The sequence below is a fragment of the Callospermophilus lateralis genome, chromosome 12, assembly GCF_048772815.1.
Source record: "Callospermophilus lateralis isolate mCalLat2 chromosome 12, mCalLat2.hap1, whole genome shotgun sequence".
Taxonomy (NCBI): Eukaryota; Metazoa; Chordata; class Mammalia; order Rodentia; family Sciuridae; genus Callospermophilus; species Callospermophilus lateralis.
In genome coordinates this window covers 24274090-24562447 of record NC_135316.1, presented here as the reverse complement: position 1 = coordinate 24562447, position 288358 = coordinate 24274090, and the positions used below count along the sequence as shown (strand labels likewise).

General features: G+C 33.9%; 1 protein-coding gene and 1 pseudogene across 1 annotated transcript; one reads left to right on the top strand and one right to left on the bottom strand.

The window, feature by feature from the left end:
• Positions 1-11846: 11846 nt before the first annotated feature.
• Positions 11847-13625, bottom strand: LOC143411693 (sorting nexin-18 pseudogene; annotated as a pseudogene).
• A 70816-nt stretch (positions 13626-84441) lies between these two features.
• On the top strand, positions 84442-281686 carry LOC143642381 (intraflagellar transport protein 88 homolog). The gene is made up of 12 exons (XM_077110702.1): positions 84442-84740; positions 85111-85215; positions 232255-232341; positions 245691-245790; positions 250470-250556; positions 256599-256785; positions 259759-259867; positions 261459-261609; positions 262440-262555; positions 268576-268628; positions 270447-270512; positions 281562-281686. The coding sequence occupies exons 1-12, from the start codon at positions 84442-84444 to the stop codon at positions 281684-281686; spliced, it is 1485 nt and encodes a 494-aa protein (XP_076966817.1).
• Positions 281687-288358: the final 6672 nt, after the last annotated feature.

Sequence of the window (288358 nt, the reverse complement as noted above, 5' to 3'; positions counted from 1 at the left end):
AAGTCTTTTATACATCGTATTGTTGATAGAAATGATAAATCCTGGTCAAAATTATCTAGGGTTTCCAGGCTAGATTTGCTAGGGACTTCTTATTCTGTTCTCACTGATAATACTCTACTTTTTTAAACCTAGACTTTGGGCATTCTATCCTGATCAGCTCAATGCCAACTAAAGAACAAGGCTTCTCAGACATGTCTTTCATGCTTCTTGGTTATGTTCACCCACTCTTATCTGATGCTATTCTTCTCTACCTAGTTACTTTCTACCATCCCAGATCTGTCTAATAACCTGTGTACTTCCCTCATTTCTGAATACCCTTTGTCTTCCCATCCCAACCCACAGGAGCCATCCATCATTAAAACTAAGTGAACCTTAGGATGACCCAGAACAGTTCACAGTCATGTTCTTTAGCTCAGACTCTTCCAACTTGTGTTTTCATGATTACATGCTAATTGCTTATGTCCAAATGAGGTCACAAAAGTACATAGGCTAAAACAACTCTTAGAGTGTATTTTATTTAGTATACATAGTTTGTAATTTTTTTTAAAAAAAATTCTAATACTTAAAATCAAGGAGTTTCATAAGAGAATCCATATTTTTTTCCTGGAAAAAAACAAAGGATTTGGCAATACCTTTCCACATTCCTACATTCACCAAGAGTAGTTGCTTAATTTTTAGTTTGGACCAACAAATTCCAGTTTGCAATTGTCATCACTTTCTATTTTTCTTAAACCATACCACTTTATCCCTTTACATTAACCAGCAATATATATTTCAATCTGTGGTGTCTACTTTTAATATTTTTTGAATGTGGTTTTGTTGTTTAGCTCTTATTCCTCAGTGCCTAGATTTTCTGTGTTACTAAACCTCAACCAACTCACCTTCACCATCCTCTTTCTCTACTCCTCCTCCTCCCTGAACACAAATGGTGGGGATGTCATGGAGCTATGTTGACTGAGTCACTAGACAGTTTGCTATCTGCTCTGAGCTTGACTGTCACTTCAGAGTTAATCACATTGCACTCTGACAATTTCATTAACTATTCAGATTGGTTGTAAAATCCTTGAAGATAGGAACTCCAGCTATTTATGCTTTTGTAGAACCAGTAGCTACATTTGTCTGAGTGTCTATTAATAGTCCATTCATTTAGCTATTTATTCAAAGTTTTTATTGAAATATGAGTTCAAAGAAATGGATTTTTCAAGTTGTTTGGTGCTGTGTAGTATAGGAAAACTAGCCAGTTTCAGTGGCTTTAAAACAATTCTTATTCCTTTTTTTTTAACAACTTATCTTTGGCCTTTACCTGAAGGTATAAGAAAGCCATCAAGTAGGAATTGAAAGTGTAGGTAATGAGAATAATGCATCACACCTTTGTAAAGAAGACACCAGATTTGAAGTTTCTTTACTTCTGTTTTACATAAACATCTCAGAACAAGCGAGAAGCTAGGACAGTGCATATTGCAATGCCTGGGTACAACTGGGTAGATAAAAGGAAAAGAGCTTTGACTCTTTGCAGCTTATGTCCTTCTTTCCAACCAGGGTTTTCAGCCCTATAAACTGCTATCGTGTGTACTGACTTGCACAAAGATTTGAAATTCATCAAACAGATAAAGTGTATATTTAATACTCACGTGAGAGAATACAGAATGCCTTTCAATACATCAAACTCCTAAACCTTTTACATCCTTCATTTTTAAGCTACATGGATTTTGATTTGGACAATTTTAAAAATATTCTGAAGCTTAGTCAATCTAACAGTAAAAAGCACTGTTGCACAGTAAGAAATCAAGAAATACAATTCAGCAAACCTGGTATAGTTGGTCCCCAGGGAAGCTTTGTTCCAATTTGGTTTGTCATAGCCCAGATCCATCATGTCATGCTAGCCTAACTTACTACTACTGTCTTCCATTTTTTCCCCTTTTTTTTGGAACACTCCAACTATTTTCTGTTAAACTAGTGCTGTCACAAGAAAACATATAAAAATGCTCTTTTGCAAACATACTGTTTGGTTTTCTCCTGAACTCTCCAGAGCTACGGATTTCTCTCACTGTCTTCATCAGGGCTGAATGCTGACAGATCACTGAACCTTACTGTCAGTGGTGACAGGCTTGATGCTGTTTTGTGCAAGGTGGAAAAAATAATAATAAAAAAGGTTTCTGTGCCTTGCATCTAGAAGGTCCCTCATTCAACAACAAAGGATTATGTTCAAAGATGATTAGCTTAAAGGCATTTCAGAGATTTCTTATTGTAGCAGCAGTTGGGTGTCTTTCTACTGGGTGAAATATGTATTCCCCCGAGAACAAAGGCAGCAGCAATCCTCTTCTGCTAAGATGGCACCTTTAATAATTCCATGTATTTATCAGTATTTGTGTCAAGATCTTAGGGATTTTGCCCTTCAGGTGAAACTAAGAGTAGATGAAGTGGATAGGGTCTTAAGCAGTCCTCTAAGGTATCTGCAGAGAGAAAAAAAAATGTCCCAAGGTATGTAGTGGAATGAGAAGAAAATATTCCTTTGGTGAAAATGTACACAGCACAGAAAAATACCTCCAACGTTTCTAAAGGGGAGAGTGCCTTTAGGTTATTCAGAAAGCCCCAAGATGATCTATTGCTCAAAAAAATTTATGGCACTGTTTTTTTCAAGTTTCAATCAAGTAAATCTGAAGAACTGTAGCCTTTAAAAAGTTAAAACTGAAAATGATAAACTTAGTTTTATTTTCAAATAGAAACTACAAGTTCTGCATGTGCTGTTGCCATGGATTTTTCCTGCATAACCATTCTGCATATTGTGTACGTGATTCCAAAGGAAAAATGGACAGACTGCGTTAGGAGGTGTAGGATGTGCACAAGACTTAGCTGAGTGTGCATACATATGAATGACACTCTCCCTGTGCCCTGTGGCCCATAATGACACCTTCTGTCACCATCTGAGTTCAATTTATGCACTACTGAATCACATGGCACTTTTCCCAATTGGGTTGCATTGGGCTTGGCTCTTCCCACTTTGCATCAAATGCAGAGCCTTCACACTACATGTGCAAATGTGTGTAAGCTGTAGTACTATGAGGAATACCAGGGACTTGGGGAGACCAGTTTTCAAAGAAAGACTTTGGTACAATCTCAAAAAAAAATGATAAAAATCAATCTGATGAAAAGAGCTCTGTCAACTGACATTGAAGACTTCAAGGGTGAATCCAGTCTGGGAGTTCTAGAGAGACAGACAAAGCAAAAGTCTCAGACATTTCTTTAACTGAGATCAGAAGCCTATGAGAGTCCATCTTCTCCTCTTTGTTTGGGGAGATGGACTTTCAATGTCACAAATGGGATATCAGCTATTTTATTGGTGGCAGGTTAATGCCCTAAGGTCTGACTTCAAGTCTACAGTGAAATCAAAGAGAAGACAAGAGAAAGGGAAAAAAGTACATTTCATAAATAACTCCAGGAACAGATAAGTATATTAAGTCTAATCTCTCCCATTTTTTTTGATGGGGGGTGTGTAGTCACATTTAACTGAAGTCAAATCAGACTCACTTTGATAACTAATACTTTTTTTAAAGAACTGTTGTAGATGGGCACAATACCTTTATTTTATTTATTTATTTTGGGTTGAGAATGGCACCCAGTGTGTTACGCATGCAAGACAAGCACTCTGCCACTGAGCCACAACCCCAGCCCAACTAATACACTGTTATCAGACAAAATTTATATCAACATTTGGCAAAAATAAGCTACATAAATACACATGGACTGGCAACTCTAGTAATATGGAATATGCTTACTTTAGTTTAAATAATCGAATTATGCATTTGTTCAGTTTATTGGTTCACTCACAGAAAAATTATATTTCAAGGAAAGAGCATGTGTTTAGCATGCATGAGGACCTGAATTCAAACCCAATCTCCAAAAATAAATAATAAAGATCTCAGATTAAGCCATTCCTCTAGAACTTTGGACTACTAAAAATTATCCATTTATAGTTCAGGATATGCTCTATGGGTCTGATTATACATTTTAAAAAATGAAATAAAACAACAAGCTTTTGGCTCTCTGCCTATTAATTTCTGTTTTATTAAAATCTTTGATTTCTGCATTGCTACAGATATTCCATTTTTCTCTCTAATATTTTATTCTTAAAACCACAGCAATCTTTCAATTGAAGAAAACAAAAGGAAACAGTACATTTAATTCTGTAGAAATTCATAGCAAATATACATACATATGCACACAGATGTTGATACACATAAACGTGAACATAAATTCATGTTATAGTTATGCTAGACTCAGATAAAGTTGACAAATTAAGAAATACAAATTTAAAAGTAATTCCAAAATTTAAAATTATTACATTCACATTGCCCCCATGTTTTGTGTGTCTGTGTGTGTAAATGAATAGAGGAAAAATATCTAATCAGAAGTTGGCAAAGTACACTATTATTTATTAGAAAGAAGATTCTGGATTGGCATTAAGAAAACAAGAAATTCAGTCTTTAGTTTTGATATTTTTTCCTGGTTATGAGATACTAAAGATGGCTGTGCATTTCCATGAACTCTTCTCATCATTAATAATGTAATATCACCACTTTTCACAAAAGGTCATTGTGCCCATTAAAAGTTGCATTTCATATAAAAATGCTTTGCAAACTCAAATACACTCAGCAAATATATATGAGAAAGATTAAATCATAACACTGAGATTTTATTCAAAAAGTTATGGGATATTTGGTGTAGACATTGTTTTCTTTCATAATTTTGTGCATCATGAATTTTCATTTCAGTTTTCAGAGGATTTTTAAGTTTTTGCTAAAGTCAACATTTAAAAATATTATATGGATGTAAAATTATTTTATCTACATTTAAAGAGTATATGATGATTTGATGTTTCAGTTTTCATGGATAACTTGTCTTGTTCAAATACACTATAGTTACAGTTTTATTAGGATTGGCAAGAATTATACCAACATATATTGATGGTCTGATTTCAACTGTATGGAATATGCAGATCTCACTCTAAATATAGTTTTTTAATTGTTCTGAATTGCTTATACCAAAATCTGAAGTACGATAAACTGATAGTCAATATGAACTTAGTTTCTCAATTTAAAGAAGTCGTTACAAAACTGTCCTTACAAAATATTAGATGTTTTCTAATTCAAAAAGTGAATGTATAGGTCCATGGCAACTCTAAGATATTTTTTTACTTTATATTTTACTTTGTAATATATGAAATAAGAATGTATTATCATTCATAGTACACATATAGAGCATAATTTTTCATATCTCTGGTTGTACACAAAGTAGAGTCACATCATTCATGTCTTCATACATATTCTTAGGGTAATGATGTCCCTCTCATTCCACCACCTTTCCGACTCCCATTCCCATTCCTTTCCCCTCCCTCGCTTTGCCCCATCTAGAGTCCATCTAATCCTCCCATGCCCCCCTTCCCTGACCACATTATGAATCATCATCCATAAATCAGAGAAAACATTTGGCATTTGATTTTTTGGGATAGGTTAACTTCACTTACCATTATATTCTCCAACTCTATCCATTTACTTTCAAATGCCATGATTTTACTCTCTTTTAATATTGAATAATATTCCATTGTGTATATATACACCATATTTTCTTTATTCATTCATCTCCTGAAGGGCATCTAGGTCAGTTCCACAGTTTAGCTATTTTTAAAGCCTTTATGCTTTCAGTATTTCATACAATGTATCTTCCACTTTTGTTCTTAAGAGGTTTAATTCATTTATTTTTATGGGTGGATCATAATTACAGGCCAGGAAGATGCGTTATAGGAACAAGGCTGAGCAGTGACCTCATCATCTCTCTGTGGCTGGTAATCTGAAGAGCAAGAAGTTTGCTTTAGGGAAACTTTGCTCATTGTATCGTTTGAAGTAAGCAGGAGAGTAAATAGATAAATATATTTGAATAAATGGAATTAGTTTCACATTTGCAAACTTAACCAAGCAGAGAAATGAATTCAGCTCATCAAATAATTATTTTGTTAATACATTACTTTGAACAGTTTCTAAATTATGGCTTTCTATTTAATTGTCTAACTGCATCTCACCATCACCAAGAACAATACGTGATGTGGACATCAACATAACAAGTTATTGCATTTCCTGCATCATTATTCCCATTCCTTATATCAATAGTTCAGTTTTGGTGTGGCAACCTGTGGGGTCCCTCCATTCAGAGAAGTTTTTCTTTGCCCAAGTTGCGCTGTGGCTGCCTGAAGAACTTCAAATGGGTCTTGAGTCTCCCCTCCCACACACACACACACTCCCAACCAGAGAGTCTTTTTATTTTGAGGGTGGTTTCTGCTTTTGTTTGTGGGTGGTTGTTTCATTGTACAGAGGGTTTCTTCGATGATTTCTTTCTGATTCAGGAATTTTACCAAGAGTGGTGACTTGGCTCATTATGACATTTTTTAGTTATATATTGTGAGGTTCTCAAAGCCTATTAGGGAAGGTGTCCTGGGGAAATCAAAATTTATTACTGTGATTATGAAATTCTGAAATTAAGACCACCTTGCAAAACAACTGAATTATAAACGTGGTGTGTCATCTAGTTACCCAATCAATTGGCCGGTAACAGGAGACAGTTTTTAGTCTGTGCTGTGTGAATATAACTTCCTCCTTCTAATGTGATGGAATTAATTCATACAACCTGATAACAAGGCTATTACAATGTGAACAATGGTTTAAAAGTGGCTTGCATGGAATAGCCAGGCACCATTGAACATTTCAGATCAAAGGTCTATTGAACAGAAAGAACAAATAGAATCAATTTCTTGAACTGTTTCTGCATTTCCAAACTTGCAACACTGTACCACAGAATGTGACTTAATGAAGTACAGATCAGAAGGCCAGAGAAAAGCTAGTTCTAATGCAACAATAAAAATTAATGGAGTACTTTGAATATTTTTTTCTTTTTTTAAAGAGAGAGTGAGAGAGGAGAGAGGAGAGAGGAGAGAGAGAGAGAGAGAGAGAGAGAGAGAGAGAGAGAGAGAGAGAGAAGAATTTTAATATTTATTTTTTAGTTATCAGCGGATACAACATCTTTGTTTTGTATGTGGTGCTGAGGATCGAACCCAGGCCGCATACTTGCCAGGCGAGGGCGCTACCGCTTGAGTCACATCCCCAGACCAAATATATTTTTCTTTCTGGAAACAAACTACTTATTAAAGACAGCTTTGTATTCCTAAAATTCTGGACTTTGAAGCCAGCCAGGACTTAGGTAACTCACTTAGTCACAGATAACTAGGAATAGAGACATACATTTGCCACTTTAATCTAGGCCAAATTGAATATTTAATACACATAGTATTTAACAAGATAAAATGCCCATTTAATCCTGATCAAGGTCACAAAAGATGCAAAGGATATTTTACTTAAAAATCTGAAATTAAAGGTTCAATAGTGACCACATTTAAGTGATGGTGAGTCAATAAAAAAAAATCCTTACTTTTCTGGAAAGGTGGTCTGTAATCAAGGTTATTTGTCAATAACAATGTAATGTAAGAGTTGTTGGCATTGTATGCAATGGTATAAAATACATTTATTTGTTAAAAAACATTTCAAACTCTACTATAAGCCATGCTATAGGTCTATGTTCTTTGGAATAATTAGCAAAGAGATTAATAATAAATACAAAGAATATCAATAACTGCATTAAATTTTATAGTAATAAAGTATGTAAATTAATATTTGAAAATAACTACCATCTAAAATAAGTTAAAAAATAATTTTAAAATAACTAAGATTAGAAGAAAATAAAACTTGGAAATTATAATACTTATTAGACTCTATTTGAGATTAGTGCATTATTTTGATCTACTTTATCATCTATTTTACTTAATGAAAGTATTTCAACTGAATTACTTCTACATATTTGGATGCCAATGAATTAAGAATATCAGTGTGGTAATATTTTGAGCAAAAATATTTTAAATTAATGCAGGATCGCTAAGTAGAAATGGAATAATTATACCAAACACTGTTAAAAATTTTCTAATCCTAAACTTTAATTTTAAAAAATCTCATGAACCAGGCACAGTGGTCCATGCCTGTAATTCCAGTGGCTCAGGAGGCTGAGTCAGGAGGATCACAAGTTCAAAGCCAGCTTCAGCAAAAGCAAGGCACTAAGCAACGCAGTGAGACTCTGTAAATAAAACACAAAATCGGGCTGGGGATGTGGCTCAGTGGTCTCCTGAGTTCAATGCCCAGTACCAAAACAAAACAAAAAAGTTTGTTGAAAAGTCACACAAAAACAATGAAATGATACTCTGACAAAAATCTAAACCAAATATTTGAACACATGATAGAAAGAATCTACATGGACATCATTATCTTTCCATTCTCAAACATTGAAATTGCCATGCAAAAATAAAGAAAAATAAAAAACAAGAACAAAATTCATTTTATAGATTAATTTAAATTTTAAAAAAGCAGCCTATTAAATGAAAAATCTGAACTGACTTGGTGATAAATATATATTTAGTTTATATTTTTCAACTGAAATATTTATGAAAATTTAGAAGAGTTCAAGCCCTTGTAGCACTGGAGATTGAAGGCACTGATCAGCCATTCTTGTGGTTAGATAATAATTATCCCTAAATAGTTTACAAATACTGGATTGAAATTGACAACTCATATATTCCTAAACATTTAAAGTGGAATTTTGCAGCAAGAAAAAAAATATTAAGAAACAACTCCACCAACTCCTCCTTCCTAAAATGTTTGGCCTGCACTGCCCATAATGGAGCTCAGTGCTCACCCCTTTGAAGGAATTGCTGTCCTACACCAATGGACCATTATCATCCCTGTTCCACCCCCAATTCATCTACTGTCTCTATGGAGGCAATGGGTCCTGAAAGAGATAGATAAATGGGGGGTATATTTGATGAGAAAAATCAATAATGACTAGAGATTAAAAAGAAGACAATAAGTATTTCATTATTCTAGAGTATTATAGATTCATGTCATGTTTGAGTACTAAAAAAAATATCAACTGTTTGAAATCCTGCAAAATGAAATTAAAATAAATTTGAAAATTAAATCCATCGTTTTGTAATGAGTGGAATATAAAATGCAAAGGGATGTTTGATATATTAATTTTCTCCCAATTTTAAAATGGGAATGAGTTTTCAGTGCTCAAGGTGTTAAAACCTATAACAATCCAATCCTACAAAAAAGTTTGAAAAACTTTATAAAAAGAAGCAATTTTTACATCATATATCGGGTGAGGAAGGGAAGACATACTGAAGGAAATATTGCCTTTAGGAATGTACCTGTATTGACTTCTTTTCTTTTTTTTTTTTTTTTTTTGGCTTGAAGAGCATGATAGTTTATTTTAAAAAATTGTACCACACTGATCATGTTGACCAGCATACACATGATAATGGCTTTTCTCTTGGGTATCAACATTGCAGTATTTTTGTATACTGAAATGTTTCAAAGGACCAAGAACGTTAAGAGAATAAAGATCTTAAATGAAAACGGACACTAATAACTCTGGTGCTCTAACCCACAGAATTAATTTAAACCCCTTATGAACCAGTGACATAATGTTATCTAGTTATGAAGAACAAAAGTTATCTTAGAAGTAGACAGCATGGACTTATACATTTTTGTACTTTAATCTTTAGTTTTTATTAATCTATGTCCACCCTGGCTAAAGCACAATCATACAATGATACCTCAGATCATTTCCATGCTACCATTGCACAAGTTTAGTTTTTTTTTCTTACTAAAAAAAAATCAAACCATCATCAAAATAAAGAGGCAAATAAATGTGACTTTTCAAATCATTTGAAAAGCATAGTGCTTTTTTGTCCAATACAGATTCAAATGCTATAAATTTCAAACTTCTGCAATAAAATTAATTTATATATATATATATATATATATATATATATATATATATATTATATATGGGTTTTGTTTATAAGAACTGTATTTTTCAATCAATAAGAGAAAGTTACTCTTTAGAGAACAACATATTTGGTGGCATTTCCAAGTATCTGTAATAGACAAAGCCACATAACGTTAAGTCTGTCTCTAAGTATTATAAGGTACAAAATTTTGACCATAGACCAAAATTATATAATCTAATATTAAAAATCCAACCCATATGAGACTATTTTTGAGAGAGTAAATGTGCTGTTGAGTAACTATTCCAATAACCTTTTCTTCTTATGCCTTTCTACAAACCAACCTTTTTTTAAAATCATTGTGACTCACCACTATTTCATACTGATCTCTTTACTTTCATGTTACCATTTCAGTACCGGGATTTCTGAGGCAGCGTTAAGTTTGATTTCATAAAACAGTAGACACTTTAACCTTTCAGTGACAGTTTAAATCTGTAAACTCAAGAATCACATTATTTAGCTCAGCAACTATAAAAACATTTGAGGTTTTGGCATTTCAAGCCAGAATCTCTTTGTGCTTTTTAAATTAAGCTGCTTTTGAATGTTTTTGGTATTTATCAGCCATTTGTATTTCCCTTATAATAAAATACATTTAAAATAGTTTTTAAGGTTAAATGTCGAGGAGTAGGGCTTTAATCAATACTTTCTTTGTTTCAGCACAGTTTAAATCAGTAATTTTTTCCTTCAGTATTGCAATCGTAGAAATTATTTCTTGTCCCTCCTTAGATCAACCAACACCACTTTTATCACGTATAACACTGAAATTTACAGACATCCCTGAAAAGTTTTTGATTAAGTAAACGAGTGAATCACAGTGGAGTCTCAATCAGTTAACAGTGTAGATCCATTTATAAACAAACAAATAAACAAACAAAAAAACTGAATATTAAAAGAAAATCTTCAAGCTAAAAAAAAGAAAAAAAAGAAAACCCTCCCAGGAAGTGAAACCAAGTGTGTGTTGTCACTGATTCTGTACTTGTCTCCCCTGATTGATCAGACTCCTCTTTCTCCATATTATAAGACGTGTTTGCTAAAATCCTCAAGCCCAGTTTTCAGGACAGTTGCGTGAAGAGGCTATGCTACCGTAACATCTAAGAGAATATAGTGCACAATCTCTTCCCTAATAGACTTCGTATCCAGAGATGAGCATCCAGTCTCACTCTGCTGCATTCACCAGCATGTTTCAGGAGATAATACTTGCTGTACAGACTGATGACAGTTGATCCTCCCACTCTACCCCCACCCCTGCCAATATGAGGTTATGACCAGTTTATCATCATGTACACTGGCTTTTTACTCTTTCAATCAGAAAAGTCATGTGGCTTCCTTGGGGGCGGGACGCAAAATGAAAAACCAAGTTATCCCACTTGAATCAAAGTGTGAAATATGATATATCAAGAACTATGTAATGTTTTGAACAACCTACAATAAAAATTTATTAAAAAAAATAAAGGCACAAAGACGCATAGCTGCTGTAGTTGGAATTTGTAAACAGAGAACAGGTTGAATTTAGGTAATCCCAATCTGAGAGTGAAAAGACATCCACAGAAGGCTTTATCCAGCCAGCTTCTTTGAGATCCTTCATGGGTTTTGAGGTCTGCAAAGTATGCACTAAAATACCCATACTTCAAAAAGCAATAAGGCAAATAGTATAATCATTATTCCAAAAGTTACAATGGTAGTGTAGGCATACATAGTATAATTTAGTTACAATGTGTGGTACTGTTTCTATGATGCAGCCATGTTAATGGTTTCTCTCCTACATAATTCTATATTCAGCTGGCTTTCAGTTGAATACAAACCATCCTTGTACCACCACTGATAGGTGGCAATAGCTCTTTGACAGCAGTTTTTATTCTGCTGTAGAAATTATTCTTGAACTGAAAAAAGTTCACAATCCAATGTCCAGTCATTAAACACTATCATATTTGTGAAGAGCTTCTTCCAACTTCTGGGTCACTTTTTGGAAAAATATTATTTGTTGTTGTAAGAAATGCTGCATCTGTGATTTAAAGTCTCTTACTCGAATTTGATGGAAGTGGTGAATTTCAGCCAAAGTGGCAAAAGAAATAGTGTTACAGCGATCCTGAATGCCACCAGCCTTTTGGACCTCCATCTTCCCTTCTTCCACGTGTCGCCTACTCTCCTTTACTTTGGTAAGAGCTCCTTTCTGAACGTGGATGATATCCGGGAAGTTGGCCAGGTGCCTTTGATACAGCGCTAACAGGTCCATTACTGGGTCCAGGTCCTGCCTGGGCTGCTCAGCAAAGAGCTCGCCGATGGCGTCATAGGCATCTCCCGTGAAGGCAATGGCCTGATTCAGGCCTGCTGAGAAAGCCTGCTGGTCCAGCTCAAAGGCCTGGCTGAGCCCACGGAAAGACTGGCCCACCTTCTGATACTCCTTCTTGAAGCCCGTTACCTGCTTGCGCGCGAACTTGTTGGCAGTGTGGTTTAGCTGCAGCGTGCTGTCATCCATCTTCTTGGTGAAGCACTTGAAGCCATCTATCTTGCTCTCTACCTCCTGCAGGTCAAGAGCTGCTGCAGGCGGTGTGCTCAGGGTCAGAAAGAAGTTGGCACCCACCATCTCGTCCTTCTCGGCCTTCCTCTTGCCCTGTTTCCAGGCCTTCTCATCTTTGCTAATGGGGCAGGTCAGGAAGTGCTGGAAGACATCACACTATGCTAGCACTGGGTGGCTGGCCATGTGGTTCATCCACCAGATCAGGCCTTTCCTGCGCTTGGAGATGAAGTCCTCTTCGAAGCGGCCAGTAGCCTGCTTCTCGGGCAGGTGGGGCACAGACAGGGAACTTCTCAGCCAGGCGCGCATACAACCAGTCGAAGTGCTTGTAGCGCCTGTGCACCGGGACCTGTGTGTGCAAGGGGACCAGCTTGTAGGAGATGTAGCTCTTCATACCCTTGAACTTGGTCTGCTTGGTGGGGTTGTCGATGGTGCACTGGAAGGGATAGGGGTTCTCCTGCCACTCGGGGCCATAGGGCCCTAGCACCACACACAGCTTGTCCCCATCCTTCAGGAAGCCCGAAGCCTCGCCCAACACGAAGGCCTCCCCACCTGACTTGACAAAAGTGGAGAAGCGGTTGAGGTTGCGGCTCACCATGGCCGAGCTCTTGGCCCCCGAAGGGTGGTGCTGCGGCGGAGCTTATCCACCGCGGGAGCCCAGCGACAAGTCAGAGCGGGTGGACAAGCGGTAGCGGCTAGCAGCGCTGCCGCCTGCGGACGACAAGCTGTCGAGGTCCGGGTAGGTGCCGCTGCCCAGCTCGTCGGCCACCGTGGAGCTGTCGTCCCACTCGTCGTCCCAGTCATCGTCGCTGCCCTGGCTGGCCTGATAGCCGCCGTAGAGTTGCTGAGGCGACGGCTGCAGTACACCCCCGGCATACGGAAAGCCCGCGCGGGGCGGCTGGAAGTTGCTCGGCGGCGGCGCCTGCTGCGGCTGCAACAGCGGCTCGAAGCCGCCGGGCCGCACGTTACCGGGTCGGGCTTGGGGGCTCGGATCACCTGCACGTACGAGGCCGGGAAGAGACCGCGGTCGCCGCGGCTGTTGACTCCCTCGAGCCAGCCCTCAATGTCCTGCTCACTGCACAGGCTCAGCACCTCGTGCTCCCGCAGCGATATCTCTCCCGGGTTCTCCGACCTGAAGTCGTACAGCGCCTGGGCGCGCAGCGCCATGGTCCTGGTGCCTTGGCGGGAGGACCCGATACCGGCGCCCCGTGCCCGGGCCCCGCCCAAGGTGCTCGCGGTACTACCCGCACCCTGGTACACGGACTAGAGCCCTGAAGGCAGAGCGCCCTCAGCTCCGCTTGTAGCCCCGACGGCTGCACAGGGCCACCGCCGGCCGGGGGCGGGGCCCGCGGCCTCCCATGTCCCCAGCTGCGCTAATCCACAAGTATTGACTTCTTGATAAAAGATAACTTGGAATTTATTTAGTCAGGAGTGGAAGCTTTGATATTTTAAAGGCTGATGTAGAATTAAATGAATGCATGGCTTAAAAGGTAAAGAAATAGTACAGGGGAAATCCACAGAGTAGAAGAATTAAAATCTTTCTTAGGGGCAGAAAAGAGCAGAATTAATAGTGCAGAAAATTCTACTGACAGATAGAGGAAGAACTGCAATTTATATGAAGAAATAGAAAAAGAGAAGGAATTTTTGAGCTAAAAATAAGCAAGCAGATCAGGGGAAGGAGAAGGGAATGGGGGAAAAACGTACTAAAGAATGGGATTGATCAAATTGTGTTGTGTGCCTATACAAATATGGCACAATGAACTCCATTATTATACATATTAAAATGCATTAATAAAAATGACATGTGAAAAATAGTGAGTGGCAATTTTATAGATCATATGATTCCCTGAAGATGAAAAAAAAAAAAAAAACTTTAGGTGATCCTTAATTACCTGGACATTAATAAAAATAACTATTCTGAGCTCAAATAGTTTGGAATATGCATTAGAAATAATTTAAATGTGACTGGTAACATAATGCAAAAATAAGGCTGAGGGTATAGTTCAGTGGTAGAATGATTGCTGGGATGCCTGAGACTCTGAGTTTGATCCAAAGAATCACCAAACAACAACAACAACAAAATGGTAAGACAAATACGATTATTTTAAATTTTCAAAATAAAAATGTATACACAGATATAAAACAGGTTACTTATGAAGACGAAATTCAGGTTGTTTTTATACTATATTAACATTCTGAAAACAATAGATGATTTTGAAAATGAAAATTATACAGGAAATTTGACTTTCCAGTAATTATTATAATTTATAAGGTTAGAATAATTAAAGGAACAATTTCAGGTGCTGTCAAAGAAATAAAATCTATATCTCTGAAATATGCTACTCTAAGAGGGAAAATACAAAGGAATAAATATAAGCATCATAAAACCATTGAGAAGCTGTGCATTAGTTACCCAATGGTATTGAGTGATGAAACTTTTTGGATCACTTCACACTGCACACCACAATAAATTATGAACAAATTAAATATCACTGATATATAAAATAGCCAAACACTAACAAAAAAATTATTTTGAGTTCTTTCAAAACTGGCAATACAGCTGAAAAGGTACTGATCTCAGGATAAGAAATAATTTTATCTTAAATCATAATGGTGAAAGAAATCTTATCTAAAGCTAAGTAGAAATGTCTACGCACGATTGAAAATTTTGTGTGGCAATATTTTTTTTCTTTTTTTTATTGATTATTCAATACATTACAAAGATTGCAGAATCACATCCATTACACATCCACATTTTTACATAATGCCATAATAGTAACTGTTGTATTCTGCTACCTTTCCTATCCTCTACTATCCCCCCTCCCCTCCCCTCCCATCTTCTCTCTCTACCCCATCTACTGTAATTCATTTCTGTCCCTATTTGTTCCCATTCCCCTCACAACCTCTTATATGTAATTTTGTATAACAATGAGGGTCTCCTTCCGTTTCCATGCAATTTCCCTTTTCTCTCCCTTTCCCTCCCACCTCATGATTCTGTTTAATGTTAATCTTTTCCTCCTGCTCTTCCTCCTTGCTCTGCTCTTAGTTGCTCTCTTTATATCAAAGAAGACATTTGGTATTTGTTTTTTAGGGATTGGCTAGCTTCACTTAGCATAATCTGCTTTAATGCCATCCATTTCCCTGCAAATTCCATGATTTGTCATTTTTTAGTGCTGCGTAGTACTCCATTGTTTATAAATGCCACATTTTTTTATCCATTCATCTATTGAGGGGCATCGGGTTTGGTTCCACAGTCTAGCTATTGTGAATTGTGCTGCTATGAACATCAATGTGGCAGTATCCCTGTAGTACGCACTTTTAAGGTCTTCAGGGAATAGTCCTAGAAGGGCAATAGCTGGTCAAATGGTGGTTCCATTCCCAGCTTTCCCAGGAATCTCCATACTGCTTTCTATATTGGCCACACCAATTTGCAGTCCCACCAGCAATGTACAAGAGTACCCTTTTCCCCACATCCTCGCCAGCACTTGTTGTTGTTTGACTTTATAATGACTGCCAATCTTACTGGAGTGAGATGGTATCTTAGGGTGGTTTTGATTTCATTTCTCTGACTGCTTGAGATGGTGAGCATTTTTTCATGTACTTGTTGATTGATTGTATGTCCTCCTCTGAGAAGTGTCTGTTCTGGTCCTTGGCCCATTTGTTGATTGGGTTATTTGTTTTCTTATTGTTTAATTTTGTAAGCCAAGTTAAAATAAAAAAGTTTTAAGAAAGTTTTTTGTGACTGGTTAAGAATAATTGTAAAAGATTCACATCTTACTAGAAAAACATGTTTCCTTAACAATTATTAACACAATTTAGACCTCATCATGAAATATTTTCTTAAAAAAAGGATAATCATACATGATGAGACCTAATTAACAGTAGATTTGCAGGATTGTTAGCACAAACTCTGAACCCATATCACTTAGTGTGAATAACTTTCCACTGAATAATTTGAGCCTTGAATTTCTCAGTGTGATCAAGGAAGTAGTAGGGTTAGGGTTAGGATTAGGGTTAGGGTTAGGGTTAGGTAAAAAAATATATATACATATTTTTAAAAAACAGTTTGACTAAGTATCTTTTGAGCCATTTAATAATGGGAAGTGATTTACAACACTCTTTCTAGCCTGAAGGTGTATCTGTGTAAGCAGGTCTGAGTTTTAAAATTCAGAGTTATTTTGTTATTTAATTTCATGAAAATGGTTGAAATTTGATTAGGTGAAAAGGAATTCATTCATCACCTTATTAATAAAGAATGGCTCACTGAAGATATATTAATTGAATGACCAGGAGTGTCTGTTATCAGCTTAAAAGAAGTATTGTTAAAAAAATAGAACAAAGTGATTGAGATAGTGAAATAAGAGTTGGAATTGAAGGTAATTATAGAGAGCACCACTTCTGTAAGAGTAATTTCTTTTAATGATAAAAAGTCACTGATTTTTCTGGCAAAATATCAGCCTCATGTTAAATACAATCCAAATTTCAAAGGTACTTAAATCTATCTCTCTCTCTTGCAAAATATGAAAGTCCACATACAGAGGACTGTATGTGGACTTTCATATTTTGTTCTCTCTTCATAGGTGTATTAAAAAAATTAGATGCATTAATTTCATATTTAATTTCAACATAAATTAGAGCACTTGCACATAATAAACACATATTTGAAGACATTGGCAAAGGAATAGTTGACATAGGAAATGTGTAAATCATATTATCTTTCCCTGCTTAAATAAATCTTCCCAACATATAGCCTTCTAAACAAGAAGGCTTGTTTAATTTCCTGGAGAATCAAAGATGTTCTAATTTTTATAACTCTTTATAATATATTTACTAAGGAAATTAAGGTAAACTGAGGTATTCTATTTTTGTTACACTGCATAATATTTAAATCAATGTTTTAAGAGTTGACTCTAAATTAATCTTATAAATTCCAGTGTCTTTTATCTTCTTCATCATCAAAATATTTGTTCTTATCTTGATATCTTCTACATGTTTTGACAGTAGTTCACATTTAAATTAACAACTTGATTTCTCCAAATATACATTTATTCACAGACTTAACAACCATTCCATATGAATTCCCTGTTCTTTTTCACGTCAACTGGTCATATTTTCCACTCTGTTAAGTACCCGAGAGTTCTTACCTGATTTATATTACATTTGTTTCAAAGAAAAAGAATGATTTCTGTAATAGTCAAAACTCTTTTACTTTCTCTTTTCCAATTTATAGCCTCATATACAAAAATTTTCCATTTTTTTCTAATTTAGTACTTATTTGTTTTCATATTCTTGGGAATTCCAATCAGTTTAATTGTTTGACAGAATTTTCCTCCCCTTCCTTAGAAGGTGTAAATTTTTCAAGTGCCAGCAACATGTACCAGAATATTTACCAGGAGTGGTAGCTAATTGCAACTTGGTGTACTGGGACATCGTTGTGGGCCTTTTGGTTTGTTTGTTTTAAACAAATATGCTGTAAGTTAGAAACACAGGATTTAAAACCAATGTCTTCAAAATAAAAAATAAACAAAAACTACATTCTGCAAAATAACTTTGCCACTAAAGCTACATTCATAGAGTTGAATTGCAATCATTTTTCACTGACATTAGTTGGTACTTTTGTTAAAATTAAAGCAGTTTTTACTTGTTGTAACAAATCTGCAGGATTGAAAATGAGGTATATACCTCATTCTAGAAACAGATGACTTTTATTTTCCCGATCAAAATATGTTCCTTTTGCTGCTGTGCAATTTTTATTAATGACCCTCATTCCTTTCTTCATCCCATCCAATATATTCTCTCCCAAATGGGTACATTTCCTAAAAATTGATAGAAAAAAGTCACAATTTCTTATGCCAGATATCTGTTTTCCAGAAAATAATTGTAATTTCAACAACAAAAGTGCCTTACAGTATATTTTCTCAGCAAAGCATTCCTGACAATCTAACAAATAATATCCATGTATTTTGTACCTTTAAAGAAGGCATGTAGATATCTGTAAATAAAACATTGTCTTATTTTGATGTATGATATATTTTCATTTACCCTTAAAAAAGGAATGAATCTATTTCATTGTTCACTTTCTGAATACAAATATTTTTAACTTCTGCCTTATTTTTGTTGCCTTGCAAAAAGTACTTATTTCACCCTGAATTTTTGACCTTTAACTCCTTTAATTCGTACATCTGCCTTGGACATAAATTGCTGCAAATTTTCCATATTCCTAACACTTCTGAGTTAATTTTAAAATAGATATGAATTGGTATGCAGGTTGACATATGTTGTTGAATAACTTGAACTCTAGTTTCACACTCAACTGTGTTTATCAAAAGAGCTGAATGGTTCTTTTAAATGAGTCATTATGTTACCATCAATTACAAGTACACAATAAATTATGTTAAATGTGCTTTTATCTCTGAAATGGCATGATGCAATTTTACTCCATTTAAACAACCAATACCACCACAACAACATCCCTTTATTAAGTTGAGCAGGTAATTTGAATCTTTAGTTTTGTAGGGATTGCTGTATGTTCTATAAGTATTCACCATGCAAACTAGTGCCTCTCCCTGCAGTTGCCATGCGTATGGAGGATCTTGCCTCTGTGCTGTGCTGGCTTTGTTATTATCACAGAAAGTCCCAGAAAAGGAAGACAGACATGACATAAGCCAAGTCCAGATGTAAGCTGTAAAGGCCAGCCTGTTGTTTGTGAACTCTGTTTCAGACATGGTCTTTCATTATCCTGGGAATTGGAGTGAAGGCAGCCTAAACCTAAAAATCAGACATTTGTTCCTGAAGCATAGTCAATGTTGGTTGATCCAGAGGTCATACACTGACTGCCAAATAGAAACTCTAATGATATTTGGTCCTTTGTATTAATATTTATTTCATTAATTACTCAATCACTTCTATTTATTTAGAAACACGAGTGAATTCAAAGTAGTTTATGGGGAACAAAAGAAATAAATGTAAGAATTTTATTCATATGACAAAAGCCCTGGGCCAATTAGGAAATTAAGAAGTTTCCCTCTCATGCCCAGAGATATAGATGAGTGTTTGAACACTTGTCTAGCATGTACAGCATCCTAGATTTGACCTCAGCACTGCATAAAAAATAAAAAAGAAGAAGAAGAAAAAATCACCCCTCTAACATGTCTGTTTCCTAGTAGCAGTGGATTCATTAAAGTAGAAAATAATTACCTTCTGAGAAATATTTCATTTATAATATATAATTTTTAAAAATTTATATAATAAATGAACGAAATGAAAACAAACAAGTCATCAGTCACCAATCACAGATGCATATTCTTTCCAAATCAGCTTTTTAGTGGAAGCAATGTACCTTCTTATGACAGCAACACTTGAGCACCTTTCGTCGGCTCCATTTTCATTTCCAGAAAAATTAGTACCTTTCATCAAAAGCATGATGGCACTCTACAGAATCCCAGTATTAGTTACTTTCATAGAGCTTGCATTTGAAGTGTATTCCAGTGACTTTTTCCCAATACTGACATTTTCACCATAGTTGGATTTGTGTTACACTAGAAAGAATAATTTTTTTTTTGTAAAAGATAAAGTAATATGTGTTATTAAAACACATTTTATATGGTATGGGAAAATTCATTTAAAATAAACTGTGGAATAAAGGACATAATGGGGAATAGTTCAGTGTTATTCAATTTCCCAACCATAAATTAGACATTTCTGAAAACTAAGTCTTCTAAAATCCTGGAGCTCTACCCAGTACTATGAAAAAGTAATAACTGAACACACAGTTTCAAAAATAACTATGCAAAAAGTATCACTTAACACCTAGTTTGAAATAACTGAATAATTTTATTCTCGTTTTTCATCAGTTTCTGTTCCTAACATTAACCTAACATAGATTTAGAAATAATAAACTTTATTGTAATTTTAAAATTTAATTTAGTTGAAGGAATTCAAATAAATTCTTAGTCCAAGACAGAACAGACTTAGCATCATGCAGCTTTACCATGAAATACACTATGCTTATCTTTGGGTTTAATTATGTAAGGGAAAAAATTCTCAGAAAAAAATAAAAGAATTAAACCTTCTTGTTGGCATACTTTTTGAGAAAAAAAGAATCTGAAAATTATATTGATGGAGGTAGGTCTGGGAATAGTTTTTATACCTTACCCAACTAGTATCTCTGACCTGGAATATTCTGTGAAAATTCTCAGGAATAATAATGGCACTTACTATATGTACTTTTTTAAAAACTAAAGTAATCGTTAGAATATTTTTAATTTCAAAGTCAAAATCAACATGACATTCATGTCTTTTCATAATGAATAATTTTTAACTTTCAAAGTTATTTTCAACTTTTAGAAATAAAGAGAAAATAAAATTTGCAATGAAAATATGACAAATATAATTTTCTCAGGTCATTTGCAAGTTTTTCCATCAGGACCACAGAAATCAAATTTCTTTTCTTTCCCCCAGAAACTCTTGGATTGCCAAAACTTTTAGACTATGTTTAGATTTTCCAACTGTGGCTCTATCTGCTCTTGTGTCTTACAGCCCAATTTTTGGGTTAGAACCTCTACAGTTGTTGGCCTAACAATGACATGTGACAACCCTATATTCTGTTGGTCCATACTATTTTTAAAAATAGCACAGACATATAATTTTCTCTGATTTTCAAGAGGCTAAGAAATATACTATCTTGATGACTGAACACACTGTTCCCTGAGCATTTTCTGTCATTTTTTTCCTTGTAACTTTTCAAGCCAAATTATGTTGCCTCCACCTAATGTTGCAAAAACTTTGGGTGAAAGCCCAATGTGATTCCAAGACTCTGGTATGATTCCTTGTAACCTGGCATTCTTCCTAGAAGTTAACTTTGTTAGGCAGCTATTTCTATAAACAAACTGAGTAATAGGAAAATGACATTACCAAATAAAATGTCACTACCTACATTTTCTCTATGATTCTATAAGATCAGTGCTTGGATAGTAATTATTAGAAGCTGACACCATCAACTGTGGTTCCTCGGCCTTTTTTTTTTTTTTTTTTTTTTGAGACAGGGTCTCCCTATGTTGTGCAGACTATCACTGAATTGTTAGGCTCAAGTAATGCTCCTGCATCAGTCTCTCAAGTGGTTGGGATGACAGATGTTTATCATCACACACTCATCTTCCTTTATCTTTTAAAAGGATTTCTACACTGGTTAAACTTTACTTTCAAATATATCATAATTCACTCATGAAAATTAAAGCATTGATATTTCTTGATATGTTATGTATACCAATTATCTATTGCTTTGTAACAAATAAGCCCCAAATTTAGAGACTTAAAAGTACAACCCAAAGGCTGATATCTAGAATATCCAAGGAACTTCAAAGAGTCAATAGCCAAACTACAGTTCAACTCAAAAACTGGACAATAAATATAACCAGATATTTCTCAAAAAGGAAATGTGGTACATACATACAATGGAGTGCTGCTATTCAGCAATAAAAAGAATGAATACTGCCATTTGAAAAAATGGATGTGATTAGAGGACATTATGTCAAGTGAAATGAGACAGTCAAAGGAAGACAAGTACTTCAGTACTTCATGATCTTACTTATAAGTTGAACCTAAAAAAAATAGATCTAATAGAAGTACAATGGCAGTTATCAGAAGCCTGATAAGGAAGTCAGGATGGGGAGTAATGAGAAAAGGTTGATCAGTGGGTACTAAGTTATATAGATAGATAGGAGCAAGAAGCTCTGGGGTACTATTGCATACTATGGTGAATATACATAACAATTATGTGCTGTAAATTTAAACAAGTTAGCAGAAAGGATTTTCAAAGTTTTCATCACAAAGATACATGTGTTTAAACTGATTTAAACTTTAGGAAATATACACGTGTTAAATATTACATAGTACCCCATTAATACATACAGGTTCCATCTTGTTGTTTATCAGTTAAACATTTATAAATAAAGAACCATTCATTGGTTCACACTCAGGAATCTGGGATGCACTCAGAATTTTCATGTAGTTATATTTTTTAAAGCCCTGGACTTCTGTTACTAGGAAAGTCAGTATATACAGAAATAAAAGTATTTCAAGATGCTATTCATACACTGGTGTGGCTATCCATAACTTAATGCTTGTAGCTATTGTAGGCTATGGTACAAGTTCCTTGACTCTTAAGTGATAAGATTCTGAAAATACAATGAGGAATTGGAGTGTGATATTCTTGGGGGAATCTGTAGTAGGTCATACTAAGAGCTTCAGAACAAAGACCTACAAGATTCTAGGGAAGACTGTCTTCTGCAATAAAGAATATACATCATATACAACCATAGATGAGAAAAAATATACTCTATATGTATAATATCAATTGTAATGCATTCTGCTGTCATATATAACAAATAAGAATAAAAATTAAAATTTAAAGAAATTCTCAGCAATCAAAAGTAGATCCTGGCCTTTCTCTGGGTCAGAATAAAAAATGAGCATCTGATCAAGTGACTGTATGTTTTCAGGTTCCAATGATGACCTGGTATTTTCAGATCCACTGAATTGCAGATTGGTCAAGAATCCTTGGATAGATATGCTCTATTCATTGGATGGAGTTAGAGAACATAATGCTAAGTGAAGTTAGCCAATCCCAAAAAACCAAATGCCAAATGTTTTCTTGATATAAGGAAGCTGATTCATAGTGGCATAGGGAGAGAGAGCATGGGAGGGGTTGGAGGGGAAGGGAGGGGACATGGGTTATAATGATGGTGGAATGTGATGATCATTATTATCCAAAGTACATGTATGAAGACATGAATTGGTGTGAATATATTTTGGATAAAACCAGAGATATAAAAAATTGTGCTCTATATGTGTGATAAGAACTGTAATGCACTCTGCTGTTATATATAAATGAAAAAAAAAAGAAAGAAATGCTGTATGCAGAATTTGGCCCAAGCAGGTCTGAAGAACCTAAGTAAGTTTCATGAACAGGTGGCTCAAATTTCCATTTTACCTGTCACTGTTATATTGGTCCCTCTCTCTGAGCTTGTCCCTATGTCCTCATGGACATTCTTAAAGCCAGCAGATGAATAATGAAAAAACTCAAGCCTGATTCATAGATCATCTCTGTGTTGATGAGCACCAAAGATATGAATGGCAGCTGTACCATATACCCACCCAGGGGTGTCTTTGTAGGACTATATTGAAGAAAACCCTCCTATGAGGCAGAGATGCAAGGAGTCAGCTGGAGAATAGGCTAGCCTGAAAAAAGCAATATGATCTGATTGCCAGATGATGAGAATGGTTTTTCATGTTAGTCACAGGCCTGGAAGTAGACAATCTAGAAGATAAGAAAAAAAGGATTCTGGGAAATGTCAATGGACTTATGAAAGATGGCACAGAACATACACATTTTTTGTGTCTCATCTCATATCAACGTCTTAGTACCTACCACAGAGTAAGCCAGTACACCAGATGACCTAGTCTGTTGATGCCCTCTAACTTCTCTCTTAACCAGATAACGCTTGCACAATAGAGCCATGAATGGTGTGATTAAAGTGATGAGATGGGGACTTTGCACAGGTTCAGTACCATGACTTCTTCTTAACAAAGCTGATAGAACTCCTACCAGGACTAATTGTATAATCTTCCAGCAGCACTGGTAGACATTGAGCCCTTTAAGAAACCATCCTGATGCTTGAAAGCAAACTGGCTATTTCAGATCACTTCCATTCTTGGGGTAACAGTGACTCATTCTCATTTGAATTCACACCATGACTGATTATGGTGCATCATGGTGCAATATGGGGTCATTCACAACATTACCTCATATCAGGGAAGCGAAGGAATACAACACTGTTTACAAGATTCTGGGAGACTCTGATCTTACTAACTACAACAACATCAACTTGGAAGCGATTAACCTAATAGAAAAAAATGAATATTATCCTAGTCCCAGCTAAGGTGGAAGCTTAGAGAAAATAACTAATTAGCTTGTGGTCCTATATTTTAAAATGCAGATTATTCTCTGAATCTATGGTAATACATGACACTGTGTTCATAATAGCTAGACTATATGGGTCTAAAAAATATAAGAGGAGTATCCTCTACAGTGATCCACCTGCAGCATTGATTTGATGCTCCTGAGTCTTTAAACTTTGGCCTTGATGGATTGAAAATTATTGTTCTTGAATGGGAGAGAAGTTTGCTTCTAAGATGGATTAGTAATTATACCATGAAGTTACTGTGACCACTGAGAGTAACTATGGATACTCAAGACGTGGACCAAAGTAAATAAAACAGTTACTAAGCTGATCCTTACAATGGAAGGGTGAGGTTGCTTATGTACAATAGAAGTGAGAAGAATGATTCTGGAACTCAAGTAATTAATAGTCTCTTAGTGCTTCCATGCCTTATAAGTGCAATGAACTATCAACTGCAGGAAACACAGCCTGAAGATGTCATGAAATCAAGGACCAAACCCCTCACATGTGAAGGTCTTACTGACCACATCAGGCAAACATAACAGATTATATAGTTCTGCCTGAGGATAAGTAAATTTTAGAATCTGTGATGGAGAAAATTGATGATCAGTTTCTAAGATGGCCTAATATGCAGCTGTAACAAGAACAGTGACTATTTTTCCATTAAAAGTTTTTGGTTAACTCTCTTGTAGAGATTGAGGCCAGTAGCCATCTTGAAGACTTCAGTGGGTTAGATTCAGTGTGTGGTATAGGAAAATTTGAATATGGAAGGTTGGATATTATCAGCTACTTCTGCTTGTGTCCTGACTTGCATATGTGTATCTGTGACCACATCTGCTGCTGGAGAAAATAGTTCCATGTGAGCTTCAACTCTCTTTGTGCTATCTGCATTTTCTATAAGCATATATCACACAACTTCTTTAATTTATGGTTCTATGGAGTTAAGCACCTGAAAAAAGGTTCAGGTCACCCCTGTACAGCCTGAAAGTCAAGAAATATAAAGACAACATCTCACCCCAGAGACAACCTCAAACCAAAGGAATCCAAAGTTAATGGAAAAATGTTCCCTTCTATCATCTTTAAAGGAAAATTCTAGCAAGCATCCAAACCACTCCATAATATACTCTCTAACGAACTTGTATTGGTTTTTCTTCTTTCTGTTTTAGTACTGATAGTTTTAAAATTCTATGAAACTACATCACAAATAAACTTGTTGGAATATAGTTCCTAGTCTCAAATTTTCTTTCAGGGGAACCCTAAGCCAGAGTCATATGTGACCAAACTATTTGCTTCAAGAGACTCAAAACTCACATTCTATGAAAGAAAATGATCAATCCTCCAATGAGATGTAGCTGTCACTGTGATAAAATTTACCACAAGCCAATACTTATCAAATGCCTGGCTCTAAAATGAAACATCTAGCAATTACATACTAAAGGACTGGAGGTTACATCATTAATGACACTGTATAAATGATTCTCCTGAATAAAAGTGAATTTAGTGTTAAGTAGCTGTAAAAAGCTGCCCCTAAAATGAATGCTACTGAGACAAACATAAGCAACCTATGACTCTATCCTGGAAAATCCTGACCATAGGTAGAAGGTTTACTATCTCTTGTAAGCATAGAAACAAACATACAGGTCTAGGTTTCTTAGAAGAATAATTTAATCAATATTTTATACTTACAGATAAAGGAGCATGGCAAAATTATTATAGATTTTAATTTCTGTGCAAGGTTTTTCTGTGGTGGTGGTGGTGGTAGTGGTTCACAACCTCTTCCTAAATGTTGGTAGAAAAGAAAATGTAAGAGGGACAGGGTATTGAGCCATCTTCTCAGAGAAGATGGCCCATGCTTTCCATGAGCCAAATTAAATGTTTTGAGGAAGAAGATATAAGTGTTAAAAGTAGCAAGTAACAAAGGTAATATCAAGTACATATTGTCGAATGGAAACCTTCCCAAAAATTTTAAAGTAACACTCAAATGTCTTACTTTAAAATAATCATTTCTAACTTTTCTTGGAAAGAATAATATTCACTCAATATTATAATTCTCCAAATTTAGTGCAATATCTCTTTGTTAGTTGATTTTTAAATCATAAGATAATCTAATGACAGGGAAATATTGACTAGTAACTGAACATTAACTATTAAAATATTGCCTCTGAGAATTCATAACAGAATTCCAACTTTCCTCCTGGGGCAATTTTAACTCATTATCTCCTATAATCTTCAAAGCCTTCAGAGCTATACCCATATCCGTTTTAAGGGTCAGGATTTCACTACATACAATAAGCCATTCTATAATTATTTGACACTTAAAACATACTGAAATTGCAAAGATAAGCTAATTTGTTCTGATTAAGAATCAGTTATTGCACTGATCCTTGAAAATCATCAGCACATTTTAACTATTTTATTTTCAATGAAAAATACAATGCAAGCTGAATAATATTTGTCATTTAATTTGCAAATCCTCAAAGAAATATCACTTCCTAGGTTTGAGGCATTAACAATTTACCAGATTTCTTAATATAACAACTGAATGAGATGAAACCTTGAGTTTTATGCAGCTCTATATATTTTTTGACACTAAAATCATATTATTTCCAAAATCAGACTCAATGAGTGATAACTTAAAAACAAAATTCATGCTTGGATCCAAAGGAGGGATTACAGCATCTTGCATATATTCTTATTTAAGTAAAATAGCATATTTTTAGATTCAATAAATCTCCCTAATATTTGAGTACACATTTATTTGCCAACAGAAATGAATGTCGATAAAATTTATCAGTCAAGAACAGCCAAGAGTAACTTCCTTAGATAAGCCATGTAAAATACACTTCAGGACAAATGCTATCCAAGTATCTCATTCCCTTCCCTGCATCTTCCATTCTAGAACAGCAGAGGGAGAAATGACTGCCATCAAGAATGGCATCTAGGGCCAGAGGATGTCCATGTTTTTATTTTATCAGGCTAGGCCCTCCTTTGTATACCTTACATGAGCACCCAGTCAAATCAAATCACCATAGTCAGTGCTGAGATGCCAAGGAGCCACCAGATGGCACCAATGCTTTTATGAATAATGCAGCATTCTGTGTAGTCCGTCTAAGATTTCCTGTTAATAATAGAATGATTCTTACTTTAGCAAAAGGACAAATTTGTTCATAATGAAGCCAGCCATTATTTTCACATCACTGGGTATATTTTGTGGGGCTCATTTGTTTTAAAGTATTTGGGCTCCTCAAATGTTAATTTTCATATACATTAAACATTAAACTGCTGCTGGATTTTAGTTTGATACTGTGGTATAAAATGTCTGTGGCTTGAAACAAATACTTCCTTTTCTGTTGGACAAATAACATTTGCAGTTATCAATGTTGCCATATAGCTGTCAAAAGACAAGGGCTTCCTACAATTTTCTGCTATCCTGCTCAGTGTCTTCTATACATTGAGTGTATTCATCACCTTGCTTTCTACTAATTGATCTTAAATCATCAATCAAGTATCAGAAGTTTGACTTTTTCTTGATCATGGGTGTAGGAATTTTAAAATGAAACACTGCTTGAATTCACATTCAAAACAAAACCAAGCCTCTCAGGTCTTCCTAAGTTGCTTAGAAGGGAATCCTCAGTGTCAGTGTTTATTTCCTTTTGGGAGATGTCTCTGTTTTTTCTTAATTTTGCCACTGTAAATGTCCTAGTTTCAGAATCAAATAGTTCACTGCTAAATAAATGCTCTAAATGCTCCCTGTGAATGTCCCTTCCCTGGTAGAGTAACTTCATACCTATCTGTTGACACATTATCCAAAAAGAGTTTGAAAAGCTTCCTCCACAGTTATTCCCCAACATCAGCCATTTCATTTCATTGTTTCACTTGGGCCATCTTTCAACATACTCTGTTGCTGAGATAAAAGAGCAACCTCCTCCCCTCTTCTGATACCAAGAATCCTTAACTTTCCTGTACCGTTTTATATCCTTGCTTTTGAATAGTTGTTATTTAATATGTTTTCAGTACCATATTTCCCTGTCATGTTAGGAGTCTCTAAACACAAATCCTACAAGTGGCCTCTCCAGTTCTGCGTGAGTGCTCGTGTTTTCCTTTCATCATAAACTTAGTGTATTTCCCTTGCATTCATTTCCAGCCTTTGTTTATGGATGTTTGCTTTACTATTTTCTTACACTGCCTTAAACATTGCTCTGAGGTTTCAGCATTTTGTTCACCACTGCCTAGATTTTTCTCCTGCTCAGTGGCTTGTGGCATAATAAACAGTGAATATTTCTCTTGCCTTCAGATCCAACCTCATTGCCTTATACTTCCCAGAATAGAATGGCACAGGCTACTTATCTGCCAGTGTCCCTATGCTCTCTAAAAGCACTCAATTTTATTTCACCTGTGTCATCCTTATGGACATAAAATGTGATACCATTTATTGGACCCATCTATTGTGTACCAGCTTTAGGGATTTTTGAAAATTAAACTGTACCTTTTTCTGGAATAGGTCTGTTTGTACAAAAAAAATTATACTCAGCATGAAGTTAATATGACTACTCTCTTTCACAAATATAAAATAAAAATAATAAAAAGAGATCCCTCGGTTTGCACACTGTCTTGCCATAATCAATGTAATATTTTCTTAACATAAGATGAAAATCACAAGTGGAAAAAGAACATAACACTTGATGATTTTACTTCCAACTCGGAAAGTGCCTCATCAGCAGTGGTCAATTTTGCTCAGGTTGTTGTATGTGGTCTAAAGTCGAGGGTTTGATCCCTATGTGGCTGGTTGGTCTCACTCCGACTATGTGGAGAGGGGGAAAATGTACCATTAGCCAAAGGAATGGATGGATGGTACAAAACCCATCACACTTCTCTTCCAAAATATCAAGAAATAGAGTATTTTCTGAGAGAGGGGATTCATAGCATGATGCCAGCAAACGAAGAATAGCTTGTTGCAGTTCGCATGGTGTCAGTCTGAAACTCAGAATTCATTCCAAAGTCTCAATTCTTATCCTTGAGCACATAAAGTCAGCAATTCCAGAAGGTCAGGCAAAGTGACTGAGCCTAGCAGAGATCAAAGTTCATTAGATTGCATGCATCCATTCTTTTCTTAGAATGTCAGAAACAGAATAAGCCATGCTGATAATTTTCCCTTTAATTTTTAAATTTTGATAGATTTTGGAAACTTTAAATTTTGGTTCCCTTGACTGATTTTAGAAAATTATGTATCAATTTGGCTATTGTAACCTTTTAGTTTGATTCTGCCTTGATGCTAGGTCAAAAAAAATAATACAGTAAGGTCCCATTATGCCCTTCAGTAGTTAGTAGAATGACAAAGTGTACAAATGAGTTCAGATCCTGAGCTAAGGCTTCAACCTGTGTGCTTCACAGAATCACACTTGGTATTGTTTTTGCTACCAACCTACTTAATTTATATATGTGGAATCCAGGTTATATATACTTTTAAAAAGAACTTCATTGTTTTCCAAAATTAAATCTGCAAAGAGACATTGATTCTCAAGTCACCTGGTCTGAACCGAATGGCATGTGTGAGGAGTATATTTTCTACCCTTCTACTCCATTTTGTTTCTCTTTGAATTCAGCAGAGCTAACAAGTTCTTTCTGTCTCACTAAAATTGTTTAAAAAATCAGTTTTATTCCCTGTTCTTTATCTCTCTTTTCAGCAATCTTGCATACCCCTAACTTCCATAATACTAAATCATATCCCTCATTATAAAATTATGTCCTTCCTTCAGAAAAAAAATTGTGTGACCCTACCAATCACAGTAGAAACAAACATCACAAAAATAATCATCTCCCTCTCCTTCCAATCAGACATAATTACCATTCCAATCTCAGTAGAGAGGCAATGTTAACATTGTCTCTGTCATTTGGGGGCATCCTTTTTGCACTTGTCTCTCAGTTACCTTTTACAAGTTGCTGTTTCATAGTTTGATAGAAGCTCCTTCAGAAAACAAATGCTTTTCTCAAAGCATTAACTTTAATATATTATTAACTAATTAACATATTGATTAGATAGTACATCATTGATACTATTTATTTTAAAAAGTATAATACTAAAAGTGATTTAAGTAAGGTTTGAAGACATAGTCTTTGTTACACAATGAATGAGAAGCCTTTCACATGGTGTATTAAATTTTGGTCTATGGTTGAGAAAGCATTAAAAAGAAATACTCAGAAATTCTGAGCTGCCTTTTACAAATATCCCCCTCATCTTGATTATTCTGAAATCTACATCTTGAATTTCCCTCAAAATATTATGAGATGATGTGGTTAGTAGTTGAATAATGACATCCTGTTGTACTTATATAAAACTCACTTCTTTGTAATTGCTTTCAAAATACATCAAAGAGTCACTTTATGTTAACATTAACACAGATGGGAGGCAGGTAGGGGAAGACCTATTATGTCTTATTTTCTTGGTGTGATAAACTGTAAGGTAGAGGGGTGATCCTGCCCTGGTTCTACAAAAAGTTACAACTGACAAAGACAAAACTGGAACTCAGGTCCCCAGACTCGGGGGCTCTCATCACCATCCCTTCTGAATAATGGATGGGTATCTAATAGATAGGTAAAATGATTGAGGACAAACTATAAAGCAAAAAACAACTGTATTAGACATTAATGCTTCTCTTACTCTAGTTTATTTTTAATGTCATGCCTTTTAAGATCCTGTGAATAATTCTCTGAAGTGAAACCAGCTTTACTCAAAACCTAATGCATGTATAAATGTGAAGAATCATCCTTTTGCATTTAGTTTAACTACAAGCATTGAAAATCAAAGAGAAAATTGATAAAAGCTCAGATTTACTTTTAAACCACCACTTTTAACACAAGGAAATGGATAAAAGCAAAATACCAGTAGTTTTCCTTTTGGCTTAAAATGGTATTTTTCAAGATGTTATTAAATTATCTTTGCATTAATTAACTTAAGTAGTATTTAAACATTTTAAGCTAAGACATATTCGGATCAGGAAGAGCAATTAAATTATTTTTAAATGTAATGCATATCCATGGAAAATATTACATGAATATGTTTAATATACATTATAGCCAGAAGACTTCATTCAAAGTCATAAAAGTAATCCAAGTAATGATAAACCTGTTCTGAGGACTACTTTATTTGTAGAGGAAATAATCTGTCTCCTGAGAAGTATTAATGTATTAAAAAAAGAATCTCAATTGAGAAATTCGACCATGATATTTGTTGAAGTTTTAAATTGATTATTGGGGAAGGTGAATAGACTTATCTATTCTAGTCATTTAATTTTTTCTGCCTTTCAAGTAAACAATTGACATATTCCTTATCAGCCATGATTCATTAATTGATAGAGTTATCTTATTTGAAGCATAAATCTATAGAGGAGTCCAATGCATATTCAAAAGTAAAATTTTATTAAATATTATTTTAAATGTAAATTAAAATCTGAGGTCTAATTACTGACTGCCTTGAGAAAAGATAAGACTTTAGAGTACAAATAAATGAACCATTTAAATGAATAAATGGCTAGCTAGTCTCTTATACCTTATAATGAAAAGAACCAATATCTTCATGTTCTATATTCCTGTTTCAATCTTGGGAATCTTGTATTACAAGGTCTGTATTGTGGACAAAATATCCTAAATATTTCACGAAAGATATTATTCTTCCTGAATGAATGCAACTTTAGCCTTAAAAAGTAATAGTTTAATCAGTTAAAATGTGTCCAATCTCTAGTATAGTAAGTGGAGGGCAGTATTTGATATAGTTTTTCTTCATATTTTCTTTGGGAGGCAAAACTAATTTACATGACAGAATAAAGTATATTTGAGTATATTTTGGGAGACAGAAGCCCAGGAGTAGTGGATTTGGGCAGAGTGTGGATTTGGGCAGAGAACGTGGATTCCCCCAGAACGTGTTTGTAGACGGCCGGTGTGAGTTCGGGAATAAAGAATTTCTGTTTGAATCTAAAAAAAAAAAAAAAAAAAAAAAAGAATAAAGTATATTTAAGTGTTAAATTAAACAGCATGGAATTAATTACACTGCATTAGAACTCTCATTTATTTAGTAAAGGGGTACTCCATTGGAGATTGGGGACTGTGTAAGAGGCATATCATCTATTTGATAATCATTTCATGAAGTCCCTTTTCCTAGACTTTTGAAGGAAGGAAGGAATTATAAGGAACAATATAAGTAAACATTTTCTTTCAACTTTGAAACAGAATGATATTAAAAACTAAAAAATTCTGTATTGTTTTAAACCATTTTTAAGTCATGTTCTCAGATGAATTTCCTATGAAAAGGCTTTGGAAGCCTAATGTGCCCAGTAAAGAGAAAGAAGGTGGAAGAAGCACTGTTTGTGTCAAGGATGCTGCCTGAGAGTACTGCCATCCTTCAACATGGTTTCATTTAGTTATTATAACTCTCTCTGTGTAAATGACATTTAGGATTATTTAAGATTATGTTGTAATCCTTTTAATCCTTAGTGCTTTAAATTTCAGGCTAAACACCAAAGAACAAACTAGCACTTAGGAAGAATGTTTAAAGCATGTGATTTGAACATAAATCTTTTTATTCACTTCTTCCCTGATGAAGACCTAGTGTTGCTCTTAAGTTCACTGAGAAAACTTGTACCACAGTTCATTACAAATCACTTGGTTGCTAAATGTTTTATCAAGCAACATCAAATTTGTGATGGTCCTTGACAGTTATGCTCCTGCAGAATTAAGCAAAAGTTAGCAATGAACATTTACTAATTTGACTTAGAATTTGTGTGGAATTTATAACACAAAGTATCCTTCTGTGTTTGTGCATGTGTATGTGTGTATACATAAATGCTCACTTTACTAAAGTATTAGATGAATGTATACACATACACACATATATTATACACACAATATATATATACACATACTTATTTTAACATGTTATCACAATACTATATATTCCTTTGTACAGAAGTTAACAGTAATTTTAAAAATACATCATTTTTTATTAAGTATTATCAATTGGATCAAAGATGGTTCTGTTACAAAGTAGGTAGGTGTTCTTGAATTCAGCAAAAGAGTAACGTTTTGATTTGATTGACCAAAAGTTCTTAAATACTAAAACCTAGTCATTAATGTTGTCACCGTAATGTCAACATGTGCCAATCAAATAAGGCTGAATTCACACAATGAGTTTGATAGGACTTTGACTATGAAGGAAATATAGCCTTTAATACAAAGAAAAAATGAACAAATATCCAAACAGCATATAGAAAAAAAATGAAGCTAATGAAATCTTCCAGCATGTGTGTGTGTGTGTGTGTGTGTGTGTGTGTGTGTGTGTGTGTTATGTGTGTGTATGTGTATTTGAGACAAATGTGTGCCCATGTGGCTTTCATTTATCTCAGGCACTCGCAATTTTTTGTTTGTTTTTGTATTCATTTTAAGTTGGACTTCTCTGCAGACACTGTAATTATGTGGCATATAATTGCTAATCCATCACCTTTTTAAAGACAGATTTCAAATTTTAAATTATTTCTAATTTTGCACTTCTTTGATTTTTCTTGAACTAAAAATCTCAATAGTCATTTGCTATCTGTAATCTATAATTCATAGGCTGAGATTGAACACCAAGCCTAATTCAAACTTGGAATTTTAAAGCTATTTCTGATGTAGCGCATCAGCTGAAGCTCTGATGGTCTTTTTGTCAGGAAGAAACACTTCATTATTCTTAAGGTAATGAAACCCCTGCACACACACACACTCCAACATCCAACAATGCCTTAATACCATGCTTTTGAGATATAATTGTGTTTATTCTGATAATTTGAGAGTTAGACCAGCTAATGTATCTAATCAAATATTGATGTAAGTCATCTAGATTTAGCTTTCTGGCAATTTCTTCCTGATGCTTTTTTGTTAACAGAACTACAAAAGCTGTTTATATTGTTCCTCTCAAAGGCTTACTCTCATAGCTTGTATCTATAGAAACATACTAGTAAATTTTACCTAAGTTCATACATTTTGGGGATGAAAGATTTCAGCATTACCAGAAACCTAATGATTCATCCATAAAGAATAAAGCAGAAAACAAAACTTGAATCATTTTTAAGCTTTGCTCAATCTCTTGTTTCTCCAAAGGATCTAAGACCATATGCATATAATCACTGAGGTCCCATGAATCGTTCAATTACACTACAAACAATGCTAGCTATCGAGATTTTTATTCCCCAAAAGTTACAAAAAATTAGAATAATTTAAATTTTTTTGGAAGTATCTATATTTAGAAATGTGGAAAATGAGGAAAATTACAAATGGAGATATTTAGTGATATTCATAAAATATTATGATTTTATATTCCACTAGAATAAGCAATTTTATTGAATAACTATGCTTACTATACCCACAAACATTTTTCTTCTTGTAGCCCTGTATATATGATATACAGATGACTGTCAACATCAATTGTGACCCTTCACAAGGTCAACAGGATAGTTAAGCCCATTTTCAAAAGTTTCTATCATTCAAGATTTATGTCCATAAATTTGAATTTAATGTATTTCTTTTACAACTGTGGTGATGAGGGTGCTAAAATAAAATAAATAAATAAAATACGTATGAAGACTACAACACTTAGCATACCTGATCCTCTGGGTTGTTATACAGATTATAATCATAATCTTCAAAATTATGATTTATAGCAGATTAACAAAAAGAGCAAGAGTGGAGAAAGAATATATCACTTATATACCATTTCTCACTTTAAAACAAATTTATTTCTACTATTTTAATCTCAAAAACCACTTTTTCATCACTCTTGGGATTAGACTGTTGATTTCTGAGTGTGTTGGGCTGTCCATATAGTTTGCCTGCCTTCCTGCCTTTCCCCTTTCCTCCTGTCTTTTAAATTTTATTTTTATTAAAAAATAATAATTATATATATTCTCTCCATTTCATTTCTTTTTGGTAATAAAAGATCTCTTCATCTAAGTAGAATAAAACTAGAACCAAAAAAAATTATTCCAGAATATGACAAAAATTGTTGGTTTATTTAAAAAATCTAAATGGTCCCAAATTAGCTGGCCATACCTGAATTACTATTTGGAAAAAGCAGCCTATACTGGAAAAGAGCATTTTTCCCCTCTAGTAAGAATGTAGATATCAAATTTCACCTATCTATAAGATACATACTATAAGACTCCATATATTAATCTCACCACAAAATTTAAGAACAGAAGAATTTACTTTTCTTCAAGAACCTGATTGTTGTTAAAAGATACTTTATGAAAAAGTGCAATACTCTGGCTCCTTTGGCTGCTAAATGATATAAAATGTGAAATATGCCTATAAAGTTATGGGTTATTTTAGAAATATAAAAGTTAAATTTCATTTAAAAGTGTAAAAATATCAACCTCTATAATCTAAAATTATTAATTTCCAAAGAAAACCATGCCATATGATGTAGTTTGGTAATATATGTGAAAAAATTACCAATTTCTTTTCTTTCAAGGATTTCATCTGGTTCTTTCCATTCAATGGAATATAATTATAATTATTAACCACAGTGTTTTTTTTCCCCAAAACTTTATGCAATGTAAAATGATATAATTTTCATAGCTGTTCAGCTCTCTTCATCCTCACTACTTACACTGGTGAATGTAATTAATGACCAGAAGACAGTTTTGACAATGAATCAAAATAGTTTGTAAATAGTGAATCTTCATTTATGTACATTTGAAAATTCGACAATATATCTATTTAAGTAAAGCATTCTAGGTTGGAACTCCAAACAGCTATCAAATTCATTTCATAATTCAATGACCTATGTGTAAAGCTTATCAAAATAAACATGCAACACGTATTTTGTGTTTAGATAGCAACCAGCCACCAGGGAAAAAAAAAAAAAAACCAAAGATTCAACAAGGAAGAGAAGTCAGTCCTTCATAATGACCTTCAGACAACTAGTTTATGCACATGAAAACATCACAAGAAGGTAGTCTGATTTTGATTACCCAAGAGACATCAGATTTAGAAGGAATAGGAATACATTGAATATATGTAACATTCTTACCTGAAAGATATTCTTTCTGCTTGATTTTTCTTTGGCCCATTCAATATATGCTCCACACAAAATCCATACTTTCTGGTTTGTGCCCACTTTTCTGTTAATAAAAATGAAATAAGAATAAAAAGCACACATCATTGGAGATGCATGTCAGAGAAAATAAGAGTTTATTGAGTTAGAAGTTATACATATTTATGATAAAAAGCCTATCTATTTTTTCTTCTAGGAGAAACCCAATTTATAAGATGTGGGATGGAGAGAGACTTCATAATTTTAACTCTCTAAACTTCAAAGTCCATTTTAAAATTTCATTAATTGTAGATTATGACAAAAACAAATAAATAAAATGTTGTTTTGTGATGTTATTTAGTAATCCTAAAGAAATGCAAGCTTTAAAATGTTTCCTTAAGAATGAATGTTGCTATTCAATGGCTAATGTAATATAAAAGCATTTAAAGTCATATACTTAGACCTAAGAGGAAACATAAAGTTAGTAAATCATAATGTAATGGAAACCCCATACAGAGATTTAGCTTTGTGACTTTAACAAAGTTACTTGGGATTTGGTTATATCATTTAGAAAATGGAGCAGGTGCATTAATAAATCTCAAAATCCTTTTGTAGGTTTGTGTTTCATATGCTAACAAATCCAACAAGTATTTATGAAGTGTCAACTATGTGCCTTTTATGAGTTCACTTTTTAGACTTGGAAGACTATGCACATGACTATATGTATACTTTTATCTAATAAATTTAGTTTAGACCAAATAGATTATAGTGTGTGTGCTTCCAGTTACATGGTGACAATGTGGATACTACTTAAAAGTTGTTTTATTTCAATAATTCTTAATAGTCAATTAATAGAAATATTAATTCTGTTTGCCAAAATATTTTCATTTTCATCTGATTCCAGTGGATAACAATTAGAAAACATTAAATTCATACAACATAGCAAGTTTCTTCATTATTTTTCAAAGACATGTCACATTGGAAAGACTTTTCAACTATTTTCATAGTTTCACTCTAGGTTTCTCTATAGATGAGTTCAGTAACTTTCCTCAAGTATTTTTCCATAGAATATATTAAAATCTTAGCATACAAAGCTTATAATACTTTAGGCAGTATTTTCAATGGCAGGAACCTCAGGTTAAAACATGAAATTATGAATAAAATTATAAAATATTAAAAGAAATTATCTATCCATAATTGTTTCCTTATAGTTACTGTGTCCAATTTTATTAGTTTAAAAAAAACAGTTTTTTTTTTTCAGAAAAAGCTGAAAAATCCATTTTTATGGTAAATTGTGAGATTTTAGTTTTGGGCAACTCAATCAGTTTTTGAAGAAATATCATAAATCCCAGTGTATCATTCCTTCAGAATAAATTCAGCTGGCAAGACAGAGTTGATAGCATATTTTTTCCATGTTATTTAATAGGAAACTCATGAAAAACCCAACAAAATAAGACATATCCCTTAAAGATATTTCAAATTGTGACAGATTTTCATTGATTCACTCATCTTCTGCCACCAGGTGACAACTATTATGAATGATCCCCAAAATGATAATGATAATTATTGCCAAGGGATTTCTGGTAAAATAAATGTTTAAAATCAAATGCTTCTTGTAGAGTTCACTGAATTATAGGATAATCCAAACCAACAAAAATAACCATTAAGAGTTTAAGACATAGCAAGAACCTCAGCAACTGAGGGCTGGTGATATAGCTCAGTGGTTAAGTGTCCCTGGGTTTGATTCCCAGTGCCAAAACAAACAAACAAAGAAAAATCAGACAAAAGAGCTTATGTTTCCCATATAATATAGTCGGGGGGAAAGACCAAATTATTTCAAATAAGAGGCATTTTTAATATGCCAAGCCTTTTCCTTAGGCCTTTCATCTAGGAATTCATTTAATTCTTACAATTGTTAAGGTCATTATTATTAGTACAAATTATTAACAACTGAGGTGGCTATTATTATTATCACCATTCTAGTTAGGTAAGAAAGTATGCCAGAATGGTTCTGGCATGGCAGAACTTTCCCAAGGTAACACAGCTACAAAAGAAAAGGCAGAATTTAAATGCAAGTAGCATCACTTCTAAGTCTATTCTTCTTTCTAAGTCTATTCTTAACCACTACTGGTCCTTGAAAATTGAATACACACTGTGATCATACTCATGCTAAAACACAGAAGAATTTGGGAAAGCTACAGCTTTCTCACTTGAATCCAGGACAGACATATTGATCTTGTTTGTGTCCTCTGCTAAACTTGATCTTGTGTTAGGCCCTGTAAACCACCTGTTTATCTGGACTACCTCCCAATCTTCACATAGCTGGCTCCTTACCCAGTAGCTCCTAATTAATTTCACCTTGACAGAGAGTGTTCTTTGACTGTCTTTTATATAAAAGAGCTGTGCCCCAGAACTACTATCCTATGTCTTGGTTTAATTTCTTTCCTCCTAACTAAAATTAGCATATATATTTTTATATACTGACTGTTTGTGTTTCCCCCACTAGAATTAAGCTCCCTGAGTTAAGGCCTTGTTTGCCTTTTCCTCTGCTGTTTTTCCCAATGTATGGAACAGTGCCTGGCACATACTTGTTCAATGAGTATCTGCTGAATTCATGAATGAAGAAAAAATATCAAAATGCAACTAGTTTTTGTGCTTTGGAAAGAAGGCTTGAGTGTCTTAAAATTCCCAATTTTATAGCAATTAAGATTTGTAGTTTAAAAAAGTGTTAAGCAGTCTTTTGTTCATGATATGGAAAAATGATACAGTTTAATGGACTCCCGTGGGTTGAATTCGGAATTTCAGGGAATTATTGAATAAGAATTTACTGCATTCATATTATGTGGCAATGTGTTAGTGACTTTCTCTGGTGGACACAGGGGCTGTAGAGTTAAGGAAAATATTGACTTTTCCTCTAAGAATATCATATTAGATCTAGCTTTAACACAATTACCTGTAGACTCTATATGATTAATAGCTAGAGGAAACCCATTAAAAAGCAATCTAAGTTTGCATGGTGTTCTTGCCATCTAGTTATGCCAATCTATAACTGTTCTCTTCAGTGTCATATGCTAAATCTCATGACCTTGGCACATGACGTGGGTTTATCACAATCCAAATTCTGTGCATCACTCTCAGTCATCTCCATGTGCTCATTCATGTGAATACTCCTTCCACAACTCTTGCCCCATCTCCTGGCATTCTTTACAACCTCACTCCTCCACCTCTGCTGCAATTCACAGATCTTCACTATGTTTCATATCTAAGAAATTCCACTTCATGAGTTCTCTTTACTCTCATCCTGTTTTCATGGTTGCCTCCACCTTAGTACAGTCTCCCAGTTCCCAAGTCATCCCTGGCTCCCCTTCCTTTCATGTCCAAGCTGTGTCCCATAGTCAGTTCAACCACACCTTCACTAACCATCATCAAGTGTCACCTCTCTCAACTATTTGTCCTTCTAATAATCTTTCTCATATATCCTCATTTTTGATAAGTGACTTTTGATTTCTCAGGGTAGCACTTTTATAAAGAATGACCACCTCCTTCACTGGGTCTTTGACTTCACTTAAAAAATGTTTTGTGATCCTAGTCAATTTCTGTGCACATGACAATTCTCTCCCAAAGCTTTAGCTCCTTGGATAGTTTGCTCTTCACACATAGAGATCAAAGGGCCTATTAATAAACAAAAATAAATAATTCATCTCAGAATGATAGTTTATAAAAAAAGAAATACACAGGATCTTAAGAATATAATATTTCCATTTATCCTAACTTTATGAAGAAACAAGTATTATGGAATAATCAAATTAAATTATAAAAATTTAGGGTGGATTTAGACATATGTTAGGACAACCAAAGTTATTAGGATAAAGTTAAAACAAATAAATAGGTCAAATTCAAGAAGAGAAAACAAAAATTAATAGATAAAGAACTATAAAACTGATGCTAACAAGTACTTCATTTTCACAAACCTAATGTAGGCATAGACTGAAGAATAACTTTAGGGACAGAGGAGTATTAAAAAAAACATTTTTTAGCATTTAAGTGTTAAACATTGAAAAGAAGTAGTTCAGAAAAGTTGTAGAACTTTTTTGGAAGACAATCAAGATTTTATCCAAAAAGCCGGAAGTTAAAGCATCCTTTAATAGAAAACATATTTCTGATTCTACAGCTATACAACATACAAAAATGTCTTCTAATGAATTGCATGAATCCAATGGATCATATTGTACATCATTATAAAAATAAGTTTTTAAATTTTGACTAAATATGGATTTGAATCTGAGAATTTATATATCATATCTCTTCTGGGATAAACTTAAAATAGAAATGACTATTTTCTCCTAAATGAATATTTAGGAGAAAATATTCTCTACCTTTAAAGAAATTAACACTGCATTTATTTCTGAATTTAAATCTCCCTAGAATAAACACAATAACTTTTCCTTAGTCTACATTGGTTGTATCCTCATCCTGTTTTAAAAACATACATTACATAACAAGCTAATTGGATCTGCAAAGTGAACAGCTTGAGCATACTTTCAACATCTCAGGTGCTTCTTGAGAGTCTGTCCTTAGATAGTTGTATACTGCTCAGCTATCACTTGTAGATGACTAACCCTGCTTGGGACATAAGAATGACCACTGGCCATCTTGAAATTCTAGGCCCTCATTCCATACTGCCAGAGGGTAGGGCAAGCTTTTGCCTTCATCCACCGATTCCAGATTTGGCTGAAATGCTACTTTTCAGGATTTTTAGATCTGGCTTTCTGGGTAACTACCCAAAGGGAAGACCAGTGTCTATATGATGAAAGCAAGTAAAAGTGTTGCACAATGAAATTAAACCAAAGGGAAGTTGGAGATGGGAAAGAACACAGCAGATGAAATCTTTCTTCTTTTATTCCCTCATTCCCACAGTTTACTTTAAGTTTTCTCCAGTCTATTTGCACCTTCTTTCTAAGCTGAGCAGGGTACCTACCAGTGATCCTCTTCATTGCTTTGAGCACACTGTAGAATGGCATGTATGAAGGTAACACATCTCCTGCACCACTTTCCAACATTTCTTGCTCACTTTTTCTCTTATTTCATTCTCTGTGCCATCTAAGACACTGATGTTACTCTCCCTGTAGCAGAGATGGATACTTCTCCACCAAAATGTGTGCTGTGTTCCTTTCTTTGAGTGTCCAGATATGTCACTGGTGAATAGCTTACCAGCTGGAGACACTTATTTTTTTCTCAATTCCTTTTGCATCAAAATTTGGCATGTTCCTTATATGTACCACTGAACATGAACAAAAATGATGTCAGACATGCCAGATACTTTTAGGATAAAGACTTATAGAGCATGCATATTTTTCCCATTCTCCATCTGCAATTACTCATACCAATATATTGTTACATTTAGTAGAAATAACAATAATAAAAATAGCAAAAATAATTAATATTTATTCTGTTTGTTATGTTCCAGAAACATTACACCAACTTTGCAACATATAATTTTAAGTGGTAGGTACCCTTTATAGGTCCATGTTGCAGTTGAGCTAACCAAGGATTTTAGAAACAAATAAATCTGATATTTCTAGCCTAGGTGTCGAACTTGAACACTCCTTCTAAATCTACCTAATTTGGTATCCTGCTACATAATTCATTTCATTTCAGTAGCAAATTTTTAAGGAAGACTAAACGAATATATTCTGTAAATTTAAAAATTCTCTGCACAGAAAAAGTCCATTTTATCTTAGATAAATGCAAGCTCTAAAACAGATGTATTACATTGACCAAAATGATAAACCACAGAAAGTCAAGCTTCATAATTAAAATAGTTTCCTGAGAGTGCCTAAGGTGAGGTTTATTGAGGGACAGTAAGCTATAATCCATTTATAAGGAGTCCTATCAATTTCATAGATTTTTGTGGTTATAAAAATTATGTAAGATATAGAATTTATCATACTTAATGGCCAAATCTTGAGAAAATTATAACCAGGGAACACAGCTTCATTTATAATAATATTGATCACTGGATTTCATTTTTTTTCCTCACAAAGTTTATGTAAATAATATACTAGAATTCAATTTCTTTTTTCCTTTCTTCTTTTATTTCTATTTCTACCTGCCACCTTCCACAATGTGGGTGGTAGCACTGTTTCTCAATACTGTCTTCATGATGAAGGCTTGTGATGATGCACCCATGACAATGCTGCTAAGCTCCACTTATGACAACCATGCTGATGCTGCCACGGTGCTAACATTACGAGAATCACAATACCAGGAAGAGATTTTAAAATGCCTCTGTTAGGCTAAGGTTGGTAGCTCTGTTGTTACCCCTCCATTCCTCATAAAATCTTGAACAAGGGTCTGTGTAAGGGCTCAATACTCATCGACAAAGATAAAATTATTTTATATTCATTTTGCTCAGAATACTCAATAATTCATGAATAGCTTTCTGATTGAAACTATTTTCATCTTTTTACTAAATCACATCATTTCACTCCCATAAATAAGTTCATTTTGTTGCTAAAGTCGTACTACAGTGAATGGACATTAGATGTATTGCATTATTTAATTAATGCTTATGTGCATTATTCACACTGAAAGTAAACAGTATTAAAAAGAGTAAACAAATTATTTTAATGAGAACTTTTATATTATTACTTTTTTGCTTCCAAGGTTATGACTGAATGAAGGGTTTGGTAAAATTAATAAGTTTATAAAATGCTTTGGAAAGTTCTCTGCTTTAAGAAAGAAGTCATAGAAGTAGAGAGTAGAATAGTGGTTACCAGAAGCTGAGAGTATGAAGAAGGGTATGTGGAGATGTTGGTCAAAGGGCACATAGTTTCAGTTAGACAACAGGAATAAATTCTGGAGATCCACTGTATAACATGTGTGGGAGACAACCTTGTACGTGACTGAGTCACACTCCCCAGCTGGGTGCTGAGGCACTCAGTCACAGAAATGTGGCAGAGCTTTCCCCAACCTTCTTGGGAACAAGGGTCATTGTCTCGTGCGTGGGTATGTCTTGCTACAGCCCCATGGGTGAAACTATGTTCACCTGTTCCTTTGTAATATAACCCCTTGCCCTGTTTAGGATAGAATCTTCCATGCAAGTGCCTTGTGTGTGTCCCCTTCTCTTACTGTGCTCTTGGGTGTGGTCTCCCCAGGTGTCAGTCAACCTGCTGACAGTGGACATCATGAAGATCGACTCAGCCCCCTGAAACCTGACCATTGCCTCATTTGAATAGCTTCTCTTCAATAAAAGTGGTCAGCACATGCTCTCACTCTCTCTCTTCATCCTGACCCTTAAGGTCAGCCATTACAGCAACCCCAAATAAAAAGGTATTTGTGTCTTTTATGTGGTTATTTTGTACAGCCCAGTTAGCCCAGTTTACCTGAAGTGACCCCTGAGCCTTTTCGTCAGAACAGAAACCCGGCAAACATGGGCATTATATTTGATAATAATTTTGTATAGATGAGTATTGCTAAGAGAGTACATTTTATTTGTTCTAAGCATAAAAAAATAGAAAATATGTGAAATGATGGACACGTTAATTGGTTTGACTTATTCATCCCATGATGTATAAATACATCAAACAATATGCCACAGTAACACACATACACAATTTTAAATTAAAATTTGCCAGTTGTGTGTCCAATTAAAAGTATTGGTACAATTTAAAATGAGAAATATACAAATAGCAAAAAAGAGTCTGGTAAACAACAAGTAGAGTATATGAAATGTTTATAGTATTTGCTTCTATTAGGCTATGGTAGGTAGTCTATTGTTGCACCTTAATTTTTTTTCTTCTTATTTTTTTTACTGAATAAAAATTTTTATTATTAACAGTCAAACTAGTTTCTTGTTAAAGCCCACCTTGATGATAGTGAGGAAAAATATAAGTCCATTTACTTTATAAGGGGCATGATTTTAAAATTTAAAAGGAAACAAGTTACAAGAAGCATTTTAATATGTGGGAAAGAATTAATGAAATTCATTCCTCAGAACTGTGATGGACTCCCAATAACTGAATGAATATCAAAAACCAGTGGTCTACAAATCATATTGTCATATAATGTGCATGTATGAATATACAACAGTGAATCCATTGTTTTATGTAATTATAATGCACCAATACAAATTTTTTTTCTTTTTTTTCAAGATTGTTTTGTTTATTAGGGATTCCTTAAGGTTTCATAAGAATTTTAAGATGGGCATCTTCTATTTCTTTTTTTTTATATTGGTTGTTCAAAACATTACAAAGCTCATGATATATCATCTTTCATACATTTGACTCAATTGGGTTATGAACTCCCATTTTTACCCCAAATACATATTGCAGAATCACATCAGTTACACACTCACCTTTTTACATAATGGCATATTAATGACTGTTGTATTCTGCTACCTTTCCTATCCCCTACTATCCCCCCTCCCCTCCCCTCCCATCTTCCCTCTCTACCTCTTGTGCTGTTGTTCAGTTCTCTCCCTTGTTTCCCCCCCTTTACCCTCACAACCTCTTCTATGTATTTTGTGTAACATTGAGGGTCTCCTACCATTTCCATATGCACCTTCATTTTTTACAATCGTCCATTTCTCAAAATAGTATAATGAAATGTTTATTGTGCTTTTGAATTTATGTCAAAAATGATACTAAATTTTTAGGGCAGTAAGTAATCAATAGAATAGAAACAGGGGATCTCACCCATCTAACCAAGGAGCAGGAATTCCAATTGATCTAATTGTTGGTGAATGTGAAGACAAGAGAATATTTTTAATGTAGAAAGACTCTATGCAATGTGTTTGTTTTAGTAGGGTATAACACTGAACAAATCTTCTGTAGCAGTATAAATAAATTCCCTTCTATGTTTGAAACTGGGACTCACTATTGTGCTAATACACCTAGGTTCTAGCCATTTTGCAATTATATCTATCAATAAGAGTCCAATCCTTGCTGTTCTCATCCATATTTGCACTATGTGATACCTGGCAGTAATTGTTAATTGTTCATAGAATAAATTATCCTTTGACTCTAGGATAATTTCACATGTCCTATGTTTTTTTTTAATTTCAATTAACATGTTGTTGAAAACTCTGAATCTCTCTTAATATGGTAATGCTTTTGTTTATTATTGATTACAAATGGCTCCATATCACCTACAGAACAAAATCATCTTTTCTCATCTTCCTCTTCAAGGTCTTTTGTAAGCCAGTTCCCTGTTGACTTTGTAACCAAATTCTATTCCTTGCTGTTTCAGAACTTAGTTCTTCACCTGTTATGAAGCATTGCAGGCTTGCTCCCAGGAATTTTGTAGAAGAAATACAAAACAGTCTGGACTGGGGCACATTCACTCTAGGCCTCAGGGAACCTCCATTAAAATGTTTTTAAGACATGACCAGCACACAGTGCATTGAGGAAGGCAAGAGGTCAATAATCTCTATAAAATAAACCTACCACTTAAGGAATTAATTTCTAATATTTTACCATTGTTTTCTCTTATTTCTATACAAAATTACTTATGTTCCCATATCTGCATCAAAATCTCATTTATCAATAACATGTTCAAATATCACTTCCTCTACAAATATACTGAGAAAGCTTTCTAGTCAGAACCAATTGCTGGCTCCTCTGAGTTACCAAACACTAACACAGGCCCCTTTTGTGCCATTTTAGAGAAACTACCAATGCCTACTTTTTTTTCTGTAGTTACTAAATTAATGGGCATACTTTCTATTTGCTTTTAGACCTTCCATAAAATGTTCTGAGTCTGATTTATATTTTTTTAATCTTTCAGAACACTTAGAATAATAGCTTAAATGTTGAAGCTGCCCAATGATATTTTCAGCATGATCAAATGGAGTTATATAGGCTGAGCATGACTTGCAAAATCAGTTCTTAAAAAGGACTATCTATACTTAAATCTATGGTTCTATCTAACATGTTTCCTTATAATTTTTATGACTTGGTTTATGGTTTATTATAATAAAATATTTATGTCCCCATCACCTTTACCATATTGTAAATGCCTTTGGAGCAGGGGTTATGTATTTATTATTCATGTAAATCTCCCTGGGTTTTAAAAAACTATATTTGATACATGGCAGTAATTGTTTATTGTTCATAGAATAAACATATGTGGGATTCTCTAAATTAAACAAATAAAAAAACCTTCTTATTCATTAGGCCATCCATTAATGGGTTTGGTCTAAGCAGCAACACACATTTATAATGTCCCATGCACACAGTCAGATATTTACTCCACACACCAGTCAAAAACTCTAAATTCACAAACCCAACAAGGTACTTTAGGAGCAAGCTGCATTTGAAGTGACAGAATCAACTGAAAAACTTCATTGATAGTAATATGAGTAACTATATCTGAAAAATGCAAGCAGTGTGGGTCAAGGTCTCAGAGGGAACATCAAACTAACAACTGTTAGTCTCTAAGACTTATCTAGCCCCAGATGAAAAATAGATAGATATGTCAGTGTTTTCAAGTCAAAAGATTTTGATCCAGCACTAAATGAGATTGAGCTAAGATTCTAGAAGAATCAGCTTTCTCTCTTACTTTGGATCCCTAATAGGCTTGGCTCTTTTAAGACACATTACATTGGGTTGTAGTGCTATTTGGTATATGTTTTTCTAAAAGAAAAGCACAGTAGATTATTCTAGGATGAAGATGCCTGGAGAATACCAATGTAACCTTTTGAAGATTTGCCCCTATAGCAGATCTCAGCCCATGGCGCTCGTTTCAAGACTTTTCTTTTATCCTATCTTCCAATTAAACCAAAAATTCATTTCTCTTTGTAGCACACATACTCTGCCTATTCTCAGTCATTGTTCCTGTTTTTCATTCCACTGTATTCCCTGCCCACAAATCTTCACATATTGAAATTATAACCATCCTTCAAGGTCCAATTCAAATCATTCACAGATGTGAGCTCTCCCTCTTTTAAATATATAAAAAAAATCCAAAAAACCAGAAACAAAAAACAAAAACAAAACTCTATTTGTCTTACTTCATCTCATTCTATTTTTTGGCACAGATTTTTATAAGGCAAAGACTATCTTGATTATATCTCTATGCCTTATATGTAGCCCTAACGAGCAAGCTGTTCATTGTAGAATTTCAATACATATTCTTATGAAGTCTTTTCCCACAAAGGCTTATATAAATAGCACAAACTTGATTAACCAAATGCATACTTAAATTAAAGTGAGGTAGAATATAATGAGAAGTGTTATTTGGATCAACTCTTCCACTGAAAATAATGAGAAACGATGGATAAAAGATTTTTTTAGATTACCTTAAAAGAATTGTAAGTCTAAAAAGACAGTGGGGACTGCCAGGATAAATATTTTTGTGAGGTCAGAATTTGAACCTAGAGAGGAAAGCTGAATATCAAAGCAACATTACCACACTTATTCTCAGGTTATTTATTTATCCTATACATTTGAGCTTTAGTTAATCAACCTCATAGAATAAGAGAACATGGTCTTGCCCAAGGTCTTATGAAAGGATAACACAGATCCAATATTAAATGTGTTTCCTGTTTTCAATTACAGAGGAATTTTAAAAAGACAGCTATCGTAAATGAGTGGTAAAGAGATGAAAAAAAGGAAAAGTGAAGAACAATCCTGACCCTGTGAGGTGGTGGCATAACTGTAGCCCTGCTATTCTGTAGATAGAACCTGAGAATTTTGTATTGTTAAATTGAAGTTAAAAGTCATTGGAACCAGTCCCAGACTCCTTGAGAAAAATGTAAAACTTTATAGAGTAGGACACATTTATCTTAGGCTTCAGAGAACCTCCTATGATAAAGGTCCAATCACAATGATTCATATACAATGATAAGTGGATACACAAAGAAAAAAAGGAACATAAGTAAGAACCAGCAGACACAGACAGACACAGACTTCTGATATTAAATAACAAGAAGCAGATTATAAAACAAGTATGCCTCCTGCTTTTAACAAATGAAAGAATAGTCTTAAAAATGCCTTCAGGAGTTGGGTACAGTGGCACACACCTGTAATCTCAGTGTCTTGGGAGGCTGAAGCCGGAGGTCATGAGTTCAAAACCGGCTTCAGCAATGACAAGGCACTAAGCAACTCAGTGAGACACTATCTCTAAATAAATACAAAACAGGGGTCGGGATGTGGCTCAATTGTTGAGTGCCCTGAGTTCAATCTCAGGTACCCCCTCAAAAAAAAAAAAAGGTAACGAGAAAACTATAGGTAGCAACTGGAGAACAGCAGTTCTACTGACAGGTAACTTCTTAATTGCAATAATGCATGATAGAAAACAATGGAATGAAAATGAATTAGAAGTTCTATATCTAGACAGAATATGTATTTCCAGAATGAGGAAGAATTAGAGACTTTTTTGAATAAGCAGACACTGAGGCAGGATCTTACCACAGTATCTTTAATACATGAATTTTTCAGAATATATTCCAAACAGAAGGAAAAGTGATTCTAGAAAGGAAATCTCAAATTTAAGAGGAAGGAAATACTAAATAACACTGCAAATATTGGGAAATATAAACCAATACTGGTTTTGAAAGAAACAATAGTGTCTCTTGGTGTTAAAAAAATTATGATATCAAACAGGAATAGCATTTACATTGAGATGGGGATAAATGGATTAAAAAATTGTAAGGTAATATTAAGAAGAGCATAAAGGATTGGACTAGCTCTAGTCTTTCATAAATATGATAAATAACTTTGATAAGTATGTTGTAATCCTAGGATTATTGCTAAAAGAACAGAAATCAAACTAGTAGAGAAAAATGATGGAAAGATGACATATTAAAGAACAGCAACAAAAAGACCTACTTATTGATAAAAGCAAGAAAAGAAAAAAAGAAAGAAGCATACAATATGATTTCATTTACATCAATTCAAAGCAAACTGTTTTTAAGGGGTTTGATATAGGTGAGAAAATTAAAATTATAATTAAAAATTTTTATAATTTTTATAATAAGATACTGACTGAAATGCAAGCCAATGGCTAACTTTGGGGCAAGGAAGAGGCTGTGATGACAAAGGGACAGGTGACAGGTGGGGCTTGTGGAGGGCTGGCGGGGTCTGTTTCTTGGCCTCAGCTGTGCTTACACAGGCGATTGATTAAGAATTATTGCAGTGTACATGGATGAGTTCTATTTTTAACTAAAAATGGCTTCTGCATTATTTTGTAGCATCTTTTAAAATTTATCTTGAGTTTTAAATCACAGTACATTTCTTTTAAATTATGAGAATATGAACACCATTCTTTCTTTCATAACCCAGAAAATTGTGTCCAGAGACACCAGCAGTTTTCAAATGCTCCTCCTGACCAACCATCCTGGATCAAGCTTGTTCTGGTTTGAGGTAAATTGAACAAAATAGAGACATGCATGCAGATGCACAAGGGAGACAATTTTCTTTCTCCATAAAATATGTCTCCTTTTCTGAAATTTTATCCTTCCTAGATGTTGGATTGTGATATTTTATAAAACCCTTTTGGTTGTAACACGATAATGATAGTAGGTGGTTGGTTACTCTTTAATTTCTATCAAAAAAATAAAAATAAAAAATAAAATAGATCAATCATTCTTTTTCTTTCTCTTCCTGAGGACCTACAGTATGCAAATCACTATTCTCCTCAGATCAGGGAGGTAATTCTGTTATCTATTTTTAGGAGAAGATTCCTTTTGATAAAAATGTGACTTCAATTTGTTTATGAACGGAATGCTGTGTCCCCTAAATGCAAGTGTTGAATCCTAACCTTCAGTGTCATGATATCAGGAGTGAAGTCATTGGGAGGTGATTAGGCAATGGAGGGAGAGCCCTCATGATAGGACTATTGCTTTTACATGAAGACATAAAGAGCAATAAGAGCTTGGTCTCTCTCTACTCTCTATCACATGAGGTTACAGCAGAATGATGGCCAAATGCACTCACATTGAGTACCCTCAGTAGACACCAGATCTCTCAATGCCTTGACTTTGAACTTCCTGGTATTCAGAACTGTTAGAAGTAAATCTCTGCTTAAGCCACCCAGTCTGTGTTATTCTGTAACAGCAGTTCTAATTGAAGAAAACTGACATGAACTGAAAGAACTGCAGGGAGAAAAAGAGGTAGTCAAACATGAAATGTAAGTTCAGGCACAATATTCTGTGACATGCATATTAAATATGAAAATGGTAAGAGTGAGACCCAGTGAAATAAGAAAGGGGCTCTCAGAAAATATGCAGAAGTTTACTTCTGGTTATACAAATGGATGGTTTTTTTCATTTTTAGTATTAGTGCCTGCACACAATATTTTATGCTGCCCATCAACACACATTTCTTTGTTGGAAAGCCATGCATGTTGGTGTTCTTTGAATTAATAAATTCCTTCTTCTATAAATATCTGAATCAACTCAAGTACAATAATATCATAATTCAACAGCATAATAATATCATAATTATACCATATTCTAAGTTATGTACAATATATTTTTAAGTAGAACATTAATAGTTGTTTTATTTTATATATTTTATATATTATTTTATATTTTTATTTTATATATTGTCTTAATTGTTTTATATTAAATATTTAATTGTTTTATATATTTTAATTGTTTTATATGTTTATGTATTGTTTTAACTGTTTTATATATTTTTGTTTTTATTATATTACTTTTATTACTTACGAATTATTTTGGAGATAACATGATCTCCATTTTTATAGGTGAGGGTTGGAAACTCAACTTTGTCAACTACAAAGTAGTAAAAATAGAATTATGTCCCCTCTTGTCCAACTTCAAAGACTGCTCTTAGCTACTTTGCTTCTTTGTCTTGTTGCTACATTAACAGATCATTCTATAAAGATTAAAATACTATTTATGCTTTTAAACCACATTCTACATCACTCAGACAGCTTCTACTGACCCCTTGGAGGAATGGATTTTCTATTAACCAGAATCACAATGAACACCAGGACATGTCAAATGGGGAGCAAAGGAAATTCAGAAACTTGAGCATAAATCTTTTAAAATAAAACGACAACATCTTTAATTAAGGCCTGGCAATCATCGTATCGTTTCTTTGAGGCTCCAATTGGTAAATGTGGGCTATCCCACTAGGCCTTTAATACTTGGTTAGAAATGAATCCAAGAAGTTGACTAGCAAGACAATTCATGCAGTACAAACACGAATCTGTAATTCTCTTCCCCATTACCACAAAACAGTTAGTTCCTGCACTGAATTCACTTTGAAGACAATGAGTGCCTGGGAGAAACCATAAGAGCATTGAAAATGGGGCCAGAAGTAATAAATAGGGACTTCCAAAAAAGTGCTTACGAATTTCTTCTACAAGTCAGAGCTATTGTCAGTTTGTAACAATTCTGAAGGTTGAACTGGAGGCATACAATTAGTGAGCTAACTTGCAAGGTTTGCCTACAATCTAAAAGCAGTTTTCTTTCACCTGTATATAATTAAACAGCTGAGAATTATATCTCCTGGTACAAGGAGATTAAAATAATAAAATAAAAGTAAACCAAATGCTTTAAAATGGAGTCTAATTTCTTTCCATTATCCCAGCACATTCACATAAACTCTGCTCCAATGGAATTCTTCTCACTCAGCAGGATGAAGATCATCTTTTCAGCAGCCAAACCCAGAAAGGCCAGCCACTCTCCTCCCTTCCCAACATCCCCTTAGAACATATTCAAAGGGAAGACAAAGGCCCTGCAAGTAGATGAGGTTGTTTTGTGCCTGGCCCTTAGGCATATTTTATTTTTTAAAAAAGATTATCTCAAACTTACTGTAGCCAAAAAATGAAAACAAAACAGAACCTAAAACAAATTTCTGAGGCAGTTTAAAAATACAAAGAACTGAGATATATTTTTAATTTATTCATAATTAGTTTACAGATTGGACCACACCAAGACACCAAAATCAGCAAGCCACTTTGGGGATAAAGGCTACTGTAATTATCAGGAGCAAGCCAAATGTTACCTTTTGTTCTCACTAAAATCTCCTTTAAAAAAACATCTCTTAGCAAATGATTTTCTATTTTCTATTTAAAGAGGATTACATAGCAAACATGACTAGTGGCTGTACAGCAAAAAACTTTTCATTGTTTTTTTTTACCTGCCAAAGATAAATTAGTTCATTTTGATCCACTCTTGCCAGGCAATGTGGTCCATACAGTGATGGTACCAATGTACCCAACAGCCTCCTGATTAGTAAGGACTAATTACTAATCAGGAGTGGTCAGGCAATGTACCTGCTTGCCAAAAGATGTAGGAGACAGTGGTCAGGCAAGGGCAGGTTGTTTCCTGCCTGGAGTCCTTACTAATCAGGAGGCTGTCAGGTACGTTGCCTGACCACTGTCTCCTACATCTTTTGGCAAGCAGTTCTTATGTTTGTGAAGCAAGGTTTGGGGCTTGAATTGCCCCAGTAACTCTCTCCAAATTGCTCTTACTTACAATCACTGTCAAATTTCAATCGGCGTGAAAAAAGACCTCATCCAGGTACAATGAAGAAACCCTACAAATTTCACTTTGTAATAACTACAGAATACAGAAATTGTATTAGCTCCATTAGATGGAGTCATAGAGATATTCCAAAAGGTTAGCTGGATATAGTGAATGTCAGAGTTAGAATAAGATAAAAAATCACTTTGTTAACTTAGAGTGTTTTCTCATTGGTAATACCCTATATTAAGGTGTCATTTATAAAGAGTTTATTATTATTTATTAATGTGTGGAGCACTTTATAGCATACTAGGTAACTTATATTCATGTATTAAAGATGCACATACATGGTTTAATATGATTTACATCTTATAATATTCTTTAAAACAGCTTCCCACGGTCTCATCCGTTAAGCATTTATTACTAATGCATTTTATAACATACTTTATAATACATTATTTGAGCAAGTAGCTACATTTAGTGATTATTTCATAAATAAGAATAAAGCATTTATAAGTGGCACCTTAATTTAAAGTGTTACCTTCACATTACTAGGGAGCTGCTCACCATTCATCTCATTTTGTGATTATTCTCCAAATGCACCACTTAATAAAACAGACACTAAGTTCTATTTTCCCTTCATCTGATTAAAAGTTTATTGAGTCATTTCCTCTATCTGCTTTCAGATGTTTTTTAGCTTAGAAGCCTTAGGGTGATTTCTGATGAAACCAAAATTTTAATTCAACAGTATTTCTGAAAAGATAATAATAGTAAAAACAGAGAAATACTCACTGCATTGGACAGAGCCTGTTGCTTGGATTCTTTGTAAAATTTAACTTTTTAACCATAAAGAACTATCCAGGAAGATGACCAGTTTTTCCTTAGAAAAAGAAACAGGAAAAAAATATCATCAGTAGAAAAAAATACATACACAATAGAATAGGAGCAACATTTGAGACTATGTTTTGAACTTGTTTTCCTAAAATTCTCTTCTCTATTAAAAGCAATAATTGGTATGAAACTCAGATAATAATAAAAACATTTTATTATTTTAGAAAAGTATGACATTTATATAGATGTTTCTCTCTTCATAAAATCTTTTCAACTACTAAGCACCCATTTTTTTTGTGTGTTCAAACACCCCACTTCCCACAAAAAGTGTTGAACTAAAAGTAGCAAAGTAAAACTAGAGATCAGAAACCTTTCCTCCATTGTTTCTTTTTTACAATGAATGGTTTGGTATATTTCAGAGTCTTAAAAACTAATCAGCTCATGTCATTGCTTATTCAAAATAGTTTTATATTGTTAAATCCCACTGGAAATCAAAGAAATGTAACTAAAATTGCTGATATGTTTTTTTCCTCTATGCCTATCATATTGCTGAGGATTAATGAGGGTATAGGAGATGGATTCTCTGGTATTGTATTATACCAATACAATAGTGTAAATTGGTGTATCTTTCTGGAGTGCAATTTAAAAATATGATTTTCTTAAAAAATTATTAAAATGTTCATGTACCCCAAAAGTACATGTGATATACGTTTATGTTGCATTATTTTTTTTCATTCCTTATTTGTTCTTGGTAAAAATACATGAGAGTAGAGTGTATTTTGACATAGCATACATACATGGAGCATTAATAAATCTTTAAAAACTTCTGTCTTTTGACTAAACATGTCCATTCCTATGAATTTAAATTCATTCTAGAGATATATTCTCACAAGTTGCTAAAGCTTTGCGCATAAGGATGAAGTACACCATCATTTGTTAATTCTGCACAAAATATAAAAAGTTAAGAAACTGCTTAAGTAAATTGCACATAACAAATTTATTTCAAGAATAGTGAACCCTGAGCTACAGAAGGACTGGTGTGGGAAGATTTTAATTAAGATCACAATATACATATTTCATAACACCATGCTGTGCTATTTACTTAGAATATCTTCACCCATCCAAGCCACTTCTAATTAATAATTATATTCATCACAAGTCCAAGTGTTTCTTAAGTGTGGTGTGCCTTTCATGACTTTCTTGCATATGGCTTATAGGAAATTTTTAATATATTTTTTTAAAATTTCACTCTGATATCCCCCACTAAAAAGTGAGACCACAAATGGCAGAAGTCTTTTTGTCCTAAACAGAGGTATCTTTATTGTGTAGTACAGAGCCTTGGATGTAAGTACAAAACTTATATCTGTTGAGTTAAAAATTATACTGGTCTGCAAAACAATTCACGAGTATAACCATAGTAAACCAAGTAGTAAAATCATGGCTTTTGATTTTCCTTTGTATTTCTTAGTCTTTACCAAATTTCCTCCATTGGACATGCATTACTGCTATAGTTAGAATAAGCAGGTGTTAGTGTCATCAAGAGTCATGTTTTTTTGATGGAAAAAACCAAGAGTTTATATTCATATATAAATTATTTACCCAATATATTATATTATTGCAGTTTGCTTTGGTTTAACATTCAAAATAATTTAATTTGGTTTACAAAACAAAAAGGCTACAGAAATTCTTTATTCAAGTCAATAGGAACCACACAAAAATATATGAAAAATAACTTCAAGATAGTTGTGTAATTTATTTATTTATTGCCTCTTACAATCTAGGATCCTGATTGAAAGGGCTGCTTTGATTCAGTAAGGTTAATATTTACAAAAAGAATTAGGTTACTCTAACATGCCTGAAGCTTTCTTAATGATACACGATTGTGTTAAAAAGGAATAGGATAAACAGGCACACAAGAAACACAATGTGAATTTTCCAATGTATAAATACAAATGTTATGTTCTTGTACCCACTTGTCTTTAAATAAAGAGTCAAGTTTTCAATTAGATGATATAAAGTTAAAAAAAAAGAGAGAAATTGCTTAGATATTTTCCCTCTGTCTTAGGGCCTATTTCTTCATCAAGGTACCAGTAGCAATATGGTGAATTGAACAGCCATTTTCTTCTCTTTATGCAGGTTATGATATTAGATGATCCAGAACAAGGAAGAGAGAAAAATCCGCAGAAATGCTGGTCTAGGCCCTGAGTCTTTCACCACCATCCTTCTTTGTACCATATGTAGTCCTGGGTATGGAACACCTCAGACATGATGGATCCATATTTAACCTGCCTGTTACATTCCTCACTGTATTTTTCATCTTCTGGCAGAGAGAAACTATACCTTACTTGCTTCCTATCTATAGAAAGTCCTGGATAAATGATTCTGATTTGAATCTGTTTCAGATGTTGATCGTTTATAGAATTTGCTGGCAAAACTCTCTTGTTCTTTAAACTTGGAACTGGAACTAGTTAGAACTAAAGCTGCGTGAAATTCAATTATCTCATTGTTCTGTGTTAGGACTTTGAACTTCTGTGAACTGTGTCCCTGTTAGGTAAACCAGATGAATGAGCCGAAGAGGGTCTTAGAAGCTTAGTAATGCAGACTTCTCTCACACCTTACATACAGTGCTATTTCATCTTGAATTTATAAATGGCAAGCACTGAACCATATTGGAATGAAAGTGAAAGCTATTCCAAGGGTAGAATTCTATTGCGTAGAAAGAATTTAATTTCAAAATGAAGAATAAAGTGCTACTGACAAACATTTGGATGCTTCCCTTTCATTTCACTTATCCCAAGATTTCTTTTAAAATGATAATTAGCGTGAATTATTCTAAATAACTAGTATAAGTTTGATTTTGTAGCTAAGGTTAACTTCTCAAATATAAATATGGTGAAGGTAACTAATATTTTCACGTACTAACATGGAAATCAAGGCTCAGAGAATTTAGGTAACTTAATTAAGGCTACAAAGCCACACACTTACATTGAAAGTCAATCCAGTTTCTCTGACAATGAAATCAAGACAATAAAGTCTGTAATCTATTTATTAGTTTATACTTTTTTTAAAAGCCTATGCAGTGCTAATTTGGTTAAAGATATCATAAGTATCAGATTTTAACATAGGTTTGGCTGAAATTCTCAAATCATAAAAACTTGTGTGTGAAGCCTGTTACAACACATCAGCAATCTGTCACTCTTATTAGCTATTTTACGTTTTTTTAAAGAAATATTGGCAAAACCCCATACATCCCAAACTCAATACCTGTGCATACTTTAGAAGTCTTCCTGACTTCTTAGACATGAGTCAGTTATATGAGCTCTCAGGCTGCAATGGTCACTCTGTCCCAGGTATGCCACAGGTATTTCACATGCATCACATAATTTAATCACACAGCCAGTCACAAATATCCATTGAACATTTAACACTATTATCAAACACATTTTTTCAACACATGTATCAAACAAAATTCAAAGGGCTGACTATACAGGAAAATAAAAAGAGACCTCAATGATTTTATCTCTAACTAGAAGACAGGCAAAAAACATGGAAACAAATCCTCTGAATAACTTAGGGAGGTGGACTGGTGCTTAGCGAGACTGTGTCCTAACCACAGGCACACATGCTATGAAGATGGGAATCAGGCCACATCTCCTGGACCTTGGAGCCTATGCTCATTCAAAGGTATCAGCTGTCTCTACATCAGGTGGCACCAGCTCTCCCTTTACTCTTATCTAGCATGTCTTGCAGAGTATCATGACAGAAGTTAAGAAATGGAGAAGAAACCTTTTACAACTTACTGCAAAGCTATATCCTAACCTGACCTGGGCTGTTTTGCAATGCCAGTCATTTTATCCCTGCCTTCCATCCCCATCCTGATGATCAGCAGGTAAATTCATCCATAACACATGTATTATGTGTTAATGCCCCCACATTTCATCCCAACATTTGGAACACTGTGTTGTTTTTTTTTTTTTTAAATATATTTATTTTTTAGTCATAGTTGGACACAATAACTTTATTTGTTTTTATGTGGTACTGAGGATCGAACCCAGGGCCTCGTGCTTGCTAAGTGAGCACACTACCACTGAGCCACAACGACAGCCCTGGAACACTGTGTTTTACCGTATACAGGATAAAAACTAAATTGCTTAAGAGACTTCACCATTAAGCAAGACATGTAATTCAAAAAACATCCATCTTAATAAGTCAGAGTTCCCAGGAATAAGTAAGGCTATTCCAGGTCTCTGCACAGACTAAGAGGTAAAAATCAGGTGAAAGACCCATGCTAAACTCAGTGTATAAAACAGATCTTGGGACAAAAATAATGCAGGCATCTTTAACTTTTCACATACAAAGCAAATCATATCTAAGGGGAAATTACAATTTAAGAAAAATCTTGTTTAACATGTGCAATTGCTGAGACATTTTATCTGAGTGGAACACTCAGAGAACTTTCCTAAAACAAATCCTGAGCATGAAGTTGGAAAATGAAAAAAAGCAAAACAAAACTCGACACAGACATCATCTTGACATTCTACAAAATGGACACCGGATGGCAGCACATAATAACAGCAACTTTGTAACTGCTTTTCTGGATGGAAAATGGCCCTTAAAATATTCAATGTCATTATAAGAACCTGTGAGCATAAGTTCTGAGTTTAACACATTTATTTGCTCTAAACATCAACACTTTGTATCCTATACTCATCACTCATGCATCCTTTAGTTAATGACAAAATGACACACCAAAAAGAGGAAAGTATCTGAGATAACTTCATAAATTTCAGATACTGTTACCTGACTTGGTCATGCTGGATTTGGCTTGATCCTCCACCAGTGATTTTACTGGGTGTCCCTGACCAATTTACCACAAAATCCCTCAAACACTTAAATGTCGTGACTCATCTCAGACTGGTAGCTCTAGAATCTTATTTTTTCTCTCTCATATTCTAAGCTTCTTATAATTTGCAACTGCTAAAAGGTGGGTCCAAGAGACATACATCTCTATCAGTTTGGCAAGAATATAGAAAAAGACAGGTTTAGCCTGGAAGAATTTATTACCATAGTGAGCAGAAAGTACTAAGGAAAAAATAATAAGAAATTCACATGAGGAGGGTACCATAGTATCAGCTTCTAAAATAAGTTCATTCTGAGTAACAATTTTTTTGAAATACACGCATACACACACATCCCCACAAAATCCAAGGTCTAAGATTCATGGGCCCTAGAATGAAGGCAGGCACTAGGAGACACAACCACAGCAAAACCCTTATATGTATTTATTTTCAAAACCATCTCTGTCCATGTTTTCACCCCCCTGTATACTCATGTCCCTCTGAAGAAGACAGCAGAGTGAGAGTCTGTACATGATATGTACAGATCCACAAACGAAAGATCCGAGTTCAGAGACAGAAGTGTGAGGTACTGAAAGAGCATAATCACACTGACAGGTGCCTTTTGTAATTTAAGCCTTCAAAAAACTTTTTACTAAGGCCTCATAGAATTTCATAGAGGCCAGTGCAACTTACAGTTTTGGAGACGGAATTCCTCAAATGAAGAAATTCCTAAGCTTCTTCAGAAAAGCTGAAGCATAATTTCTATGTTCATAATTAAAAATTAAAGTTGAATGCTGAATGTATTCTGCTTTCAAGCCTGTCAGAGTATCACAAGGGAAATGTGCATAACCTCATTTTGAAATAAGACTAAATTTAGGGCCTTTTATGAATATAAGATGTAGCCAACAAGTTCTCCTTCCTGTCACCTTCTCCTGTTCATATTGAGATAAATCAAAATACAAATTTTTAGAGAAAATACATGAAAAAAAGGAATAAAGACAAATAAAAAGGAGAATAAAGAGGGGGAATAAAAAGATAATACTACAAGATGTACATGACCTAAAATGGATTTATGAGTCAAAAATTTGATAAAAATTTAAACAATAATATTTATCAAGTGACAATTGAAGAAGACCTGGTATTATGCATGGCAGAAAACAAAAGGACCTTTTTTTTTTTTTAACTTCTTGGCCTTAAATAGCTTAAAAATACAAAGATAAATACAAACATAAACATGTTTATGTTTGAAACAGATAACAGATAATAGGTCTAAAATATATGATAGGATCCTTTAATAGAATCTGGGGGAAAGAAGAGGTTAATATGGTAACTAAGTTTCTTCATTTGTGCAGTAGGAAATGATAATAAAGTCAATGCGCTAGTTTTATTTCAGCGTTACTAGTAAAGCATTTGGTCACATGTATCTAGTAAGATTGCTTGTCAAGTCAATAAAATGTATTACAATGATATAAAGATCCTTGATGATGCAAGGTATGGTAGTGTATGCCTGTAATTTCAGTGTCTTTGGAGGCTGAGGCAGGAGAATCACAAGTTCAAAACCAGCCTCAGCAAAAGTGAAGTGCTAAGCAACTCAATGAAAAATTTTAAATAAAATACAAAATAAGGCTGGGGGTGTGGCTCAGCAGTCAAGTGCCCCTGAGTTCAGACCTGGGTGTCCCCTCCCCCACCCACAAAAAAAGAACCTTGTTGAATGGGAAACCACCTACCAAAAGAAATTTCACATAAGAAATACAAATTATAGTAACTGTGGTATATTACTTAATAATTACTAAACTATAAATGAGATAAGACCTATACAATTTTTCAAGATTATGACTAAACTGGCCATTTTCTTGCTAGTGATAAAAGCAAACAGAATCCTTGGGCAAGGAATATTGCAATACATAGCATGATTCATTTAAAAATAGTTGTGGAATTTGATCATGTAATACAGGCTTAGAATCTATCTTTACAAACTATAAAAGAAAAATTGATAAGCTTTAGGAGATTTACTACAATTTTAACTATTTTAATATAAAACTAGACTCAAAAATCAAATTTTAAAAAGAAGGGTAGGGATTATTTTGTATATCATAGCCTACAAACACTGTGGAAAATCATGTGCTATTAAATACAGTGATCATATATACAAAGTTCAATTTGTAAACTATATAAAATAAAAACAGAAACCAAATATATTTGGAAGACATATCTACAATGTCTAAATTTGATAAAATATTACCATTTAGAATATAATTAGTTCTCTCAAATTATCAAAAAAATAAAAGGAAGAGATTCAATAGAAAATAATCAAAGTTTATGAATAGATAATTCTCAGGATGCAGAATCTGAATGATTTTACATGTTTAAAAAATGTAGGCTTCGCTGAAATAGAAACAGTGAAAAATACTAGCAACATTGAAGTTACATTCTATGCTCATGAATTTGTCAAAATTGAAACTGTGGTAATGCTGTTTGCTAATGAGATTGTGGGGAAGTGGGATCCCTTCTGCAGTGCAGAGTGAACTGGCACACTCATTCACGAGAAAGTCTGGCAATGGCACTCGGTGACTTTCTAAATGTCCAAGAAAGACTACACTCTTGATTATAGTCCCCAGATAATTTGTAACAGGTTCAAAGGAGATATGTATGTAGCTGTTTCTGCAATGTTGCTTGGGATACAAGGAGTTACAGACAACTTCAATATTCATACCTGCAATATTGCATAAGTAAAATTTGGTACAAATACACAATAGAAAAATGGCAGCAACTGGAAGAAATAAAGTAATTTTAAATATAGTAACATACATAGATATGAACAAGCACTTACACTGAATGAGAGTAGTAAGAAACCTGAGATTTATAATAGGAAAATGTTTATTAACTATGGAACACATTCAAACATTCAATTGTTTTTTATTAGAATACTACACATATATCCAAATACATATATGGAGTGTGGATTTATTCAACAATTAGATTGTATGTCTACAGATTACTGACTTGAGAGTTCCAGACTGAGAATAAAATAAACAGCTCTAGGGGTCTTGCTTCAAATGATGATAACACAAGGCCACAAACTGAAGGGAGTAATCAACTCAACTCTGTGCACCTGGGATTTTCAGAAAAAGAAAAGTAAAATTTATGTGACTTTAAATGATGAAAGCTGAAAGAATGCATAATGCTATGCAAACTGATTGGAATTACAATAAAATAGAACATACTGATGTTTATGTAAATGTAAACTATAAATTAAAACTTGTATGGAAACTGATTAAGTTTGTTGTGCAAATAAGACAAATACAAAATGGTAACCACACTGATTGAAAGTACCTAAAAATGTATTCATGAGTGTTGGTTGGGGGAAGGGCCCAAGTGCCTCGGCCTCCTCTTAATATCCTCTTATACAAGAAAATGCTATAAAGTTGGCTTATGAATAGCTTATGGGTAAAGATGATGTACAAAACTATCACCACAGGGCATCATCTTGTTTTGTTTGTTTTTAAATTTTCTTCTGTTCTTTGCATGAGCCCAAAGGGTAGCACTGATGTGAGCTGCCACCTCCTGTCTCCTACCAAGTGCCAGTGAAGGGCTGATTAGGCTGAAGTACAAATTCTTGAAGATCACATGGCAGGGGAGGTTAAGAAAGGCTATTGACATACTCATGTAGGGAGAGGCATAACTTTTTATACTCTTTTATGGGTTGATAAGATTGGACTGAAGTGTATGGCAAAGTAGAGCACTCAGGTTGGATAGTCAAGTGACTCCCTCCTGTTGCCCTTTTAGAACTTGATTCACTAGGTTAGTTCCTCAAGGAAGCAAAGATTAGCCCTGCCTCTTGAATCATGTCTACATTTGATCTTGTATCCTGTGCTTCTCTTTTGCACCCTGGGGAAGGTGGCTACAGGACCATTGCCAAGAAACAGTCAAGGAAAAGATTCACAGCCCTGTTTGCAAAGCCAAAGACTTGATATGGGCAGAAAACATAGTTTGTTGCTTATAATAAGAATTGTTATTTTAAGTAGTGGGATTATGGGTGAACCCCTTCAATTTAATTTATTTAAAATAAATAGGCACATAATTCATTAAACAAAACATTTTATTCTCTAGTGTTGGCCAGAGTGCCATTCTAGTAAAGAATTGTATTATATAATTGACACGTGTCCCCTTGTATAGCTAATTAGTACATTTATATCATGTAGACTTAACTGTTAATAATATACTCATGAGTATATGCCTTGTCTCCCAATTTCAGCACTTTTTACATAATTTTCTAGCTTGCATATTACCTACTTACCTACTGCAAAGCTGAATACAAAATACGACTGTCATGAGAACTATTTCTAAATATCCAATGTATACAATATAACCAACAACTTAATTCTCATGTCAACATTTTTTTCTTCAATGTCTTTTGCTGTCATTGTATTGTGAGTTCTTATTCTCTTTTACAATTTATCTCACCTAACCTGTGTTCATGATTTCATTTTTCCTGTATTTTCTCAAATCATTTTTATTTTGATCTATAAATGTAGTTCTGATCCTTTATCCTTCGATTTTTTTTCCCTCTCATTGTGGTGTATTGAGATTTTTTATATATTGTGAATAAATCCATCCATGGCCTAAACTGTCAATCACAGAAATTAAGATCCTTTACCTTGTTTTTTTTATTATTTTAAAAAGACTTTAAGTCCCAGGAAGATAAGAAACACTTCATTTATGTATTCTGTGCAACAATTATAAAAATATAGAAGTAGCACCTTCCTTTGAAAACCATAATTATGTTAAAAACAATGCTGTTCACAGTCATAGAAGAGGAGATAATTTTATTCTAGTCTGGTACCATAGGGTCTTCCTTCCCAAACAATAAGAGTGACACAAGTTGGGGATATAGGAAACTAGTATAGTTATATAATAGTGAGTTGAAGAACTCCTATTACCTTATTTTCTTTCCTCCATCTGCAATTTTGGCTTTTTGAAGATAACCTTATTTTTCAACCATCTGCAAGAAGAATGCATACATTAAAACTTAGACAAACTCCTATTCATTTTTAGTTTGAATGAACTTATGCTTTCGAAGAGTCATTGCAGTGATGGAAATTTCCAGTCACAGCACTTTATTAATAATGCATATATAGCTTATGGGAAGTACCTGCAAGATCACAGTCATTACAAGCTGTTAAATATCCAAAAGATAAATTATAAAGAGGGATGTGAATGATTTGTTAGATAGTGATACACCTTTACTCACTTTTCTTTCTGTGCAATGAAATCACTTGCTTTAAAAAAAAATGGGCTCCAAGTGTAAAACAAAGACAAATGTAATGTCTTTCTTAATTTTACCAACCATTCTTAGAAAAGCTCTTCCTTTTCCTGTTCCCCATATACCTGCTGAAGCCAGGGCAAAAGAAGAATCCAATAGAATCTAGCAACTGAGTCAGCTGAATCATGAAAAGTCATTAAAAATAGTAACATAGCATGCATTTAGGTCCCTCGGAGACCTTGTAGTAATAGTGTCTCATTCATTGTCTCCTTCCATGATGCATAGTTGCCTTCCTTTTCCTACCTGTGTATATGGGCTTCAACTGATAGATAATAAAGCTGCAAGCTTCTGAAGAAAAGACTCATCTATTTATTATGCCACAGGTGTGTTTGTGAAGTTCTAGGATGTGTTTTAATCTCTTGGCACTCTATCCTTCTCTGCCTGCCTCATGCTCCACTGAAGATCCTTAGCCTATCATATACTCTACTCAGGCTGTATGCAAAATGCTGGAAAAAATCACCTAATATTAGAGGACCATACTCCTTCAGTGCCACTCTTGTGCATATACACCCTGTCTATAGCTCAGGCACTCCTAAGTACACAAAATTGACTTTAACATTCAATTCATATGGCATTTATTAGAGAGTCTTTCCATGATTCATCTGTAGTCTCTTTTAGGTATTCCTGTTCTGACCCTCCATTTTCACTCTGCATTTATCCCAAGGATAGCATTTGTCAGATCACACTGTAATTGTCTGCTTAATCTCTGTGCCTCTACCTTGTTTGAGTCACTGAAGGCCAAGGGCTGAACCTTTCACACCTGTATTCCCAGCTCCTACAGTACTTGCTGGCATGATAGTCACAAGGATAAGTTCTACTTCAACAAAGCAACAAATGAATGAATGTACATTTAAACATTTATTCAAATAGTTATGGGAGACTAGACAAACCAAAACAATTCATATACAATGATAGATTAGAATAAAATATATTTGGAGGTAAATGAGTTGTCCCAAACCACTAAAATCTCAGAATTGCCTGTTTACAAGACTCACTCTGATATGCATGAGAACTTTTCTGACTTGTTCATCATTAGGTTCCAAATATATATATTGCACAGTACTTAGCTTTTAAATATATATCTGGTGGATAACTTTTAGATTGACTAAATTATGATGATGATAATGAATTTGATGATCATAACAAAGCATTTTTCATGCATCTACGAATTTTCTTTTACTTCAGTATCTTTTTTCCACAAGTCTAAAAGAGTCTAGGGAAGCTTTCTTAGATCATTTTTAGAACTAGGGTACTCAATGGTGTCGCTTTTTTTAATGTGTCTGGATATATGCACTCATTTGCTTTGCCCACCTCTTATTCTATGTATACTTTCCCTTTTTCTTGGTGCCAGGGAATTTTGTCTACCCTCTAAAGACCATACAATAAGTTCAGCGCTTAACTCTGGGCAACACTGGCTTCTCTAAATGTTTGGAAGAAAAATGCTTTCAGTAGCAATTAGCATCACAGAGGAGGTTCCTTTCTTTAGGAAAGTACACTGAAAAAATTTGTTGTGTAACCTTATTTATTGTTTTAGTGAAAATTTCTTCTAATGAAAATAAAATAGTTATCTAAATAGTGGATTTATGCAGATAGTTACAAAATCTCAACCCATTATAAAAATTGATGCATGCATTTCCAGTTAACAATGTTGCCATTATTTTTTCAAAAATATTCACCAGAAGACCTATAGGTAGACATTGTGACATTTGATATCCACAGAAATTTATTATTGATGACCATTCCTCTAAAACAAAAATGGAAATGTAAAAAGAAAAAGCTAATATTTTTACAGAAATAAATCAACACAAAGAGGCTTGAGATATATTCTCTAAAACTCTCTTCCTTGAATACATAAGTAATATTCCACCAGATAAAGATGAAAATACCTGAGACTGAAGTGGCCAATGGATTTATTTCTTATGTTAGGACTTAAATGTGATATCAGTGACACTAATAGCTGATTCAGTTTGCATGGTCTTGGATTAATGTCATAAATTTTTCATGAGTGACTACCCAGAGGTCTTGAGAAAATGATGAAGGAAGAGATGAATAGCAAGTTAGATATCATCTTACAAATTCAAACTGCCTTCCAAGTCATGAAAAGAAGCTAATAAAATTATCTACTATGTACTATAACTTACTGCATTTACTATTTTGGTGTAATTTTTTACATATCTACATGCATCTGATATACATTACTACATGCAATATATATTAATACAATTATATACATACATATATATAATTACATTAATTGTGTGTATATAATCAATTATATGTATATATGTATATATATTTATATATATAAATTTTGCATATATTATGACTCCTGGGATCAAGTGTTCATTTCTCTCCTTCTCTCCATTTTCTCTTTCATATTGGATGTACACACATTCATTCCTTAAAAAAATTTTCAATTAATCACATTTCCTTGTCCCAAATACTAGCCACTATATTTATAACTTGTGTGTAAACATTTATAGGACAGTCTTACTATTATTGAGGCTTAAATCCTTGTGAACTCACATTAAGATACTCCTCTTCCTCTTATTTTGGTACTGATATCATAGACCCTCCAGCCATCTGAATGACTTATGCCATTGTTAGCATGGATTAGAAAACTCCAATTCAGTTTCTTTCACTGAAAATACTGCGTTGTTCTAGGTCCCATGCTGGCAAGTGAAGCCCCCAGGAGATACAATTAATTACTTCACTATACCTTATCATCATACTTTGAATACCTCCCAATGTTCCAGGCACCAGGCACCAGGCACCAGGAAGTAGCTATTCTGAGAAGCTCATAGTGAGCTAAAAGAAATATTAGGGTAAGCAAAAGCTTGTATGTAAGTCTATATATGGAACATTTTTAATTATTCTAATTACTTTCAGCCATTCTCATGATCAGAAGGGAAAATTATCTATGAATTGCAGTTGAGCATGTTGATCATCTAGAATCAAATGTCTCATGCTTAGAGAGTTACAAAATTATGGATAGCTTTAGATGTAAGTTTGGGATTCTATATACTAAGTCCTAGTACAATTTGAAGTTTTTTTAAAGCAGCAGCACTCCCTAAACTATGTACACTTAAGAAATGTCAACTTATCTTCAGATGCTAAATCTGGCTTTGGGAGTTATTTGTCCAATGTCCCTTAGAAACCCTATTTAACATTACATGGCAGGAAAGATCAGCAATTTGTCCAGATTGCATGTGAGCCAGTCTGCCAGCACTGAGGAAGTGCTCAGCAGATACATCATGAGATATAGATGAGAAGAATGAATGGCAGTGGAATAGCTAGATAGCACCTGTTTATCAACTTACTTTGGAGGCGACAAATGAGACAGGAGAAGAGACGACAACCTTTGATAAATGATAACAATCATGGCAGAAAGACCAGCCTGTAACCCTACATACAGACACTGCAATTTTTTATATAAAGGCTTCCTGTTGTGCTCATATACAATTGCAAACAATAGGTTTTCATCTATACCAGTCTATCAAAAGGGTTCTGTTAGAATATGTGTTTATAAATGGAAATGAACTGAACCAGATTTTCTTGAGAAGAGTTTGGCTTTTAACACCAGAACCACACAATCCTTTTTTCCTCATAACATTTGTTCTAAGTTATTGTTATCATTCCCTTTGTTCTGACTTTGTGTTAATCAGCAACCATCTGCCTCCAGATTCACCTTCTTAGGTCATTGGATGTACACAGTGGGTGACTTTAATAGTAAGTGTCATAATACCCCTCATATTTTGTGAAATAGTGTCAAAGGACCATCAGCTCTGCAAACCCTGATAATATTGACAAGTGTAATTTTCCTGGATTCACAAAGCTGTGATGGGCCCCAGTCCTAAACTGGGATGATCACTCACAAGGGGTATTTCATCCTGTGAAACCTGCTGTATGACTCATGTTTCACTAATATAACTTTGCCTCATTTCTCCATGACTACACTCCTGGGCCACTGTAGTTTTCAAACAGATCTGCCACTTAATTGATTTTCTATTTAATAATGAGGTGATTGAGGATATATTAAATTTTAATAGATCACAGTACTTTTTTGGCAATCTTATGTGTTTTGGTGACTTTTATTAAAAATCAGAGAATGGAGATACATATGGTTATATCATTTTGTTACCTGTAATGGTTTGGATGTGAGGTGTCCCCAGATATTCATGTGTGAGACAATAAGAGATGGTTTAGGAGAGAAATGATTGGGTTGTGAGAGTCTTAATGCAATCAGTGAACAAATCCCCTGATAAGGATTAACTGAGTGGAAACTGAAGTGGTGAGGTATGGCTGGAGAAGGTGGGAATTAGGGAGTTGCTTTGGAGTTTATATTTGTATCTGGCACCTGGAGTTCTCTCTCTCTGTTTTCTGTTCACCATGATGTGAGGTGCTTCCCTGTGCCACACAATCTGCAATGGTGTTCAGCCTCATTTATGAGGTTTCTATGGACTAAAACATTTGAAACCATGAGCCCTCAAATAAACTCTTCCTCCTCTATAATTGTGATAGTCAGATCCTTTAATCACAGCAGCAAAAAAGCTAAACAACCCAAAATTGAGTTTCTATTTCCTTCTTAAATTTTCCTCTCCTTCTTCCCCTTCCTCTCTCCCTCCTCATTCTCCCTCTATTTCACTACTACCTACATAAAGAGAGCGTTGTGCCATTTTGTGTCATTCTTTCCATTGCTTTCTTTTTCTTGACTATATCTTTAAGTTATAATCTTTTCTTCTTTGGGACTTGTTGCTTAAGTTTTCTTCTCAGGATGCAATTATTTTTATAGTGGTTCTGCTTTTCCTTTTATATTTGATCTGCTAATCACACACGTACATTGATGGTGGACACAAGTCATTAGGAATAGTACAAAATCAGGAAAAAAAACTTAAAAATCTAGTTTTTTTTTTAGATAATGTACAGCACTAGTAGTTTAAAGAAATCCAACTGCTTAGTTTTAGAACCTTACACCTAGATCAGAAATGAAATAGGATGCCTTTGGAGACATGTGATTTGATGTTTTGGCTTCATGTAAGTGTACAACTTATTGTGTATATATTCTTTTAAAAAGTGGTGAACCAAAATTCCCAAGTTAGATAAAACAAGCAAAAAAGTATTCCATTGTACACGAATGGAGCCCAGAGAGGGAAAAAAAGATTTTCAAAGAAGTTCTTAAGAAGCTGATCTTGATCTCAAGTCTGAGCCAGGCATGGTTTAATCTCTGCATCCTATTTATACTCGTTAGCATACTAGTTAATCAATGTTTTCTTGGGTGTTTGTCCTCTCTTATTTTGTCTCATTATGGCTGGGAAAGCATTTCAGGCTTTGGGGTCCTGCTGAAAATCTTGGACTGTTTTTCCAAATGCTGGGTTTGGGAGGGCACACATTATGTTTTGCCAAGAGCTTTCCCCATCATATTAAACCCCTGTGTATTTCAAGGGAAATTTTATCCTTGCATCTCTGCTTTATTTACCCCTAACTCATCAAAATGTCATCTTGAAAATCCTACTATTTGATATTTAAGAACCCCCAGGAGCATTGTTCCCAAGCCTTTTCATCTAGCAACCAGTGTGTTTCATTTGTTTTCCATTAAGAAATCCAGATTCTATTTGGAGATGGGCTGGTCAGGGAACCTCTTTGTATCTGAAGAAGTTTCTTCAGTTTTCTGGAAGTCTTCCTTGTATTTCATTTCTCCTTCCTCACCCTCAATTTCTTTATTCTTCTTTTGGGAATTCTATTTGTGTGTGTGTGTGTGTGTGTGTGTGTGTGTGTGTGTGTGTGTGTTTGTGTGGCTTTGATTTAACATGCCCCTTATTCCTTGCCTCTCCTTGGAGTTCTGTAAGAATGGCTTTCCTGGTTACTGTCTAGGCAATTTACTGGTATAATCCAATTGTTGTGTAATAACCTAATTTCAATCAGGGCAGCAGGGAAGAAAGAAAGAATTGCTCAATGTTAATAGTCTGTTGCTGTGGTGGTGTGTGTACTTCTTCTCTGCTTTGGAGCTAAATGAGTTGCAAATGTGAGCTTGGATGAGAGAAGCATTTTAACTAGTGCCAGGGTTTCCATGGCTTCAGAACATCTTACTATCACCTCAAGGCCCTCAGCATCTGGGCACTGGCCTCTTCTCTCCACATCCCCTGCCCTGTTGCTTTTGTTCCTCATGTTCTAGCCAGCATAGAATTCTGCAGTTTTCCAAATATGGAAACTTTGTTTCTACCTCCAGACCCTTGTGCTTGCTGTTCCTTGTGCTTGTAAGGTTTTTCTTCCAATTCTTTGCTTGATAAACTACACTCATCCTGACAATTGAAATGCCCTTTTCAAAGCCTGACTTTATTACTACTTAATCCTAGGTAGGTTCTTCCTCTCTCACAGAAACTTGTTTTTCTCTAATGACAACACATTTCATAATTTGCAGGAATAGAATGATGCCCTCCTTTACTTTCTTAATATGTCTGTACATCTCTGCAGTGAAAGATCTTCAAGAAAGGACATCAGTAGTTAGCCTCTGATAACCAGTAATTATATAAATAAATAAATAATCAGAAGTTAGCATAGTGTAAGCCCAGAACACTTCCTAGCACTGGAGTGGCCTAAACAAATATTTGAATTAATAAACACACTTGTGCTTGTGAAAAGGGAGGGAATATGAAACTGTGAAATCCTGGAGAGGATTCCTAATAGAAGTATTCAATTACATAATATATAATTAACAGCTTGAATATGGGAGAAGATATTTCAGTAAAACTAATTTTCTTAATAGATTTTTGAAAAGTTGAAGTGCTTTTGGAATTTTTTTGCAATTCAGGGAAAACCCAGCCTGATCAGTAGAATTATTTCCACCCCCCAAAAGCTGTCCTTTGTTTTAAAATAAGAAAACTGTATTCTCACAACGTCTTTCATCTTCAAAGCCTTCACAAGTATTAATTAATCCACATAGTGGTATCTGGCTCTAAAAGGTAGTATCTATGACTTAAGGTTTATCTGCAAAAGCCTGCTTTGCCCCCAAGCCATGGCAAATTTCTGAGCTCTGTCCTCAAAATCCTCCTAGCTCAGGAGGAAGCAGATGATTCTCTGAAACCTGCCAAAGGCTTTTGACTCCTGCAGGTTTATCCATAGACATGTCTTATTTCTTTTGATAAAAATAAATAAGATAAAGGTTTAACATGCTATAAACAGGGTTATGTTCCCTGAATAACTCTTCAGGGAGAGAGAAATTACTCTGAAAATAATTGGGTTTTATTAACAGTTGTATTATAGTATATATAAGATCAAGAAATAAATCCATTAGTATATTTAATGTTTCATGTTTAAAGTTGATGCTGCATTCTAAACATTTCTTAAGCAATCACACTGCTTCTCAGTAAATTATTTTAATCTTCCACTGAAAGCCTGTGGGTTTGCATACCATGTGGCATAAATGACATCACCTGCCAGAAAACTGGGTAGTGTCCATCATGAGATTTTTAGACTCCAATTAGCGAAGTTTCCTGGATATTACTTGAAAGAAATGTATTTTTGTTGTTGTTGTTGTTGTTAACCCTGGACACAATCAACTTTATTAAAGAGAACTTAAAAAGAGATGAAGCACCCCTCCCAAAGGAGATTGGCATATATTGAAGCATCCACATGAAAAATTTTATTTTAAAGTGCATCTTTTTCCTCCAAAGAGGGTGGATCTAATGGGATGTTCCCAAGTTATACCTAAAGCCAAAGTCTCTTATGAGTCCTGGAAAATGTTCTGGAGAGTTCTCTGGATATGAGATAAAGGAAGTAAGATTTGTAATGTAGCACATTTTAGAAATAAATAAGCTTGAGGATTCATATGATAAAAATAATAAATAAGCACACCAATTTAAAAGCATTCATTAAGTTTTCTAAAGGATCTGTATGTGTATTATGCCATATGAAAATTCCTCCTGGTAGGTATTGCCAAGAGAAACTAAAGCAAGAATAAAGGAATATAAGGTTATGAGGGAAAGGAATATAAGGTTATATTAGATGTACAAAAGATTTTATGGGTTCTTGGAAACAATTCAAGTCTTAGTAAATGGCAATGTAGAGTTCAAAATTAATCAGATTTTTTTTTCTTGTGGAGAGGGGTTGATGGTTAATTGGCATTGCACGCACAATGGAAAATTCATCAATAGGAGTTTGTAGTAAAGATGACATATCTATCTTTAAAATAACATTGATACAGACATGCAATTTAAGTAGATGTGGATGGATAAAAGTTGAATATTACCTGTGTTTAAAAGACACAGTAAGATAAATTATTACTTAGAGAATCTAGGGAAACCCAAGTCAGGACTATGACATAAACTGATTAGTAATTTCAAAAGTTAATAGAACTAATGTGTTTGTGTGTGTTTGTGTGTGTGTGTGTGTGTGTGTGTGTGAGAGAGAGAGAGAGAGAGAGAGAGAGAGAGAGAGAGAGAGAGAGAGAGAAACAGAAATATACATATATGCATATGAAAAGATTTAGGGCAATTACAGAATAAGGGCTTAAAATTATAGCTTTACTATTAGGAACATATCTATGAACATCTGAGGTCAACATTATTTTAATAAACCTTTAATATCTTTCTGTTACATCAATTGACTAATATGTGTTTCACACTAGTGCCAAAGCAATAGAAGTGAAAGAACAATATAATAAAGAAAATACAAGTCATGACCTTTAACTACAAGGCATTTGCAGTCCAGTCATGGAATGGAACAAGTATATTGTGAACAACACAAATTTGTATATGAGCATGTGCTGAGATGAAAGAAAGATAATTTCTACAGAAAATTCCAGTTCTCTCAGGTAAGAGCCATGCCTTAATCACATTATTCCTGGCATGAGGGTATGTATTTGGAAGTATATAATAATATGAATCAGAACCATGAGAGAACTCTATAAACTTAATACCAAAAAAAGAATGAAAGCTTTCATTTGAGAGTTGTAATAAGGAAAATGAAGTAATTATGATAGTATTGAGGGAAGGTTAGTCTGGAATCACTGCCTGTGATCAGTGGAGTAGCATGATGAAGTGTGGTAAGATCAGAAACACTGAAAGGCCTCATGAGGGTGTGTGTGTATGTGCACAGTATAAACATAGGAAATCCTGAAACATAGGGGCTGAACTGCTTCAGAAAATGGTGACATATGTGAAGAGTCATAAGGAAAATAAAGAATCCAAATAAAACGTGTTTTAGATATCAATAAATATTTGCTGCTAATAAAGATGGACTTGATGAAAAGGGAAACTCTGGAAGGTTCTGCTGATGGGTTCCCATTCGGAAATCTTACTTCTGTTACAACACTGGGAAAGAAGTCTTGAAACAAACAACAAGGTAGTGCTGAGCAATATAAGATAAAAGAGAAAATATCCAAGGATATATATGTATATTATAAACTTGCATGTAAAACCAAAAGGCATTAACTTTTAATTCATGAACTCATTCAATACATATTTATGGAATTTTTACCATTATTCTGGAAGTCATCTATTGCAATCACTAAATTAATAATGATTGCTAATTTTAATATTATAGCAACCTTTAGAATAACAGGAACAGAATAATGAACATAGGAGACAAAACTTCTGCTCTCAAAGAACTAACATTCTTTGTTAGTTAATGGAATGACATCTAAAATTGTATAGTATGCCAAATGGTGTTAAAGTCTCAAGAGAACATATAAAAGGATAAGAAAGAAGAACTGTGGATGAAAATGTCATGTATTTATTTGTGTGTTTATTTAAAGTAGATTATGGCAGACCTATTTTTAAAAGGTAATATTAGAAGAGAGATGTGAAGTAAATGAAAAATGAGACTTACAAATTACTGGGTACTAGATGAATTGCATTGTAAACAGAAAAGAAAAGCTAAATGGAATGGCCCTGCAGAAGTAAGTTATCAGCTTGGTTGGAGGAAAATAAGCCAGAGAGAAGAGGGGGAGAGGTAAGGACAGAGAGATTGTGGGACTTATAAAATATGTGAACTACTGGATGTTTTTCAACTTTTATCTTGGGGTGATGGAAGTCACAGAGTATTTTGAGACAAGGAATAATATGGACTGAAAACTTGTGTCCTCCTCAAAGTTCATATGTTAAAATCTTAAACTCCAATATGAATGTATTGGAGGTGGCAACTTTGGGAGTTAATTTATGAGTAGGAAGCCTTTGTGAATGGGATTAGTGATTTTACAAAAGTCAACTTGGAGAGCTCTCACTCTCTACCACATGAGGGTATAGTGAGAACTCTATAGTCTTAAATTAGGAACCTGACCATGCTGGTACACTGATCTAGGGCTTTCGGATTCCAGAACCATATGAAATATATCTCTGTTGTTTATACATCACTGGGTCTGTGGTACTTTGCCATTGCAGCTTGAATGGACTAAGACAGTGGTATAGCAGCCTCTGGACAGCAGGCCTATCCTGCCAAGGAAGAAGTTCAGATGTGATCCTTGTTCTAGCTGCCATCTTGATTGCCACCTATGAGTATCTCTGAGCTAGAGGGTACTGGTGAGACATGCCCAGATTCCTGAACCACAGAACATGAGATAATAACACATGCTGTTTTAAATTGCTGAGCTTAGTGATAATTTATTTTGTATTAGTACATCAAAGCATACATTAGCGTAGTAAATTCATCACTCACCAGTTGTTCCAGTGGAGGAATTACTTCTTTCAAGACATGCTGTGAATGGTTCCTTCTGTGTCGGGATATCTGCAAATATATTGGCATTTGATACCATTACATTATTTTCTTTAAAAAGCTATAGCTGATTTAAAAGTTCATAATTAAGTAAGTATGCTCATGAAAATAAACATATTCAGATTCATTCAAGAAGGTGAATGTAATACTTATAAAATCAGAAGTATTTTAGATGTCAATTGATTTGAATAAAGTTTGTATTTAAACATAGCTAACAGCCACAACATGTTGTATCCCATACAGTATTTTAACTGTTTAAACTTGACACCTCTTTCATCAAGTAGTGAGATCTATCATCTCTCATTTTGAAACTGGCTCTAACTTTACACCAAAAAACATGATAGAAGTACCACTACATGGCTTCAAAGGTTAGAACATTATGCACTCCCCACTTCAAACTCTCATCTTATAAAATAGTTGTCATGTTGTGAGGAAATGCAAATGACTCCCCACAGAATGACCATAAGAAGAGGCTACATAGGACTTCATAGGTCACAGCAACCACCATCTTTCTTCAATCCTATGAGTATGAAGACTTCCTGATGATCTTAGCACCCAGCCATGGAGACACCTCAGCCTTCAAGTGTCCCAGGAGAGCCCTCAAACATCATAGGATAGAAATAAGCTGTTCCAACAGCTGTATATCTAAAGTATTTTACTGACATAAATATAACATTATAAAGTAAGTCTTTAAAATAATAAAGTAAGTGTTTTACACCTCTGTGTTTCATTAGTTGTTTAAAAATCCAGCAACAATAAATGGAACAAAATATTTCATACTGAAACATTTTGTCTTCATGATATGACCTCAGCTTTTTCAGAATCAATGTTAGCCAAATTTTTCCTATGTTACTGAGATGTAATTAAAAACAAAAATCACATGATAAGTACTCATGGAATAAATAAAAATTAGCCTTTTTGTTCTTTCCCCTGAAGAGATATCATAGACAAATTCTATTATAAAACAGGAAAAGGAAAAGAAATAACTTATGATTATATCTCTTTGATAACTTAAAGACTCTCAGTACTAATACTATTCATATTCTACATGAAGAAAAGAAAATAGGAAAGGAGGAAGAAGTGAGGAAGAATAGAAGATAGGAGGTAAATCTGGGGGGCAGGGGGGGAGAGGGGTGAGAGAGAAGTTAGAATAAAAAATGACTAAGTACCTGATGTAGAAAAGGATTTGGCTGTCTTTGCTCTGGTTACTGGCACATGTAACTGAAGGAATTAGATCAAATGTCTATGAATATTTTAAGGGAATCATATTACCAAAGAAACCAGCAGCCTCGCCTAAAAAAATTCCATGACTATACAATCCTGGAACCCCATATCTGCTCCACAAAAATTGGATTATAAAGGAAGTATACAACCAAAGAGATCGTTTTCCCCACTGTGCACTCCATATATAGTCCATGGGAGATAATACAGAAGGAATAACCTGTAAAAAGAAGGGCCAGAAACCCTAGAGAATAAAATATTTAGGGAATTCTCCTAGAAAGGAGAACCAGATCTATCACTAAGGCCAATGTAGGAGTTTCAATTATTCTAATTATTGATTTGGTCCAATAATTGATGGATGTTTACCATTTTTTTAACTAGAAAGAGGATTTTTGGCATATCTATTTCAGTTATCAAGTTCTTGCTCCATCGTTGCATACAGGAAGTTGTGGCTAAAGTGGAACAGAGAACTTTTTTTGAAGTTCTAAATCCTTCAAAAAAGACCTGAACCTTATGGAAAGCATTATTTCTTACTGGAGATTATGGAAATAAAGCTTGATGCATCAGTTGGATGAGATTTTTGGATGTCTTTTTAGAGAGGTGAATGATGTATAGCTAAGTGTTGAAAGATGTGTGCAAAGTGGCAAATGGTGAAGGGGAATAAATATTTTGTATTCTGACTCTGAGGCACATACTTTGACCACCTTTTTCAGACTACCTTACCACTGGAGTGGACATATGACTAGGTCAGACCAATGGAATATGAGCAGAAACAATGAAGCAATAATACTAGAACTATTATCCAGTGAGTGCTTCCCTTCCATTCCCTCTTTATTCATATACTGACTAGGAGGAAATAATGAACTAGTATCTATGAAATGATGAATATATAAAAGGAATGAGTTTGGGTTCTGAATCTTCAATTTGAGAAAGCCAAACCCAGATGCAAAAAGATCATTTTGTTTTCATCAGTAAACGTTTTATTTGTAATAGTTTTATATTTGGAAAAAAATTGCACAGAGAGTTTCTATAGAAAACTTCCTTCTTTTAGGTGAGAAATAAATTCCTATTTCTTGGAGGCATCATATATTTAAGAGAATTTTATAGCTGCTAGCAATATCCTAAAAAAAATATGACCAGGATTAGAGGTCAATTGATGTCAAAATGAAAGGTCTTATGCATAAGGAAACTGAGAACAAAATAGTGACTTAATGGGAAGGAACCCAGAAACTCTAACTTCATTCTGGTTATCCACTGATATTTCAGGTTGTCAGCAGGGGGAGAATTGTTTATTTGGCATTTAAATCTCTTAAAGAACCAGAAATTCACTTTCTACTATTACAAATTCAGAGTTTACATCTCTTAGCTACTCATTATACTAAGATTTGATCTCTCCATTGAAAATTTAATACATGTTTTACATTCAACTTAAAAGAGTGGAAGAGTTCTGGGGTGGGGGAGTTTTTATTTTATTTCCTAAAAACTTAACTAGATGTCCAATCTTAGGGCAAAAGTCATTCTCCTGGCATGTAAAGTACTTCACATGTAAAAAAAAAAAAAAGCACTAAGCAAATGGTGCACAGTACTGATGAACAGGCCCCTGGCCATTTGCCCATATTAGTTTTATCATTTCTTCTATGGCCAATATTTCTCCTTTTACATCACCAGAGCTGGAATTTGATAGGTACATTGCTCCACCATATTCTAAGTGTTTCCTTCCACTTATCTGTAGAAAGCTTTTTTCTAAGGCAGTTCATCTAATTGTGTTTTATACATATCATCAAGAACACAAGAGATTATTTCAGCTGGTGACTTTTAAAGTTTTATTTATTATTTAAAAAATCTTAAGATTTAGTAGAAAAATTATCACATTAAAGCCATTTTACTAGTTTCCTTTAAAATAAAACTATTCAGGTTTAAGTAATATAATTTCATAAGTAGCATATGGTATGAAATATGGGCAAAAGCTCACTAACATACTAAGTTAATGACTAAAGTTTTGGAATAATTTTATTAAGAAATCAGAACAGAAATGCTCTTTCACTGAAAACATATTTATATCTCTGTAAAAAAAAGAGTACCATTGAGTCCATGGTGTAAAGAAGAATTCGAGTTGGACATTATCTAAATATGATGCTATCTGCTAACATTAATTTGAGTACTTACTGTTTTCCAAAAACTGCTCTATGTCTTTTGCATACACTAGTATATTTAATTCTAACCCAAACTCTTAAGAGGTCAATGATCTTGTTTCGTAAGTATGGGAATACAGCCCCAGAGAGATTCAACAATATTAGTAAATTCATAGCTTGTAAAAGACTGAAGTGACTTTTAATCTAGATCTAACACTGTACTATTCTGTTTTATTTTATACACACACACACACACACACACACACACACACACACACGTGTGTGTGCACACACATATGTATATCAGCAGTTACTAAATGCATAGGGACCTAGAATGTTCAGACCTCTGTGTATGCAGAAGAAAATGTTTCTAAGGTTAGAATTTAAAAGAGAGTCAAAATTATAAATTTGCACACATATATGGGAACTTAAGAATTAGGTTTCAAATCTGTTATGAATCAGCTTTATATTCCTTTAGGGGAAGTAATATTGCTGATAATTCCTAAATCAATAAGCTAGCCAATCTATCATGTTCAACCAAGTTATGAAGATGTTGGAAAAAGAGAATTTTCATCACCTGTCTTTTGCTGCAATGCTCTTTTCATAAAAGCATTAGACAAAGAAATATATCATCCCAAATCAGATTATACTGACTGAGACTGATGTTAAGAAATCTGGATTTGAAACAGCTTAATTGCCTCATATGTATATCATAAAAAGTTAGAATATGTCAAATTTAATGACTGTAAAGTATATATATATATATATATATATATATATATTTAAAAGAAAACTAGGGGTCAACCAAGATCTCATGAGTTAAGTATGAAGGGAAAAAAGGCTTTCCTAAGCCATATTATGAAGAATAGAACATTTTATAGTGCTCATGTAAGTATTTATCAATAACTTATTATTATCATATAATTGTGCAATTATTATAGGAATCCTCTTGAGAAATACTGCAATATAAGATGTTCTTTTGATCCATTCCTGTTCAGCCAGAAGCTATTTTATGTTTAGTATACTCATATGTCAGTAATTTCTAGTAGTAGATATTCAAAATATACTTGCTTATGGTATCAAGTATCTCTACTATTATCATGGCAAAAAGCATATTTCAATTTCGACTGTGCTATTCTTTTTCAAGAATTTTAAAACTTTTAAATGTATCTGATAGGGAAAATGTATATTTTTATATTAATTGTATCCGATAACTAATTTTCTTCTATAAATTGCTTCAAGATAAATTTTAGAATCTGGCCACAGTGCACTAAGTCCTTCTCACTTTGTATGGAAATGTTAAATAATTATTGAAGTTTGAAAACTAGATAGCAACATTAATATTAGCAGTAGGTTGATCTAACTTTATTTAAAAAAATTAACTTCTCAATCACAAAAGTATTTATTCTGGGAAATACTGGGAAGCCTTAAAGTATTGTTTTTATGCATAAATTCTTTCTTTTTTGGTTTCCAAATGTTCTTAAATACTATAGAGATCCTCCCTGTAAACATAGATGCACATGTATGGGTGTCTATCACATATTTAAATGTTCACAGCCTCATTCTGTTTGCTAGAATTACACTCCTTGTAAATTATGAAATGTTGGCTTCAATATCATGAAGAGATTCAATATCATGAACCTCTATATTTATTTAAAATTTTTTAGCACAAAGAGAGCTTTACAATTCAAAGTTTGTCTAGCCTATTTATTGAGAACATCACTTAAGAGTTTCTTTTGAGGTGACATGTTTATGTCCTAAGCTGTTTTCCTGTCACTACCTTCTGCATCTTAAGTAACTAAGCTTTGATGATATACATGTGACCCTCACTGAGAAAGAAAGATAATGTCATGTCAGAACTCATCTGTGTTGGTGTGTGAGCAATCCTTTTTCTCGGTGATGCCATCTTCCTACTGAATCACCATGTCCTGTAAAGAGGAATGTACCATTGAAAAAGTTTGAAATATAAATGTGCTCTGACATGATTCCCTTGAACCCAATATCAGATTGATCTATATGACTTAAAAATTTTATATCAAATCTGTATTTCCTTTCCTTACAACCACCATCACCCTCCTTTTAAACTCCTGCTCTGCACGTTCCCGGGTTATTTACTTTTCTAATTGTGCAAACTAAAGTGGAAAAATAAGGTATTCACATGCATAATGTACATTTTACTTTAAATCCGTCTTTGTTCTTATTAGAATAGGTATCATAACTAAGTTTTTCAGATATCTTTTCCTCCAAATAGAGGAATTAAAAGTCAATTTTTCAAATTGTTGTCATATTTTCTTTCATTCCTTTATCATCTTTATCTATTTAAAGAATATGACACTGATGGGTGGGATTAGTATGTGATATATTACATATTGTAAAAATAACAGAATTTGAGCATATTATTTTCCTTGTGTAGGAGGGTCTACTATGAAAGTTATATATAAACATGAAACATTCCACAAAACTCTGATTTTAAATAGATTAGCATTTTTGATGAAAGTTAATATCTTGTGGCTTAGAATTGAAATGAAATCACTTGAAGGAAAGCATTGGTTTGTTCCAACATTTTCACAGATGTGTACATTTTCTGAGGCATACCTCCCATTAGCAAACTCCCTGGATACTTGGATGAAAAACAGAAATAAATCTGTGGTTAAGTTTAGTTTTTATCTTCACAGTTTCTCAAAGTTTTTTTGGTGTATCCCAATTCTTATATTCAGATTTTCATTTGTTTTGCCAAATTCTATTTCTTAAAGCTATCACAATCAGAAATTAAGGAAAGTTAGTGATGCTTGATTTATTTCATTTTGGAATTTGGAGATGTGGCCAATATTTATTTTACTTACAATCATTTAGTTGTTTAGAAATAATAAACATCAATCCAAATGATGGCTATATTTTTAAACCATATGTATGTGGTAGATAACAGCTTTTCAGAAGGAAAGGAAAGTTAAGAGATTGGAGGACTTTACCTTATCATGTATTTCATCTTCTAATTTTAACTATATGTAGATGTGTAAAATTCATCCAGGTTCACAATTATTCTAACACTACTTTAAATTTATCTTATCATAGTCTTAGGGAGGCAATGACATAAACTGGAGGAATCTAAATTCCTCTATTTTGCAACTTTTTAGTGTATAACAAATAAATTGTTTAACATTTATACATTCTTCCCTCCTATTGTCAGTCATATACCTGAAACTATTTATTGTGTCTTTTATGCCTTGCAGAAAATGAAAAGGAACAATCCAAAAAGCTTCTTGAGGACACATTAAAGTTTATCAGCATACTAGAAATCTGTTGAAAGCTCTGCTAAGCATCTGTGTCACCTGCAGTACTCTAGAGACTCACAGACTGGGGTGAGTCCAGTGAGTTTGACTCAGCTTCACCACATTTTTCTATCTCCCAGAGAGCCAAAGGGAAGCACTTAGTATTTCTTATTCTTTCCAACTGCTTGGAATTATTTCCTTGTTTTTGTCATCCCAAATGCATATGTTTCTCCAAAAGAAAAATCAGACTATCCATGATTTTCCTATTTAAATAAAAATTCATTGTATATGGTAGGTACATTTGCTTGTTTTTGATGAACATTATTTTCTTTAGTCTGGTTATATCTTTTTTAGTTACTTTCAGTATAAGGTAATCTTCAAGAATTTTCTCAAACTGAAAGGTGCCATTCATATGAAACCTGGACATACCACAACTTTAGTTTTCAAAAAGGCTCTTCAGATGAGAGCCATCAAAATTGAGAAATGTAGAGGCATCTGAATAATATAGTTTTCTACATTTCTTTCATATGAAGTACATTTATGTATTGCCTTAAATTTTAGTTTGTTTTTTCCTTCTAGAATCACCTATATTTAGTCAAGAATTTTGTATTCAATATATATTTCACATATATATTATTTTACCTCATGTGTTTCTAATTTAAAAAAATTGATACACAGAAACAGTACATTTTTATGAAGTACAGTGTGAGAGTTCAATATAGGTATACAATGTAAAATAATCAGATGATGGCAATTAACATTCATCAACTTAAATATTTACCATGTTATTGTGTTAAGAACATTCAAAATACTTTATATTAAGCTATTTAGAAATAAACAAGTAATTGTTATCAATTATGGTTATCTTGCTATGCTATAGAACATTAGATGAAAATCCTATTCAACTACATCTATGTTCCTATTAACTATCATCACTTCATCACCTCCTCCCATTACTTTTTACCCTTCCCAAGCTCTGGCAACCACTATTATACTTTTTACTTCTATAAAATCAACTTTTTAGATTTCACAAATATATTAGTAAGATTTTTATCACTATAAGGAAATACTTAGATAATTAACTTATAAAGAGAAAAGGTTCACTTGGGATAACAATTTTGAAGGTTTCAGTCCTTGATCAAATGATTCCATTGGTTTAACTCTGTGGTGAAGCAGTAGTACATCATGGAGGATGCTAATGGGAGGAAGCATATGATAGAAAACCCTGTTCACCTCATCAGCCAGTAAGCAAAGGAGGAAAAGAGAACAGGCTAGTGCCCCACAATCCCTGTCAGAGGCATGTTCCTAATGACCTAAAGACTGCTTATAGGATTTCACCTCCTTCAGGTCCACAAGACCCTCTAATAGAACATACTGAGGAACAAGCCCTAACAGGTCTTTGGGGTCCACTACCTAAGTTCAAATCATAGCAACATATAAATGAGAACATGCAATATTTGTTTTTCTAGGCCTAACTTATTTTACTTACTTTATGTCCTCCCCTTTCATCCACACTTCCATCAATGACATGATTTCTTCCTTCCTTATGTTTAAATGATATTCCAGTGTATATTTACCAGAATTTCTTTATCCATTGATGGACATCTTGGTTGATTCCACATATTTTTTTTGTATCAGAATTAAACCCAGGGGCACATAACCACTTACTCGCATTTCTATCCCTTGGTCCATTATTTGTATTTTTATTTTTTATTTTGAGATGGATCTTCTTAAGTTGCTTAGAGACTCAGTATATTAATGAGGCTGGCTTTGAACTTCCAATACTCCTGCCTCAGTCTCCAAAGCCATTGGGATTAAATGCATGTGCCACCATGCCTGGCTTGATTCCTTATCTTTAGCCATGAAGTAATAAACAAATTTATCAAGGAATGATGTCCAAATTAGACACATAAATATTTAATTCTACTCATAATACTATTAACAGTATTAGATCTAAGATATTATATAATTTCTTCAAGTCACAGATATGATTTCTACCATCAGAAAAGAAAATAACTTACTCATCTTTTTCATTCTATACAGTAGAGATCTTTTCTTTGTTGATAAAAACAAAAATAAATATTTCAGAGAGAAGATTATGAAACTATGGATGAGTAATCTAGAACACTTGAGCTAAACTGAAATTTTGTCCACAACTGCAAGTCAGATGTTAACTTTTAAATAAAACATTTTAAGACATTGGAAAATAATACCAAGTAAACTAGCTCATGAATACCTCCTAACAATGCAAAATAGAAAAAGACAAACAATTATTGATAGTCAAATTATCAAAATGTTCTGCTAATTTTAACCAAATAAAATGAATCACTGTCATGTCACCATTTGACTATGTCTGACAGAAACAGCCTATATCTAATTTCACAATGTTTAACTATATGAAATTCTTAACAAATTAGAATCAGGCTTTGTTTTCAGTCTCAAATAATTTTTTTTTCTTTCATTGCCCAGAGGGTTTAGTTTGAAATACCAAGTTCTCTTCTTACTGCAAGTGTATGTTCAATCAGTGAAGAAGAAATTCTTTTTTTGGAAAACTATTATCCAATGTATATTAAGTTTAATCCATGCTGTGCAAAATTTGACAAAGATATCTGCCCACAGTCTGCTTTCTACAGTCTACTGACACTTTCTTTTTTTCCAGGCAGCTTTATTTCTTAATTCAAAGGTAGAAAAATGCTCACTGAAAATGGTCTGCCTGTGCTAACAGGTCATTTTCAAAGTATTGCAAGAGGCAAAGCATCTAATAACTATGACACACTTTCAAGAATTAACAGACTTTTGCCAAATACATAAAATAAGCACATTGAATGCCCTCAGTGCATTTAGTCAATATCTAACAACTGTATCTTTCCAGTTTCCTTCCTTTACTTATCCCTTGAGGTTTTCAGGGACCCCAAACTCACCTTCTGTTGCCGAAAAAGCAGATTTATTTCTGAAGGTTAATTCGACTCAGCAGGATTGAAGGATGGCACTTTTCCTTGGTCGTAAGTTTGTTGGCTCAGGCCAGACAGCTGTTAGGACATTCACCCCTGGGAATCGTGCCCTCAACACCCACCGTTGATGCACATACATGGTCTACTGGCTGCCGACTTCCATGCCCATCTGCTCCAATGGCATGGTGCCCACTCACAAGTTGGCTGGATCCTTGCCCTTAGTGTGTAGGTACCAGGCAATGATGGGTTTATATGGGCAGCCTGCATAATACTACAAGTGACAATTTTTTTTCTTTCACTCTCTGTGCAATATCTGTCCTCTGTGCCTTCCCTGAAAGAGAAACTTGTGTTTCTCCACCTTTGATTATACCCGTGGACATATGTGGCCGTGTACAGGTAGATGTACGAGTGTACTCAACCTGCCACCAACAGGAAGATGAAAGGGAACAATTCACAGAGCTCCAAATGACAAGTTCTAAAACTGAAATGGGTTGGATTGTGAAAATTCCGACCACCTGGAGTCTGTCAGAAGACATTTACCATGAGCGAAAGTACAGCAGGCTCACAGATAGCAGTGGCACCAGGAAATAGCTTAAGTTACAGCACTTTCATTTGTTGCAGTTACAGCACAAATCACTTGACTTGCATTGAAAAGGCTCACACAATAGCAAAAAATAAATAAATAAATAAATCAGAAAATAGAACAAGCTTAATGGGAACACAATTTATATGTTCAATGGGGGCAAGGGTGCAAGATATGATATTCAGACCTCAACAATAACCCTGACCGGAGGTCCTAATGGAAAGAACAGAAACAGAAATAGCATCTCTCTTTCTATTCTGCAGCAAACCCATGGAAAGGAATAGATTGGCATAGGAGGTTGTGACTTTAATGATACAAAGCATATGAATGCTTATTAGCCGACAACAGACAGACATAAGTAAGAACAACAGTAATGGCTGCATCTGCAGCCTGGCCTATGGCACTAAAACCAAACAGGCAGCATTGGAGAGCAGTGCCGGAAGGTATGTTAAAGCCCACTTTCCTTGTGTGTTTATTTAAGGGTGATTGAATTCAGGGTGTTGTCAGTCCGCCTTGGAGAATGGTTATCCAATGTGTAGGCGTGATCTTTCTCTCTGAATATGCTCTGTTGAGTCAGTTAGTTATGTGTGACTACTTGATCTGTCCTAGTCTTTAAAGAGTGCCAAAATCCTCCAGTCCAAGTTCCAAAGGAACAGGGCCTAAAAACTTTTGGCTCCAGAATCAAATTAGGCTTCTCTGCTTCCCTAGCCAGAAATGCATAAATACCCAATGGCCAAAACCAAAGAATTTGACATTGTGGAATGAATAGAGCTGTCATATACCACTAAAGTGTGGAAATATCTACTGTTTGAAGTCAAGACTAGTTCAACATCTTCAGTAATCAGAACAGACTTCTTTGGACACCTTTCTGGGGTAGTCTGGCATTTGGGAATGTTTCTGGCAAGCTGCTGATTCCAGATATCAGAAATGTAAGAATATACGGTTTATAAGAGAAAATCTGCAATTTTTTTTCTGTCCAAGAAGAAATCCTAAAAGACAGCATATTTTCATTAAAAAAATAAAGAAGAAGAAGAAAGAAAAAAAATGGGTCCCTCATCCTGTCTATCTGATTGACCTTCAGGTTAGCACAATTGCTTAGATGTATTCTTAAAAGACAGCTAGTCAAAGAAAGAGTTAGTGGTATAGCTTGAAAAAATGTTATGTGAATAACATTTGAATTACATTGAATTTGAAATTATCTAAGGAGTTGTTGGTGAAAATAGAAAAGAGAATGAGTAGAGTCATCTAAAACTCCTTAATCTGCTTACTAGGCTATGAGTTAACTATCAGAGTTCTCTGATTAATTCATTTCTTTCATAATGTGTCATACCTCAATCATAGAACTGCAAGAATCACAATCAACAATGTTATTGAAAATGAAGAAAAGCAAATATCCAATCAAATGACTCTGTAGAGTAGAAACCATATTTGACTCCTCTTTAAATTTATAGTTCTTAACATAGTGTTCCATTCCTCTATGGGATTGGTCCTTTTGAATTTATATTGTTTCTCTTTGAATAAATTCAGCTACCTTAGCTTTTCCCTAAGGCATATTGTTAGAAATATAGTCACCAGTCTTACCAAAATATGAACCAGGTTAATTGCTAGATTTTTTGAGATGGACTTCCATAATTTCTCATACAAGATTTTTTTAAGAGAGAGAGAGAGAGAGAGAGAGAGAGAGAATTTACTTATTTATTTTTTTAGTTTTCGGCGGACACAACATCTTTGTTTGTATGTGGTGCTGAGGATCGAACCCAGGCTGCATGCATTCCAGGCGAGCATGCTACCGCTTGAGCCACATCCCCAGCCCTCTCATACACGATTTAACATTTATTCTATGGAAATAGGATTGAATTTTCAAAGTTATCCCTGCATTACCCCATTAGTTTACTCTTAAATTAACTTATACTAATTAGATAATAGTTCCCTTATCAATGTAGTATACATGTTGCTTCATATTTAGGTTCTTCTCTAGAAGGAAAAGCTGAAAAGATATATAGATATGAATACAGATGTAGGTATAAGTATGCATATAGTTGAAGGTATAGGTATGGATAGATATAGGTAGACATAACCATACTAATCTTATCTTTGGTCCTCAATGAATTATATCCTTCTCACATAAAAAAAAACATCACCCTCTCCCATTATTCAAGAGGTTTGTCATATTAGATATAGGTAGATAGAATTCTTTTTTGTTGTTGCTGTTGTTTGTTTGTTTGTTGTAGTTCTGGGGATTGAACCCAGGGTCTCACACATTTTAAGCAAGCACTCCATCACTGAGCCACATCTTTACTCTAGGTGTATATAATTCTGCTTTTAAGTACATTAAATGGATGTGTAGATAATTATTTTAGGTGATCTATGTTCTATTATCATACTTCTAGGATATTACTTACTCTTTCATTGCCTGTATTTCCTCAATTGGAAAATATAGCATAATATAGTACTCATACTTTATAAGATTACACTAGAAATAAGAAATCAGATAAGTATATGAAAAACTTAAAGTACATAGTAAACCCTGATTATTATATATCATCTGCCTCATTCCTTAATAAATGGGCAAATAAAATCTAGTAAAGGGGTAATTAACATAAAGCTAATGTCATTAGGAAATTATTCCATGTTTCCACAAACTCTTTTCAGACAATTTATTTCCTTCCTTGAAGAAATTTCAACCATTTCCTTCTAAGATAATTTAAAAGAATTTTATTAGAAAAAAATATTTAAATATACAAGAAGATGTTATTGTACCATGCATGTATACCAGGAGGTGGGAATTTGGGCCTCATCTTAGAATCACACCTACCTCAAACTCACCATTGACCCTGAATGAACTGCAGCCATCAGCCCTTTCATGATTCCCAAGAGTATTGACCTATCAGATAACTTAGTTCAGAGCCCAACGTCTTATCATCCAAAACTAGATTTTATTATTTCATAGGATTTAAGACAAAAGCCTAGTTATCTAAATCACCTAATTCCAGTTTTGAAAGAAGTTGAGCTTGTCTGAAATCAGACAGAAAGTAACAGAAGCAGGATTCAAACATATGTAATTTTGTTCTAGAGTCAGTGGTGTTAACAAGTCCTGTGTCCTGTCTGTGGTATGAGGTAGTCATTATTATTACATAGATTATAAATCTAAGGCAAGTGGGAAAAGATCACTGAGTTAGTCAGAAGTTGTGTAGTTCAGACTTATCTAACACAAAAACACATGCATTCTGACTTCAAAGCTTTAAAATGCTCAATCTATTGCCTCTCATTATAGATGTTCAACAAATACTTGTTGACTGACCAACAAGTTAACTTATTTGAAGACAGAGATATGGAATAATATCATTTACACTTCCACATAATTATTTTATAATTAATCTTGTGCCCATTTTCTATAGGAAGACTTATGTATTAAATGTATGTATATTTGACCATCATATCCATTAATAGAACTGCAAGAATCACAAATAGCAATGTTATTGAAAATGAAGAAAAGCAAATGTTCAATCAAATGACTCTGAAGAGTAGAAACCATATTTGACTCCTCTTTAAATTTACAGTTCTTAACATGGTGTTCCATTCCTCAAAAATAATACAATAAATTTTAATTTGGTGAATCCTGGTACTTGAAAATTACTGTCAGTTTTCTATCTATCCTAGACATGATACCATCTGAAGCAATGATTTCTACTCAAAAGTTATAGGTTGACCACACATCTTAACCTTTCATAACTATTAAAATCCAACTAAAGTCAGAGTAAAAGAATAAAAATGTTATCTTTACAAAATAACAGAAAGTAAAACTATCAGCAAAAGTTGATATTTCTGGGGAAAAAAAGAAAACAAGTAGATTAAAATATTTATATTTATTTAATAAAATAAAGAGAGTTACCCCTGAATTTGAAGTTGTGGGAAAGGGAGTATTAATGATAAAAAATATCAAGTCTCTTTTTCCCTAAGAACTTCTAAGAAATTTGTCACTCAGTAGAACCTAGTACCATGGAGGGCATGATCCAGATTGCCTATAACAACTCCGATTCAGAAAGGCTGGACTCCCTGACATACTCCCCCATCACAGTCTGGTGACAGGGCTAGAGCTTCATGAGCAATATTGAATCAGGAAGCTTATTGAATCTAAATTCAAGATCATGTGGCATTCAGAGGGAAGAGATGGGCGTGGGGGTGCACAGATTAAAGTGTTCCTAACAAGCAGTGGAACACTTATTCCAAATTCTCAATCTTTTACCCATTAATGCCAAAGGCAAAACTATATCCCTTCATCTAGAAGACTGGAGCAGTCTTCTGTAGCAGAATGAATGGGTGCAATAAGTGGCAATTAAAAATAAGGAATGAGTAACATATTACAGGATACAAACAGGTGGAAAACTGAACTTCAGATATTTTTGCAGAATAAAATGGCTTCATCACATGATCATTCTATAGAGAAGCCTGTCTTAGGACAGCCTGTCTTAGAAGCCTGTCTTGGAGTAGGAGTGTCCCTACTCCAAGCACACAAATTCCAAACAGCATTTCAGTGCCTCTTGAAAAAAAAATAGCAGACTGTCCTGAGTTACTACACACTACTTAATTACTCATTAGTAATTAGATAATTCACTGAGCACTAGTGATGCTCTAAGTGCTATATAAAATGACTTCTGCTTTTTTGAAGTGTACCATTTTTAGGGAAAGTTGTGAAATGGAATAGGAATTTTAAATAAGCACACATATAAATTGATCCAAAGTAAGCAGAAATAACAACAAAAATAAAACTATTAGTATTTTTAAAATACAAAAGATATATAGGATTCACAAAAATAGGAAAAATAGTAAACAAGATTGACATTAGGAAATTAAAATTATAAATGAATATATATTTTAAATCAACAGAATTTCTGAAGGAAGACAATGATAAGAAACCCAGATATATTAGGGGGAAAAATAGAAATAAATGATAGAAAGAAGAGATGAGAAATGCTTTAGGATTTTCTATTTCTACCTAATAGGAAAATTCAAAAGGAAAATGAGATTTTTTAAATGGATGAGAGTAAATTTTAACAAAAACTACCAAGACCCCTAGCAAAAATAAGGATTTGGCTAAGGAAAAGAAAACATCAGAAATTAGGAACAGGAGCATGGCAAAATGGCAAAAGAAATTTCAGGATTATAGCTGTGTGTCAGGCCAGTGGAAACTTTAACCCAAATCAAAATGGGATGAAAGACAGCAATGGGAGGAATATTTTTAAAATAAAGAAAATTATATGATATTTAATGTTTCAATGTTAGGGAATAAAGTAGAGAGAAGTTTGAAAAAACTTTCTGGCATCTGTGGAAAAAAGTTTACTATAGGTGTAACAAAATATAAGTAAATTTAAAACTAAAGCTAATCGTCAAATCTATGAGAGAAAAGGGAATACAAAAGAAATTAAGACTATATTTTTGACTTGGCTAGAAATATTTAGAGTCATAATAATGTCAATGAGTAATTGAAACAAAAAATTTTGATATAATGAAACCACAGAGAGAAAGGAAAGAAGTATGGTGTGTAAGAGCTGAAATTAAACCTTTATAGCAGGAAGTCGATACATAATACTTAAAAGAAATAAACTAGGAAAAACAGCTTTTAAAAAATGAAGGGCAGTGTAAAAAGAACAACAATAAACCACTATAGCTTTAAAAGATGTTTGCCTATAGGAAGTGGTATTGAAGGATGGGAAGGTGTTTAATCAAAAGTTTTCTAGACTCCTATCATAAATTTATAGCTAACTTTGATAAAAGTAAATACTGATTACAAATATGAATTGTTTCAGCAACCAATCTGCATTAAGAGTCCAGCTTCTCTATCACATGCCTCAATACAAGTTGAATAAAAAAAAATGATAAGCACAGCTATAAGTATGACATAACTAAGGAACAAAATGCTTATGTTTACATTTATCGTTGAATCTGGAAAACAAAATCCATGCTATTTTTTAACTAGATGTTTATCTTTCTGGACATTAAGAGGAATGGATTTGGGAATACTTTCTTATTCTTTATTTGTGGTTTAGGAGCCATTAGCTTCTTGACTCGCTAAAAGTCTACAGATTATGTTTCTACCTTTACAGAAATCTAGGAATAAAAAGAGAAAACCCTTTCACTTGTCAACTACTTAAAACCTTTTCATTTCCAAATCAAGGGAAGCTGCAAAAATAGCATTAAATTTTTTAAAAAATTAAAAAAAATCTCTCTAATGCTCCCTTTGGATGACTAAAGAGAGAGTCTAATTCGGAGCCTATTTTTTTTATCCTCCATTGTGTAAAAACCACAATGCCCAAGTTAGCTCATTAGTGTTGTCGGCAAGGGCTATCATTTTTAAATGATCAAAGTGTTTGGGGAGAAATCAGACACATAGAGTAATGATTCCCAAATTGTGATCCTAGGCATTTAGGGGGACATCTTCTGTGGTTCATTTAGGAGATATTTTAAGGGAAATGTGAAGGCTGATAAAATATAGAACCATGTGGGAAAATTTTTGAAAATCAGTAACTTAGAATGGTCATTATATTGATTTGAGGACAGGGATTGCAATAAGTGGCAATTAAAAATAAGGAATGAGTAACATATTACAGGATACAAACAGGTGGAAAACAAATCTAGGAATCAATGGCTTAAGTCATATGTTTAAAAAGTTGTTATTATAAAAGCAAATTTTATAATATACTCTTAAAATCAAAATTGAATAATTCTTAAAATAGCAAACTGAAACACAATTATCTTTCAAAATTGATTTTTTTCACAACACAAGGAACAGAAATTTTTATGTTTGTAAATAGATATGATTTAAATAGAGGTTCCTATATTTTAATCACAAACAATGAAAATATGATTTTGTTCCTATTTCATATTCTCAAATTTCTCTGGTAATTTGTGGCTTTAACACTGTTTTAATTTTCCTTATCTGTCAACAGTGAAAGACGCACCCAGCTCAGCAGCAATAAAAAAGAGAAAGTTGAGAATTATTTTTGAAATGTTGGCCACGAGCTCAACTGAAGCTTTTATGGCAAAGTTCTTGGAGAAATGTAAGGATTATTTATGAAGTATTCTGTATGAGAGTGTGGTATTTTTTCCTGAAGAAATAGGACCTGTTGCAGGCAGTTATGGAGAAGATAATTTGGGGTCTGAGATTAAAGAAGGAAAGGTATAAAATGAGGGCTGGCAGGACTTGGTGAAGGTAATGAATTTGGGATTGGAAAATTTAAAAATATATATTTCATAACTTCCTGGTAAACTTAGCCTAGAATACTTACTTTGCATGCTATAAAATGTCATTTAAATTTTCAGCTTAAGAAAAACTGCTTCTACATGATTTATGAGGTCCTTCTGATGATACTGACAAAGGATAAATAAACTTCCTACAATAGCAATTAACAATGGGAGGGTATGATACATGGCAGAGAAGGTGAAATTTATTCTACCACAAAATGAGATATTTCTAAAGGACTGATTTCAACTTTGTTTGGACCCCAACCATACATGAGAGGAAACACACCTATAAATGACAGGTGCTCACAATGTAGTGACTTTAAAGATTGGGTGTACTCCTAGAGGAAATTGTAGACTCTTAGTGGTGGCTGCACTTTGATAACAAACTGCCAAATGATTATGGCTGCTCCCACTCTGATCCTAGACTAAAAGTCAATGAGAGAACAAAGTGTTTGAAGCAAGGACAAACAGAGAAAAAGTTCAAAGTACATGAGCTTCAATTTATGTGTTAGTAGTTAAAAGTGACAGGGCAACAAAAACTTCAGCAGGGATAAGGTAAGCTTAAAAGAGAAGATATTTATTTTTCTTTTAAGTTAGAGACCATGTCCATCCTTTTTATCCTAGTAATCAGAAAGACCAGCAGAGCATTTGGTGTATAAGTTATGGGATAAATGTTCAAGTTAAATATGAAGGTATCAATAAGACTATTTTATTTCTTAAAAGTGGTTTAATATTATATATAATCCACTTCATAAAAAGCAGCAGTACTTTATGATATAAAAGAAATTACTACATCTATTTGGACAGTGAGGAAATTGAGCTACAGTTTAAATGAATATTCTTGAATGACTTATATGGGGCAAAGCACTACCCTGGTTACTGTATAGGTCAGGCATGATTACTGTTACAATAAATAATATTTCTTTCTTAGATATACCCACGATATCATTTGATGGAAAAAATCAGCCTTTTATATAGGTATCATTGATTTCTAAACTAAGTCTCAAAGATATTAACTAAGGCAATATTATCCAGTTATCTAGCCCCATTGTGACACTTTGTTTCCCCATTGTGACACTGAGTTTCAAAGTAAAGGAAGGTCACTGGGAGTAGAAGCTGCTTCTTGTTTTCTATTGGGCTGTTACAACCCAAAACATATAGCTACTGTAGCAATGGAAATGTGGATAAAGAAAATACTCCTGCCTTATTCAAATCAATGTCATCAAAAATAATTCCCAAGTATGCCAGTTAGATAGTAGCACAACTAAATCAGATCATCCAGTTTATTATCCCTCTATGGGCCATGCAGTGCTGTCCAATTTTTCTGAGGTCACTCTTATACAGTAAGACTTTCCATTGACGCTGAAGGCACTTGTCCTTCAGACTTTTGCCTCACCAAAAATATTGCCTTCTCTTTAATGTAAGCAACCCTTCACCCTGTCGAATGCTATTCTTTGCAATTCAGCTCACATGATATACTTCAAAATGTAAGCAAGCAGAGCAACAAGCTGCATCAGTGGCTATGTCATTTCAGGTTACATGTTACTGTCCTTTCTTCCTGAGACTGGGGCTGCTGGGATGCTGACCTCCCCAACTGAGTCAACTGCCCTGGGCTATAGTCAAAGAGAAAGACGAGCTGTGAAGAGCAAGGGCACTCACAGCATAGAAACTTCTAGAGTCCCTAATTTTGCATTCCTGTCTTTTACTCTGCCATGCCAACATGATGATTTATAAAGACTGTCTTTTTATGTGGGTCCAAGTTTAAACTTCAATTTAAGGAAAATGCCTTTTCTTTTGGTCCAGTTTGCTTCCAGTAAACAAACTTGTTACATGACAACATTACACCTTTGACTTTTAAAAAGAAGGAAAAAAAGACAATTCAAAACAAAGAAATCTCTGGACACTCAAGATTTTTAGAGTTTTAAGTCCAGTGTTCTCTTCTCACACTTTTCACCTTTGTGTGCTACTCTTGATTTATGTACTTGATTGTTTACAAAGGTATGTTTATAGTAAGCATATGAGTGCAAAGAAAAATAGCTGTTTTTGATATTGCTTACTGAAGTAGTTTCCATTTTTCTCACTGATCATTATTCTTTTATACAGCAGAAACATGGCTTAAATCACTCTAATTCCAATAGCATGGACTCTTCAGGCTGATAATAATAAGTCTTTAATTATGAGTAAGCAATCTATTTATTATGAATAAATGACAATGCTTGATATTGGCTAACAATCCCACTGGCTTTCTCCTGTATTTGCTATCTTCAACTCTGAAGACCTGTTCTCCTGTTGGGCTTAATTTAGCTCTAGAACTACTGAACAGGAGCAAAGATTAGTTTAGTCCCTGCTCTTCCACTGTCTTAGGAGGATGAAGATACATGGAACCTCCTAAGACTCAGTCAATTAAACACCTGACCTGGTTACAGCTAAGTGCCAGGTCAAAATCTGAAAATTCCTTCCTGTGCTTTACCTGCCTGTTGTTTGATTGGATCTTCCTTTCTTTCTCCCTCCCTCCCTTTCTTCTTCTTCCTTTTTTCCTCCTCCCCACCCTTCTCATTCTTCTTCCCCTCCTCCCTCTTTCTCTCTCCTGAACAAAATCCCCAGACGTATTGATTTAATTTCTTAAAATTGAGTCCCCCATCCTTGGCAGTTAGTAGAGTACCCTACAAATTTCATGAAATCTTATGGAAGATGTCAAGTTGATTCTGCAATAACCTAATATTTTCCTCCCTCCCTTCCCCTCTCCTCTCCTTCTTCTCTTCTCTTCTCTTCCCTCCCTTCCCCTCCACTTCCTTCCTCTCTCCCCCACTCTTTCTAATAAACTCACACACACACACACACACACACACACACACACACACACATTCTTTAAGGAAATGTCTGGTGGAGAAAAACAGTATATATTATATATTTTATTAGATATAGATAAGCTATATCTCAATTTTTAATTTTGAGGACATGGTGTTACAAATGTGTAGATAGACTAGAAGGTAGACATTTTTGCTTCTTTTGTGGGGGGTACTGGGAATTGAACTCAGTGGCACTTGGTCATTGAGCCACATCTCCTATCCTAATTTGTATTTTATTTAGAGACAGGGTCTCACTAAGTTGCTTAGTACCTTCCTTTTGCTGAGGCTGGCTTTGAACTCACAATCCTCCTGCTTCAGCCTCCTGAGCTACTGGTATTTTTTGTTTCTTAATACAAGCTGATGACTTATGCGGTGGTGCTATTGGTTCATAGGCTGAGTTTCAAAGTACAGGCTGGCCAGTACAGCGACTCTACCTTATTTTTTTGTTTGCCTGGAATTCTTCTGGCTCAGCTGATGAGGAAGGGGACCTTATTTTTCTTCTTTCATATACCACTCTTAGTATGTGAACCAACTGCTCTCATCTTATCCAATTTATGGAGAAAGACTATTTTAATAGAAGAAAAAGAAGCCAGAACTTAGAGAGGGAAGAAGGAAAGAATTAGAGTCCAGAGCATTTCTAAATTTCAACTGACAGGTTTTATTTTTGAAGGTGTCCACAATGCCCTTCCCATTGAGAATCCATGTCCTCTTTCTTTAAATCTGGCAGACCTATGACAAGCATAAAACTATGAGAGACTTCTCAAACTATTTCATAACATGTGACACAGCTTCCATCTTGTCCTCATGGGACACTAGCTATTTGAAATTAGTCCCTGTGCTGTGAGGAAGCTGAAGCAGGCCACCTAGTCCCAACCCACAGCCCTACTGAGCTTTCAAAGGACAATAGCATCTACTTTCCAACCTTGTGAGTGAGATGTCTTGGAAGAAATTCACTAGGCCTAAGTTGAACTGCTCCAGCCAAGGAGATGAACCTTCTCTACTGACTCTTGCCCATACTGCAGATTTGGAACTTACATAAATATTTGAGAATGCTTTATTAATAGGCAATGGAATACAAAGATGAAAGCCAATACTATGTTCTTTCCTAGTTGAAGTAGTTCAAACCAGGAGACTTCATTTTTAACCAAAAGATATCTGACAAAGTACAAGATGATATTTTTATAGGTTTCCTATTTTTCAGTTGGTTTTTACTATTTAAAAGTAAGTTACAGAGCATAAAATAAAAAGGAGGTATCTCCTCTGCTATCATCCAATAATTTTAACTAATTGCCCAAAGACCATGCTTGTTTAGAATATGTAATGATTGATTTATTAATAGCTTATTTTCCGCACATGAATATCAATTTCATTCTTTTAATAATATGAGGTATACAACCAAAATTAACAAAGTAATTAGATTTATTCCACATTTGGTAATTTCCTGAATTGTTTTTGAAAATTGCTACTAAAACTTTGATGAAACATATATTATTCACATAGATGAATAATAGAAAAAAAATCTTATTTAATTGGCCACTTAAATTTTTTTATGGTTCCTGGGCTTGAAGCCAGGGGTGCTTAACCACCAAGCCACATCCATGTACCTTTTTATTTTTTTGAGACAAGGTCTTGCCAAGTTACTCAGCATCTCACTAAGTTGCTGAGACTGGCTTTGAATTTCTAATTCTTCTGCCTCAGCCTCCCAAGGGGCTTGGATTACACTTGTGTGCCACTGCACTGGCTTAACATTTTGTTACCAATATAAAATAATATTTGTGAATTCTTACAACTGTATGGCAAAAGCATAAGTTCATCATTCTCACATGATCTCTTGGTGACATAAAAAATTTGTAAGTTTTGAGGATTTATTTGTGTTCAAGCCTGACAGTGAAATTTATCAACCTTTAAAAACCTTTAAAAAACCATATCTTTGAACAGAAATACATATTTAATTTCTAGTCTACCTACACATCTGTATCAAACTATTAATTTCTTTTAGGTACTAAATACATTACATTGCACTGTTGTTTTATTCTAATAGATACCTTCTGTGATATTTTATGATTCTATAACTTGGGTTTAACTCCCTCTTTCTGTGGAAATGACATCTGCTACTAGAGTAACTTTTTAAGATCATAGTCATATGTAACCTTAGAGATACCAGCAGTTTGCAGTCATTAGAAAGTCCTCCCTGAAAATATTGCACTAATTTCTTAGTTCAAGGAAGAAGCAGTTAGAGTAAAAGAGTAATCTGGACTTCTGAAAATTACTTTTGAGAGCATTATTCACCCCAAGATCCAGGTTGAGAGCAAAAGTGGCTGGTATCCCTCTAATTTTTTTTTTAATCTGCAATGCAGAGGCTTGTTCCATATCATGGATACATAAGAGCCTTTCCTGCATTTGTGTCCTAAATGAGGAAACACAAGTGGAAACAGATCATTATCACAGGAATCTCTGCCAAACTCGGGTTCTTAAAAGACTATCAGGCCATTTTCCATCCTACTCTTCTCTCCTTCCTCCAGTCTTTTCTCCCTAAACACTCACCAATTACTTTTGCCAATTGTTTTCTATACCAAAACTTAGCATTTGATCTGTGAGGGGTCTTAACTTACTCCATGGTTAATACATTCTCAAATTAGTCTTTGGTGAATATTTTAATAGTATTGAACACTGCTAATACTTGTGCTCTTTCTCTTTTCTTTCACTCAGGTCAGGCTAGAGGCTTCCTAAGTCTTTCAGTTCATTGGTTTAGGAGCCCTTGAGATGCATTAAAAAACTAATGAACCTTAAAAACTCAGACTTGATATTTTTTAACCTTCTGTGGCTTTCTTTTTATAGATGTGTAGCTCACAACTACAGAGTGTCCACATTGAAATTTTTCATCTGCAGGTTCTGAGGGAAAACTTGTACCATACAATATGAAGTTGATTTAAAATTTGGATATGAAAAGTCTTCATAGTATTGTTACTTTTTTCGCAGGGGAGTGAATAACGTTAATATGTCTAATTAATACCTAAAGAGATTTTTTTCCCACTTGATCAATTACAAAAATATAGGGGTTTTTTTCATAATACATTTTATTTGTATAAGGACTTCATTATAAAGTCATTATTCTAGTTTTTCCAGGAGGAGATGTAAAAATGAAAGAACCATCAAGTAGTTCCATTGTCCCTGCAGACATAAGGGAGACTACACTGATTAATCTGTACCAATTCTTTTAACAAATAAGTCAAATAGGCAGTCTAAAGTGTTACCTAATTTCTATCATTTCAACTAGATTTAAAACTAACCTCTGTTTTATAGAAAGACAGTGAAACTGTTGAAAACTCAGAAAGTAAAAATAATCTCTAGGCATACAGAGTATAACCTGGAAAACAAATAAAGTAAGCAGGGCTAAGAGTACTTTGCAAAAACATATTTAAAAATGAGAAAATTTCTTTAGAAAATAAAGTTTCTTTAAAATATTTTGTATGTTTCTTTATTTTTCTAATTAAAAGCTCAGTGTTTGCCAATTATGGACTGGAGAGATGCTGGAATATAGTACTCTCAGAGGTGGTGATCAAAGTCTTTTAATTCAGCTTTTTTGTGACTATTAAGCTGCTCATTTGGTGGAGGTGATCATTAGTGTCTTAATGTGAAACAAAAGCTTCAGGACAAGAACTTCTGTTTGAAGATCAATATGAGAGATATCGTTTCAGTTATAGCTTTAATAATTGTAGCCATAGGGAGCCTGGCAGACCCAATTTTATGAATATAGAATCCACCAGGTACAAATGGAGAGTACAGATAAAGGAGAATTTCTAACAGTGACTACACTGGGAATATTTCGGTGAGAGGGAATTGTTTGATAAATACAGTGTTGACTCCAAGTGGGCATTGGTACCATTGCCACAAACACAGCTTCCAATAAGAGAAGGCATACTTGAGGCCCAAATTGTGGAGGGAATTCAACCAAGGAGAATAAAACTGGCAAAGAGCTCTTGAAAAGCGATCAATTTTATAGATTCCATTATCTTATAATGTTTCTTATGGGATTTTTTTTGTGTGTTTAAGTGGGTTAAATCAAACATATAGTTGACATTTTCATATGCTTTGTTTCTGAGGTACAATAGTACTCTTGGACAGAAGTTACAAACAACTTGGTCCAGAGACTGTTATCAATCTACCAAAGAAATAATATAACATTAACCTTTTCTGATTAACAGAGCTTATCATTTTATCCTGGAGCAAACTGTAAATAAAAAATAAAGTTCAAATATAAGCACTTAATTTACTCAAGATAAAATTAGAGTTTTTGTTTTGTTTTGTTTTCAGAGTTATCTTTATTATCTGTGTGTAGTATTATTTCTTTATCTTCACCTTGATGTTTGCCCTTTGATTATATCTTTGAACACTATTTTGCATGTTGAAACCAGTTATCATTTTCCAGACATTTTGACTTTTTCTTATTCCTTCTGATGTTGCAACAAGAGATTGCTTGTCTTGAACCTTTTATGGGAATTGATAAATTTTATGGGAAAGTTAAAAGTGAAAAATAAATTTTGAGTTTTTTCTATTTGGAGAGGAAAAGGTAACATTTAAAACATTGAACAATCTCCAATTGCTCAGATTTTTAGCCAAGCATACACACAAATATATACAGATAAATATTACTTATATATCCATACATATTCATATATGACTAAAAGTTAAATCCTAAGTACCTGCACATGAAATTAACAACATCTTTGTTTTTATTTTATCCTTAAGTCATATATACCAACATTTATATCCACTAATTTTGCTTCATTTTCATTATCTCTTAAGTATTTTACCTTGAAAGAAATGGAATTTTTGGGTACCTAAGCAAATTTATTATTATTATTTTAACTCTGTCAGGCACCCCTTCTTTTTTGAAATTCATGTATATCTACTGATGTTTTCTGGCTCATGCTTTCCTTTACAGTTACTCCCTTCACTTCTTTGTAAGCCCACCTAGCAGGCTTAATCCCTGTTCTCTATTTACACACTGTCCCAATGGGATCTTGACTATTTCTATGGCATTAAGTACCATCAGTTGGTGGGTGATATTAAAATGATATCTCTAAGACATATCTGTCTTCTGAGTTCCCACTCACATAACTGAATGTCCCTTTGACACTTTCACTTTGATGCATCACTGAAATCTCAAAATTAACAACTTGAGGGGCTGGGGATGAGGCTCAAGGGGTAGCATGCTCGCCTTGGCATGTGCGGGGCACTGGGTTTGATCCTCAGCACCACATAAAAATAAAATAAAGATGTTGTGTCCAACGAAAACTGAAAAATAAATATTGAGAAAGATTCTCTCTCTCTCTCTCTCTCTCTCTCTCTCTCTCTCTCTCTCTCTCTCTCTCTTTATAAAAAAAATTAACATTTTAACCTCTTAACCTTGCCTACTCCCTGTAAGGATCAGTCCTTCACCTCAGTGACAGGCGTTATCATGCATCCAGCTTCTCCATCTTGACATCTAAAAGTCTATCCACTTATTTTCCTCCTATTTCCAGTCCTTCTGAAAGTCTTTTCAGTCCTATGTTCAGAGTATTCTTTATTTTGTCTTTCATCTCCACTCAGTCATCTAGCATAAGCTACCATGATTTATTGGATAGAGAAAAGACAGACTTTTTCATAGTGTCCTCATTTTCTCCTTTTCTAACTGTTTTCCAGCAGGTGGGGAGACTTATCTGCCTAAAACACCTCAATGTCCTCTGATTGTGTATCAGATAATAAAATCTCAATTACTTACAGTAGACTAAAAAATAACCTCACTAAGAAATCTGATCTAAGAAATAACCTCACTCCCACTTCACTCTTAATTCACTCTAATATTTACCTCCGATTTTATTAGCCCATATCTCTATTTATTATTTTTTTTCAATGAAAATGTAGTTGGATTTATTTAGAACGTTAAAAAAAAGATCACTTCCAGTTTATAACATTACAAATCAATTTGACCTTAAATGTCCATGTGACTTGAGGATTCAGATAGATGGAAAAACAAAGACATTTTTGCACATAATTTTTTAAATTAAAATAAAAATAAGCCAAAATAATCTAAAAATTGGGATCACTACAGTTTCTCTGGGATGTAAATGTATTGAAAGATGCTTGCCATTATTCAGTTCTTGAATGACTGCATGTCTAGATGTGGAGAAGCTGGCAGGCAGAGGCCACTTCTTACTCATGACTTCATCCTCGGTCTCTAGCACAGGATCAATATGTATCTTTGATCAATTAATGGACACTGACTGGAATTAAACCTAGCACATGGATTCTCCTTTATTTGATTCTCTGTTCTCATTCATGATTGGCCCTTCCTCACCTGATCAGAAAGCATAGCACCTGCCCTAGGCTCAGAACCACTTGCAAAGGGTGGAGTAGAGAGAATAGAGAACTCAGATTGCATCCCGCCCCCCTTTTTTTCTTATAGACTAGGGAGATGGCTCAGAACCTCAAGAAAGCTGCATGTCATGGTGGGGGGACCCTTTATTGAGCATCTAGTACAGTATATCAGAAGCTTTGCATTCACTCTCATTTCTTCTGCACAGGAGAGTGTAAAGCCCCTTAACACCACTCACATCATCTCCATTTGTAGATGAGGAAACCAAGTCTCAGATCATCAGAGAAATTGCATAGGGAAGGGATGTCGACGTGGGACTTCAGCATGGATATTCTTTGCAAGATGCCAACTTCCTCTCAACAGAGCTCACAGATTCCAGGATGCAGGATGAGGGCAACAAATGAGCATCATAGTAAGACACTCGTGGTACTTTCCAAGGTTGTGCTAGTCAAACTAAAAAATGACAAATAGAAATGTCATTAGGGCCAGTGAACCTAGAAGTGAATTTTTTCTTTTTAAAGATGTAACCAGAACGAGGAGTTCCTTGGCCCTCTGACCTGTGGAAATGGTTTTCTAATTGAAGAGCTTGAGAATCCCCAGTCTTGCTTTTGTCAGACTTAAGCAGGTCCAGGGAGCTTTAGATAAAGACCTTTTAATATAAATGCAAAAGAATCAAAGTGACATCTTCATCCTGACAGTTCCTCTCCAGTCCCCTCATACCCTGAAGACCTTTTGATGGGCAGATTTGAAGGAGGAAAAAAAAAAAGAAAACTACTCAAACATGAAATTGCTTCCCCAATCCCAGGTGAGTGTCATTTTCTAGCATTCTGCAGTTTCTGCCAAATCAGCCACCTGTCATCTAGTTCCCTAGAAATGCCCTTGTTCAAAGAGTCACAAACACCAGGTGCTACGGTCAGGCCCCCCATCCTCTTCTATTTATTATTTCTATTTTTTTAGCAGCAAAGTGTCCTGATTAAATAACAAAGTTCCCCGTTTTCCTTGAAACCTAATTGTGAATTCATGACACAGTCTTGAACAATGAGACCTAAGTAAAGATCACTAAATGGGCCTTCCATGGACACTGTTCAACAGAGAACAGATTCAGCTTGAACATGCTTTTGCCTTTTGCTTATATTCTCTTCTGCTTGGAAGTTAGCTGAAATACTAAAGGTAAAGCAGCCATCTGCTGGCCATGAGAAGCTAAGCAATCTGAAAGGATCTACATTCTAAAGATGGTGCATGAGAGGAGAGAAGAAAGGTCTGAGTCTTTGATAATTTGTTTAGCCAAGCACTGCAATTGATGGGGAGTTGTCTACCTTTAGACTATTGTTACATACAAACACATAAATGCACACACAAACTCATTTTTTAAAAAAACTAATTTTTAGTTGTTGATGTACCTTTATTTTTTAAATTTATTTATTTATATGTAGTGCTTAAGATTGAACCCATTGACTTACCCATGCTAGGCAAGTGCTCAACCACTGAGCCACAACCCCAGCCCCACAAACTCATTTGTTTAAGCTACAATGGCTATTTTCTGTTACACAAGGCCAACAAAATCTTTAATAGCTATAGAAGTTCCTGTGGCTTTTTCTGGACTGAATACATTATATAGATGAGTGGCTGAATTCCTTTCCTGGAGTAAGGTACAGCTTGTGGCAGTTCAATAAGCACCATTCTTTACTAAACTTCATAGTCAATGAGACTGCCTAGTATACTTTTGATAAACAAAGTAGGATTATCTCCAGAGAGCCCTGCCTGGTTCTTTGATGTAATCAACAAATTAGTTATATATATACATATATATATATATATATATATATATATATATATATATATATATATATATATATTTAAATCCTCAGTCTTCCCTTCTACTGGTGCTCTCTATAGCCTCAGTTTCAACTTCATCAATGCATCTGTTGCATGCAAGCCACAAGGTAGTCAGTGGTAGAGAGGAAATGCCCATTTTGTCTTAGTACTTAGTCCTTCACTATTCCTGAGGTGAAACAGGAATTAACTTCCAGGAGCCATCCATGACATGTGTGTGAACCAAATCAACATGGAAGCCATTGGGTAAAACAGTCTGGTATTGGGAATTCTCAGGGGCAACCCTTCTGATCTGAGATTGGCTGATAGAGGTGATTCCTAACCAGCACTGCATTGAAGATGGGGTAACCTGCTGGAGCCACATAGCCACACAGCCTCTCAGAGATGGGTATGGCTTTCCAAGACCAATCAACCTGCCACATCCAGAAGCAGGGCTCCTCCCACTAAAACCATAGTCCTGCCTTTGATATACACACCCTTAAATAATGAAGGGAGCCATTTTCCCTTATTCAACTCCAGCTTGTATCAGGACTAAAGAACCTATCAGGAGCTCTGTTTTCCCTTTCAAACTCAATTTCTAGCTCTGTCTCTTATTTTTTCACTAATTATTTTAGCCTTTCTTTTTCTCACGTGGCTTACACCTTCCAAGAAGGAAACTACCCTGGCAGGGTGCTGCCTGTTCTGCGATAATTTACTATAGCTATTTTTGTTCCTTGATTCAGTTCCTTCACACATATTGTTGCTTGCTCTCCTTAGAGTCTAATCTTTTGTTACTCTTTTGAGTGTTTTTGTCCATGTTGTATCATCAAAGATGTTTTGTTCAAAAATTGAAAGAGTTATTATTAATTGGGTATTACTAGCCACATAATATTTTGAACCTTTTAAAATATTTTAAATTAAAATAATATTAAATACTGTCAGCAAAGTTTCACTAGGTAAGGCATTACTATGTCTGACTTTAAGAAGTTTCCATTTTTATAGGAAATTTTATATGAAAATATAACAAGTTAAATAACAGTAAAACATAACATAAAATATATAAATATATAAGCTGAATAACAGTATTAAAAGTAAGTTTTCAAACCAAAGCAAAGAATTACACTAATGTTGTGCATATTGGATAATTATATAAAAACAAATTAATATTTGCTATAGGAGTTCAGACAAGGGAAGGCTAGTCAGACTAAACTTTGAGTAGAGGTTGAGGTTGAGTTGGTTCTTTAAAGCTTAATAGTTTGATAAGCATAAAAGTGGATATACATCTTATTTATACTCATCTTATGGGTCTCAGGACTTACAGAGCATGACTGTCCAAAACTTGTGTTTTGGCATCAAACAACCTTGGATTTGTACTTTAATTCCAACATTTATTTGTTGGTATGGGGTTTAATAAATTTTCTTTTTTAAATAATAAGCAGAGTATCAAGTAAATAGTGGATACACCCCAAATTAGTCAGTTTTCCATCACTGTGAGAAAAATACCCAAGAAAAACAACACTAAAAGCTCAGACTTAATTCAGGTCACAGTATCAGAAGTTTTAGTCCCTGGTTGCCCAGCTCCATTGCATTTGGTCTGAGATGAGGCAGAACATCATAGATAACAGAAAGGAAGGTTGGAAGAGGAAAAAAGTTTCTAATCTTGTGGCAGGGTGGAAGCAGAGAGACAGATACAAAGAGACCAGGGACAAAATACAGACTTCAAGGGCACTTCCCCAGGACCCACATCCTTCAAACAGGTCTCACCTTCAGTATCTTTCAGCACCTCCCAATAGTCCATGCAAATTATGGATCCATTAATAGATTAATCTACTGATGAGGTTAGAGACCTCATAATCCAATCATTTCCTAAAAGCTTCACCTCTGACCATTATGGCACTGGAAACCAAGCCTTAAATACATGAGCCTTTATGGGACATTCCAGATCCAAACCATAACACCCTTAAGTGGTTCACATTTGTATTATTTAAAAAAAAATGTAAGTCATAGCTGAGAATAGAAACCAGTAGGCATTTTTCATGGAACAAAGACATATTTCAAAGATTTCTTTTAAGAATCAGAAGGTAAAATCAATCAAGTTTGGTAAAATAAAGGCTCAAGATGGTTTGAATCAGAATGATTCAGAATATAGGTAGATATTATTAGCCCATTTACTGAAAGATGATGATCAATTGGCAGAGGCACACAGAATATCTCAAAGGTACAGAAGCAGGCATGACAGAATAATTCTGTACAGATTAGTGACATAATTATAAAAGTAATTTATAATTTTTGAATACTACCTAAGTGTCATACTTTATATTTCATATACATTCTCTTTTAATCTTCATAATTCTATAGGTAACTTATATCTTTATATTCATCTTAAGTTGTAGAAATAAAGGCTCAAATTTTTCAAGCTTGCCAAAAGTAACATGGTAATCATGAGACAGAGCTAGGATTTTTCTCCAAGTGTGCTCAACACTAGTTGAAGCACATAATCACTAAAATCACATTTTCTGCTATGCAGTGGTTACATATTTTGATGATGCTATCATGGAGATGTCCATGAGAGATGTTTTACATCTGACTTATGTTACTTAAAACTAATTCTAAACCTGACTATAGAAATATATTACTGGTCAAAATACATTTTTTATTAAGAAACAAGGGTGTTACTATCTCTTATTATACAGGCCATTCACAGGTTTCATTGAACCTAGAAAGGCCACTTCAGGGACAGATGCTTGCCACATCTCCCCATCAGTGTATCTTTGATTTTTCACTGGCAATTGGTGTGCCATAGTCTTATTAATTTCTGTTTCTGGGAATCAGCAAAGGATAAATTTCCTCAAGTTTCTATTATGTAAAAAAGAAAACCACTAATATATGAAAGAAATGTTCCTTCCTATTTCAAAAGTTATTCCTTCCTATCAATGAAAACTTATATTTAAAGAATATGCGTGTCTTACGGTTATCTGAATAACTGCTCAGTGCCTCATGATTGTCAGTGGGCATGCAAAAGCTGGAACAGATATTTGAAACCAACTTTACCAACTCAAAAGTCCATTGGGAAATACCATCTGTGATGGATGGCAAAGTGTTGTGAATTTGGGCATTTGCCCCATCTACGTGGGGTAATAATGACTTAACATCAGCAGGTTATTGCATACTCTTTGGGAAACTTGTGACACTAGAATTTCTATTTTTTTTAAAGCTGTTGCAAAACAAATTTTTCTGTGAAAGCTCGCCATGTTAAAATGTCAATTAAATTAAAAAAAAATGGAGAAAAAAAACCTCTGTATAGACCAAATAATACACATCTTTAGGTTGAATTCAGCATTCCAATCCTAAGTCTGCAGATTCTAAGGGGACTTTGAGCTTTATTATGAGGAGCATTTTCTTCCTCATGTGAACCTATTCTATGTATAAGCTTCTGTTTGGTAAAACACACGCTCCAGAAAAAGAAATTTTGATAAAGGGAACCTGAGATGAGACTGTATTTCCAGAGTTCATTTCTGTTTTCATTTCTTAGGGAATATTACATGTCATCAGAAAAGGAATTCGAAATTCTAACAAAGTTGAGAAATCTTCAAATTAAGTTTAATTAGTAAAAATTTAAAGTAAATGACAAGTAATTAGATGACTAGATGAATCTGAGTTGATTTAAATCTTGCATATTGTAAATTGTTAGTATCATTTCTCACTTTTTAAGGGTCTGGTGTGATTTTTTTTTCCATCAGGGTTAGAGGTGCATTGCTTCACTTAAATACCAAGTAGCTTCTCATTGAGTTTTCAGAGCTATTTAACAAAACTCACAAAAGTTAAATCACAGATAACCCAGAATAAATAGAATATTTATAACTTGGTGACAAGAGAACACCATTTCCATAGATAGCCATAGTTATTTTTTAGTGTTATCTAAAAGGCAGCAAGATGTTTGTTAATTTATAATAACATGAGTCTAAAATTGAAATTAAACCCAAATGAGAAAATCTGAATAAGAAAATTCATCTTTAGCTACATAAGAAAGGCTGTTTTTACACTATCAGTGAAATGTGGTAGAGACTACATTTCCAAATTTATGACTAACAACTGTCATCGTCTGAATTTCCAAAGATGTAACTAACAATTGAAATCTTCTGAATTACCACATTATGCCCTCACCCCTGAACAGCCAGTCAATGATATGGCTTTAAGATGATCAATTCAAGACTTCAAGGTACAGTAATTTGCAGGAAGACCTCATGACTCCAACTGAAATCCTTCACGTTCAAAATTATAAAAACACCATTTCATTTGATTTTTTAAAAATGCCTGTAGACATAATTGGGTTAGTAGAACAGTTGTTTATTTATAACCCCAACTTTAGAGCCATTAGCCCCCAAACAGGATGTGAATAGTAGACACAAAGCTAATACTGACCTATATGGGGAAAAGTCTTAAAATGGGTTTATGGAGCTCAGGTGAAAGGAAGTTTTCAGAGTTCTAGGTACATGTTAGTGATATTTTCCTTGTCAATTCCCGTAGCAATCAACCACATATAAGAGAAATAAAAAACTATAAGGTCTCAATACTACATATTTTGTGCATGATCAAGAAATCATAAAGATCTTAAAAGCATCCACCTTAGGCAGAGCTGTTACTTGACTTATTTTAATACCTGGTTGTTACTATATTTTGGGCCTAGCATGTCCAAGTAATTTGAATATATTACTCTTCAAAAGAGTTTTTTTCTTCCTGTTTTTCTCCTTGATAGAGTAAGTCTCCAGGTAGATCATAACACCAAATGAACCTATGTAGTCTGATCTCTCTGTCATGGTTAATGCTATCAGCTTTGTGTTAATGTAAGTACACTCTAGTATCATGGACACTAGAGTGTTTTAAGGAATGTGATGCCATTCTCCTTACATAGACCAGGGTAACACTGATGTTAGGGGCTACTATGGTGGCTTACAAATTATATCAGAACAATCCATGATCAATCCCAGAAAATTCTATAAGTCATGGGTACTAGTAACACAATGATCAGTCAACACCCAAAGAAAAGATCAAAGCAAATTTTTTAAAAGTCTATAAATTGATGAAATTTTTGAATGCTCTGTAAATGTCTAAATTAGGTCTATGTTTTGTTACTGCAATGAAATTAAAAACAGTCATAGATATTAAGTAAATGTATTAATGTTTTATTTTTACTCATAAAATTAATAAGATGTCTTATTCCAAACTCAGTCACGTTTATCATTCATTTGATAATGACTAAGGAATGGAAACAAGAATGGAAGGGGTCTTGCAAATTTAACCAGATTGAAGCACTAACAGCTTGACTTGCTACCAAAGAGAGTGTTTCAATACTCTGTGTGAACCCAGAAAGACAAAGCATAGGAAATGTGTCAAATTGTGCAAAAGAAATCTTATAGAAGCATAAAATCAGATGAGATTTCCACAATTTTAAACTTAAAATAGACACACAGAGCTTGTCATTTGAGATTTAACAACTCACAGAAATGCAGCCTTAAGAAAGTGAAAAGAGAGTGAAGGTCTCTTCTTTCACAGGCAGGTTTTAAACACTGTGTATGATATGTCTGACAAAATGCAAGTACATGATGTTAATATTAGTGTTGAGAGTGGGGAGGTGGTAGTGGCAGGGACAAAGATCAAGTGTAGGAAACACATGGCTAATTCAAGGACATTCCAGGACCAGGATTCTGCCTCACTTGAACGTAACTTCCAAGGGAGCAGAGAAGCTTTTGGTTTTGTATTCCCAGCTTTCAAAATAGCCTCTGACATAAAATAAGTGCCAATGAACTTCTGCTGAATGAGTAAAATAATGGACAAATAGATGCATAGATGGAAACATTTAACCTGTTATCCTACTTTCCATACTGGAACTCTTAAATGAACACATATGGAGTAGTGTTGAGATGGTAATTACTCAGCAAACACAAAATTCAGGCAGCGACCTCAGGACATGCAACTTAGAGTAATGTTTACTAGGATCTATAAACTAAAAGAGGATGCAAGGATGAAAAGAACAACAGCAAAGTTCCCTTAAAAACAGGTCTTTGTTACCCAGAGTGTGTTGTAGTTGTAGATGCAGATAAGAATTATAAGATTGTCACATTAATAATATGTCCAAAAGTGAAATTAGTTCCATTAGAATTTCCAGACAAGAGATTTGTTCTCTCTTTCTCCTCACTTTGCCCCCACCCCCTGTTTCATATTAAAATCATGGAGGTTAAGGATAGCACATCCAGGAATGTAAATTTCTTTCCTGTCTATTTGATCATGTGCTATTGGCATTAACACTGTCAATAATTCATGGAAAAAGAGGAAGTTGCCATGAAAGGTTACCTATTGTCAGGCTGTGATCAATAGGTAAGACCATATCGTGTGATGTATTTTCAAGTATCAGCCAGATTCACTTCCTCATAGATTTCATAAACAGTGGTAGCTACACTTAGTTTGTCTAACCTGAGCTAAGCTCATTAATTCATTAACCTTTCACTGCTGATTAAAGAATATGCCTTGAATACATTTTAAGTACAGAATATCAGCTCTTGCTATTTAATTTGTGTCATCTGGCAGTGGGCCTCTAGGTTTTGTCCCCTTGTTTTGATGTTAGAGTTTGTATTAGAGCAAACAAAACTGTCACTTTGTTTTCCTGTCTTCCTGTATCGGGTCACTTTGTGCTACATGATATGATCTAAGACAATTCGATGCAAGGAGACACATGTCCCTTTCATTGGAAATATGAAGGGTGTAGCTTTCTTTTCCCCTGTGGGAAAAAAAGCAGGTCAGGTGTCCAAAAGTAGTGGAGGAAAGTTTGGTGTCATCATTATTCCTCTTCCTCCACAGAGATAATGTAAGAGCATAAGGCAAGAACAGCACTGGTTTCCTCATATAGAGATAAAAAGAGAGCAGCACTTTGATCATTTATGTTTAAGGTACCGTGGAAGGGCACTTACATAAAAACAAAACTACCATTTCTGAACACTGTCAAACATAATCTTCATCTAATAATATCCTGGAAACTCAGAAAAAAAATGCTCATTTATTGAAATCAACTCTTAAGGGATAAATTAAAATGAAACATACGTAGCCATTTGACTTATTTGATTTAGGAAATGAAAGTATTTGATTCATTTCTTTTTTAATTTTTTTTATATTTTGAGTTCCTATATGACCTCTAAAATATTTTATATGCACACACTCAAATTTGGTATTTTTTTTATTTTATGGAATTTTTAAGATTTTACCCAAATACTAAGATGTAAAATAACTCAGACAAAACCTAATGAGAACTCTGTGTCAGCAAGTAAAACTTTATTCAGTGGTTTTTGCACATGGAAAAATGCACCAGATAGTATGAGAACAATAGTGACCATCAGAAGAAAAATTCTGGTGATTTTCCAGAGGGGGAAAAAAAGGATGCAGTATAATAATTCATAATAATAAGAAAGAAATACAGGAGAAAGAATAAAGTAACTCCAATATTCCTGTTTTCTTTTTTTCTCCATCTTTCTCAAAAGATTCAGTCCTTGTTTCTTGAGTACATAGTTTTTCTCTTAACTTTAGCACATTCTTAAAACTATCTGACCTAGTACAATCATTCATACTCTTACAACTCAAATCCCACATCTCTTCCCCAATAAACTTACTGTCAGTGGATTGGAAATGAATAGGAATTATAAAAATCCTTCACCTCAAAGGAGAAGTGTAGGAGGTTGCATGTAAAGAAGATTGCATCAGGTCTGTGAGAGCACTACATTGCTACACAGTTGCTATTTATTTGCAACATGCATTAATGTACAAAATAATGCCTTAGCTTTCTGTATTGTTGTTTGGAGATGGTTCTGCTTCTCAGTTTTTGATATGCTCTTTGAAAACTGACAGGTACTTTACCAAATCTATTTAGGAACACAGGGATTCAAAAACTAGATAAAATACTTTCATGCTTCCCAACACAAACCTGAGAGGGTAATTAAACAGATGGTAACAATAAACCGAATCTGAACACATCAGGGACTGGAGTCCCCTAATAAAAGCCTTGCACACTGAAAGGAAGGAAAAGGGGGAAAAATGAAACAAAACCCCAAAACTCTGTGGTATTGCTCCAACAACCAACACCTTTATGTCTGTCCTGACCTCAGAAGCAGAGGCTAATCAACCATTTAAGGGTGGGTTTCCTTCCACCTAGAAGAGGGCACCTAGAGGTCTTCTACACACTCTGAAGAGCAAGAAGGCAGTCACTGTATGACTCTCAAGGAATACAATTGCTCCTTGGGACTGCTTTCAAAGGCATCAATTTTGGACACACACATTTTCTAGCTATAAATCCACCATCATCACCCAACATGGACCCTTTTGCAAATATCAAATCCTTGCAAGTCAGAGGACTTACACATTTCTTCTAGCAGAGGTAAAAACCTAGTTATTAAAGATTTCTCTGATGACACACTATTCTAAATATTTTGTATTTTATTTGTGGCAATAGAATAGCCTCCTATTTATTCTATTCTTGAAATATATTAGAATTCTACTTATTTCTCAGATCATAACTTTGTCATTGTGTCCTGAAATAAATCTACAAAAGATCATTTGGGAAATCTTTGATATTACAACTTGCAAATATATTTATGTGTTTACTTTCCTATAATAGAAAAATAATTTAGATATATATTATACACATATACATATCTATATAAATATATGTATCCAAATACAGATATTGATAGGTATATATACTATCTATACAGATATAGAAATACATATAAACACATATATGAGTGTATATGTATATATATGTATATATACACACACAAACATGCTATATACACACAGAATCTATGTGAGAAAAGCTCTAATTATTAATGGAGGTTTTCAAAAATATTATTTTATTATCACACATTCAAAAATGTTGTTTTACCATGACACAAGGTGCTATAACTTAGGGGATTACTGAGTCAGTGTTTGCTCTTTTGTTTCTCACACTGTTTCAGTTCTCTGCCTCATTTGGCAAGTTTGTTAGATGCCATTTATGAGCAACATTTAGTATCAGAACAACAGTGATTTAACTAGACAAACATAGTGTGTTTTGGATTAATTCAGCTTATAACAATGATCAATCAATTAAGAGACATTTGTCAAAATTGAGGCAAGTTAAAATTGGAAAAAGTTCAAAATAGAGACAACCTACATCAAATGCAAGCACCATTCTCCAGCCTAAAGATTATCTATTTGTACACGCACATCACCTTAAAACACTCTCCACTTTTAATTTTTGCATGTTGATACTTGATAAATATGAAAAGAATGTTCCCATATCTTGATACATTATACCTAAAATAACACATATTGCCTTGGTAGTTTGCCCTAAAAACTCTATTAATAATACTATGGTTTCAAAGTTATTTTGAGGATAGAGAGTATCATATGAATTAAATAAGAGACAGTGCAAATAATTTAGTGGGAAAGCATAGTTGCTGCCATTCAGAGTATTAGGTAACCTCTTTTAATTAATTAGAATGTACACTTTTAGATTACTGATTATGAACATCGGGGGACTCAAGATTTTGATTAATCAGTAATTCTCCTTTATGTCTACACTAAGATGTTAAAATGAGACCTCTGGCTCTCACTCAGTGTTTTCGTCTTTACATGCTGGTGCTGAAGCTCTTTACCTGTAATCTCTAGTACTGCTCTGCCCCCTTGTGCTGCTAGGGTGAACTCAACAGAGAACAGTGCGCCTTACTCTTTGTACATGAACTACAGAAAAACCCCACTGTCACTTCTCACATTTCTGGCAAGTTCAAGGTCAGTGTCTAGCTATTTTCAGCTTATCTCTTCTTGATCCATGCAGAGAAATGACAAGGTAACGTGGGGTGAGTGATGGACAATGCAAGGAGTCACTTACAGGGAGTCCATCACACATATACATCAAAGAGAATCCATAGGTCATAGGACTGAGGATCACAGGGAACCTTATCAAACTAGACAAACATCTGGAATATGGGAGCAGGTATACCAAACCTCCCCCATCCATAGTTAATTATAACCCTGATGAGGGCCACAGACAAGTCAAGATGGTGCCTGGCACTTTGCCAAGAAGAGTGGTTTGAGAAGTAACATCAGGGAGCCATTAAGATGATGGAGATTCCTTAATGACTGACTGCTGTGTCTAGATTATGTCAATTAAATTAAACTGTGTGTAATCATTAAGATGATGAGGATTCTTTATTGGTTGACTGCTGTATCTAGTTTATGTTAATTAAGTTAAGCTGTGTGTAATGAGTTGGGTATATACACTTCTCTGTCCTGTAATAAAAGCGGCTCCTGCTGTATCAACCTTCACAAGTTGCTTGTCACCCCTCCCCGCCCCTCGTTATTTTTCCCAGCCAGACTGCGCCATAACTGCTTGAGGGAACTGTTGTCTAAAGATCATGTCCCACCCATACCTTGTTACCAGGTCATCGCCAAAACCATGTCACATCCACCCCTTAGGACTAGGTCATCACAACCTTCAAAAGAAACTTTTGCTGAGGACTCAAGGGGGTAATATACCACTTAAGGAGATATGAGAGAATAGGATAAGAACAAAAGAACCCCAAATTCTTAGAAACATTAGACTCTAAAAGGGCCACATTGTTGTTCCCAGAGATGGCCCCTTCAATGAATGTCTGATTCTCATGCTAATAAACTCCTGCTGGTTCCTCTGTAGAACTCATCTGCAGTCCTTCCAGGGATTGCAAGAACTGGTGGCTGTGGTCCCTGTGGCCACTTCAACTTTGAAGGCAGATTACCTCTGCAACAAAACCATTAACTGTTAGAGCCCCCATGGGAGGTTAAATGGGTTATTATCCTAATAGAATTAAAAGGAGGGCATAAACAGGGTTAGGGTAGGGGGAGCTGCAGTTTTATTTTGGGTTACCCAAAATTTTGAGAATTGTCTGACCAGAAATCAAATTGAGAACACATCACAGAAGCAACAAATTAGCGAGAAAAGAAAAGAAATTAGAGAGCTAGAAGTCCTTACATGTTAATCTACAACTGCAGTTTTAGGATTTATCTTAAGGATGTCTACAAGAAATTTTGAAATTAGGAATACAAACCAAACAAAATATTAAACTAGGCAGTCAGAGGCAACAGTGAATTCACTAGAAAGGCCATAAGATGTTACCAGTAGTTGAGTCACATTAGAAAGTTTGGGAGAAATCCCCACCAAGCAAGAGTGGAGAGAATTTGGGAACTTCCACCAAAACTGTTCCTAGGAATTACAGGGCTGTTTATCTTATTGGGCTTTGATTAAATTCTGTCAATACTATCTCCTGAACCTATTTTCTGGTAATTTCTCTTCTGATTCCAAATAATTTGGAATTTGTAATCCTGGGACTAGGCAGAATTATAAAAGAAAATCTCTTTCTTTTTATGAATTCACTGTTGAGAATGCTCAATTTTAGAGAATGTAATCCAATAATGTGGAGATCAAATTAAAATTTAACTTAGTATCAAAATTTTCAACATGGTTAGTTGAAGTTATTATATATTTAATATTTTATGGTTCAAGACTTCTAGTTTAGTGAAAAGAAACCAATTTAAGAGTATCAACTCTTCCCCATTGTGGGAAACATAAATCCAAGTCATCCTCAGTTAAGTTTCCAAATTTCCTTAAATTCTTGCAAGTTAAGATACTATCAGTATCAAACATAAGTACAGTTGGGTTACCAAGTGGCAGTTTTTCTCCAAATATTTGATCTTCAGAATGGAGGAGTGTCAGGAGAAAGACTAAAAGCTAGCACAACAATGTTCTGACAAAAGTTCCAAATATCCAAATGAACCAGCTCAGAATAAACCAAAGAATGTCAACCAAAAAGGGAAGGTCCAAGTCCCAAGAAAGACTCACCAACATCCATCCAAAGAGGCATTCCATTCAATGGACACAAATGCCAGCTAACTCAAATGGTAGAAATACTCATAATTTCAGTGTTGTGGAATCTAGCCAAAATTCTTTCACAGGAAGAGGTTACATAAACTTTTATAGTCACAAAACAAAAGAAAGCCATAAACCAATGCATTTGCCATTACTTTGTTGGGTGCCTCAGGAACTACAGCAAAATGAAGAAATCTCTAGGTTGCAATGTATTTTCTTATAGAATTCGTAACTTTAGAGTTTTATTTTCAAAGCCAGATATTGTCACTTCTCATGGTAACTGTCATGGTAACTGTCTTGATGTTTATGATAATGGTCAATGCTCTGGTAACCCACTGACCAGAAATGCAGAAGCTTTAGGCAAGAGTCTTTAGACTTGTATGCCTTTTTTCAAACCCATTGTATTTTTACAACAAATGGTATTTGTTTTACACACCAAAATGCAACTATTGACCTCTGTTTGTATGTCATAAGGTTGAAATCATGTTTACTGAAACATTATGTACACCAGGACTCTAATGTAATTCAACTGTCTCTTCTTCCAATCAGTAGCACTTTCCATGTGTCTTCCTGATATTGGAAATAATGGCTTCCCTTCTTATCCATTGCCAGCTGGCAGTATTAGCTCTTGTGATAGTTTCCCTTTGCTTTTACTTCAAACACTTCTAGCTGGAAAGTTATAAACAAATTACAGGATATTATCTGTTCATCCTCCAACACAAGTTTATTTTCTTAGAGAAAATTCATTATATGGAAAACCTTCCTTTAAATGTAATTGTTTACAGTAAATTTAACTATCAAGGAGATAAACTTTGCAATGTAGTTTCAAAATTATTTAGAGTAAGAAAGTCATTTTCATGATTTAAGATAAAATTCTGAGCTAGAAAATTTTCCCTTAACATAGTGTGTCAGTATTGCTAACATACCTCAGATTCTCGTCTATTTAATGCAATATAAAAGACTTGCTTTTGAATAAAATGTTTTCAGTTATTTCTATTCTGTCTATTCAAATATCATACATATTTATTTTTATGTAAGTCCTTCATACCACACTGACCTTCCTAATCCTCACAGAAGAGCACATTGTAGGCAGCACTCCCCCCCAAACCACTCACTTGCAGCATACCGTGCAATTTCCAATTGTGTGTGCATGTCTCAAGTTACTTGGCTGAGGAAAATTTAGATTTTTAAAAATTATTATGGGGGCTGGGGATGTGGCTCAAGTGGTAGCGCGCTCGCCTGGCATGCATGCGACCCGGGTTCGATCCTCAGCACCACATACAAAGATGTTGTGTCCACCAATAACTAAAAAAAAAATATTAAGAAAAAAAAAACTTCTCTCTCTCTCTCTCCCTCTCTCACTCTCTCTTTAAAAAAAATTATTATGACCTGACTGTCAATAAATGTCAATGTATAAAGTGTGGGGCTTGGAGAATTTCTTTTTATTGCTGCAGTTGATTTTCCTTGATTCCAGGAAATGTTCCTCTGTTTTTTGTTTGTTTGTTTATGTTGGTTGGTTGGTTTATTTGTTTCATTTTGTTTTGTTTTGTTTTGTTGGTAAATGATCTCTTCCATTTACTCTACTTTCTATATTAAAAATTGTCAGATTTTCAAATTCAAAATACCATACCTTTCAAAGTCCAGATGTTTTTATACTTCATTTTTTAATTAATAGGTACTTGTTTCTGAAATTTTTATTAAGAGTTTTTTCATTTACTGATTAACTCATTTAAATGAAAGCACAAAAATGGCTTTATGAAGTAGTACAACAATGACTTCTATTTTACAGATAAGAAAGAAATAGTACTGACAGGCAAAACATTAACCCCAAATCAGTAATAAATATTAGAGCTGATGTTTAATTTCAAAAGAAAAGTATAATGCTTCTACTGATATTTTTGTGCTTAGCACTAGTTTTTCGAATCACTCTTTTTTATTCTGTTTATTTTAACAATATTTTTATAGCTTTACATAAATATGATAGCAAAGAACTATATATATAAAATGTGTATAATCTTAAGATTTTTTTACTTTTTTTATTAGTTGTTCAAAACATTACAAAGCTCTTGACACATCATATTTCATACATTAGATTCAAGTGGGTTATGAACTCCTATTTTTACCCCAAATACAGATTGCAGAATCACATCGGTTACACATCCACATTTTTACACAATGCCATATTAGTAACTGTTGTATTCTGCTACCTTTCCTATCCTCTACTATCCCCCCTCCCCTCCCCTCCCATCTTCTCTCTCTACCTCATCTACTGTAATTCATTTCCCTCCTTGATTTTTAACACATGCAAATGCCTTATTGAAACCATCACAATCAAGGTGGTAAAAAATATATATGTCTAAAACTCCTGAAGTATATTTTGTCCTCTTTTTATTTTTTATTATTGAGCTTATTAATATTTTGTTAAGAATGTCAACATGGGACCTACCTTAATATTTTTTAATTTGTTTTTTTAGATATGCATGACAGTAGAGTGTATTTTGACATATTTATACACACATGAAGTAAATCTTATTCATATTAGAATCCCAGTCTCATCATTGTACATGATGTGGAGATTCATTGTTGTGTATTTATATATCCACATAGTTCATTCCACTATTTTTTCTATTTCTATTCCCCCTTCCTTCTCTTTATTCCCATTTATCTAATGTACTGAATTTCTATCCCTCACCCCACACCTTATTGTTTGTTCTCATCCACATATTAGAGAGAACATTTGACTACTGGATGCCACTTCAAGTGGCATAAGAGTCTCCAGATCTATGCATTTTTCAGCAAATATCATAAAGAAATTCTTTTTTTATGGATGCATAATATCCTATTGTGTATATATGGCACATTTTCTTTATCCACTTATCTTTTAAAGGACACCTAGTTTATTTCCATAGCTAAGCTATTGTAAATTGAGCTGCTATAAACATTGACATAGCTGCATCATGATAGTATGCTGATTTTAAGTTCTTTGAGTATATACTGAGAAATGGAATAAGAGGGTCAAATAGTGGTTCCATTTTTGGTGTTTCAAGGAATCTCCATACTGATTTCCAGAATGGTTGCACGAATTTGCAGTCCCACCAGCAAAGTATAAGTGTACATTTTCCCCACATCCTCACCAACATGTATTATTACTTGTATTCTTGATTGTTGCCATTCTGACTGGAGTGAGATGAAATCTCATTTTAGTTTTAATTTGCATTTCTCTAGTTGCTAGAGATGTTGAACATTTTTCCATATCTTTGTTGACCATTTGATGTCTTCTTCTGTGAAATCCTTGTTTAGCTTCTTTGCCCATTTATTGATTGGGTTTTTTATTTATTTTATATTTTTGGTGTTAAGTTTTCTTAGTTTTTTACACATTCTGGAGATTGATATTCTATCTGAGGTGCAAGTGGCAAAGATTTTCAACCATTCTGTAAGTTCTCTCTTAATGTTCTTGATTGTTTTCTTGACTGTGAAGAAGCTTTTTAGTTTGATACTTGATTTTACTTACTGTGCTTTATGAGTTTTGTTGAGGAATTCAGTTCCTAGGCCAACTTGATGAAATGTTGGGCCTACATCTTCTTGTACTAAGTTCATGACAAATTTGAAGTGTATAAAATTTTATTGTTAACTATTAGTAGAGCTCTAGAATATATCTCTCTAGCATAATTGAAACTATAAACTCATCAACAACTCCCTATTTGCCCCACCCATTAGTTTGCTGAATCCACTCTACATTCTTAGCTTCTGTAAATTTGACTATTAAAGATAACACTTTTAAATGAAATCCTTCAATGTTTTTCATTCTGTGACTAACTTAGTTTACTTAGCACAGTATCCTTCAATTTAATCCATGTTGTTGTAATTTAAGTCTCCATCATTAACACTTAGTAATGTTCTGTTGTTTGCATAATATACATAATATCTCTTTATTCATCCATCTATGGACACTTAATAACTTCTAAATCTTTAGCACTGTGAATGATGTTACAATGAAGATGGGAGTGTAGATGCTTTTAGATAAATATCTAGCCATAGGAATATCTTATCATAAGGTTTTTATTTTCAATTTTCTGAGAGACCTCTGTCTTCCACAGCTGCCACATCAACTTTTTTTCCCCCACTAACAGGATACAAGAGTTCCAATATCTCCACATACTTTCTGTGTATCTTTTTACTGACCATCTAACATGATATATTTTGGGGGTTTTTTGTTTGTTTATTTGTTTATTTTAGGGGTGCTTGGATCAAATCCAGGACCCTGTCCATCCCAGGCAAACAATCTATCACTGAGCTGTACTACCAGTTTCATTGCAGTATTGATTTGCATTTCCCTGATAATTCAGAATATTGGATATCTTTCCAAGGAACTATTGAAATTTGCATGTCTTCTTTAGACAAATGTTGCTATTTCATTCTTAATTATTTACTTATCTATCTATTTATTTTTTGAGTGCTAGGCATTTCTTATGTTTCTTGTTGGGTTTGCATGTTCTCCTATTTGGTAGGCTCCCTTTTTATTCTACTGGTTGTTCCTTTGCTGTGCAGAAGGTTTTCAGTTGGAAGCAGCCTTTCTTATTTATTTTTACTTTTAGTGTCTTACCCAAGAAACCATTGTCAGGACCAACGTCATGAAGCATTTCTATCATGTTTTCTTCTAGGAAATTTACAATTTCAAGTTTTACATTTTAAGTCATTAATCAATTTTAAGCATGGTTTGAAATTAGGGTTCAGTTTCTTTCTCCTGTGTATGGATTTTCAGTTTTCCTAATATTGGAAAGAACACTGTTCTTTCCCCATTATGTACTGGCTCCCTCTTCAAGACCAATTAAGGAGTTTTTCCTGACTTTCTTGTCTGTTCCATGGTTTAGGTATAGTGGTTCAATTGTGGCTTTATATTTTGAAATCATGAAGTAAAATGCCTCCAGCTTTGTCTTTTTTTCTTAAGATTAATTTGTCTATTTTGAGTTTTTAGTAGATCTTGAATTTCAGGATTATTTTTTTATTAATGCAAAAAATACCATTGGAATTTTGAGAGATTGCATTGAATCTTTAGATTACTTTGTATAGTACAGATATTTTTAACAATATTTAGTTTTAAAATCCCCAATCATCAGATGACTTTCCACTTAATTCGTTTCCTTTTGACAATATTTTATAGAATATGTTTGTTACTCCAAGTGTAAGTTTACTGAAAGTTTTCTTTTTAATATTTTTATGTTATACTACATGAGATTGCTCTATTTGGTGTTTTTAATTGGTTAATTATGATTACATATAATGAAATGCTTTCTAAGCTTCCTTTGTGTATGTTTTATTTTTAGCATTTGAACAAAGCACTGAATTTTGTATCAGTTTTATATCTTCCATTAATCAGAAGTGTGAATTTAACAGTGTTTAAAAGGATCATACATCATAAACCAATCAGATTTTTACCTTGGATTTAAGGATGGTTCAATCTATACAAGTCAATATGTGAACATACCACCTTGACTGAATGAAAAATAACTTAACAAATAACATCTCAAAAAAGCATGTAGTCATCAGTAAAATGCAGGGGAAAAATAGTTTAAAAATTCAACAGTTTTTAATTATGACTAGGTATTGAAGGAATATAACTCAACATTGTATAGTCCTTATATGATAATTCCATCGCAAGCATCATTATAAACAGTGAGAAGTAGAAAACTTTTCTTCCAGATAAGGAATAAGGCAAATATATCTGAACACTTTTTAATACCAAATTAATAGGCAAGTAATAGACATAATAGAATTTAACATTACTTTTTTTGTTATTCAAAACTTGTATTCAAGTTTTTAAAGTATTTTTTAAGTTTCTCATTATCTGTTTACTTAATTAAAATTGCTGACACAGATATTTTAGACTTTGATTGTTTTGTATTAGGTTTAGACATTTTTGAAAAAGACAATGTTTCATTCTGTTTTATAATAGCATTTGTTTGAATGTAGATATTATTCTGTTAACTTATGGTTATCAGTTTATTTGTTTCTTTGTAAAGGAGAATATATAAATATTATATATGGAATACATAATGTGTAGATTTCATAATAATGTCTTATGTTCATTTACATATCTAATAAATAATTACTATTTTCTATTTAAATTACATGATAGACATGACTACATAATTCTCAATATAAAATTTCACACTTTCACTGGCATATTACATTTTAATATGTGGAACCATAGGAAAAGAATAAGTTGAATTATTTTTTATGCTTGATAAGTTTTTTGCAGAATTCATTGGTTATGCAATTTAAATTTGAAATAGACTATCAGAATTGATTCCTTCTATTTTACTTAGATAGATTTTTCTCTTAGTCCTATATTTTCTTTTTTCTCCTTTCTCCCTTCTTACTTCTTTTCAGCCTTCCTTCCCTCCCTCCTTCTTTTCTTCTCTTCTTTTTCTGAGACAGGGTTTCCCTGGGTCATCTTGGCAAGTCTTGAATCCTGAAATCAGGTGATCTTCCTATCAGTCTCTTAAGTAGCTGGGACAACAGGTATGAACCACTACACCTTTATCTCTTAGTTGTTATTGTTATCATTATTTTAATATTTTTGGTACTAGGGATTGAACCTTGGGGAATTTTATCATTGAATTGCATCCTCAATCCTTTCTATTTTTAATTTTTTAGACAAGACCTTGTTAAGTCACTTAGAGCCTCATTCAATTGATGAGGCTAGTCTGAAACATATGATCCTCCTGCTTCAACCTTCCAAGTTGCTGGAATTATAGTCATAGGCCACCATGCCCAGTTAGTTCTTTTTAAATAATAATGTGCAATAATACTTTTGTTTCCCAGGCTATGCTTTTTTTCTAGAATACAATTATCCATGCTTCATATTTCTTTCTTTCTTTTTTTCCATCCTTAGGAGTATATTGCCTTCCCTCACTTTCTTATTTGGTAGACTTATACTTGTTTTGTTTTATTGGTTGATTTAAATATAATGTGTGCTCTTGCATCCTGAATGTATGTCTATAATCCCAGCAACTCCAAAGGCTTAGACAGGAGGATTGTAAATTCAAGGTCAGCCTCAGTGATTTAGGAAGACCCTATATCAAGATAAAAAAAAAAATTAAAAGAGTTGCTCAGTGGTAAATTGTCCCTGGGTTCAAAACAACACCAAAACAGACAGAGATAATGTGGTCTCATTTTTTTGTGATATTCTTTCCTTTCTGGTTTTCTATATATCTTATTATTTGCAAAGAACTTTTTATTGTTTGTAAAATATATTTTCATCTTTATGCTTTTCTTTAGTATTACAAATTTTTAACAAAATGTTTAATATTAAGAATTTACATGACCCAGTTTTTACATCATAGTGAAACAGTACCTCTGGTGAGGGGACATGAATTTCTGTACCCATTATTTATATTCTTTCCAAGGTTATTAACATTATGATACTATATTTTGTATTGCATCATTCCAATGTTGTTGCATTGCACACTAGTTGTCACCTCTATACATTCATCTATCATGAGATAAATGAAAGGGTCAAATCTCCAAAAATATTTCTTGGGCACATCTACCACAATTTAATTTTATTTCTCAGCTCAGGAGGGTGAGCTTAGCTCATTTTGTCTCCTTGTTAGGCACACAGTACCCCCCCACCTCTGGTCTTTACTCTTAATAATTATGTTTAAACATGTCCTAGGTTTTTGAGAATAACTTAATTTTTGGATCAATTCTCCGGTTGCTATTATTTTTAGTCTGAATGCATGAAATGAAATTCTTGAAAGCACAAATATTTTATAGTATAGTAAGTTTTCATTTGTTGTTTCATGAAATAAATGTTTTAAAATATCTGACTAAAATTTAGTGTACTTTGTATATAGCAGACAATCTTGCTTATTGATCATCTATATTTATGTTGACCTTTGGTTAATATTCTCTAGTTTCTTTCTTTAATTTTCATTCTTCTATAAGAACATAGCTTTAAATTCCTGCTGTTGTATAGGTTTAATGTTACCATGTTTGAAGGCTGTCACATTAGACATGAAAGACCTCAAGGCATCTACTGAATTCAGACATTTTTGTTTCAACTTATCAGCAAATAATATAACTGTCATTTGAGGTACTGTTTGCCACATCACCATTTATTTTCATGAATATGGTCTCTTGTGTACAAAATAAAAATTCCTATAGTCATTAAAATTTGTATGAATTTTCCTTATTTCAACAAATGTTGTCAAATAGTCACAGTAATGAAAATAGTCATGTTCAAGGAAACTAAATCTTAAAATTTATATAATGTATTTTTAAGCATTCTTCAGTAGCAACACTCTCTCCTTGAGCATATATATTAATTAGTTGATTTTCACATAGGAAATATTACATATTTCCTGAAAGATTTAGAAAAATGATAAAAGGTAGATCCATGAATAAATTCCTCAGATAACTTTTGTTTTTTTATGAATATTTTTGTAAAAACAGTACTATAAGTTTCTACTCACAACTTTTCACATCTGTTTTCAGCACAGTAGGCCTTTCTTCTATAAATCCATGGTCCTATAGCTAGACCCTTTCTATTTTCTTTTTTTATTTTTATTTATTTATTTATTTTTGTTGGCCTAACTTGAAGAGAATTCTATACTTAGGAAAAGATGGATAGTGAAAATTATATTCCTTCATAACTATTGCTATTCAAAACTATAATGCATGGTGGAAATAAGCAGTATTATATACTTAAAGTAATGAATGTGTATTCTCTGAAACAGTATAAACTTGATTCTAATTTTAAATTAAATGCTTTTGAAATAAAGTCCCTCTTACCAGGAACATCTCCAAATTTGATTTCTATTTTTCTTTCTTTTGTCTTTTTTTTCCTATTGTATTTTAGCTGATTAGTTTTAGATGTTGTTTTTGTGGTTGTTCACAAAAGGATAAAAAAAAACAACTTTTAAATTTAGCAGGAAATTTAGTGCATAGTATGCAAACACCTTGGATTGGTTATATACATCCAGGGACCCTTGACTACTGGTAGGTTGAGTGCTTTTCATACTCTATGAGAAATTACTCTGTTTTGAAAAAGTTAAACATGAATTTTATGAAATGCATCTTGCTTTATTTTAAATATTTATTCTTGGCAATTGAATTCAATCAGATCTTTGTTGTTGTTGTTGTTGGCAGTTTTTATCTAGCCCTACTCCATAACTCAGCTGATGTGAACTTTCATTGCCCTGCCTGAGACAGGCCCTGATGCAGGGTAATCTGGTAAACACATTTAAATGATAAATGTCTCAGGTAGGATAAATGCTCCTTATCAGAACTATCTATCCATGGGTGGTACTCTACCTTTCAAATTTTACAGCTTTGAACTTGTCCCAAGGGATAAATGCATTGAAATTTCCAGTTAAAGATTAATTACTAAACTCCCAAGAGGATAACATCTATTCAGCTATTTACAACATGGCTGTAAGTCAACATCAAACAGCTGTTCTGTTTATTTTCTCACACCAGGATTCTTAGCTTCATAGTCTAATGAATCAACCAGCAGTTGATTTAGCCTTCCATTTGTGCCAAGAGTTATGCTGTTTATTTGTAATTTAGTAATTTCAGAGGATCTTGTTCTTTTCCTATAATATAAGTGATAAAGCAATCAAAAACAAAGTTGTGACAGATGTGGGTCAACTATCAGAGAATAACTTTAGAAAACATGTCATTATTTTATTACTAAAGTAATAAGAATTATTTATAAATTATTTCTGTGTAGAAACAAAATAAATGGAATTGTACATTTTTTTTCTAGCATGTAAGAGGTAAATGGATCTCACAAATGATCTGTTTCAATTGCTGACCTTGTTGACAGTAACAATGTCAATTATAACAATGTATACAAAGATAGAAAATCACATTGGATAAGAGCAATATGACAAATAAATAATGTTGAAGTTATTAGGGAGATTTAAGTGAGCTTAGAGCAATAGATGAGTATGTGAACATAACTGGAAATCAAGAAATATGTGGCCTCAGACCCACCAGATAATAAGTTTCGGTGTACCCAACAACAATTTATTATGACATGGGTCCTTTATCTGAGATTAGAAAAATCAGAGCCAAGAGGTAAATGAAAGTTGTAGGTGCAGATGACCCAGATTTCCTGTCATTCACAAGTGCTTTATCATAGTCTGTGCATCAACTCATGCCTTTGGCCATTAGACTACCATATGATCTTCTGATAAAAGAGGAAAAGTGCAAGTTTGTTTCAAAATAGTGTCAGCTCAGTGTAAGTGTAAGCTGAAAATGGTTGTTGGCTGTGCTGTGGCACCATTTTATGGTGGCCTTAAAAAAAGTGATGAGATAAAAGTCCTGATTGGCAATTATTTTACATTCAGTTATTCACTGAATGTGAAAAAAAGAGACCCATGCTTAAGAAATATATGAACTCATGAATAAGATTGCCATGGCTTGAATTATGTGTTGTCCCCTCAAATTCCTATGTGGAAGTATCAACTCATGACACATTAAAATGTAACCATATTTAGAGGTAAGGTTTCTTAAAAGGTGATTAAGTAAAAAGGAGACTCTTAAAGTTGTTTCTAAGTTCAATATGACTGTGTTCCTTAAATGCAGAGAAAGAGCCAGGTGTGATGGTGTAGACCTGTAATCCTAGGGACTCAAGAGGCAGAAGAAGTGGGATCCTAAATTCCAGGCCAATCTCAGCAATTTAGCAAGGCCCTAAGCAACTTAGTGAGACCCTGTCTTAAAATAAAAAATAAAAAGGGCTGGAGATGGTAAAGTGCCTCTGGGTTCAATCATCAATACCAAAACACAAAACAAAAACAACAAAATAAAAATAAAAAAGAAGAGTAAGAAACACTCTTACATAATGGCTACAGATATGGATTTTATTATATAAAATGGAGAAGAAACATATTACAATCTGAATGTTTTCCTGATTCATGTATTGAAACTCAATTCCCATTGCACTGATTCTAAGAGATGGAGTCTTTTGGGAATTAATACATGAAGGTTCTCATTAATCACTAGAGCCTTATGAAAGGATGAGAGGGAACAAGGTGGGTCAGACTTGTGGTCCTCTTGCCTTGGCCTCTGGAGTAGCTGGGATTAGAGTGGGGGGTGTCACTGCACATGGCTATCCTATGTATTTTTATTTAATAAATTTAACAATCCTACATGAAAATGTTAAAAAGTATATAGAATCAAAATTAAAAGTAAACCTCCCTCCAGTCATGAAATTATTCTAATATGCTATCTTCTAGAAGCTTTTTGTTAGGTTTTCACTTTTAAATACATGTTCTCTTGGTTTAGACTTCTTTCATTTCTGTTGTGAATTTCAATAGTCAATTTCATTTTTTTTCAACTAGATATGCAATTGTGCTAGAACAATATATGTAATTTGTTGGAAAATCCATTCTTTCTCCACCTTGGCTTGGATAAAAAATATACTAAAATAGAAATTTTAAATGGGGTGATCATTTTGGGAAGAAATAAAATCTTTAAAATATTTAGTATGCAAACCATAAACTTGACATACTTAACATTCATTTACATTTGTATTTATTTTAGATTTTTCTCTTAGTAGGTCTTGACAATGCTTTGTTGAATTAATACCTAAAGGTTGGTATTTTTGTTGCTATTTAAATAGTTATATTCCCATAATTAAATTGTCTGGAACTATCTCTCACTGTTTCCATATATTTATAATACTTAAGATTTCTGTGATAACTTAGTAATGTTATTTCTTACCCGTTAACCATTAGACCCACTAAGTCATATGGAATTCTCCATAGTTTTATTTGTTATTATCCACAGTGCCCATCTCAATCTAAGTCAAATAGAAAGCAATAAATAAAGATCTGTTGCAATCTTTTCAGGAAGCATCTAATTCCAAAGACTTGAAAAATTGGTCCTCTGCTGCAGTTTCACAGAATGTTTGGTGGATAGCCATGCTTTAGATACACAAAAATCAGCCTTCATATTATATGTAGCAATCTTCTAACAACTTATTTGTGCTAGAAAACCTTGGGATTGTTTAATTTAAGCTATGGGATGCAGAAGCAAACATTAAAGAATAACTATTTGAATGGCAAGACTGGAAGTTGGTGCAACAATCTGAATAACAAAAAGCTACTATAGTTGGCATGCATTATCATAATTCAGAACAAAGAATGGATGCATTTTATGGACTTAGTCAAATCCTATATTATATTTATTTTAGAAATTCAGAAGTTTATAAGGGGTCATAGAATTTACAAATAAAGAAACAAGACAGAAAGCCTCCAAAGAAAATGTGCTTGAAAGTTCTTCTTATTCAACTAAGGGAACATTATGCATATTCTCAAATATTTCTTGAACTGATGAGAACTTTTCTCTTATCCTTTGTTACTCTCCAGAGGAGGAGGACCAAAGATTAAATGTTTGAAACAATCAGTTTTTGATAAACACCTGGCAAAAATATTCTAATAGATTTGCTCCAAAATAAAAAGAATCTATCACTTTCAATTAAAAATTTTTTCCCTTGTCAGAAAATCTTTGTAAGCTGTTCACATCTTTGTTATCATTTCCAATTACCATTTTTTTCTTTTATAAACAATTAAGAGAAGCATAATATTTTTAAGACTTGAGTTTCTTTAGAGATTTTTATTCTTTAATAATCAGCAAAAAAAAGTGTATTAATGTCTTCTTTGATATAAGGATAGTAACTAAGAACAGAGTAATCAGGCAAACTCACAAGGAAAGGAGACAGAAGCGTTGAGGAGGACCTTCCCTCCCCAAAGCCAGTTGCATTCCTGTCAGAACCACTGGGACCTAGAGACCACACGTCTCACAGCTGCCCACCTGGGTGAACCCAGCACAGCATGCTGCCAAGTGGTCCTTTCCAGAGAAATCTCCCCCCAGAGTACACCGATGAATGTTTACACCAAAAACCATAAACAATTATTTTAATCAGATACAACTGAGAAAAAAAAGCCATTTTTACATTAATCTTTGTGGGTAAGAAAAGTTGGATTTACAGTGCATATTCCAGTCACAGCAGAGTCAGCGAGGAGCACAACAGATGACCTGACCTGACCGCAGAGCTAATGGCACTTTCCTGACCCTGTGGATCTCACACACATTTTCATAAATAAATGAGTTCCAACTGAAAAAAAAAAAAAAAAAAGAACAGAGTAGGGACGAAGAGCATGAGAAGAAGATTAACATTAAAAAGGGACGAGAGGTGGGAGGGAAAGGGAGGGAGAAGGGAAATTGCATGGAAATGGAAGGAGACCCTCAGGGTTATACAAAATTACATACAAGAGGTAGCGAGGGGAAATGGAAAAATAATACAAGGGGGAGATATGAACTGCAGTAGAGGGGGTAGAGAGAGAAGAGGGGAGGGGAGGGGAGGGGAGGGGGATAGTAAAGGATAGGAAAGGCAGCAGAATACAACAGACCCTAGTATGGCAATATATAAATCAATGGAAGTGTAACTGATGTGATTCTGCAATTTGTATACGGGGTAAAAATGGGAGTTCATAACCCACTTGAATCAAAGTGTGAAATATGATATATCAAGAACTATGTAATGTTTTGAACAACCAACAATAAAAAAAAAGAAAATTTGTGCAATCTTTGAACTAATATATGAAGAATATATTATGGCTGGGAATATAGCTCAGTTGGTAGTGTGCTTGCCTTGCATGCACAGGATCCTGGGTTCAATCCCCAGTACCAAAAATATATATATATTATATCTAATATATGGCATATAGATATATAGATAGAGCTTTTTAAAGGAAGATTATAGTTGAAAGTTTATAGTTGAAGAACAACAGCAACATCAACGTTTGTGATGAGTATTGAAACAAAGCAGTTCAGACATACATACTGATAATATATTTTCTTAGCTGGGCTTAGTGGTGCATAATTGTAATCTCAATTATTTGGGAGGCAGGAAGATTGCAAGTTCCAGGTTACTTTCGGTAACTTAGAGACCCTTTCACAAAATAAAAAATAAAAGTGATTGTGGAAGTAACTCAGTGGTAGAGTGATTCTGGGTTCAATCCTTAGTACCACACATACCCACAAAAGAAAAAAGAAAAAATATAAGTACTTTCTCTTTCTTAATAATTTGGATTAATGTTGATGTCACCTAAGTTATATTTGAAATAATTTTTAAATTTTCAGAAATAGGGCAACAGAAATAATTGCTTCTGACATAGCTTACTTCCATTTCTGTACTTGTAAGCAAAATGTCATGCATCAGTAGGTTTGTGGGCAAATGCATATATAATTAATGCAATGCACCATTTTAATTTAAACACAAAATATTTATTGCTCTTACATAAAGTCAATAACATTCATACTGATGAATAAGTGCCACTGATCCAAATCAATTTTTTAAATTACATAAAAATTTATTATTACTCATAACTTTATACTTCTCTAGATACTATGTAAATCTTTGAAAACAATTAGCAAATACAAAAGCACTTTGTATATCTATGAATTTTTAATGCTTCATTGAATGTATTTTTCTTCCAACTTGAAAAAAATAATTCTTCTAAATGTCTCCTCCCTCTCCAAAGTCTTTTAACTTCCAGAACCAAAAGGAGCTATACAAAACATAAATAACATATTAATTTTTCACATCCTATGAATCAGACAATAGTATGAATGGGTTTTCAACTGCTTTAAAGGCTTTATAATCACATCTGACTCTCACATTTCTATTAGCTGAATATGAGTGAACAAAAATTTTAGATAACATAATGGCCTGTGAGAAAAGACTTTATTGTCCTGAGGCTGGAGGTTAATCATGAAAGACATTGTAAGGTAATTCAATACAGAATGGAAACAGGTGATGATAGTAATGAAACTCTTGAGCACTATAATAATTTGTGTGTGTGTGTGTGTGTGTGTGTGTGTGTGTGTGTGTGGATTTTTTGGGTTCAAAGTATTCACAGCACAGCATCTACACTAGACCCAAGTGCTAATAAGAATAGGAGACTGGACTTACATTATCCTTGAACAGAGTAATAACAAGAGTGGGAGCCATGGGTAAGCAACGTCACCCTTAACTGCAATGATAATCAGTGAGGTTGTTATGGACCCGTGGTCCAGTGTTTCGGAAGCACTTAACAGGCACCATTCAATCCAACTCAGAATCCTCCCAGTGAGGACTGTCTGGCATATTCATTCAGTCTCTCTCAAGAAGGTCTGACTTTGAAAAGGACACATGATAGGTGCTTTTATATTGTTTGTGTTTTGATTTTGATTTTTGTAATAATGTTAGAATATGGAAAACTTGCAGAAATAACAGAGAATTCGTATATGTCCTCTATCTGAATTTTGCTACTGTTAATAACTTACATAACCCTGGAAAATTTGCCAAGACTGAGAAACAAAAATTTTTGTCTAACTATGAATTCATTTCAGATATTTCTTTCTTTAGCCCTTCCTGTTAACAGTGTTTAAATCTTCCTCTATTTTTTATGACATTGACAATTTTGCAAACACTTAAGAATTTAATGGTTTTTCATATAGGTTATTATATATTACATATTAGAAATTAGAATCAAGGTTTATATTGGGGTCTGGGTATGGGTATTTCCCAAAAGTTCTTGTATTAGTTAATGCAGGAATGTTCAGAGGTGAAATTTTTAGATTATCCACCTAATCAGTGGATTAATCTATTTGATAGATTAAAAATTAGAATGGTTTACTGGGTGGAAACTTTAGGTAGATGGGGCATTATTGGAGGAAGTAAATCACAGGAGGTATGTCCTTTGGAATTGTATTCTGTTCTGGTTCTTTGCAATCTCTCTCTGCTTTCTTCTGCCATGAGGAGAGTAGCTTTCCCACTTCATTGTTCAGAGCAATGAAGTAAGCTGACTATGGAATGAATCTCTGAAACCATGAGCCCAAATAAACAATTCATCCTCTAAGTTGTTCTTGTCAACTATCTTGGTTACAGTGACACAAAATTGATGATACATTCTATCTCTAAGTCAATGTTTAAGGGAAGACAATTAGGAAAATATGGAGAGTGTCTCATTTTCTGCTATGATTAATAATAGGACAAGAATGTTTTAAAGTGAGACATAAATCATGAGCAATGCAAGTCTCTGGAAAAAAAGAGAAAATTAAAGGTGTCAAGTTTAATGCTAGAATATTTTTAAGTATCTTTTTGTCATTCTAAATTGAGTTAGAAATTTTCTGTATTTTTTATGTTACATCATATTGAGAGTACATTTTATATCTCTCCTACATAGAAGATGTATTTTTTAAATGATGACAATAAAATAGAGCAGATGGCAAACAAAAGACTTGTTTAAAGAAGAAAATTTATGACTATGTAGCACACAAGGATAAGATCTCCACTCCTTCCTCCCCCTCTGCCTATTGTTAGTCAGCATCTACATTCTACTGTCATGTATAACTAAAAAGAACAAATAAAAAAATTTAAAAAAAGAGAGAAAATTTAAGATTTTACTTCTTTATCTCTACATGTAAAAACATACCGCCTTTCTAGGGATACTTCTTCTAGACACTATGTATTGAAATTGATCTGAAATAGTTCAAACTCTGATGCATAAATAGTTTTAATCTAGATATTTATACTATGTCTCAGGTGCTAACATACAATAAAAATGTATTTTACACTCATCTAGTTCATCTATTTCTTACACACTATTTTTATTCTTTAAGTCAGTTGCCTCAACTTAAATGTCATTTCCTGTTCTTTTATATGTTTCAAAAAGTTGAAACATAAAATACATGGAACTGCTAAAGACAAAACTCAAAGGAGAATTAAAATTATGATTGTTATTGCAATGGAAGGAGTAGATCAGATGTGAAAATTAAAGTGTCATGCCTTTGACACATTAATAGGAAAGGTTGCACATGAGGTGCTTTATACTCAGGGTTCTTTTCTAATCAGAGTAAGCCTGACAATTAAATAGGATATATGTGTCTGTGTCTAGCTAGTTACAGGGGCAAACAGTTGTAATCTTAGTTAATAATCATAAGCAGGGAACATAAAGTCAATAATGGACAGAATGGATAGGTCCTATCCATTCTGTCCACATATAAGACACAGTGTGTGGATCTGTTTTTGAGCTTGTCAGTACCTGTCATAAAAATTTTGAGTTTGTATTATTATCCCCACCAAATATTTTAGCACTGTCCCTACTTTGCAATATCATGTTTAAAGTTAACTGGATTTCTCACAATCATTATAATTAAAATCTTTCTGCAATGTGAGTATAGGCTAGATTCTGAAGTTTCTTTATAAATGTAGCCACTGTATTGGCAATGGTATTTCGAGGAAAGTATAATTCAGAACTAATGCTGTTCAAATACAACAATAACTTTTGTTCTCTGGGAACCTAATAGCTGTCAAAATGTCATTTCTGATGTTTGGGGTACTTGTTGTGTCTAGTAGTACCACTGTGCTACTTCTTGTTGACGATTTGCTGACATTTTTCTTAAAATTTAAGTCTACCTAAATTTTCAGCTTACCCTATAATTTTTGTTCTCACATTTTGTTTGTTTAGTTTATTGCTAGCATACTGAAATACTTTTTTTGCTTTACTATTTTGTAATTATTTGGGAAACATTCATCTTTTATAATTATGTATGTATAATGAAAGATTGTGCATAAAGTATTGAAAGTAGATAAATTTTAAAACACATATGAATCTAGATGCTATCACTAAGGAAAACAGTTCTGCATTTTAGGAATGGTTTTGGAGAACCTGTTTTACATAGCTTATCTTTGTGCTGAGTGCTGAATATATCCAAGTGTGAAATGCCTCCTACTGTTAATTTGGGGTAAAGAAAATTCTTTCCTTAGTATACTTTCTTGGGAATAAAGAAAATTAGGAAGCACTTGTGGATGATGGGAGCCCTTCACAATGTTGCATGTTACTTTTTGGACCTTGAGTAAACAATTTGAACTCGTGTTTTGTAGATATGAAGAGATGATTTGAGAATTTTAAGAAATAAATAAGAATGGTCTCTCCAACAAACACTCTCCTTACACACACAAAAAATCTATTTATCATCATTAAAAACACATTAAGTTTGGGAAAACAATTTTAAGGGAGTTTCTAAATTCAGAATAGACATGTTTATTTAAAAATTGAAAGATTGTATCTAGAATTTAATTTTTCTTGGGAAGAGTATGTTTATTGGTTTAGATAATATTTGCTTTCTTACTCTGATCATATGGGGAAATCATAAAAAATATTAGGAGAGGTCATTTAATTTTATGAATGGGCCTATGTAAAAGTTGAATAGATAAAACTATTTTGAGTAGAGTAATTTGAATTTTTAGGTGACATCCAGTGAGTTTATATAAAAGAGTTCACATCAGGTCTATATATGTAAGCAAAAATGTATATAGTATGCTATATATGCATATTCAGATTATCCCCTGCTTATGTCATTTTTTCATGTTTCTTATTCCTTTGATCTATAGATAGAGAAAAAGTGCAGAGAAATGTGAAACAAGAAGAGAAAAGCAAATTTTATTTAAATTGAAAGGAGACTAAATCTATTATCAAAGAGAAAAGGATGTCTGCAAATTGAAATGATAAAATCTAAGATAATGGGTTTTGGGGTGAACAAGGAGTCAGAAGAAGTATCCCATTGAATGAGAGAGATTTTGAAGGGAAAACTATTTCAAAATAAATTCTAGAACATGGTGTTATGTGTTGGGATGAAATTTTGAAATGATAGCAGCAATTTAGAGTAAAATAACCTGACCATTAGAAATAATAATCTTTGTAAATGCCTAAAAAGGCATGCAATCTCACTTGTAACTAAACAAATGAGAATACAAACAAGCTGGATATCACAGTGATAATTTGCCATAGGATTGTGTTTATAGAAATGTTTAATATACAATGGGATGGTTTCCAACACTGCACATAAATAGCACAAGTAAGTACAAAAACATAAAGGCAAGCAGACATTCTATAAATTCTGGTGAATGTATTAAGTTATTTGTATAGTATAGTCATTTAAAATGAATGAGTGACACTTTTTTTTACTGACAGAAAAATATATCCAAAATATATTTTGAAAAAAATCAGCTGGTGAAAGGCTATTTGTAGTGGAGTACATGTACATTTTATGTTAAAAGAATAAATTGTAAAAAATACTTATCTAGCCACAGTCAGACATGAATTTATTTATTTACTTTGATACAATATAAAAAAACTCACAGTAGGAAAGCTAAAAAAAGGATTAGAGAATTACAGAAGTGAGGATGGAATTTTCCTCTTCATTATATACATTTTTACACATTTGAACTTCAAAGGTATCTATTTAGTTTTGTTTAAAATATTTTTAGCCATAGACAGACAAAATAACCTTTATTTCATTTTATTTTTTATCATGTGGTGCTGAGGATCAAACCCAGTGCCTCACATGTGTGCGCAAATGTTCTACCATTGAGATACAGCCCCAGCCCTATCTGTTTTTATTTTTAAATCTTCAATAGTGATGACCTGAGGAGAGGAAACTTTGTTCTCTTCATAATTTCATATCTTTAAAACATTAATAATACAGTCATGAAACTTCATGTGACTTTGTTGGCTAAAATTGGTAACATGAATCTATTTTTTAAAATATTTGTGAATTTGAGTTCTAGACTATTTTGAACAGCAGAACAAGACCCTGTGTTAAACATGAAACAAAATTTCTTATGATTGGTCCCATAACCTTCTTGCATGCTCTATACAACAATATGTCCTTGTACCATACAAAATAAGATCATTATATGTGGGCTTTGTATTCAAGTTTTCCTATCTATAAAAATATGGTGTATTCTGCTTTGTGGGAGCCTATTGTACGGTTTAAAAGACAAAATGAACATTTACCATTTCACATCAAAATTTGGAGAGATTTTTAAAGTATTTTTATTTGAAACAGCAGAATTTTTAGTACATTGTAAAGACAATTTTACTGCACATAGCAAAATAGGTTGGTGATGCAAATTTAATTTTTTTCTGTGTATATTAAATTGTTGGAGGATTTCCACCACTTAAAGATAAATAAACAAATATTATAAAAATATCTAGTAGCAATCATGAAACCTCAATCCAAATATTTTATAAAGATGTAGTTAAAAAACACCAGATGTTCTGTATAAATAGTAACATTCTTAATGTGTAGATATCAATAAATATTTCTTGAATTATTATTTTAAATAGTATTAATTATTGAAATTTGATAGACACAAAATTGGTCAATTGGAATTATTTTTATAATAGCCTACAAAAATTAAGTGATTTTTAAAATAATAAAATGAATATTTGAACCTAAATGGAATGAGTTTTAAATACTAGACAAAATATAAATGCAGAAGAGTTAAATTGGAAAAGTACTTCAGACTAGGCTTCAAGCCATAACCAAAAGATTAAATGATTTAAAATAAGTGGACTGAAAGGAGTAACATAGATATCAATAATTTAACTTAATTTTTTTACAGGCTTCTGACTTATTTATTTCCAATCAGTTTCATACACCAACACTACACTTGACGTTCATTCCTAAATATAATTCTCTAGCTTGATTTGTTTCTTTGTTCCTCACTCTGTGCCTCTTTCTTTCTTTTTTTATATATTTTATTTATTTATTTTTCCTTTAATTTTTATTGTTGGTTGTTCAAAACATTACATAGTTCTTGACATATCATATTTCACACTTTGATTCAAATGGGTTATGAACTCCCATTTTTACCCTGTATACAGATTGCAGCATCACATCGTTTGTTTACACAGCCACTGTTTTACATATTGCTATACTATTGTCTGTTGTATTCTGCTGCCTTTCCTATCCTCTACTATGCCCCATCCCCTCCCCTCCCATCTTCTCTCTCTACCCCATCTACTGTAATTCACTTGTCCCCCTTGTTTTTTTTCCCTTTCCCCTCACTTCCTCTTGTATGTAATTTTGGAGACCATGAGGGTCTCCTTCCATTTCCATGCAATTTCCCTTCTCTTTCCTTTTCCCTCCCACCTCTCACCCCTGTTTAATGTTAATCTTCTTCTCATGCTCTTCCTCCCAACTCTGTTCTTAGTTACTCTCCTTATACCAAAGAAAACATTTGGGACTTGTTTTTTAGGGATTGGCTAGCTTCACTTAGCATAATCTGCTCTAATGCCATCCATTTCCCTGCAAATTCTATGATTTTGTCATTTTTTAATGCAGAGTAATACTCCATTGTGTATAAATGCCACATTTTTTTTTATCCATTCGTTTATTTAGTTTGAGTAAGTCCCATTTGTTGATTCTAGTTATTAACTCTTGTGCTATGGGTGTCCTATTTAGGAATTTGGAGCCCGACCCCACAGTATGTAGATCGTAGCCAACTTTTTCTTGTATCAGACGCCATGTCTCTGATTTGATATCAGGCTCCTTGATCCATTTTGAGTTAACTTTGTGCATGGCGAGAGAAAGGGATTCAGTTTCATTTTGTTGCATATGGATTTCCAGTTTTCCCAGCACCATTTGTTGAAGATGCTATCCTTCCTCCATTTCATGCTTTTAGTCCCTTTACCAAATATAAGATAGTTGCAGTTTTGTGGATTGGTTTCTATATCCTCTATTCTGTACCATTGGTCCACCCACCTGTTTTGGTACCAGTACCATGCTGGTTTTGTTACTATTGCTCTGTAGTATAGTTTGAGGTCTGGTATAGCTATGCCACCTGATTCACATTTCCTGCTTAGAGTTGTTTTTGCTATTCTGGGTCTTTTATTTTTCCATATGAATTTTATAATTGCTTTATCTATTTCTACAAGAAATGCCATTGGGATTTTGATTGGCATTGCATTAAACCTATAGAGAACTTTTGGTAATATCGCCATTTTGATGATGTTAGTTCTGCCTATCCATGAACAGGGTATATTTTTTCATCTTCTAAGATCTTCCTCTATTTCTCTCTTTAGGGTTCTGTAGTTTTCATTGTATAAATCTTTCACCTCTTTTGTTAAGTTGATTCCCAAGGGTTTTTTTTTTTTTTTTTTTTTTTTTTTTTTTTTTTTTTTAGGATACTGTGAATGGAGTGGTTGTCCTCATTTCCATTTCAGAGGATTTGTTGCTGATATACAGGAATGCCTTTGATTTGTGCGTGTTGATTTTATATCCTGCCACTTTGCTGAATTCATTTATTAGCCCTAATAGTTTCTTTGAAGACCCTTTTGGGTTTGCTAGGTATAGAATCATGTCATCTGCAAATAGTGATAATTTAAGTTCTTCTTTTATTATTTTTATGCCTTTAATTTCTTTCATCTGTCTAATTGCTCTGGCCAGTGTTTTGAGAACTATGTTGAACAGAAGTGGTGAGAGAGGGCATCCCTGTCTTGTTCCAGATTTTAGAGGGAATGCCTTCAATTTTTCTCCATTCAGAATGATGCTAGCCTGAGACTTAGCATAGATTGCTTTTACAATATTGAGGTATGTTCCTGTTATCCCTAGTTTTTCTAGAATTTTGAACATAAAGGAATGCTGTACTTTGTCGAATGCTTTTTCTGCATCTATCAAGATGATCATATGGTTCTTATCTTTAAGTCTATTGATGTGGTGAATAACATTTATTGATTTCCGTATATTGAACCAGCCTTGCATCCCAGGGATGAATCCTACTGGATCATGGTGCACAATTTTTTTGATATGCTTTTGTATCCAATTTGCCAGAATTTTATTGAGGATTTTTGCATCTAGGTGCATTAGAGATATTGGTCTGTAGTTTTCTTTCTTTGAAGTGTCTTTGTCTGGTTTAAAAATCAGGGTGATGTTGGCCTCGTAGAATAAATTTGGAATTTCTCCCTGTTTTTCTATTTCCTGAAATAGCTTGAAAAGTATTGGTATTAGTTCCTCTTTAAAGGTTTTGTAAAACTCTGCTGTTTACCCATCCGGTCCTGGGCTTTTCTTAGTTGGTAGTCTTTTGATGGTCGTTTCTTCTATTTCCTCAATTGATATTGGTCTGTTTAGGTTGTCTATATCCTCCTGACTCAATCTGGGCAGATCATATGACTTAAGAAATTTATCAATGCCTTCACTATCTTCTATTTATTGGAGTATAAGGATTCAAAGTAATTTCTGATTATCTTCTGTATTTCTGAAATGTCTGTTGTGATATTGCCTTTTTCATCCCGTATGCTAGTAATTTGAGTCCTCTCTCTTCTTCTCTTCATTAGCATGGCTAAGGGTCTGTCGATTTTATTTATTTTTTCAAAGAACCAACTTTTAGTTTTGTCAATTTTTTCAATTGTTTCTTTTGTTTCGATTTCATTAATTTCAGCTCTAATTTTAATTATTTCTTGCCTTCTACTTCTTTTGCTGTTGTTTTGCTCTTCTTTTTCTAGGATTTTGAGATGAAGTATGAGATCATTTTTTTGTTTTTTTTTTCTTTTTTTTAAGTAATGAACTCCAAGCAATGAATTTTCCTCTTAGAACTGCTTTCAATGTGTCCCATAGATTACAATATGTTGTGTCTGTGTTTTTATTTATCTCTAAGAATTTTTTTACTTTCCTCCTTGATGTCTTCTATAACCCATTGATCATTCAGTAATTTATTGTTCATTCTCCAAGTGATGCATGATTTTTCCTTCCTTCTTTTATCATTGATTTTCAGTTTCATTCCATTATAATCAGATAAGATGCATGGTATTATCTCTACTCCTTTATACTGTCTAAGAGTTGCCCTGTGACATAATATATGATCTATTTTTGAGAAGGATCCATGTGCTGCTGAGAAAAAAGTGTAACTGCTTGATGGTGGGTGGTATATTCTATAATGTCAATTATGTCTAGGTTATTAATTGTGTTATTGAGTTCTATAGTTTCCTTATTCAACTTTTGTTTGGAAGATCTGTCCAGTGGTGAGAGAGGTGTGTTGAAGTCTCCCATGATTATTGTATGTTGGTCTATTAGACTCTTGTACTTGAGAAGAGTTTGTTTGATGAACATAGCTGCACCATTGTTTGGGGCATATATATTTATGATTGTTATGTCTTGTTGGTATATGGTTCCCTTGAACAGTATGTAGTGTCCCTCTTTATCCCTTTTGATTAACTTTGGCTTGAAATCTATTTTATTTGATATGAGTATGGACACTCCTGCTTGTTTCCGAAGTCCATATGAGTGATATGATTTTTCCCAACCTTTCACTTTCAGTCTATGTATGTCTTTTCCTATCAAATGCATCTCCTGTAGGCAGCATATTGTTGGGTCTTGTTTTGTGATCCATTCTACTAGCCTGTGTCTCTTAATTGGTGAGTTTAAGCCATTAACATTTAGGGTTATTATTGAGATATGGTTGTTCTTCCAGCCATATTTGTTTATTTATGTTACTTAACATGGTTTGTTTTCCTCTTTGATTATTCCCCCCCCCCCATTTACTGTACTACCTCCCAGTGTTGGTTTTCATTGTTATTTTCCATTTCCTCTTTCTGTAATGTTTTGCTGAGGAAGTTTTGAAGAGATGGTTTTTTAGCTGCAAATTCTTTTAACTTTTGTTTATCATGGAAGGTTTTAATTTCATCTTCCATCCTGAAGCTTAATTTTGCTGGATAAACAATTCTTGGTTGGAACCCATTTTCTTTCAGTGTTTGAAATATGTTATTCCAGGATCTTCTAGCTTTCAGAGTCTGTGTTGAAAGATCAGCTGTTATCCTGATTGGTTTACCCTAAATGTAATCTGCTTCCTTTTTTTGTAGCTTTTAAAATTCTCTCCTTATTCTATATGTTGGGCATCTTCTTTATAATGAGTCTTGGTGTGGATCTCTTATGATTTTGCACATTCGGCATCCTGTAGGCTTCTAGGATTTGGGATTCTGTCTCATTCTTCAAGTCTGGGAAGTTTTCTCGGATTATTTCATTAAATAGATTGCTCATTCCTTTAGTTTGGACCTCTATACCTTCCTGTATCCCAATGACTCTTAAGTTTGGTCTCTTTATGTTATCCCATATTTCTTGGATGTTCTGCTCATGGTTTCTTAACAGTCTTGCTTAGCTGTCTATGTTCTTTTCAAGTTGAAATACTTTGTCTTCATTGTCTGATGTTCTATCTTCTAAGTGTTCTACTCTGCTGGTAGTATTCTCAATTGAGTTTTTAAGTTGGTTTATTGCTTCCTGCATTTCTAGGATTTCTGTTTGTTTGTTTTTTATAACTTCTATCTCCCTGTATAGTTGAGCTTTTGCTTCTTGGATTTGTTTATGTAATTCATTGTCAAAGTGATCTTTCATTGTCTGATTTTGCTGTCTAATGTCTTCCTTGAGACTCCAGATCATCTGAAGCATGTATATCCTGAATTCTTTATCTGACATTCCATCTGCTGCAGATATTACCTCTTCTAATGTAGAGTTGACCTGCATTGCTTGTGGTCCTTTCTTTCCTTATCTTTTCATACTGCTCATGTTTCTTTCTGCTTGGTGAAACTGTTGTGTTATTGAATTTTCCCCCTACATATTTATATTGCTCTTGTATAGTTGCAAAGTCTCCCTTGCAGGTGCGGGCGGTGGCTCTGCCCCTCCTCCAATTGGGAAAATGTGCCTACCACGCCGGCAGGCTGCTGGGCCTGTTCTGCGGGTTGGTAGCAGGTCCACCTACCTTGCAAGCGGGGGCGGAAGGTCTGCCCCTCTGTGGGCCACTGGGCCTGTTCTGTTGGTGGTCAGAGTTCCGCCTACCTTGCAGGCACGGGCAGCGGCTCTGCCCCTCCCCCAACCGGGGTGATGTGTCTACCACACTGGCGGGTCACTGAGCCTGTTCTGCTGGTGGGTCGCAGGTCCACCTAACTTGCAGGCTCAGGGGGCGACTCTGCCCCTCAGCAGGTCGCTGGGCCTGTTCTGCCGTTGGGTCGCAGGTCTGCCTACCTTGCAGGCCTGGGTGGCAGCTTTGCCCCTCTGCGGGCCACTGGGCCTGTTCTGTCCTGTCGGTGGTCGCAGTTCCGCCTACCTTGCAGGCGCGGGGTGCAGCACTGCTCCTCTGCGGGTTTCTGGGCCTGTTCTGCTGGTGGGTCGCAGGTCCGCCTCTGTGCCTCTTTTCCTCTATTTAAAGTTAGCTACCTTTTGGCTATCGTCACCTCCATGGGAGTTTCGGTCTGCACAGCTGCTGTCTAGCAGGATAACTTAATTAATATTAAAGAAAAATATAATTACCAGCAGGATTATTGTTTACATAACGTAGCCTCAAATAGGTTTGCAGTGATACTGAATGGGATATTGAATTTATCTTCCAATATAATAACAGTATCAGGCAACATAGAACTATAGATGGAGAATCCAAATTTAATATCATGAAAAGCATTATTATTAAGGCAGTAATATTGAATCATTCTAGTTATTATCATTGTTTAGGTACAGATATTAGAGAATTCACACAAGTTTTGTTCTTATCTATGTTCTAAAGGAAGTTCTTGGAAACATAAAGGACTTATTTCTAGATTTGAATCATGCTTAATTGGATATTTTAATTTTTATTGAGCTTATTAACAACTGAATCCAACCAGATGATATCTGCTTATAAATCCTTTTACTAAAATTTGCCTTTCTCTGCAGTTATTCTAATAAAAACAGTGTAATCCATTGTGCAGCTAAACTGGTGTATGAAAAAATAACCTGCTACTTTTGCATACATTTTCTTCCCCTCTACCTTAGAACCCAGATTAAAGCTTTTTATATTATATGATGCTGCTGCCCCTCGGGGCACAGCAATAAACTGCTTAAAATTTCATCCCTGCTAAGTTAGTGATATAAATGTCAATTTACTTTAGTTGAAGCAGAGTTTTGCAATCAATAGCAAGGATTACTGTCAAAGATAGTATATCTTGCTAGTTCTCACAAGTAAGTGGTCAGATGTAGGCATTAAGTAAATTGAATGTATAGTTCTCATAACGCTGTCTGTGAAATTTTATAATTTCCAATTGACTGCTTTCCAGTAGGTATTGCTTATACTAAATTTTAACACCTAGAATCTGTTCCCACTTCTATTATGCTTGATTATCAACCATCAGCACTCACCTCAATATTTTCAGCTTGTCTGTTTCCTTGTATTCATTGCTATCAGAAGAGAAGAAAAATAAAATTAAAAAGAAATAAACCAACCTGATTTAGGAGCTATGCCATGAAAGAATTTGTATGCATGCTTGTGCCTTTGTCAGTGTCTAAATTTGGTTCTGAAAGTTCCAAAAACTTCTAAAAAAGATCATTTTAAATTTCTAAGTTTCAAAGGAAAATATGTTTCAGGGGAAAAAACTTCAAACATTAATTTATTTAATGAAATATATGTCTTCCTTTTATTTCAATTAGAATTTTTGGATGAATTTGGATAGACTAGTATTCTATTCCTATATATATATTTTAAAAATATTATCAGGGTAAGAAACCCAGAATGGAAAAAGAGTAAGTTCCATAAATATAGGAGAAAGATTACTGAAGTAGACAAAGGAGATGTAGGGTGACATGGAGGGCAGGATAAGGGAAGAAAAGTGGAATGACTTTGACTTAACATTCTTATGTGCATATATAAATATACCACAGTAAATCTCACCATCATGTATATCCTCAAAGGTTGATTTTAAAGGCATTTAAAAGGTATTCAGTATTTAAGAAAAGATTTCAATTATTGAACATCATGAAGCCATACCTCAAGTACTTTCAGAATTTTGATACTAGAAACACTAGCATTCCTGGATAGCTGCTATTTTGGACATTACAGTGTTAATATTTAATTAATTGTTATTATAGTTTATCTAATTAAACTATTAATAAATCATTTAATTGTACAGGTAAAAGTTTATTGCTTTTCTTCCTTGCACTTTTTGTTTGTCTCCTTGTTAAGGTAGCTGATATTTAGAAATCTTGATGATTGAAGTATTACTCTTTGAATCTAAGCTCTCAGATTAAGGTTGAATCTAAGCTATCAGATGAAGGTCCAGAGCTAGGTAAAAGTTAAAAAAAAATTAGTGCTGGAGTGGACTAGATAAATAAAGGAAGACCTTCAAGTATTCAACTGAGTAGTTTTCTTTTTGTCATTGTTTTTTATTTTTACTCAGCTAGAAAAGTAATGACATGGGAAGCATGGTTTTCTTTCTTTTTATAATTCCCTATAATTTCTTTTATAGCTTTTTCGTCACAGTGAGGTGAAGAGAAAATTTAACCTGAATAAACACCTTATAGAACAATTATTCAGCTTTAAACATCAGTTGACTCAGAAGACATGTGTTTTATTTGCAGTCCTCCAGGAGCTATGATCCAATATCAGTCTGGATTCTGCCAGAAAAGCAGAAGGTGCTCACAGCTAAATAAAGTACTAGGTCTTTATATGACTTTGCAGTAGTTTGGAGTGTGGAGTTCAAGGAAACTTTCCATCAATTATTTGGTGAGGTACCACTGAAGGTCACAGAAATCAAACTGAAGTTTTACACCTAAATAATAGAACCACAAGCCAGGTGGGGTGGTGCAGTCCTGTAATCCCAGTGGTTAGGGAGCCTGAAGTGAGAGGACTGCAATAAAAAGTAAGACACCAAGCAATTCAGGGAGACCCTGCCTCTAAATAAAATACAAAATAGGATGTGGGGATTTGGCTCAGTGGTTGAATGTCCTTGAGTTCAATCCCTGGGATTAAAAACAAAAACAAAAACAAAAACAAAAAACAGAATCATAGGTGCAAAAAGATTAAGAATCTGCCTGGGAGCTGTTTTTTTGTTTTTTTTTAAGAGGCACTCGACCACTGAGCCACATCCCCCGACCAGGACTTTTTTGTATTTTATTTAGAGAGAAGATCTTACTGAGTTGCTTAGACCTTACTATTGCTGAGGCTGGCTTTGAACTTGTGATTCTCCTCCCTCAGCCTCCCAAGCTTCTAGGATTACAGGTGTGTGCCACCATGTCCAGCTAAGTTGCTGCATTCTTTCACTACTTTTGAGAATTTCCCATAAGTTTCCATTCTGGAAGAGAAGAGAGAATGGTCCTCAAGATCTTGTAGGATACTGTTGACAACTTTGCCCCATTCAAAAGAATAACAAATCTTCTCTTTTTCCAAAGTCCTAAATATCCAAAAGTCCTCCTCTGTGGAAATTCTGAGAACCTTATTTAAAGGGTATTTTGGAAAATGTAGTTCTCACTTCATATCTAAATGACCTCAGAGGGCTCTGCCCAGGGCAGGATGTATCTGTAGATGCAGCAGTTATGCTGACCCCTTGCTTCCATATTTAAGTCCTGTGCAAAGGCAATGCCATCAAGCTTTGCCTGTGCTATCATTGTAAAGTCAAAGACATATTCATAGTGCTCCCAAGAGTAGAGCTACAAAGTCTCATATCCCACTCTGTGCATCTCTGTGATTTTTGTCTCTTTGCTAGTTTAGTCACAATTTCTTTTTTTAATTTTTAACTTTGAAACTTAAAGACTGAATTATAAATTCAATCTCTAAGGATATGATTTATGTCAAATCATAATGAAACCATAAGAATCAAGTTGAAAACAATGATTTGTTAATAGATACAAATATATAAGAACATAAAAGCAAAGAAAATATGCATGATTACTATAATTCTTGCTTATGGAAATATTCATATCTTGATTGTTGTCATCTAAATTTTCCATGTTCCTACCTGGTCCTCATTCCCTTTATCCTCAGCCAGTAGAAAAGCCAGTCACGGTTCTTTATATAGTGTGTGCTTAAATCCATTTCCAAAGGAAGCTATGCCCTAAGTGATTCTCCCTGTGTGAAGGTTCTATTTTGCCATTACTTTTTCAACAATAAAATAGTGAAAGACTCTTCTAGGTTTTTGGCAAACTTCTCCCCATCTTCACTGAGCAGTAGAAAACCATTTAAGATATCACCTCAGCTAATACAGCAATACCCATCTCTTTGCTTCAGCAGCAGAATGAACATGGAATACTCTGCTTCTGAATTGATGAAAGCAATCCTGGGCCCCTTGGGGAAAACATCTTTCCCCCTAGGGATTATAGTATCCAAACTCAACCTTATATTGTGAAGAAAGGAAGCAAAACTTTTGCTATTGACAAATGAAGACCCTTGATGTCTTACTACTCTGATATTCACTCCTTACTTCTGGGTTCTTGAATGCTAGCTATTAGAAAAAGTATTATGATGCTGGTTAGTGGTGCAGAGTATATACCATATCCTTTAGGACAGCGCTCAGCCACACAAAGTGTTTGAACTACCGGTGCCAGTCTTCCAATGTCTTGTCACTGTTCTGTGAGATTGTTTTAAGGTGAGGAATGAGAGGGCTTTGTAATAAATTTTGATAATTAATTACCTACAGGGCATTCTATAAGACTGGCAAAAGAGGACATATCTGCCCTAAAGGAGAACAGATCCTTTCATTTAATTATGGAGGAACATAAGATTATGTACAGGTGACAGATTCCTTTCTAGGGTGTAGCATTATATAGGGAGTTCACAGCTGATTGCTGCTGCTGGCTAGTGAGCAATATCAAATCAGATCTTGGATTGAGTACATAAGGGCTGTGGAGTTCACTCCTGTCATCATCACTGCTTTATTCAAGAGGCCATTGAAAAAGAGTTAGCATTTCTGGCACAAGGATCTGTTCACAGTCTCAGAAATTCACAGAACTGAATATGTTTTCAACCTGAATATTAAAAGATCTTTCTGATACATTTATACTTTTTCCTGTAGATTCTTTAAAATATTTTATTTGCTTTTTTTTTAGATAAACATGATAGAGTATATTTTCTTCAGGACTCTTAACTTGCATTTATTAATGATGTCCTTTGTAATCCATCAATCCAGCCCATGAGTCGTAGCTCACAAGTCTCTTTAGATCTATGATTCTAATTATCTATACTTTCAGAAATGAATTACAGTAGATGGGGTAGAGAGAGAAAATGGGAGGAGAGGGGAGGGGAGGGGAGGGGGATAGTAGAGGATAGGAAGGGCAGCAGAATACAACAGACACTGGTATGGCAGTATGTAAAAAAGTGGATGTGGAACCCATGTGAATCTGCAATATGTATATGGGGTAAAAATGGGAGTTCATAATCTGCTTGAATCAAATGTATGAAATATGATATGTCAAGAGCTTTGTAATGTTTTGAACAACTAATAATAAAAAAGAATCAAAAAACAAACAAACAAACAAAAAAGAAATGAATAATCATATATATTGCTTGAATTTCTGTATATTGAGATTACCTTTCCCATTCAAAGGCCACCTAAACAGAACTGTAATGTTGCCATTTTGTATCATTAGGTGGTGTCAGAATAGCATATACAATCATTTGTAAATAAGGTCCAAATATTTTACTTCAGTCAGCTAATTTATAGGAAATTTCTTATGAGATCACACTGTGGTTGGGTGGGGGAGGATTACTTACTAACAAAAGCTGGTTGTCCCTTATGTAGTTCCTTGAGCCTGATCTTATATATATACTTCCATTTTATAGAATGTGGGTGTGTTTCTTCAAATTTGTTACTTGGTAGGGTTATAAAATACCCCTTTCAAAATGGTATTTTCAGATCACTTCATAACTTGATGCCTTATGGTAAAATTTAATGATTTTATAGAATATTATCAGAAGTGTTTATCAAAAAAGCAGGAGTTGTACATAGAACATAATCAAGGCTTAACGTTGAAATTATAGGGATTAATGCTATATAAGTAAACTTCTGAACTTTATATCTATCTGTTCTAACTGTTCAAATACCACTGAATTCACCATGTCTTAGACCCACTATTACTTTTATACCTATTTTGTATTAGCCTATTTATAATATAATAATACTGTATAACAAAATAACTTGAAATTTAGTGTCTACACTAACAAATGTTAGTGTGTAGGTCAACAGTAGATTAGTTTACTAAGTTTGCACCTGATTTAGTGGCTTTGCTTGAGTCTGTAAAGATAGGTGGGCTTGGATCTAGCTCATAAGGTTCACTTCTTTTTCTCCAGATTTCAGGACAGATCTATTTATTTGTTTGTTTGTTTGGAAACAGAGATTGAACTCAGGGACAGTTAACCACTGAGCCATATCTCCAGCCTTTTTTAGACTTTTTTTTTAAATTATGAGACAGATTCTCATAAGTTGCTCAGGGCCTCACTAAGTTGCTGAGGATAGCCTTAAACTTGCAAACCTCCTGCCTCAGCCTCCTGAGTTACAAGAATAGGCCACTGCGCCTGGCTCAGGATAGATTCTTTGTAGTGCTCTGTTCCATACTTAGTCTTACCTCCAAATGCTATTTGGTTTTAGTTTACTTTGGTAGGCGAAATAACACTTTCCCAGAGATAACTACACCTTAATCCTTAGAATTCTAAGTTATCTAACACACACACACACACACACACACACACACACACATACACAAAATAGATTTTACAGAGGTGATTAAGTTTATACACTGAGGTACAAAGATTATACTGGATTGACTCAATGGGAACAGGCTAGTTATTTAAGTCCTTAAAACCAGAATATACAAAGAATTCAAAAAATTAAACAATAAGATAACAAGTAACCCAATCAACAAATGGGCCAAGGACCTGAACAGACACTTCTCAGAAGAGGACATACAATCAATCAATAAGTACATGAAAAAGTGCTCACCGTCTCTAGCAGTCAGAGAAATGCAAATCAAAACCACCCTAAGATACCATCTCACTCCAGTAAGATTGGCAGCCATTAGGAAGCCAAACAACAATAAGTGCTGGCGAGGATATGGGGAAAAGGGTACACTTGTACATTGCTGGTGGGACTGCAAATTGGTGCTGCCAATATGGAAAGCAGTATGGAGATTCCTGGGAAAGCTGGGAATGGAACCACCATTTGACCCAACTATCGCCCTCCTCGGACTATTCTTTGAGGACCTTAAAAGAGCATACTATAGGGATACTGCCACATCAATGATCATAGCAGCACAATTCACAATAGCTAGACTGTGGAACCAACCTAGATGCCCTTCAATAGATGAATGGATAAAAAAAATGTGGCATCTATACACAATGGAGTATTATGCAGCAATAAAAATGACAAAATCATTGAATTTGCAGGGAAATGGATGGCATTAGATCAGATTATGCTAAGTGAAGCTAGCCAATTCTTAAAAAACAAATGCCAAATGTCCTCTTTGATTTAAGGAGAGCAACTAAGAACTGAGCAGGGGGAAAGAGCATGAGGAAAAGATTAACAGTAAACAGATGAGTGATGGGAGGGAAAGGGAGAGAGAAGGGAAATTGCATGGAAACGGAAGGAAACCCTCATCGTTATACGAAATCACATATATGAGGTTGTGAGGGGAAAGGGGGGGAAGGGAAAGAACTGAACAACAACAGATGAGGTAGAGAGGGAAGATGGGAGAGGAGGGGAGGGGGGATAGTAGGGGATAGGAAAGGCAGCAGAATACAACAGTCACTAATATGGCATTATGTAAACATTGTGAATGTGTAACTGATGTGATTCGGCAATTTGTATTTGGGGTAAAAATGGAAGTGCATAACTCACTTGAATCAAATGTATGAAAGATGAAAAAAATAAAATAAAAAATAAAACCAGAAGACATCTCCTGCCTGGGTTATAGTGATAAAACTGAAGATGGAGAACAGATGAAAAGTGTAGGGGCCTGGTGTGGTGGTGCACATCTGTAATTCCAGCGGCTCAGGAAACTGAGGCAGGAGGATCAAAGGTTCAAAGCCAGCCTCATCAACAACAAGGTGCTAAGCAACACAGTGAGCCCTGTCTCTAAATAAAATACAAAATAGGGCTGGGGATGTGGCTCAGTGGCCAAATGTCCCAGAGTTCAATCCCCAGCCCCCACCAGCCCCCAAAAAGAGTGTAGGAGAAGCTTTTCCTATCATACTGACTTAGAAAATGAAGAAAGGGGGCATCAGATAAGGAATGTAGTAGCTTTTAACAAATAGAAGTAGCCCTTAGTTGATAGTCAACAAAGATGAAAATATTTGTCTGATAATCACAAGGATCTGGGTCATGCCAACAACCAGAATACTGAAAAGGAGGGGCAGGGGATAAAAATGATTCTCTCCTATATACTCAGGAAAAGAAATGTAGCCCTGCATGATTTTAGGTCAGGAACACCTGGCTCAGACATTTGACTTACAAAACTATAAGATAATAAATTTAAGTTGTGTTATATAAACCAATGAATTTGTGGTAATGTATTACACCAACAATAGACAACCTATTACAGTTATTCCACTAATCTCTCATTGTCCTTGAATGAATGACTGCCCAGGCAATCCTTGTTCTCATAAAATTTATGAGCATAAGAGGAAGAGCAGAAACTCCTACTGCTTTTTGCAACTTTATCCTGAAGCTTTCAACTGTCACTGTAACACATAATCCATAGACTAAAGTAAATCACATGGCTAAACCCAACATCAGTGGGACAGAAATTATAATCCATCTCGTTGAAAGGAACTAGAGTGTCATGAATCAAAGGACAAGAGTGCATATTCCTATAGAAGAATTATATAAAGAAATGAAAACTCTATTGCTAACTGCTAGAAAATCATTTTTTAATTAATAACACTAAATAAACAGGTGAAAGGCACTGTAAGGGAAACTATGCTAAGCATCTTATAAATAAATTATTGTATAAGTTTATATAGTTGGAAACATCTTAGGATATTAATATAAAGGTTTTCAGAATAAAAGATTTTTAAAATAGTTAATTAAAAAGCTATTGAAATTGGGACTGGGATTGTGGCTCTGTGGTAGAGCGCTCGCCTAGCATGTACATGGCCCTGGGTTCGATCTTCAGCACCACATAAAAATAAATAAACAAAATAAATGTATTGTGTACAAATAAAAACATGAATTAAAAAAATCTATTTAAATAATGGAAAATATGGATGAAAAAAGTTTTAGTATGTTCTTCTAAACTAAAAACTTCATTTGATAGAATACAACACATTGACACTCAGAGAGATGAAAGTATAATTCCTTACTATGGGTTGAAATGAGAGAAGGCTACCAAACAGGGCCACAAAGGGTTCATCCATGTTACCATGGCTATATTTGGTGAACACTCATTGGAATAGAGTCGGAGGGACTATGTGGTACCTGCCCTGAGCCTATTAGGGTGAATAGATTGCAGAAGTGAGAGCATAGTGAGGGAAGTGATTGGTATATTGGCTCAATGAGCCACTTGAAAAGAGGATTCGATTAGCCTCTAGCCAAACCTTCAATTAAGTCAAGACAATATTGTAAAAACATGTTTATTATATTATTAATTATATTTAAGTAAATTTTAATAATAATGAATGGATAAAGTAACTAATATCACAATATAATAGTAAAAATGATAAATGAGTGATGAGTGAATGTAACTATACACATTTTCATAGTGAAAAGAATAAGATAAGATAAGAGAAAAACTTTGGATATGAGAAAAACTTTTCTAAAGTAGAGGACATGTTTGATTAAATTATGAAATGTTTCTCACTGACTTAATAATAAGGGGAGAACCATAAGCAGAGCAATGCTTATCGAAGTAAGTGAATGGAGTCAATCTATAAATGAGCATTGGTAATGATTTTTTTTTCTTTTTTTGTGCTTGTGATTGGACCCAGGGCCTCAGGCATGTCAGGCAAGCACTTTACCACTGAACAACAACTCCAGCCATATATTTAAAAATTTGTATTTTACACATTTATTCTGTCTCTAATATAACAGAATTATTGATAGAAAAAGTTGAAATTTTGAAGAAAAATTCTTTCTATCATTCAAGGTACCATTATGTCTACATAATGTGTCCATTATGTGTGATGGAATTTATCAATCTGAGATTAGAAAACAAAATCCAGTAAGTAAAATAAATTTTTAAATATATAAAATAAATACTGTGGTCTGAAAGTGTCTCCTCCAAGATTCATGCTGAAACTTAATCCTCAATGAAATCATATTAATAGCTGGGTAATTTGTGGTTTCATTTAGTCATGAAGTGCTTGCTACTCTTTTATGAATGGACTAACACTCTTTTAAAAGAGCACAAGTACTCAACTTCCACCCTTTTTTCCCCCCTTCCTTCTGCCACATAAGGATGTATAAATAAAGTACCATTTCAGAAGCAGAGACTAGGCCCTTCCAGGACCTTGATTGTGGAGTTCCATCCTCCTTAACTATAATAAAGAGATATTGCTTATAAATTGCCTGGCCTGTGGTATTTTCTTATAGAAGCACAAATGGACTAAAATTGTAAACCTTCAACTCAAAAGTTAGAAAATTAGCAATAAGTTTAATCTAAAAACAGGAAAATAAGGCAAAATTAATAAAATTAGAAACAGAAAATCATGAAACTGATAGAGATCAATGAATAAACATATTGTGCCAAACAGATTTCTGGGGAGGAGGGGGTGATAACACCCTTAGATATGTATAATTAAGGGAGATGGGAAAGAAGGACTAGTAGAGAGAAGTACTTCTTGGGAGAAGCCATGACTTTGAGGAGATGGACACAATTAGCCTGAAGTACCGCACGTAAACAATTTGTAGAAAAATCAAACTCATTCTCACTTGTTTCAGAGACAAGTCCATGGAGCCTATTGCCTGAATACAACTAGAAAACAGAGGAAAGGGTACCCGTTGATTTAGTCCATCATTATCTGATTCTTGGTCTAGAGGGCCAGGCAGAAAATGGTAGAGAGTGGAGCTAACACAAAAGATGGAAAATACTTTTGGAAAAGATGCTGTGGTAGATATCACATGACACATTTGTTTTCTCATTTCTCCTTCCTGAGCGGGACACATGCTTGTGTTTTAGATGAGGCAAACTCATACCTTGAACATAGGGATGGGCATGTGATAACAAGTCAAGGTAACCAGAGAACTCACAGGTCTGGCCTATTGGCTATTTCATATGCTGATGTGTCACTTAAGCTGAAAAGTAACAATCTTAAGAGGGATGTTAAACTGAGAGGACTTGTCAGAGAAGTTGAGAGTCAGATTATTCAGTAAGTATTGATACCAACTGTGAAAACTAAGGCTAAGCAAAGACACACGGAGCTAGGAACTAGGGAGACAAAGGTTAGAGAGACTTCTTCAAGCCCATGAGTCCATCCATTCACTGCTTAAACTGCCACATCCACTAAGTGGTTCCCAAGTACAGGAGGATATATTCAAATATCATAGTTAAGCTACTTTGATTTTGGTTTTGGTCACAGGATTTGACATCTGAAAAACAACATTTCAAGTGAAGCACTAGAAATATGGAATTGTCTTGATTAAAGTTGGAAGCAGAGCAATAAGAATTATTTTATATTCACTTGGGTTGTCCACAGTATTTACAGCCCAGCAATTTCTTGATTCATGCCTGTTATATCTTTAGAAATCAGACAGTATGTTGCTGAAGCTACAGAACAGAAAAATATTTTTAAAATATTTATCAACTATTTCTTATATGTATATATATATCCTGAAAGACATAAAATAGTTGATAAATATTTATATAAATATAGTAAATAAATATTCATATATATACATATATATGTATATATACAAATTAATCAACCTATAGTTGGAAAAAGAATAAAAATTGGCTTCAAATGCAGAGAACCATGCAGAGAACCATTCAACATGTGGTAAACAACCTATAAAAAATGATCAGGTAAAAATATTTTATTTAGATTTAGAAAAGCTAACCCTCTGCTATGAAAAGAGTATTTTTTCCTCCAATTTAATATCATCTTCTTCAATAGTGTGTCATATTTATTTGGTAGACTTAATTTCTGGAACTTGAATATTTTCTTTTGACTGTATGTACTTTTTAAATTTTTAAGTTTATTATATTTTTATGTTCAGAAGCAGAAAGGAGTCTATCCAACATACTGTTACATTGCCAAAGAAGAGTGTTTTACATTATTGAATATTAGATTTTTTTTCCTATTTCTATCTATAAATGGAGTTTGCTTTTAGAGGTAGAGTTGAGAGAAGAAAATATCAATGAGTATATTATAGCATCTTCTGTATATTAGACATAAATACACAGTTATTTGAACATAGTTAATATAAAGAAAAACAATACAAAATACACTTATTTAAGGAATTTTCTTTCACTTCAGAAAAATCTGGGAGGGCATTTTCATTTTAGTTTGGATAACAAAAAAAATATCATCATTCTAGTGGTAGTACAGAGAAAGATAATTCTTCAATCGGAATGTAAGATAGAATTGTGAAATCAGGCAAGTCACAGACAAGCCTTAGTCTGTAGAGTTTAGGTGTGTTTCTTAACTTAAGTTCAACCTTATTGTGGAGCCAGGGCTGCCCATCTCACCAAATGATTTCAATAGTTATGGGTCAGTAATTAGATAAATCCTGTTTCAGAAATGAACAAATCAACATCTCATTACACATCAATTCAATTCATCATTTGTTACCAATCTTCCAATTTGATTTGATACTACATGTATGTCTGCATATTTTTATGCCCTGGTTCATGTTCTATAGCAAAGTTTGGTTGGTATTCTGTTTTTGTACACTAAAATTCAGATTTGTATATGCATTCTCCATGAGATAGATGGACTACTCTTATTTTGATAAGAATTGGCTTTTGATTCCCAATATGATGGCTATAACTTGAATTGTACTATGATAAAAATCACCAGGACATATGTATTCTAGAGGAGAGAGAGCCACCAACCAATTCCTCTCTCTTAACACAAACACCCATATGTACACACACATACACACACACACACACACACACACACCCCACACAGCATACTCATGTCTTCCTACAATAAACCTTTTACTGCAAGTTGGTGAATACGTGTCTTGATAACCCCACTTTTATGGAGGAACACTTACAGGGAAAATATTGCTCTCTCTCAGATGATTCATGAAAACTGTGCACCCAGGATCTTCTGCTTGAATGTTTCTTGGAAAGAAATTTACTAGTGTTGCTATAATAATTCTTTCCAACTCAGCTAGATTTACTCTTGGATATAACACAGAACGTAGCTGTATCTACAGGTTCTATAGTCAATGTTTGTCAGCCTTGCTACTACAGTGATCATATGAGGCTTTGTAAAAACAGCCAAGATGTCACTACGTAAGCTACAACTTTCTTGTACAGTTTCAGTATATTTCCAATAAAAATTTGACAAGAAGCTGAAAATGCTATGCAACATTTCAAAAATCAGTCAAATACTCTTGACAGTGAATTGCAATCCCAGAAAATTGGATATATCTAGTTTAGGACATATCTGTCCTAATCTAACTTTTGTTAACCTTTGCTATTTATAAAAATTTCCACAAAATCATTTCTGTTAGTGAAATAAAAGTTTCTTCTCCTGAGAAATATTAATGCTGTTGTTATGTCAATTGTTTAATAACAAATTGAAAAAAGTGAAAGAGAGAAAAGATGGGAATAAGGAAGGAAGGGAAGAAGGGACTGAGGAAATCACAAACTGATTTGTAGCATTTGATGATCATTGTTGAGAAAATATTTCTGTGGATTTATGAAAAAAGTTGATTTAATTTGATTGAAGGACAGGAAGCATCTGGCCCCAGCACTATGTGACTAACATCAGTTTCATATGAAAATTGATGTATTTTTAATCAAGAAAAAGAAAACAACTCGGCTTTCATATGCCATAGAGAAGTTATGTAAGATACAAAATATGAGGATTTCAGGTTTATGTAGCTCGATTTTTAAATGAAGTAATTTGGATTAGGAGTAGTAATTGGAAATAGTAATACATTAGAATATTATATCCTATCTTACTCATTTCACTCCGGAAGAAACAATGTTCCAGATTGTCCCACTTGTAAGTCTAGTTAGTTAGCAAACCTTGAATTGTGACTGATTTTCTGTATGAAATCAATGAAATTGAAACAAATTAATAAAGATTCCACAGATCTGTCAGATGTGGTGATTTTTAAAAATGTATTGTTCTGACTAGCTGAGTTTAGTGGTACACATAATTTATCCCAGAGACTTGGGAGGCTAAGGAAGGAGGATCACATGTTCAAAGACAGTGAGACCCTGTCTTTAACTAAAATTAAAAGAGCTGGGAATGTAACTCAGTAGTAGAGCACCCTGAGTTCTATCCTCAGTAACAACAACAACAACAACAAATTATTCTGAATTTCCACCCTCAGTGACTTTGTTCTTTAGAAGTAATGTTTACTTTTTAATAAAATACAAAATGTTTCATTGAGTCACAAATACATGAAGGGTTCTGATTCCATGTAATGAGAACTTAGTTACACTGTCTCTCCTAATGAATGTGGCTATAAAAATGTAGACAGGTGCATATTGTAGCTTACTAAAAAGTAAGCATCAGCAAACTAATTGAGGAATAAGAACAGAATTCAAAGTAAAGGTAAATTTGCCCTTTTTTTTACTGTTAGTATACCCTGTCTGGATTCAATGCAACTTGAAACCTGGGCTTGAATGTGGGCCCTGGCAAAATGAGCTCAGAGATATGCCCTCTAATTGTGGCTTTAAGAGAGGAACAATTATTTCCTAACTTGTAGATAGTGTAGGAGAAATCATTATTTTTTTTCCTTTACTCTGTTCTTCATCCAATCTAGTATCAGTTGTAGCAAGATCAGGAGCTGTGAAAATGAGCAATTGCGGTATCTAAGACCCTGAAGGAGAGAAATGTCCCCTCCAGTCAGAGAACAATAGTACCCAGAGGAGAAGCAAATCTGTTATTGTATATACATATTCTCTCCCTATATTCTTGCCTTTTAGTCATACATGGGTAAAGATGTGGCAAATCCAAGTAAATGGATGTCCTGCCCTGACCACAGGATAGATAAAAAAGAAGCTCCAAAGTATTACAATATAATGAGGGGATCATTTAGAGAGAAATGTGAGACATTCTACCCATTGTTTATGAACTCCTGAGCTTACCCCTGAGATGTGCACATTTTAATCTATTCCAAATAGCATATAGCAACATTGGAAACTGTACCATGATATAAAGCACCACCATGAATGTTAGATTAGACAGTGGATTTTGCACAGATAAGACATTCTGAAAGGCATTACAAAGATTTAAAACAATACTACATTGAAGCATTGACCTACAGAACTTATAGTCCCAATCAACTGGTTTGATTTCATGTTAAAACAACCAATATATGAATGTGTTCCACATAACTTTTAAAAGACATAGAATCTCATAAATTATATTCAAAATGAACAGAAGACAATCCAAAATTCCTTGGCATAAAAAGAATCAGAAAAAAAATACTAACTTATATTGGAAAAAACAATGAACAGACACCAAAACCAGACGCTCATATTTAAGAGAGACTTTAATGTATCACTTTGTAAAAATACTTCAGTAGGAACTAACACCCTTAAAATAAATGGAAAAATGCTTCAAAATTTCAGCAAAGTAGTAAGTAATATAAATCATGAAAACAATCCTTATAAATTAAATGATAAATTTCAAACCAAAAATTGTAATAGCAACAACAATAACAACAACCAAGAAGAATAAAGCTCCCTTACTGCTTTGGATTCAGTAGTAGGATGGCAATGGTAGAAGTCAGTGAGATAGATCTGTATCTGACCTATTTGACCATCAAAGAACATATTGAAAAAAAAAGAAAAGTGAATAAGATTTCATATTCCATTGAGGGTTTATCTTCATAAAAATGGAGAATATTTCAATTAAAAATATATAACTTAAAAACTGATTGTAAAATTGACAAAAAGTGAAAATAAGAGACCTAGAATATTTGGCCAAAGACATTTTGTGTAGATTCATGAAATTTACTGAATCCTAAATGTATCATATTTAACCAATCTTTGTCCAGAGGCAAAAAAGAAACTTCTAGAAGCATTCAGAGAAAATTACATGCTACTTAAAGGATAAGAATAATTTTTAGTGACATTAAATTTTTTTTGTAAGACACTCAAAGACCAGAAGGAAGTAGCACAAGAGGTTGGAAGAGCTAATAAATAATTACCAACTAAGAAATCTGTACTCACTCAGTGAAAATATACTTTAAGAATGAAGGCAAATTAAATACAACTCAGGTTTTTAAAAAAGATGGGGAGAGTACATTGCAAGAAAAAAAAATAAAAATGCTAAACAAAGCTCATTTTGAAGAAAAATTTTGTTAAATGACAGAAAAGGTAAACAGAAAATTGTCATAGATAACAGGAATATTACTTAATTAAAAGTTGTCAATTTGCCAAAAAGACATAAAAATCTAAAATATATATATACACCTAATGAAAGTACATCAAAATATATGAAGCAATTACAGATTTAACTGAAAGAGACAAATCTGTTACTGTTGGAAACTTCAATACTCTTGTGGTGGTAATTGACAGAAGTAGCACAGAACAAATGAACAGTAGAGAAGAAGTCAGCAACACCATAAATCAGCTGGAGCCAATTGACATTTGGAGAAAATTCCAAGCAACAAAGCAGAATGAACATCCCTCTAAGTGCATTTGGAACATTCACTAAAATAGACATCTCCTGTCAAAATAAAGCAAATCATACATGAGGGTTATAGAAAGCATAGTTTATTAAATGCACATTCAAATTCTGGTTAACAAAATTGTCTTTTCCATTACCTTGCATCTCCTTTTGAACAATTAATTTTATTTTTCAAGGTTTATCATATTTAAAATATGCTTTCTTAGATACAGCAAGCCATTTGGCTTAAGTTGTGTGGATAGCATTTTAATTGACTATAATAATTTGTTCTATTACAGTTTCTTCATTTTCTAGTATCTCATTTTGGTTTATTTAATTGTTTGACTGAAATTCAGCCAAACACTTTTATACAACTTTGGTATTTCATTTCTTAGAATTTTTCATTTTTGTTAATGGTCATTTATCAAACTGTTTCAATAAGTTTAGAGCAATTCATTCTTCTTGTTGTTGTTCTTTTTAGTAGTTCAGAGCAATTTGAGTATATTTGAGTAAAAATGTTTCTGAAAAATATGCGAACAGTACCGCATTGTCATGTGTTATTTGTTATTCATGTCAAGGTGACTGTCCTCTTTTCTTTCTTAAAAAAAAAAAAAAAAGATTTGTTTTCTGTACCTATTTTACTAGGAATCCTTTTTATCCTTAAATTTCTGTAATCAAGAATACCTAATATTAGTCAGTTATTGCCAGTGTAATGGTATAAAACTGTCTACACAAACCTCAGTAGTATTTATACTATGTGCACATGCTGAAATTTTGTCTGTGACTACTATTGAGGATGTTGATACTCTGTTCACCTGGGGAGGCTCTACCTCATGCATCTTACTTTGTAGTTAAAGCTAAGGGGGCAGTGGCTATTGGGTGATAGACTTCTGGAAGTAGTGATGGAAAGCTCAGAAGGGCCATGTACACTCATTCAAAAAAAATAAGTAAATATAAGTGTGTCAGCTTAAAAACCCATCACAGGGGCATGGTGTGATGACATTTGCAAAGGCAATTTGGAAAGTTCATCTGCTCTGCTCTAAATAGCAACCTCACAAAATACTTTTTTATTGTTTTCAAAGAACTTTGTTGTGATATAATTAAATTTCCATACAACTCACTCATTTAAAGTGTACAACCCACTGGCTTTTTGTATGTTTATATAATTGTGTAAACATCACTAAGTTTCAGAACATTTTCACCACCTCAGAAAGGAATCTTGTATATATTAGTTATAACTGCCTCTCTCTCTCTCTGCTGAATGTAAACAACCTTTAATCTACTTTTTGTTTCTATAGATTTGCCTCTCCTGGGCATTTCAGATGAATCAAAGTGGAAATATGTGCTGTTCTGTGACTTCTTTCATTTAGCATAATCTTTTCAAGATCCATCCATGTTGTAGCATGTGTTGGTACTTCATTCTTTACATAGGTTAAACGGATATTCTATTATTTTGATTCAATTATACTCTACCCATTCACTAATTACTGTGATATTTGATTTGTTTTTGCTTTTGAGGTACTCTAAATGATGCTGCTATTAACATTTATTTACAAACTTTTTTGTATAGACATGTTTTGTTTCTTTTGGGTTTATCCTTGGAAGTGATGGAAAGCTCAGAAAGGCTATGTACACTCATTCACTCTCTGGATTGTATGATAACTCTATCTTAAATTATTTGAGAAGTTGTTAGAATATATTCCAAAGTGGCTACACAATTTTTTATTGTCTCCTGCATTATATGAGTTCAGTGTCTTCACATCATCCTCAGTATTTGTCAATCAGAGTTTTTATTCTAGTTATTCATCAACAGTGTTTTAATGGAAATGCTCAAGTTTAGAAAAGTTCATGTACTCTAGGATATGGATGTGGTCAGAATCTAAGAATAAATAATTACAATTAGTCTTTCCAACTACTTAAAAGTCATTCAGATGATGAAGATATTTTCCAGACATGTCATTTGGCCTCAATTCTGAATTCAGTTTTAGAAATCTATGTTCTTGAAGTCAAGTCGTATGTTTAATTTAAAAGTACCCTTTTTAGGAAGAAGTTTCATGACATGAATTTTAGCAGGATATAATGACTTTCATTTTTTATATTTTTATGTTTTTATATTACTTGTTGAAGGATAACATTTGAGCCTTATGGTAAGGGTACAGATCGTGTGTCCTGATTTTCTATTACAGAAACTAGAAAACCCACGATTGTAGACTTGCTTACATCTGGTTTCATGCAACTTACCAAGATTTGAATTTTGAGGCAATGACTGTGGTTACAAAGTTTGATTCTTCAACAACAGTAGGGGCAAAAATGCTGGCATCCAGATAGATGCAGGTGTCATCAGTGTTATGGTGCCTTTGTGTATTGTTCCTACCCTTGGGTCTTTCCTAAGAACTCATGTGAAAACTAATTTTATAAGTCAGATGGATTTGTTATTTGTAGCTGGTTATTATTCCACAATATTTTCCAATGTATATATAAACCAATAAAAATGCAAAAGTACACATATATACACTATTCTCTTTATATTTCACATCTCTTGTCAGTTTTCTATAATTCTGTACAGATAACATTAGAGAAATCATAAAAGTGGATTTAAGTATAGCAGAATGTCAATTTTTAAAAATTTAATTCCAAGGGTATACAATTACATTTTTAAATTTTGTTTCTACTGGCCCCTATAACTCATATCAACAGTGTTTCAGTAAGTATCCCATTGTAAAACTCCTGATTTTTATCTTTTATCACTTTGAATTATGATGTTGTAGCAAGTAAAAATTACATTTATTACAGATCTGTGTATACATTTGTATTTGCATTCATTTCTCTCCTATTTTCTTTAGGCTCTTAGGGGTCATTTTGCTACAAATTGTACAAATGATTTGCTCTTTTCATGTTTTTTCCCTTGATGCCTGTGTTCAAGTGGGGAAGACTCATAAAACTTGTAAGTACGATATTCAATGGCACTCCAGCACTATGCTAATGAGAGCTTAAGTTAGTCATTCAAAATCACATTATCAGACATCTTTATCTGTGTAAACTATTTTCACAAATTATAGTGTGCCTTGGAAATTGCAGAGTGAGGTAAAGCAGTCTCAAATTGGGGTTCTGCTGGCTAGCTGAGAAAACTAGAATAAATAATGTCTTGTTTTGCATTTTAATACTTAATACTAAAAATTTCTAAACAAAAAATATGAAAAAGGTTTCAGACTTTTTCAGTCATATATATATATATATTTTTCAGTCATATATATAGGTGTGGTTCAAGCAATATTGTAATGAAAGTACTAAAAAATGGCAAGTTTGTCTCAATTCCTTCCTATGCAGAAATAAAATGCTATTATCTTTCTATATATTTTGTGGAGTTCCAGATTTCCTTATCCAGTAAACAGTTTAAATTGTGACCATGTAGGTGACTATGTGAAATTCAAAAGTAGACATCTCTTTCTGTGTTTCAAAAAATTAAAGAAAGTTATGGTTTCTTGATGTTGCCTGGAATATGGAATCATGGCTTCTTCAGGTTATAGCAACAGCACAATGGTTTATCAGGTATAGCCCACTCTCACACTTGCAGAACACAGTGCAGTGAGTGAACTCAACATTCTGGGAACCCAAACAGCAAATGAATTCTGCACATAATGAGGAAACATGGAACTCCTACTTTAAGAAATTATAAATTATATGATATTCTGAATTCTGAGGAGCATTTGACAAGGCCTGTTTTTATATTTACATACTACAAGGTGTTTTACATATTTTATTTGGTGGAAGGGACTTTTCTGCAAGTGCCTTTCAATAAACCAGTCATGTATTAAAATTGTCTTAGGATGTTTGCTCTTTCCTTGTCCCTCTGTGATGCTGGTGACTCACTGTGACAGAATGGATATAGTTCAGGCCATTACAATGCCTATTTTCCAGCAGGACAATCATTAGAAAAATAAATAATTTTAGACAGTGGAGTGTAATGTAGATAAAATGGAACATAAGATTAAATACAGAGTGATTTTAGGTTGTTAGCCAAGAAAAGTCTCACACTTTACAAAATGTGTTTAAAACAGACCAATTTATGAAAAAAAAAATAAGGAAGAATGTTCCAAAGGAAGAATGTTCCAAAGCAAGTAAAGAATACACCAAAAGACTCTGAGGAAGGGACACAGTTGCCAATTTCAGATGTAAAATCAATGTGGTTGAAATGCACTGATTAAGAGCTATACTGGTAAAATTTCATTTAATATTTTGTAAGCACATTTTTATTATATGTAATATATGTTGAGAGATTTTATTGATTGAATACTTTTGGAAAGCACAAAACATATTTTCCTGGTAAATCTAAGCACAAATTTCCATCTTTCTTGCAATAATTCAGTAGATATCTAACCAAAAGCCATCCAACTATAGGTGAAGCCACAGTCTAATTTTTATCCTGGTATTCAAGTGATGCTAACTAAACTGTTCATCTTTTCTGTCTTAAACAATTTCTTTACATTCATGCAGAGGTGCAGCATAAACAGTAGAAAGCATAGAAGCAGGAGAACACAAATAGAAGAGACAAGCAAAATTATCATTCCGTGAGGCACAAGATCAGCAAATAATATTTAGTTGCTGCAAAGAAAGCAGTATGGTACCCTGTCCCCAGGTCTATGCTATGTGCTGAATGACTGTGTAGTTCCTGAGAAGCACTGCAGCCTTCATGAATTGTGACTGCTGAGGGTACGCTACACTGCTTAATGAATTCCTCTTGTATTCTTCTAATACACCTCATTAGTGTAGTTTATCTGCACCTACTTTTCTATTCTTTATGTCATAATGGAAAACTTTAATAACACCTGGATGCAAATAATTTGACAAATAATTTGATGAGATAAACATTAGAAGGGCTTAAAATCAATCTTTAGTATTCCTACTTTCTGCACCCATGGAGTGAACAAAATACAGACAGAAAATATTTTAGGAAAAAAATGATTCTGTACTAAACATGTACATACTCCTTTCTTGTCATTATCCACTAAAAAATTACAGGACAACTATTCCTATAGCATTTACATTGTATCACATACTATAAGTAATCTAATGATGTACAGTTGTGTTCCACATATTTCAGTCAACAACAGACTGCATGTAGGATGATAGTCCCATAAGATCATAATAGAGATGAAAATTCCTATCATTTAATGATATGGTGGCCATCATAATGTCATAGCAAGATGCATTACTCATGTGTTTCTGGTAATGCTAATGTAAACAAAATTGTTGTTGCCAGTCATGTGAAACAATATTACTCATACAATATGCATAGTACATAATACTTGATAATGATAATCAATACTCGTTATAATTCATATATTCACTATACTATGCATTTCATCATTAATTTATAGTATATTCCTGATACTTAGAAAAAATTAACAATAAGACAGTCTCAAGCATGTTCTTCAGCCATATTCCAGAAGAAGATGCTATTATTATAGGAGATGGGAATTCCATGCATGTCATTGCTCCTGAAGACCCTGAAAGTAGAACAAGATATGAAAGTGGATAACAGTGATATTGATGTATGTGCATCTAAGATTTTAACAAATAGGCTGTAAAAGTTAAAAAATGGATAATTTTTAAAAATTGGTATACCATGTATCTTAGGTGTGTAGTAGGCTGTACTGTCTAGGTTTCAACAAATACACTATATGATGTTTTCACTATGAAATCAGCCAATAATGCATTTCTCCCCATTGCTAAGCAATGCTTTGCTGTATACAGGAAGATGGGCACATTCACTACATGAAAACACTATGGCAGTTTACAGGAGCATCTACAGATTTGGTATCTGTAACAATACCTCCAAGGTTACAAATTAATAAGCGGATGATGTGGAATTTTACAATTACAAATTGAGGTACATTTGATATTAAAGCTAGTATCTATAATGAACAAAAATTTAGCCAGGGCTTTCAACTAGCAGTGATTTACATATAACTCCAAGTTTTACAGCTTTAGTGAAATTCAAAATTGGATATAAGTCAAGACAGTAAGAAGAAAAACCATGATTAGGAGAAAATATTAGCAAAAGATATATCTGATTAAAATTACTATACAAAGTATATAAAAAGAACACCTAAAAGTTAGCAATAAGAGAACAAGGAAACCAATTGAAAAAAATAGGCAATTGATATAAACAGACATCGTACCAAAGAAGATATATGAATGGCAAATGAGCATATGAAAAGATGTTCCATATCACATGTCATGAGGGAAATACAAATTAAAATAACAGCAAGGTACCACTACACATGAACTAGAATAGGCAAAGTCAAAGACACTTTTTTTTAGTCAGCCCTTTCACTACTGTGAACAAAAGACCTGACAAGAACAATTTTGGAGGAGAAAACGTTTATCTGGGGGCTCACTATTGCAGAGGTTTCAGTCCATGGATAGCTAGCTCCATTCTCCAGGTTAAATATAATGGTGAAAGCCTGTGGCAGAGAGAAGTGGTTCACATTATAATAAAAAAGGAGAGAGAGAGAGCCAGCCAGCCCACTCACCAGTTACAAAATGTAGACTCCCAAAGGCATGCCCCCAATGTCACCTCTCCTCCAGCCATATACCCTACCTGCCTAAGATTGTGGCCCAGTATATCTTTATCAGGGGATTAATGCAGTGATTAGATTAAAGTTCTCTTAACTCAAACATTTCTCCTCTAAACCTTCTTGCATTATCTTACACATGAGCTTTTGGGAAACACCTCATATCCGAACCATAAGAACACTGACACCACTAATACTGTCCAGGATGTGGAACAATAGAAACTCTACTTCCTTACTGGAGGAAATGAAAAATGGTACAGCCTCTGAGAGAAAGTGGTTATTTCTTATACAACTAAACATGCCATTGCTACACAACTGAGTAATTAGAATACTTGGTGTTTACCAAAATCAGGTGAAAATTCTGTGCATGCAGAATTTTACACTTGATGTTTCCATCAGTTTTATTCATAATGCCAAAATTTGAAAACAAACACCATTCCCTTCAATATGTGAATGGCTGTCATATAGAAAATAAAAAAAATATTCAGAACTGAAAATAAATTAACTATCAAGCCAAGAAAAGACATAGAATATTAAATGCATATTACCAAGTGGAAGAGGACAGTCTGAAAAGACGACATACAATGTGATCCCAAATATATGACTTTCTGGAAAGAAAAATTATGAAGATAATAAAAAAGATCAGTGGTTGCCAGGGGCTAGAGAGGAGGGTGGAATGAATAGTTGGAGCATAAATTTTAAGGCAGTGAAACTATTTTGTATGATAATACAAAGGTGCAAACATGTTGTGCAGATTTTCAAAATCTATAGAATGTGCCACCTATGAACTTTCAGAGATAATGATGTTTAATGTAGGTTCACTGATATACCACTCTGATGGGGAACGATGATATTGGGGAAGAATATACACCTGGGACAAGGTGTATATAGAAAGATGTAATTTCTGTTTAGTTTGGCTATATAACAAAAACTGCTCTAAAAAATACAGTCTATTGAAAAATTTGGACACAAGAACTCCAGGAGAAATCAAAGATTTATCTGCCTCACAAGAACAGTTTGTTATTTTTTTTTTAATTTGGGTGTAGAGGAAAAAACTAGTATTAAAATAATTACAAGGTCAAATTGCTTATTTAAATGTTTACTGGCTCTTCTAGGGCACCTAGCTATGATTTAATTTTAAGAATTTAGTGGTGTTCCTGAAAATAATTGTAATGATACTTTATTAATTTCATATGTAGCCACTAGAACCAATTTATGATACTGCATTGATAATGTGTTTATTAAAAAATGATAATTAGTTCTTCAATACTTAATCAATTGATGTATTATTTAATGACATAAATTACCAAAAAAATCACAACAATGATTTCAAAATATAATAGATCTTTTATAAGACACAGTGCTACCCATTTGTATAAAAGCTGTATCCTTTAAATGAAACTAACATTTCTATTGACACTCAAATATAACAAATACATTCCTCACTCACAGAATTTGCATGCTCATTGGAGCAAATCTAGATGGAAAAAAACCAATACATTTTTATACATGTTCTATTTTAGTATAAAGTAAGTAAAATTACCCAAATAAAGGCTTACATGAGATTTTAAAAGAATAGATGTTCATGACAAGATTTAAACTATACTTTTTTTAGTATTAACTTTTTTATTAAATTACTTATTTATTCTAAATTGTTATACATGATGGCAGAATGCAATGCATTTCATATTTCACATAGAGAGCACAATTTTTCAAGTCACTGATTGTACACAAAGTATTTACATACCATTCGTGTCTTCAAACCTCTACTCAGGGTAATGATGTCTAACTCATTCCACCATCATTCCTATTCCTTTGTGTCTACCACACTTTTAGTTACAGTGAAAGAAAAATCTACTCCTTGTATACTCATGGCATAGTTTTCTATTACAAAGTCTGAATCCTATTTGAGGGATTAGTTGAGAAATTATGAAAATTATTTGCATAGTGATAAAAGCCTCACTACTTTCATTTCCTGATCTAGAAAAGAAAATATAAAATTACTCTATCTTCATAACAAATTTATATTTTAGTAAGTTGCAAATATTCTTAATTCAAAAAGAATTTACCTGTGATTTTGCAAATTGGTCTACATTTACCCTTCTATGTAAAATTATAAGAGACCAGAATTTTGACTGTTTGTCTTTCTATTATTGAGATGTGTATGAAGAATTCCTTCTTTTTTGACTTTTTAAAAATTTTTTTAATTGGTTATTCAAAACATTACAAAGCTCTTGACATATCATATTTCATACATTAGATTCAAGTGGGTTATGAACTCCCACTTTTACCCCGTATACAGATTGCAGAATCACATCGGTTACACATCCACATTTTTACATAATGCCATATTAGTAACTGTTGTATTCTGCTACCTTTCCTATCCTCCCCTCCCCTCCCATCTTCTCTCTCAACCCAATCTACTGTAATTCATGTCTCTCCTTGATTTTTTCCCATTCCCCTCACAACCTCTTATATGTAATTTTGTATAACAATGAGGGTCTCCTTCCATTTCCATGCAATTTCCCTTTTCTCTCCCTTTCCCTCCCACCTCATGTCTCTGTTTAATGTTAATCTTTACCTCCTGCTCTTCCTTCCTGCTCTGTTCTTAGTTGCTCTCATTATATCAAAGAAGACATTTAGCATTTGTTTTTTAGGGATTGTCTAGCTTCACTTAGCATAATCTGCTCCAGTGCCATCCATTTCCCTGCAAATTCCATGATTTTGTCATTTTTTAGTGTTCAGTAATACTCTTGTGTATAAATGCCACACTTTTTTATCCATTCATCTATTGAAGGACATCTGGGTTGGTTTCACAGTCTAGATAATGTGAATTATGCTGCTATGAACATCGATGTGGTAGTATCCCTGTAGTACGCTCTTTTAAGGTCTTCAGGGAATAGTCCGAGAAAGGAAATAGCTGGGTCAAATGGTAGTTCCATTCCCAGCTTTCCCAGGAATCTCCATACTGCTTTCCAAATTGGCAGCACCAATTTGCAGTCCCTCCAGCAATGTACAAGTGTACCCTTTTCCCCACATCCTCGCCAGCACTTGTTGTTGTTTGACTTCCTAATGGCTGCCAATCTTACTGGAGTGAGATGGTATCTTAGGGTGGTTTTGATTTGCATTTCTCTGACTGCTAGAGATGGTGAGCATTTTTTCATGTACTTGTTGATTGATTGTATGTCCTCCTCTGAGAAGTGTCTGTTCAGGTCCTTGGCCCATTTGTTGATTGGGTTATTTGTTATCTTATTGTTTAATATTTTGAGTTCTTTGTATACTCTGGATATTAGGGCTCTATCTAAAGTGTGAGGAGTAAAAATTTGTTCCCATGATTTAGGCTCCCTATTTACCTCTCTTATTGTTTCTCTTGCTGAGAAAAAAACATTTTAGTTTAAGTAAGTCCCATTTGTTGATTCTTGCTATTAACTCTTGTGCTATGGGTGTCCTATTGAGGAATTTGGAGCCCCACCCCACAATATGTAGATCAGAGCCAACTTTTTCTTGTATCAGATGCCGTGTCTCTGATTTGATATCAAGCTCCTTGATCCATTTTGAGTTAACTCTTGTGCATGGTGAGAGAAAGGGATTCAGTTTCATTTTGTTGCATATGGATTTCCAGTTTTCCCAGCACCATTTGTTGAAGATGCTATCCTTTCTCCATTGCATGCTTTTAGCCCCTTTATCAAATATAAGATAGTTGTAACTTTGTGGATTAGTCTCTGTGTCCTCTATTCTGTTCCATTGGTCCACCCGCCTGTTTTGGTACCAGTACCATGCTGTTTTTGTAACTATTGCTCTGTAGTATAGTTTGAAATCTGGTATAGCTATGCCACCTGATTCACACTTCCTGCTTAGAGTTGCTTTTGCTATTCTGGGTCTTTTATTTTTCCATATGAATTTCATGATTGCTTTACCTATTTCTACAAGAAATGCCATTGGGATTTTGACTGGCATTGCATTAAACCTATAGAGAACTTTTGGTAATATCGCCATTTTGATGATGTTAGTTCTGCCTATTCATGAACAGGGTATATTTTTCCATCTTCTAAGATCTTCCTCTATTTCTCTCTTTAGGGTTCTGTAGTTTTCATTGTATAAATCTTTCACCCCTTTTGTTAGGTTGATTCACAAGTATTTTATTTTTTTTGAGGATATTGTGAATGGGGTGTTTTTCCTCTTTTCCGTTTCAGAAGATTTGTCGCTGATATACAGAAATGCCTTTGATTTATGCATGTTGATTTTATATCCTGCCACTTTGCTGAATTCATTTATTAGTTCTAGTAGTTTTTTTGTAGACCCTTTTGGGTCTGCTAGGTATAGAATCATGTCATCTGCAAATAGTGATAATTTGAGTTCTTCTTTTCCTATTTTTATGCCTTTAATTTCTTTCGTCTGTCTAATTGCTCTGGCCAGTGATTTGAGAATGATGTTGAACAGAAGAGGTCAGAGAGGGCATCCCTGTCTTGTTCCAGATTTTAGAGGGAATGCCTTCAATTTTTCTCCATTCAGAATGATGCTAGCCTGAGACTTAGCATAGATAACTTTTACAATGTTGAGGTAAGTTCCTGTTATCCCTAGTTTTTCTAATGTTTTGAACATAAAGGGATGCTGTACTTTGTCGAATGCTTTTTCTGCATCTATCGAGATGATCACATGGTTCTTATCTTTAAGTCTATTGATATGGTGAATAACATTTATTGATTTCCGTATATTGAACCATCATTGCATCCCAGAGATAAATCCTACTTGATCACGGTGCACAATTTTTTTGATGTGATTTGTATCCGACTCGCCAGAATTTTATTGAGGATTATTGCATCTAGGTTCATTAGAGATATTGGTCTGTAGTTTTCTTTCTTTGAGGTGTCTTTGTCTGGTTTCGGAAACAGGGTGATGTTTGCCTCATAGAATGAGTTTGGAAGAGCTTCCTCTTTCTCTATTTCCTGAAATAACTTGAAAAGTATTGGTATTATTTCTTCTTTAAAGATTTGTAAAATTCCTCTGTATACCCATCCGGTCCTGGGCTTTTCTTGGTTGGTAGTCTTTTGATTGCTTCTTCTATTTCATCCATTGATATTGGTCTATTCAAATTGAATGTATCCTCCTGACTCATTCTGGGCAAATCATATGACTTAAGAAATTTATCAATGTCTTCACTATCTTCTATTTTATTGCAATGTAGGTTTTAAAAATAATTCCTAATTATCTTCTGTATTTCTGTAGTGTCTGTTGTGATATTGCCTTTTTCATCCCGTATGTTAGTAATTTGAGTTCTCTCTCTTCTTCTCTTCATTAGCATGGCTAAGGGTCTGTTGATCTTATTTATTTTTTTTTTGAAGAACCAACTTTTAGTTTTGTCAATTTTTTCAATAGTTTCTTTTGTTTCAATATCGTTGATTTCTGCTCTGATTTTAATTATTTCTTGACTTCTGCTACATTTGCTGTTGTTTTGCTCTTCCTTTTCTATGGCTTTGAGATGAAGTGTGAGCTCATTTATTTGTTGGATTTTTCTTTTTTTGAGAAATGACCTGCAGGCGATAAATTTCCCTCTTAAAATTGCTTTCATTGTGTCCCATAGATTCCAATATGTTGTGTCTGTGTTTTCATTTATCTCTAAGAATTTTTAGATTTCCTCCTTTATGTCTTCTGTAACCCATTGATCATTCAGTAACATATTGTTCATTTTCCATGTGATGTAGGATTTTTCCTTCCTTCTTTTATCATTGATTTCCAGTTATAATCTATTATGATCTGATAAAATGCATGGTATTATCTCCACCCCTTTATATTTACTGAGGGTTGCCCTATGGCATAATATATGGTGTATTTTTGAGAAGGATCCATGTGCTGCTGAGAAAAAAGTATATCCACTTGATGATGGTTGATGTATTCTATATATGTCAGTTAAGTCTAGGTTATTGATTGTAATATTGAGTTCTATAGTTTCTTTATTCAAAAGATAAAAGAAGCAAATAAGCATCGTTATCAGGAGATAGAGATTATAAAACATCAAACAATAATTCTAAAAATGGAGGAAACAATAAACCAAATTAAAAATTCAAATGAGTATCACTAATAGAGTGGAGCAAGTAGAAGCCAGAACGTCAGATAATGAAGACAAAATATATCATACTGAAAAGAGTCTAGCCAACTCAGAAAGGCTGGTAAAAAATCATGAGAAAAACATCCACGAGATATAGGATAACATAAAAAAAACAAACTTAAGAGTCATCGGGATAGAGGAAGGTATAGAGGTTCCATCCAAGGGAATGAGCATCCTGCTGAATGAAATAATTACAGAAAACTTTCCAGAAATAAAAAAGGAAAAGGATGTACAAATTGTAGATGCATACAGGACACCGAGCACACAAAATCATAGTAGACCAACGTCAAGACACATTGTTATGAAGTTATCCAATATACAGAACAAAGAGAAAATATTAAAAGCTACAAGAGAAAGGAGGCAGATTAAATTCAGGGGTAAACCAAAAAGGTTAACAACGGATTTTTCATCACAAATGCTGAAAGCGAGAAGATCCTGGAACAACGTATTTCAAATACTGACAGACAATGGATGTCAACCAAGAATTTTGTATCCAGCCACATTAAGCTTTAGGTACAATGAAATAAAAATCTTTCATGATAAACAAAAGTTAAAAGAATTTGCAGCCAGAAAACCAGCATTGCAAAGCATCTTGAGCAAAACACTACACGAGGAAGAAATGAAAAACAATAACCAAAATCAACAGTGGGAAGTACCTCTGTAAAGACAGAGGGTGGGGGGAAATATAATCATGGAGAAACAAACTAAGTTTAAAAAAAAGATAAATAATCAAACATGGCTAGAAGTACAAACCATATATCAATAGTAACTCTAAATGTTAATGACTCAAACTCTCCAATAAAGTGACATAGGCTGGTAACATGGACTAAAAAAACAAATCCAATAATATGCTGCCTCCAGGAGACACATCTGATTGGAAAAGATATACACAGGCTGAAGGTGAAAGGTTGGGAAAAAAAATATACCATGCACACGGTATAGCAAGCAGGGGTGGCCATCCTCATATCGAATAAAATCAATTTCAAGACTAAGTTAATCAAAAGGGATAAGGAAGGACATTATATACTGCTAAAAGGAACCATTCACCAACAAGACATAAAAATTATCAATATTTATGCATCAAATAATGGTGCTGCGACTTTCACAAAACAAACTTTCCTCAAGTTCAAGAATCAAATAGACCACAACACAATAATTATGGGTGACTTCAACACACCTCTCTCACCATTGGACAGATCCTCCAAACAAAAGAATTCCTTCTTAAATGCTAGAATTTTTTCTTAAGTTCTCTCTTGATTTTGGATACTACACTACACTTAAGTGTTTACTAGTTTCTTGATTATTATTCTTTGTATCTGTGACTAACCTTTTAGGTTTATTTCATCTGGGGGATTGTGTGAAGCATAAATTGAGAATATTTGCTTCTGAAAGGCACACAACTATCACTACCCTGAGAACATTTTAATTGCTAATTCTTCAGTGTGGAATTCTTCACTCCATCTCATTAATATGAAATTGAACTATAAACACATGTGTGAATGGCTCATGATTACAGATTGTGAAAGAAACTTTGGACCTATCCCAATTTAATCCAAACCAGACACTTCAACTTCTTTTACTATTTTTTCTTTTTTTCTAAACTTCTTATAGTCTGAACTTTAATTAAGAATGATCTCTTAAATATCTCTGGCTTGAAAAATTATCTGGTCTAGATCAATAAGTTTTATGTGCTCCATACCTGGTGACCATTACAGATCAGGCTTTTGTAGACTGACATTCTTTGGAGGGACAGAGATAGCTTTAAGAACACATCAATTTCCTGTCCTGTTTAATTTTTTAATTACTGGAAAATATCTTCCTTCTTTGGGAATTGAAATGTTTATTTTTTTAAGATTCATTATAGTTGGGCATGGTGACTGTTATGGTTTGGATGTGGTGTATCTCCAGAAAGCTCACATGTGAGACAATACAAGGTTTAAAAGAGAAATGATTGGGTTATAGCCTTAATATAATCTGTAAATTAATCTGATGGGATTAACTGAGTGGTGACTAGAGGCTGGTATGGTGTGGCTGGAGGAAGTGGCTCATTGAGGGTGTGGCTATGGGATATATAATCTCTGTCTCCCTCTCTGTCTCCCACCACTTCCCCACTACATTCTTTCTGATCATCAGGTGAACTGCTTCCATTTGCTACATTGATGTTCTACCTCACCTAGAGCCACACAGAATGGAGTCCGTCTTGTATGGACTAAGACCTCTGAAACTGTGAGCCCCCAAATAAATTTTTATTCACTAAAATTATTCTGGTCAAGTGTTTTAGTCCAAAACCATGACTAAAACAGTGAAACATGCCTGTGATTCCAGCTATCTGGAAACAAGGACAGGAGGATTGCAAGTTTGAGGCCTTGTGAATTTAGCAAGACCAGTCTAGGCTGGGAATATAGCTCAGTTGAAGAGTGTTCCCCCATTATTGAACCCTGTGAGGCCCTGGGTTTAATTCTTAGAACCTCACAAAAAAGTATTTTATTATACAGATTTTCTTCATATTATAATTGATATTTTAATTGACAAATTCATATTGTAATTGATAAATAAAATTATATATAACATACAGTATGATTTAATGTATATATGCATTATGGAATGGCTAAATCAAACTATTGAATATATGCATTGTTTCATATACTTAAATTATTTTGTAATGAGAATACATACAGTCTCTCAGCAATTTTCAATAATATGATATGGTGTTATTAACTGAGTCACAATGATGAACAACAGTTCTCTCATCTTAATCCTCCTGTCTTATTGAAATCATTTAACCAACATCTCAATACCTCCTTTCCCTACCCTCTGGTAACTTTTGTGAGTTCAGAATTTTTAGATTCCATATATAACTGAAATAATATGATATGTATCATTCTATATTTGATTTATTACTTTTACTATTTCATCCAGTCCAACCCATGTTGTTTCAAGTGACAGGCTTTCATAATTAAAACAGGGAATTGAGATGTAAACCAACAGTTCTGTCTTTAAGTATCAATTGTGAACTGAAGGTTTTGCCTGATGAAGTCTAACAAACAAACTCCATCTGCTTTTGCAACAAAAATTATATGACTCATTTACATTTATCAGTTTGACAATTACTCGATTGTGGCAAAAATTGTAAGCTGAACTTGTACTTTTGCTTCTACTTGGAGCAGCAATCAATAGCACTGTGGAGAGTTTTTAAAAACTCAGATGTTTCTTGCAGAATTCTTATCCATGTCTTGTAACATGCGAGTATAAGCAAAGGGGAAAATTACTGGAAATGATCTGTGATTGAAATTTTTTTTAAAAAAATCCATCTAATTTCAAAAGTCTAATGCTTTCTAATTTCTGTTCTTTTTCATAGTGAGAAAGTAAATATTGATGTTTCCTATTAATGATTCAAAAAGGTTAAAAACTATTATAATTTTTATGATTCTAAATGTGGAACTTGAATTAAGGAAAAAAAAAAATATATATATATATATATATATATATATATATATATATATATATATATATATATTTAAAAGCAATAGTAAGAACAGATCTCCTACTGAAAAAGAAGTCCCCTCAGAAAACATTTAATATAATGTTATGTTGACTGCCTCAACCTGGAGTGAAATTCAACCTTTCCTTTAAAGGTTTTGTTTATTAATGCTATTATATTACTTTGCATGTATTTACATAAGCATATAAAATTATACTTTGCATTAAATTTATAATACTAATGTTTCAATATTTGACTTTCAATCTTTTTAAAAAAACTTTGTGAAAAGATCAGTATGTGCATTATTAATGCATATTAATAACATTTGGTTTTGTTTTATAAATGAGTTGATACATAGGAAAGAATATATTGCATTGTATCTCAAAACATTTATTTTCTTCATTTCAGAGATTTGGTTTTCATTGAATTTTGTTGGTTTGTTTGTTTGTTTATTTATTTATTTATTTATTTATTTATTTATATAATGGTGTGGGGATTAAACCCTGAATGGTGCACATGCTAGAAGAGTGCAATACCACTGAGCTATACCCACAGCTTTCATAGGTTTCTTTTAATTAAGAATAATCAATAAGATATCAGTTTTCAAAGGCAAAAAGTCCTCATAAGTTAGATTTAATATATCTTTAAGTTCATTAAAGAAAATTCAATTGGTGTTGAATTAAAATCCATCAAAAAGGAAGTAGTGTTTTGTGATAAGTAATTTTAATAAGGAATTTGTAATATTACCTGGATGGCACACACCTGTAATCCCAACAACAAAGAAGGCTGAGGCAAGATGATTGCAAGTTTCAGGCCAACCTCAGCAATTTAGCAAGAACCTATCTCAAAAAAAAAAAATACTACAGATTTTGCCCAGAGTAATCACCCCTAAGTTCAATCCCCAGTATCAAAATATAGAAAGGCTAAAAAGGAAAATTTGTAATTTTACATAAATTGTACCATATGGTAGTAATAATTAATCACCTTATATGGAAATAGATTTTATAATACAATTTGAATATATGCATATGTTTATATTTTTAATAATCTTAAATAATTACAAGAAGTAAGTAGCCTGAACCCAGTAAATCTCTTATTGAAGATTGGAAAGTTCTGATTAATTATGTGTTCTTGAAGACACAAAAGCAAGCATTGCACAAACTGGACTATTATATTAACATTTTCATACTCTGATAAAAGCAGAGCCAATCTACAACAAATAATCTAATTTACATGGTTTATTTGCTAGAAATGTCATTCAAAAATTTCTCCCTTTTAACATTCATAATCCAACTATTTTAAAACATGAGATAAATCTCATTCCTTTTCATCTTACAACCAATTAAACAAGGATAAACTTCTGTAGATTTACTGTCTGTTTTCATCAGCTTTTGCATCACTGTGACCAATTTACCTGACCAGAAGTATTTAGAGAAGAAAAAGTTTAATTGGACTCAGGGGATAAGTGGTCTCAGTCTATAGATGGCTGACTCCATTGCTTTGGGCTCAAAGTGAGGCAGAACTTCCTGGGAGAGAAGAGCATGGCAGACGAATATTTTCTTCCCAGATGGTAGCAAAGAGCCAGAAGTGGGGGAAGAGACTACTGTAAAAAACAACCCTTCCAGGACACACCCCCAGTGACCTACCTCTTTTGGCAAGCCCCACCTGCCAGAGATTATCATCCAGTTACTAGACTCAAACTAGGATGGCTATCACAATGTAAACATTTCAACTCAGAATGTTCCTCCATTAATACAGGAGTTTTGGGGAAACAACTCATATTCAAACTGTAATACTGTCTTCAACAGCAAAGTTTTCATTAGGAAAAGAAAACTGATATTATTGGAAATTGTTAGAACAATCATAAATTTCTATAAACCAAAATAATAAAAGAGCTCCTATAGAATTTGAAAGGCTTAATAATCTGATATAACCATTTTGTGTTCTAGCTAATGATGCTGACTAGATGGTATTTGAGATTTTATATGATAATTTTTATAATAAACTGAAATTGTAGATTGAAATAGCTTCCTTCTATTGAGGGAGGATGTCACAACTAGATATCAGAAGTCCCATGCTATACCCCAAACACACACAAAAAGGGTTTCTGTTACAGCTGGAAAACAATTAAGTAAAACCAGAAAAAAGTGAGCAATAGCTTCTCCTGTTCTAAATAATCATGTATAGACAACTAACCAAGCTGAAAGTTTAGAGGAGTAAACAAAACAACAAAGAACAAAACTAACCTTTATAGAATGAAAACAAAATCCCACAGAAAACTATTTTTATGACAAGACACAGTGTTCCATCTCCAGAGGACCCACCTGTGCACAAAAAGTGAGTGAAAGCAGATTTTTCTGTTTCTGTGGGCAAGTTGCAATGTGATTTTTTAAAAATTTATTTTTGTCTGATATATAAAAACATAGAATTTATACAAATGAACAGTATACCACGTAATATTCAATATATTCATAAGTTGAATAATATTTAGACCAAATTAGCATATTTATCTTCTTAAACAGTTATCATCTCTTTATTGTGAAAATTTTAAAAATCCTTTTTCTTAGCTTTTTGAAGCATACAGTATATAATTAATAACTGTAGGTTGCACCTCAGAACTTGCTCCCATTTAACTGTAAATTAGACCTAATGGTTAATCTTTCTCCATATCTTTCTTTCCTCTTCTCCCCAAATTTTGGTGGCCACCAGTCTACCAGCAGCTTCTAGATCACCTTTTTATAGATCCACTTACGAGCTGGATCATGCAGTCCTTGTCTTTCTACATTGGCACTATATTGAATGAGGCTCATCAGGGAAATCTCAGTGGAAGTTTCACATTGTTGAAATGACTCCTGGAACTGAAAAAGAAGAAAGAAACATACAGAGCTGGAAATATTAACCTGCCATGGAAGGAAACTCATGACAAGGAGGAAACTGAATACTGTGCTGAGGAATATAAATAGGAATTTTATGTGCCAGAAAGGGGAATTCATATTTGTTATGCTAATTAAGGATTAAAACTAATTTTTACAATAGACCTATACTAAATTTATTAAAACAAGCACCCTTGCTCATTGTTTAAGAAAGAATCTTTCTTTAGCACCAGTAGGAATCTAATATAATGAGACTGTTAAAGTTGATGGTCCATTATCCCTTCATCTGAAAGAAAACACTAGAGCTATAAGAAAACACATCATTTTTTTTTAATGTTTTGTCATGATTTTTTTGTCATATATTGTTTTAGTCAGCCTTTTACCTGCAATGACTAAAAGACCCACCAAGAAAAATTTTAGAAGGAGAAATGTTTATTTGGGGGCTCATGGTTTCATAGGTCTTAGTCCATAGAAAGCCGGCTCCATTCTTCAGAGTTCCAGGGCAGGCAGAAGAGTGGCAGAGGGAAGCAGCTCACATTGATCAGGAAGCCCAGTGGACTCCACTTGCCAGATACAAATATATACCTAAAGCCACACCCATAATGAACCAATTCCTCCAGCCACAACCCACCTGCATCTAGCTGCCAGTTAATCCCATCAGGAATTAATTCACTGATTAGGTTAAGGCTAGAACTCCATCATTTCTCCTCCAAACCTTCTTGCATTGTCTCACATGTGAGCTTTAGGCAGACACTTCACATCCAAACCATAATGTATACATAAAGTAAAAAGAACATATCTGCAAGTGTCATTTTTACAGAAGCGCACACTATTTGACATTCGGGCTGGATAATCTTGTTGTTTAATTCTGAATGCTTAATATCATTCCTGGCCTCTACCCTGCAGGTACCAACAGCATGCCCACCTCAGTCATTACCAAATTGTTGAGAGCCACAGCCAAAGGGGCTCCAGCAAACTTTCAGACTGCCAGCTGATGATTGGCTCACAGTGGCCCCAGCAACACCTAGCTGATTGGCTCCTCTGTGGAGATGCTCATTGAGCTGTATCCCTGCCCTTTCAGACTACCAGCTGATGATTGGCTCACAGCAGCCCCAGCAACATCTAGCTGATTGGCTCCCCTGCGGTGATGCTCATTGGGCTGTTTCCCTGCCCTTTCAGACCACGGAGCTGCTCATTGGGGGACTTTTTTGGCTCCGCCCATGCAACCCAGTCAATCGGCCTCAAGAGCAGGAGGATTGTGGGAAGAAGAGGTTGTTGGGTGTGTGTGGCTTGTGGGAAGCCGGTGGTGGCAGTTGGGCTCTGAGGGTTTTTTCCTGAGGAGCTGTTTTGTTTATCTTGTGTGGTTCTAAAAATAAAGTTAGTTTCTTTTGACAAGTGGCTCCTGAATTGTGCCCAGCCAGACTGCGGCATTTGGTGGCTCGCACGGGGAACGACTGAGGGTAAGTAAACCGCTCGCCCCTGAGGGCAGGGTGAGAGGATGGGGAGCCATTTTAAGATTCCTCTTTTGTTTTGCTTCATTTTTGTTTTAAGTTGCCTGTCCCTGGAGATGAGTGAGACGGAAGAAAAACCGCTCACTTCTGAGGAAAAACTATTTACGTCTGAGGAACAGATAGGGAGAAAGGACGGATGCACATGTAAGGAGGATAGAAAGGTTATAATGATTTTGTGTGGTTCCATTTTTATTTCATTCTGTCTCGGTTTTGTTTGGCGTCATCTTGTTGGGTTGTATTATAGTAGAAATATGGGATCAGAAATTAGTAAAAAACAAACCGAAAGAGTGTTAAGTAAATTGTTAGAGGAAGAAGGCATCCCAGTAAAATCAAGAGCAGTCAGGGCATACGTTGATACAATGCAAAAATGTAGCCCATGGCTTTTTAAGGAGGAGTTGTTAAGTATATCACAATGGAACCATCATGGTGAAGATTTAAAAAGAATAGAAAAGAACAGCCCAGGAACTCTGCCAGCTGGCACATTGGCATTGTGGGCATTGGTATCTGGTTTTCTTAGTCCAAAACCTTCAATTCAGACAAAGGTAGAGGAAGGAGAAGATATATTGATTCAAGTAAATGAGGAGGTCTCTCAAGTTAGTCAGAAAGAGGAAAAGATTCAAGGAAAAGAGAAGGTCTTTCGAGCTAATCAGACAGAGAAAGAAAGTTTAGAGCAGAAAAAGCCATCAGGGGGAAAGTTACAAAAGGAGACTGCTACTAAAACCTTTCTATCATCAGAGGGCTTACGTGTCCAACCAACAGCACCACCTCTACAGGAGACTGCTACTAACACCTTTCTATCACCAGAGGACGTAAGTGTCCAACTGACAAGGCCACCTTCATATGCTGAGAGGCCCCCAACCCCCGCAGTGGATAGTTCATATCCTGAGACAGGATCTCAAGTATTAACATGCCCTGTATTTGAGGTAGGAGGGCAGCGAGTTTACCATACTTTAAATTTCAAAACAGTGAAGCAGCTAAAAGAGGCTGTGACAACCTATGGTCCTCAAGCACCCTTCACTGTAAGCTTGGTCGAATCCATACCAACTTGAACATGACGCCAGCAGATTGGGCTAATATGTGTAAAGCTGTGCTAAATGGAGGACAATACCTGTTATGGAAGGTTGCCAATGAGGAATTTTGCAAGGAGACGGCTAGGCGAAATGCAGCAGCTGGTTATCCTCAGAGAAATCTAGATATGTTGTTAGGAAAGGGACCTTATGAGGATCAGCAGCAACAAATTGCATATGATCCTGGTGTATATTTACAAATTGCTGTAGATGCAGTTAAGGCATGGAAGACTTTACAAGGACATGGAGGTTTACAAGGTCAATTATCTAAGATAATACAAGGAACTAATGAATCTTATGCTGAATTTGTAGATAGGCTTATTCAAACAGCTACCAGAGTTTTTGGGAATACAGAACAAGCAATGCCATTAATAAAACAACTGGCTTATGACCAAGCGAATCGTTGGTGCAGAGATATCATTAGACCATGGAAACATGAAGATTTAAACACATATATTAAATTATGTAGAGACATTAATGAACAAGAGCAAGTCATGGCAGCTGCAGTAAAACAGGCTTTAGATGCCAGAGACATTAATGAACAAGGGCAAATTGTGGCAGCTGCAGTAAAACAGGCTTTAGATTCCAGGCCAAGAACATGCTACAATTGTGAACAAACAGGACATTTTAAAAGGAATTGCCCCATAGGAGGAGGGTTTAACAAAACTAGGTATCAAAGGAGTAGAATACCGGGTATTTGCCCACGATGCCGTAGAGGGAGACATTGGGCTAATGAATGCCGTTCTCAAACCACCATAGAGGGTACTCCATTATCAAAAAACGAACAAGGACCAAGTGTTTATCCACGATATCGTGGAGAAAGGTACTGGGCTCCATTGCCAAAAAATGGACAGGGGGGCCCAATGCTCTGGGGCCCAAAACCACAAATATACGGAGCACTGGAGGAACCCAGCAACCCCATCAGGGTAGTGCCCAGGACACATTGTCCATCAGATCCCTCATCAGACAAACCAGAGGGAGCGCAGGGTTGGACATCTGCGCCTCCGCCAGATCAGTACTAACTCCAGAGATGGGAGTTCAAATCATTCCCACAGGGGTGAAAGGACCTCTTCCCAAAGGAACAGTAGGCTTATTATTGGGACGCAGCTCTTCTACTCTAAAAGGACTTATGATAAGTCCTGGGGTAATTGATCCCGATTATGAAGGTGAAATAAAAATTATAGCCAGTTCTCCAAATGGTATATCAGTAATTTCACCAGGAGATAGAATAGCACAGTTACTAATAATACCAAGCCTACATGATAAATTTTCCAGTCGTGCTATAGAAAGAGGTTCCAAGGGATTAGGCTCCACAGGTGTAGATTGGGCTATGCTGTCTTTAAATTTAGATTCTCGCCCCATGCTAAAACTAAATATTCAAGGACATGAATTTAATGGGCTACTGGATACAGGTGCAGACCTTAGCATCATCTCTCGTCAAGAATGGCCAAAACATTGGCCATTACAACAAGCCACTCAAATGCTTCGAGGCCTAGGAGTGGCGACTAATCCCCATAGAAGTGCAATGGTATTAGATTGGAAGGATCCTGAAGGATGTGAAGGAACTATACAGCCATATGTATTGGATTATCTTCCTATAAATTTATGGGGACAAGATGTCCTAGATCAATTAGGTTTGACATTAACAAATAACATCAACCAAAATGCACCCACTATTATGACTAGACAAGGTTTTAGGAAAGGAAAAAGATTAGGAAAACAAGAACAAGGTATAGCAGCACCAATACAAATAGATCAAGGAACAGACAGACATGGGTTGGATTTTCAGAAAGGGCCACTGAGACAATAAAAATTACTTGGAAATCAGAAAGACCAGTATGGGTTCCTCAGTGGCCCCTGACTAAAGAAAAGATACTAGCAGCCCATGATCTGGTCAAACAACAATTAGCAGAAGGACATATACAACCTTCTGTATCTCCCCATAATACTCCCATTTTTGTCATCAAAAAGAAATCTGGTAAATGGAGATTATTGCAAGATTTAAGAGCCATTAATAATGAGATGGTTATTATGGGACCTGCTCAATCGGGGATTCCTCAATTGTCTGCTTTGCCAAAAACTTGGTATGTTTTAGTTATAGATATTAAAGATTGTTTTTTTTCAATTCCAATTCATCCTGAGGATAGTCCACATTTTGCATTTACTATCCCTGCACTGAATCATGAAGGTCCTGATCAGAGATATGAATGGAAAGTACTCCCTCAAGGGATGGCTAACAGCCCAACTATGTGTCAAATTTATGTTGACAAAGCAATCCAGCCACTTAGAAATCAAAATCCTGAACTACAAATATTTCACTATATGGATGATGTATTATTAGCACACAAAGCTAAAAACACATTGCTAGACTGTTATGCCACACTTACAAACTTATTAAAAAATTATAATCTAGAGATAGCAATAGATAAAGTACAATTAAATTTTCCAATTAATTATTTAGGAGTTCTATTATCCTCAACCATGGTCCATCCACCAAAAATTCAAATACGAGTAGATCAACTCAAATCACTTAATGACTTTCAAAAGTTATTAGGAGACATAAACTGGATAAGGCCTTATCTAGGTATACCAACAGGAGAGTTGGGACCTTTATTTGATATCCTAAAAGGTCCATCAGATCCAAATTCACCCCGAATGTTAACGCCTGAAGCAAGAAAGGCATTAAAAATCATTGAAACATATATGGAAAATATGCATTTGGATAGAATTGATATAAGTTTGCCTTTATTATTTATTGTACTGCCAACAAAAAATATTCCTACAGGAGTATTTTGGCAAGAAGGCCCATTATTATGGATACATTTATCTTATTCTCCTAATACTATTCTTACTAGGTATCCTGAGGCTGTAGGACAATTAATACTCAAAGGAATAAAAGCAGCAAAGGGAGTGTTTGGAATTTCTCCCAATAAAATTATTACTCCATATACTATGAATCAAATTGATGAGTTAGCTAATGAGTTAAATACTTGGGCAATAATCATGTGCAAATCTAATGTTTCATTTGATAACCACTTACCATCTAATCCTTTATTGTCTTTTTGGTCATCGCATCCTGTAATTTTTCCAAAAATGACAAGAAAAACACCTATCGGGAATGCTCCAAATATATTCACTGATGGATCAAATAATGGTACAGCAGCAATAGTTACACCTGATCAAACTTTTACATTTTTAGTACCCAAACAATCAGCTCAAAAGGTAGAGCTTAAGGCAGTATTACAGGCTTTTGTGATGTTTAAAAATTCTGTATTTAATTTATTTTCCGATAGTCAGTATATAGTTAATGCTATAGTATCCCTTGAAGATGCTGGTAGGATTTCCCCTTCCTCTACTATTTTCTTTTTCCTTTCCACTATACAAAGTCTAATCTGGGACAGAAAAGATCCATTCTTTATAGGACATATCAGGGCACATACAGGATTGCCTGGAGCCCTTAGTTTGGGCAATGATTTAGCAGATAAAACTACACATGACATACATATTTTCTCTACACTAGAAGAAGCTATAAATTTTCATAAAAAGTTCCATGTCAATGCTAATACTTTACAAAAGCGTTTTAAAATAACTAAGGAACAAGCTAGACAAATAATAAAACAATGTCAAAATTGTGTGACCTTTTTACCACAAGTTAATCTTGGAGTCATTCCTAAAGGATTGATACCTAACCATATTTGGCAGATGGACGTCACACATTTGCCAGAATTTGGAAAATTAAAATATTTGCATGTTACAGTTGATACTTCTTCTGGATTTTTGATGGGCTCCCTTCATGCTGGAGAAAAAACTAAAGATGTTATAGCTCATTGCTTACAAAATTTTGCCACTGTGGGCGTTCCAAAACAGTTAAAAACAGATAATGCCCCTGGTTATACTTCTACCTCTTTTAAACAATTTTGCTCATCATTTGGCATTACTCATATAACAGGAATCCCATACAATCCACAGGGACAAGGCATTGTTGAAAGAGCTCATCAAACTATTAAAATGTACTTATTAAAGCAAAAAGAAGGAATTGGGAAGGGGTATATATTCCCCAAAGATAAACTTAAAATAACCCTTTTTACTCTAAACTTTTTAAATTTGGATTCATCAGGGCTTAGTGCTGCGGAAAGGCATATGTGTCCAAAAAATGTATATAAGCCCAAGGTACTTTGGAAGGATATTCTAACAGGACAATGGAAAGGTCCTGACCCAGTAATTGTCTGGAGTTGGGGGTCTGTTTGTGTGTTTCCACAGGGAGAACAGCAGCCGATTTGGATTCCAGAGAGATTAACTAAGGTCCTGACCCAGTGATTGCCTGGAATCGAGGGTCTGTTTATGTGTTTCCACAGGGAGAACAGCAGCTGATTTGGATTCCAGACAGATTAACTAAAGCGATTTCTACAGACCAAAAAGAAGATGTGATATCCAGAACTCCAGTTTGGTTATTCTTACATCTGCGACAGAACCAGAATGCTTTTTTCAATATCTATTTTATTATTGCCCTTTCCCATATTTTTTTTTTTTTTTGAGCTCATACAGACCTAGGTTAATGTTTTGCTGATCAGTCCTATTTTTTGACTATAGAGTTTTTAAACATTGCAATGGAGATTTCACCTGTAAAAAGTTATAAGGCCTTTACTATTATGTTATGTGTCATATGTATTATGTGTGCACACTTGTGTTTTGTGTTTGAATGTACGTATGTCCATATGTCATATATGATGAGCGCTCATGAAAAAATGGATCCAAATAATTTTTTTTTATTCACGTGATTTAAATGGTTTAATTTAAATTGGGTAAACAGCTGTTGTAGATTGTTTTAAAATGTGAACAAAAAAGGAGGTTAACAGATCCGTTTGTTTACTTTCACCTTTCCTTTTCATTATATTTAATAATTCTCTTAAAGATAATGTAAATTGTTAAGAAAATTGTTTTCTTTTAATGCCTTCTGGAACGTTACATAATTTTTTCTTTAGCCATTATTGCCAAAATTCCTATCTTCATCCCAGTGCCGGTGAAGACAATGTAAATTGTTAAGAAAATTGTTTTCTTTCAGTGAAGACAATGTAAATTGTTAAGAAAATTGTTTTCTTTTAGTGTCTTCTGGAATGTTATATAATGTTATATAATTTTTCTTTAGCCATTATTGTCAGAATTCCTATCTTCATCCCAGTGCATGAAGACAAAGATAAAACCAATCTACAGCTTCTGCTATAGCCATCACTGAACTGCTTGCAGAACTTGCCTGGACTATGTATCACTTATATGCATTGTGAACTCACTTGTATGCATTGTGAACTCACTTGTATGCATTGTGAACTATCTGTTGGTGCAGCAACTTCTGGTAGTGTTGGAGTATTTATGCTGATGGTGTCATCGGTGGTACAATTTTTCCAAAAGGAGCCGTCAGCTGGCTTGGTGTATCTTCCTCCCTTCTGTTTGTCATGATCGTTCAGCTAAAATTTGGGGGCCAACAGAGGTGAGGCAAAGAACCTCACCCCCCCGCTGGTACGAAGACCTCTACACAGGTGTGGCTGTATACTGGACTGGTAGTCAATGACGGGTAAGATCCAATTACTATGGTACCAACCTAAGACAGGAGGCTGACGCCTTGAGGTCAGCTCATCCAATAACGGAGGACCATATGTACTATTGGACAACCTAAGGCAGACACGGTCCCTAAGCCACATGCTTCTTGTTTAAACAGAGAGGGGGAGATGTTGAGAGCCACAGCCGAAGGGGCTCCAGCAAACTTTCAGACTGCCAGCTGATGATTGGCTCACAGTGGCCCCAGCAACACCTAGCTGATTGGCTCCTCTGTGGAGATGCTCATTGAGCTGTATCCCTGCCCTTTCAGACTACCAGCTGATGATTGGCTCACAGCAGCCCCAGCAACATCTAGCTGATTGGCTCCCCTGCGGTGATGCTCATTGGGCTGTTTCCCTGCCCTTTCAGACCACGGAGCTGCTCATTGGGGGACTTTTTTGGCTCCGCCCATGCAACCCAGTCAATCGGCCTCAAGAGCAGGAGGATTGTGGGAAGAAGAGGTTGTTGGGTGTGTGTGGCTTGTGGGAAGCCGGTGGTGGCAGTTGGGCTCTGAGGGTTTTTTCCTGAGGAGCTGTTTTGTTTATCTTGTGTGGTTCTAAAAATAAAGTTAGTTTCTTTTGACAAGTGGCTCCTGAATTGTGCCCAGCCAGACTGCGGCACCAAATATCTCCTTGGCCAAAATCAACTCCCAATATAAAGCAATAGTCTACCCTTCTCAATCAATACCCTAAGGTTGCCAGATTTAGTGAGTAAAAATACAAGATAGCCACTTACTCTTAACTTTTAGATAAATAACTTTTTTTTTGTAATAGTGCATCCTCCAAATTATACAGAGTGTCCTGTGTTTTATTTGGCAAAACTGCATTACACAGATCAAGGTACAGAATATTTCTAGAACTTCCCAAGGCTTCTATGTTTCCTTCTTGGGAAATATCCATACCCCAAGGAATCAAATGTTTTATATCTCCATGAAAAGTGCCACATTAAATATAAACTTTTTCTTCTGCAACTAGTAAAGTGGGGGGAACAGTATGCTGAACAACCCTGGTTCAGTGATATTATTTCACCCTATGTGTTTATGGCCTGTTTCAATTAATTTTGACCAAAGAACAGAGGAGTTTTGATACTTTTTATTTTTAGCACTGTAGAGAGTAGATAGGAAGCCACATGGTCAAATTTAAAGTTGTATGATGTCTTTGATATCATTTACTACAAGAGTTTCATTTTATATAACAATCATTCATGGTACAGTAAATGCCCAATATTTGACAGCATGTGTATGGGGGAAGGAGGATTAGGTTCATGTTTGAAATCACTGAGTAGCTACTATTTCAGGGCACTCACTGACTTGCTTAGTTTATTTAATTTTCTAAGATATTTGAATGTTAAAAAATAATAGAAATACATGAAAATTTAAATCTAATTAGTTATTTATGTAGTAGGTGTATTTATAAAACAAAAGGAAAAATTCAATTTTCCATAAATAAAAGTACCATTCTTTGTGTATTTGCATTTTGTTTTTTTCCTTAAATAAAATTAGGATTGTAGGATTTTTTAGGATTTAGCAGTCACTGCTCCTACCAAATTAACATTTCTGATTGCTCTTACTAACTAACAATAAAATTATTTCAAGGATCGTATTTTATCCTTCTTGTGATATATATCTATTGCAGCACAACCACTGTTATAAATTTAATCTGACCTTTTCTGGAACTGTTTTAGTTGATAAATATGAAAATGTGACCACATATTGGCAGCCCTGTGTATCATAAGGTTTCTACTGAATTAATGAAAGACTGAGTTTGTGGGAATGTTGATTTCATCCAATTTTTAAACTGAGTTACTGCAAACCTCCATTAACAATTCAAGATATAATATCTTCTTGAATGGTTTTTAATACTTTGACAAATGTAATATTTGTAAAGACTTAAAAGAATAAGAAATAATGATTTAAGAAGGAGTAAGATTGTTAATTTGTAGAGATTACTAACATTGGATACTACCATTTTATCTAGATATAAAACAGGGAGTCAGAAATTACATACCAGTTACCAAGCCTAAATATATGTATTTTTTTGTGTTTGCTAATTTATCCTTTCTTGATTCTGTAATGATTTGCATAAAAGTTATTAAAGTAAGAAGTCCAAGAAGTGGGGAGATCCAAACATGAAATCTGTTGCCCATGTTTGGATGAAAACAGTCCAGTGCTGTAAGAACCAATCTAATAAAAAAGTTATTACTGGTAACTCTAAAGAAAGAAAGAAAAAGTAGTCAGTCTCTATGAAGAATGAAGAATAAAAAAAGGCACAAGAAGTCATACAGCAAGAGTAGCCACAGAAGTACACTCAGGGCCTTGTGAGTGAAGTTAAGTGGCTTCTTCAGGTTTGCCAGATTTCTAATAACTCAATGCACCCTTGTGATGTTTAAGCAAATTGGTCCAGCTGCATTTCCAAAGCAAAAATTAATCCTGATTGTATTCAGATTTAGATAACAACCATCCACAAAAAAATTTGTAGATGGAGTTCATCCACAATCATCATTTCTTCATTTTTGCTGAAATATAATGTTCAATAGAAGAGAGTTTTCCATTTCAAATGAGTGTCTTCCATTAAATAGATTTTAGTTGGATATAAGAGATAAGTAGGGTCACATGGAATGGCAATTAAAGAGTTAATCAACCTGATTCCAAATGTCAGTTACTAAAACCCAGGAATGTAGACAATGAAGAAAGAGTTGATTGGAAGAATTATCTCTTATCATAATTAATATGACAAGGATGAAATTTAAGGGAATTACAGATGCTGCAATATTATGTGCTCAAGAATTGAATGTCTACTTTTTCATGAAGAAATATGGGTGAACATTTGACACAAAAATGGTAAACAGGATAGATATTTCACTTAACATCATTGATCAAGTTGTTTTTACAGCTTCACAACAGAATAAATGAAGAAACTAAATATTTGGATTCTCTGACACTATAATCCAACAAAGACTACTGTTATCAATGAGAAATATCTTGAATGTCCACGTGTAAGCTAGAAAAACACAAACAAAAACTCAAAAATCAGTAAAAAAAGAAATGGGGAATGTGTGAGGCGGGTAAACCATGAGTCAACAAAGGTGAAGTTCTGGTTTTTGCTAGGTGTATGTGGCAGGAATCTACGAGGAAATGTCCAGACTTAAAGAGCAGGCATGGTGTATATCCTCAACTACTCAATAGATTAACTGTTTGGTAAATCCACCTAGGAATCTACAGATGCCCTCCAAAATTACAAATCATGGTTAATAAAAGGACCAAATTTTTATTCTAAGGTACATGTAAAATGAACATGTGTCCAGTGTTTAATCCATTACTAATTAGGGCTTTAGGAAATTCACTATAAATAATTAATTATATAACAAAATTATATTGATTCTCCAGGCACTACTTGTAAGATATATGAATTCAAAATGAATCCCAGAGTAATCTCCATCCTCACAATACCTTTAGTGTTATCTGTTATCTAGTTTTTATTCTGCTACAACTAGGCAGAATCAGACACAGTCTTGAAAACGTGGAAATTTCAACTGGGAGCAGTGGTGTGTGCCTTAATTTCAGCATCTCAGGAGGCTGAGGCAGGAAGATTACAAGTGTGAGGCCAGCCTCAGAAATTTAAGAGATAGACAGCTTCTGGGTTCAATCCCCAATAACACACACACACAAATTTCAAAAAGATAAAATCTTGAATTTTAAGAAAACATAACATGAATGTATATCAACTAGTTAACTTATTAATTATTGAAAGAAATATGTTTTCATTCATCTGAGAAACTGAATTATTTATAGGTAAGTTAAAGAAATGTTAATAATTTACTAGGTTATTTACAAAACTGGTAAATACACAAGGAGCCCAAAATCCTTAGAACAATCTGTTGCACTGTAAATAACTTTTTTGAATCAATATTTGTTAAACCCCATAAGCTAAGAAAAATATTCACTTAATCCAAAAACCTTAACCAACTGTAAACAGATAAATGAGGTACATTTTCCTTAACTACTATTGAATTGTTTTCCCCTAAATTTTAATATCAAAGGAACTGTCTCCAAAAAGTAACCTTATTTAACCTTATTTTTCATGTAGATAATAATTGTTTTTTGATAGTTTATGCTATCAATCACTACTATGTGTATGTTTCATATTTGAAAAATTTTGTGCTACAAATATTTATGTTAGTGATTTCATAAACTCCTTTCTCTTGGCTTGATGTAAGTGACAGAAGACTCTCTTTCCTTCCCCATGGCCATGAAGAAAAATATATGATTTTGGAAACTCTTCTTTGTGAAATCACTTCTACCAAAGTTCAGTCTCCATCATTTTATACCATGGAGATGCATAATCATGAACATAGGTAGAATTAAATTATAAAGGGTCATGAACCTTGTGTTTGGAAAGGAGGTGTTTATGATCTTTTACATACTTTTTATCTTTTGGGGGATCAGTCAGAACAGTTATGGAAAGTATATATCAATATCCTGCTACAGCTTTTCAAATTTCTTTATAAAGCATTTTACTTCTTCTAGTTTCTTGAAAAATGCCTAGCACTAGTTATAACTGCAATGAGTTCTATTTGGAGAACCTTCTATATTCCTTTGTATCCAAATTCTGAGCACACAAGACACTTGTCTGAAATCTGAATTAAATGAAATTAGACACCAATACTATATTGAGGTATAAAACTCACTCCTACTTATTTTAAATCTGAGAAGGCAATCCATATAGTTTTGGTTCTTAAATGATAATATATTTAAGTGGTTTATTAATATCATCCGGGCACTCATTAAAAATACAAACTCTTGGTCTTCTACCCAGTTTTCTCAATCATAATCCTAGATGCTGCAGTCTGGCTGGGCACAATTCAGGAGCCACATGTCAAAAGAAACAAACTTTATTTTTATAACACACACACCACACCACACAGCTCCTCAGAAAAACCTTCAGAGCCCAACTGCCACCACCGGCTTCCCACAAGCCTCTCAACCTCCCCCACTCCTCCTGCTCTTGAGGCTGATTGGCTGGGTTGCATGGGCGGAGCCAAAAAAAGTCCCCCAATGAGCAGCTCCTCGGTCTGAAAGGGCGGGGCGGGGGGAACAGCCCAATGAGCATCACCGCAGAGGAGCCAATCAGTTGGCAGCTAGAAGTTTGTTGGGGCCACTGTGAGTCAATCATCAGCTGGCAGCTGGAAGTTTGCTGGCAGCAGGAAGTTTGCTGGGGCCCCTTCAACTGTGGCTCTCAACACCTAGGGGAACAAGACAGGAAGCTATACTTTTGATAATCTCTATAGATGATTACATTGCTCAACCAGGTTTTGGCAGGATTGATTTGTTGTTTAATGGTAATGTTCTTGACACCTCCTGTGCACCCATTTGGAACATCACCCTTGCAACAGCAGTGGAACATTTTACTGCTTATTCATTTCATATAAACATGTATTTGGCACTTTCACTATTGCACTTACATAAAATAACTAGGACAAAATTCAAAAACTCAGAGTCAATTAAAAATGATAGTACTCAAATATTCATTCAGTGTCTTGATTTTATTTAAATATTTTAGTGGGTTTTTTAAAATAAAAATAATAGAATGTTTCACATTTTATTATGGGCACCTAGTTCATACCTAGTTGAACACAGGAGTGCTTCTTATTTTCATTCTGATGTTATTTTATGATTATTTAGATGATAGATAGATTCAAATAGATAAATTGATAGTCATGTTAAACATTGGCAATCAGAAGGCTCCCTCTTGAGCATATCAGAAGCTCTTTGAAGTAGCAAAACACAAAGAGGAATGTCAAATAATGCTCCCAACGTTTTGCTGGAACCGTCAGCTCTTCCTTTAGCCCTCTGGGCCTTGTCAATGGAATGATTCTTGGCCTCTCCATTTTATATATTTCTAAGGGCAGCTGTCACAGACTTATGTGCTAGCATGAAATTATGTTCTGTATATTCCATATGGCTACCAATTCTGAACATTTGACCAACTAGCATATAGTCAGGCAAAATGTGGAGTTCTAGAGAAGGGATATTTAGACATTTTCTGAGCTACAACTACAGACATGACCCATAGGTCTTTCCCAGGCTTTTATTATGTTCTTTTATTTCTTGAACATCATTTTCCAGTCACAAAGCATTCTTACTTTTCTGAATGTTCCCTGAGCTTTGTGCCTTTGTGATATTTCACATGTTGCTCCATCTGTGGAGACTCAACTCTGACTTTCATATTAGGTTCAACTTTCAGATTCATATTGGAAAACTCATTGAAGAAGGCTTCAATCATTTATTTTCAACAAAAGTGTACTTTTCATGTACTATAATAAAGACTATAGATGAATCTGTCAAAGAATTCACAAAATTATCCTGAAATTGTTAGTCCTGTGTTATCTTTCCCAGCATAAGATAACATTGGATATTTTATTTCTTTGATTATGAACATTCAATATAAAGTTTGAAACAGTCAAACAAGGGTTGATGATTAAATTAATTATGCTAATTTTGCAGGGCTATACTCAAACCAATTGATACATTTCATATATTTGAGGTTGATAAAGTTGATACACCTCAAGTACAAAAACAAAAGAGAATTTCATCCTAGGGAAACTTTGCTAAAAGTGTCTATGTAAGGTTACGGGTTTTTTCATTGCCTTAATGGATACTTTAGGTTATATAGGCTATATGCATCTCTGTTTGAGGTCAGTCCTCCATGCTTAATATACATATCTTCAGTAACTTATTGTAAAATCTGTGACAAAATATATCAGTTGTCCTTGGTACTGAAATATATATTTAAAAGTTGTATAATATGCTAAAGGTTCTATTGAATAATTGTGAAAATTAGTACATATTTACTTTACAAAAAATGCAATGTCTTTATGAATTTCATAAATACTGATATTACTTTACTAGTTTAGCAAAGAAATGTAGAGTTTTATAAAATTTCAGTCATTGCCATAGAATATTTGAACATGAACTGTATTGTTTTAAAATTTTATCAAAGAGTTTTGCCATTTTCAACTTGTTGGCGTTATCTATTAATGATAACCAGTATGAACACTCCAAAAATTTTAGGGGTCAAGCTAGCTATTTCATAACAACTCATTGAAGGAAATAACCTGCTCCATAAGTCAGCATTAATCCTTTTCAAAGACATATTGCCAGTGACCCAACCTTCCACTAAGCCCCATGTCTTAAGGGTTCCACTATTTCCTAATGCTACTACACTGAGAACCACACCTCCAACACATGAAGTTTACAGAGAACAACCACAGCTCATCCATAGCATGTCCTATAACTAGACGTTGCTCTAAAAGCAAAAATTTCATAAGAAAGTTCTGCTTAAAATGTCTAAAGTGGGATCATTCTTTTCATTTTATTTTGATTGGTAAAATTACACTTTAATTTAATTACAACCCAGTAACATGACTTTTTGTTTCTGAATCTTCAAAGGGCAAATGTCTGTAGTTACCATATGAAACTAAGCTTATTGAATTCATAATAAAATAATTTTCCACAATAATATAAGAGAATGTTGCTACTAAGGTGAATTTTTAATAAGCCATGCAAAACAGATGTGACTCCAAATCTAGGGGAATAATATTTGGTCATTTTATTTTACTGCATCTGGAAATGTGGGTTAGAGTGATAGGATTATCTTGGGCCAGATGAGACCTGCTTAGATAGACATTATTTTAGAATGTTAAGAATTCAGTTGTCTACATAAATAGAATACTACATCTATACTTGAAAAGTAATCATTTCTGCTGCCTTAAGACAGTTTATGTGTGTGTTGGGACAGGGTATTGTTGATTTTGGTTTTGCTTTTTGTTTTTTATTAATAAGTATTATTTCCTTGGGTAAATTAACATTGTTAAAATATTTTTTGTTGTCTGGTAGCATTTTACATTTTCCAGACATAATTTTTTTTTCTTTTAGTAATACTGATAAGAGGCAATATCTTCATCATCCCCATGAAATTGTTTTGTCTACTCTAGGACTAGTCATGTTTATTTAGAGGTGTTTTATTCATCTCCTCCCAGAAAGGATCCCAGAAGCTTATAAAGAAAACCAATTGAAGAAAACGGAGCAACTCATAAGAGGGTTAATATGATCACTTTCTGGTAGGCAGTGTTAGGTAAACAAGGGAATTCACAAGGCAACGCAAAAGTTTCCTTAGGAAAATATTCACTTATTTTTTTAATAAAATTCTGAATATAGAATTTACAAAACCAACCACCATGAGAAACTGTGATGGTTTTGTATTAGCCCATGTAGTGAACTGATTTCATTACTTTGAAAAACTTTATTTTATTGATTCCATGATTCTGGTTGGACTTTTGATCATAGAACCACTTTTCTTTTTTTTTTTTTTTAATTAATTTTTATTGTAGGTTGTTCAAAACATTACATAGTTCTTGATATATCATAATTCACACTTTGATTCAAGTGGGATATGAACTCCCATTTTTACCCCATATACAGATTGCAGAATCACATCAGTTGCACATTGATTTACATATTGCCATTCTGGAGTCTGTTGTATTCTGCTGCCTTTCCCATCCTCCACTATCCCCCCTCCCCCCTCCCCTCCCCTCTTCTCTCTCTACCCCCTCTACTGTAATTCATTTCTCCCCCTTATATTTTCCCTCCTTTCCCCTCACTTCCTCTTGTATGTAATTTTGTATACCCCTGAGGGTCTCCTTCCATTTACATGCAATTTCCCTTCTCTCTCCCTTTCCCTCCCACCTCTCATCCCTGTTTAATGTTAATCTTCTTCTCATGCTCTTCTTCCCTACTCTGTTCTTAGTAACTCTCCTTATATCAAAGAAGACATTTGGCATTTGTTTTTAAGGGATTGGCTAGCTTCACTTAGCATAATCTGCTCTAATGCCATCCATTTCCCTCCAAATTCTATGATTTTGTCATTTCTTAATGCAGAGTAATACTCCATTGTGTATAAATGCCACATTTTTTTTATCCATTCGTCTATTGAAGGGCATCTAGGTTGGTTCCACAGTCTTGCTATTGTGAATTGTGCTGCTATGAACATGGATGTAGCAGTGTCCCTATAGTGTGCTCTTTTTAGGTCTTTAGGGAATAGACCGAGTAGTGGAATAGCTGGATCAAATGGTGGTTCCATTCCGAGCTTTCCAAGAAATCTCCATACTGCTTTCCAAATTGGCCGCACCAATTTGCAGTCCCACCAGCAATGTACAAGAGTACCCTTTTCTCCACATCCTCGCCAGCACTTGTTGCTGTTTGACTTCCTAATGGCTGCCAATCTTACTGGAGTGAGATGGTATCTTAGGGTGGTTTTGATTTGCATTTCTCTGACTGCTAGAGATGGTGAGCATTTTTTCATATACTTGTTGATTGATTGTATGTCCTCCTCTGAGAAATTTCTGTTCAGGTCCTTGGCCCATTTGTTGATTGGGTTATTCGTTATCTCATTGTCTAATTTTTTTAGTTCTTTGTATATTCTGGATATTAGGGCTCTGTCTGAAGTGTGAGGAGTAAAGATTTGTTCCCAGGACGTAGGCTCCCTATTCACCTCTCTTATTGTTTCTTTTGCTGAGAAAAAACTTTTTAGTTTTTAGTAAGTCCCATTTGTTGATTCTAGTTATTAACTGTTGTGCTATGGGTGTCCTATTGAGGAATTTGGAGCCCGACCCCACAGTATGTAGATCATAGACAACTTTTTCTTCTATCAGACGCCATGTCTCTGATTTGATATCAAGTTCCTTGATCCACTTTGAGTTAACTTTTGTGCATGGCGAGAGAAAGGGATTCAGTTTCATTTTGTTGCATATGGATTTCCAGTTTTCCCAACACCATTTGTTGAAGATGCTATCCTTCTTCCATTTCATGCTTTTAGCCCCTTTATCAAATATAAGATAGTTGTAGTTTTGTGGATTGGTTTCTGTGTCCTCTATTCTGTACCATTGGTCCACCTGCCTGTTTTGGTACCAGTACCATGCTGTTTTTGTTACTATTGCTCTGTAGTATAGTTTGAAGTCTGGTATAGCTATACCGCCTGATTCACATTTCCTGCTTAGAATTGTTTTTGCTATTCTGGGTCTTTTATTTTTCCATATGAATTTCATGATTGCTTTCTCTATTTCTACAAGAAATGCCGTTGGGATTTTGATTGGCATTGCATTAAACCTATAGAGAACTTTTGGTAATATCGCCATTTTGATGATGTTACTTCTACCTATCCATGAACAGGGTATATTTTTCCATCTTCTAAGATCTTCTTCTATTTCTCTCTTTAGGGTTCTGTAGTTTTCATTGTATAAGTCTTTCACCTCTTTTGTTAGGTTGATTCCCAAGTATTTTATTTTCTTTGAGGATATTGTGAATGGGGTGGTTGTCCTCATTTCCATTTCAGAGGATTTGTTGCTGATATACAGGAATGCCTTTGATTTATGCGTGTTGATTTTATAGCCTGCCACTTTGCTGAATTCATTTATTAGCTCTAATAGTTTCTTTGTAGACCCTTTTGGGTCTGCTAGGTATAGAATCATGTCATCTGCAAATAGTGATAATTTGAGTTCTTCTTTTCCTATTTTTATGCCTTTAATTTCTTTCCTCTGTCTAATTGCTCTGGCCAGTGATTCGAGAACTATGTTGAACAGAAGTGGTGAGAGAGGGCATCCCTGTCTTGTTCCAGATTTTAGAGGGAACGCCTTCAGTTTTTCTCCATTCAGAATGATGCTAGCCTGAGGCTTAGCATAGATTGCTTTTACAATGTTGAGGTATGTTCCTGTTATCCCTAGTTTTTCTAGAGTTTTGAACATAAAGGGATGCTGTACTTTGTCGAATGCTTTTTCCGCATCTATCGAGATGACCATATGGTTCTTATTTTTAAGCCTGTTGATGTGGTGAATAACATTTATTGATTTCCGTATATTGAACCAACCTTGCATCCCAGGGATAAATCCTACCTGATCATGGTGCACAATTTTTTTGATATGTTTTTGTATCCGGTTCGCCAGAAGTTTATTGAGGATTTTTGCATCTAGGTTCATTAGAGATATTGGTCTGTAGTTTTCTTTCTTTGAAGTGTCTTTGTCTGGTTTAGGAATCAGGGTGATGTTGGCCTCATAGAATGAATTTGGAAGTTCTCCCTCTTTTTCTATTTCCTTAAATAGCTTGAAAAGTATTGGTGTTAATTCCTCTTTAAAGGTTTTGAAAAACTCTGCTGTATACCCATCCGGTCCTGGGCTTTTCTTAGTTGGTAGTCTTTTGATGGTATCTTCTATTTCCTCAATTGATATTGGTCTGTTTAGGTTGTCAATATCCTCCTGGCTCAATCTGGGCAAATCATATGACTTAAGAAATTTATCGATGCCTTCACTATCTTCTATTTTATTGGAGTATAAGGATTCAAAATAATTTCTGATAATCTTCTGTATTTCTGAAGTGTCTGTTGTGATATTGCCTTTTTCATCCCGTATGCTGGTAATTTGAGTTCTCTCTCTTCTTCTCTTTGTTAGCGTGGCTAAGGGTCTGTCGATTTTATTTATTTTTTCAAAGAACCAACTTTTAGTTTTGTCAATTTTTTCAATTGTTTCTTTCGTTTCGATTTCATTAATTTCAGCTCTGATTTTAATTATTTCTTGTCTTCTACTTCTTTTGCTGTTGTTTTGCTCTTCTTTTTCTAGGATTTTGAGTTGAAGTATTAGATCATTTATTTGTTGGTTTTTTCTTTTTTTAAGGAATGAACTCCAAGCAATAAATTTTCCTCTTAGAACTGCTTTCAATGTGTCCCATAGATTCCGATATGTTGTGTCTGTGTTTTCATTTATCTCTAAGAATTTTTAAATTTCCTCCTTGATGTCTTCTATAACCCATTGATCATTCAGTAACCTATTGTTCATTCTCCAAGTGATGCATGATTTTTCCTTACTTCTTTTATTGTTGATTTTCAATTTCATTCCATTATGATCAGATAATATGCATGGTATTATCTCTACTCCTTTATATTGTCTAATAGTTGTCCTGTGACATAATATATGATCTATTTTTGAGAAGGATCCATGTGCTGCTGAGAAAAAAGTGTAACTGCTTGATGTTGGGTGGTATATTCTATATATGTCAATTAAGTCTAGGTTATTAATTGTGTTATTGAGCTCTATAGTTTCCTTATTCAACTTTTGTTTGGAAGATCTGTCCAGTGGTGAGAGAGGTGTGTTGAAGTCTCCCATGATTATTGTATGGTGGTCTATTAGACTCTTGAACTTGAGAAGAGTTTGTTTGATGAACATAGCTGCACCATTGTTTGGGGCATATATATTTATGATTGTTATGTCTTGTTGGTGTATGGTTCCCTTGAGAAGTATGTAGTGTCCCTCTTCATCCCTTTTGATTAACTTTGGCTTGAAATCTATTTTATTTGAAATGAGTATGGACACTCCTGCTTGTTTGCGAAGTCCATATGAGTGATATGATTTTTCCCAACCTTTCACCTTCAGTCTATGTATGTCTTTTCCTATCAGATGTGTCTCCTGAAGGCAGCATATTGTTGGGTCTTGTTTAGTGATCCATTCTGCTAGCCTGTGTCTCTTAATTGGTGAGTTTAAGCCATTAACATTTAGAGTTATTATTGAGATATGGTTTGTTCTTCCAGCCATATTTGTTTATTTATGTTACTAAACACGGTTTGTTTTCCTCTTTGATTATTCCCCCCCACCTTTACTGTACTACCTCCCGCTGTTGGTTTTCATTGATATTTTCCATTTCCTCTTCCTGTAATATTTTGCCGAGGATGTTTTGAAGAGCTGGTTTTCTAGCTGCAAATTCTTTTAACTTTTGTTTATCATGGAAGGTTTTAATTTCATCTTCCATCCTGAAGCTTAATTTCGCGGGATACACAATTCTTGGTTGGAACCCCTTTTCTTTCAGCGTTTGAAATATGTTATTCCAGGATCTTCTAGCTTTCAGAGTCTGTGTTGAAAGATCAGCTGTTATCCTGATTGGTTTACCCCTAAATGTAATCTGCTTCCTTTCTCTTGTAGCTTTTAAAATTCTCTCCTTATTCTGTATGTTGGGCATCTTCATTATAATGTGTCTAGGTGTGGCTCTCTTATGATTTTGCACATTCGGCGTCCTGTAGGCTTCTAGGATTTGGGATTCTGTCTCATTCTTCAAGTCTGGGAAGTTTTCTCGTATTATTTCGTTGAATAGATTGCTCATTCCTTTGGTTTGGACCTCAATACCTTCCTGTATCCCCATGACCCTTAAGTTGGGTCTCTTTATGTTATCCCATATTTCTTGAATGTTCTGCTCATGGTTTCTTAACAGCTTTGCTGAGCTGTCTATGTTCTTCTCCAGTTGAAATACTTTGTCTTCATTGTCTGATGTTCTATCTTCTAAGTGTTCTACTCTGCTGGTAGTATTCTCAATTGAGTTTTTAAGTTGGTTTATTGTTTCCTGCATTTCCAGGATTTCTGTTTGTTTGTTTTTTATAACCTCTATCTCCCTGTATAATTGATCTTTTGCTTCTTGGATTTGTTTGTGTAATTTATTGTCGAAGTGGTCGAAGTGGTCTTTCATTGTCTGATTTTGCTGTCTAATGTCTTCCTTGAGACTCCAGATCATCTGAAGCATGTATATCCTGAATTCTTTATCTGACATTCCACCTGCTGCAGATATTACCTCTTCTAAAGTTGAGTTGACCTGCATTGCTTGTGGTCCTTTCCTTCCTTGTCTTTTCATACTGATCGCGTTTCTTTCTGCTTGGTGAAACAGTTGTGTTATTGATTTTTCCCCCTATATATTTATATTGCTCTTGTATAGCTGCAAAGTCTCCCTCGCAGGCTTTGGCGGTGGCTCTGCCCCTCCTCCAATTGAGGCAATGTGCCTTCCACGCCAGGAGGCCGCTGTACCTGTACTTTCGATGGGCCTGTTCTTTCGGTGGTCACAGGTCCGCCTACCTTGCAGGCGTGAGCAGCGGCTTTGCCCCTCCGCTGGCCACTAGGCCTGTTCTATCTGTCGGTTGCAGATCTGTCTACCTAAAAGGCGCTGGTGGCGGCTCTGCCCCTCCCCCGACCGTGGCGATGTATCTGGCGGGCCACTGGGCCTGTTTTGTCGGTGGTCACGGTTCCGTCTACCTTGCACATGCGTGGAGCAGCTGTTTCATTAGTGCCTGGGCACACTCTCCTTGTTTGCCTCCCTCAAGCCCTAAGTTTGTAGAGCTTGGGGCTGAGAACCCCCAGCAAATTTGCTTACCTTCTGGTAGCCACGCCCCCGTATCTGGTGCAAGAGACCTCAGTTGTCAGCACTGGTGGGGGCTGTAGCTGGGAGACCCGCGCCACGCGGCTCCCGCCGGCTCCTGCGTCAGCGCCGCCTCAGCTCCCGCCGGTTCCCGTGCCGCTGCCGCGGTTCCCGCCAGCTCCGTCCGGCTCCCTCGCCGCTCCTGCTAATTTAGAGTCCGCTGGGAAGGAATCTCTTTGGCCGATCTTTGGTGACTTCCCCTCTCTGCTATGGCGGGCCCCTGGCTCCTTGCAGGAGTGACCGAAGGGAGAGGTGGAACTGGCTTGTCTCTGGTCTGATATAATCTCTGGTTTTAGATCCCAGTTCGCTAATTCATAGAGGCTTGGTTAGATTTCCTTCCCATCCTCTCAAGGTGGGGAGCCCTTTCCTGGGTGGGCAGGGCCGTTAGCAGAGCCGGAAGGGCACGTGCCTTCTGTCGGGCCAGGCGGGGACCCTTCTGGCTGCGCTGGGCCACCGGGGGCTCCCTCAGAGCCAGGCAGATGGCGCCCGCGTGGCTAAGAGCCGGGCGGGGTAACCCTTCGCAGAGCGGGCGGGCCGCCAGGAGTGCCGGGATGGTGGGAGCTGTCTGCCGGCCGGGCAGGGACCCTTCTCGACGAGCAGGGCCGCTGGGGGCGCTTGTAAAGCCGGGCGGCTGCAGCCTCGTGGCTAAGAACCAGGCGGGCGGGGTGGCTGTTTGCAGAGCAAGAGTGGAATGGCGGGAGCTGTCTGCCGGCAGGGCGGGGACCCTTCTCGCCGAGCAGGGCCGCCGGGAGCGCTTGCAAAGCCAGGTGGCTGCAGCCACGTGGCTAAGACCCAGGCGGGCGGGGTGGCTGTTTGCAGGGCGAGATCGGGGCCGCCAATGTAGCCGGGATGGTGGAAATTGTCTGTTGGCCAGGCAGGGACCCTTCTCGACGAGCAGGGCTGCCGGGGGCGCTTGTAAAGCCGGGCGGCTGCAGCCTCGTGGCTAAGAACCAGGCGGGCGGGGTGGCTGTTTGCAGAGCAAGAGCGGGATGGTTGGAGCTGTCTGCCGGCCTGGCGGGGACCCTTCTCGACGAGCAGGGCCGCCGGGGACGCTTGTAAAGCCGGGTGGTTGCAGCCGCGTGGCTAAGACCCAGGCGGGCGGGGTGGCTGTTTACAGGGCAAGAGCGGGACCGCCAGGGTAGCCGGAGAACCACTTTTCTTTAAACCCCAGAAGTATTGGCTTGTGACCAATACTAGATTGAATAGACACCCCCAAGAGTTTGACTTCTGAGCAGAGACCCAGCATGGAGGAAATCTCAGTCTAAGAGGTCCACTGGCATTGCCTTTGAAAGGAACTCTCAAGCATCTCACGTGAGGTCTCAGAGGTCCTTTAGGGGTCCTGTCCCTCACAATGCCTAGTTATTCCGTTTCACAATCGATGCTACATTCATTCTTTTATTAAAGGCTTATGGTTTATGCTTGAAAATCAATAACTCTAAATGACTTAGAGACCATTTATAACACTGCATGAGAAAAGATATGAAATGAAAAATGTTATCAGTTTCAACATTTTTGGCAAAGAAGTCTGCACAAGTTTAGTGGTCTCTTTTAATAATGGACAAGGGATAGATCACTGGCATATTCCCTAGAATAGTTTTCCTAAATCGCATTTATATCATATTTCATAGAAAAGAAAAAAAATTTAGACCTACTATATGATACATGTAGAAACCTTTGAACTATATCAATATAAAATTATTCATTGTAGATACTAGTGAATCAATACAAATAAATGAACATATTATTTGGTATTCAAATATTTCTTTGTGGGAAAATGTTACATATATTTTTAAGTAACTTGCTATTTTTGGTCATTTAGATCAATTATAAATTTCAGCTATTATGAAAAATTCTGTAAATTCATTTTAATGTTTTAAAAATATTTTTAAATATTTTAAATATTTTTAAATACAGCATAAACTTCTACAGTTTATAATTTAAAAAAAAATGTTTTGTAGTTGCAGATAGATGGAATGCCTTTATTTTATTTGTTTATTTCTATGTGGTGCTGAGGATCAAACCCAGTGTCTCATGCATGCTAGGCAAGCACTCTTCCACTAAGCCCCAGCCCCCCAGTTTACATTTCTGAGTCTGAAAAAAATATACATTTGACATTGTGACTGATATTGTTACATTTCTTTGCAAAATCATTAACAGTAAATATGGAATATGCAATGTGTGGCATATAAAAAGTATTTTTTGATCCCTTGAACAAAGTAATATAAAATTACATGGCCTTGATACAAACAAGCAGGATGAGAATTTGTTGAAAATTCCAAATTTTGTCATTAATTTATAACTCAAAATTAATTATAAATTTTTACATGCATTTTATTTGTCTCTATTGTTAACTTGATTATATATAGGTACATATTCTTTTTCTAATGTCAAAACATTTTAATTACTTTTCTTCACTGATATGCAATTACAAAATTATTTTGATAACTTTTAAAAAAATTATAGTTGTTCTAATTATTTATACATGACCGTAGAATGCATTTGGCACATTGTACACAAATGGAACACAACTTCTCATTCCTCTGGCCATACAAAGTGCAGAGTCACACCAGTAGTACAGTCATAAAATCCCTTCTGCACAATCCAAAATTCCTTCATTTTTCTCTATCCCCCACTCCCTGCCACCACCACTATGGATCAGCATCTGCTTAAAAGAGAAAACATTTGGCCTTTGTTTTTTGAGGATTGGCTTATTTCACTTAGAATGATATATTCTAGTTCCATCCATTTACCTGCAAATTGCCATAATTTCATTCTTCTTTAAGTCTGAGTAATATTCCATTATGTATATCTATCACATTTCCTTTATTCATTCATCTGTTTAAGTCCATCTAAATTGATTCCATATTTTAGCTGTTGTGAATTGATCTGCTATATACATTGATGTGGCTGTATCACTGTAGTATGCTGATTTTACATCTTTGGTGTATAAACCAAGAGTTGGCTAGCTGGGTTAAACAGTGGTTTCATTTCAAGTTTTCTGAGGAATCTCCATACTGCTTTCTGTATTGGTTGCACAAATTTGCATTCTCACTAGCAATGAATGAGTGCACCTGTTTCCCCACATCCTCACCAAAACTTATTATTCCTTGTCTTCTTTTTTTTATTTATTTATTTTTTTTACTTTTTTATTGTTTTAATTAGTTACACATGACAGTACAATGATCTTGACATATCATACATTTTAATCAGATGGGATATAATTTCTCATTTTTCTGAGTGTATAGGTTGCAGAATCACATTGGTCATGCAGTCACGTATATACCCACAGCAATAATAATGCCTATTTTATTCTGCTGCCCTTCTTTCCCTCTTCCCCCTCCCTCCCCTCCCATCACTTCTCTCTACCCAATCTGATGTGACACACTTCTTTTTTTTTTCTTTTTCCTCACATCATCATACATGTACTCTGTAAATGATGAGGGTCTCCTTCCATCTTCCATGCAATTCCCCTTCTCCCTCCCTTTCCCTCCCACCTCTCTTCCCTATTTAGTGATAATCTTCTCATGCTCTTCCTCCCTACCCCATTTTGAGTCACCTCCTTTATATCAGAGAAGACATTTGGCATTTGTATTTTAGGGATTGGCTAACTTCACTTAGCATAATCTGCTCTAATGTGATCCATTTCCCTGCAAATGCCATGATCTTGTTATTTTTGAGTGCTGAGTAATATTCCATTGTGTATATACCTTGTCTTCTTAATAATTGCCATTCTGACTGCCATGAGATGACATCTGAGAATAGTTTTGCTTTGCATTTCTCTAATTGCTAGAAATGATGAACATTTTTTCATGTTTGATAATCAATTGTATTTTTTCTTTTGTGAAGTGTCTGGTCAGTTCCTTAGCCCATTTATTGATTGGGTTATTTGTTTTGTTAGGTGTTGAGTTTTTTTTAATTCTTTTTATATCCTAGAGATTATATTTCCCAACCTCTTTTCTATTTTCATCCTCCCAATTATTATTAATTATAATTTGTTATTTTACTATTAACATGTATAATTTTAACTTTTATCATTGTAAATAAAATTAAAATTCCCTTGGAATTATCAACTCTGACAAAGTAATTTTCCACATCATTTCTAAACATCAAGAAATTGGCATATTTTACTTTCTCTCACTTTATACTTTTACATTTAATTTTACCTTGTCTCTTATTTATTGGGCTAAAACATATAAAACTGGTAATTTTGTAGATAAAAAAAATTTTGCATCAGCATGGTTCAACATAGATTCTGTAGCCCAAAATTCTCAGAGCTATTTTGCAATTTGTTTTTTATTTAGACACAATACAAACATGCAGCCTTTTTATTGTAGAGTTTCCAATATCCACTGTTAACCTTCTTTTATATTTTGGAACTGGAATGTCTACCAAAAGCTTATGAAATAAAGACATGGTCCCCCAGGCAGCAATGTCCAGAGGAGAGGCTTTAAGAAATGATTGGATCATGGGATTCCAATCTCATCCATGAATTAATCCATTTGATGCAATAATACTTTGGATTTTTGGAAGGTGGGACCTAGTTTGAGGACATAGGTCATTAAGGACATGCCCTATGACTGTATATCTTGTCCCTCACCCCTTCCTTTTTCCCTTCCCCCTTTATGGCTACCATGAGCAGTGAAGATTTCTTCCTCTGCTCCATTTTACCTTAATGTTTATGCCTTACAGTGAGTTGACCACAGAATGAAATTCTTGAAACCATCAGCAAAAAATAGTTCCTCTGTAACTTGTTATTGTCAATCATTTCAGTCAAAGCAACAAAAAAGCTGACTAGCAAATAGTTCCTGCAGAAGGCTTATGTGTGAAATTTTCCAAAATGAATATATTATTAAAAAATCATTATGCTCATCATACCATCTTAAGAATCTGTAGATATATAATATATACTCTTAGATAATCATATATGTATGTATTTGGTTATATTTATAATTATTAAAATATAATTAATACACCACAAAATTTCAGAGGTTTTTAGTATAGTGACTAGGCTACTCCAGCATTACAATTTGTCAGAATATTTTATCACTCACCAAAGAAACTACAGAATTTTTAGCAGTTAATTCCCATCCCTACTATTCATTAGCAACCACTAATTTATTTTCTGACTTTTGTGGATTTGTTTCATCAGGATGTTTTATATGAATAGAATCATATGTTTAAGTGGCCTTTTGTGTTGGGTTTCCCTTACTTAGTGTTTTCAATGTTCACTGATATTGTAGTATGTTAGTTCTTTATTCTATCTTATGATAATAAAAATAACTGTTTATCCAGTCATGCATCAGTGGGCATTTGGATTGCTTTTATCTTTTGTCTGTTGTGAAAAATATTCCTACGAACATTTGTGTAGAGTTTTTTTGATTGGACATATATTTTTCTCTCTCAGTGGTATATCCAGGAGTAAAATGTTAAGTTAAATAGTAATTCTATTTTTAACATTTTGAGAAATTTTATACATTTTCCCACAGTATCTATGCTACTTTATATTCCCACTAGCAATGGAGTTTTAATTCCACCACATCTTCAGCAACATAATATTTTTATTTTTCAATTATTATAGCCATTCTACTGGGTATAATGGGGTAACCATGGTGACTTTGACTTGATTTTCCATTCATGATGTTTTTGAACACCCTGTATGCCTTGCCTTCTATTTCTATATCTTCTTAAGAACAATAATTATTAAAATACTTTTCTATCTGTAACTGGGATGTCTTTTCATTTTGAGGTATAAGAGTTCTTCATATATTCTGAATGACCCCCATTATTTACATAACCCTAAATGTTTTCTCCCATTCTATGTTATATTTGTTTCCTTAGTTTAGTATCCTTTGACGCACATAAAGTGTAATAAGGTCAGGTTTATCAATTTTTTCTTTTGGTTTCTTAATTTTTCACAAATATTTATACATATAATTTTTTGAAAGTTTTATAGTTTTATTTCTTATATTAGCTATTTGGCCAATTTTCAGTTAATTTTTATAAATAAGATGGAAGTCCAAGTTGAATCTTTCACCTGTGATAACCCAGTTGTCCCAGCACTTTTGTTGAAAAGAGGATTCATTTCTCCATTAAATTTTCTTAGCATATTTATTAAAATTCACCTGGCGATAAAAGTGAAGGTTTATTTTCAGATTCTGAATTCTACCCCATTAAGCTATATTCCTATTTTATGCCAATACCAGAGTTTTCTTTTTATTAATGCAGCTTTATATTGGAATTTGAAATTGGAAAGTATAAACCCTCCAAATTTATTTTTTTTCTGGATTTTTTTTTTTGGCTGTTCTGGACCTCTTACATATCGATGAATATTAGGGTCAGGTTGTATATTTTTATTAAAAAAAGGCAACTAGAATTTTTATTAGACTATATTAAATATATACATCACTTTGTGGATTATTGCTATTTTAAGGATATTAAGACTTCCTATTCATTAAGATGGGCTTTTCCCCAATGATTTAGTTATTCTTTAATGGAAATAACAATTTTTAGTTCCAAGTGTGCAATCATTTCACTTTCAATTTATCAACTTCATGTTCAAGCTTTTTCCTACCTTATTTAAATCTTTGTATATTACTATAAATTTAATTATTTTCTAATTGATATTTAGATTTTTCATTGTTAGTGCATAGAAATATAACTGATTTTTAAAAATTAGTTGTAGATTGACACAATACCTTTATTTAATTTATTTTTTTTTATGTGGTGTTAAGGATCAAACCCAGTGCCTCACAAATGCTAGGCAAGCGCTCTACCACTGAGTCACACCCCTGCCCCCAACTGATTTTTTTGATAGAGAGATGATCTTTTATTTTTTTCAGACTTGTTTTAAATTTGTGGGCTCAAGTTATTCTCCTCCTTCAGCCTTTCACCTAGCTGAGACTACCAGTGTGCACCAGCAACTGTAAACTAAGATACAACTGATTTTGGTATATCAATCTTATATACTGCAACCTCTCTGAACATATTATATTTACTAGCATTTTGAGAATTCTTTAGGGATTTCTCTATAGAAAATCAGGTCATCTCCAAATATGGATAACTTTAATTCTTATTTTCTAGTCTTGATTACCTTTATTTATTTTTCTTATCTATAACTTTGTCTACAGCTTCCTATACAATGCTGAATAAAAGTGACAAGACCAGATGTTCTCATCTTCCCTGATCTGAGGAGAAAATTTTAAGTCTCTTACCATTTAGGATGGTGTTATTCATTAATTTTTTGTAGCTGCATTTTATCATATTGAGAAACTATCCTTTTCTATATAGTTTATGTAATTTGTAATGATTAAAGAATGTTGAATTTTATCAAATGAATTTTTCTTTATATACTAAAATTGTCACATGTTTTTCTCCACCATCATTATTCTATTAATATGGAATATTTGTTGAGTCCAGCATGTTTCATCAATCTTATATTCCTGAGATGATACTCAATTGGTTGTGGTATAGAATCCTTTAAATATGTTGCTGAAGTAGTTTGCTAGTATTTTTTTAAGATTATCTATGTCAATATTCACAGAGGAAATTGACATATAGTTTTTCTGTATAAATTTGATTTAGCTGTACTATCAGGTTAATACTGAACTCTTAAAATGAGGCAAAAATGTCCTCTCCCTCTGTTTCTTGTATTTGAGAGTGTATTGGTGTCAATTCTTAAAATATGTGATAGAATTGGCCAATGAAATTATGTGAGCCTGAGTTTCTTGTTGTTTTTAAATTTGTTTTATTACTAACTTAATCTCTTTAGTAGTTATTCATCTATTCAGATTTTCTTTCTTTTCTCTTAAATTTTTATTGAGTATATTTTTAGAGATATTTGTTCATTATTATCTAATTTGTTTGAATATAATTATTCAAAGTATTCCCTTATAATCCATTTTTATTTCTATAAATTCTGTAATTATGTATCTTTAATTTCTTGTTTTACTAATATGAATCTTCTGTTTTTTGGTTTTTGTTTTTTTTTTTGGTCAGCATTACTAAAGGTTTGTCAAATTTGTATTTATTTTAAAAGTACTAAATTTTGTTTGTTGATTTTTTTTCCTCTCTATATTTTCTATTTCATATTTCTACTCTAATCATTATTACTTACATTCTGCTTGCATTATATTTAGTTTGCAGTTATTTTTCTAGTTTCTTAAGGTAGAAGATTAGGTTCTTTTTGTTCACTGTAGTTATTCACACTTATAAATTTGTGTCTGAGCCCTCCTTTTACTTTATGTAATAAGTATTGATACAATATTTTTATTTCAAATGGGTTTTAGTTTTAAACTTCTCAAAATATTTGCAAATTCCTTGTGATTTACTCTTTAAACCCAGTGTCCCTTCAAAATATGTTTTTTTAATTATCCCATAATCAAAATTTTCCTAAATTACCCTCTGTTATTGATTGCTAATTTTATTTAATTTGATTGAACCACATACTTTGAGTTCAGTCTTTTCAAATTTATTGATGCACATCTTAAGAACTAATAGATGATCTAGTCTAAAAATATATCTAATAAGTACTTGAGAGGACTGCAGCGTTTGTTCAGTCAGTGGACTCTTGGTTTCAGTTGGTTTATAGTTTTGTTCAAGTCTTCTGTTTCTTTGGTATCATCTGTGTAGTTGTTCTATTCACTATTGCATGTACAATGTTAAAATGTCCAGATTTTGTTGTTGAAAGGGCTGTTTTTGCCTTGAATTCTGTTAGTTGATATAATTGGTGGTTGTATACCTGAGCTTTCATTTATTTTTAATTCTTTAAAAAAAATTGATACTCAGACTATATAATTGGAATGAGCTTCCCCCACATTTGCTGATTCCTTTTTTCTGTCTTCACAGAACAACAAAAAAGATGATCTCATGTATTAAATTTATTATTTCAGTTGTTTTATTTTTTAAGTATTAATTTATTTTGCCCCTTAGCCCCTTATTAAAACTTCAAACTCTTTTTTGGTATAATCTATAGGTTGAGAGATTCTCTCATGCTATGAAGGTAATTTATTTATAGATGCCTTTGGATCTTATATATATTTTAAATGATTTAAAGCTTGTGTTTAGTAAGTTCAATATCTGGGCTTCCTTCATTCCTTTAAATTTCAATCAAATGGTTTCCCCCATTGTTTGGCCATAATTTCTATTTGATTTCATACATTTTATGAAATGTTTTAATGAAAAGCATTCATTTCAAATAATATAATATGTAACTCTGAAAACCATATACTCTCCTATTTCAGAGTTTGCTTTTGCTACTTGTTTCAGTTGTTTTAGCATGGTTGTTGAAGTTTCTGAACTAAATATTAAAGTCTGTTTCTTTTTTATTGTGTGCTCAATAAAGGATCTACTTGATTACCTTACTGGTCATATAATTACTGCCCAGAGATATTCTTAATGTCCAGAATGAATAAGTCTTCTAGTCTTTGCTTAGGAACTCTACATGAGTTGCTGGTGCATACTTTCAATACTCAACCAGGCATTTTAACCTCTGACTTATTTTCACTTCCTGCTCGCATGGACCGTTGTTATGTCAGAGATTGTTATGTAAGACTCTAGGACCTTCTCCCACCTTTCTTAAACATGAACAGACCTCTGGGAATACATATTGTTTCCTACCATTGCTTCAGGAATATGTCAGTTTTCAAAGTCTCCAAGGGGTTTTCATTCTTCAATTTTTTCTTTTAAGATTCTTGGTTAACCTGTTTTTGCCCCATTCCTATTAGTCATCTTAGGAAGTCATGATATTAAGATTTTAACCATATACCATTTCAAATTTAATAAAAGCAAACCCTTTGTGTAAGGTCCTCAGGAAACTATCAGAAAAGATAAAGCAATGAATATTCTTCAAAAATTAATTGTGGAAATTTGCTCCTTCCATTGCTAGGAACATGGTCTCCTATATTTTCAAAGCAGTGGAGTAGTAGATGAAATCAAGGAAAATTTCCATGACAAGGCTTGCTGTTGCGACTGAGATCAATCACTTCATTACTGAACCCTTTGGTTATCTAGGGTTATGAAAAATTTGATCTTGACAATTTGGGGTAATTTTGTTCCTTTACAAAATGTCATCTTTACTCCACCATTTTCATATTGTCACTCAAACATTAATTTGCATTGGTAATTTGGACATATTTCTATATTCTAGAACTGCATGTTTCTGTGACAAAATTTAAAGGAAGTCTGCCTTCTATATGCTTGTAAGATGATTTGGGGGAGAACATGTAAAAAAATATTTATCTTCAAACCCAAATATGCCTAGTACATGTCCCAGTGTGGGATGTTCTATAATGCTTTTTTTATAATCCTTAAAAATTAATTTACCTTCTTGTTATATTTTCCAGTATAGAAGAAACTTGAGTGAAAATATCTGAATTGCTAAATATTTTAAAAAGTGATTTATCTGATATTTGTTCTCCTATATCGAGGCAGCATTTCTGCATATTTTATCACACATTTTTTCCAAATATTCATATTTAAAATTAGAAATTTTGTCAAGGTACAGTGTATCTGGTAAATCATTCATTAATATATTCGATAGATATATATGATGTTATATTACTTACTAAGTTCCACTAGTCTTTCTTGTTAGTAGTGGATAATTAACAATCATTACAAATATCTCTACCCTAATACACCTTATGTTTTACAAAATAAGAAAAGAACATATCAAAAAAATATAGTTCTATTTCCTGAAACACAGACCTGAGAATAGACTATTAGTGCAGAATAAACTTTAGGCACTATCATTAGATTACTGAGAAAATAGTTGTGAGTCCACTACAATAAGCTAGGTGAGAAATCTTGGTGATTTGATCTGGAATGATGTTACTGAGGTGGTAAGATTTTATTTCATGTAACCCAAGGCATTTTTCCTTCCCTTGAAACTTGAAAACTTTCTCTCTTCCTGGAGAGACAAACAAGGTTGATTTTATCCATCTTTCATTAAAAAATATTTTAGGAAAGGTATGTGTTTGGGACTGCTTATGATTGTAGACACCAAATTCTATAAGCCCCACATTATTTTGTCTAACTGAGCTCACCTTATACTATTAAAAAAAAACTTTTTATGTCAGACACTGGCTTTCCTATTCTCCATCATAGTGAGCGAACAGACACAATTGTCAATCTAGATTCATGGTCTGAAGAGAAGTGATGATTTCTGTTAAACATCTTACTCCATAAATCTAAAATTCATGAAAAAAAATAAATTTCCTTTCTTCTTCAGCTAGATGCAAAATACCAGAATAGAAAGGAAGCCTTGAAGTCAGGCTAATATGCTGAAGTCTCATCTCTAAATATACCTTTGATGGTTCGAACCAGTCTAGAACTCTCTACCTCAGGACTTCCGTTAGATGTAACACTATAACCCTGGTGAGAAATCTTACTAAATATATCCTCCTTAATGGTAAATAAAAAAGGTTAACTTATTTGTTACTGGTGGAAAGGGTGCCTAGATTTCCTTATGTAAGGTCAATTTATATATACTTCACTCCTAATTATAAGAAAAGATGTATGTTAACATTCAACCATTGATGAGTTAACCATCAGGACTTTGTCCTCTTTCTCCAATAATTGTTTTTGCCTCTGTGAAAGCTAGTTTATATAGAAATGTAAAGTCCATGTATGTGTCTATTGTCTGTCTCTGTGCCTCCACCAGTGAAATTGTTAGTAAGAAGAAGAATTTAACCAAAAATGCTTTTAAAAAAATCTCACGAAAATAACCTATCTTAAATACTATCTCCATTTTCTCATTTATTTTTATTATAAATTAGATAGATTTATGATTTCATCAGGAAAATACAGAGAGTTAGAAAGAACACAATTCCATGTGTATGTACAAATATGGCAAAATGAGTCTCAGTATCACATAAAATTATAATGCACTAACAAAAACATTTTAAATATAGAAAGAACATCATCCCTACAGTTATGACAACAAAACAACTAAGTGAAATTTAAGTTAAAAGCTTTCTTGAGAACTGAAATTGTGGCTTGTAGACCCTTGCCTAGTATGTGTAAGGCAGTGGGTTCAATGCTCAATACCACATATAAATATATGAATAAAATAAAGGTGTATAAACATCTAAATTTTTTAAAAAAAAATCTTTTCTTGAGTCTGATTTGAAAACTGAAATTGCAGAGAAAATAGTTATCCTCCAATATTGAAAGAAAGAGAGAAAAGATTATTTTTTCTACTTAAAGGAGAAAAAGGACCAAAGTTTGGGCTTATCTGGTATGTTAGCACATTAAATTTCCAAACCATGATGCCTGGTAAAGATGATCTAGTAAGCTATCATACAAACTAGTAAGAAGATGAAGCTGGAAATGTTTTTAAATTTTCTAAAAACAGAATGTTGGTTCATGTGATAATGTTTTTAACTTTTCTAAAAGATAATTGAGTAATAAAACCAAGAATTATAAAGAATGTATTAGGTGTGTATAACACAAAATGCCTGAAGCAAAGACACAGTATGAGAGAGTATATATAATTTTGAAACTATATTATTGTGCAGTACTTGAAGTAATATTATATGGAAGTGATATCATTTTTTTAAATAAAGAAACCAATAAATCTACAAGTGAAAAAAAATGGAATCATTAAAAAACTGCTAAATTAAAGTTAGAGAAGGCAAAAAAAGAAAAAGAAAGCAGAAAGCAATTGGAACAAGTAGAAAATAGCTAAAAACATGTTAGAATTTATCCAAACATATAATAACTCTTTTAAATGTGAATGATTTAAATCTACAAGTTAAAAGAGAATATATATTAATAATGAAATAATGACCCAACTATATATTGATAAATAAAGGTACACCATGCAATTGTCAACCAAGAAAAAACTAAATTAACTATATTATTTTCAAACAAAATGAACTTCAGAAAAAGAAAGTTTTTCAGATTTTTTTTTGTCTTTTGATAGTAAAGGGGGTAAATCTTTAAAAAATGCTTAAGAATCTTAAATATGTATACAACTAACAATAGAACTTCAAAATACAAAGAAAAGGGAATGAAACAGAAAGAAGAATAGAAAAATCTAGAATTATTCCTAGAGCCATTTTTATGTCTCTTAATAACTGTCAACAAGCAGAAAACAAAGAAGAAAATAGATGACCAAAAAAGCACTGTCAACCAACTAGATCTGAGAGCGATAGAGTACTCCACCCAAGAACAGAATAATACTCCTTTTTATCAAATGCACATGAAACATTCCTCAGAACAGACTGCATCCTGAAATATAAAACCATCCTTAGCAAATATAAAGAACAGAAACTGTGAAAGTATGTTCTTGGACCATGAATGTGAAACTAGAAGTCAATAATAGAAAGGCACCTAGAAAACTTCCAAGTATTTAGAATTTTTAAAAATGTATATGCATATTTTATGACCAATGAGTCAACAAAAAACAATCAAGAACACTACATTGGATTAAGTGCCTTCTCTTTCAAGCTTTCATCACAGATTTAGAGAATGATGGGAAACAGCAGTGGTGAGATGCTAATGGGTTAAGTTAGACATTTATGCCAGAGGAGCCATCAGCCTCCTCTTTAGAACCTGAGCCCACCTTCTCTGGTCGCTTCTCACACAAAATAATATGTGGGCAGCAATTAGTGGGATTTTTAGATTCAACATTCACCTTCCTTCCCCTCTAACACTAAGTGGAGCACACTTGATGTAGATAGAATTCAGGAAGGTACTGGATTTCAAATGGGCTTTCGTTTTTCATTCCTCTTTATATATAACAATATGTGTTTGTTTTGTGCTTTTGTCATTTTCCCCCTGTTTTCATTTACTTTTGGTAGGATTTGAAGGATGGCACCTCTGTCATCCGGTGTATCTCTACACCTTTACTCAGATTTTTTCCTTATGGTTTGTGTTTCTTTGTTTTAAATAGTGCCACCTTTTGTTTACCATGAAAGGTTTAACATTCAACAATTTTTTTTTTGTATTTTGGAACAATATTTTCAGTTTTCTAACTTGATTAATGACTTTTGGGGCCAAAACTTGAAGATGAGGCATCAATATCAAAGACAAATTGGCTGAGAAAAGATTTTGATATGAAATGAACAGTCATGTTCAGAGTTGCAAGTGATTTCTAAGTCCTTTATGTAATTCTATCACTCTAATCACACACACACACACACACAAAGATTACTAAGACATGTTTTACAGTGACTGCCCTGTACAGCCAGAAGATGGATTTTTAAAAGCACTATGATAGAAGTGACATTTGATATTAAGAGCAATTTCTTAATTTAGTCCCTTATATTTTCAGTTTATCCCATTTCATTTTATTTCTTTGAAATCTTTTAAATAATGTTTTATCTTGCAAGGAAACTTTGAAGATGTAGCTTTTGATATATCTTTTAGAGGATATTTTGTCATGTATAAAACATCTGTTGACTTAGAATACCTTATTACTGCTCATACTACTTTATATCACTATTTTTCCTAAAATAATTCATTATCCCATGTTAACTAATATTAAAAAAGTAAACAGTCATTTTAATTAGTGAAAAGATGCATGGAATAATTTCCCACTATGCTGTTTCTTTTAGTTTCTATTGTAATCTCATCTGAGTCTCTGAATATTTTTTTACCTTATTTTCCTATTTCTTCAGGCAAATATAAAATTATTGAGCATCAAATACAGTGCGAAACTTTATCAAATGCACGTAGTAGTTTTTTATACCTTTATTAGTACATTATAGTTATTTATAATAGTTGGGTTCATTTTGACATAATCATACATGCATGGAATTTAATTTGTTCCCATTTAGTTTCCAGTATCTCTTCTTTCCCATCTCTCCTCTTCCCTTTATTCCTCTTCCTCTATTCTACTTGTCTTCCATTTATGTATGTATTTATGCATTGTTTATAACTGGTGTTTTACAAATATGCATAAAGTTTGAATTCATAGTGGCATATGTATACTTGCACATAGAATAACTTTATCAAATTCATTTTACATTTCCTCTTCTTTCCCAACTTTCTTCCCTTGGGCTTAGTCTCCTTCCTCTCCACTGATCTATACCCCCTGCTTTATTTTTCTTACTTTGATCAAGCTTCTTTGTATGAGAGAAAACATTTGACCCTTGATTTTCTGAGTCTGATTTATCTCACTTAGCATGATGTTGTCCAGAATTATGGTTAAAACTTCCTTGTATGTTTATGCCACTTTTTTTTCTTTTTTAATGACAGAGTCTTGCTAATTTGCTAAGGTAATTATTTAATTGCTGAAGCTGGTCTCCAGTCTGTGATCTTCCTACATCAACCTCCCAGCCACTGGAATTATAGGTATGTGCCTCTGCAGCCAGCAATATGACATTCTCTTAATCCATTTATCAATACAAGGGAATTTGGGCTGGTTTTATAGTCTGGCTATTGTGAATTGCAATGCTATGAACATTGTTATGTCTGTATCAATATAGTATATTGATTTTAGTTCTTTAGAATAAATACCAAACAGTTGGGATAGCTGTGTTATATGGTGGTTCCATTACTAGTTTTTTTGAGGAATCTCTATACTGCTTTCCAGAGTGGTTATAATAATTTGCAGTCCCACCAACAATGTATGAATGTACCTTTTCCCCCATATACTGGCCAACATTTATTATTTTTTACTCTTTTTTAAATTAGTTCATTTTAGTTAAACATAATTTCAGGGTTTGTTTTGACATAATTATACAAGTATGGAAAATATTTTTTTTTCTAATTCAGTCTACTGTTCTTCCCTTTTTTTTCCTTTTCCCTTATCCTCAAGTTCCCTTCCCTCTATAATATTGATCTTTCTTCTATTTACAGTTTTTAAAAAATTGTACCTTGTGGACTCACATCCATGAGGTGAGATTTACTGTGATACACAGGAAACTTTGGTCTGATTAATTCTATGAATATTTGTATTTGGAGAAACCAAAATAGAAATAAAAGGGAGAAGCATAGAAAAACGCTTTCAATTAAATAATAGCTGAAAACTTCCTCAGTCTTGGGAAAGATATGGACATCCAGGCACAAAGCACCCATGGGATGTCAAATAATCTGGTCAGAAACTATCTTTACTAGGGCATATTATAATCAAACTGTCAAAGTATGAGACAAAGAGACAATTCTAGAAATGATGAGAGAAAAACACCAACTCACATTGTAGGGAACAGCTAACAAGGCAGATTTCTCAGCAGAAACCTTATAATCAGAACGAAAGAAAATGAGAAGACATATTTCAGATTCTGAAAGAAAATAGCTGTCAATCAAGTATACTATACCCAATTTGGTTTTGGTAAGTTATATGTGTCCAGGAATGTTTTCTTTTTTTCTATGTGTTCCAATTTTTGGCAGATGGTTATTCATAACCCTCTCTAAATATTCTTCATATTATTAGTGGAAAAAGGAAAAATTTTAAATGTCTTGAATCAAGTGGGAATGGATACACAGTATATTCTAATTTACAGTAACATAAAAGTGGTACTAAGAAGAAAGTTTATAGTAATAAGTACCTACATTAATAAATAGTAATATATCAAATGAAAACCTAATTATTTCTATCAAAGACCTATAAAATTAAGAAGAAACTAAACCCACAATTATTAATCATAAAAAATGATCAAAGCAGAAATAAATGAAATACACACTAAAAATAAATATGAAAAATCAATTCTGCTTATATTCTGTGGAAATTCATGAAGCTTGCATATAAACGTTATTTTAAATCCTTCATCAGGTATTTTATGAATGCTATTTTCTTTGGGATCTATTCACAGAATTACTGAAATATTGTGTCCTTCTGAAAGCACATTGTTACCTTGCTTTTTCTTTATTCTCATGAACATACATGGAAATTTCTCCACATAGTGACTAATTATTTCTAAGATTTTTAAAAGGTGGCTTTTGTGGTAAATGGTTTTTATCTAAAGATGTCTTGGAGTAACAATTTGATCGACAATTTTGGGTTTGGGCACCACAGTGTAGTCTCCTACCTTCTTTGGCTGTAATTATTGCCTTTGGATATGGTGCAGGATATACCAGGGTTGAAGAGACAGAGGTCTATCTCTATTAGCCAAGGCAGGTGTGGTATACACAGTGTAAGTGGGAGACTCACATTGTGGCCATTAGAATAGAGGCAATGCTGGCACTGGGAGCACAATGGAGCTCTCTCCAGGCTCTGCTGCTGTAACCTCTGCTGCATCAGTGGAAGACCTATAGCACCTGTCCTCAGTCTGTACTGGCACAGACTCACACACAGTGTGAGAGGAGCAGCGGCAGGGAAGCATGGTGCAAATTCACAGTGCCTGCTCTTAGTGTTGGGAGTGATTCAAATGCATATATATCCTCCCTCTAGGAGGGTTAGCTGCAGAAATTATGTCACTGGCTCTCAGGTGACCCTTTTGCAGCAATCATTCTCAACCTTGGTGGTGGTGTGAACCCACATACAGATGCTTACCTAGGAGGTGAGTGACGAAAATTTGCATGGGTATGCATTCTCAGTCCTGGGTGTAACACAAATCCTAATGAGCCTTGCTCTAGGTCAGAGGACAAGCACTCTGGCCCCTGAGTCCCTCTATCCAGTTGTGTGCTGAGTCATCAGTCTCCTGTAATGGAGAGAACTGTGTAGGCTTTGTGCTGGGGTCACAGTGGCTCTGCCATATTAAGATGGATCTGTGAATTTGCAGCACCCTTTGCTAGTGTCATAGAATATCTGTGGACTCCTGGGGTATGTAGATAATGTGAGTTCCTTCTCCAAAGGAAAGTTCTTGTGTGGATCTAGATTGTTCCTGGGTCAAAAGCCTGCAATTACTGAAGTTAAGATTGCTGGTTATCTGCACTGGTGGAATTTGCTAGGTCTTTCCCACTAAACCCTGGCCTGCAAAGGGGAATACTGCTCATCTGAGGAGCTGGGTTCTAGTTGCTAGGGCATGTTGCTCCTCTCTTTGCTACACTGTTACCAATCTCCAACTCCTACAAGGTTCCAGTATTTACTTCCCTTGTTGAATTCCAGCATTAACCCTCAGTTATGCCAAGGGTTTGAGTCACCTCAAAATACAGCTACCACCTATTGCTTTGGTTCTTTGTTGAGAAGCCATTTCTGGACACCTCTGTTCAGCCATTTTTGATGCTCCTTCCTCTCACTACACATTATTTTTAAGTAATGAGGAGACAGGTTTTAATGAAAAAGATAGGCCAAATAACTTATCTTTGGAAAATCTACCACAAATTTACACATTTTTACTGAGGACCTAAAATTAATAACATTTCTTTCCCCAAATTAGGCCTTCTAATTTGGGGGGATGTTGAAATTGATTTCTATATTCTATATGCTCATAAATATTTTCAATGTGTATTAATAGCTGCTGTTTTTAACATGTTGGCCATTTTCAATTCAATACAAACCCCTTTTTTTTCTGTACACATTAAATTTCTCACTACTGTAGTAGAACAGGGAATTCAGTCTTCTGATTCTAAGGAAAATACAAAATCTAAATGAGTCCTATTTTATCTATTAACAATACATTCAAAGAAAGTATAGTGATAAGATACAAAAAGTATAAAGAAAATAATGCAAATGCAGTTAATATTGAATAGTGTGTTACATAGGAAAATAAAATAAATACCACCTAACTTTTTTTGTACTCTGGAAAGGGTGATTTAATTTTTCAGGTAGTTGAATGTAAATAGTTTAGTAATAATTATTTCATTGAGATTTGCCTCCTTTCATATAAAATTGCATAAAAATGTATTTTTGAATAGATTAGTCATCTTTTTAGCTTGCTTTATCTATCTATCTATCTATCTATCTATCTATATATATATATATTGTATATTGTTTTGTTTTAGTTTTGGTTTTGTTTGGGGAATTTAATGTCATTTTTGTTGATTGTTTATCTTTTCAATCCTGAAAGTAAGAGCTTTGCGTATTTGCAGCAGTCAAGAATACAGCACTTAATTTCATTGAGTCCTAGAGACTGGTTCATTTTCTTTTCCAAATGTAAGATTGTAAAATATCAATGAACTACTTATAAATCTTTAAAGTTTCTGTTAAATGCTAGTTGTAACAACAGTGAATATCTTTTCTTCATAACCAAAACTATCCTCTACATTTATTTTTAGTTTGACTTGACTCCTTTGTCTACTATATATTTCAAAACCTTAGTATATTACATATTTGTTCCACATACCAAGATTTTATTGCCACTATATAAATTCTTAGGTACAATAAATATTTTAAGATACATCCCTGGTAAAATGATTCCAAAATATGTTGCTTATGTTTTTATAAAGCAAAAATAATACAAAGTCAATGAAGTGTTCAGCCATAAGATTTTATAAATTATATTATTTCCATTTTTAAAATTCTGTTTAGTTCATCTTTGTAGGAACTGGGTTGATGTGCTGTTCCTCTACAGAGACTTAAAATACCTTATGAATGCAATTTCCTTTGAAATTTCTTTGTCCTTTCTTATTTTCTTTCATTTAGATACATATCATTCACCTACTTTGTAACATTCACTAGACAAAACACTTAATTCAAAGGTCAATGTGTTACAAAACATCTGCTTCCTACTAGCTACTAGCTAACTAACATATACCACAAAACTTCTCTAGTTCTACTAAATTGCCATAAAGGTCTCCTGAAACTTAAAGGGACATTTTCCATACTCAGGCACAAGTTTTCCTGCTATAATGACATGTGTGGACTTTTGCTTGTCTTAGGTCATAGCCAGCATTTGAAATTGCCATGCATTCAATAGGAGTTCTTAACCATGGGAATTTATGAATTATGCTGCATTTATTAAAAATCGAAACTGAGATCACAATGTGTACTGTCACCATGGGACTGTTAAAGGTCTAAAGAAACCTAAAATTTGAACCCAAATCGAGACCCATTTAAAAGTTATTTGCTTGACGAGAAAATAACTGTAATAATAGTCAGTGCTATCAAATGCAGTTAGAGAATTTTAAAGTAGTAATTGTAAAACCTGAAAAAGTAGTGTCTCTCTACAACATTTTGTTCAGTTATCATTTTACATTAACATGGCTAATTAAATGAAAAAATATCTTCTGGTGTCTAAAATATTTTATGGTACAATAACTTATATTTTTATTAAAAGAAGTTAGTGGCAATTCTATAGTTTTAGTTTGACACATTTTTATTTCTAATTTTTCATTCTTTACAGAATGAGATATGGGAGTTAGAAGCATCCATAGAAATGAGAATTATAATTACTACAAAAGAATTTTGTGCATATGAGAAAGGAGCATATTTTGCTTTGAGACAATTTTTTTTATTGGAGCTTTATGTTTATTTGGAGTAGTTGGGTTCATTCTGACTAACTCATACATGCATGGAAATGGATTCCAGCTCATGCTCCCCCTTTTCCCCCTTGTCATGCTTCTCCTTCCTCTGCTATACTAGACTTATTTTCCCTTGTTATTGAGACAATTTAAATTTTAAAAGAATAATACCAATATCTAATATGGATCCTGCTATTTCTCATTTCACTTTTGCTGGTTATGTACAGAGCAGAATAAAAATCATTATATTCACCAAAACATATTTTTTTAAAAATGTTCATTTGTAGTGTATCTATTTTGTCAAGATAAAGAGTAGCAATTAATTACAATTTTGGAGTGACCCAAATTTTAAATGAGGTATCCCAATGCATAAATTATGATTATCATTTTCTCAGGGAGAAAGTAAGAAATGTAGTAAGTATACAACAAATAAAGTACAAATCTTATTCAGGAAAGAAAATAAATAAATGCTTAATCAAGTAAAATATACGATATACCAAACACTACACAGACGATAAGGAAGCAAGAAACTGAGACACCTTATTTTGGGAAGAGGAAAGATCATACAACAGCAGAAATTCCAAGATTCAAACTCCATATTTAAGTGGGCATATAGGAGAAGATTAACAACAACAACAACAAAAACCCAGAGATTGAACAGAAAAGCATAAAAGCAGTAATTAATAGTTGAGTGTTTGCTTTTCCTTGAGTGACAGTTCAAGTCCATAAGTAAGAACGTTGGCAAAATAGCTGTACCTGACAAGTAAAATAAATAAGCAAACAAAATTAAATTTATTTAACTCATTTGAATAAAGCATAACACATTCCTGGGGATACCCTGATTCTCAGTTAAGAGTGAGTGGAAGGCAATTTTAACAAGATTTTGATTTGTGTTGAAATTTTTAAAAAATGATTTAAGGAAGTGAGTTATAGAACAGTCAAAAAGTGGGAATAATCTAGTGAGTAAGTTTTGTAAAGATTTTCCCTAGCTCCTTGGAGGATTAAAATGAAACACGAATTACCATTGATACTACAGCATTCACTCAGTTTGATGAGATGATGATAAAAAAAATGTAATCCATTTTTTGTTTGGGGGGGTCTTACTCCTTTGGCTTCTTTACATTTATGCATTGCTTATGTTCATTTAGGAAAAATACAGCCTATAATGTGCCTGTTGGGCCACTTTTTACTTTCTTAGTAACTTCCCATATGCAGTCCAAAGAACAATGCTTTGAATCCAACCTTATTGCCATTTAATAAATTGTTTAAAAAGAAAATAAAAACCTGTTATTGTATTATGTTCAGTCAGCAGGTCTCAAGAAGCGATTTAAATACTTAGTCACCAAACTCCAATGTATTTCCCCTGTTAATAAAATATGAAAACATATTATTCCTATTTGAATTACTAATTGTTATAGAATACAATGATATATTTAATAGAATTCTAGTTATATTTATCAAGCTATAAATTTTTATAGTTTTCTTTTTGAGACATTCTACCTGTGTTCATGAGCATTTCAAACTGGCAATAGTCAGTTGTATGAGGTTGAAAACCTATTCTACCTTAATGTGCAGTGTAAATACATCTGTAGGGTCCCTCTCAGAATCTTAGAAGGAGAATCTGCAAAATAGGTGTCCCAAAATTTCAGCTGCAGTAGCTTCACTGTGAATGTCTTTGATGATGCCACTTAGAATAGCTTTGGTGACATGCTTGTTGAAGAGTTAGGAAAGAAGAAAGAGTGGGTGACATGTTCAATGATTTCCAGAAATTCCTCTGATCTCCTTCTGTCTTGACCCATTGTTTTTTGAATAAGGATTAGAGATGTAATCCATTTTCATTGGGGATGATAGGCAAGGAAAGATTTCTCATTCCCTAGGAATGTTCCTAAAGCATCTTAATGAACATTCTGTAATAATAAGATTCACCCATCTCACAAAGAGGTAAGATACAAGTTACACTGGCTGCAAAAACAAAGAAGTAAAGCACTTTAGCAAGCACTTTCTTATTTTGGTTTCAAAACGAAAGAGTTAACAGTACATCTACTACTGTTGGAAACATGAGCTTCTAAAAACTATTGCAAAAAAATGTTCCTGAAACCTATGCAGTGAACAATTTGGAAATCAAAGACTAACCGATTAGTAACCAAGGACTTACTACATGGTTACAGTATTTAATTTGATGAAATTGGGGGGTAATATCTACATGCAAATGGAAAAATAAATGTGTTAAATGTGAAGAAATCAGCATAAGATCTTAGATTACCTTACCTTTTATTTGTAGACTTCTGTTCATTGGTTCTTAAAGTCCCACAGACAGGAAACAAACTAGAATATCATACTGCATTCTAAAATATTCTGCCACCTGAAATTCACAATTCAGTTGATTTCACATATACCTAATACAGCATTCTTTTTTTTTTCTTTTTAAGGATATAGCTTTCAAGAAACAATGAGACATTTTAGCACCGACATCCCTCCATGATCAATTCCCAAACCCTTCCAGATATGAGAAGATGAAGCTCATTATTTCCCACATGGTGGTCAAGGTCATTTTGGAAAAATAGTATGAATAGTTAATATTACAGGAAAGATATAGCATCAAAAATGCAATAATATTTGAGATTAAAAAGATCTATTATTCCCATAGCTCTGCCAAACTCAGCGTCTACACAAATTATTATCTCTCTTTTAAGAGCCAGTCATGTAAGTTATAGTTCTCTAAGGGAGGCTTTAACTGCTTTCTGTTACTTAGAAACTTCCTCTATTTTACCTTTCTCAGTCAAAATGACTTGAATTTTTATAATGTCATTTGCTTTTATTTCAGAATTTTGTTTCATGGTGTAGAATTTCAAATTGAGTATGCCTAGCAGTGAACACCTTATGTATAACTTGCTGAAATAGAAAATGTTTCATTTTTGCTTCTAATGAATATTACTATTTTGTACCAAATTTTAATAGCTATCTTCACTTTTTGAATTGTCAAAGTTTGCTAAATGCAAGAAAAGTGTATTACTCCTCTTCAGAATTTTAACATCAGCTTGTTCAAAAATAATTTATATATAATTTCAGGCTGTTACTAATAGTAAAGTTACTGTTGCTTTTACACTCTCAACTCTCCCTATCTCAATTTCTCATGTGCTGGCTTATGGTTATGCTCAGAAGTAGTTTTCTAGTACAGACATTTCTATCATGTTTTCTAAAATAACATTATATATCTCAGTGTTCAACTCACTATATTTAAGTGTAAGTTATTAGAGGGAAGAAAAGTCCAACCATGCTACTCTCAAATTCATGGGACAACAGAAATAATAAATATATTCTACCTATTTAAGCTGGCAATTTTTTTATTCTTTATAGGTATATATGACAATAGAATGTATTTTGACATATTACACATAATGGAATATAACTTATTCTAATTAGGATCCCATTCTTGGGATCGTACATGATGTGGAGTTTCACTGCTCATATATTCATATATGTACATGGGAAAGTTATATCTAATTCATTTTTGATTAATTGGTTTTGAAGCAAAATATAAATAATATGGCTATCTTTCCCCAAATCCCCAGTTCTGATTTTCAAGTCAATAGATGGTGTCAGTCACAACGCTTCATTATGTCATCATTAGATGGTTCTAGCACATCACTTGAATTTCCTAATTGTTTTAGCTAGTATCCTTCTCCTCTGTACACCAGTCATCATTCTTGGAACTTTCACTGTACACAGAAATAACCTTTCTAATGCTCTAGTCATTAAGTGTTCTAGCCATCCAATTCCTTGTTCTTTCCAAATAACGTTTGTTGATTTCTTCTCTTCTGCCAAATTTCTTCTGGAATTTTGGGTATTCTCTTAGAAGTCTTCTCTACTATTAATGGTTCCTTCTTCATAATTCAATACATTCAGTTTTTTATCCATCACCTCTGTTCAAAAATTCAAAATTTATTTTAGCAGCCCAGATCTTTCTTGAGTAATAAACAACTATCCATCTATCCACTCCGCATATCAAGTTAGATGTATAAAAATATTTTCATACTAAACACATAAAATGTTGAATTCATGATATTTACTTTATTCATGTGCAGCCTACTTTTTCTTCACTGATGTGTACTGACCTTTCCATTTGATTTGGGGGAGAAATTTGGAGGCTTATTCTATCTACTTTTTCTGATATGTGATATATAAATTCTTTACTTTAAAAATATATAGTAGATATATTCAATATCAGTATTGCTACCACCTACTCAGTCAACCTTATCAGAGTATCCCAGTTATTCCCTGAGTACCTTTAATCTGTACTCATTGGCAACCAGTTTTGTTATTTGTAAGTCACATGTCCCTGGGTTAACTCTCTGAACTTCTTCAAGTCTTTACTCAAATATCATTTTTCAATTTGATATTGTATAATCTAGACACTTCTATGGATCTCTCACTTTTCTTAACTGGGCTATGTTTTATATCTTTCATAAATTCACTCTTTTTCACATAATCACAAAATTTTCTAATCTATGATCTTCTTCATTTGCTTTTCTCTGTCCCCCTCAATACTGTAAGTTTCATAAAGTTAGGGATTGTTTCTATTTGTTAATAATGGTATACCGTAAGTATCTATCAAAAAGTAAGTAGTAAATAAATGTGATGAAATAAGACAATGAAAGTACTGAAAGCCAAATTGGAGACCATAGTAAAATAATACTTAGAATGTAATGTTATTATACAAATACTTACAATAGAAACAAAGATTGAAAATATGTGTAAACAACAAATTACATAATTCAGAAAATAAGATAATAAAGTGAATATAAAAACAAAAGCCAATGAAAAAGAATCAAAATTACTTTTCTGAAAAATATCAATTAGATAGTTAAGCTTCATAAATGAAAACTGATGATATTAATGTAGGGTATTTAAATATAATGCTAAGAATGAAAAGAAAAACATAATTAAATATACATTATTGGTCACCAAAAAGAAATGAATACTGTGTACAATTTTACATCAATAATTTTTGAAATCATAGACATTATAAAAATGTATTAGTTTATTAAAGAACAAGAAAACCTGACCTTAACAATAGATGGAAAAAATATACATATCATCAAACTCTTGTATAAACAACAAATGATGTGGCTCACTCTTTAAAACTAAGTTTACTAGATAGATATAAAAATAAGTCTCATTATAAGAAATAGACAAAAGGTATCTGAATAATTTTGTAAGGCTGATATGTCTCAAATCTAGCAGCTTGCTGCCTGGTGCAATAGCGCATGCCTGTAATCCCAGCAGCTGGAATATCAAGAGTTCAAAACCAACGTTAGCAATGATGAGGCGCTAAGCAACTCAGTGAGACCCTGTCTCTAAATAAAATACAAAATAGGTGGGGATGTGGTTCAGTGGTCGAGTGCCACTCAGTTCAATCCTGAGTACCAAAATAAATAAATAAATAATGATAATAATAATAATCAACCAGTTTACAATCTAAGAAAAAATTATACTGGGCTATATTAATACTATTTTTTAAATAAAAAATAAAATTATAGCAAAAAAAAGAAACATTCTAGGCATGCAAAATAAAATTCCAAACAGCATTTGATTCAAAATTCTGAGAATTCTAAAGGAAAGCATTAATGCAATCAGAAAAATGTATTTTAATACCATTTTCTGTCTTTTATTCATGATAGTAAAAAAAAACTCTTGGATAAACAACAACAAATGATGTGGCTCAGACACTTTAAAAAACTAAGTTTACGAAATAGATATAAAAATAAGTCTCATAAGAAATAGACAAAAGGTATCTGAATAATTTAGTAAGTGAGAAATTGAGAATAGTAACATAATTCTAAAAAATATCTTAGCAGATAAAATACCTGATGAATAAATTTTAGATACAGATTAATTCATGTCCAAATCAGGACAAGAATACGAGTTCCCAATAAATCTTGAATTTTAGTACAAAGATAAATATACTAAATTTACTTCCACAGAATTACAGATAAATGGAGATGATAATGCATGTACTTGAGAAAATAAAATTAATCTCTCACTACAACTTGGATGAATATTAAAAACATAATGATTGCAAAAATGTTTAAAATCCTTAAGTATTATGAATCAGTACATCTAAACAAAAGAATTGGATAAAAGGATTCTAGAAAAGTTGACCATTAACTATAGTTTGATGCTTACTTGAAAATAATTAACTACAATATCATTAAAATTATATATTACTTTATTTTTTATTTCAAGAGTTTAAAACCCTTTCATTCTAAAATAGATTAGTGATTTTGGATTTTTCTTTGAGCATGAGTTCATTGCTTGGAATTCCACATCTACTTCTATTCTACTTCATAATAAACAGTGTTACATCCAAAATTTGAAGTTTAAATTATTTTCTTTATAGCAAGAATGTAGAAACATTTCCACATCAATTCAAGTATAAGAGCTTTTAAGACTTGCATATTTTCCTCAAAACTATGTAAACTTCTCTTTCTCACACTAATGTTTTCTTGGAATTTCCAAAGCATCAACTTTAGTTCTAGAAAAAAATGCTTATGACTTATTTATGTTTCATCATACAAAATAATTAACATATATACATTTGCATAAATTTAAAATTGCATACGTGAATTTGGGATGGTAACTTCAAAGTTTAAGATAAGCCTTCAAAGATAAGCCTACAACACATGTAATGGGAGAAGCAACATCAGTAGGAAGTACATTATGAATGTGAACACTGAACACCTTGTGAAAATTAGTTTATTTCACTGAGGATAATAAGACTATTTGCTAACCTAGTGACCAGGTTAATTAGTGGTCAGTCTGTATACCTTCTGCTGTATGCTTCTGATTTATACTTATGTGTGTATTAAAAATATGAATACATAAACTGGATATATGTAGATAAAATTCAGGAGAATGCTTACTTTTTCAGAAAGTGAATTAATGTATTTTGGGGCACAAAGAGAAAGTTCAACTACATTACTAATATTCTGTCACTGAAAAGATAATGAAAATGAAATAAAAGTAGAGAAGTCAATATTTTAACTTATTGATGAGACTATGAATTTTTTAAAAATCGATGTTTTTAACTGAGTCATTTATAACATATCTTTGGGGATTACGAAAAAAATATTTAGTCTCTGTTTTCCTACACAAGATGTCCAGCTTCCAACAAAACATTACAAAGTATACAGAAAGTGGGAATGATAAAGAAACATATTAAGACACAAAGCAAACATCAAAGCAGACATAAGTTTGGCAGATCTGGCACTATATGGAAAATGTTTTCAGTTTCTCTGCTTCTGCTCCCTGAGACAGCACTATGAGGAAAGCTTCTTCAGAATTGTCCCAGCATTGGTGAGGTTCATGAAGTTAGTGGAATCTTCAATCATATCTGGGTCCCAGAGGCTTCATATATATCCACTAGCCTGCAATTAACACTTAGAATCTCACTGATGATATCTTACCAGTCTTTTTACCAGCTTGTACTTCATGTGCAGGATACAGTGGTACACAGTGATATCTGTTGTGGATTATAGATGCTCAGATTCTGTATCACCCTGCAGGCCATGGTCTCTCATATGCAAGGCTACTTGTCTAGCCTCCTCAATTCTTTGAGGAGTTAAAGTAGAGCCCTTAATTTTGTAGTTTGTCTAGCTTTTCCCTGTGGGTGTGAAGTGGTGCTGTTTGCCATTCAGCTTCTTGAACTGAAATCACAAGTGTCTCACCTATATTTTTTAAAATGACCTGATATAAAGTTCTACATTACTACTTGATTTCTTTCAGCAGATAACGGAAATCTTTTATAATTTCGGTTGGAAAGACATTCATTTTCCTGTACTTTTTTCCTTTGAAGTTAATGTATAATTCATGTGGCTAGTTATAAGAATTTTCTCTTTATCCTTCATTTTAAGCAGTTTTGCAGTGATCTGACAACATGTAATTTTCCTTGTCTTTTTATGAGTTTGATTTCATAAAGCATCTTGAATTGGTGGCTTGATTTTTTTTCATTTTAAAAATATTCAGTATGTATCCATTAAAATATTTTTATGCCCCCATTTCTCTCTCCTCTTAAAATAAATGAAGTCATACATTTAGTAGATCTTTCTCTTTGCCCTTTGTATATTCTGAAATTTTTAGCTATGTCTCAATGGTTTTGAACTCTTGCTTTAATCTTGTTTTTTCTATTAAATTTTCAGTTTTAAAATTACTGTGTAATCCATTGATAAACATGTCCACTGCATTTATATCAATTATGCTATTTTTCAAATTTGAGATTTTTATATCATTGTTTTTAATTGGTTTGGGTCTTTGAGGGAAATTCTTTTATTTTGTTTAACATCTCAAACATATTAATTATTGTATCAATAAAATGATTACATAATAGGTCCTTTATTTTGATCCACAGTGCATATGCTTATATTATCAGTCAATTATCTTGTTTTTAATAATTTTATTTTTATTTTTTTAAGTTTTTTTAAGAGAGAGAGAGAGTTAGAGAGAGAGAGAGAGAGAGAGAGAGAGAGAATTTTAATATTTAATTTTTTTTAGTTTTCAGCAGACACAACATCTTTGTATGTGGTGCTGAGGATCGAACCCGGGCCTCACACATGCCAGGTGAGAGCGCTACCACTTGAGCCACATCCCCATCCCATAATTTTATTTTGAAATGTAGCATGTCTGACCATCTTGGATTAAATAGTATTCTTCAGAATTAAAATCATACCCTTTCCCTCCAAGAAGAATAATCTTGTTCCACTAGGTACACAGAATATAAGCAAATAATCTTAATGTAAGTAAGGCTGTCTACTCTTTACATCAGACTCTTAAACACTATTGATGTCACAAATTAAAATCTGGTGATTTTACAGAGCTCATATTCATTAGCTGTCATCAAGTCCATTTTTCTCCCTGGTACCTCAATATTAAAAGAGTTTTCTAATGAATTTTCTAATCACAGAGAAGGTGATTTGTTTTATCTGTCTTGGACCTTGCACTTTTCCTTTGGGAATTGTTCAATGTCTTAGGGCATAATTGGAAAACATTAGGTCCATGCACTAAAGTCAATAAATCTTTAAACCTTTTGAGGAATGATATCATTGATGAATCTGGTTTTCTTCAGTGTCTTCATTTACCTAGTCTAATTACCTAGTCTAATCTGTAGAGTGGAACTAGACTAAAAAAAAAATGATTTAAAATCCTTGGGCATATACTGAGTAGTGAGATAACTGGGTCAAATGGTGGTTCCATTCCTAGTTTTTTTAGGAATCTCCATACTGCTTCCCAGAATAGTTGCACCAATTTTCAGTTTCACCAGCAATGTATGAGTGTAACTCAGCCATTAAGAAGAATTTCTTTATGACATATGCCAGTAAATGAGTGTATCTGAAGACTATCATGCTAAGTGAAATAAGTCATTCCCTAAAAGCCAAAGGTCAAATGTTGTAACTGATATATGGAAGCTAACTCACAATGTGGGGGAGGGGAATAAAATAAATTCAGTGGATTAGACAAAGGGGAATGAAGGGAAAAGATGGGGGATAGGAAAAAGAAAGACAATGGGATAAATCTGACATAATTTTGCAATCACATGTATGAATACACCACAGTGAATCTTATTATCATGTATATCCACAAAAATGGGCTCCTAATTAGAATAAGACATGCTTATGTAAGGATTCTACTGTCATGTATAACTAAAAAGAACCAATATAAAAAAAATGAGCAGTACCCCAGGGAACTGTGGGACTTCTAATAAAAGACCTAACATTTATGTCATCAGAATCCAGAAAACTTATAGAGGAATAAAAACAATTTATTGAAAATAGTAACAATAGAAAATATCTATTTTCTCCCCAAATCTATTTGCAAATTCAGTGCAATCCAAAATTCTTTCATGATTACAAAAAACCCAAACAAAAATCTTAAAAAGCAAGAAGTAAAAAGGAAGTTCCTCAATGTGATAAAGTATCTCTATGAAAAACCCACAGTTAGATCATATTTAATAGTAATAGTTCACCAAAAAACTATAATTACAATTAATAAATGAATTCAAGAAGTTGCAGAGGAAATAGAACTGATTCTTTGAAAAAAAATTGATAAATTCTAGCAAGACTAACAAAAAAAGAGAGAAGACCAAAATTACAAATGTTGAGAATAAAACAATCACTACAGATCCTGCAGACATCAAAAGGATAATAAAAGAAGACATACAAATTTAGCAAGTGAGATGAGATTGACTGCTTTCTTAAAAAACTTTTACCACGTGTCATATACAAAAAATACCTCAAAATGAACCATAGACCTAGATGTGAGAGCTAAAACTATAAAATTCATATAAAAACACCTAAAATTAAATATTCCCCTCGGATTAGGCAGTGGTTTCCTAAATATGACACAAAACACAAGTGATGAAAAAAAAATGGTACATCATCAAAATTAAAAAATGTATGTCCTTCAAACAACACTATCAAGACAGTGAAAATATAACCCACCAAATGAGAGAAAAATACTTGCAAATCATATATCTAAGAAGGAACTTATTTCTAAACTATGTAAGTTTTCGACTCAATAAAAAATGGTCTAATAATCCAGTTTAAAATGTGCAAAGGGGGCTGAGGATGTGGCTCAAGTGGTAGCGCGCTCGCCTGGCATGCGTACTGCCCGGGTTCGATCCTCAGCACCACATACAAACAAAGATGTTGTGTCCGCCAAAAACTAAAAAATAAATATTAAAATTCTCTCTCTTTCTCCCTCTCTCTCACTCTCTCTTTAAAAAAATAAAATAAAATAAAATAAAATGTGCAAAGATTAGGTATAAATATTGCATATATTTCTGGTTGTAAATGTTTAACTTGTGTCTCTTTTTATTTCAAAACTAACTTTCTGGGCCAGGGTTGTGGCTCAGTGCCAGAGCACTTGCCTAGCATGTGTGAAGCACTGGGTTCCATTCTCAGCACTGCATATAAATAAATTAAATAAAGGTTTATTGACAACTATAAGAATTATTTTAAAAGAATTATTTAAAAAAACATCCTATCATTTTTTTTAAACAATGTGAATGTTTGAATTAATCATGAAATGTAACTGTTTATTCTGTATTTTCCCATCAAATCCTATTGGTAGTACTAAATGAGTACTTGAGGTTTGGGGAGTTCAGAAAAATGTGCAAAGGATCTGAATAGACATTTTCTTTCAAAATAGACACATTAATGCCGAATAGGCACAGGAAAAGATAAAGTGTCTCTATGAAAAACCCACAGAATCTGCTAAGGAACTGCAACTCAGAATTGCAATAAAATACGACCTTTCACTAATATTAGATTATAATACAAAATTCAGATAATAAATATTGGTGAGAAGGTAGATAAATTGGTATCTCCCCCCTTCATGCTGATGGTGAGAATATAAAATGGTACTGTAACTTTTTGGAAGACAGACTGGAACTTCCTCAAGAGCTTATACATAAACTTATCATGTGACCCAACAATTTTAGTCCTAGGGAGATAATCTGAAGCAGTTAGAACATGGTTCACATAACAATTTGTATACAAATGTTCATAGTAACATTATTCATAGTATCTAAAAGTGAAAATTATCCAAATGTCCAACAACTCATGAATTTATAAATATGTTCTATCTGTACAATGGAATATATGCTATATACAGATGAGCCTCGAAAATGGAAAAAAAGATTAGGTATAAAAACAGAAAGTGGATCAGTGGTTGATAGGCACGGGAAGTGTCTGCTAATTGGTATTGAGTTTCTTTTTAAGGTTGTGAAAATGTTCTAAAATTTATTAGGGTAGGTTGTTGCACAAATCTGTGAATACACTTACATCATTAAATTGTAGACTTGACATTGGTAAATTGGTATGTGAATTATATCTTTATAAAGCTGTTTTAAAAAAAAGAATTCAGGAATACATTTTTAAAAATTAAAAGTAGGGTTTATTCCAAGGATGCAAGCCTGGTTCATTAAATATCAGTCATATTAACCAGTTAAGGAAAAAAACTTATGGTTCAAGCAAGTTGAAAAATTCTGTTTCTATTTTTCTGAAGGTTTCTATGATGAATGAGTATTGATGTTTTTCTAGTGCCTTTTCTGCATCTGTTGATATATAACATGGAATGTTAATCAACAACAAAAAGAAATTAATATGGGAATAATTTGGGTGGATCTGAAGGAAATTATCTTATGAAAATATCCTTTTCCAAAGATTGTGTTAGAGAAATGGAGATCAGATTAATGGTTGTCAGGAGTTGAAGAGGTGCTAGGAAGATAACATGAGGGAATGAAAACATAATGGAACTACTCCATATATTCACTGTATCAATGCTAGAATCTTGGTTGTGATGTTATACCGTCATCCTTGGAGAAACAGGGTAAAGGGTAAAAGGTATCCCTATTCCTTTTTTTTATATATATGTGAATTTATGAGTGTCAAAATGTTTAATGAAAAGAAAGAAATTACAGAATTAATGTTTAATGACTTGGAAAAATATAGTTTTCACAACAATATAGTATAATAAATACAGATTATAAAATAGTTATATACATTTTGAGTCCAATTAAAAAACTGCTTGTGTTTATAAATCCAGGAAAAAAAGACTAAAGGAACACTCATCTACCTCTATAAATTGGCATGTCCACTTTGAAATACAATTTGGCATTTTCCAGTATTAGGGACAGTGTACGATTTTATATATGTATGCCTATACACGTGCACATACATGTACATATGCATTCAAAGAAACATGTAGTAATTCATTTTTGCTGTTCACTTCACACTATTTCTTCAGTGGTCATTTTCACTATTTACTTTCATGTTCACATTGTAGGTTATGTAAGTTCTGCAGTAGAGCCACACAGGCTGCCTCTGTAGTGTCTCTTTGTTTCTTTAGTTTGTCAGAAGGCATCATCAGGCAGAAAGTGGAATAAACATTGTTGACCCAGATGGCAGTCATGTTGCTTGTCATATTTCCAAATTGTGGTTTTTTTAACCTGACTTGCAAGCATATTTCTTGTGTAGTTGTCTATCATTTAAGAAGCTCCTGTGGTATGTTAGCTTTGACAGATGTTTACACTTACATTTTAAGAGCTAAATTTTAACTATTTTTGTTTCATATTTCTAAATAAAACTTTGTTTGTTTGATATAGGAAAGCCATGGCAGAAAAATACATCATGACAGCTGCAAAACTCATTGCTCCTGTAATTGAAACATCTTTTGCTGTAGGTTATGATTGGTAAGAGATTTTAAATGCAGTAAAACTGCCTGAATGTGGTGTTTTCATGATCATACTTTATTGATTTAAAATTAATATTATTAGAAAAGAGAATAATGATTATAAGTATTGCTTTATACTTATGAAACATATAATTGTATTAAGGTGAACATAGGCTATCATAAAAGTTGTGAAGTTTTCTATTTGTTCATCTTATTTCACAAATTAAGTGAATTTAGGGCAAATGAACTACCTACCATTTCTTAGGATTTCTTCCATTGTATAAATTCCAGCTTGTGCCTTCTTTCTTTTTACTTTTTTTCTGCTTTGTTAGTAGTAAACTTTTCATCCTGGGTAATAGCTCTCACATCTAAAAAGGCTGTTGTTTCCTGTTATAATAATATATTTCCTAGTGAGTAGTGAAGTGTTTTAGATTTAGGAAAGCTCCAGTCATTTGTTGAATGAGCATGTGGTTGAATCTCCTGTCTTCTTTTATAGCGTCTCATATAGGTGATCATTTAATTTCTGCTTGGATTCTTCTGATGTTTTGATTCATTTGCTTTACTTTCTAACATCTTTAATAAAGGTTTATAACATTATTCCTCATATTGAATCCAAATTTGCCTCTCATGAATGAACAAATACAGAGTTTATCTCTGATGCCTATATGTGATTAAAATATCAGGTCAGTATGGAAGAATTATGGCTCTAATTTTCTAGTTACTCTCCATAGTTCTTATTGATAGAATAAAATAACCTTTCTTTGTTATATTTTCATCGTCTTTCAGCTTCTTACCCATGCTGTTTATCCCTTGGAATCTATTCTGTTTCTAGAGTTCATGATCTTCCTGTTTTATTTTGCACTGGCAGCTTTAGTTTTTCCCATGACATTTGTTTTTACTGTGTTTCCAATTGCATGTCTTTCTTTTACATTCTTTGTAGAGTCTGGTTTTTCTGGTGTTTTTCCTTCCAAGAATCTTTCTCTGCTCTAGTTTCTACAAGATGGTTGTTGGCTTGGTTTGGTGTTAAATGCTATCTTGGGGCTTGCCTTCATTTCTCTTCTGGTCTGAACCCTCTATCTCATTTAACAGCTTTATTTTCTTCTCTTAATTTCATCCGCAATTAACCCCTAATGTCTTTCTGTGTGGGTCTAATTCTGTCATCATTCTTGATAGATCAGATATAACAAGGTCATAACTTGTATAGCTTCTTTCAGAACTTTAAGAACAGTGACCCATTTGTTAACTAGCATTGTTGCTGACTAGGATTCTAATGTTGGTCACATCCTTGTTATTTGTTGTGCTCTACATTTTTTTCTGAAGATTTTTATAATTTTCTCCTTAACTTGTTATTTTGAAATTATATAACCACATTTTAAATTTGTGTTTCTTTCTCCTAAGCATTCCATGACCCCTCTTATATTTCAACTTGAAAAAATATTATTTTATCAATTATTTTACAATTTACTGCCTTCTCCAGTTATGAATTTCTATTAATTGGATTTTAGAAGTTCTTATAACTTATGTTCTTTGATACAGTATTTTCTGTCTGTGGTTTTCTTTGCTTTCTGGGAGACACCTTCACTTTTTGATCCAACTCTCCAATTTAATTATTTTATTTTTACTTTAAATTTTTTTTTTTACATATTACTTAATATTTCCAAGCACACCTTCTTTCTTCTGGTTGTTCCTTTGTTGTTGTGGAGTGTGAGGAGCACCTGTAGGCTTCACCACTCACACAGATGGAGTGATCAGTAGTTCTGTAACAGACCTGTGGTCAGCCTGATCTGTGCCACTGGGGCCTGAATCCACAACCTCACCTCAACTCTGTGGGGACAGTCAACACACTTCTGTGGAATCTTTCTTAGTGTAACTATCTTCCTTTGTTCTACTTACATACAAGCACAACTTTATCTTTTTTCTATTAGTCTAGAAATTGTATTTGCTCATGTCCCCCTCCTGCCATGATCTTTGTTGTAGAGTTTCACCACTTTTATTTCTTTTCCTGTCATTTTAAGTGGGAGTCCGGGAAGAAGTGAGCCATGAATGTCTATGTCTGCTCCCCTTTTGAGTCACAGTCTTGCCTATTGTTAATTGTGATGGAGGGCTTTCTTCCAAATCTTTGTTCTTTCTGGATAAGCAGTTCCAATTCCTTTACCCACTTCAGATAGGGTGTTTATATATTCATATTTGATTTTCTGCCAGACTGGTTGTCCACCTAGTTTATAAATGAGTCCCTTAAAATGTGTCATTGTATCTGTGTACAGGACTCCACGTGCATTTTCTTTTCACCAACCATGGTAATGGGGAATAGCTAGATCCATTTTTGCAAACACTAAATTTTGGTTGTCATCTAAGATCTTCTTGATTTTGGGACAACCACCTCACAATAAATTAACTCTGCTCTTTTAGTCATATCTTTATGCTGAATGGTAAACATTATTTGTTTTACAAAGTATAAACTAAGTTATCTTGATATTTATAAGAGTATATATATTTAATTTTTGAATGTTTTTATGTTTAAAAAATGATAATACTCATCTTTGCAATCTAGCAGTTAGTTTTTAAGTGAAATATTGAATATTTGTTAAAATGCCAACCATTTTCCATTAAATAAAAGTTTTAACTTCCAAGGGTAATTGCTTTTGTCATATCAGACCTAAGATCTGGACAGACTAGGTGATTCTATTCATGTATAATCTTACCTTTACTTTCTAATATATTCAAGTAGAACATTAGGGTTTTTTAGCTTAATGACCCTGCATCAAGCCAAAGCATATGCTTTCACTTGAATATGTTCCTGTTGTAAAACGATAGTGTTATATTTAGAAAAAGAATGGTAGGCTTGCTTAAGAAACATTGACAAATGGCTATTATGAAATAGAAAGTGAACATATTGGCATCTATTTAAATTTCCAGTTTTTTTTATATGGATGCTAATACAATGAAAGAAGGAATCTAAGACTTAACCATCTTTTACTGAGCTTCCAGATTTACCCTCACATATTACTTTATCCTGAAACAACATTTTAAAATGTTTGTTTTAGCCAAAGAGCTTAGTGATCTTAATTCTTAGCATGGTTGTTAAAATTCAAAGGAATTTTCAAGATTTCATTTGCAACCTAAGATGTCTTATTTCCTTATGTGTTAATTATACAGGCATCAATTTCTTTGGACCTGGCAGCTTTTCAAAATATTTGCCAAATCTTAGATAACTGAAAAGTGAAGTGCAAATTTCATTTTTAGGAACTTTGAAGAAAGATGTTTGTATATTCATAGAATTTCCTTATATAATTTTTTTATAAATTGCAATAATTGTGTACGTATATATGTGCCTATTTTGTATACATACTTGTTGAAAATGATGCCCATATATATATTAAACTAAGCACAGGAATATATGTACATATGTGTTTTAAAATACTAGACAGTGTTCTTTGCAGGCAACATCAGAGCTTCTGACTGAGGTTAAAGAATACATGTAGAAAAATATTTCATAATGTAATGACTACTTTTAAGTAAGTGTCATACATTCTCCTTGTCTGCTTTTTTTCATATAAATTGTAGAGGATTAAGGTACAGACATTCTAAGACATAAATAACATCTGTTTGGAGAACTTTTAAGATTTGAAATTAAACAAGCAAAAGATTTAAATTAAGCCATCTGATTTTTTTTTTATGATGCTGAGGATTGAAACTTGCATGTGAGGCAAGCACTCTACAAATGTGCTGTATCCCCACAAAGCCAGCTGATTTCTAATCTGTTTTGATAATTCTTAAATTATATTTTCATTATGAAGAATCTTCTGAGCCCATTAGATGTAGAATCTGATGTCGAATCTTCTGAGCCCATTAGACAGTTTTATTTTTATATTTTAAAATTATTCAATAAAAGTGACACAGTTTTGAAGTTGAAAGATTATTTTCTCTTTATTCAGATCTAGCTTTTGGAAGTTGTTTTCCATTTAAAAAAAATTTGTTTTTCAATAACAGGTCTTTCTATGTTACCCAGACTGGCCCCAAATTCCTAAGCTTAAAACAATTCTGCTTCCGCCTCACAATTAGCTGGGACTATAGGTTGACATCCCGACGTTGGCTTAAATTTTTCATCATGGTAATGGATCCATGAGAAAAAGTGCTTGCTAATGTTTTACTGACTATTGACTATTTCATCCTGTTGAAATCTGGAAATATACAGCTTTCAAAACCTAGTTGATATTAATAAATTAGTCAAAAAGCCAGAAATTTTATAGACATTTTTCTAAAGACAAAGTCATTAATTTTCTCTAGGCCAGTTTTCAGTGAGCATGTAAGCAAGCCTGATATCAAGTTCATGCCTTAAATTGTGGCATAAAATATTTTAATTCAGCTTAAATTTAATGACCACAATGCTATTTTAGATTGTTTTAGTATTCCTTTATACTTTAACTCAGGGAGGTAAGCATAATCATTGCCTTTTTGTAGCTAAGAAATGTAGACTTGACTAAAGACAGTTAGTTTAGGTCAGTCTTATTAAACTTTGTATTCATTGGAAATGACCTGGTTACTTTTTAAAAGTATAGGTAGTACCTGGGGTACATGCTTAGCATGGGCAAGACCCTGGATTGTGTCTGCAAAACAAACAAATCAACAAAGAAGTACAGATTATTATCAAGTTCTCCTATTCTCTTCCCACCATAGTCAGGATTCTGAAATCAGGAGTGAGCATTTGCATTTTTATCAACTCCCCACCAAGTGATTCTGATACATGCAGTATTCTCTTTACCAGTGATACCACCCTTGGCTGAATATTAAAATCATCAGAGGAGTCAATAAATTCTAAGGCCCAGTCTGTACTCTAGAAATTCCAGGTGTTAAGACTCATGAATAAATAAAAGCCTCCTATGGGTTCTGTGATAGGTATCAAACACATGAATAGTACTTTGTACCATGTCAATAATTTTGGAATGCCATTGACTAAGGAAATCATTAAAAGTTAAGATTTCAGTCTTGAATGGGACAGAAAAACCTTTTTTTCAGTGCTCTTTGATAATATGCTGCCAGGTTTGGAAACTCATGGAAATCCAATTGTTTTATTGAGAAACAGAAGGGAAAAGTCAGTCCTGAAATTATTTGTGATTTTCACTATAAATTTTCTGGCATTCTTACTATATTTCTGTTATTTTCATATAATTAAAATATTTTAAACCTTTTTTTGGTGAAATATAAAGCACACACAAAAATTATACAAAACAGCTGGATGTGCACATAGAGCACTAATCTCTAGGATATATGAAGAACTCAAAAATCTTAATACCAAAAAAACAAATAAACCAATCAATAAATGGACAGACACTTCTCAGAAAAAGATACAATCAGTCAACAAATATATCTCATTTATCTCTCTATAAATATCAACATCTCTAGCAATTAGAGAAATGCAAATCAAAACTGCTCTAAGATTTCATCTCAGCATGGCAGCTATTAAGAATATAAACAACAATAAATGTTGGTGAGGATATGGGGGGAAAGGCACACTCATACATTCATTGCTGGTGCAGCCAATATAGAAAGCAGTATGGAGATTTCTTGGAAAACTGAGACTGGAACCACCATTTGACCCAGCTATCCCACTCCTCGGTCTATGCCCAAAGGACTTAAAAACAGCATACTACAGAGACACAGGCACATCAATGTTTATAGCAGCACAATTTACAATAGCTAAACTGTGGAACCATCCTAGATGCCCTTCAGTAGATGAATGGATACAGAAAATGTGGTATATATACACAATGGAATATTATCCAGCATAAGAAGAGAATAAAATAATGGCACTTGTAGGTAAATGATGGAGTTGGAGAATATAATGCTAAGTGAAGTTAACCAATCCCAAAAAACAAAATGCCAAATATTTTCTCTGATTTAAGTATGCAGTTCATAATGTGGTTGGGGGAGAGAGCATGGGAGGATTAGATGAACTATAGATAGGGCACAGGGGAAGGAGGGGAATGGAGGGGGCGGGGGGTAGAAAAGATAGTGGAATGGGATGGCCATCATTCCTCTAAGTACATGTATGAAAACACAAACGTACAACCAGATATATGAAAAATTGTGCTCTGTATGTGTAATATGAATTGTAATGCATACTGCTGTCATATATAACAAAATTAAATAAATAAAATAGCTGGATGCTATTTTCATAGTCCCAACTACTCGGCAGGCTTAGAAAGGATCCTTTGAGCCTGGGCAACACGGTGGGATTCTGCTTAAAAAAAAAATTATACAAAATAGTATATGGTTTAGAAATGAGATATCCCCCAAAACCTCTTGTGTTAGCTGGTCGAGGTGGTGCATGCCTATAATACTGGCAACTTGCGAGGCTGAGGCAGGAGGATCACAAGTTCAGAGGCAGCCTCAGCAAAAGTGAGATGTTAAGCAACTCAGTAAGAGCCTGTCTCTAAATAAAATACAAAAATAGGACTGGGGATGTGGCTCAGTGGTTGAGTGTCCCTGAGTTCAATCCCCAGCACCATCACCCTGCCCGCTGCCCCCAAAAAAAGAAGAATAAAAAAAAGCCCCTGTGTTAATGCAGGAATATTCAGAGGTATAAAATTAGATTATGAGAACAGCAACCTAATTAGTCCATCCTAGTTGAATGGACTGGGTGGTACCTATAGGCAAATTGGGGCATGCTCTGGAGTGGTGCTTCTTCCCTGTGGCCCCTTTTCCACCCTTTCACTACTTCTTGGCTGTAATGAGTTGAGCAGCCATCCTTTATCATGATGTTCAGCCTTACCTCCAGCCTGGAGCAATCAAACTGACCTACCATGAACTGAACCTCTGAAATCGTGAAACAAAATAAACTTTTCCTCCTCTTAGTTGTTCTGGTTGGGTCATAGCAACCAAAAGCTGACAAACACAAACATCAGCTTAGTGTTGTATCACAAAATAAACACCTGTGTGACCACTGCATAGCTTAATAAATAAAATTTAAAGATAGAACATTGTCAGTATCTAGAAGATCCTGATTTGGGTCACTGCACTTCCTACTCTGAAAAGTGACAGTCTCAACTTCATTGTTAATCACTTCCTTGCTTATCTTCATACTTTAACCTCCTAAACAGGCATACTTGACACCATCATTTAATTTTGCTAGTTTTAAAAAACATTATATATAATGAATCTTATTGTACATATTTTTTTCATATGTTTTCTTTACAAGACATACATATCCTTGCAGATAGCAGTGGTTTGTTCATTGCTGTGTTATGGTTCATGATGTTAATATATTGCAGTTTATCCATTTTAATTTTACGGGACATTGTGGCAATTTGTACTTTTAACCTATAAAACATGCTTTTTATAAGTTATTTATCACCAACTCTGCTTTCTCATAATCCAGTACCCAAGGTTTGCCATGATTTTTATCCCAGATTTATTGTGATAATATGAAACATGATAGTATACACGATCACATTTATCCTTTAGCTGTAAAAAACTGGCCTACAGCCAGGCATGCTGGGGGCACACGCCTATAATCCCAGTGGCTCAGGAGGCTGAGACAGGAAGATCACAAGTTCAAAAAACCAGCCTCAGCAAAAGTGAAGTGCTAAGCAACTTAGTGAGACCCTGTCTCTAAATAAAATATAAAATAAGGCTGAGGATATGGCTCAGTGGTCAAGTGCTCCTGAGTTCAATCCCTAGTACAAAAAAACAAAACAAAAATCTGGCCTACATTTAAAGCATAATATAGATAAAATGGACCTAACAAGTATCTAAAGTTTTTTATTTGTCCCTTTTAATTAGAATCTATTTTGATATATTTATACAAAAATGGAATATATCTTGTTCTAATTAGGATCTCAGTCTTGTGGATGTAACACAATGTTGAGATTCTCATATATGTACATAGGAAAGTCATATCAGAGCTATTCTACTGTCTTTCCTATTTCTATCCTCCCTCTCTTCCCTTTATTCCCCTTTGTCTAATCCACTGAACTATTTTATTCCTCCTCTCCCCATCTTTTTGTAGGTTAGCGTTCTTATATCAGAACATTTGACTTTTGGTTTTTTTGGGGTTTGGCTTATTCACTTAGCATGATAATCTCCAGATCCATACTTTCACCGGCAAAGTGTCATAAAGTTTTCTTCTTTATGGGTGAGTAATACTCTCTTGTATATATGAACCACATTTTCTTTATCCATTTATCTGTTGATGGGCATCTAGATTGTTTCCACAGCTTAGCTGTTGTGAATTATGATGCTGTAAACATTGATATGTTGTGTCAATGTAGTATGCTGATTTTAAATCCTTTGAATATATACCAAGGAGTAGTATAAATGGGTCAAATGGTGGTTTCATTCCTACTTTTTTGAACAATCTCCATATATCCATTTACGTTTAAAACACTAGAGGAACTAGGTATAATAGGAACATACCTCAGTGTTGTAAAGCTATATATGACAAACTGAAGGTCAATATCATTCTAAACAGAAAAACTAGAAGGATTCCCTCTAAAACAGGAACAAGACAGGGATACTCTTTTTTACCACTTCTATTCAATATAGTCCTAGAAACTCTAGCCCAAGCAATTAAGCAAAAGAAAGAAATTAAAGAGATATGAATAGAAAAAGAAGAGCTCAAACTATCTCTTTTTGCCAATGATATGATCTTATATTTAGAAGATCCAAAAAAACTCCACCAGAAAACTTCTAGAACTCATAAATGAATTCAACAAAGTAACAGGATACAAAATTAACACCCATATATCAATTGTGTTCCTATATACCAATGATTAATTTCACATTATATTTACCATACAAGTACCTGTTTTTTCTAAAGTTCCATTCAACACTCACCCTCATTTTTTTTTTCCTTTTGTTTCTTTGTTGTTTTTGTTGTTGTTTGCTTAGTGTATCCTTTTTAGGACACTTTTGCATACGCCAACTTTATGAAAATATTTTCCAATGTTTTCTTATAGAAATTTTACCTTTCTAGTAGAGGATAGGAAAGGTAGCAGAATACAACAGTTACTAATATGGCATTATGTAAAAATGTGGATGTGTAACGGATGTGATTCTGCAATCTGTATTTGTGGTAAAAATGGGAGTTCATAACCCACTTGAATCTAATGTATGAAATATGATATGTCAAAAGCTTTGTAATGTTTTGAACAACCAATAAAAAAATAACAACAAAAAAAAAGAAATTTTACCTTTCAAATTTAGATAGATGATCCACGTGGGTTTTTCTCTTCTTTTTCTTTCTTTCTTTCTTTTTTTTTTTTTTAGTATGGCATGAAGTAGGGAAAGATCTTTCTTTTTCCCTCTGCTCTTTTTACTAGGGCTATCCATTTGACTCAGCATCAAAAGATTATGCTTTTCCCAATATTCTGTAATACCATCTTTGACATATATCAAGTGACTGTGTATGGGTCTGTTTTCTGAAGAATCTCCATTCTATTTTCCATAGTGGTTGCACCAATTTGCAGTCACACCAGCAAGGTATGAGTGTACCTTTTTCCCCACATCCTCACCAACATTTGTTGTCGCATGTATTCTAGATAATTGCTGTTCTGACTGGAATGAGATAAAATCTTAGTAGTTTGATTTGCATTTCTCTAAATTGCTAGAGATGTTGAACATTTTTTTATATATTTGTTGATTGATTGTATTTCTTCTGTGAAGTGTCTGTTCATTTCCTTTGCCCATTTATTGATTGGTTATTTGTTTTTTTTTGTTTTTTTTTGGTGTTAAGTTTTTTATTTTTTGTATTTGTTAGCAATAACAAAGCAATCTAAATGCTATGTTATACTAACATAACAAATTGTGCTTCTAAGTAGAGGAAAGATAAAAATCCAGATGATATATGTTCCTCAATATAATTCAGCTCTAAGTTTCTGAGGAACCTTATGCACAAGAACAGTAGAATTTGAGTACTTAGGAAAAAAATGAGAAAAAGTCATTCAAATAATTTTCCATGGGACTTAATTCTTTATAGAACCCCAGTTGATGAAAGTAGGGAGAAGAGCATGATGTGTTTACTTTTGAGGCATTTGATTTGTTGATATTTCTTTTGTTATTGAACCATTCTTCTCTTCTTACTGTGATACTATACCCTTCTGGTTGTTATGCCACTGATCATTTTTCATCAGACTACTTCAGCCATTCTTCCTCTTCTGGCCACACGGAAGTTTTGTTTCTCTGACTGTCAGCCTTCTCACTTCTCACTCCTCTCTACTTACCCCAGATGGCCTGGTCCATACCTGTGAAATTTATTATGTCTATCTTCCCCTAGTTCCTGACTCAGTGTACTAAAACTCTTATAAATTCCTGAGCAATACTCCTGAATGATAGTAACATCTTTTGTTACAAGATAACAGAAGTTATCTTTCCTGTCACAAAAGCTTCTAAAACCCTTGAAATCACTAGCAAGTGATTGAGTTTTGTCTTTTTTTTTTTTCCTTGTGTTAATGAGATAACTGATTGGCTGAAAACTCTACAGAGCCTAAGGATAAGGGCTAGTTGCCAGAGAACCATGTGATTTAAGGATTGGAACTTTCCTTCCCACATCTCTAAGGAAAAAGGTTGGAGATTAAGTTAAACACTAATGGCCAGTGATTTAATAAATTGTGTCTGTGTAATGGGATCTCTATAAAACTGATGACTGAGAGGGTTTAGAAAGCTTCCAGGTTAGTGAAGATATCTACATTCTGGAAGGGTGGCAAACTCCAAATATCTCCAAATACAGAAGCTTCTGTGCTAAGAACACTTTCAGACCTTGACCTATGTATCTCTTCATCTCACTCTTTATCTGAATCTTTTATATTTTTTGTAAACAACTGGTAATAGTTACATTTTATGAACCATTAAAATCTGTGAACTTAAGAAGGGTCATGGGAACCTCTAGTTTATAACCAGGTGAGAGTGTGGAAACTTGCTGCTTGTGATTGATATATGAATTGAAGTCCAGTCTTGTGTAACTGAGCCCTTAAATGCAATTAGTTAAATTAATGGCAGAATTGGATTAAATTACAAAACAGTTGATATTTTTAGAGAATTGGAGAATTGATTGGTTTAGGGGAAATCTCCACACATTTGTTATCAGAAGTGTGAGTAGAAAAATAGTTTTCATTTTAACACCCATGTCTCTGTCGCTAATATGTTGCCAAATCCCAGACATTGATTTTAGAAGACTGTATTATATTATGGGCTTACACATCTGACAGTTGGACTATCCACTTTAATGTTGTTTATGCACTATAAATTCATCATTTTCAATCCTAAGCGCATCTTCTCCTATACCCTAAACATGATCTCATTATATATTGTTGAGATAAATGGTGTTACCAGTTAACCAATTACATAACACAAAAATCTAGACCATCACTTTAGATTCCTCTATGTCTTCTGTCTCACTTCCTATATCTGACCATCAACTACTTCTCATTATATCAACTTAACATCTTTCAAAATGACCTCCTTTTTATTTCTATATACTGTATTAGTTCAAAATTTCATTATTTTTTCATAGGTCATGGCCTACTATTTTGGCTATCTCCTAGCTGCTCCCTGTGGTTCCTATTGAAGTGATTTTTCTAGAATTTATACAATAACTCACATGCTTACAACCCTTAGTGGTTCCCTGGGACTTTCAGAATATGGTACATATTCCTTAGTTTACCGTACAGATTTTGTATTATATGGCATCTACCTACTTCTCAGACCTTTTTTTCCCACTTTTTCATAAGCATCCTGTCTAATCCAGGTATGGTGATTGAATCTACTCTTTAAATTGTTCCAGTTTTCTTATCTTCACATCTTTAGACATGTTATTCCCTCTACCTAGAATGTCTTTTTTTCTCCTTAAATCATTTTATACTTGTCCTTCAAACTGAGCTCAGGTATCTCTGGAATATCTTTCCCCAGGCTGTTGTAGAATCTCACCCTTATATTCTTGAATTATTATTTAGACATAGAGTCTCATTGAGTTGCTAAGTGCCTTGCCATTGTTCAGGCTGGCATTGAACTTGAGAACCTCCTGTCTCAGCCTCCCAAGCTGCTGGGATTATATGCGTGTGCCACCGTGCCCAACCCAACATGATGTTTTGATAATGTATACATTGTAGAATGTTTAAATCAAGTCATTTAATATATGCGTGACCTCATATATATCTGTGTGTGTTAAAAACACTTAAAGTCTCAGCAGTCTTCAAGTATACAATGTGTTTTATTAATGATAGTCACTATGATGTACAATAGATCTCTTGGACATATTCCTCCTTCTACTTGAAATTTGTGTCCTTTGGCCAACATCTCCTCAATACCTCCCATACCTCAGTTATTCTGTTTTAAAAATAAGGTAAATAAGGTCATGTGATGGATATTATTATCCAAAGTACATGTATGAAGACACAAATTGGTGTGAATATACTTTGTATACAATCAGAGATATGAAAAATTGTGCTCTATATGGGTAATAAGAATTGTAATGCACCCGCTGTCACATATAAATAAAAATTAATTTTAAAAAAATAAGGTCATGATCCTCTAAATTGATTTCAAGACCTCAGTTTGAAAAACAGCCTTGTGGAATTGGGTTTTGGTATCAACAAAAATTGGGATCAACTTCTTTTTGACCTGTGTGATCTCACATATGATGATCTTTTTTTCAGTTCTGGGATTAAATGTGATAATGCTTCTAAAGAAATTAGCACAGTGCCTGATATATAATAAACAATAAATGTTCTGTACTTTGGGAAATAGTTTTATTCCCCAAATAGGTCTATTCAAGCTAATACACAAAAATTAATATATTCTATAAATTCTTCAAAATTTTTATCATGATAACATCTAAGAGGGAAAAATACAGAAACAGTTTCACCTCTTAAAAATTGAAATTGCTATATAGTAGTTAATTTAAAAATACAATATAGATATCAATCCAATTTTTATTTAAAATGTCATAAATAATTAGAGTGGCAATAGGCTATTGAGAAATTGGAAAAGAAAATTAATTTAGAACCGAAAATTCAGTAATGTAAAGCCTGTGTTGGAGGAAATAGTAGAATAAAGTAACCCCAACATTCATGTAGTAATTATATGAATAAAAGAGTGCAATGTTTCTATTGCATGTATTCATTTACTATACTTAATTAGTTTAGCATTTATAAAGCATTAAAATACTTTGCAAAGCACTAGGGCTACTTTAAACATTCTTTGGGGCTGGGTGTATATCAGTGGTAGAGTTCTTGTCTGGTATGTGGAAGGTCCTGGCTTCCATAACCAGCACTGCCAAAAAAAAGCTTTGAAAAGTCACATTTAGGAAAACCAACAGCATAAAAAATACTAAAATGAAATCAAGTAACTTTTTATGTTTTACCTTTTTTATAGGTGTGTGGAAGTAGTGAAAGCTTCTCAATATGTAGAACTAGCCAATGATCTGGAAATAAACAAGGCAATTACATACTTGAGACAGAAAGACTTTAATCAAGTAAGTTTAAAAAACAATTTTCAGTGAAATTTCTTATGTTAATTAGTCAAAGCAATGAAAACAGGGAAACTCCTTCCTAGAATAAAGTTACTTGTGATTATTCTGAAGTTTAATAAATTTATATGTCTATAATTTCCAATAATATAATTTTAAATTTTCATTAATTTTTATCTTAAAATGTAAATATTTTTCTTATCTAGTTGCTAAATTACCAAACCATATTCTAGTCCAGAGAGTAATTTTTCCTTGAAGTTTTCAGAGTTCCCCAAAGCAGTAAGACTTTCAGAATCGGGGATCATGCTTAGTGAGGAAGGAAGACTGAGAATGCAAATAGCAGCCAGATGCACTTCCATCCTGCTGTCCTCTTCAGAGAAATTCTTGTCTGCTGTTTAAATATTTGACTTACTCATTTACTCTGCACTGGAAATGAAAAGATCCCACTGCTAGACATGGGGTTAGAACCCTATGGGTCTCATTGGCACTACTGCTACCTTGCTGCCTTGGGCAGAAGTGGAGTGGGTGCTTTGCCTTCCATAGTCTCTCAAATGGGACATAACTGAAATAAAACCAGAAGGCTTAGTTAGCCTTAAGAAAAAGAAGGGCTACCAAAAGAGAGTAGGCGGAATGAAACTTGATTTCCTAGTTTGTAAACCAGTGATTAGTGTCCCGCAGCTAGAAAACTCAACTCCTCCAGATTAGACCAACAGAGCAAGGGCCAGAGAAAGCCACAGCATTTTCCCCATATCCTCTCCAACCTGTACTTTCAGTTTTTCTTCTTATTTAAGGACCTTCCTCTTATCTCTGAGAAACAGAAAGGACTAACCACTCTTCAGGGAAAGGGAAGAAAACCATCTATTCAGAAAATATGAGAGTAGAATAAAGTAACCCCAACATTCATGTAGTAATTATATGAGTAAAAGAGTGCAATGTTTCTATTGCATGTATTCATTTACTATACTTAATTAGTTTAGCATTTATTAAGCATTAAAATACTTTCAATTTTTTTATGAATGTGACGTGCACTATTATATTATAGATGATAAAAAGGAGAAAACCATAGTTGTTAGTTTTCTCTTGATGTTTTATTTTTAAATGTTCTTTTTAGAAAGGATGAACAGTGCATTACAATATTTTTTTTTAAAACTGTCAAGGAATATGTCCTCTTAATTTTTTCACATTTAAATTTGTTTAATCCAGATCTTACTGTCTGCTACTTTTATCGCTCTTCTCATTTGAAGTATGTTTTATGTCATTTGCATGTTCAAGTTTTTAACATCAATTAGTTTACCTATATTTTTAAAATGCCACTTCTGCTTGCTTTTCAACATTGCTGCTTTCACTTTGTGTTTCTTTTATTTGTATATTGTAAGTATGATGAGGTGTGTATAGTATAATCTTAATTTGAAGGGAACACTATCAGGCTAAAAAGGATTAAGTCGGTACTACATGTAGTTTACAGAAAAGAATTTATGCCTTCTAAAAGACTATAATTCTGAAATTATCCCTATTTTTTTTTTTTTTTTAGAAAAGATGCTGAAATCAGAGTGTAATCCTTTGAGATGGGATGGTATTTGTAGCCAACTTTGTAATAGAGAAAAAAACACCACCCAAATAGTAAATTTTGTAATAGTAAATGAAATAATGCAGTTGGTCTGGAGGCCACCAAGAGCAGAGAGTCAGACTCAGTAGAAGACTGAAGCTAGGAGCTAGAGGCATCACCAGGAAAGGAAATGAAAATGGACATAGAGCTAATTTCCTAATTTGGCGGGGGGGGGGGGGGATTAAAAATACAATTAGTGATGTTTATTTTCTTTGTTTTGTCATTTACAACTAGTTTTAACTAAACTTAATATTGATATTAAGGGTACTTTTATCAATTTCATTTATAAATAATTTATGACATTTTACTTTTAAAAACAGATATTGGATAATGTATTCATGGATATGTAAAGAACAGTTGTGAAAACAGATTATTTCAGAAATGAAACTGAGCCAAAAAATACCTGAGAGTGTTCCTTTTACTAGAATAGTTAATAGTATAACCTTTTTAGAATATTTCATAGTTTAAAAACTTAAAGTATGAAATATATTCTTACTGTGTCAAATGTTTTTAAGTAGATATTTAAGTTCTAAATACTTTCATTAATTCTTAAGAAATAGCTTTGAATTGCATGGCTTTTTTATGTGTTACTTCAATTTTGGAAGAAACCATTTGAGAGAAACTAGTTTTTGTTTTAAGTGTAGCTTTAAATTATTATTTTTGAACTACAAAGGAGTAATTTAAAAAATTGAGGGGCTGGGGTTGTAGCTCAGTGGTAGAGTGCTAGCCTAGCACGTGTGAGGCACTGGGTTCGATCCTCAGCACCATATAAAAATAAATGAAGAAAATAAAGGCATTGTGTCCATCTACAACTAAAAATATATATATATTTTTAATTGAATTTTGGGCTGGGATTGTGGCTCAGTGGTAGAGCACATGCCTAGCATGGGCAGGACCCGGGTTCAATTCTTAGCACCACATAAAACTTTAAAAAAAGGCATTGTGTTGTGTCCACCTACCAAAAAAAAAAAAAAGATTCTCTCTCTCTCTCTCTCTCTCTCTCTCTCTCTCTCTCTCTCTCTCTCTCTCTCCCCCTCTCTCCCTCTCTCCCTCTCCCTCTCTCTCTCCCCTCTCCCTCCCTCTCTCCCCCTCTCCTCTCCCTCTCTCCCCTCTTTCTCCTCTTTAAAAAAAATGAATTTAACATATTTCCTTGACTACAGAATGAATGGCTACCTTTTTAAAAAAATTACTATTGTTATTTGTTAGTTTTCTTTTTGTATTCCATTTTAAGGATGTCATAAATTCTAGAGAACAGCTTTCTTTTCCTGTGCACTTTATCTCAGAGAACTTATTGAATATATGAATTATACTTATTTATGTGCCTTATATTTTGAAGTAACACATTTATTGTGACACAATGTAAAAGTGAAGATTAAAACATTGCAAATCTTATTCAAAGTGAAATGTGGCTTAGAGATTCAAAACAGCAGGGCTTAATACCTGTAGAAGTTATGTAAAGTATCCATGAAATGTTTGTATAGGATGAGCAATAGTAGCAACAATAATTTTTGAAGTGAGTTTTAGAAATTTTTTGGCAGTTATACAAAATTCTTCTTAAAAAATAAGTGAGGAACACAATCCCAAAAGTAAGGATGTGATGTTTGGGTTTTTCTTTTCCAGTGTTTACTCTGTGGAATTTTAAACAACTGCCCTAGAAACTTCTAACAGTTTTCTTTAAAGTCATCAAAAACCCTTTAAAATAATAACAGTTTACTAATATTGTAACCAGAATATATGCAATCTAGTATTTTAAAATTATCTACCCTTCAAAAAATTGAGTTGACATGCTGGCTGGTATTTCCATCACAGAAGAATTTGTCAAACACTTGGAGTAGCTAAAGCTGATGACCACTGTAAAATCTAAAGCAGGATTTTTGCTTGAACATGACTGTTTACCAGGAACAGGAGGCACCAAAAGCATTTTCTATTTGGTAAATGTTCTTTAAAAGAAGGAAGAAAAGATAAACTCATTGCCTTTTGCTACCTGTTTCGTTCTTTCTGATATTATGCAGTAATTTCCAGGTTGAATATGCATTCAGCTTTCATGTAAGGTATCTGGCTGTTCCACATCTTATTTGGGTAACATTATCTCAGATTTGCCAGATGATTAAAAATATACTTTCATTTCTCTTGATTTGAAAATGTAATTATATTTGGGTCTACTTCAGATCATTTTTTATAATATTCTCAGAATTATTTTTTAAAAATTATTTTTAGATGTTAATGAACCTTTATTTTACTAATTTTTTTATATGCGGTGCTGAGAATTGAACCCAGTGCCTCACACATGCCAGGGAAGCGCTCTACTATTAAGCCACAATCCCAGCCCTCCCACCCCCGAATTATTTTCTGTTACTGGTTTTAGAAAATTCTCAGCCATTGATCTTTCTTTCCCTTTGGAACTTAAGTTACATTTCTAGTAAACTTTTTCACTGTGTACTCATATGTCTCTTTTATGTTCTTTTTTAAGAATTTTTTTTTTTGCCATGCAGTATCTATTCTGAATATTTTCTAAAATTTTGGCCGTAAAGTTCTGGTTGACTCTATGGTTCTCTCTCTTCAAAAAACTACTTTTAGTATTTTATATAATTGTTTTTGTTGTTCTCTGTGGAATACTGGTCTTCTAAGGTAGTAATAGTCAAAAGAAAAAAAATTTAGAATATTTTGTAAAGAGCAAATAATATTATGTCTATTAGGTAAAACCTTGCAAGCCATCGTTCCCACCCCATTAGGTAGGAAGAATCCTAAACTGCTTCACATGAATCACAAGACTTTAGTATTCCCTACTGACTTTTCTTTATCACAGTCCTCTCTTCAGTTATATCTAATCTGTCAAAACTATCTAATAGTCTTAATTTCAATTATTATATTTTTAGCTTCAGAATTTCTGTTTTTTATTTTTTTATGAAATCTAAGTCTTGAATGAAATTTCCATCTTGTCATCTGTTTTCTTGAGCATATTAACCTATCCCTTTTGTACTCTTCCGTGGTCTTAACCCTCCATATTGATCTTTTGTTCTACCCTGAGCTTGAGTACTGTCATTTACAATGGTGTTAACTTCAGATATTCCATTTCTAGGCAGTAGATACCTTAAAAATGTTTGAGAAAAAGGACAGTAGAGTGAAAAGTGCAGCTGCAACCAACCTTTCATTCCTTTATTATCTGGTAAGTTTTACTTCTAACAATTAAGAATTGGTCATGTGTTATTTTTATATTGCTGAATTATCTACCTAAGAATCATGCCTAATGAGAAGCCCCCCCCAAAAAAAATAGTGGTGGAGAATGTTAAGTGGAAGGTGAGGTGTATAGAAGATCCGATCATGGCAGGTGCTGGACTTAGGTGTTTGCAGACATGAGTGAGAAGACCATCTCTAATGGAGATGGGAGGGAGAAAAATTGTGGTAGTGAACATCCTAAAATTATGGAACTACAGCTAAGGTGTGAGCTAGAGATATCTTTCAACTCCTTCCTGTTAGTGGTGAAGAAAAATATTTTACAGAGGAGTACCTCTGTAGAGGTGAAAGCTTAGATCGAGTATCATAGTACTGTTGATGGAGTATCATCTATAGCAAGCATTCATTGAGTGCCTACTGACTGCAAATCATTGTTTCTTAATTTGTAATTATTGTTTTTTAAATTGGGAATGGTGGGAAATAGATGAGGAGGGAAGGTTCAAAATAGAGAACAATAAATTAATGTTGGTAATAAGCACTAAGGCATTCAGAAAAGACAAATAACATTTTAGTTTAGGATTTTCAGAAAATATTTCATAGAAAAGTTGGTTCTACAAGGTCTGAATATAACATAGAAGCAAGAAAGTGATAGGAAGGAAGTGTACAGAACAGTGATTGTGTTTTGTTAAATTATATCCAGTCCTCTTACAACTTATGATTTATGCACCACCGAGAATCACTGTTGTGCTGACCTGCTGTTATTAATGGAAAGGTACTATCCCTTATGTGTGCTAAGATGAAGAAATAGATGAAAGCTACTGGTTAAAAAAGGACTGCAGGGCTGGTGTTGTGGCTCAGCGGTAGAGCGCCCGCCTAGCATGTGTGAAACCCTTGGTTCAATCCTCAGCACCACATAAAAATAAATAAATAAAGATATTGTGTCCATATACAACTAAATATGTATATTTGAAAAAAACAAAAAGGGAATCCAGTATATAGAAACTACCAGCAGAAGAATAGTGCCAGTTGCATGTCCAGAGGGTGTATGTTTTTGAATATATTTAAAATTTGTTTTATATTAATGGTGATACATCTAGAGAGAAATGTCCAGGAAGCATATGAACTGATCTCAGAAGGGAAATTGGGGTTGGAGATAATATTCAGTGGTCATCTCTGTAGAGGTGAAAGCTTAAAATTGAGAACTAACTTTGGGATATATAAACACTGAGGAGGCAAGAGTAAGATTCATACTGAGAATATAGGAAAACAACCAAGAGAGCATGATGTCTTTGAAGTAAAAGGTGGCACAAAGAGAAAGTAAGCAGCATTGATTCACCAGAGGGGCAGTTCAAAAGAATGGAACTTTTAAAAGGCCCCTGATGCCATTTAGATTGCAGATTCAAAATACAAAATGGAGATTTCTCTTGGCAGAGCTCTTCACATCAGTTTCAGGGGTAGGGTAAGAGGGTTAGGGGTAGGAATTCGGATCTGGAGGAACAAGCAGAATTGAGCAGAAAGACAAGTTGGGCTATAATGCAATCCCCAAAGTCCTTGCCAATCTTGGATGATGCTCTGAAGGTAGAATATCCCCCATTGAGGTGCGGGACTGGGTCTTTGTACCCCTGCATCAACCAGGCATCGAATATAGCCTCCCCACCAGGAAGAGGGCATTCACAAAAAGTAAGCAAAATGGCTCTTTCTCTTTCTCTCTCTCTGCAGCCCAGGGTAATTTCCAGAGAGGTCTGCCAGCTCAGGCTGGTAGATAGCAGCATTATCAGCACTTGTAAAAGACAAAGCTAGAGGGTAAAGTGCAGTATCTAGTACATCCATTAAATTTTGAACTTAGAAATTTTCTGTCATGAATGAATTTTGTGAAAATTATTGAATTGGTAACCACATCTTCACCAAGTTTTGATAAATGTATTGGAGAAAGCTAACAGCAACTTTTAAGGAAGGAAGGGCAAGAACTATTGTATTTGCAGAGCTGTTGGAGCATCTGATCAGTAAATTATTGTACCTGACTCTGAGGAAAGAGGTTATAACCAAAAATGTTATGACATAGCCAGGCGTGGTGGCACATACCTGTGATCCCAGCTACTCAGGAGGCTTTGAGGCAGGAGAATCACAAGTTTGAGGCCAGCCAGGCAACTTAGCAAGTCTGTCTCAAAATAAAAAAGTTTTTTAAGAAGGCTGGGGATGTAACTTAGTGGTAGAATATCCCTGGGTTCAATCCCCAGTGCTACACACATCACAAAAAGTAGTTATGACACAAACTGATGAGTCTATTATGTAGTAGTATATGATATATAATTGAAAGTATATTGTTGTTATCTAGCATATATTTCAGTTTTCTATTGCTGTGTAAAGAACTGTCCCCCAAACTTGATGGCTTAAAATGACCATGTATTTGCTTACATTCCGCCTCATGAGCTAGGTTTACCTGGGTGTTTCTTCTGCTGGTCTTGCATGGGGTTACTCCTTTAGCTCCCATCATCTAAGATTTCACTGAAGCTGGATGTCCAAATGCCTCTCTTCAAGATATCTAGCACTTGTTTGGTGAGGACATCACAGCAGGAGAATCCCAAGCTTCTTATGTGGCACAGGGTTCCATGAGAGTGAATCTCAGTGCACTGGTACATATTAGGCTCCTGCATGAATTGAGCTTATAACTATTTTTTTAATATTTTATTTTTAGTTATAGGTGGACATAATATCTCTATTTTATTTTTATGTGGTACTGGGGATGGAACCCAGTGCCTCATGCATAGTAGACAAGTGCTGTACCTCTGAGCCACAACCCCAGCCCAGAGCTTATAACTGTTTTATTGGGCAGATCAAATGTGGGGTAGAACCATTAATAGAGCACAACTACTGGGAGGTGTGATCCATTGGGGACCATTATTGTAACACTCTGCCACTGCCTGCACTTGTCTTTTCACAAGCCTCATGTACTTCCCCCTTTCAAGACACATCAGAGTTTCATCTATTTTACCATATCAGGCTCAAAGGAAGGATCTGCGGCAGGTGTGGGTAGATGGGGCTTTCTCAGTCACAGTTCCTCTTCCCTGTGAAAGATCTTGAACCAAAGATCTGTGGATGAAGACCCATTGTTTTTCCCTTTACAGTTAACATAATACAAGGTCAGATAAAAGCAGATGCTCATATTCAGAAAGGAGAGGAATAGGGCCCATGGCAGTCAGTGGTCCTTAGTAATTCTGAAACCCAGCTAAGCACACGTGATCAGCATCCCATAGACTGGAAAGAATGCATATTCCTTGATTAGAGCCCCACTCTGCTGCTTGGGAGCAATTTGTTGGTCTGTTCTCCACTATAGCTAGTAGTTCTGTCCTCTGGGAGTATTATCCTTTTACAGAAAAAAATAGCGTATATTTCAGCTGGTGAACTTTCTCAATCTTGCTTTCTACCCAGAGAAATTTGTGGCCCACGGGCCTACTTTTATTTTGTACTGGATCTGTTCCTTTACTTCAAGTTAGTAACTCTTTTGTCAGTCTGACTCTCTTAAAAACATGGTGGATTTTCTATAAGTCTCATTGAAGTTAATTTCATGACCTAAAAGCCACATGCATAATTCCTTTCAAGACAAAACCCTTTTTGCTTAGGTGTACAAGCTGTCGAATAGAGTCCTGAGGTCATAGAAGCCTTTTTTTCTACCTGAGAAAGTATGCAAGACAGTTACCTTAAATCTTTCTGAGATGTTTACACAAAGTGTTACAACCATGTCCTTGAGTTGATTGTACCCTGCATCCATTTCCTGTTTTGAGAATTTTTTGCCACAAAGAGAGACATGAAATAATTTTATTTTCCAACTCAGAAAATCTTGCTTCTTTTGTATTTCCTCTAAATTCTGTCCGCAAATTGAATGATTCTGTCTTTAGCTTGTCTCTCTCTTCCTCTGCCTTGTCACCCCCAGTTAAAAATAAGTTCATTGGCAATTTCAATATTCTGCTAGAAATCTCCTGTAATTATCAGTTTTGTCAGTTGTTTCACAACTACCAACATGACTTGCCCTTTACACAGCCTCTGATAACAGTTTCTTCCTGACTTTCCAGGTTCCAATCCCAGTTCACTTATCTCTCCAGTCCCCAGCAGCAGCCCTTCACCTCTTTTCTAAATTCTTCCTGCTGCCTAGTACAAAAGACAGTGTTGTGTGTTTTAGTTTTTATGACAGCAGCACCTACTTGTAGGAAACAGTTTAAATGAGTCAAAGTCCACCCAAAATCTTGTACATGAATGTTCACAACAGCATTTTCCATAATAAACAAAAGGTAGGTAGAAGCAACCCAAGTATCTATCAGCAGCGAAGGGATAAACAAAATGGTATATTCACATGATGAAATGTTAGTCAAACGTTTAAAAAAACCAGATTAGTGATATGTACTATAAGAACTTTAAAAATAGGCTGATTGAAATAAGCCAGACACAAAAGGCCACATGTCACATGATTCCATTTATATGGAATGTCCAGAATAGGCACAAAGATAGAAAACGGATTGATGGTTACTAAGAGTTACGGAGGTAGGAAAAATGGAAAGAGACTACTGATGGGTATAGGGTTTCTTTGGAGGGTAATCAAATATTCTGTAAGTAGACGCTAGTGATAGCAGCACAACTTTGTGAATGTACTAAATGCCACTTACTTGGACATTTTAATTATGTGGTTAATTTCATGATATATAAATTCTATCTCAGTTTTTAAAAAGTTTAATGGGGGACAGTCATTGTAGTTTTATGAGAAAAGAGGTATGGACACTATATCTTCCATAGTTGTTCAGGAGCCTTGATGGTAAGGTACAGAGGAGGGCTGGGATCTGAAGAGGAATCACCATCACTTGGTAAGTAGCAATGACACTCAGCTGCCACAGCAGGACCTGGGGACCATCATGGGGAATATCTGTTGGAAGCTGTGGCTTCTGCACAGCTGACTCCTAGGGGTCTGCAGTGAAGCCCTGCCACATAGCAGGGAGAACACACTTGGAAAGAAGAGTTTGATATGGAGTGGAGGTCGGCGAGGATAGGCTGGCACTCATGGGCATTGGTCCTGTGTTTAGTGACAAGAAAACAGAGTGCGAAGGCCACTTGCTGTGTTAGTTCTGTATTCCAGATGCCATACAAGTTCCTCTTGTAGCCATATCTAGGCAAGAGTCAGACAGAGAAGAGCCTGACCTGGCACAGGCTACCACACTACTTAAAAACAGATTCTGCCAGGCCCAGTGCATGCCTATAATCCCAGCTACTCAGGAGGCAAAGGCAGAAGAATCAAGAATCTGAGGGTAGTCTAGGTAATTTAATGAGACTCTGTCTCAAAATAAAATTTAAAAAAGGACTGGAGATGTAACTCAAAGGTAGAACACTCAGACTGGGGTTATAGCTCAGTCATGGAGCGCTTACCTAGCAGGTGTGAGGCACTGGGTTTGATCTCAGTACCACATAAAAATAAATAAAATAAAGGTATGGTGTCCATCTACAACTAAAAAATATTAAAAAAAAAAAGAAGAACACTCCTGGGTTTGATCCCTGGAACTGCAAAAAGAGATAGATTCTTATGGCTCATGTGAGTGATGGCAAGGTCATGATTAAGCATTTGGCAGTGAAGAGGGAGAGAAATAAGAGATTGCTAGAAGTACAGAGGCCTTGTGGGTGATGCAGCCAGTGTGCAGGGGCAGAGAGGACAGGGATGCCTTTCTAGCTATTTCAGTGCTTCAGGTAGGAAGGGGAGCACTGCAATAAATGAGAACATGGAATTTGGGCGTTGAACATGGTACCACCTACATATAAATAGTGTTATTCAAACCATGAGACTGGAGAAGTCAGTCATAAGACACTTGGGTGGTTGAGCTTGACAAATAAAAATCTTTTGTAGAAATAGCCTATCAAAACCAAGATATTTAAAATACTTGTTTCTGTTCATTGTTATCTACAATTTGAAAAACTGTTTATGATGTGTGTAATCTCAGAACAATATGAAAAGCTTTTTGATGAAACTCAATTTGTATATCTTTTATACTTTATTTAGGAAAATGATTTTGCACAGGCCAGCAGCTATGCAGATTTAGCTGTGAACTCTGATAGATATAACCCATCAGCTCTTACTAATAAAGGGAATACAGTTTTTGCAAATGGTGATTATGAGAAGGCAGCTGAATTCTATAAAGAGGCTCTAAGAAATGATTCTTCTTGTACTGAAGCCCTTTATAATATTGGTAAGTGAAACGAGAAACAAGGCTGAAGTTGCTGTTTGTATTATATATATATATATATATATATATATATATATATATATATATATATATTTTTTTTTTTTTTTTTTTTTGCTAACTCATTAGGAGGAGAAGTTGACTTCCTTCCAACAAAAAAATTGAAAAGACCTTGCCTCTGAGATTACAGATTATTCTGAATATGAAATTAATGATTCCAAAGCTGTGCATATATAAAATTTGGGTTGATGCTGTTACATTGCCATACAAAGAAGCTTTTTCAATTTTTGTTCTACCACAGCATATAAGACTAATTTCACAAATTCTTATTGATACTGGATAATATAATTCTTTTTAACCTTTTACAAACAAGTAAGAATCTGATTTTCAGGGCTTTAGTTGTAGCTCAATGGTAGAGCACTTGCCTAGCACATGTGAGGCGCACTAGGTTTGATCCTCAGCACCACATAAAAATAAATAAATAAAATAAAGGTACTGTGTCCATCTACAGTTAATTTTTTTTTAAAAAAAGAAGTTTCAAATATACAAAAAAAGGCACACAGAAAACTTAAATACTCATAGTACCTTTCACCCCAGTTTAACACATTTTAACATTTTGCTATATTTACTTTAGATTTTGTTTTTAAGAAACAAAATATTGCAAGACATTAAGGCTCCCCACCATCTCATTCCCTTCCCTGCTTTCAGAGGTTACCTGAAATGAGCATCATTGCTCCCTGGGCGAGTTTGCAATGTTGCAAACTAACATGTTTACATAATACTGAGTCTTGTCTCTTAGGTCATTATTGAAGTTTCTTTTAAAGTTTGATTCTGCTTGCATACATACTTTTTGCTTTCTTGAGTTTTTTTTTTTTTCTTTTATTATCTTTTTCCATGTTGTGACTTCTCTTTAGATATCTGATACTCTTGGGCTGTCTATTGGTATTTAGCAGTTTGCAGCTAAAAGCTGAGTGGATAAAGTCTGAGTTCGTGAGAGAGGCTGATGGACTGGCACTCAGTGCAGGCTGTCTGGTCTTTTAGTTGGGAATATGTCCTTTAGTCATTTGGATCTTTTTTCCCATAGGAGACTCTTCAGTCTCCTGCCTAAAAGGAGAAAGAAAGACCTGTAGCCAGCCTTGGAATAGTATCAATTTTAGATGGAGTCAGAAGAGAAAGCCTCACTGAGAAGTAACACATCATTTTGGAAGGGACAGAGGGTGTGGCATTTGGTATCTGGAAAGACCATTTGTGACACAGGGAAGAAAAGAGCAAAGGCCTTCATGCAAGAGCTTGCTTGACTAGATAGATGCTTATTTATTCACTTAATAAATTTTTACTGTTTTCTGTACTCATTATTGTCTTTTTCCAATGCTAGGGATCATATTCAAGGCCTGGCACATGTTATGCAAGCACTCTGCTACTAATCCATAGCCCCAGCCCTCACTTTTCTAATTTGACTTTGTTTATAATTTCTTTTGTAAAACAGAAATTTTCTCTTATTAATATAATCAATTTTCACTTCTTTTTTTTTTTAAGAGAGAGAGAGAGAGAGAGAATTTTTAAATATTTATTTTTAGTTTTTTTTCGACAGACACAACATCTTTGTTTGTATGTGGTGCTGAGGATCGAACCTGGGCCGCTCGCATGCCAGGCGAGCGCACTACCTCTTGAGCCACATCCCCAGCCCCAATTTTCACTTCTTAAAAATGAATGTTTTTTGGGCTGGGGTTATGACTCAAAGGTAGAGCGCTCACGTGCGGGACCCTGGTTTTGATTCTCAGCATCACATAAAAATAAATAAGTGAAATAAAGGTATTGTGTCCAACTACAACTAAAAAATAAATATTTTTTTAAAAATGAATGTTTTTGTTCATTGCTTTTTGAAGCCCTTGCTTTCCCTAAGATTATAAAATCATTTTCCTATACAGGTTGAGCATCCCTTATCCCAAATGTGCTTAGGACCAGAGATGTTTGGGTTTTTGTTTTTTTCTTTAATACTTGCATATACATAATGAGAGATCTTGGGGATGGGACCAAGTCTGTGCATGAAATTCATTTTCATTTTATATTCACCTTATTCACATAACCTAAAGGAATTTTTTAACATTTATTTTTTAGTTATAGGTAGACACAATATCTTTATTTATTTAATTATTTTAATTTTATGTGGTGCTGAGGATCGAATCTAGTGTCTCACACATGGTAGGTGAGTGCTCTACCTCTGAGCCACAACCCTAGCCCCAACCTGAATGAATTTTATATGATATTTTAAATGTTCCTGTGTTTTTATTCTGTCCTGTCACATGAGGTCAAGTGTAGAATTTTCCACTTGTGATATGTTGAAGCTCAAAAGATTTGGAGCATTCAGATTTTGGAGCATCTTGGATAGTAGATTTTCAAATAAGGGATGCTCAATCTATATTTTCTTTTCATATTCTTACAACTTTGCTTTTTCTGTGTAGTTTCAAAATAAATTTTGAATTTTTTTAATGAAATGAGAATCTATGTATTTTTTTTCCTTCATATATAATCAGTCATTCTGGTGTCACTTATTACTTGTTCCTTCTGTTCCACCTTTTTTTTTTTTTCCTTTGTGGTGCTGGGGGTTGAACCCAGTGCCTTGTGCATGTAAGACAAGCACTCTTATCAACCAAGCTATATCCCCAGCTCTCCCCACGGATTTTTAAATGCCCACTAACTAAATCCTATAGCTGAGTAAATTTCTGAACTATATATTCTTTTGATCAGTTTATCTGATGCTTCCCCCCACCCCTACCCTTTTAAAATTACTGAAGCTTTGTAACATGTTTGGTTTCTCTGTGGAGATTCTCACCTACTATTATTCCTTTTAAAAATTCTCAGTTCATCTTCATTTTCTCTCCTGAATGACTATTTACATACATTTAAAAATTTAGTCTGTACTTTGAGTGAATTTATGCTAATAATAATGGTTATAGATTTTCCTTTCTTTTTTTTAAGGCCTTACTTATAAGAAGCTAAACCGACTGGATGAGGCTTTGGATTGTTTCCTGAAGCTTCATGCAATTCTACGAAACAGTGCCCAAGTTCTTTATCAGATAGTAAATGTGTATCTTAATTTGTAAAACCTAAGGACAGTTATTAATTCACTCAATTGGTGATTATCAATGGTGAATGAGTTTAACTATTGAGGTAATTGATGAGGAGAATATTTTAAGTAAATGATGATCATAATCTAACTAGCAACAAAAATATTAACGTTTATGAAAACATTCTGAGTAATCTTTAAAAAATCATTTATACTCTAAGCAGAATTAGAAATTAAAACTATTATCATTTGTTAATATTTAGAGATATAGTATTTTGAGTAGACATAAGCTGTTCATTAGAAGTAAAGTAGATAATTTAGAACATTATATTTATACTTAGTCTTGTAGGGTATCATTGAAGCAGTAACTTATTAGTAAAAGGAAAATATTGTTCATTCCTGATTAGTACTATTGATTGAGTTTGGATGATGTATTTGTTTTGGCTAATAAGTAAATATGGTAAATATAACTCTCTAAAGACTTTTATCCTCCAAAATTATGCAATACTTTGTATGAACTTATTCATTTCAATTCATTCAGTAGTCATTTGTTGAATATGAATTGTGTGTGCCGGTATTATATTTAGAACTCGGGGGAATGTCATACTGTAAAATGCTGCTTTCATGTCAGTTTCTTTACAACTTTTAGCTTTCTTTAGTTGTGTTTTTCCCCTACTAACATTTAGAAAAGCAGAAATTAGTTAACATTTTTATTGCCTTTCACACTATTTGAAAAGTACTTTAAGTTTCCTCATTTTATTTGTTTATGTATTTATTTGTTTGTTTATTAGAGCTTAATGGTAAGTTCCCTCATATTACTAATGTTTGAGCACAGCATTGAGAAGAGTAACATCTAGGTAGATTTTACTATTATCTTGATATAAATTTCACGTAAAATGTTTAGGAAAAAAGTGTATTGTGAGGTATACCATTAATAATTTTAAGTATTATCTGCCATATTTTTGATAGCATAGATTTTTAAGTTTTAGTAAAAAATTTTAGATCTAATCTCAAAAACAAACCACACATGCATGCATGTGCACACACACACAAATGACTCTTCTTTTTAAATTAAACTTTGGACTGAAATATTTTCATTTCATTAAGACATCAAACATAAAAATAAATAATAAGTAAATATTATTGGTAAGAGCAGATTATATGCGTATACACAGAAGATTTACTAGGTATTAAAGGATGCTATAAAGAAAGAATTTCCTATCTTTGAGTTTATAAACTAGTTAAGCAAAACTCCCAGGAAAAATACATAAAGGTGATTCCCTCATTGTGAGGAATAGAATAATTGAACATTCAGACTTTTTTTAAGGACACAGTTTGCATAATGCTTTGAATATTTGTGCTAGAAATTTGGGAGTTACTCTCAGGGGAGCATAATGAAGTAAAAAGAAAAGATATATAGACAAAGCAAGAGTGTTATGTACAGAATTGCTCCATTTTTCATCTCCATTCTTGAAGAAATCTTGAGTAATCAATATAAAATAACACATTAATGTAGGCTAAGAAATATTTATATTATAATATTGTTTTCAGTTTTGCTTGTTGATTAATGTATTTAGAAAAATTCTATTGCCCTTAACTGATATTGCCTAAGATATGAATTAATGGAAGATCCCAATCAAGCTACTGAATGGCTAATGCAACTGATCAGTGTTGTTCCCACTGATTCTAAAGCTTTGTCTAAACTAGGAGAACTATATGATAGTGAAGGAGATAAGTCCCAAGCATTCCAATATTACTATGAGGTATGTGTATTTTCTTACTTTTCTTCTGTTCTTTTTAGCACTTTATGAATTTTAAAGGCTATAAGCCTTTAAAAGTTTAGAAAAGCTTATTTGTTTTTAAATGAATAATGATTTATTTAAAATAAAATAAAGCATTCTTGATTGTCTAATCTACTGAACTTCTCTCCCCTCTCCCGTTGTGGTTTAGTTTCCACATTACAGTGAAACATTCAACCTTTGGTTTTTTCACTAAGCATAATAGTCTCCAGATCCATCCATTTACTGGCAAATGTCATAAAGTCATTCCTTTTTATGGCCGAATAATATTCCATTGTGTATATACACCACATTTTCTTTATCCATTCATCTGTTAAAGGGTACCTTAGGTTGGTTCCATAGCTTAGTGTAAATTGTGAATTGTGCTTATAAACATTGATGTGGCTGTGTCACTGTGGTATGCTGATTTTAGATCCTTTGGATATATGCTGAGGAGTGGGATGACTGAGTCAAATGGTAAATATTTTTAATTATAACTAGAAAATGAGAAGGTACAAATTCATTTTTAAGTTAAAACATGTTTGTAACCCTTTTTATTCCTTTAAATATTTAATCTGACTCAGATCATATATCAATATATCTAAAAGATATTTATAGATAATTGAAAATGCATCAAAGCTGAAGTTTTCTAAATCTTGTATAGCTTCAAAACTTGAGAAGTACTTATGACAGCTCATACTTTTTGTTTAAGAAAGCTACATTGTGGATAAATAAATCCATTCAATAGATAAAGTATTCAAGAAGTATGTTGTGTTGCTACTGAAAATATTTTCACACTCCATGTCTTTTTTCAGTCATATAGGTGTTTCCCTTCTAATATTGAAGTCATTGAGTGGCTTGGAGCCTACTACATTGATACTCAGTTTTGTGAAAAAGCCATTCAATACTTTGAAAGAGCTTCTCTTATACAGTAAGTAACTTTATTAAAGCTTTATGTTTAGTTACTATCTGTGTTAAAATTTTTTAGCCTGAGAAAATTGGTATCTCATAGACCTAATAAATTCAAGAAAAGTTATTAATAAACATTCATGAATTATTTTCATTTTCTTGTATTTTATTTTTTTTAATTATTGTTTAGTTGTCAGTGGACCTTTATTTTATTTGTTTATATGTGGTGCTGAGAATCAAACTCACTGCCTCACACATGCTAGGCAAGCACTGTACCACTGAACCACAACCCCAGCCTTTGTATTTTATTTGGTCTTTATTGTGACAAATATATTTCCCTTTGCATAGGATTTTAAAAATATATTCTATAAGGTACTTTCCTTTATGTGTTTTTTATTCATATCTCTGTGAACAAATATTATTTCTTTATAAATGATAAAATCACTATCTTAGTCCTAGAATTGATATTGCCTAAGATTTGAATTGAAACCAGTACTGCTCAGTGTTTCTCCTTCTCCTGTTTTCTTCTCAGATATCTTTAGTTCCTCTCCTTTTTTTAATACTTCAATTTCACTGAAAATAGATGTCCTTTCTAGAAACTCCCCTAACATTTTCCTCTTCCTACTTTCCTATAATTTTACTCTTGTTCCTTGATGATATTCAATATAAATCACATTACCTCTCCTCTTTCTGAGCATTTGTTTTCTGTACCAGATATCTTAATGTCTTTTATTTTTACATGCTAAATTCTTTTTAAAATATATTTTTTGTTTTTAATTGACACATAGTAATTGTATTTATATATGATATCTTTATTTATCATGTAAGCTCTTTTGGGGTGGGAATGTTTTGGTTTTTGTTTTTTATTTTTGTACCAGGGATTGAACCCAGGGGCATTTAACCACTGATCCAATCCCCAGCCTTTTTTATTTTGTATTTTGAGACAGGGTCTCACTGAGTCACTTACAGCTTCACTAAATTACTGAGGCTAGCTTTGAACTCCTTCCAAGCTGAGCCACTGGGATTACAGGCATGCGCCACTGTGCCTAGCAGGGAATGTTTTTATGTCACATAGTTCTTTGCGGTTTCTAAAATACTTGATATATAGTTGAATTAAATTGAATTTCCTATTATGTTTTTGTTTGTTTTACTGAAGTAACTTCTCACTTTATTGTATCTTTTATATTTTTGTATTTCTTGGTAATATGGTATTTTTTATAATTAGTTTAAGCCTATACTATTGTATTTTCTTTATTTCTGTAAATTATGTCATAAAATTTCAAGAAATCCTAGGCTAACTGGTCCATTTAATGTAAGTGTTCTTTAATATTTATTATGATTATTATCATAAAACACCATCAGGCAGACTAGTATATGCAGTATATCTGGGAGCTGCACAAGGGGAAGAGAGAGAGAGAGGAGCAGAGAGACTATTTAAAGAAATAATGGCCAACATATCCCAAATTTGAAGGAGAACATGGATCTACAGATCTAAGCTGCTCAGTGAACTCCTAAGTAGAAAAACCCCACTGAGATACATTATAAACAAACCATTGAAAGACAGAGAATCTTTTTTTTTTTAATATTTATTATTTTAGTTCTCGGCGGACACAACATCTTTGTTTGTATGTGGTGCTGAGGATCGAACCCGGGCCGCACGCATGCCAGGCGAGCGCGCTACCGCTTGAGCCACATCCCCACCCCAAGACAGAGAATCTTGAAAGCAGCAAAAGAAAACTAACTCATCACATATAAGGAATCCTCATAAGATTATCAGCAGACTCTCAGCAGAACCTTGCAAGCCAGAAGACAATGGGGGTGATAAAGTCCTGAAATTTAAAAAAAATAATAAGAAGAAAACAAGTAAACTGTCAATCAAGTTTCCATCAAAACTATTCTCCAAGAATGAAGGAGAAATTATGACTTTTCCAGTTAAACAAACTCTAAATAATCTCATAAGTTGAAAAAAAATAATAAAAGGCATCCAAATTGATAAGGATGAAGAAAAATTATCCAAATTATTCAAAGCCAGCCTCAGCAATTGAGTGAAGCACTAAGCAAGTCTGTGAGACCCTGTCTCTCAATAAAATACAAAATAGAGCTGGGGATGTGGTTCAGAGTTGAGTGCTCCTGAGTTCAATCCCTAGTTACCACTCCAATTCCCCGCCTCAAAAAAAAAAAAAAGAATAAAATAAAATAATTAATTTAACCATGAAGATTGAGAGACACTGAAATCTATAGAACATTCTTGAGAGAAATTAAAGACATAAATGAATGGAAAGACACGTGTGCATGTATTGGAAGAGTTAATATAATTAAGATGACAATACTACTCTAAGCAATCTTAGATTCAGTACAGTCTGTATCAAAATACCAATGTTGTTTTTTATTTTGTTGTTGTTGTCATTTTGCAGAAATAGAAAATCCATGCAGATAATCATATGGAATCACAGGGTATTTTAAATAGATAAAATAGTTTGAAAAGAAACAGTGTTGGAGGACTCATAGTTTCTGATTTCAAATTTTCCTCCATTCTATTGGAATCAAAACATTGTAGTACTGGCAAAAGGATAGATATATAGGCCAACAGAACAGAATCTAAAACCCAGAAATAACCTTCATATATGGTAAATTGCATTTCAACCAAAGTGTTAAAAGCATTCAATGAAGAAAGGACAGTCTTTCAAGAAAGTGCTTGGAAACCAGATATTCATCTGCAAAAGAATGAAATTGGGGCTGGGTGCGGTGGCACATGTCGGTAATCCCAGCAACTTGGGAGGCTGAGGCAGGAGGATCCAAGTTCAGAGCCTGCCTCAGCAATTTATCCAGGCTTTAAATAACTTAGTGAGATCCTGTCTCAAAATAAAAAATAAGGACTGGGTATGTGGCTCAGTAGTTGAGCACCCCTGGGTTCAATCCTTGGTACCAAAACAATAAACAACAACAACAGAAGGAATGAAATTGGACCCATTCTTTATACCATATACAAAAATTAACTCAAAATGGACTGAAGACAGGGCTGGGGTGGTGGCTCAGTGGTAGAGTGCTCGCCTAGCATGCATGAGGCACTGGGTTCCATCCTCAGCACCATATTAAAAAACAAACTAATGTATCCACCTAAAACTAAAGATACATAAATAAATAAATATTTTTTAAATGGACTAAAGACCTAAAAGTAAAGCTAAAAAGTAAAGCTAAAAGCTAAAAAACTATAAAACTCTTATAAAAAAATCTTGGTGGAATATGTTCATGGCATTAAGTTTGGCATTGATTTCTTGTATATGATACCAAAAGCACAAGAAGTAGAAAATTTGACTTCATAAAACTTATAAAAGTTTTTTTGATAAAAGAAATAATCAAAAAAGTTAAGATACCTACAGAGTGGGAAACATCTTTATAAATCATATACCTGAGAAGGAGTTAGTATGAAAAATTTATAAAGAGATCCTACAACTCAACAACAACAAAACATTTTAAAAATGAGCAAAAGGTTTGAATAGACATTTCTCCCAATAAAGAATACAAGCGTATGAAAAGATACTTACCATAATGAATCATTTGGGAAATGCAAATCAAAAACACAATGAGATACTACCTCATGCCTTTTAGGGTAGTATTATCAAAAAGAAAATAAGTGATGGGGAAAGACTGAAACCTTTGTTCATTACTGGTATAAATGATGTTTTCTAGAAAACAGTTTGGCAGTTCTTCAAAAAGCTAAACTTAGAATTACCATATGATCCAGCAATTTTACTTCCAAGTAAATATACAAGAGTAATAGTAGCAGAGACTCAAATACATATTGCATAGCAGCATGGATTATAGTAGTCAAAAGATGGAAACAACCCAACTGTGCATCAGTATACATGTACAATGGAATATTATTCTACTATAAAAAAGAAGGATGCTGTGATATATACTATAATGTAGAAAGACCTTAAAACACTGTGCTAAGTGAGTGAAGCCAAACACAAAAGAAGTGATGCTCTATGATTTCACTTGTATAAAGTGTCTAAGATTAGGGTAAATGCACAGACACAGAAAAGAGATTCGAAATTACTAGGAACTGGGAGGAGGAGGATGAAACATGCCTGCTTAAGCATTACAGAGTTTGTTTCATGTCAAAACATGTTTTGGAGCTGAGCACAGTTGCAAATGTCTATAATCTCAGCAACTTGGGAGACTGAGGCAGGAGTAAGATCCCAAGTTTGAGGTCAGCCTGTTTCAAATTTAAAAATAAAAAGGACTGAGGATATAGCTCAATGGCAAAACTGGGTTCAATTCCCAGTATCATGGGGGGAAAATGTTTTAGGAATTGATAGTAGTGGTGTTTGTACACCATTGTGAATGTAATTAATGCCACTGTACACCTAAAAGTAGTTAAAATGGCAAATTTTATGTTGTATATAGTTATAATTTTGAAAAGTTAATGGAACATACTAAAACTATTATGTTGTCTACTTTAATTGTGTGCTATGTAAATTATATTTAATAATTTAGCTATTTATAAAAGGATGCATTCTGTATAATTTAATTCATTTAAAGTTCAAAACCTGACCAAGTTAACAGTGTTAGAAGTCAGAATAGTGGTTACATTTATAGAAGAAGAAGGATAACATTAATATTCAGAAATACACATATTCATAAAACAGTATGATTAAAGCACTGCTGAGAGATTTTAGAGTGTTTTGGGAATACATAAACCAGTCAATCCATCCTGTCAGGGAAGAGTGTAGAAGTTGGAATAAGCCTCCAAGTAGAGGTGCTGTTATACACAAAGACCAAGAGTCTAGCAAATGCTCCTGCTTGGATTTTCAGTGGCCTGAAATGTTAGACAAGGCAAGGTAGAAGACGAGTTGGAGAAGCAGAAAATGACTAGAAAATAGATAAATTGGGTTAGAATCTTGGATTTAACATGTGGGTGGAGGAGGTGACAGATTTTAAGGAGGGAAGAAATATGGTTAGATATGTATTTTATTTAGATCATAGTAGGTGGGTGTGTAGGCAGTGGGTTTGAAGTTAAATAACTTGCCCAAGTAGCAGTGCTGTGATTTAAACCCAGATTTATCTGATTCCAAAGCTGGTAAGTTTGCCATCAAATTGAGTAGGGAATGAGGCTGTTTTTGAATCCATCAGGTAAGTAGAATGGATATTCAAAAAAGTGAGAGGAGCATTAAAATGTTTCCTGGGTTTTTATTTCTTAAAATCTCTCATTCTTAGGTATTTTTAACAGTTGTCAGGTATTTATTTATAGAAATCCTATAGGTATTTATTTTAGAGAAAAAAAATATTCCTTTTTAAGGGAAAATAAAGAAATATAGTATCCTATTTTGCTCTTTTTATTTTTTTTTATTGGTGCATTATAATTATACCTAATAGCAAGATTCATTTTAACATATTTGTATATGCACATAACATAATTTGATCAATCTGATTCCCTGGTACCCTCCTTTCCCTTTTTTCCCCCCTTCCCCTGATCCTCTTGCTCTATTCTACTGGTCTCCTTTCAGTTAATTATTTTTTCATTAGTGCTGTATAATTATATGTATGAGATTCATTGTGATATAATCATATATAGATATAGTGTAATTTTGGTTGATTTCATTCCTTAATACTTCCCCATGTCCTCCTTCCTCCTTTGCTCTCTCTTTTGGTTTAAGCTTGATTATTCAAACATAAGATCAAAAATTGACCCTTAGGTATTAAATTTGTAAGCTTAAATGTTATGATTAAAGATTGATGATCATGTTTACAACAGAATAAAATGTTTTTTAACTAAGTAGGTTAAGTGGTTCGTAAGAATATCTAAATAAAGCATGAACTAAATGAACTTTGAAAGGCTCTTAAATTTAGATGTTATAATGTAAATGTAACGAACTTTAATGAAAGAACTACATATCTGCCATTTTCAATAATAACAATGATCAAATAACAAGGTCAAAAAGTAATCGAAAGTACAGATATAAAGGTTTATAAAACTAAACGTCTCAAATTATTTTTGTTTCATCTCTAATTTCAGCTAATTTATTATTTCTTTTGTAGGCCTACACAAGTGAAATGGCAGCTGATGGTAGCTAGTTGTTTTAGAAGAAGTGGTAAATATTTTGACTTTATTCATTTTTTATTTATTTTGCTTCTTTCCTTCTTTCAGTTAATTTTGCATATAAATGTGTTTAAGTTGCATGTTTTTTAAAAACACTAGCTTTTTAAATAACTATATGTAATTAAGCATTATATGAAAAACATAATAATTACTGCATATTACAAAGGTAGGTATTGTTTTTCTTTTTGTTTTTACAGTATTGGGGGTTGAGCCCATGGCCTCTGCCACTGAGCTACTTCCCAATCCCTGCAAAGTAGATATTAATTATGTATTCCAATACCTGTCTTAAAAATGGATTAGTTCTCAAAATTACATGTAATCATTTTCACAAGTTAGCTACAGAAAAATAAGTATTCTCTTTATATTTTTTAAATTTTTCTTTGTAGTTGTAGATGGACGGAATGCCTTCTATTTATTTATTTTTATGTGGTGCTAAGGATCAAACCCAGTTAGGCAACCTCACATGTGCTAGGCAAGTATTCTGCCACTGAGCTACAGCCCAAGCACCAGATTCTTTTTATATTTTCATTTTCTATTCACATGATTCTCAAATGCCATGTGTATTCACCCAAATTTATAATAGGAAAAGTGTCTCACATCTGAAAAGCATAAGGAAAACTCAGAACTAGAACTAGACACTTTTTAATACCTAAAATCACTAGATATCTTGGTTTATATTTTCTGCTACTGCTTTTATTACATTCTGTGCTGACACCACAGAGATGACAATAATTTTAGAAAAACTGTGAAGTGAATGACTTTGCTTAAAATATCTGAAATTAAGCTAGGAGATTGATGTTAACAAATTTATAATCGCTCTTATAAAATATAAAAATGACCCAGGAAAAGATAGTCTTCAATTCAAAGGAAACACAAATTGTGAAAGTGTTGACTGTGTATTCTCACTCAGTTTTGTAGGAGGTGTCTTTATCTTTGAGCACCTTCAGTATGGCACCAGAGAATGTTTTATACACACTCCAGTATAAGGCTTGATGTATAACATTACTATAATCCTACTGGATATACAATTTGTACTATATACGTTTTATTTATATCAGTGTGAGTTTCCAGTTGTCTAGATTCATTTCAATGTCAGTCATGTAAAATGTACAAAAACAAGCTCTTCTGACTACTTGAGTTATTGAAGTGCAAGGTTAGAAGGAACAGCATACATTTATTAAGAATTTGCTATATGCTACATGTCTCCTATCCCTAAATCATTTAGATCTCACAACAACTTTTCAAAAATTAGAATAGCCATTTGTCTTACACAGTGAAGCCTAGAGAGATTTTTAACTTGTTTGATGAGATTTTAGGAAAGATCTTTGACCTAAACTCATTTTTCCTATTTATTACTGCTACACGAAGCCACATTTTTTATTATGAAAAAAATTGCTTTCAGTAGACTTTTTAATGTTTTAAAAAAAATTACCTTTTCCTACTAGATAATGACATTGAAATTACTATTAGTTTATCACAAATTATTTTTAATTTATCAGTTGTTCATTTGGAAAAATCCTTTTTCAGAAATTGAATGGATCTTAATTTTAGCCACTAAAATATTTATTTTAAGAAGTAAAATGAGTTCCAACCATTACCCATTTGCTTCTGCTCTAGCCCTTTTTAAATTTATTTTATCTGTACATTTTTCTCTCACAAGTAATAGTAAGAATGTGTGTAGCCTGTGGCAAATATGAAGGCTTTCTGCCAAACCACAAATGTGTGCAAGCGTATTGGATTAAAATTAATATTTTGCCAAATCCTATTGATTTGTATAATTTGCTAATGTATTATATTTTTTTATTTATAGGTAACTACCAAAAAGCATTAGATACTTACAAAGATATTCACAGAAAATTTCCTGAAAATGTTGAATGTAAGTGATCTTACATTTTATAACTTTGAAGGAACAAGATCGATCTCATATTTTAGTTCTAATATAAAATTACATTTGCTTCAGTAATTACATACAAAAATGTCACCTGTGTTTTCTGATACATGTATTTAATGTTTTTATAGAATCAGAAAATTTGATTATGTAAATATGTATTTTTATAGAATTTAATTATTGATAGATTTTTTAATAGAATACTGAATTCTCTTCAGTAATAAACAAAATATCTCAAGTTTTATGAAATTTTTTGAGAATAAATTTTAACTTACTGAATTTTTTTTTTTTAAAGAGAGAGAGAGAGAATTTTATTATTTATTTATTTATTTTTTAGTTTTTGGCGGACACAACATCTTTGTTTATATGTGGTGCTGAGGATCGAACCCGGGCCGCGTGCATGCCAGGCGAGCGCGCTACCGCATGAGCCACATCCCACCCCCTAACTTATTGAATTTTTAAAGTTTATAAACTGTGACATTTTAACTGTTCATTTTCATATATGATGTTTTGAGGTTGAAAAAATACTTTTAGAGTTTATGAAAATAGAATATTAATAGTCTTGTTGATGCTGATAGCAAATGATTTTTAATTTTTTAAAAAAATTTATTTATAGATGGACACAATATCTTTATTTTGTTTATTTTTATGTGGTACTGAGGATCGAACCCAGCACCTCACATGTATGAGGCAAGCGCTCTGCCACTGAGCCACCACGCCAGCCCTGTTACTTTTAATTTTAAAATATTATTTCAATATTTTATTTCTCAGTGGTAAATTAGATTTGTAGAAAATATTCATTGATTTCTCATCTTGTTACACAATAGATTTCGTGCAAACTTTATGATAATGTGAAGTATTACAATAACAACAAAATCAGGATAAAGAAAAAGAGAAAATACCTAAATTCATTTACTGTGTGTACTCATTGAACTGTATTTTTTGCCCTGAATTGCCTTGTATACAAAGGAAAGAGAAGAATTAGTTATATAATATTATTTTATGAAGAAGTACAAACTAGTTCCTTGAGAAGAAAACTTTCCAATTCTTAATTGTACTTGAGACACCAAGACATGTAGCAGATAATCATCAAAAAATACAGTAAATACTTCAAAAACATCTGCATCAAATGAAACAACATGTTTGAAAAGACTACTTTTAATTTTTTCCTTTACTGACAATGAATACAAAAAGGCACATTACAGTTTAATGGAAATAAATCTGTCCTGAGCTGAGTTTTCTGATGACCCAGACTGAATCAAGGATTAAATAGACATTCTGCATGTCCCTTAATTATATTTCTCCATTTGTCTTTTTTTTTTAATTTTTTTTGAGAGAGAGTGGAGAGAGAGAGAGAGTGAGAGAGAATTTTTTAATATTTATTTTTTTAGTTTTTCGGCAGGCACAACATCTTTGTTTGTATGTGGTGCTGAGGATCAAACCCGGGCCGCATGCATGGCAGGCGAGCGCGCTACCACTTGAGCCACATCCCCAGCCCCTCTCCATTTGTCTTTTATTTTAGCTTTTATTAGCTCTACAGTAGATAGCTCAGCTGTGATCTTTGGTAATGGTGCAGAATCAAGGTATTCTTTAAGGCTATTTAGAAGTAGATTTATAAACTCATAGCTGTATGCCAGTCAGGAAGCAGGCTACAAGGAAATTACTTGTAGAATTCTTTGAAAGTACAGACTTCTAGCCCTACCTTCAGATTGTCATTTAGGTATGCAGTGAACCCCTAGGCATCTTATTTTTTTATCTTAATTTTCATTTTAAAAGCATTTGATGTGATTTTTTGTTGTTGTTGTTGTTCTTTTTAGATATACATGACAAGAGTGCATTTTGACATATTAAATATATATATAAGGAGTATAACTTCCATTTCTTGTGGTTGTACATGATGTGGAGTTACGTTGGTCATGTATTCATATATGAACCTTGGAGAGTTATGTCCCATTCATTCTACTGTCTTTCTTATTCCCATCCCATTCTCTTCCCTTCCTTCCCCTTTATTTAATCCAATAAACTTCTATTCTTCCCTCCCCACCTTTATTGTGTGTTAGCATCCATATATCTTTGTGAATGGGATAGTTTTCCAACTTTCTCAGAGAGAACATTTGGCTTTTGGTTTGGGGAGTTGGCTTATTTTCACTTAGCATGATAGTCTCCAGTTCCATCCATTTACCAGCAAATACCATCATTTCAATCTTCTTTATGACTGAGTGATATTCCATTGTGTAGTACCAATTTGCAGTCTCACCAGCAATGTATAAGTGCACCTTTTTCCCCACATCCTCACCAACATTTACTGTTACTTGTGTTCTTGATAATTGCCATTCTGACTGGAGTGAGATAAAAATCTCAGTGTAGTTTTAATTTCTCTAATTGCTAGAGATGTTGAACTTTTTAAAATATATTTGTTGACCGATTATATTTCTTCTTCTGTGAAGTATCTGTTCAGTTCCTTTGCGCATTTATTGATTGGATTATTTGGTTTGGGGTATTAGGTTTTTTAATTCTTTATATATCCTGGAGATTATTGTTCTGAGGTGCAAGTGCAAAGATTTTTCTCCCATTCTATAGGCTCTCTCTTCACATTCTTGATCATTTCCTTTGTTATTAAGAAGCTTTTTAGTTTGATTCCATCCCATTTATTGATCTTGATTTTTCTTCTTGTACTTTAGGAGTCTTGTTGAGGAATTCTATTCCTAAGTCAACATGTTGGAGAGTTGAACCTGCATTTTCTTCTAGTGGATGCAGGGTCTTTGATTCTAATGCCTAAGTCCTTGATCCACTTTGAGTTGAGTTTTTGTGCATGGTGAGAGATAGGGGTTTAATTTCATTTTGCTGCGCATGGATTTTCAGTTTTCCTAGCACCATTTGTGGAAGAGGGTATCTTCCTCCAATGGATGTTTATGGTGCCTTTTTCTAGTATTCAATAACTGTATTTTAGGTCTTCTATTCTGTACCATTGGTCTTTATGTCTGTTTTGATGCCAATACCATGCTGTTTTATTACTATAGCTCTGTAGGATCATTTAAGGTCTGGTATTGTCATACCTCCTGCTTCATTTTTTTCAACTAAGGATTGCTTTGGCATTCTGGTCCTCTTATTTTTCCAACTGAATTTCATGACTGCTTTTTCTATTTCTACAAAGAGCATCATTGAAATTTAAATGGGAATTGCATTAAATCAGTGTAGCATTTTTGGTAGTATGGCCATTTTGACAATATTAATTCTGTCTATCAAAGAACATGAGAGATCTTTCCATCTTCTAAGGTCTTCTTCGATTTCTTTCTTTAGCATTCTGTAGTTTTCATTGTGGAGGTCTTTCACCTCTTTTGTTATATTGATTTTCAAATATTTTTTGAGGCTATTGTGAATGGGATAGTTTTCCAAATTTCTCTTTCAGTTGATTTGTCGCTAATGTATAGGAATGCAATTGATTTGTGGGTGCTAATTTTATATCTTGCTACTTTGCTGAATTCATTTATGATTTCTAGATATTTTCTTGTGGAGTTTTTTGGGGTCTTCTAAATATAGAATCATGTCATTGGCAAATACAGATAGTTTGAGTTCTTCTTTTCTATTTGTATCCCTTTAATTTCTTTCTTTTGCCTTATTGTGCTGGAGTTTCAAGGACTATGTTGAATAGAAGTACTAAAAGAGGGCATCCTATTTTTAAAGGTAATTCTTTCCATTTTTCTCCATTTATAATGATGTTGGCCTGGGATTTAACATATATATCTTTTACAATGTTAAGGTATCTTCCTACTATCCCTAGTTTTTCTAGTGTTTTGAACATGAATGGATGCTGTATTTTGTTAAATGCTTTTTCTGTATCTATTAAGATATAAAATTATGTGATGCTTTAAGTCTATTGATGTGATGAATTACATTTATTGATTTCTGTATGTTGAACCAACTTTGCATCCTGGGATGAACCCCATTTAATCATGGTATACTATTTTTTAAAATATATTTTTGTATGTGATTTGCCAGTATTTTTGCATCTATGTTTTTTGGGAATATTAGTCTGAAGTTTTCTTTCCTTGATGTGTCTTTGATTTTGATATCAGGGTGATACTAGCTTCATAGAATGAGTTTGGAAGGATTCCCTCCTTTTCTATTTCATGAAGTAATTTGAAGAAGATTGGTGTTAGTTCTTCTTTGAAGGTCTGCTAGAACTCTGTTGAGAATGTCTCTGGTCCGGTGGTTTTCTTTGTTGGTAGGCTTTTGATGGTATCTCTGTTACACTAGAGAACTGGTACTTTAGAGATTACACAAGAAGAGAGCGCGATAGCAGTGATAGTGCTATAAAAATGGAGCGACTCAACAGTCTGGCAGGCTGAAGAGTTTCTCAGCCTATCACTTCAGACATTTGAGATTGTATAATTCTGGGTTATGAGAAGCCATCCAGTAGATTTTAGGATTTTTGACAGCATCCATGACCTCTATGAACCAGATGTGATAGCACTTTCATCCCCAGTTATGAAAACTGAAAATCTTCAAACAAGGCCAAATGTCCCCCGAGGAGCAAAACTGCTGCCAGATGAAAACTACTGCTGTAGCCACAGCCCTTCTGCACAGGGTCCGGGCAGGGAATACCTTTAAGCAAGGCCAAGATTTTTCCTTTATAGAGAATTTCAGAATTACTCTAAAAATTAAATGAAAGATTATATGCCATAAGAAATGTTCAACATGATTTTGACCTATACAGTTTTCAATACAAGTGTTATCAATAGACTATCTTAACTATAGCTTTAGAAAAATTATATTGATACCTGTAGCATGTCTTATTTTTAGCTGAGTAGTTTCAAATGAACCAAACAGGATAATTTAGTTTTAAAATATATTCTTCACTCAAAAATTGGCCTGTTCTATAGACTGCAGATGGTATTCTACATTTCATAGGACGTTCACCAAAATAAATGATTTTTATTTTACATTAAATATCCTAAGACACACTCTTTGGAACTTAGGCAGATAAGAGAAACAGTTGTGTGTTATTTGTAGAAAATACAAATTACCAGGGGCTGGGGTTGTGGCTCAGTGGTAGAGCACTTGCCTTGTACATGCGGGACCTAGGTTCGATTCTCAGCACCACACAAAAATAAATAAGTGAAATAAAGGTATTATATTCAACTACAACTAAAAAATAAATATTAAAAAAAAGAAAACACAAACTACCTTCTACTTTCTTATAGAAAATACAAATTACCTGTTAATATAAGTGTATACAAAGGCAATTTTTATAGTAGTATGTGGGCACTTTAAATTATTTTAGTCTTGATTCTTTGCAATACTTTAATGGTCATAAACTGGTTATTTATGTACAAATTCTTGAGTGACTACTGTATTCTAGACACCATTCTACTAGCATTGTCGATGTGGCATAAAAAAAAATGGACTGAAATCCTTGGTGTCGTGGTTTGTATTCTAGTGGGAAAAGAAAGACAATAAAATTATTTATTTAGTAGTCATAAGTGCTGTGAAGGAAACACAGGTAAGTAGGTAGAAATATGGGAAAAGCTAGTGTTTTAGACAGGGTGATCAAGGGAGATCTTTCAGATGTCCAGGGTAGCATTTGAGCAGACATGAAAAGATAGAAGGAAGCAAGACACTAAGACTTGGAAGTTCATTTGGTCAGAGCACAGTGGACCTTGTGATGGAAGAGCAGAAGGATGAGTCAGAGGAGGTGGGCTGTATGAACAGACAGGATATATGTTTAAATAATTGCCTGTGTATACACATATCTTAACAGGTAATGTGTATTTTCTACAAGAAAGTAGAAGATAATTTGTGTTTTCTACAGGTCCTCTCAGGCCTCATATCAAGACTTCAGGGTGTATTTTTAGGGAAATGATAAACTACTGGAGAATTTTGACCAGAAATGTAATATGACTTCACAGAGCATCACTAAAAGTAGGATTAACTCACCCTCCTGTACTTTAGGTCCAGATCAAAAGATCATTTCAGCTGCTGTCTGAAGAATAAACTGGGGTGGGCAGATTCACATGAGAACTCAAAGTATTAGCTTGGACTCAAATGATAAGAGTGGAGATGATGAAAGTTGGTCAAACTCTGAATATGTTTGGAAGGTATTGGTGACAGCATTTTCTGGCCGTTTGGATGTAATATGAGAGAGAGAGGGGTCAGTGGGTAGAGAAGTCAAGGATAACCTCATAGATTTAGAAGTGGGCAACTAGAAGGATAGAGCCCCTATTCACTGAGATGGAAAACTGGAGAAGGAGCAAGATTTAGAGAAAAAATTCAGCTTGTATTAAACATGTTATGTTTGACCTACCTCTTAGATAGCCACGAGGATCTGTTATTTGGTCACTTAAAGTTGGGGGTCATCGGGCTGGGGATGTGGCTCAAGTGGTAGCGCGCTCGCCTGGCATGCGTGCGGCCCGGGTTCGATTCTCAGCACCCCATACAAACAAAAATGTTGTGTCCGCCGATAACTAAAAAATAAATATTAAAATTCTCTCTCTCTCTCTCTCTCTCTTTCTCTCTCTCTCCTCTCTCATTCTCTCTTTAAAAAAAAAGTTGGGGGTCATCAGCATATAAATTTAATGTGTTAAGTATGTTTTTTGTGTTCTTCTGTTATAATATGTATTCTCTTTATTTTGTTTTTTTTTTTAATGTGGTGCTGAGAATCGAACCCAGTGCCTCACGCATGCTAGGCGAGTGCACTACCACTTGAGCCACATCCTCAGCCCCTTGTATTCTCAATAATATTTTTAAATTAAGTGTGTGTTAGCTTTAAGCCTTCCCTGTTTCTTTATTCATTCATTTATTTCCCCAAAATTTTTATCAGCTATTTTTTATGTGCTAGGAATACAATTTATGTTAAGTCTTGATTTTGGCTTCCTAGGATTCACTAATAGTCAGTTGTCTGATATAGTATAACAGTTAATTGAAAAATGTCCAAAGTGCTGTGGAAGTATAGAGCCCTTAATTTTACCAGTATCAGGAGACAATTTCCATAATTAGGTTTCACAGAGGAAGTGACATTTGAAGTAGCTTTGAAGGTTACAGAGGCTTTACCAAGGAGGTAAGGCAGAAACAGGCATTCCAGGTAGAAAAATAGCATTAAGAAGAACAAGGAGATTTAAGAATGTAGATTCTATTTTAAAATGTATCCTATTTCAAAAACTGTAGCAGATGGAACATATGTTTTCTTATACTACAAACAAACTAAAAAGACATTTTCCAAAAATTATAAACACAAAGAGATAATTAAATTTGGGGCAATTTTAAGGACATTTTCTAATTAGCAGATTAGAAATACTGCAGGGGTAGGTAGGCAGTGAAAAATTCAACAAGAAATAAATCAATTCATAACACAGAACTGCAGGAAATACCATGAATTGGAGACATTCAAGAGTGGGAGGTGTGTCTACTGGTGCTGAAAGCAGAAGGGTTGACTAAGAATTAGTGTAAGGAACAGCTTGTTTCCGAATCCCCTACCTAAATTGTACAGCAAGAAATTGGGCAAAATGCAGTGAGGTGGTTGGTGGGTGATGTGGTGAAATGTACTTAAGAGTTATTTAATAATGTCAAAATGATTAATTGTAAAAGTAGGAGAAAGAGAAGAATAACTCGGATATTTATGTGGATAGTAGGAGATAAAGTGAGAGAAAATGCAGGGGAAAAAAGAGACTTTAGGGGAAATGATGATGTCAGTTTAAGGTAGATTTTCTTTGAGGTATTGCGGATGTCAGGTAGATTTATCCATTCTATTTAACTTTAGCAAAGTTACAATAATTCGTAGAAAGAAATGTAGTAAAAGCTGAGGAGAAATGTGTAATCTGGAATTATAGGTTAGTTTTAAATGATCTACAGATACAGTTGAGGTTTACAAAAGGAGAAAACTTCCTAGGGGCAGTTCATAAAGTAAATATGGAATAACCAAGTGTGGAATCCTGGAGCACACTAACATTTAAGTGAAATAGAGGAAACGGTAAAGAAACAGAAAAGGGGAGTCAGGAAGATAAGCCAAGGGAGAAGGATTTCAAGAAAAGACATGGTTGTTCATGAAGTAAAAAACTAAAAGAATTGGCAGGAAGCCAGTGACTTTGAAAGATCTTCAGAGAAGTAGTAGCGGTAGAAACAGAATCACTGTGGGGTGGAAATGTGAGTGGAAATTGAAGTAATTGACCACTTTGTGGAATTTATATTTGAAGGAGTAATGGAAGATGAAATCTAAAGAATGTAGCAGAATCCAGGGAAGATTTTTCTTCAAGAATGTGAAAAGGTGAACATTTCTGTTGGATAAGGGGAATGATCCAGTAGAAAAGGAGAAATTGAAAGTATGCCCAGAGAAGCCATGGTGATGGAAAAAGATGTTTGAGGGAATGGAATTTACCATACAGGCTAGATAGTTTAACTTTGGAAAAATGCTAGAGCATTTCTCATACAAGAAAATATTTAACAGAATACTAAAGCACAAGAACGGTTTATCAGTATCTTTATAGACCAAGAACAGGACAAAGCCCAAGGTACGTTTTGTTGGCAAGTACAGGTTGGAATAGATTGCTCCTTGTTTCAGCCCAAGTAATAAGAGGGGATGAGAAGTCAGCAGGGAACTATGAAAAAATGTGCCATTGAACAAGGAAATATAAATAATTTTTATAACCCAGAGAAAGAGTTTAAAAAAGTATTATAGTAACTAGGAGAAGATGCATATTTGGTCCCTTGTAATCCCCGCCCCCTCTTTTTTTTCCTCTGTTGGCAGTGCTAAGGGTAAGACTAAGTCAAGAACAGACAAGCAGAAAGTCAAAGGCTAAGGTGAAATAGGTTGATATCAAAAAAATGGGGGTAATACTAAGAGTATGATATATAAGAAAGGATTATAGGGAAACTAAAAATGTATAATAGTTAAATTCTAACTAAAGGCAGTAAAGAGTAGAAAATCAAAATTAGTAATTGGAAAACTGATAATTTATCCCAGAATGTGGAGAAAAGAAAAGAAAAAAGATTAAAGAATTTAAGAGTTGGATAGATTCAGAAGACCAGGAAGATACAATATAAAAAATAGAAGCACTGACAAAGAATAAAACAGAACAGTTGAAATAAAAGCAAAAGTCAAAGGCAGAATATAAGAAATATTCTATAATAAGCACCCCCACCACAAAAAAATCTTCTGTCTGCAAAGAAAAATAATTTGGATAGCTACCAGCCACACTAAATACCTAAGGCAGTAGAACAGTCTTTACCTCTGCATGTAAATGCAACAGAAAGACATTCTTAGATATATGGAGGCTAGAAAATGTACTCATCTCTCCTCAGCCACAAAAAGTCGTTTTGAAAACTTAGTAGGAGCTCTCTGGAAAGCTGACTCAAACTTTAAAGCTCAAAAAGGGAAATAAATACTTTTATATCAGAACAAGTCAGAGTCAAAATTAATTTAACTGTAGATTAACTAAATGAAATTTTCTAGAGTTAAATGTAGGTAATTATAAAATATAATTTAAGAAAGTTGTGGTGAGGGTATAAATGAGAAGAATGCTATATTTCTCTTCATTTATGAGGGCATCATAAAATACCTTTGAAATCTTGATACTGATAGGAAAGATATAACAATAACAAGCTTCCCTATTGTGTGAGCAGCGTTCATCTCTTATGGGAGAAAAAGCAATTAGACTTCTAAAATTCTACTCATAGTAGAAGTTAATACAGTTTCAGGAAGGCAGAATGGTAATATGTATCAGGAGCCTAAAAATAATCATAAAGTTTGAATGCCAGTGAGTCCACTATTTAATAACTTAAGGAAATAAGAGAGCCTCAAAAAATTTGAAAACAACATTCAGAAAAGTGAATAAAATTATGGCATATCATAAAATATTCTTCAGATATTAGAAACTATTTTTAATATAACCTGAAGTTATTCTCTTTGTAACTGAAAAAATATAGGAAAAATACATATTTTAGTTTTGTTTTATCTACAGGTATAAGACAAAACTTTTATTTTGTTCTTTATACCTCTACATTTTAAAAAATCTTCTACAATGATCTGCATTGCTGTTGTATTGAGGGAAACAAATTATTTTAAAACTAAATAATAAAAATATTTAAGGTAATTGAGACCATAAATGGCAGAAACCATTTTCATTAATGCAAAAACAGAATCATTGTGGTTTTGGTTATTCATAATTTTGTTAATTTTGTAAACTCAATCTTAAGTACACCTGGCAGCAAATCCCAGAATAGCATAAGACCTATAGCAGGTGAAACTAAATAATATGTCACTGGTGATTAAGTATATGTATGTATGTAAGTGATAAAAGAAGTTTTCATCATTGTTTTATGCATTGAAATGATAAACACAGAAAGCTCAGGGATGCATTTATGGGACTGAACAGAAGAACAAATAGGCAGAGGCAAGATATTGGGATGTTCTGATTCCCCACTTCTTAAGTGTTCATTTCTTTTTTTTTTTAATTGTTTTTATTTTTTAAATACCAGACAGCGGAATGCATTATGTGATGTCCATAGGTGTTCCAGCCTTTGCTAATTACTTTATATATATTTGATGTTGACTTTTTTTTGCATTCCCATTGCTTTGCACATAATGTGAATAGTAGTTATTAAAAGAAAAAATTAATGACAATAAAAAGAAAATATATTACTAATTTTTATTATTATTGTTATTTTTATTATATGTACAGACTGTCTGCATTTTGTAGCCTACTCTCCCTTACAGCTGTTTACATGTATTTATGAATTGCCCTTTAGCACATAAACAAATGTTATATCTGCCTTGTGAGTTCTCACCTGGCAGTGTCTTGAGCCATGTTTCTTCTAGGATCTGACAGTTTAAGGACAAGGCAAATGGAAAGGATCCATTATATCCCCTCCAAGGGAGTCAGTTCTCCAGCAGTCCAGAGATTGTAACATGTAATTATTTTTCAGGAGTAAAAGAAAACACTATGTGTGCTCATCATTTTTACCTCTTTCCCAGAAGACTGAGTTCATTTGTTGGCCTTTTATCACTATACGCATTCTTCCCTAAATCTATTTTTTGCAATTTAGGTCTGCGTTTCTTGGTTCGCCTCTGCACAGATATTGGATTAAAAGAAGTTCAAGAATATGCCACAAAACTCAAGAGATTGGAAAAAATGAAAGAAATAAGGGAACAGTTATCTCACATGGACTGAAAATCGTTGTCTGTTCATTTTCAAAATGTCATCCTGCTATAGGTAAAAATATGACATTAGTAGCTTCTGTCAAAAATCAGAGTTGAAATTTTCTTCTGCCCTGTCATAAGATGAGGAATAACTGAAATTTTGTTTTAGGATAAAATTCTATCAGAAGTGGGTTTCCAATAGAAGAAAGAAAACTGGATTCTGTGTAGTCTTTAGTGGAAAGCTATTAACAAATATTGTAAATTTCCACAGTATGATATAACTTACAGGTTAATTTGAAGGCTTGTTTTAATTGGAGAGTCCTGCATCCCTTGAGAGGCAATCACTTGTCTACAACAATAGTCATTTTTCCTTAAATATTTTTAATATAATGGAGTTTGGCTCTGAGAATAACTTTAGCACACACTGAAGCATTTTTAAGTCATTTCTATATTCTGTACAGTATGTAGAATAGCAGTGTTCTTATTTTACTACTTTAAAGAATCATCTACAAAGTTTGAGCCTAGACTATTTAAAAGTTTAATGTGGGGGTGGGGATGTGGCTCAAGGGTAATGCGCTCGCCTGGCATGCGCAGGGCGCTGGGTTCTGGGTTCGATCCTCAGCACCACATAAAATAAAATAAAGGTGTCCACCGAAAACTGAAAAATAAATATTAAAAAAATTCTTTAAAAAAATAAATAAATAAAAGTTTAATGTGAATTCTGAATATTTCCTTTTACAGAAAAAGTAAGTTCTTGAAACTGATATTGCTATATTAGAAAAAATTCTAAATAAGGAATTAAATTACTTTTTCTTAAATTGTGAAAATATGCTGACAAAGGACTTTTTAAAAATAAAATTATCTTGGATATAGAGAAAATCTAAATTCTGTTTTTGTTTTCAAAATACAATTGTTGTATTTGATTTTAAGATGCAGTCTTATGGTCTGGGGTTATGGCTCAGTGGTGGAGCGCTTGCCTACATGTGTGAAGCACTGGGTTCGATTCTTAGTACCACATATAAATAAAGTCCATTGACAACTAAAATAATATTTTTTAAAAAAAAGATGTAATCTGATAATTCTCTTGTAAAGGTATCCAGTTGTAAAAAGATTATGGGCAAACAGATTTTTTTACTTTAATTAAACTCTAAAATATCAAGTTGGTTTAAAATGCTAACGTAGGGTATATATTAAAATGTGCTATAATGGCCAATATAATTCCACATACCAAATACTAATTAATTAGATAACTTGTATGAAAGCTTTGTAAAATGTAAACTGACATTAACTGAAGTTCAAATGATCATAATTGTCATAATTGCTATTGAATGTGTTTCATTAATCAGAATCAAAAATGAATATATATATATAATGTGTATATATATATATATATATATATATATATATCTTTTTTTAATTATTAGAGCTTTATGTGTAGTGGTTGGGTTCATCCTCATACAGATGTTGATTTTAGTTCATGATCCCCCTTTTCCTTCCCATCCTTTCTCCCTTCTATATTTCAAACCTAGAATGTTTTTTGGAACTCAGTTCATTATCATGTAAAATTCTCTAATATAGAACCCTAAATGTGCAGAGTCAGATTTTTCAGACTTTACAAGTTTAAGGATTATTAGTTTTAAACTGAAGAAGAACAAACTACTACAAATAGGGATCATGCATAACACACTTCTTACGATTTATAACCTTAAGATGGTATATGCATTAGCGCCTGTGATTTAGTAGACTTCTAATGTTGACCTCTTTTTTTTGATACCATATTGTTTTACTCATAAAGGTACTCTCATGTATAAGGCCAATCTATAAATTTGAATTATGCACATAATATTATCAGTATGGTAATCTAATAAAATCTAAGCTTACACAGTCCCATCTATTTTCAGATTGCTGCAAAATGCAATCAGAATACTACTTATTTTTTCTTTCATATGTAATTGCATTGGCTGTCCAAAGGAAGAATTTTGTCAACAATTTATAAACTAAAAGAAAAAATTTTTTAAAAATGGATGATGTTTTCACTTTGCAGATTCAGTGAAGTGTGGTTTTGGCTTCAAAAACTGGTTTACTTAAATCAAAATTTACAAAAATTATGAAAATATATTCACTTGTTAAATATGTTAATTTAGCACAAACATTAAATTTTTTACAAAGCAAAAATTTTAACTTTAGAAAACAGATTAAAATAATTTGCTAAACATGTTTAATCAATATAGTAATTTTGATCTTTATGAAAACCTTTTTTTGTGTTGACCTCTTAAACAGTGAGATATGGTAGCCTTTTAACTAACTCCTTACGAACTTCTTTGCAACCAGTTCACAAAGAATCTTAATGTAAACTTAGGATTGATTTCAGAGAATTCCTGGGAAATGAGCTTGAAAGGACTAAGATGAAAGCATCCTCCTTTAAGTAGAATTACTTCTTAAAATTTTTTAGCATTTACCATTAACACAACTTTCCCACTCTTAGTTGTATCATAGTTGAATCAGTAGAGATATTGTTCTCTCCTTCTGATTTTTATAGGGTTTGGGTCCAAACTTTACCTTTTCTTCTTCCCTTATCCTCTTTGCTTTATTATAGTCTCTCTATATAGTTTTGTTTTGTTTTTTTTTTGAGAGAGAGAGAATTTTAATATTTATATTTTAGTTTTCGGCAAACACAACATCTTTGTTTGTATGTGGTGCTAAGGATAGGACCCAGGCCGCACGCATGCCAGGCGAGCGCGCTACCGCTTGAGCCACATCCCCAGCCCCTCTCTATATAGTTTTTAAACTTTTTTTTTAATCTGACTACTTTGGACTAATATTCATAAGTGCTAATGAAATTTATTATATTTTAATGAATAATGTCATTGAAACTTTTGCTTTCCATTACTACTTAGACTCCTTATTACTCTTCCATTAAAATATTTATATGTTCATTAATCAGGTTTTATCTATTATTCTCATACACCTAGAATCTTTTTATATTCATCTGTACTTTGAAAAATAAAACAACCAATTTTTGGTAAAAATAATGTTTTTTTTCTGAGAATGTATGCAAAAAGGAATTAGAACTTGTGCTTGTTAATTATTAGCAAGCCTTGTTTTCATTGGGATGGTATAATTGTTAGGGACAACTATATTTTAAGAAGAATATTTAAGGGGTTGAGGGTGTAGCTCAGTGGTAGAGTGCTTGCCTAGCATGTGTGAGACAGTAGGTTCAATTCTCAGCACCATATATAAAGAAAGAGAGGAGAGAGAGAAAGTTCCATCAACTACTAAAAATATATATATATTAAAAAAAAAAAAAAGAAGAGGCTGGGCATGGTGACACTCCTATGATCCCAGCGGCTCAGGAGGCAGAGGCAAGAGGATCACAAGTTCAGAGCCAGCCTCAGCAATTTGGTGAGGTGCTAAGCAACTCAGTGAGTCCCTGTCTCTATAAAATACAAAATAGAGCTAGGAATGTGACTCAGTGGTTGAGTGTCTATGAGTTGAATCCCTGGTACCTGCCACAAAATAAAAAGGAAGAATATTTAAAATACCTGGGAACAAATCATTTTCAGGGACCACCCTCCAGGAATTTTAAAAATATCCATTTTTCTACAAATAAATGTCTTATTAGTTACCAATAAATGTTTTATTAATTGCAAATAAAAACTAATATTCTACTCACTAAATAATTTCCTAGTGGCTTTATAAAGACTGCTTTAGTAAACTTACATGACTTACCCTTGATATAATTAAACTATCCAGTGTTTATCTCCTTACATCTCTCTATACTTATATGTACTTCTTTGCATAATAATTTATCACTGGTCTCATTAAAATTTATGTAAAACCCAATGCCACTTGGATATATCCTCTCATTATTACAACTTTTCCTTAGTATTTCGTGCTCGAAGTTTCTTATACCTTAGTCATTGTGGGGGGAGGGGTTCGTTTGAGTTATGCATGACAGTAGAATCCATTTTGACATAATTATGCAAGCATGGAATGTATCTTGTCCTAATTCAGACCTTAGTCTGTCTTTGGAATTAAAGTCATAGTCCAAATCTACAAAGTAGTAAAATAAACATTGAGTCTCTCTTTTCAATTTCCTTGAAATCTACTTGGTTTCTTGGACTTCATAGTCAGTGGCATTTTCCCTTTTCTCCCTTTTCCTTAAATTGTTCTATTCACATTTAAGAGTTTTTTCTATATTCATTATTGCATCATAAATAATAAAAACATAAAAACATTTTCTTGAGGTTTTTCTCATCTAAGTTTTGCTTATAAACACGGTCAAGGGGGATCAATGAAAAAGAAAGGTCCTAGGAAGAAGAAAAGAGGCTTAAAGAGAAAGAATGCACACATATCAAGTAACTCTTGTCCATCCCATTTCTATTTGTCTTTCCTACATAGTGAGCCTATGTGGCAATACATTCTGTTTCCTGGCCTATGTAGGGTATAAAACGTTAATTATAATGCTAAATATAATAAACATTGAAATTTAGGATTCTCTCCTTTTCTAAAATTGAACCTAAAGCTTCCTGTTACCTTTTTTGTTTATTTCTTCTTATCTTTCTGTTTCTTGTTTAGAGTAAATCCTGATGCAGAAACTTAAACATTTTTCCTATATAATTAAAATTTCTTCCAAACATTATTATTAATGTCTATATAATAGCTTATTATACAGATATATCTAGATGTATTTAAACGTTTTCACTTTGTTAGACAATCAGATGCCTTTTTAATATTTGATAATTTTCTATGATCAGTCTAGTTTTCAGATGTTTCTTGTTAAAGTTTGTGGCCCAATGATTATTTATAGGTGAGCTCTTCCATGTTGTTGGGTTGAGATATTTTATGAAATAATCATGTTTTGAAACCAGAGATTTTTCTAAATAATAACATCCAACCTTTATCTGGAGCTGCTACGGAACACAGAAATGACTCTCAGTTTTTCTGCCTTACTTTTCTCTTTCCTTCTGCTGGTAAGGTAGAAATTTGGCAGCAGAAAGGAGAAGCCGAAGTGAAGAACCTGGGTAACATATTCCTGAGTAATGTTAGCAGTCTTTGTTTTTCTAGTAGCAGCTTTTTCATTAATTCCACTTTATTACATCTGCTTAGCTAGATGAAATTAATGGGGGCCAGGGATGTTACCTCAGTGGTAGACTGCATGCATGAGGCCCTGAGTTCTGTCCCCGGCACTGCACAAAATAACAATAGTGGCATACATTTGAACGCATAAGTGCAGACACTGTTCTAAATATATTAACTAATCCAATGAATTCACTAATCCTATGATCTTGAATATGGTCTCATCATTGCTATTTTTCTGTAGATGAGAAAAGAAACCACATGCTACTATGTTAGGGGGCAGACATGGAATACCATTCCAGGCCACTGGCTCCTAAGTCAAGGCTCCTAACTCATGTACCTTTCTACCTTATAAATGAATGGGAGAGAAATAGGATTATGCAAATAAGGGTTTTAAATGTTTCTTGCAATGAGCCTGCCATAATTAGATTAGGGGTTAGGGTCTTGGAATAGTGTCACTTGAGATGTGCTCCATAACCAATAGAGCCTCAGAATCTCCTGAGAGCTTCATAGTGTTGCAAAATCATGTATTTGTCAAGATTCTTTAAAATGGAAAAAGTTTTGTATAAACTTAAGAAAGATAAACCAATCCAGGTTTGTGTGGTCAGGATATAACTTCCTGTACTCCTGACTCCTATTTTAAAATATTAGAGTTAGAAATTTTATATGGATTGATTTTTTTTTTCAGAGAAACTAGTCTCCTTTCTGGAACTATTATGGAAAGAAAGGAAGACTGTTCTGCCCTGTGCTTGGGGAATCTACCCATTTCTGAGTAAGGAAAAAACTTAGCACATTCTGCATTTGTTAAGGTCAGAAGGAAGCAATTCTGGGCATAGTGCTATTGGCCACGCCAAGCCAGACAGATTTACTACCTGCCACAGACAGACTCACTTGTTCCCTTTTGTCCTCATTGCTGGATACCATGAGTCCTGTAGCAATGTGAACTAGCCCCTGGAAACTGTGAGCCCCTTAGTTACTGTTTTTGCTCTTTTGCTTCACTAAACATCAAAAGCACTACTTGCAAGGAAATCTGTAATAATTAGATTGCACAGGTGGAAAAGAGCAAAATGAGAAGAGTGTGAATTGAGGACTGAGTATTTTAAAAATGAAGAAGGAAGAGAAAAATATCAATCAAAATACCAAAGAGGTTACAGAACAAAAGGAAACTATTAAGATGAAAAATAAAATGGATAAAGAAAGAGTATACAAAATACAGAAGGTTTTCATTACCAGCCCCCAAATAGAAATATGTTAATAGATAATATTTTTAAATTGTTCTTAAGTGTTCAAAATAGTCAGAAAGAGAAATATCCTACCAATATTTGCCATCTCCTTCCTTAACCATAACAGAAAACATTTCTTAATTCTTTCTGTTGGCCTGATTGACAAAATATTATATAATTAATTCAAAGTTAATATAATATGTACTTGGTACTTTACCCATGTTTCCAGTTATTACCCCCCAAAATTTATAATCTTGTTGAATGGAGACCTGTTCCATTATAATAGCAAAGTTGAGATTCCATTTTAAGATCCCATAAAGACAGCTTTAAATTGACAATACTTAAAAAAAGGCAATTTTTAAAGTTCATGTATGTAATAAAATCTACAAGAATGTCTTACA

Coding starts and splice junctions, on each gene's coding strand:
- LOC143642381 (XM_077110702.1), top strand. CDS start 84,442: ATGGGCAGCCTGCATAATACTACAAGTGACAATTTTTTTTCTTTCACT. Junction 261,610..262,439: donor CATTCCAATATTACTATGAG/GTATGTGTATTT, acceptor GTCTTTTTTCAG/TCATATAGGTGTTTCCCTTC. Junction 268,629..270,446: donor TAGTTGTTTTAGAAGAAGTG/GTAAATATTTTG, acceptor TTTTATTTATAG/GTAACTACCAAAAAGCATTA.